This window comes from Canis lupus, chromosome 27, assembly GCF_003254725.2.
Source record: "Canis lupus dingo isolate Sandy chromosome 27, ASM325472v2, whole genome shotgun sequence".
Taxonomy (NCBI): domain Eukaryota; kingdom Metazoa; phylum Chordata; class Mammalia; order Carnivora; family Canidae; genus Canis; species Canis lupus.
The window spans coordinates 8,428,952-8,683,471 of NC_064269.1; the positions used below are offsets into that span (position 1 = coordinate 8,428,952).

At 35.5% G+C, this 254,520-nt stretch overlaps 1 protein-coding gene, 4 long non-coding RNA genes and 1 pseudogene across 7 annotated transcripts; 5 read left to right on the forward strand and 1 right to left on the reverse strand.

Annotated features, from left to right (window-relative positions):
• Positions 1–5,712: 5,712 nt before the first annotated feature.
• ARID2 (AT-rich interaction domain 2) lies at positions 5,713–174,527 on the reverse strand. 2 transcript variants are annotated; one of them, XM_025477356.3, is made up of 22 exons: positions 174,282–174,527; positions 174,012–174,105; positions 172,696–172,793; positions 89,549–89,682; positions 81,979–82,197; positions 78,565–78,632; positions 70,188–70,254; positions 69,845–70,095; positions 69,422–69,518; positions 69,121–69,330; positions 68,106–68,273; positions 61,345–61,426; positions 59,317–59,451; positions 58,485–58,681; positions 55,357–58,220; positions 52,831–52,944; positions 47,180–47,328; positions 25,436–25,574; positions 25,259–25,344; positions 22,236–22,359; positions 22,057–22,148; positions 5,713–7,323 (listed from the first exon to the last, which is right to left on the reverse strand). In XM_025477356.3, exons 1-22 carry the CDS (start codon positions 174,371–174,373, stop codon positions 7,179–7,181), a joined length of 5,625 nt encoding a protein of 1,874 aa, XP_025333141.1. In that variant the 5' UTR covers positions 174,374–174,527; the 3' UTR covers positions 5,713–7,178. The 2 variants fall into 2 exon arrangements, with proteins under 2 accessions (XP_025333141.1, XP_025333142.1); XM_025477357.3 differs by lacking the exon at positions 52,831–52,944.
• On the forward strand, positions 22,359–59,785 carry LOC125753846 (uncharacterized). 2 transcript variants are annotated; one of them, XR_007406514.1, is made up of 3 exons: positions 22,359–22,438; positions 23,482–23,628; positions 58,491–59,785. It is a non-coding gene; the product is annotated as an uncharacterized LOC125753846 (long non-coding RNA). The 2 variants fall into 2 exon arrangements; XR_007406515.1 differs by lacking the exon at positions 58,491–59,785 and adding an exon at positions 31,063–31,180.
• Positions 76,228–78,141, forward strand: LOC112678336 (60S ribosomal protein L36a-like; annotated as a pseudogene).
• A 2,878-nt stretch (positions 174,528–177,405) lies between the features above and the next one.
• LOC118352533 (uncharacterized) lies at positions 177,406–198,544 on the forward strand. The gene is made up of 3 exons (XR_004809768.2): positions 177,406–178,175; positions 178,323–196,769; positions 196,975–198,544. It is a non-coding gene; the product is annotated as an uncharacterized LOC118352533 (long non-coding RNA).
• Positions 198,545–203,647: 5,103 nt separating this feature from the next.
• Positions 203,648–216,845, forward strand: LOC125753856 (uncharacterized). Its single transcript, XR_007406534.1, has 2 exons — positions 203,648–203,943; positions 216,474–216,845. It is a non-coding gene; the product is annotated as an uncharacterized LOC125753856 (long non-coding RNA).
• Positions 216,846–230,437: 13,592 nt separating this feature from the next.
• LOC118352534 (uncharacterized) lies at positions 230,438–250,502 on the forward strand. The gene is made up of 3 exons (XR_004809769.2): positions 230,438–230,531; positions 248,758–248,853; positions 250,348–250,502. It is a non-coding gene; the product is annotated as an uncharacterized LOC118352534 (long non-coding RNA).
• The last annotated feature ends 4,018 nt before the right edge of the window (positions 250,503–254,520 follow it).

Below are 254,520 nucleotides of genomic sequence, written 5' to 3' on the forward strand. Positions count from 1 at the left end.
CAACTTATATTTTTCTTATTTTTTTTTAAAGATTCTATTTACTTATTCATGAAGGACCCAGAGAGAGAGGCAGAGACACAGGCAGAGGGAGAAGCAGGCCCCATGCAGGGAGCCCGACGCGGGACTCGATCCTGGGTCCCCAGGTCACGCCCTGGGCTGAAGGCGGCGCTAAACCACGGGGCCACCCGCCCACATAACAACTTTTAAAGGAGGCCCTATTATTAACCTCATTTGTCAAATGAGGATCAGGATCACTCAGACCTCACAGGGGTGGCTGAGTCCAAAGCCTCTGGCCGTAGCCATCTGCTAGTGTCGCCTCTGGCTCCTCCCAAGATGTGCCCTGCACGTAGCCCTCCTCACCCAACATACCCAGTTCGGGCCCCAGCAATGGCTCGGCCCTATTTCTATTTGCACTGCCTCTCCCCAGGGCGTGTGAAGTTTTCACACTCACTCACCTAGTCAACCGTGTAAGCGCTGGCCCCTCTCCCTGGTCTTCTCCTCCGGTTCCTCCTTCAGACTTCCTTTAACCACTTAATTCCATTCATATGAAACACTTGCTCCGAGTCATGTTGATTCCTATAACCGTATTGCCAACAAACTTCCTCCAGAACCTTCTAAACAAAATCTTAAACCATTACGAATGGGTCTGCCCAGGCTCCAGGTGAGGGCAGCACACCTGCCCAGCCCTCCTCTTGCCCATCCCTCCACCCACCTGACTTCGTGGCATCTTTGGATAGTTCCAGGCTCTCTTAGCTCTGATCCCGAGCTGTATCGACGATGTGCAAACTCTTGTAGGCCGCTCTGTGGCAGGATCTTAATAGACAACTAGACACGATTCCACAGCGGAGAAAACGGTCAACAGAAGTACGTGCCCAAGCACACTGAGGGACAAGGATAAGAAAGTTCCTAGTATCATTTGTAATAGCCCCAAACTGGAAACAACCCAAGTGCCATCAATTTTGGAATACTACTCAGTTCAAAAAAAAAAAAAAAAAGGAATACTATCACATAGATGAATCTTGCAGCTGAGGAAAAGATGGCAGAAACCAAAAAATACGATTCAATGCTGTATTTCTAGAGTAAGTTCAAAAAGAGACAAAACTATATTATAGCATCTAGAGATCTATGCTTAGGTGATTAAGAAAAAACTTTAAAGGAAAGGATTGTCCTTAAAATCTGGAGAGTTAAAAAAAAATCTGGAGAGTTGTCGGTGGGGGGTGGTGGTGAGGGAGGGGGTATGCTTGAGCTGGGCCAGGGCCTTTTGGGGAGGGGAGGCCTACCAAGTTCTCCTTCTTGATCTGGGCAGTGGTTACAGAGAGGTTTGCTTTACAGTAAAGCAGCTCTACTCCTTATTTTATGCGCTTTGTTATATGCGTCCAAGGTGGGATTTCACAATAAGACTAGGTGTAAAAAAAAAAAAAAAAAAAAAAAGCCAACAATTAGCTCAGAGTCACTGTTTATATTTGTGGTAGTCAATCTACTATTCTTCATCTTTTCCCTTCTTTCAATCCAGTCCCAATTGGGGGAAAGAAAAAACCATCATCAATTTGGGGAAAAAATTGCCACTGAAAGAATTCTGCATCACATAAAATGTGCTTCTGGGGGATCCCTGGGTGGCTCAGTGGTTTAGTAGCTGCCTTTGGCTCAGGGTGTGATCCTGGAGTCCCGGGTTCGAGTCCCACGTCGGGCTCCCTGCATGGAGCCTGCTTCTCCCTCTGCCTGTGTCTCTGCCCCTCTCTCTCTCTGTGTCTCTCATGAATAATAAATAAAATCTTTTTCAAAAATGTGCTTCTGTTTGGAACCAGAAAACTAGAGCAACAAATGTGCCAGTCCCTACTCCATGCCCGAGAGTGAATTCATTGGATCGTGGCAGCTGTTGTTCCTTTCTTTCAGTTATTATTTTGTCAAACGATGTCAATTTTCAAAGACCGCAACAACTGCTCAGCAAGTTTGTTGAAGGGGTCAACCCCCAAACTAGTCTTGTTATCTTTCACATAGGTTGGCTATAAACAGAGCATCATGTCTGAGCATTCAAATCAATAAATCCTTTCTAAAGTAAAGGCCACACATTTCTCCATTGGTTTAGGGAAACCATAAAAGTACAGTCCAGAGATTCTGGACAAACCCTCCTCTTCCCCCAACCAAATGTGTTTCAACCTATTCGTTATGATTGACGGCCAGACCACACTCCGCAGGACCACACTTTAGGTCCTTTACTTGGTGGCCAAAGCGTTTCTCTGCTCTAGCAACATCTAACTGGCGCTGCACCATTTAATCTGTAACCTCTCTTCTTGAACCAAGACCTCTCCAAACTCAAACACTCGCTCATCACTGTTGGGTCTTGTCAAATTTCTATCAGCCCCTAAGGTCTCCAGAAGACATTTTTCTTTCTCCATGAAGCCTTCCCCACCCATCACTTAAGGGAAGCCCACCACATGACTGAACTTCCAGAACACTCTCTTAATTCTCATACAGCCTGTGTTTTACCTTTGCTACTGGGCAGCGCTGGGAAGCTTGGCTCAGCCTCAGGGCAGGACTGTCTCCTTCATCTTCCGAACAAGCAGCCGAAGTACTCCATCAACGCTCAAGCTGAATGAGATGTAAGGGAGGCAGGTATAAACAGAGGGAAAAATTCCTATTAACATCCCAATAAAGCATAGAGTAACTTTGTCCAGAAGAATCAGCTAACAGTTGTTCAAATTATACACCAGAGCGGCGAGATAGTTGTTGGTTGGAAACTGTGGTTTCAATGTACAATATAAACCCTTCTCTTAGAAATGTTTCTTTAAGGGAATTTCCAGAAAGTTTTCCTGGCTCTAAGAAGTTAGATGATGCCAAATTAATAAGTGAAATACTTGGGGGAGAAAAATTCTGAGGAGTTATAGAAAATCTTAAAAAAGACAACATGATGCTTAGGAAGAAAATACTTTTTAGAAACAATGCAGCAAATACAAACAAAATTTGCACCCAAAACAAGCATCTTATGTCTGACTCCTGGAGAGAATTCTAATTACAGTTAGCTTCCTGTGTGCTGACCAAACAGCCTTACTTACTTGCCATGACCTTGGTCAAGGAGCTTAGTCATCCCAACCCTCTGTACACACCACCTTGTAACATTAGCCATTACACGGAGTGTTCATAAAGACTGAGCCAATACATGGAAAATGCTCAGCATCATGAATGGCAGGAACCGTGTTAAGCAAATGTTAGTGACCAACATAATTAAAGTTTGGCAGTAATTTAAATATCCATCAATAAGGGGTCCAAATAATAGATCATGCACAGTGTACCCGTGCGATGGAGTACTATACAGCTGTAAAAATGGATGTGAAAGATCTTTACATACCAGTATGGAAAGTCTTAAGATACTAAACATTTTTTTAAGTGCAGCAGTGGTTCATGGTATAAAATATTTTGCATAAAAATAACATACATTTGCCTTTTCTGTAATCAACGCTAGAGGGGTACTTAAGAAACATGACCAGTGGTTATCTGGCAGCAGGGGTGGGAGCCAGGAGATGGGGAAGAAGGGGGAGGCTTTTCAGTGAATATCTTTTCAAAGCTTTTTGATTCTTCAATTGCACAGTTATATTACCAGTTCACAAAAGTTGCTTTTTAAAAGCCGTTTATCTTTTGAATGCATGTATCTGGTGTGGATTGTGTCTCAGACTGAAATCCACAAGAACCAGGACTCATCATGATACCTTTTTCTCTTAATATTCAAGTGTACTCACTATCAGAAGAAATGGATCTACTCACCTAGGAATATGACAATGTGCCTTAGCGTTTAACTTCTACACAACGCAATCCTGGATTTAATTTTTACTGAGAAGCATCTGTTCCTTTCCTTCATGAAATGAAAATCTAGGAATCCATAAAGGTTCGCAGATATCAAGGGAGTAGACAAAGTTGTTGGCTGTAATGTAACTAGAGAGTAACACAGTCTTCGTCTTGCCGCCTCAGAGAAGGTAGTTAAATTTTTGAGTGTTTCAGGGACTGTTTATGTACTCTTAAGAGAGTTAAAGTAATACGAGCATAGTTATCTAGGAGAGATACTAGACTTTTTCTTTTTCCTTTTTCACCTTACTACTATTTGATCAAGATGATCCAATGGGATCCCATGTGGGTAATCCGGCAGCTGTGCTCCTACGTCTTAGCAGCTTCTGTTTTAGAGATGAAGAACATCATGTTTTCTTTGTTCGGTGTTTAATATTTTCATCACGGTGATGAAGATCAGGACAGAAGTCACTTATCCAAAACATTCTCATTTTAAAAATCATTTTTATTGTCATTTTATGGTTAAAAAAAACATACATGGCATGACTATAAAGTAATGAGACAAGTTTTCATCGGGTGGCTTGCACTCCAGAGTCTCATTAGTATATAGTCACATCCTGTCTAGAGCTTGGAAGAAAAATATGCCTTGGCTATATGATAATCAATTTTGTTACTTAAAATTTATTGAGTGCCAACAGAGCACTAGGCACATATATAACACAGAATTGTACAGTCTCTATGTTGTAGACTATATTATTTACATAGATTTCTCAAAGATAACATTAAAGCATGTATTTACAGAACTTTAGACAAAATAACAATACTGGAAATCAAGTTTCCGTCTAGCGAGGAGCACCTTTTCATGAATGAGAGGGTTATGCAGAACTTATTGTGCAAGAGCACTTTGATTCCATTACCCAGAAAGTCCACGTTATTTCATTGTATAATAGTTCTATAAAGCTATACGAGAAAAACCTAAGTGGGAAGCCATAACTGGTTTCATTAGGTCAAACACATTTAAAAAACTCTCGGCTGAGACCAATGCTCAAAGGGACTACAGACATATTTACATATCATAGCACAGAAGCTAGAACTACAGCATGCAATTCTAATGAGCGGAAGAATGGTGAGTATGAAAACCATTTTTCTGAGCCTGGAGTTTCTTCTCTTTTCTATCTAATTACTGTACAGTTTCTTATTTTGCAAAGAAACATGTACCTTTTAAAACAAACATTGGTATTGCACAAAATTATTTTAGAAAAATTTGAGATTTTTTTTTTTAGAAAAGTACAGTGAATACGTTCTAACTGGTATCAACAACTGAGCTCAGTTCAGAGGAGTGGAGGACCACTTTAATGTGGCATCTACGGGATAGCCTCAATCTTGGGAGGTGGGCTAAGAATAACCCCCACAACCCTAGGAAATGATCGGGGCTGATGTTGGATAAAAAGTCTCTTTTGCATCCATTAATACACAGCACAGTGCAGTGCCATGGATCCCCTCTGCAGGGAGAAATTAGATTTTCCTTCAACACCAGTTGAATCAAACCATTAAAAAATTGTTTTTTATATCCAAATTTTTTAATATCCATCCAAACCAAAAAAAAATTTTTATATCCTTTTACTCTAGGAATCTGTCCCTAAATTCAAGTTGAAGGTCTGGGCGCCTTGTGGTTCTGAATGAACAGAGAAACACAGTATCAAACAATAATCTGGGTTTGCTTTACATTATAACAAATGGAAAGTACGCTCAATCTCCTGCTATCTCATGCAAATTTGTCATGTAAAGGATCTCTTTTATCTGTTCTCTACTTAATGTATTATAAATGACATAAAATTAAATAGGTGACTGGACCTTGTCTTCAGCTAAATTTGGGATTCTCTCTATATTTTTAAAAGAATGTCTTAAGCATACTCAGAAATGAAGGACTCAAGAAAATGTTCAGTCTTTTATTTAAAAACTATAAACAGTCACCAAAGTAAATAAAGCCATTCTATAACATAAACTGTTAGGTCTATATTTTTTACTGCACATCCTAAGGACACAGCAGAAATGGTGGTTGGGAGGCCTTCCACATTTTTGGATGCTAATAGAACAGGCAATAGGCAGTTATAAATGGATACATTTCACGCTGGGGGAAGAAGACAATTTAAGGAAGTGAGCAGTTTCTGAGCAGGAATGTGGTACAGTATTAAGAATGGAAGAATAATACAATAAAATTCCACACTATATTAAGATAGAAAAAGTAGTGAAGAAAATATCATACCTGCACATAATGCATATATAACACAGGAGAAAACCTGTATAAAATTCCATGTATTTAAACCAATTTACAAATACAAAAAATTCTGTCCAAGCTCTGAGCTTGCACATGACAAACGTTTACAGTGGATACATGTTAGGGAAAACCAAAAAATACCTTCAAATAGTTTTTCTTCTACAAAAATGACATGAGATATATTATTCCATACTCTTTCAGCCAGCAAAATGAGTTCTACAAGGTGTATAATACAAAACAAAACAAAAGAAAAAAAGAAAAAAGAAAAAAAAAGAAAAAAAAATCACAGTTCCACAAAACTGTTTTGACTTTACAGCATCAGTACCTTTGCAGAAGTATTTACACAAATTTAAAGAACATTCATCCACTGCGTAGAATATATCACAATTACTTACAATTGACAGGAAAGTCTAGAAAACTTTAGAACCTACCAATAATGCTTCTAGGACACCACAGAATGTATTTCCAGTGGCTGCAGTGGCATGAAAGGTGTTCGTTCTATTCACAAATATTTACAAGATCTATTCAGACTGGTAAATTTTTATGATAATAAATAAGTGAAAATATATTGGCTCAAGTAAGAAAACCAAGCTACTGATTTCTAAACAAAACACACAATCCATAGCTAGATATTGGTGGCCCCCTCTGAGATCAGGGGGTATAGGTGTGCTGAAATTTTTTTTTAATTATTCAAACCAGCTTAAACGGTTTTGTAAATATAAAAATGTGCTCCTTTTTGGATATAGATAAAAATATTTAATGCTTCTATTTCATCTGCTCATGTAGGTTTTACAATATTCCATGTATATTCCAATGTGGATGGTACTGAATTCTGATCATACCAGTTTCCATCAGGATTTATCAGATCTGAGAGACATCCTGCAGATAAGCTGGTTGACAATCCCACAGCAGTTTTTTTTTTTTTCTTTTTAGATTTTTTTTAAACAGAGAACAAAGGGATTCGCTCAGAGATCAGAATACGAAGCTTCCTCTCAGCATCATGGGAGGAGATAAAATAATTCATTCTATGGTCTCTGTTCCATTAAGACTTGGTGCTTTCTTCAGTAACAGTATGTGAAATGTATGTGACTTTGAGTCCCCACTAGAGAAGTGGAATTATTTTTCACTGCAGCATTTCTGAGTCTTTTTCTTGTTCTTTACTCTGAACTGTAAAATTAAGTTCATAAAGGCATTTGGCAAGGGTGGAGGAAGCTTCCATGTTACTAATGGCTAGCACTGATAAGTTGTTTTCATGTCTCTTTAACAATCTGAAAAAAAAAACAAAAAACAGAGGTTCGTCAGTATCCAAGGTCAGTGATGATTCCTTATGGATTTTGCAAGTTTAAAAACTAAATATTTTTTATTTCATTGAGTGGATGTGTTCAGCACACTTCGGTGAACGGAATACACTATACACTTACATGGATAAAGGATGTTTCTAAACTTGACAGAACTTCCGTGTATCCATGTAGTGATTTTTCAGTGAACAAATGTGTTTACCATGTACCACATGCTGCTGCTTTTAATACACTTTGAGAAGCTACATGTATAAAGGATGGTTCAAAGAATGCTAGTAGCAATGTGTCAGTTTTCAGACCAAAATGGAATTAAACCAGAAATTAGTAACAGAAAGTTGACTGGAAAATCCCCAAGTCCAAGATGTAAACAATACATGGGTAACTACATGGGTAACACAAAGTTATACATGGGTCAAGAAGAAATCTCAAAAGAACTTAAAAAATATTTTAGATTAAATTAAAATAAAAATACAAATTGTTAAAATCTGTGGAATGCCATGAATGAAAGCAGTGCTTTGAGGGAAATATATAGCATTGACTGAATGCATATTATTATAAAAGAAGATCTAAAATCTATAATTAAAATTTTCACCTTAGGAACCTAATAACAGAAGAGCAAAGTAAATCCAAAGTAAGTAGAAGAAATAATTCAAGCAGAAATCAGTGATATTGGAAAGAGGAAATCAATGAAACCAAAAGCTGATTCTTTGAAAATTATCAATAAAATCAAGAAGTCTCTAAGACATGCTATCTAAGGAAAAAGAGTGTGTATGTAAGTAACTAATATTGGAAATGAAAGAGGGAAAGGTACCAAAGATCCCTACAGATAAAGAATGCCTACAAATTTGAAACTCTAAATGAAAGCAACCACTACCTTGAAAGAAACAGGCTTCTAAAAGTTACACAATGGGAAACAGACCAACTGAAAAGGCCTGTATCTATTAAAGAAATTGAATTAAAAAAAAAAAAAAAAAAAGTTTCCCAAAACAGAAAGCACCAGGTTCACGGGTTCTCTGGTGAATTATACCAAATATCTAAAGTTCCTCAAAAAGTTTTAAAAAAATAGAAATATCATATGATCCAGTAATCCCACTACTGAGGATTTGCCCAAAGGAAACAAAAAAGGTAATTTGAAAATATATGTGCACTTCTATGTTTACCAAAACATTATTTACAATAGCCAAGGAATGGGAGCAACCCAAGTGTCCAACTACAGATGAATGGGTAAAGATGTGGTACATACACACAATAGAGCATCACTCAACCATGAAACAAAATGAGATCTTGGCATTTACAATAACCTGGATGGACCTAGAGGGTCTTATGCTAACTGCAAAGTGTCAGGAAGACAAATCTAGGATTTCACTAATAAATGGAATCTAAAAAAGAGAAAAAAAAAAACCTCTAAAGTATGTAAAGAAACAATACATAGTTCTGCACCCAGTAATGTTAATAGAGTATTGCAGGAAGAGGAGGAATCTGGGAAACAACTGGTTTAATCTGTTCAATTTACAGACGAGTAATCTGAGGCATTCCAAACCTACAAGACTTTCTAGCTGAACAGAAATGCAGAATTAGGGAAGATCCTCTGACTATTTAACTTTTCTCTGTGGTACATTTCTAAGTATTGGAGACTGCCAGGCATAATTCTGTAACAAGCTTCATTCATGCTTCTAGAAAATTCAGATCATGTCTCTACAACAGTCAAACTCATAGAATCAAAGAGTGAAAATGGTGTTTACCACGGCTGGGTGGGGGAGAAGGAAATGATGATCAGTTAAGCAAGATGGATAAGCTTGAGAGATGCTCTATACAACATTGCACCTATAGTCAACCATATTACACACTTAATAATTTGTTAAGAGGGTAGATCTCATGTAAGTGTCCTTGCCACAATAAGGCAAAATTAAATAAAAATTCAGATGTCAGAAAACAGCTGGAGAGAAATAAGATGGCTTTTTAAAATTTAATGTAATTAAATTAATTAATTTATATTTTTGCTTTTTTTTTTTAAAAAAAAGATTTATTTATTTTAGAGAGAGAGTGAGCACATGAATTGGGGGTAGGGGCAGAGGAAGAAAATCGTCAAGCAGACTCCCTGCTGAGTGTGGAGCTGGATGCAGGGCTCAAATCCCAAAACCCATGACTTAATGACCTGAGCCAAAACCAAAAGTCAGATGCTTAACCACCTGAATTGCCCAGGTGCCCCTAGGATGGTTGCTTTTAAGAGATTTTTATTTGAAAATAAAAATCATATTCTAGAGCTGATTTAAGTTTCTTTCCCTTCATTAAGTGAAGCTTATCACCTGAATATTACTCCAAAAAAGCAGCTATTTCTTTTTAATTTATGAACTTAAACACATTTTTTAAAAAGATTTTATTTATTCATGAGAGACAGAGGGAGAGGCAGAGACCCAGGAAGAGAGAGAAGCAGGCTCCCCAAGGGGAGCCTGATGTGGGACTCCATCCTGAGACTCCAGGATCACGACCTGAGCCAAAGGCAGACACTTACCACCAGGTGCCCCTTTTTTATAACCTTAAAAAATAAATTTTCTACCCCTAAAATTACAATATTGATGTGGCTATGTATATAAAAAAATGACAAAAGTGAGCACTGTCCAGCAAAAACAGAGTGATGCTGAGTGGTGAGGAGAAAAGTGGTAAAAATCAACCAGAAATGACAGGATGAATAGTTATGTGATAAGAAATGTACAGTAAAATGTCAATGGTAAAAGCTAGGCGATTGGTATATTATAGGTGTTCAAAATTATGTCAAGTTTACCTTTATGTGTGAAAATTCCTTCATTAAATGTCAGAAAAAAAAATATCAACCAGTATAAGATTACCCAAGAACTGCAGTGCCTTCATTAAAATAACCCTGGGTAAAAGGAACTAAACAAGAGGAAGGAGCTGAAGACTTCTAAATTCTGAATGAACATTGTAGGGAAAAAAATTAGGGAAAAGACACAGAAATTCAAAACTAAAATTGAACACATGGAGACTGTACCATTTTTACCATAGGAAACCAAATGAAGAAGTAAAACAACTGTAAAAAAAAAGAGAGAGAAAGAGAGAGAGAGAGGCAGAGACACAGGCAGAGGGAGAAGTAGGCTTCCTGCAAGGAGCCTGATATGGGACTCGATCCTGGATCCCGGGAGCACGCCGAGCCGAAGGCAGATGCTCAACTGCTGAGCTACTCAGGCGTCCCATAAATAAGTCTTATTTAAAAAAGGAGATTAAAGATTATAGAGCTGACCATCTTTCATGTGTTTTGGCTATTTTGATATTTGCTTTTATGTAATTTCCATGCTTTACCCCACAAAATGGCTAATACTAAAAATTAAAATTATAATACCAATTGTTGGCAAGTATGGGGAGCAACTATGACTCTCATATATCACTGGAGGGAGCACAAATTAATAAAACCTCTTTGGAATTGTTTGGCATTATGTACTCAAGTTGTAATATACAATGACTCACCATCCCTTCTTAAAAGCTCAATAGAAATATTTATGGCCAAAAACATGTATAGAATGTTCATAACAGCACTATTTGTAATAGCTTCAAACTGAAAACAACCAATATGTCTACCAAAAGTAGAATGGAAAAAAACAAATTTGAGTATATTTTTAGAACAGAATTCTATACTACAATAAGAACCGTGTATTGCTACATGTAACACGAATGAATCTCACAATGCTGAATACGAAAGTGAATACAAAAGAATGTACACCATATGATCCTACTTATATAAAATTCTAAATCAGGCAAAATTCTGTGGTGTATCATCAGGGATTGTGGTCTCACTAAGGAAAATGGGATAAAGACAGGTGAGGATTCAAAGACTCTGCGGTACTGGTATTCCTCTGTTTCTGAAGTTAGATAGTTGGTTATGTGGGTGATTCATTCTGTGATAATTCACTGAGCTTTACACTTCTGTTTTTTATACTTTAGGTATGATTTACTTCAAAAATTTACTAGATTTTTAAAAAATACTTTATTTATTTGAAAGAGAGAGAATGAATGGTGGGGAGGGACAGGCGGAGAGGGGGGGAGGGAGAGGAAGAGAGGGAGAAGAAGAGAGAGAGAGAGACAGAAGCAGATTCTCTGCTGAGCAGAGAGCCTGTTGAGGGGCTCGATTGATCCCAGGACCCTGAAATCATGACCTGAGCCAAAGGCAGACACTTAACAAACTGAGCCACCCAGGCACTCCTATTAAACAAATTTTTAAATGAACTATGAAATTTCTACAATTTTTTTTCTGGAAAAAAATAGTCCTGTAAAACTTGATTTATAAATAACTTACACAATTTGAAAAGATACATGCATCCTTATGTTTATTGTAGCTTTATTTCCAATAGCCAAGATATAGATGCAACTCAATTGTCCATTCATAGATGGATAACAGATATAGTGTGAGCATGCATGCACACACACACGCACACACATACACACACAATGGAATATTACTCAACCATACAAAGAATGAAATCTTGCCATCTGCAACAATGTGGATGGACCTAGAGGATATAATGCTAAGGAAATAAGTTGGAGAAAGACAGATACCATATGATTTCACTGACACAGAACTTAAGAAACAAAACAAATGAGTAAAGAGAAACAGACGCTAAATACAGAAAACAAACTGGTGGTTGCCAGCAGGGAGGTGGGTAAGGGGATGGGTGAAATAGTTACAGGGATTAAAAGTATACTTATATTGATGTGTGCTAAGTAATGTAGAGTAGAATTGTTGAATCTTTATATTATATACCTGAAACAGTGTATGTTAATTATATTTCAATAATAAAAAATTACAGTGGTATAAATTATTTTTGCTCTATAATTAATGAACATTTTGAAAAAGAAAAATCTTTCAGTTTCAAATATTTCACAAATTACACTAATTTTTCCAAACTGATAAATAGTCACATGTTAAAAAAATATTTATTTTTATGTCACATGGATAAAACTAGAAAACTAAATTTAAATCAGCAGGATGATTTGAAAGTAACAATTTTTTTAAAGAGATTTTACTTTAAAAATTTTTTTATTTTACTTTATCATTTTTAAAAGATTTATTTATTCATGAGAGACACAGAGAGAGGCAGAGACATAGTCAGAGGGAGAAGCAGCTCCATCCAGGGAGCCTGATGCGGGACTCGATCCCAGGACCCTAGGGATCATGACCTGGGTTGAAGGCAGACACTCAACTACTGAGCCACCCAGGTACTCCAAGACTTTACTTTTTAAAAAATAATCTCTCCACTCAACATGGGGCTCAAACCCACAACCCTGTGATCAAGAGTTGCCCACTCTACCAATGGCCAGACAGGGACCCCATAACAATTCCATTTTTTAAAAAAGATTTTATTCATTTATTCATGAGACACACACGGAGAGAGAGGCAGAGACACAGGCAGAGGGAGAAGCAGGCTCCATGCAGGGAGCCTGATGTGGGACTTGATCCCAGGTCTCCAGGATCACACCCTGGGTTGAAGGCAGTGCTAAACCACTGAGCCACCCAGGCTGCCTGACAATTCCATTTTTAAAATAAATTAATATATTTTACTTTTGGGGGTTTTAAAAAATAAGCACTCAACTAGATAAAATATAAAATAAAATGGTATTCTTCAAATTTCAAGTTTTTTTTGATATGTTTAAAGAAAGCTAAACACCATGTCACTTTAATAAACTTGATAATGAAAAATAATTTGTAAGCATCACTGAAAACAATTTAAGACACAAATTAGCAGTTTGAATGCAAGTTTTTCTCCTTTCCCATCCAAAATAGCACCAAAATGAGTTAGAGGAAATTTTCTGAAGAAACTAATCCAGAAAGGCTTAGAACCTACAGAAACATAGACACAGTGAAAGTTAGGGAGTGAGGGATCAATCAGACAAAAAACAGGATTGGGTGAAAGTAACATGCTTAAATACAGTGATATCTCCCTGGTTCTTCTCTGCCTTTCTGTTTCTATAACACTGGATTTTACATTGACCGTCCTTCAAACTGCCTACCTCCAAAGGCAAGAAAATCAGAGATTTTCTTTTCTTGGACAAACAATCTCTCTCTAGAGACTGACATTTGAAGGACTTCTAATAAACAAATTGATTCATTAGGGGTCACCAAAAAAGGCAATAACCAGTGACAAGAGGAGATCATGTACTCAAAGCTTCTAACTGGCTGGCTGGCATTTTATTCTTAATATATGTTTATTTGAGGAATTTAGAGGAAATAGCAACTATACTTACAAGGAGAAGAAAATTTCAAAATCCTAGCACTAAAATCCCCAGAGAAAGAGGAGAAGGCCTTGTATTCAACATATGAACAGGGTGTTATAAAACAGCAACAAGTGGGACTCAGAAAGATGTCTCAGAAATTAAAGCCTAAGTAAAAATGGGGGATCCCTGGGTGGCGCAGCGGTTTGGCGCCTGCCTTTGGCCCAGGGCGCGATCCTGGAGACCCGGGATCGAATCCCACATCGGGCTCCCGGTGCATGGAGCCTGCTTCTCCCTCTGCCTGTGTCTCTGCCTCTCTCTCTCTCTCTGTGACTATCATGAATAAATAAATAAAAAATCTTTAAAAAAAAAAAAAAAAAAGCCTAAGTAAAAATGCAATAGATTTGATGATAAAGTCAAAGAAATTTCCAGGAAATTTATTATGTAGACAAAAATGAAAGCTAAAAGAGGACAGAAAATTAGAGGATCAATCTGTAAGAGTCTAGCATCTAAAAAACAAGTTTAAGAAATGGGGAATATAGACAATGGTAGGCAGAGAATTATAAAAAGAGACATTCAAGAATAATTCCCATTATTGAAGGATGTCAATCTCCTGATTAAAAGGATCCACTGACATGAAATGCCCACTTCAGGGAATACAACAAAACACCTACACCAAGACTTATCATAAAATATCAGAATTTTAGAAATTAAGGGGGAAAAAGATCCAAAATACTTCTAGGGGGAAAAATTGATCATAAACACAGGAAAGGGAGCCAGGATGTTATACTCTTCTCAAGAGTAAAGCTGCATGCTGGAAGACATTAGAGCAATGCCCTCACAGCCTTTTTTGTTTTTGTTTTTTTGTTTTGTTTTTTTTAAAAAGGACTTTCCAATCTAGAATTCTATATCTAGCCAAACTATCATGGATAAAAATAAAGGCATTTTCAGATATTTATGGCTTCAAAATTATTAGAAGATATGCTTTACTATGATGAAGGAGTAAATCAAGTCAATCAAGTAAAGGAAATAATTCTGATTCAAGAAAAAAGGGATATGAGGGGCAGCCTGGGTGGCTCAGCAGTTTAGTGCCGCCTTTGGCCCAGGGCGTGATCCTGGAGTCCTGGGATCGAGTCCCATGTCAGGCTCCCTGTGTGGAGCCTGCTTCTCCCTCTGCCTGTGTCTGCCTCTCTCTCTTTATCTCTCATGAATAAATAAATAAAATCTTAAAAAAAAAAAAGAAAGAAAAAGGGATTTGATATTGAAGGAATTCCCAAGAATGGCTGTATACTAGGCTTAGAAAGCAAACTGTTTTGGCTGTAGGGGAAAAATGTAAAAGTGAGAGATGCTGAATAGCTAGATAGCTTATATATGGGCTTGAGAAATACTGAAATATATGGAGAAATCACCAATAGGTCCATAAAAGCTAACGAAAAAGGCAATCATTAACCCCAGAAATACAAAGAAAGAAAGAAACCCTTAATAATAGCACTTGGCTCAGCATCAAACAATCTGACAATATCCGACTTAAGATTTAACCAAAACTGTGATGCAACAATATTATGAGGAAAGCAAAAGCCGAGGGATGAAAGGTGTTAAGGGTATTCCATTCTTTAGAAAGAGTGTCAACAGCTAATGTGTAAAATAGGTAAAATAAGAAATAGTAACATAAACATATTTGAAAATATGTAGGTAAATACCAGAAAAATTGGTTCAAATTGTTTAAAGCTCCCTGTTGAAGATTGGTAGCAGGGATGAAGTAGGGGACTAGTATATTCTGTCATAAGCTTTATATTATATATATTAATTATAGTATATTACATTATATTATATTATATTCCCACTATCTTCACACTGGCCTCTTTTATGCAGGTTTTTTAAAAAAGATTTATTTATTTATTTATTTATTTATTTATTTATTTATTCATTCATTCATTCATTCATTCATTCATTCATTCATGATAGACATAGAGAGAGAGAGAGACGCAGAGACACAGGAGGAGGGAGTAGCAGGCTCTATGCCGGGAGCCCGACGTGGGACTTGATCCCAGGACTCCAGGATTGTGCCCTGGGCCAAAGGCAGATGCTAAACCACTGAGCCACCCAGGGATCCCCCTCTTTAAAGCAGTTTTAAGTGTCAGTACAGTGGCGTTACATACACTTACACAGTTGTGCAAGTTCCTTGTGTTCCTCCCCCCAACAATCATTGCTCTACTTTTTGTATCTACACATTTAATTATTTTAGGTACCTGAAATAAGTAGAATCATATAACATTTGTCCTTGTACCACTGGCTTATTTCCCTTTGCATGCTACATGTAGTAGCCTGTATTCAAAATTTCATTCTTTTTTTAAGGCTGAATAAGATGCTATTTTAACCACATTTTAGTTATTCATTCATCTATTGATGGACATAGGTTACTTCCAACTTTTGGCTATTGTAAATAATGCTGGTATGAACAATGGTGCATAAGTTATCTGTTGAATTCCCTTTCTTTAGTGTACAAAACCAGAAATGGAATTGTTGGACCAAACAGCAATCCTCTATTTAATTCTTACAGAAAGTGAAATACTGTTTTCCATAATGGCTGCACCATGGCACCAGCAATGCACAAGGGTTCTAACTTTTTTACATCTATGTCAACACTTGTTTTCTGCCTCGTGTTTTTTAAAAATAATCACCACTCTAATAAGCATGAGGCAGCATTTCACTGTGGTTTTGATTTGTGCTTCTCTAATAATAGTAATGTTGAGCATCTTCCCATTTCTTTTTTAGAGAGTTTACTTATTTATACATGAGAGACAAAGAGAGAGAAGCAGAGACACAGGCAGAGGGAGAGAGAAGCAAACTCCCCCCAAGGAGCCAGACGTGGGACTCAATCCCAGGACCCAGGATCATGACCTGAGCCAAAGGCAGATGCTCAACCACCCAGGTGCCCCTCTTTCCATGTTCTTTTCTTTTTTCTTAAAGACTTTATTTATTTATTCATGAGAGAGAGAGAGAGAGAGAGAGAGAGAGAGAGAGGCAGAGACACAGGCAGAGGGAGAAGCAGGCTCCATGGAGGGAGCCTGACATGGGACTCAATCCCGGGACTCCAGGATCAGGCCCTGGGCTGAAGGCGGTGCTAAACCGCTGAGACACCCGGGCTGCCCCTCTTTCCATGTTCTTATTGGCCATTTGTTTATTTTCTTTGGAGAAATGTCTTTTCAAGTCCTTTGCCTATTTTTAAAACCAGACTATTTATGTTGTTGAGTTTTAGGAGTTCATTATATATTCTAGACCTCAACCATTTTATCAGATACATAAAACTACAAGTATTTTCTCCATCTGTAGGTTGCCTTTTTGTTCTGGTGATAGTGTCCACTGTGCATAAGTTTCTAATTTTGATGAAGTTCAATTTATTTTTCATTTTGTTGCCTCTGTCTTTGGTGTCATAGCTGATAAATCACTGCCAGATCCAATGTCATGAAGCTTTCTCCCTATGTTTTGTAGTTTTAGCTCTTATTTCTAGGTCTTTGATCCATTTTGAGTTAATTTTTGTGGTAGGTAAGGGTTCAACTTTGTTCTTTTGCATGTGAATATCCAGTTTTCCCAGCTCCATCTGCCTTCTTCTGATTGGATGGAGAAGTGGCACCTTAATGAAAATCATTTGACCATCTGTACCAGGACTTATGTCTGGGCTCTGTTCTATTGCACTGATTAGGTCTGTCTTTATGCCAGTACTACACTGTTTTGATTACTGTAGCTTTGTTGTAAATTTTGAAATCAGGCAGTATGGATCCTCCAACTCTGTTCTTTTTCAAGATAGCTTTGGCTATTCAAGGTTCCATGAAAACCCATAGGAGGGCAGCCTGGGTGGCTCAGCAGTTTAGTGCTGCCTTCAGCCCAGGGTGTGATCCTGGAGACCCAGGATTGAATCCCACGTCAGGCTGCCTTCATGGAGCCTTCTTCTCCCTCTGTCTGTGTCTCTGCCTCTCTCTCAATCTGTGTCTCTCATAAATAAATAAAGTCTTTAAAAAAAATCCCATAGGAATTTTAGAATGGATTTTTCTATTTCTGCAAAAAAATGTCATTGGGATTTTGACAGGGATTTCACTGAATCTGCGGATTGCTCTGGGTAGTACTGACATCTTAACTATATTAAGTCTTCCAATCCATGAACACAGAATGTCTTTCCATTTATTAATGTCTGCTTTAATTTCTTTCAACAATGTTTTATAGTTTTCAGTGTGTAAGTCTTCCATCTCCTTGGCTAATATGATTCCTAAGTATTTTATTTGATTGACATACTGTAAATGGAATTCTTAATTTATTTTTCAGACTGTTCCTTATTAGTGTATAGAAAAGTACCATTTGATTTTTAAATAAGACCCATGTATTAGATTGACAAATGGTATATAAATCAAAAGAAGAAATATATTGCAATTCCCCAGAGCTCAAACTTAATCAGAATGGAGATAAATTGGATTTAAACATTTTACATTATTCAAACAATCAGATTCTGAATTTCAAATTTTAAAAATGCTGACATTTCATACTGTTCAGTACACTGTACTACAAGAATAAAGGTAAATTTCCATATATCTTCTTATCAATGTGCAATTTTCTTATTGCAAATAGAGTTGGCTTTAGTCTTAAAAAAAAAATCATACCCTGTTACTTATTCCACCAGAGATGAGAAATCTCAACACAGAATTATCTTTTGCTGCTATCTGATTTCTTATACTCTCTTCTTCACATATATAGGTTTTGCCAGATTCTGTCAGTATTCTTGCTAAGTAAAACTTCACATCGCTAGAGATGTTTGAATAAAGTTCTGCAGCCTAACCTGGACTGGGAGGTTGAATGGTAAGAAAATTATGGGTTGTTTTCATTTTTTTTTTTATTCTGCTATTCTAAGATCATAGTAACTGAAGGTGCCAGAAGACATTTGGAAGGTTTAGAGTTAAATATAAAGTAACAAAATCAACACCAAAACAAAAACAGTAAAATGAAAACTTTTGGCTGGGTAATATTAAGTCTAGCCAAAGTGGCTCTGCTATAAGCCTAAGAATGTGCAATTTGAATGTGAGGAAAAAGTGCTAAGAAAAAGTTCTAAAATTACTTTTAGAATTCCAATTATCTATACAAATTCCAGCAAAACTCTAGAAAAGAATGAATTTGTGAGACTTCTTTCCTTCCATCTATCAATCATATACTTATTGAATTGCTATTACATTCCAAACCATGCTAGGCACTGAGGACACAAAAAATGAAAATCAATATTTGATCCCTGTTTTCAAAGAGCTCTACATCTAGGGTGGTGAATCTTGAATCTTAAGGATGAATAGAAAGTAGAGATTATCAACCACATATTAAGTACTGTGCTAGGTGTTCAGGCTACAAAGATTACTCGGAAAAAAATCTATACAGAGGTCAGCAGGAGAAAAAAGTCATATAACAACTATCTTAAAGACTATTTATTTATTTGAGAGCATGCATGAGTGTGCACAAGAGGGAGGGGCAGAGGAAGAGAATCCCAAGCAGACTCCCCACTGAGCACAGAGCCTGACCTGGGCTTGATCCATAGACTCATGACATCATGACCTGAGCTAAAACCAAGAGCTGGACATTTAACTGAAACACCCATGCACACCTAAAAACTGTTTACAAAACAGTAAGATTAAATGTTGTATCTCTTCAACAAATTGTGTTGGGAAAACTGGACAGCGACTTGTAGAAGAATGAAACTCGACCACTTTCTTATACTATACATAAAAATAAATTCAAAATAGGTGACAGACCTAAGTATAAGACAGGAAACCATCAAAATCCTAGGGGAGAAAATAGGAAGCAAACTCTTTGACCTTGACTGCAGCAACTTCTTTCTAGGCGCATCTCTGGAGGCAAGGGAAACAAAAATGAACTATTGGGACCTCATCAAGATAAAAAAGGCTTCTGTACAGAGAAGGAAACAATCAACAAAGCTAAAAGGCAACCAATAGAAGAGGAGAAGATGTCTGCAAATGATATATTGGATAAATCGTTAGTATCCGGGAATCTATAGAGAACTCATCAAAATCAACACTCAAAGTATAAATAATCTGTTTAAGAAATGGGCAGAAGACATGAATAGACACTTCTCCAAAGAAGACATATACACATGGCTAACAGATACATTAGAAAATGCTCAACATCACCCAGCGTCAGAGAAATTAAAATTAAAACCACGATGAGATATACCTCATGTCTGTCTGAATGGCTAAAGTTAGTAACTCAGGAAACAATAGCTATTGGTGAGTATGTAGAGAAAGGGGAACATTTGTACTTTTGGTGGAAATGCAAACTGGTACAGCCACTGTGGAAGAGTATGGAAGTTTCTTAAACTACCCTACAACCTAGCAATTGCATTATAAGGTATTTATCCAAAGGATACAAAATGCTGATTCAAAGGGGCACATGCACCCCAATTTCCAAATTATGGAAAGAGCCCAAATGTCCATCAACTGATGAATGGATAATGATGATGTAATATACATATACAATGGAATATTACTCAGCCAGCAAAGAATTAAATCCTGCCATTTGCAACAATGTGGATGGAACTAGAAGGTATTATGTGACATGAAATAGGTCAGCCAGAGAAAGACAAATACCATATGATTTCTCTCATATGTGGAATTTAAGAAACAAAACAGATGAACATAGGGGAAGGGAAGGAAAAATAAGATAAAAATAGAGAGGGAAGCAAACCATAAGAGACTCCTAACTAAAGAGAAAAAAACTGAGGGTTGCTGGAGGGAGGGGGGGTGGTTGAGGATGGACTAAATGGGTGATGGGCATTAAGGATAGTATTTGCTGGGATGAGCACTGGGTGTTGTATGGAAGTGATGATCACTAAATTCTACTACTGAAGCCAATACTACAGTGTATGTAAACAAACCTGAATTTAAATTAAAAAAATAATAAATGTTACAAGTAATAGAGAGCAACAAACTTGATGAGGAAGGGGAACACAGTATAGGAGGCAGCACACAAAAGTTACTATTTGAGCTGAATCATGAAGGGTTTCTAGAAAGGCCAGCACCACAGGCAGAAGGGCATTGTAGGCAGGGAAAATAGTATGAAACTAGAACCAAGGTACAAAAGTGCAACCTGAAAGAGTCTAGCTTAATTAGGAATCTGTATGTGGCTTAGCTGGACTGAAACTGAAGTGCAGGCTATGAAGCACAAGGAGGATGGAGAGGAAAATACAGTGAGAAAGGTAGGAAGAAACCATGTTACAAATGAAGGAGGAACGTGCTGGTATCCTCATGTGGTGACTAAACTTTCATATTTCTTCCTTTCTGAAAATTTTGCTTACTTTTCTATTTGAATGTTAATAATTTTTCTTATTCACTTGTGAGAACACCAGATACACTAAATATAGTAACTTTTGCATTGCAAATACTGTTTTTAGAACTTCAGTTTTAAGTTTTATTCATCTCTTAAGTTTGATATACTCAAATTCATTATTTTTTTCCTTTTGTAATTGATACCACTATTTACGTTGGGAAAATCCAGCTGGAAGGTTATTGCAAGAAATGTAAAAGAACTAATAAGGCGAGGTAAAAATAAAGGTGGGGGAGAACTAAGGTAGATTCAAGATCCATCTGGAAGATGGGATTACTAATATGTAAGAGAAGAGAATTTCAGAGAGAAAGTCACTAGCTAGAAGGTAGGAGATCTCAGAGGACAACTTCTCAACAAAAGACCCTAAAATGAGTCAGTTAAAGATGTGGAAGGAATATTAGACAAGTAAAGACAAGCTCTGAGGAAGACAGAGTCCAAAAGTCATCAACAGAACTTTCCATGTTTGCTTTCTCAAGGATTAGAGTGATTGTTTCTATTTCTACAGATCTATAAAATCCTGAGTTTGTCTTGCTTAAGTCCATTAGAAAGTACATTTGTTTGTTTTTTGGAACTCCTGACTCGAAGATCAAGACCCTGAGCTAAAATCAAGGATCAGGCATTTAACCAACTGAACCACCCAGGAGCCCCAGAAAGTAAACTTTAAACTTCAAAGCATTATAGTGAATCTTAGCAGTATCTATGACTTTGATGCTTCATTAACATGTCAATGACCAAACTAAAATCCATCCTAATTCCATATGAGTCAAATGATACATAATCATTTTCCAATTCATCTCCCCCCCCCCGCCCCCCGCCCTGCCCACCCCAATAAACTTCTAAGGTTTCTCTTTAGTAAACCTACTTTTTGCTTTAAATTCTATGGTCAGCAAGAAAATCAGCCTAACAACAAATTAAAAGATCACCTTTTAGTTGTTTCAACCCTTACTTTTTTGGCTTTTAAGAGATCATGATGGCCTAACCTTAGCATAAGGTTTTGAACATATTCACAAAATTGATGAGAAAAACAGTAAATAAAACACAGATATCTAATCTTATTAATGTATATGTAAAATAATCTAAATGCACTCTGGCTATGGAAAACAGATTACTCACCTGCGACCACATTCTGAATATTTACCAATATTTTTTAATATTAAGGCAGCTGTTAGTCGGATGTGTTTAGTTATTGGTCCCTCTTTTTCATCCTTAAAAAGAAAGGAAAAGAAAAGAATAAAGATCTAAATCATACAGTGCTCACATCTTTACAGATAAGGCTTTCAAGGCTTGCTTACTGTAAAATCTCGAAAGACAAGGTTTCTTGATCCTCTCCTAAGAGCCATAAGGGCAGCACTGGGATGATTCACAATGGCCTTTTGTGCTCTAGGAGTTGAGCCTGTGCCCCCTACAGCAGGCTGCCTAAATTGGGGAGAGAGAGAGATTGTTAACATGATGCTACAGACAGATCGACAAGAGTGACCAACCTGCCAACCAAAGGGTAGTTACTTTGAAATTGGATATAGGATAAATAAAAGTTCCTATGGCCCAGCATTGATGTTTACTTTGTGTCAGCCTAGGCAAAGGGGCTCTTATTATCAGGGTGAAGTTTCAAGTTTTTTATTTTCCAATCTAGCAATTTTAAAGCAAACAACAGATGTTCTAGTGTAGTCCATCTTTAAAGTTTCTGTGCTTTAAACATGGAATAAAAATCAATACAACATGGTATCAGAGTTGTGTCATTCACATCTTTGAATGTCATATGAAGATTTTTAACAATGAAGAAAATAGTCTACAACTTGAGTTGCAAGTTATTTTTTGCTAAACAGTATCTAACAGCAAAACAATATTACTTAAGAATATGTTGAAACAGGGATAGGTCATCCAGAAAAAGACAACCTAACACGATAACAACAAATTATGCTGAACACTGTATTTCAAACTACTACTTTGTTAAATCATCTTATTTTTCATCACTATTTGATCATTTCAATCAATCCTTTCAGTATACTTCTGTCCTTTTTGAAAGATACAGAATGGAAGGACTGCAGAGACAAATTTTACATAGAAGGTTGAAACTACACTAGATTTCCTTGGTCAAGGAGAAAAATTGCATCAATATCTCCTGCATTCTCGTGAGGCAATGGTGGAAAGAGCAATAACACACACCAGAGGAAACACAGTCTATTTCTGACACCATAACTTTTGGTGTGACTTTGAAAATTTCAATTTGTCTCTCCTTGCTTCAGGTTTCATATCTGTAATGTGGGTTTATTTCTGGCACTTTTAAATATAAGTATACTAATTCTGAGTGTAAAAGTCATCTTAAAATTGTAAACCAGTTCACATCCATGTCTATATATATATGTCTACAGATAAGAATATCTATATATAGATACAACTGTTATTGGAGTTTAGGTATAAGAGACAAAGATTTTCGATTGATTGTAATTGATATTCCATATATCTTTTCTTCAAAAAGCAAGACCAAATATATTCCAATATATTCTTTTTTCTTTAAGATTTTATTTATTTATTTTACAGAGAGCACAAGCAGAGGGAGTAGAAGGCAGAGGGAAAAGGAGAAGCAGGCTCCCAGCAGAGCAGGGAGCCCAACATGGGGTTGGATCCCAGGACCCTGGGATCATGACCTGAGCTGAAGGCAGATGCTTGACCAACTGAGCTACCCAGGTGCCCTATTCCAACATATACTTATATCCTACATAATATATATAAATTAAGTACAGTGGAAATTATAGAAAAATATATTTGGGAGAAAAAGGACTTCCCCTTGCATTTAGGATAAAATCCAAACTCATGAGTATGGCTTATGAGACTCTCAGCAAATTATCTGTCATTCTTTTTTTAATTTTAAGATTTTATTTATTTATTAATGAGAGAGAGAGAGAGAAGCAGGCAGAGACACAGGCAGAAGGAGAAGCAGGCTCCATCCAGGAAGCCTGATGTGGAACTCAATCCCGGGACTCCAGGACCACGCCTTGGGCCGAAGGCAGGCACTAAACTGCTGAGCCACCCAGGGATCCCAACAAATTATCTGTCATTCTTTGAGTCTCAGTTTGGTTGCACTTTCCTATCAGAAAGCCTTCCTTGGTCTCTTAGATTGGTTTACGTGGGCTCTCACAGTGCCTTGAACATGTCCTCATTTTAGCAGTTATTACACTAGATTAATAAGAATTACTTATTTCTCACTGGATCTCTAAGACACTGAACAGCAAAAGGTACCTAGGTCGCATATACTTCATATCATACTTTAGTGACCAGCACCTAGTAGATGCTCACTAAACAGTAATGGAATGAATAAAGTGTGTAAGCAGCTTCTGTGTTCCCATATCTCTAGTTCTTCTAGAATTTGAGTTCTGTGAAGTTATAGACTGGTCTTGTTCTTAGAATTCTGTATCTCTGACATAATGCCAGGTACACATCAGTATCTCAATAATGGTGACATATCAATTTATCTTCACATTTTGTCAGTTAAATATATTATTTAGGTTATAGAATCTACAACTAAAGGCCTCAAAAACAGAACAGGAGATAAATACTATGTAAATCTAGTAAGGCTCTTAAAGGAAATCTGTAACTAGAACTTGACTACATGCATTATAAGTATATGGTCATGAAATAACAGGTAAATGACTAACCATAAAGAAAATGTGATATGTATATAGTCTTCCCGTGACACCCTGGCCTGTCCTCAGAGGAATCTTTTTTTTTTAAAGATTTTATTTATTTATTCATGAGACACACACACACACACACACACACACACAGAGAGAGAGAGAGATTCAGAGACACAGGCAGGGGGAGAAGCAGGCCCCATGCAGGGAGCCCGACGCGGGACTCGATCCCGGGTCTCCAGGATCACACCCTGGGCTGAAGGCGGCGCCAAACCTCTGCGCCATAGGGGCTGCCCGAGGAATCGTTTTAAGAAGAAATCTCTTTGCCATTATCAAATACATATTCAATTACTCTCTCAAAAGACAAAGAACCATATATACATTTCCAGTTAATAAAGCATTTCTCAAATATCATCTGTCATTACTTCTAATGACTTGTCTACAACTTAGAATCAAAACATTATAGCTACAAAGTCCTAACAGACCATGCATTCTAGCCAGAATGAAAAGTCGTACTTAGGGAATTTAAACAGTTTGACAGGGTCACACAGCTGGTGAATGGAAGAGCTCAGCTAAACCTAGGTCTCTGGTCTATATGCTAAGCTGTCTTCACTGGTACTATGTTTTGCCTAGATTCCTGACTTTCCTTTTTTATGTACAATAGAAAGTAAACTCATGATTCTTACTTGGTAGAAGATTTTTGACTTCCTGCTTGTCCTGGTTCATCTTGTTTTAATCCTGCAAGCAGGGCATCTTTTGAACAGTGCTTATCCTTTTTGAGAAAGAGGAAGTAAAAGAATATCCATCAAGATCTTTAATGCAACCAAGTGACTTACTGACCAAATAGTATGAAGAAAGTGTACCTGTAAGTGGGTAATAAAAGAAAACCTCTGCCGCTGAAAAGGCTCACAACCTTCCCAAAGACATTGCCCTGGATATACATCTTTTCCTCCGTGTTCAGTTGCTGCATGGTAGAAAACCTGTGAGGGTGTCTGAAACCACCTAGAAAAAATAAAAGTAGTAGAAATTTTCTGGCATTTGCATATGTCCTTTAAATCAGAACACTTGCTCTCCTAATACAAAAGCCCCAGACCAGTATACAAAAACACTATAAGCAAAATAGTGTAGGCAAATCTTACATTTATTTCATTTCAAAGAATATTTTGAAATTATTCTGAAAATTTGTTTATATTTCTAAATCAAATCATTCAACTATACTGAAGACTTTTTTATGTTTCATTCTCAATTCCCTACCTTCAATGAAAGTCAGCCAAGAATCTCTTGAAAGTAAGTAGTATCTTTTTTTTTTAAAGATTTTATTTATTTATTTATTCATTCATTCATTCATTCATGAGAGAGAGAGAGAGAGAGAGAGAGATAGAGAGAGAGAGGCAGAGACACAGGCAGAGGAAGAAGCAGGCGCCATGCAGGGAGCCCGACGTGGGACTCGATCCTGGGTCTCCAGGATCCCACCCTGGGCTGAAGGAAGTGCCAAACCGGTGAGCCACCGGGGCTGCCCCAAGTAAGATCTTTTTAAAACACAACAGAGAATTATTTTATAAACAAATGCCATATTTTCTTATACTTTTAGAAGCTGCTTAAGCATTTATAGACTTCACAGTACACATAATTAACTCTAGCATATTAGATCTAACAATATGAATGCTACAAATTTTGGCAAGTCTGGCTTTTTAGTTGAATTCACATTTTGTCTGTCCATGTTTAAGAAGTCACAGTCCTCACCTCTCTAATGTCATACCCTACTCACTCATGTACCTGGGCTTAACAACGTACAAAGGTCTGAGTGGATAAGTAGCCAAGGACACAACCTAAAGAAAGTCAGATACTATTTTCTCTTAGTAATTAAAATATATGGCAATGAAAGAGAATACTGGTATCCAGACAGCAAAGAGTATATTAAAAGGCTTCAATTATGAATTAGTGACTCAAATATTTTCATAATCAGTATCTTTAAAGTTTACAGCAGAGCTCTCTTAGGACTTGATTTTTTATGGATGTCATAAAATTAGGTCTGTATTTAAACCAGATGTTAAAAATAAATAAATAAATAAACCAGATGTTGATGTGTGGTATATATGATAGAAATTTTAAAATAAATTTTAATCAGAGTAACTGAATACTGAACTATAAAAGACAATGCCAAAATCATTATACATACATTCATATTCATATACATTCATATTCATTTATATAGACACATACCAAGAGTTTATTGTGAAGCTGTCATGGCTTGGAAAAATATTGTAAAAATGTCCAAACGACCTAAAGCAATCTACAGATTCAATACAATCCCTATCAAAATTTGAATGGCATTTTTGGCAGAAACAGAACAATCTTAAAGTTTATACGGAAATGCAAAAGACCGTGAATAACCAAAGAATCTTGAAAAAGAACAACAAAGCTGGAGACATCACGCTGCCTGATTTCAAACTGTATTATAGAGCCATAGCAATTAAAACAGTATGGTATTAGCATATAGACAGACACACAGATCAACGGAACAGTAGAGAGCCCAGAAATAAACCCACATTCTATGATTGATTAATTTACAAGAGAGGAGACAGGAATACATGGTAGGGAAAGGAGTGTCTCTTCAATAAATTGTTTTGGGGGAACTAGACAGACCAATGCAAAAGAATGAAACTAAACATATTACATCATACATAAAAATTAACTAAAAATGGATGAAAGATATTGAATGTAAAACCTGAAACTAGAAGACTCCTAGGAGAAAACATAAGTGGTAAGCTCTTTGATATCAGTCTTGGCAATGATTTTCTTGGATTTGATATTGAAAGCAAAGGCAACAAAAGCAAAAATAAGTAGGACTATATCAAACTAAAAGCTTTTGAACAACAAAGGAAAACAATCAACAAAAGGAAAAGGCAACCTACTGAATGGGAAAAAGTATTTGCAAATCATGCATCTAATACAGGATTAATATCCAAAATATATGAAGAACTCATGCAAACCAATAGCAAAAAATAACCCAATTAAAAAACAGCAGAGGATCTGAATATTTTTACAAAGAAGACATACAGATGGTCAACAGGTACATGAAAAGATGTACTCAACACCACTAATCATCAGGGAAATGCAAATGAAAAGCAAGGTAAGATATATCACCTCACACCTGTCAGAATGGCTAATAGAAAAGACAAGGAACTGACAAGTATTGGTGAAGGTATGCAAAAGAGAACACTCGTGCACTGTTGGTAGGAATGAAAACTGGTATAACCATTGTGACGAACGGTATGAAGGTTTCTCAAGAAATAAATAATAGAACTACCATATGATACAGTAGTAATTCTACTTCTGGGTATTTATCTGAAGAAAATGAAAACACTCATTAGAAAAGACATACACATCCCTACATTAATTACAGTATTATTTACAAAAGCCAAGACATGGAAGCAACCTACATGTCCACAGATAGATGAAAAGATAAAAAAAGTTGTGGTATACACATATACAATGGAATATTACTTAGCCATACAAAGAATAAAATCTTGCCATTTGCAACATCATGGATGGACCTAGAGGGTATTATGCCAAGTGAAAGAAGTCAGAGAAAGACATATAATCTCACTTATATGTGGAATCTTAAAAAAACAAACTAAGCTCATGGATAAACAGAACAGCCTGGTGGTTGTCAGATGGGGAATGGCAGTTGGGCAAATGGGTAAAGGGAACAAAATGTACAAATTTATAGTTATAAAGTCATGGAGATGTAACAAAAAGAAGAGCTTATGATGTAATTAAAATTAATAAGTACGTTTTAGTTTTAGAATCTTTTAATCTTCAGTACTCAAAATGCTATTTCATTAAATATGAAATAAATATGACTGGAGCTCTAATAATCGTCACGAGGCATTTCTTTTTTTTCAAGGAGGCATTTCTTATTGTATTTTTAATATCTTACCTAAATACTATAAATTATTAATTGAAAGGTAAAGCTGTTTGCGCGCGCACACACACACACACACACCAAAATCCAAATGTACTACTAGTCACTAGTCAAAATGATGTCTGATTCTAAAATATTCCAGCAGTACATTAAATGAATCAAGATTACTACAACACCCAAGATTGATGAATTTGCCAGTCACTAGAAAAAGGGATAAAATTAGTGCTCTTTAAATCAACTCAAATTACTAAATATATAAAACTGTGTATATGTATGGTTTTAGGATCACAGGGATTTTCAAGAGTTCATGATTTTACCTGCCTAGCACAGTCTAGTATTTCTCTACTAACTACTACCTTTTCCCTCATCTTAAGTCTGTTTTTTATTTATCTAACTACTCGTCATACAAACCATTCATTGTCTGGTGATGGTACAAGTTCTAATATAACTATGAATGGAGCAGTTGCAATGATCATATAAGGGTAGAAATAACTTACAGTTTCCAAATACATTACATGGAATATGTAGATTTTTAAAGCTTAAACGCAATTTCAATGTAAAACAGATACTGAGTTTGCAGAATATTACTGATTTTTCTGGAATGGGATACAGAAAGAGATAAGGTAGGATGCGCTACTTGTATACTAGTGTGTCTAGAACAATTTTCCTTACTACTACCCTTCCATCAAGGTACAGCTGCCATCCAAAATAACACGGTCATTTAAAGAAACCAGAAAAATTCAAGAGTATCTAATGAAAATAAACATTCCCTGTGATTTAATTGCCCAGACTGTTAAAGATTTTGAAGTACTTCCTTTAAGCTGCACCCCTCACCTGCACCCCTGCCCCCATCATATGTGTGTGTGTTTTTATACACAACTGGGACTGTTACTCATAAAATTTGATACACTGCTGCTACAGTACGGCTATATAGTACATTTGTACTATTTTTTTTTAAAGATCTTATTTATTTATTCATGAGAGACACACACACACACACACAGAGGCAGAGACACAGGCAGAGGGAGAAGCAGGCTCCATGCAAGGAGCTTGATGCGAGACTCGGTCCCAGGACGCCAGGATCACGTCCTGGGCCAAAGGCAGGTGCTAAACTGCCACCCAGGGATCCCCACTTTACCAATTAAATGAATGCCCTTCACTAAGACACTTCACTGTTGTCTGCTGAAAAAAAATAAATACATTTCCTGACATGTCCAATGTGAATAGCACACCCTCCACCCCTGGGGCTCCTGTGCACAACAGATGGAAGCACTAGACAAATAACATTTCTGAAACTCATTTTACTTATTGTCAATCTACCTTTCAGGGTGGGTGTGAGGCTTAAATCTGATGACACATGTAAAGTCATTTGGCCAACAATAAATGAGAGCTATTATGATGATCATTAGTAGCAGCAAAAGCAATCATAGTGGTGGCACTAGTAATCTCTTGTCTTTTCACCATACCCATCTCACTAATTACCTACACTGAGGCTTTCCCCACAACTATCCCAAAATTGCCAAGTCTTGCTCAATAAAGTTTAGTCCACCTCCAAGTTAATGCTCCCAATTATCAATGGATTCTCATCACTGCAATTTATTAATTTCTACTTCTGAAGACATTCCCCAGGGCAGCCCAGTGGCCCAGAGGTTAAGTGTTGCCTTCGGTCCAGGGTGTGATCCTGGAGACCCAGGATCGAGTCCTGCGTCGGGCTCCCCGCATGGAGTCTGCTTCTCCCTCTGCCTCTCTCTCTCTGTGTCTTTCATGAATAAATAAATAAAGTCTTTAAAAAAAAAAAAAAGAAAACATTCCCCATAGAAACTGCTCCGAACTTTTTCACTTTTTGTTAAATAAACACTAAATTTCAATTTGATTGTTTTAGAGTTTGTCTTCCCCCAAATAGTGTGAGTTTGTAAATTTAGGGATATTACCTAACTGTTCTGTGTCTGAAAAAAAAAAAGGGCTTATTACTGAAAGAATTTAAATTTATTCTATGAGAGATGCTCTAACTTCCTCTTTCTCTGTATTAAATATTCTGTCATTACTCAGACTTCCCCCTTGTCTTTGATCTTAGCCAGAGATTAACTTAACTTCCAGAGTTAATTCTTTCACTTATATTCTGGAATCTGTTAATTACCTTTGTAAACTACCTCCTCTTTTGCATCTATCTTTTCCTTTCTACTGAACCCTGTACTTAATTGTAACATTATATATGCTACTCCAACTAAAAAGAAATGAAATAACACTTTTCATTTGATCTCATTACTATCATAAAAGATAGGAACTAGATTTATAATATCTGGCAAAGCAATGATAAATTTAATTAATATTTAATACATTTATTATAGTAATTGAATATATTTATTATAGTAACATATCTGATGATTTTTTTCTCCATCATTGGCCATCTTTCAAAGATACATATTATTTTTCAATTATATCATCAATACAATTTATAATGGCTAGTCCCCTGCTCTTTACATAAATGGTGGCAGATAAAGCATAGGATTAGCTTTTATTTCTTTATTTAAAACCCCTTCACCAAATTCTTTTTTCTTTCAGCTGTTTGTTTCAACTGAACAAATTATTTGCATATGGCTACTCAGCGCAAGTTTGTGGATTCTAGTTACCCTAAACAGCCGCTTAAGGTTATACCACTTTCCACCTGAAAATAAAGCCAATAACCATTACTTTATTGGTGTTAATTATAAAATGATTATTACTATCACTTTTCTTTCCATCAAGCAATTTCTCAGGCATCATAAATATATAAATAAGTGAAGTAAATAAAGCATACTTTTCCTACTACCTTAAAGATTTTATTATTTAAAAACCTGCAATCTATGTAGGTTATATATATTTATATATACTATGATGTTTTAATAATTCACCATATTTAAAAGAACAATTTAGAAACAAACATCTGTGGCTATAAAGCTATGGTTGTTTCCTTTGTTTTTAAAACATAAATAAAAGGAGGGTGCCTAGGTGGCTTAGTTGGTTAAGTGTCTGCCCTGGTCATGATCTCAGGGTCCTGGGATAGAGCCCCACGGCAGGCTCCCTGTTCAGTGGGGAGTCTGCTTTTTCCCTCTCCATCTGCCCCTTCCACGCTATCTACCTCTCCCCAGGCTCATGCCCTCAAATACATAAATAAAATCTTAAAAAAAAAAAACCCATAAATAAAAAGGTTGAAAATAGCATTTTAGTTCAGACAGTTTCATTTAAAGTTTTCTTAGTTGCTGAAGTTCTTAGGCTGTTTTTCTTTAACAACCAAAAGGATTCTATGTCCCTCCTTCATAGCCTTCCTGCTGCAAAAACATATAATTTGACTTAAAACACATAGGATATGTATTTTTAATAGGAAAATTCTAGTTTAAAAGATGCACATTTAAATGTTAATAAATGCACATAAATGATAGTACATCGAAAAAAACTATACTGCAAAAAGAGGTTTTAAAAGTTATACTGTTAATTTGGACGAATTAACTTTTACTTCAACCCTTGATATATCTAACTGTTCTACGCAGATAACATTCTCTGGCCAAAGAAATACCAAGGGTATGCATTATTTTATATTCACATGAGATTTAGTAGCAAGCTGCTAAAATTTGGAGGGGGGGGGGAGCCCAAACCAATAATGATGGTGGGAGACTTATCCAATTTTATTACATACCCAATCATCAAAGTCCAAAATGGAAAAACCAAAAAAAAAAAAAAAAAGACAACTTGCTTTATTATTAAAAGAAGTTAATTTATTGCCTTAGTAGAGGACTAAAAATTGCAAGTGCAAACTGAACAACCCCAAACTAAATATGGTGCCCTTGCAAAACTAAATGCTGCAGTTGCTACAGCGCTCTGTCTGCCACAGTCAAACCAGATTCAAAGCCACAGGTAGGAGCAACTGATTGATTGGCTTAGCTGCCAGAGGTAATGGGGGAGAAAGCAAGTATTTGACCTTTTTTTTTTTTTTTTTTTTGCCTTTTGTAGAAAGAGATAAGTCCTGCCGTCTAGTAAGACTAAAATTATGGGAAATATCTCAAACATAGGAAGGGAGTTTGGATGGAAGATATTCAAAACCAAATGTCTTTGGCCCTATCTCCTTTTCTCCTAATAATTAATACTATTGACAATATTACAAGTAATAGTAGTAGTATTAATAATAATTAATATTATTAATTATAAAGAAAAGGATTTTTCTTTTTGCTCTTTGATCCTTTAGCGCCAGCTCCTACTAACCTACCAACCTACTGCTACTGTGAAGCAGTCATGTATTTTATACAACAAAATAGGAAATATATTCTCAGGGACCTTGTTTAAATAACTATGCTTTTGAAATCTGTACCCTCCACCAAAATTTTAATCACATCTGAAAGCAGTATAGAAGTACATAAGCACAATTTAGGCACTTCAATAAATATGTTATACTTAATAATTAACTAAATATAAGCTTGGAGATAAAATAAAAATGAATGATGATGTGTGTATTTGTGTGTTTTTAATAAGACAAAGCATACAAATGAATTTGAGACTGGATACTCACCTGGACTTCTTGAAAGATAGGGCAGTATATAGGTTCATACTGCTCATGATAAAGCTACACCCAACATAAAGTACCTCTCTACCTGAGCTTCTGTTTGCTCATTATTTACTCTAAATTTAGTATGTTCACAAACATCATCTTATTTGATTTCTATGATGGCTCTTTGTTAAAGGTAAAATTATCCCCACTTTACTGCTAAAGAAAACATGCTTTCAAACAAGTAACTTTCCAGAGCCATAGAACTATGTGGCAAGAGCTGGAGTTTGAAACCAGGTATGTGTAAAGGCCTAACTTTTCCTATTCTAACACATGACTATTTACTTGGATAATAAACCTAAGTTCATGCCCAGGTTAAAACTGAAGTATAATTTTATACACAGTACTTATGATGCTATAATTTTTTTCCTATTTTTAATGCTGGTAAATTCTGAAAGCATAGTAGATTTAAGAGGTTAACACTGTTACATAATTTTCTTTATTCCGTGTATAGTTTCTAAGGAATAAATAAAGTTTATTAGTAAACTACAGGCTAAGTCCTTAGTAAATTCTATTCGCAAATATTTTAAATAACTCTAAAAAGGACTTCGACACAATTTGACTAATTTGTGTCATGGTATATAACTTTTGGTTTTGGGTACCATCTTTAAATATTCTTTGGTATCCAGTGTTTGGAAGAATGAAGTAAAATAAAAAGTTCTGCCATTAGCTGTGGAATGAATTAGGGCTTTTCCTAATAAGATATTTTTATGTATCAGTAGTAGCCCAAGGAATGTATCTTAAACTAATATTACCAAAAAGTATTATATAAAATTAATCTCACACTTATATAGGCTTATTATTATTATTTTTTAGGCTTATTATTTCAAACTTTAAGTATAATAACAAGTATAACAAAATACCCATTGATTCTATAGCTTTTACATAAAATCTTTTATAAATGGAGAAACAGCAAGGGCTACATCTTTACAGTTGAAAATATAAGATGCCAACAGGCTAGGTCAGCAAAGAACTGTTGACTACAGAATCAAGCCAATCTTCATTAATTGACCTCACTCAATAATATTAATTAAAAGCCCTTTATGTGCTAGACATTGTGCTAATATGATAAAAACTCCAGGATGCAAAACATCAACCCTCTGAAGATATCTTCTGGCCTTATGACCACAAAATTTGGACAAAGAATGCTATAAAAGTGAAGTCTAAGCTGTCAAGTAATGTAACTACTGAATTAATTTCAACCAAAACTTGTAATTTAAGTAGAATTAAGCAGTCACTGATGTATCCTGAATTACCAATTTCTACTCTGGACATCTTATCCTATATTAAATACTTCCAAATCTATCAAGATTGCAGTTTTATATATCATAATCAACTAGTCTTTGGAAACCTTCTTTACCTTAAAATAAAATACATCAAACTGCATTCAGTTTTTGTTAAATATTTCAATTTTTTCATTTAACTCAAACTCACTACATTATTTCTGAAATTTCAATTGCTAGGAGAAATTAAAGATTTACCATGAATTCTGGGTGATACTTCTGGAAGAATTAGAAGGACCTTTACAGAGAAATTCTAGTTGCCTGTAAGTTCTCATTCATTTGTCACAGAGAGTGAAGTTGATGTTTCATGTTGCTCTCTGTTAGTTCCCATGAGACCATTGATTATTCAAATCCCATCTTGATGCAAAAATATCTTTAGGATTATACAGGAGTAACAAAACCTTATATTAGAATCTTTAGGAGGAAATACAACTGCAAAAGGTTCAGTAGGAACCCAGTAGTTTGAGCCTCAACATCACTTAAGTAGATTCTTAGGTGGCCAGGGAATATCAATTTTATTAGTGCAAATAAAAGTCCCTAGTTTCTAAAAAGAACAGTTTCCACTTTGGAAATGTTTGTTTATTGATATCCTATAAATTCTCTTTGACTCTTTAATGATACAACTCTAAATATAAACACGATATAGGTTACACTCCTCCCAAGGGAAAAGAATTTTTGTCTTTTCTATAACAGCTATTAGCTAGATATGAATGAGAAACAATGTATTCTAAAAAAAAAAAGAAGCTTTCAAATGTCTTTTATAGCAGCAGAACAGTCTTTTCAAACAAAATATGACTTAGAGTCTTTATGCATAAAGCAGAAAGCAGAGATACTATGGTTAAATGTAAGTTGGAGGCCTCTTTCAAATATCCCCTTTATCCTGGCACTGCTTATTCAAAGAACACTGGCCAAGAAATAGTACTAAAAGTACTAAAAACAATGGATGTAAATTCTTGGCTTACCAGAGGCACTAAGTCTTTTCCTCTAATTATACAGAATTAAAAGAGCAGTTCATGGGTATCTTTTATTACAGAGAATTTTTTGGGTCCCATTCCTTAAATAAAGATCAAACACAAAATATAATCACATGTTATTTATATATTTCAGTTATAAACTAGCAGTCTACATCATGGACTTTATAAGAATAAAGATTAAGGACAAAGACCTTCCAAATTTTTGTCAGACATACAAAGACGTTAGAAGTTGTCACTCATTCTCAGAACAAGAAAAAAAGCTGAATTGACAGTTAACAATTCTTCTTAAATCCATCAGAGGACTGAGGTCACAAGGCAACTGCCTCCCTGAAAACTGGAGACAGTCAAATATAGAGAATCACAAATAACTTCAAGAGTCAATAACTGGTAGGAATACTTAAGCAGAAATTGATGAATTGTCGGAAGGTCTAGTATGGATTATCTTGAAAGATGAAAACTTTGGGGGATGGTATGCGGCTGCAGTCTCGGTAGAGAGCTTTTTTGAGTTTTAACTCCAGGAATTTTACCAAGGTCTCATAGTAAAGACTGGAGGAAAAAAATTCCCTACGGATTCCAGCATGGGGGTGGGGGTTGGGGGTGGGGGATCAATTTTAAATTTGCCCAGAATATTCTCTCCTTACCAAAGGCCTGCCCTCAAGAAAAATTACTTCACCAAAGCCTTATCTGGCCGATGGGAAGGAGCAATTAGGTAATTTGAGCCCTCCAAATTCCTCACATAAGGGGAGAAAAATAAAGAAAACAAAAGAAAAACTCTTCTTCATGTCACAGCCCTTAGACTCAAGCCCAATAAAAGTTAGATTTAATCATGAGATTATAGAATGCTTCCCATCTGCATACCTTATCAACATATCAACCGGGCTCCAGTATAATAACAGTGGATTACAACTGAGAAAGCTGTAAGATACAGACTCAATTTAACAATGAGCTTCAGGATGCCTGTGTGGCTCAGTCAGTTGAGCATCTGATTCTTGGTTTTGGCTAGGGTCATGATCTCATGGGTCTTCAGACCAAGCCCCAAGGGGGCTCTGCGCTCAGCACAGAGTCTGCCTCAGATTCTCTTTCCCTCCCTCCCCAGCCCCAACATGCCCTAAAATTAAAGTCTTTGGGAAAAAAAAAAAAAGAAAAAAAGAGCTTCTAACAAAACCCAAAGACAACAAGGGAGGGGGAAAAAGGACACTAGAAGAAACTGAAGCCTCTCTCACTGCTACAGCAAACATTAAATACAGCATAATTCCTAAGCAGGTAAATATAAAACTTAACACTAAAGGTCTCTATACCTCAGTTCCTATTAACTGATATCCGGTGCATGTGAACTGGACTCAGATATGGCAGGGACTTTGAAATTATCATACTGCAGACTAAACATAGTTATGATTAATATAATATGCTAATCACATATTATAATATAATTAATATGCTAAGACTCATGCAAAGAAGTGGCAACATGTAAAAAAGATATGGATAAAGTAAGCAGAGAAATGGAGATATTAAAAATAAAAAAGAAATGCCAGAAATAAAAAATACTGTATCAGAAATAAAGAATGCCTTTAAGGAGTGGCTGGCTCAGTGGGTGGAGGAGTGGCCGGTTCAGTTGGTTGAGCATGTGATTTGATCTCAGGGCTGTGGGTTTGAGTCTTCTGTTGGGTGTTAGAGATTACTTAAAAAATAAAATCTTAAAAAAAAAAAAAGAAAAAAGAAAAAGAATGCTTTTGATGAGATACAGCCAAGAAAAGAATCAGTGAGTTTAAACATGTATGAATAGAAACTTCACAAACTAAAAAATAAAGAGAAAAAAAATGAAAAAAGGAAACATATTCAAGAACTGTGGGACAATTACAAAAGTTGTAACATATGTGTAATGGGAATATCAGAAAGAGGAAAGAGAAAAAAATGGAAAAAATACTTGAAGTAAGAATGGCTGAGAATTTTCCAAAATTAATGACACCCCAAACCATAGATTAGGAAATTCAGAGAATACCATATAGGATACATATAAAAACAACACCACCTAGGCATGTTATATTCAAACTGCTAAAAACCAAAGACAAAAAATCTTGAAAGTAGCTAGATGGAAAATAGCAAAAACAAAAACCTTACTGATAGCACAAGAAAGGTAAGATTATCTGATGTCTCTTGAGAAACCACATAAGCAAGAAGAGTAGAATGAAATATTTTAAAGTTAAGAGAAAAAGATTTTTTGTCCACAAAGTTATTTTTCAAAAGTGAAGGAGAAATACTTTTTTCAGACAAAAACTGAGGGCATATCTTCACTGTAGAGCTACCTTATAAGAAATGTTAAAAGAAGTTCTTCAATGTGGTTTATGTATACAATGGAATTATTACTCAGCTATTAGAAATGACAAATACCCACCATTTGCTTCAACGTGGATGGAACTGGAGGGTATTATGCTGAGTGAAGTAAGTCAGTCGGAGAAGGACAAACATTATATGTTCTCATTCATTTGGGGAATATAAATAATAGTGAAAGGGAATATAAGGGAAGGGAGAAGAAATGTGTGGGAAATATCAGAAAGGGAGACAGAACGTAAAGACTGCTAACTCTGGGAAACGAACTAGGGGTGGTAGAAGGGGAGGAGGGCGGGGGGTGGGAGTGAATGGGTGACGGGCACTGGGTGTTATTCTGTATGTTAGTAAATTGAACACCAATAAAAATAAATTAAAAAAAAAAGTTCTTCATACAGACTACAGAAGAAAAATTGGTGGAGGTCAGAAACTGGGATGTATATAAAGAAAGGAAGAGTACTGGAGAAGGAAAGAATGGAAGTAGAATAAAATATTTTACTTTTCTTATTTTTAACGGATTTAGTAGGTAAGTGTTCAGAATAACAGCTACAATGTATTTGGTGATTAAATCTTTGGATAAGTGAAATGAATGATAGCAACTGCATAAGGACATGAGGGAAGAATCAAGAATACTGCATTACAAAGGACTCGTACTACACATTGTTGTTTGAAAGTGAACTAGATTAGCCATCAACATATAACCCGAACAATCATAAAAAAAAAAAAAAAGTTTAAGATTTTATTTATTTATTCATGAGAGACACAGAGAGAGAGAGAGGCAGAGACACAGGCAGAGGGAGAAGCAGGCTCCATGCAGGGAGCCTGATGTGGGATTTGATCCCGGGTCTCCAGGATCACACCCTGGGCCGAAGTTGGCACTAAACCGCTGAGCCACCCGGGCTGCCCCAATAAAAAAAATTTTTAAAAGAAGCATAATTGATTTGCTAAGAGGAACAAATAGAATCATATAAATTACTTCATTAAAAACCAAAGAAAGTAAAGCATGTGAAAACAAAAGATACAAAAAGCAAGTGAAATGAATAGAAAATATTTGTAAATATGACAGTTATTAATGCAACTGTATCAATAATCACTTTATTTTTTTTTTTAAATTTATTTATGATAGTCACAGAGAGAGAGAGAGGCAGAGACACAGGCAGAGGGAGAAGCAGGCTCCATGCACCAGGAGCCTGATGTGGGATTCGATCCCGGGTCTCCAGGATCGCGCCCTGGGCCAAAGGCAGGCGCCAAACCGCTGCGCCACCCAGGGATCCCTCAATAATCACTTTAAACGTGAATGATCTAAATACACTAATTAAAAAACAAAGAGACTCCCAGAGAGGATAAACAAAATGAAACTCAAGTATGTGTGGTTAGATATAACAACACAGATTAAAAGTAAAGTGATAGAGATGGTTGGGGAATTAGCAAAATAGGTGAAGGGGATTAAAAGTTACAAACTTCCAGTTGTAAAATAAGTAAGTCATAGGGATGAAAAGTACAGCACAGGGAGCTTAGTCAATAATACTGTAATAACTTTGTAGGATAACACATGGTAACTAACCTTAGCATACTGAATGTTGTGTAATGCGTATAACTGTCAAATGGCTATGCTGTACACATCACACAATACAATAGTGGATGTCAACTATACTTCAATTAAAAAACATTTTTTTTTTCAATTAAAATTTTTTTAAAAAGGTAGTTAGCAACAGTTGAAGGATTGACTTATGTGAAGAAAACCTATGGGAAGAAGAGAAAATCATATTCAAAGTTGAAAGTTGGGGACTAATTAATTTGAACATTAAAATCCACTTTATGCTCCATCCCTCCATCCACCCTCCCTCCCAAAATATAAAAGGATGGTGAAAGATATACCACACTAACAGTAATCAAAAGAAAGGTGAAGTAACTATACTAATGTCAGACAAAGCAGACTTCAGAGTACAGGGACTATGAGAAATAAAGAGGGACATTACACAATGATACGGAGGTCAACTCTTCACAAAGACAGAAGTCTTAAGGTCTGTACTCTTAACACAAAGCATCAAAAAATGAGCAAAATCTGACAGAACTGCAAGAAGAAAACAGACAAATCCACTAATTATATTTGGAAACTTAGCACAACTCTATCAGTGACTGACAGATTCAGCAGGCTGAAAATCAGTAAAGATGTAGTTGAACTAAACAACACTATCAATCAATTGGCTCTGACATTTATATAATGCTTCAAAAACAATGGAAAAAACATTCTTCTCATGCTCACCTGGAACATTCACCAAAAGAGACTACATCTGGGATATAAAACACACCTTAACAAATTTAAAAGAACAGAAATCACATAAAGTACGCTCTCAGATTACAATGTGATTAAGCTAAAAATCACTAACAAAAAGATAGGTGGAATATCCCAAAATATTTGGAAATTAAACAACACCCTTCTAAAATATTTTGAACTACGTGATAATGAAATTATAACTTACCAAATTTGTGGGATACAGCTAAAGCAGTACATAGAGGGAAAGTTATAGCATGAAATGTATATAATTAGAAAAGATCTAAATGTATACATCTAAGCTCCCACTTTAGGAAACCAAAAAAGTAAAAATATAAATCAAGGTAAGCAGAAGAAAAAAATAAAAATTAGAGTAGAAATCAATGAAATGAAAACAGGAAATCAACAGAAAAAAATCAATGAAACCAAAAATTGGTTGTTTGAAAAGATCAATAAAAAAAAAATCAATAAAATAGATAAATCTCCAGCTAGCTTAAGCAAGAAAAAGAATGGGAAAAGGCACAATTACTAACATCAGAAATGAAAGCTTCTTTAATTGCTACTGAGCCCATGGACATTAAAAGGATAATAAATGTTATGAATAACTCTATGCCACAAATTTGGTAATTTATGAAATGAATGATCAACAACCTGCTAAAACTCACACAAGAAGAATAATCTGAATAAAACTTAACTACTGAAAAAATTGAACCAATGGTTTATCTTGCAAAAAAGAAAACTAGGCCAAGATACTTTCACTGGTGAATTCTACCAAAAATTTAAGGAAGAAATGATACCATTCTCTATAATCCCTACCAGAAAACAAAGAGAGAACATTTCCTAATTCATTATATAAGATCAGCATTGCCCTAATACCAAAAACATACAAAGACAGAAAAACTATAGACCAGTATTTCTCATGAACATAGGTGTAAAAATCCTCCAAAGGTGGCACATCTGGTTGGCTTAGTCAGTTAAGCATCTGACTCTTGATCTCAGTTTAGGTCTTGACCTCAGGGTCATGAGTTCAAGCCCTGCACTGGGCTCTATACTGTGGAGCTCACTTTGGGGAAAAAAATCCTCAAGAAAAATATTAGTAAATCTATTAAGTAACATTAAAAAAAACTACATACCAATGAAAAATGAAGGATGCACTGTGTTATCGTATGCCTTTTGCTGAACCACTAAGGCCAAATATAAGAACACTAAAGAAATATCTTAGGCTAAGCTGAAAAATATGCATATTTATTTAACTTCTTCACTGCAGCTATGCAAGGATAATTCAAGTTAATTTATATAATTCATCACATCAACAGGCTAAAGAAGGAAAATCATATCATATCAATAGCTGTAGAAAAAGAAAAAATAGGTATGACAAAATCTAACACCTATATATTACTAAAAACTCAGCAAATGTCCTAATTAAAAAATAGGTTAAATCTGGATACCCTACCAAAGATTATATTCAGATGGTAAATAAGTAAATGAAAAGATGTTCAACATCTTTTGTCATCAGGGAAATACAAATGAAAATAACATAGATGTGAACGCACATTTATTAGAATGGCTAAAATCTAAAAAACTGACAATACTGAATGGTGGTGAGGGTGTGCAGGAGCAGGAACTTCTTATTCATTCATTGATGGTTACAAGTACAAAATAGTACAGCCACTTTGAAAAACAGTTGGACAGTTTCTACAATGCTAAATATAGTCTTGCCATACAATCAAGAAATTGTAACCCTAGGTAACTGCCCAAAGGAGTTAAAAATCATGTCCATACAAGAGCACTTGGCTGGCTCAGATGGTGGAGCATGTGACTCTTGATCTCATGGTTGTAAGTTAAAGTCCTGTGTTGAGTGCAGAGCTTACTTAGGAAAAAAAATAAATAAATAAAAACTACAAAACTACATACAAATATTTATAGTAACTTCCTAACTGCCAAAAACTAGAAGGAACCAAAATGTCCTTTGATAGATAAACGGATGCATCCATACAACAGAATTATTATTCAGCAATAAAAAGAAATGAGTAATCAAGCCACAAAAGACATAGTTCAGAACCTTAAATTCATATTCTTAGTGAAGAAACCAGTCTTAAAAGTCTGAAAACTACATACTGTATGTATATTACTATATGATTCCAACTATATATTCTGGGCAAAGGCAACTATAGAGAAAATCAGTAGTTGCTAGGGGCATGGAGGCAGGGGAAAGACGGGAGGTAGTGAAGAGAGATAGATGAATAGATCAAACAGGGCATTTTCAGGGTGGTGAAATTATTCTGTACAATACTGTAAAGATGAATATGTGACATTTTACGTTGTCAAAATCCACACAACTATAGCACAAAGAGTGAATCCTCATGTAAACTATAGATTTTAGCTTATGATAATGTATAAATATTACTCATCAATCATAACATATGCATCACACTAATACAAAATGTTAATATTAGGGAAACTGTTAGGAAGAGAGAATATATGGGAACTCTGCACTATCTGCTCAACTTTTCTCTAAATCTAAAACGGCTCTAAAAATAGTCTACTATTTTTTTTTAAAAGATAAGGATGAATATTATCACTACTATTGTACAACTATTCTAGAAACATAAGATATTATACTTGGACAAGAGGACAAAATAAGAGGTATTAATATAGAAAAAACAGTTGAAAATATAGAAGTCAAAATTTATGACAGCAACAAAAAAATAAAAAGCACAACTAGCAATAAGTTCTGCAATTAATGTATGTGAAGAAAACTTTCAAGCTATACTGGGATAAAAAAAGACTATAATACCATAAGCTGATACCTTTTTCCTTTAAGGGAAGAAATAACACTGGAACAATGTTTACTACCATAAGACAAACACTACCAAAAAAATTCATTAAAAGCAATTACAACAAAAATGCCAACATGCTTTTTTTTTTTTTTGATCTCTAGAAACATTCTAAAGTTCATTTGAAAGGATAAGTATCTGTATATGTACTAAGTCCAATTTATAAATCACTCTTATTTCAAAATCTAGCATAGTGCCTGGTATAAGTGCTTGAAAAAATTAAGAAACACCCTGAAAAAAGAAAAATTTGGAGGGGGATCTTGTCATATCCAAATTTAAAGTGATGGTATAATAAGGACAGAGACCAGTGGGATAATAAGTAATCCAGAAACAGACAAAGCATACAGGAATTTAATATATCAAGGGTGGAATTTCAAACACCTAAGGGAAAGATAAGCACCAATATGTTAGCCATTTGGAAAACAATAAAGCTATCTTCATGCTTCACTTTATACATGAAACTAAAATACAGATGGATCAGAAAGTTAAAAAATTGAAGTAGCAGAAAGCAACAAAATGTATATTATGTGATCTAAGAGTTTAGAAGGTCTAAGCATGAAATAAAAATCTTTAGTCTTTCTAGTATGTCTACTAAAATGTCTAGAACACTAACCAACTTAAAAGCAATGCATACTCCTTCAAACCTAGACTAAATACTATTTCCCATTCATTAAAAGACCTCCTTGGAGAAATTTGATGCCATGTGTATGGCAGGAAATGTACAAGATAAGCCTGGAACGTTTTGTCTAACAGACAGCAAGGAAACTGTCAAAGACATATTAAGATCACGTATTTTAAGATCAACCAAAGGAACTGGGAACCAGCACGAATAGACCTTTACCAGCTAAAGATGAGGCAATCTGAACATCAAGAAATAACAATTGCAATGGACTAAAATACCTCAAATATTTTTAAATTCATAAGTTCACTTACAATGATATGAAAAACAAACACAAAATCCAAACTTCATGGGACACCTGCAAAGAATTCAAGTAAGTAACACAATACTTTGAAAACTGGTAAATAAGAGATATCATATATAACCTATCTAGCTTCTTTTCTAGGAACTTATTATTCCTCAGAAAAATCAAAGAGTTGATAAAGAGGGGAATTTTTACATTTTACAACTCTTAATGAAATAATGGATGTAGGCAATGATCTTCAGTGGCTGTTGACATCACAAATAAAGACACAAGACATTACATATCTCCTAATGGAAGTACACAATGCCTCTTCTAAAATGCTCTTCATAAAACTCAAATCAAAATCTGATCAAACATCTGGACCTAATTACTAACTGTAGGGTCAGGAGTAACATGCCAAATGATACCAGTAAAATCCAGATTGTGATGTTCTTAAAGGGCAAATAACCTATGTTTATCAACAAAAACTTAAAAAAAGATTAACAGAGATGAAAGGGCAATATACAGGTTAAAAGAAACCTAAAAGTCTTCTCAACCAAAAGCAATGTTTGAATCTTAGATTTCATTTCAAACTCTAAACAAAATACAAGTGGAGAAATGGAAATTCTGAAAGGATATTTGAAGAACTCACAATATTGAAGGGCTTATTTTCTGCAAAGGGTGCAAATTATGTAGATTGGGGTCCCCATTTTTTAGAGATAAAATGCCTGCTTATTTAAAAAGCAATTATTGAGGGCTCCTGAATGGCTCAGTTGGTTAAGCAATCAACTCTTGATTTCAGCTCAGATCATGATTTCAAGGTCATGAGATCAAGCTCTGTGTTGGGCTCCACACTCAGGGAAAAGTCTGCTTAAGGATTCTCTCTCTCCCTCTCCTGCCCCTTTCCTTGCACATACTCTTTCTCTCTCTCTCTCTAAAGTAAATAAATAAATCTATAAAAAGCAATTATTGATGTGCAGTGTTGAAGAGTAAGTGGCTGGATGAAAAGAATATATTAAATTAAGAAAAGAAGAATTACAAATACAAAAACACCATGTAAAATATGGTTGTACCACAGAATGAAAAAGAGGTTAAATGTATAACTAAAGTCATTTTTAATTCCATGAAAGGAAAAGAGTGCATGGTCAGTGATTTCAACTTTCAATATGGAGTATTTCACAATAATGTATCAGTGAAGGAAATAATTTTAATTAAAGTCTGATGGAAACAAGGAAGAAAAATTGATCTGTCATTTAAAAAAAATTAGAATATAGCCTTTAGTGGACAATGGCAATGATATGTATTTTCCACTTGGAATTAAAACTTAATCTGAATAATATAAGTCACTATTCTCTTCATGCCCTTCTGCTCTTGGTATCCTATGCTTCTCATAGATCCCTGGGCTTATGAGCTCCTTCTATAATTTCCTGCATTTGCTATTCTAACCAAAATTATTTTTCCAAGACAAACCACTACACATCCCTTAAGACTCAATTCAAAAGTAATGACTGTAGTGAAACCATTCCATTTTATTTTATTTTTTTATTATTTTATTTTATTTTATTTTATTTTATAGATTTTATTTATTTGAGAGAGAGAGAGAGAAGAAGCAAAGGAAGAGGGAGAGGGAGACAGAGAATCTGAAGCAGACTGCGCTAAGCGCAGGCCTGATAGAGGGCTCCAATCTCATGATCACAAGATCACAACCTAAGGTGAGAGCAAGAGTCAGCTGCTTAATGGACTGAGCCACCTAGGCGCCTCTGTAGTGAAACTTTTCTAACTACCCCCAGCATTACATTAACTGTCCGCTATGCTGCCAACTATCTTTTTATAGCACTTATTTATACCATAAATTTGTTTTTGGATGCGCTTCTCTAAAAGCTGAGAATGATCTTTTTTATTTCTAACTCATAGCACATATACTCTCCCAGAGGGTGCTCGATAAATATTTGCAGAATCAAACTGAATTACTATTGCAGCATCTAAAAATGGCTTTAAAAAATGACAAGCTCTAGGAAGCCTTGCTGAGTCTTATTCAAAAAAGACTTCCAAAGAGGAGGCACATATCAAATTTTGTAGCACTGATCCTACTAGCAAGATGGGAAATTGGGTTGTGCATTTAGGCTCATTAGCTCTTCCAGCAACCTTTTTTCTTGAAATACTGTAAGTGCTTCATTTAAAGTAGCTATTCTCAAACTTTTTAGTCAACAAACAGTATTAGTTGACCCCCTACTCCATAAATTCCATTTTCATGGAAAGACAAAAAAAATCTGAAAAAAGTAAAGAATACAATTGACATTGGTGAAGAAGTTTCAGATTATTATAACATAAACAAAACAAGACGGTCAAAATAAACAAATCAAAGAAATAATCAGAGACCACCTAACACACTGACTTGTAAACTACCTTTTGACAAATAGATTTTATACTATAGTCTAGTACACACATGCCTATACTATACACATATAAAACTGGAAACAATAGTTACCCTTACTAATATGATGGAATCTGGTATGTTTTATTCATTTTTTTGTTGTTGTTGGGAAAAACAAAACTAAACGAAATCAGCAAAAACCCACAGGTAGAGACCAGACAAAATGATTTCATGATATCCCTACTGGATTGAGATTTAAAGTTTGATGAACACTGTCCAAAGAAATTGTGCACACTATTAATAATCCCTGGGCTACAGTGATAATCACAGTCCCACAAAAAGCCCACATATGAAGTTTACAGTAAAGTACAATGTCTGTAGTATATCATAAAGATTATGAATAGCAAGCATAATTTTTAAATGAATGTGGTAATTTCTGCTATCAGAGGGAAATGGAATCTTTGATACCTAAAAAATGAAGGGTATTAGGTCTATTAAGACAAGTGCCTTCGTCGTAGACCTTTAAAAAGTGACAAAGCAAAGGGTCATGGTTGAGAAATGTTAAAAGAACTATCTTATTTTAACCAACATTATTCTCAAGTATTTCTTCAAGTGTAAGAAAGCCCTGTTTTAGGAAGTTCAGTTCTACTCATTAATCATCTTAGATATTAAATTGTGAGATGACATAGCTTTAAAAATAATTTGCATGGGATGTCCAACCCAAACTCAAATTTAAGACAAGTCAGTCTTCCTAACAGATCATTATCTTTAAATTGCTACAATAGAGAAATTCTATGGCTGCCATCAACTTCAAGTCACTTTAAAAAACCTATCTCTTTTCATAAACAAATATGGAACTAAATGCTTAGCTGATTTTCTTTTTTTAAAAGCTAATACTGAAACAAATTCCCCAATAACCTACCCCTACCATTAGGCAAGGAAGGTCTACCATTTATATAAATTTCTTAGTTTAAATGCCACTGGAGCTACATAAACATCCCTCTTAACAGAAAGTATTTTTGCTCAAAGACTTCAGTGGTTTCAAAAGAAAATTTTCATTGAAGTATAGATGACAAATATAAATATAAAGAACAAAAGAACATTTATGTGTATCAAATAAAATTGCCATTTACTTTTTACAAGACTGCCACAGACACATGAAGTTGTGTCCAGGTTTTCTCACTGGATCCCCTTGTTGACTAGATGCACTGAATGGAGAAGGCTGGGAAGTGTTAGGCTGGCTCTGCACTTGCACAGCTGGTGAAGGCGTCATAGGAGTGTTCTGTGAAAAAATACAACCATGCAGTTTGTGAGGTGACACTGAAAAACATTCATATTTTATAGTGTAGGCTTAAAATGATTATAATGACAATTATATGATTACATCGATATTCATGCACTTCTAACCTAAAATTTACATCTATAGTTTTATTTTTTATTTTTATTTTTTTACATCTGTAGTTTTAATGATCATTTTAAAAACAATTCTCTAAAAAGAGAACTTTTTATAAAAATAACTAGGAAGTCAGATTCTTTTATTTCATATGAACAACAAAGGCAAGATCACACTGTTATTGCTACAGAATATACATTATTTAGAATTAAGAATTTTTAGATTGATAAAATTAGGCAGAAATACAATTATGGATTAAAATAAGGAATAAATCTAAATGCACCCACTTGATTTACTTACGTACATTCTGCACAAAAACAAATCAACTGCAATTATTTCTTTGCATATATTTCCTTTTAGATTTTTAAATGAATACAACATAAAACATAGTAAAAAGCAAAGAAAATTTCTGATGTTAAAAATGAAGTAACCATAAGTACAATGTTGTAAAATGTTATTTTATATTAAGCCATTTTAACAACTTCAAAGTTGTTCCATTACAGCTTTTGATGGACAATACAAGTAAAAGGATTCTAATTATACACATAAGTCTTTTAAATACGAGCTATGTTTTCTTCTTCTATAACTCATCCCTTTGAAAAATATATAATTATAATATAGTTTAAAACAATTTGAGGCAAAATATTTTCTTTGAACCTTAGATTTTATTCATAATGTATCACAAAGGGAAAAATAAAATTGAAATTTTCATATATAAATGGTATCATGCCATTTTCAAAGCATTGCTTAATGGCAATACATTTACACTTTGGGAAAATACTAAATATACTTGTTCACTTGTAAGGTAATATTGGAAATAGTTGGGCAAAACTAGCTAAAAATTGCTGCAAACATCAGATAAAAGCCATAATAATTAGAAAAAAACACAAAACACATATTAGGCTAGAGAACAAAAATGAAAAAAGAGAATAAAATGCTGGGAAAAAAGTTTCAAAATGTGAAGTCATAAGAACTTTTGAGTTCTAAGGTCTAAGAAAAAAAATCTACTTTTGGGATGTGATTGAAATTGTTCCTATTATACGGTTCCACCCTTAACATTTTACAATGAGAAAACATACACGTGTATATACATGCGTGGAAAATAGGCATCATGGATAGGATGTGGACTTTCTGGCTTGACACATCAGCACTCAAACTTTCAATTTGCCTTTTAAACTAATTATGTGACCTTGGCCAACCTATTTTCCTCAGTTTCCTCATCTATAAACTGTTAAGTAATGAAATCTAACTTAAGGAATGGTGGGAAGAACAGAGAAACTACAGATGAAGAGCCTAGTTCTAGATTCTCAAAAAATGGCAAGAGATCCTATTTTATTATGCTAGAAGTCCAAATAGAGAAGTCCAAAAGGGAAACAATACTTTGGAAGAAAGATAATGTAATGAGTTTGCTTTGGGAACACTGACAGATCAACAACTACAAATGTCTATTAATAGAAGTTAATGCTGGAAACACAGATCTGACAGTCATTCACCAGGGAATCCTTAAAGCTATAAAAACCAATGCTGAGAAAGCAGACAGAAAGAAAAGGAGATCAAAGATAAAGGAATGGAAGGTAACATTAGAATTAGTCTATCAAAAGAATTACTCAAATTGCTTCCCTGAAATGAAAATATTGCATTAAAAATCCAGGAAATTCTAATAAGGGAGAGTAATCAAGATCAGTTTCAGCCAAATACAAATATTAGGGAGTAACAAGTTACAAATATCCCAGAATTTTAATTAAAGGGTAAATTTGCTAAAGGCATCAAATTCCCTCACAATGAACCTTCTGGTTCCCCATACTATTACCATTTAAATTAGGTATTTTATTGACTATCTTGTCATATATTTGTAGGTTAAGCTTATTTTTACTTTCTTAAGTGCTAACAAATCTTTATCCAATTTTTTCTTCCATTGTGGAACTCTTATTTATTGTCACACAAAAATTTAACAAGGAATCACAGGGTATTTTGACCCCAAATGTTAATGACGGATATGGTAAGGATGACTGAAACTAATCTAAGTTAAATTAAGAATGAATAAAGACACATTAACCAAATGCAATATGTAAAAAACCTGTGGATCTTAATTTGAGCAAGTTGTTAAAAAAAAAAAAAAAAAACCACGTTTCTTAAAGACAGCTAGAGAACACTGACCATGAACTAGGTGCCAAATAATATTAAAACATTACTATTTCTGTTAGATGTGCTTCGGTATTATAGAGAAAGACAGATTTAAATATTTAAAAGTACTTCACTTGATTATTAGAGAAATCGATTCTGAATTATGTACTGGCAAAATGAAATAATGTTTGATATTTGTTTTAAAGTACTCCAAGAAAAAAAAATGATAGTGGTGAAGAACAGATGAAACTAAAAAGGCAAAACGGTATAAATATTTTAAGCTAGGTAGTAATACATGATTTACTGTCTCTACTTTTGTATATGCTGGAAAAAAATTTACAATAAAAATTAAATGACAAGAATAGGTCTAAATATTATCACCGAAACCAAAACAGTACTTTAAAAAAAAAGATTTAATTTATTTATATGAGAGAGAGAATGAGAGAAAGCATGGGGAGAGCCTGCTTCTCTCTCTCCCTCTCCCCACTGAGTAGGGAGCCTGATGTGGGGCTCAATCCAAGGACCCTGGGATCATGACCTGAGCTGAAGGCAGATGACTAACCAACTGAGCCACCTAGGTGCCCCAAGAATTAAAGCATTTATATAATATACCAAATGAGAAATTCTAAGAATCATATTTCCTTTAACTGTATGGGTGAATATTTTTAGGATTCCTCTTGTTATTAAAAGACAGCCCTTTTCTGGGGCACCTGTGTGGCTAAATATCCATCTCTTGATTTTGGCCCAGGTCATGATCTCAAGATGGTGAAATCCAGCCCAGTGATGGGCTCTGTACTTAGCTTGGAGTCTACTTAAAAGACTCACCTTCCCTCTCCCTCTGCCCCCGCCCCAATCAATCAATTGTTCAATCATCAATAGGATTAGGCCTTTTACACAAGAGTGCAAAAATACATTTTTTAGGATGTGTAAGCTTTTTTCTTAATTTTATTATTTACTATGAATTGCTAGGCCATTAGCCAGAACCCTAACTCAAATGTAAATGTAAAAGTAAGTTTCAAAGCCAAAGTTTTTGGAATGATCTCTCTTGAAAAATATTCTCTATCATCTATTGAGGAAAAGCTATTTTTTTAATAGTATAGTTATTTTTCAAATCAAAGCCACAACTCCGGCAGTGAGTGACCAGAAAATCAAAGCCACAATTCTGGCAGTGAGTGACCAGAAAAATTACATGAAGGATACAAAACAACTATGTGATTTATTCTGCAATGTAAAATTACAGAATTTTTTAGTTAAAAAAGTTAATGCAGCAGTTTTATTATTGCTCTTTTTGTTAAAAAAAAAAAAAGGTAATTTTAACTTTGCTTCCCTCTATCATCTTTTCAAGAGTAAACTATGGCTAAAAATTCTAGATTATAGTGATAATATTTTAAGATTTATTTGATAGGGAGAGAGGGAGGGGCAGGAGGAGAGAATCCTCAAGCAGACTCCCCGCTCAGCACAGAGCCCAACTGTGAGGCTTGATCCCAGCACCCCAATATCATGTCCTGAGCTGCAATCAAGAGTGGGATGCTCAACCAACTGTGCCACTCAGGTGTCCTTATAGTGGTAATATTTCCTGATGTAAGACTTGGGATTTGAGGCTCTTAAATCCTTACATTTTTTTTAAATCCTTACATTCTTAATATTAAACTTTAAAAACCTTAGAAAGATGAAAATTTAAACACTTCAATCTGTGTTAAAAAGACACAAATTCATAATCTGTTCTCAAAATAAATTCTTTACTAGATAGTAATGAAATACTGTGCTTAATTCTAGCTACAGATTTTGAAAGCCACTTATAAAATGGACTGAGATAAATAGGATGATGAATAAACCAGACACCCTGACACAAGATGTAATTGAAGGAACTGAGAAAGTATATTCTAAAGCATAAGCAAATAAGGAAAGATACTCTGAAACAGTTATAAGGAACAATAATTAGATTTACTCTAAATGTGATGTAAGTGATTATGGTTAGTCTAAATGCACAGACCTTTGAGAACAGAATTAAGACAATTATAGAAATCATTGGAAAAGAGATCTCTGTGAGCGTGGAAAAGTAACTCTAATTCTTAAAAATGAGGGTTTGGGACAAGATAATATCTAGGTGTCTTTCTGCTCTAACATTCCCTCATGTTCTTAAACTACCAAGTTTTTTTACTTTTATAAAGTATAAACCTAGGTAATCAATACATACCAAGCCTGGCTTATAAGAACATACTGAAATGCAAACAAAAAAATTATGTTTAGTAGTAATGCTTCTTAGTTTTTATTTTTACAATGTGCTACTACTCTACAAAACTAAGCAGTAGTACTCTTAAGAAAATACTGAAATGATAATTCCTGTGGCTCTTGCTAAAATGATTTTTGGCTATGACTAAATGCTGCCCCCTTGAGGCTACAGAGCTGCTTTCTGATGGGCTGAGTAATTTCAAGCTCTTCATCAAAGAAAGGAAGGGACCAGAGAGACACTAAAATGCAGTGTCACACAAAACCATATCAGCAATGATTCCTAAGTGAAGGACACGGAACTGAGGAGAAGGCATATATGAAACACCTTAAATACATCCTTAAGTAAACTATTTTTAGGGACAAGAATTCAGAATGTCTTCAGATCACGGGATTAACAGTTATAGTTGTGTTCAATATGTTTTTACACGCTCCTGAAAAAGGCAAGTCTTTCAGTAAATATAATTATTTTTCTTTTTTATTCATTTTTATTTTTTTTCAAGATTTTTATTTATTATCTGACAGAGAGAGAGTAACCATAAGCAGGGAGAGATGGAACAGCAGACTCTCCACCAAACAGGGAGGCAGATGTGAGGCTTGATCCCAGGACCTTGGGATCATGACCCAAGCCAAAGGCAGAGGCTTAGCTGACTGAGCCACCCAGGTGCCCCTCATTTTTATTTTTTATATATTAATCTGGTTTGATGCCCCTAGAAGATACCAATTCATGAATAGTGGAAGAGGGTAGTGCTTTCAGAAATAGTTATCCTATAACTCGCAAATACAAGATTAAAAATAAGCAGCTACAAATAAAGAAATCTGCCTTGAAACAGGTACAATTTATTTTGTATTTCTATGAACTATCCAGCTAAATCTTAAACACAAAATCTATGGTTATATCAATTACTTTCACATATCTTTCTCTTTTTTGGTTGCTATTTTTTAGATAATGAAATTAATATAGGTGATTAATGGGAGTTACAGGGAATAAAATTGGAAAAAGAAACACGAAGTAACAATGGTATTAGGAAGGATTACCTGTTGGCCATTCTCAGCAGGGACATTTCCCTGCAGTCTTTCCAGCCCTGAACATTCTGCAAGTCTCAAAGTCCCTTCTTGGGGTTCAGGTGCCTCCTTAATATCGCCAGAACCCTTGAAATGGCGGAAATAACAAGGTTTGGCTGAAAATTCACATTTAAAATCCTCTATTTCCTCTACCCTTTTAAGGTACCAATTCAAATAGTGAATAAAATGGTGTTAAACCAAGGTCTACATAAAAGAAATTTAAAGAATCTGGGTAACAATGGAAATGATTTTCTATTAGCAGGCTCTTAAAAAGGCCCAACAGCTGACCTTTCAAAGGAAATTTATGATCCCATCTTGAACAGTTCATCTTTTTTAGCCTTTATGGCACTTTATTCTCATATATATGAAGGTAAAATACAGCAGTACTGCTATTACTATATACTATACTATATAGTACTGTATGTACTATATTACTGAGTGAGTACCTAACTATGTAGCAATCACCAAGCTAAGTGTCACACATACGAACCTCGATTTTTAATTCTTACTCTCCTAGATACTGTGCATGCTATTTCCTTTTCCTTGCAAAGTTTTAAATTTCTACGTGCCAATCAAATACTTATTTTAAAAATGAAGAATGTAGCTATTTTAAATAGACTATATTCCTTGGGAGAATATACAGAAAAACCCATTTTTCAGGTTAGGAATAAAATGTAGTGATTTTATGGCTTGAATTAGATGCATATTTTGTCCAGTGTGTTAAGAAAAAGTTTTAGCATTAATGTCCTAAAATTGTAATTTAATATTACATTCTGTAATATAATAATTCAAATAATCAGTATGTTATATAATAAAGGGCTTTCTAGAACTTTTCAAGGAAATCTTTTAAAACAGTGGAGAAATGGGTTAAGAGGATGAATTTTTGTTTCACACACACCCAAGTGGTTCAATCTTGGAACCACTTCACATTTGTTGATGATCTTGGAGAAGTTATTTTGCATCTTGGAGCCTCATCTCTAAAACGGTAATAACAATTTTTACCTCATAGAGTTATTGAATATAATCACACTGGAAGATTAAGGACACACAAAAAAATGGGGATTCCTAATTTCACAGTAATGGAGTTTTTCTCTCATTTGGCTTAGTCTATTATAACTATTTAGGATTATGAGGGAATCTGAGAGGAAAAAACAGAGTCAGGAACATAATCAAGATGAATTGGGAAATTATAAATGTAGGAAAAACTATGAAAATCCAACTTACTGAATGCTTATTATATGCCAGCCACTGCACTATTAAAAAAATTTTAGTGTGTTTATTAATAAATGAAAAACTCAACTTGTAGCAGTTTGAGTATAGTATTTTTCGCTAAAACTTAGTATTAAATATTGCCATGTATACATCAACTAAATTCTCAACCTATTTAGGTACCTTGCAATAAAAATAAATCTAAGCTATATAGTAATTAACATATGAATTAAAATCTCATTATGCTCCCCGACAGCAATGTCCAGTTTTATCTACTCATATGAAAAAGGATGCACATCAGTGGACGAACTGTTCTGATGTTCTGTTCTTTCATTTTGCTGCACCCCCATCCCCAGATTTGGTATTAATGCCAACAATGGCCACCATAGATCTGCTGTAAACACCAAGAGCAGACAGAAGAAACTCATGTCAGAGGAGTGCTGGTAGAGTTGGTAATAGTCACAGAAGGTTCTGGCTATATAGTACTTAGGAAAGAGAATGAAGAAAAAGTAATCCAGGAAATTAGGTGAAAGACAACTGTTAAGCAAACCCTTAGTTTCAGTGGAAACAGCACACAAGATTGATCTTAAAATTTTTACAGGGAGAACGAACTGTAAATTCAATTCAGTAGAACTGATTCTAGAAAATACTTTTTTTACTTAATGGTACAACAGTGATTGGACGGTAGATTATTAAAGAGGTGATGGCAGAAACATGATAGTAGGGCAAAGGAGTAAGAAACACAAAAGCAAGAATATCAGTATAGCTGAAAGAAATTGAAATTATAATACTTTTTAAAGAATAAAGGCAACTAAGTCAATATATAAAAATAATAAGAAAACACTTGATAAACTTAGGGATCCATCTTTTTTTTTTTTTTTTTTTACAAAAGAACGGTGAAAAGAGCCACAAAAACATACCCATGTCAAAATCAAATACAGAATCTCCCTTTTGAAATGCTTTTAGTATATCCCCCCCAACCAAAGGAAACTTTTTTTTCCCCCCCAAAGGAGACTAACTTACATTTAAAAAACTCTCCAGAAGATGTCAGATTAGCAAGTGATTAGCAAGTGCTCCTCTATCCTGGGTCTACAAAATTACTAATTTGGGTCTATAACAAAATTCAAGAGTCTTAAACCACATCCTTAAGTTCAAAAAGATTCTTTAAACCATCTGTTAATACAATTAACTCTTCAGGATGACACACAGAACAAGAGTGCACATTCTCCTAAAATCCTATGTACAAGTAGGAAAATTTTTAAGAGAAACGTTGACAGCAGAATGACTTACCTGTGGGACCACATTCTGTACGTATGTTGGTGGATGCTGCTGCTTTTGCTGAACAGCACTTTCTATTGCTACTTTAGCTACCGTGCTTGGATCTGCTCCTGCTGGCACGGCAACCATTGTTGCACTGCAGCCAGCATTGTTGGGGTCACTGATTGTAACAATTCTAACTCCTACTTTATTTGGAATTCCTGTGACTGTTTCCCTATCATTATCCTCTGCTGGCCTCTTTACAGTTTTGCATTCTGCTGTGCCATTTGTAGACCGAACGTCAGATGATAGGGCAGGAGAATGGGACACTCTTGATCCTGAGTGGGGAACTGCTATGATTTGATGCCCCTGTATAACAGAGGTTGTAGAATGTGGTGAGACAACTACACTTGGGCGTTGCTGAGGCACATCTGAATTCAAACTTGAAGCTAGAGGTCCATTAGGCAAGTCAGTACCACTAAACTGCTGTGTTACCACATTTTGAGCCTCTTGTATACTGCTCACAGATGGTGAACCACCCAAAGTTAATATAGGTCCATTAGAAATTCTTTCTAGTTGATCACCTTTGGCAGTATCTTGCTGAGTGGCATCTAGAGTCCCTTGTGGTTCCACTGGAGATATCTCACCGTTTCCTACATGATTGGAAGTTTTGTGATTTGGAATGTTTTTGCTTAAATGAGAACCATCTCCCTTATCAAAATCACAGATTCCATTAACTAGAGGTTTTTTCAAATCACTTTTGATATCCGGCATGTCCATTTGTTCCAAGTTCTGTTTTCCAGATGTTCCATTCTCACCTAATTCTAACGATGGCCCATTACTGATTAGTGAGCACTGATTAGCCTCACTTTGAATTTTCCCTGAGTTTGAAGGAGGTAGACTTGAGTCACTGTACTTTCTCCCATTTAAAAGACTTCCCACCTGCATTTCATTTTCCTTTGTATCCCCATTGCTGGTGTTCGTGGTTCCTCGCCGGCAGGACGGGTTCTCCATTACTTCAATTTTACGTTCGTGAACATGTAAACCTGTTGCTTCTTTTGCTTCCTCCTCCTTTTGGCAAATTATCTTATCACCTTTGAATGGGGGAGTAGCAGTAGTACAGGATGATTGTCCAGCTGGAGATGTCTGAGTGGCTGGAAGCGTTTGCACCTGAAGTCCAACTCCTGCCTGTGTCCCACTCATGGTAATTCCTGCTGGAGCAATGAGCTGAGTTGCATTTCCCTGACTCACAGTTGCAGTTGCAAAACTTGTATTTGGCACAACTGTTATGGTTACCTGGTTGCCAGAAGTCCCTTGGAAAATGGTTGCTGGGCTGTTTGAAATCAGTGGGCCTGGTAATATTTGTAAGTTCGAGATAGGTACAGTTTGCACTCCGCCTGTGGGTGGCATTGCACTTTGTACCAACTGAACATTTTGCTGCCCAACCAACAGCTGCTGAGCTGAAGACTGCCCCTGCACTCCAAAACCTGCTGCTTGGTTATTGGCCACCTGGTATACCACCTGAGGGCTGGGAGCTCTCGCGTTATTAGGGGGAGGAATCTGTGGAGCTGGGAGAATTAGCTTACCACCCGGTGTCGAAGGGCCACGCTTTGGAAGCAGCAACTGTTTTATCAGACTTGACTCACCAGAAGCAGGCTGACCAACGCCTGCATTCGCTTGCTGTGGCTGAACTTGCATCTGTACTTGTTGGGGCTGCTGAACCTGTACTTGTACCTGTTGCGGTGAGGGTGCTGGTGAATGCTGCTGCTGTTGCTGCCTTTTCACAGATAGCATCTGACTGACGGTAGGAGGTGGTCCCTGTGATTGAGGGGTGGAAGATGATGACATGGCAGTAGGAACTTGGTTATTAGTAGCTGGGACAGGTGATGGTGAGGAAGATGGAGTTATGTTTGGTTGCCCAGTTAACTGAACTGTCTGACCAGCTGGAAGAGCTGCTGGATTAGCAAGAACAATTTGGTGAATGGCTGGTGCATAAGTCTGACCTTGTTGAGCTGGCTGGCTTACAATCACTACACTCTGTTGGGTTGGCTGCTGTGGTTGTTGAATGGGCTGTTGTACCACTGTTGATGAAACTTGCTGAGAAGGGAGAGGTTTTGGTGCAATGTTCTGAAACCCTACCCTTGAGGGTTGTGGACTTGGGACACCAGCAATGGTAACCATTTGTCCCGTAGCTACCTGAAAATTCTGTACTGAAGTTGCTGAGACAATATTGGATGCAGAAGTTGTTACATACTGTGAAGGTGCTATGATAACAGTGTCTTGCGGCTGGCTACCAGCTGACGTCTGTTGAGATGAAGTTTGCACAGGTTGGGGTGATGTGGTGATTAACTGTTGACCCTGTGATACTGAAGAAGTACATGCTGGTATGTTCTGTACTCTGCCAAATATATGACTCTGTGGGACAGCTTGTTGAATTACTGTAACAGGAGTGCCGGAAGGTATCTGTCCTGGTACCACTGTGTGTAATGGAGACTGTTGTGGAATTACAGATGGATGATGAAGCAATGTCTGGGAATTTACAACCGTAACAGGTTGTGGCCCTGTACTGTGATTCTGAACCACAGAACTCTGAGCAGCTCCACCTCCCACAGCAATGCTAACAGGAACTGCTGTCTGGGATATAGAATTCTGGATTACTGTAGCCTTAACAACTTCACAAGGAATTGGAGCTTTATTTTGAATGACAGTCACTGGAGCATTTTGCTGCTGGTGGGTATGAACTGCAGGATTTGGTGGAATTCTGGAAACAGTCTGTGCCACAGTATGAACACCTTGTACTGGAAAAGACATTTGTGTTGCAGTCAAATTTGAAGACTGGTTGGTAACAGAAGTCCTCTGAAAATGGTTTCCTACAGTTTGTGGTCCATGAGGGATTCCTGAAAATATGAGGGAAAGGTCAAAATTCATAAGGAAAGGACTGAAAAGCTGAATGTAGGCATTGCTTTACTTAATACAAAAGAAAAATCCTTTTAAGAAATTAACATTTAACACCTCTGCATCATATGAATATGATAAAAGTAACAGAATAAGCAAAATGCAACTGGAAAAACAAGGAAAAATTATTCATTTTAAATTTATATAATATACTGTTTCATTTTGTTTGTTAAGTTAGTAATACTTAAAAACTCAAAAATTAATACCTGCAGGTGAAGGACTTGGAGATACATCAGGAACAGAATCAACACGAACAACAGGAGTAGAAACTGGTTGCTGCTGATAGTACATCTGAATGGGAAGTGGTATAGCCCTCCTTTTTACTCCTACTACATGAATATGTGCCTGCCCGTTGCTACTGGAATCCTCCACTCTCTTCACTGTATGATTTGGAAAGACCGTTCTGTAAAGTACACACATAACTTAGTTTTATAAACTAGCAAACGAGCAAAAAACATTTCAAACAATGTTTACATGAACAGTAGCAGGATAGTTACTGCTACTAATACGAACCAGTATGATTCATATAGATCTATTCTGTAAGGGTGGGAAGCAAAGAAAAAATATAAAAGATCAATTTCCCAATTTTTAAAATCATTATTAACATTGTTGGGTTTTAAATAATTCTATACCATATCTAATGAACAAAGAAGCTGCATCTAGGCAATGTCTATTTTATGAACTTTTGCAAAATATCAAAAGCCTTGATATTTGAAGATAAGAGTATTAGTTGTAGACTATTATTCAAGATAAAAAGGGCAAAAGTCATGTCTCTAACATATTTCAGTGGGTAGAAAGAAGTTTTTCCCTTCTCTTTCTTTGATAAGCCTCATAATGTTTAAACACAAACATGAGGTTTGATTTCCAAAAATCTCCTTGTATTTAAATTTCCATCTTATTACAACATAGCCTATATGAAATTTCAAGTAGTAGAAATATTTAAAAGTAGATAGATAGTTGGTATTTTCCCCAAAGAGCAAGAGATATTCTAGGTGATTCAAATTAACTTTGTTTAAAGTTAATAACTAAACATCCTACCTAAGACATTTATAAAATCCAGTTGAAGTTAGGATTCCACCACGAGCTAATTTACTGCACGTTGAGAGGTACTCAGAATACATCTCTGCTCGAGAGACAGAACAGTCTGGATTTACTTCAAAATGAGCATTTAGCCTAAAAAGGAGAAAAATAAATGGCATTACGCAATATATTACAGTAGAGTTCATATTTAAATATAGTAAAACTACTTGAAGGCAATGTATCATAAGGTAATATTTATGCCTGTCAATCAAATTTGACTATCTCATGTTATTAGCAAAAATGCATGCTAGGTTTTAGCCTGATGAAACTAAAAGGAGATTAATTATTTAATCATATTTATTTTAGTATAAAAATCATTAACAACAAATATAAAAACTATGTTCACATCTCAGTGAGAATAGGGTTGGTCTGTTGGCAAAAAAATATTCTACAACAAATAAATTTTATTTAGTCAATACCTACTCAATTTCCTGTCTTGCGATAATTAAAATATAACAGAAATTCCCAATAATGAGCTATTTCCATTGGCGATGTAGAAAATGGAGGAAAAACTGAACTAAAATTAAACTTTTGCTCTCTCTTGGATCAAATTCCTTAAGAAAAAAACTTACCCAAGCTTTTGACTACTCTTTAAGACAATCCTACTTCTCCCATGTCTCACACTCCCATTCCCCAATTTCAGAAACTTCTATTACTAATGCATCACAAAATTAATTCAAACTTCAATTTGTCTTTTCCATCCACACATAAGTTAGAACTGAAGGTCAAATTATCTTCACAGGATTCTTTTCTAGGACTTATTATAGTTGTTTATATAAACTGAATCAAATAATACTTAAAACAGTTCTCTCCCCCTTCCACACTAGAACTAGCAGAAATGTACAAATGTGATTTAGAAGACCAAATCTATTCCTAACACACACACATTTTACTGTGCGTGTAGTAGATACTTTTTCCAGTGTTCATAATTCTTTGAGTACTGAGTTTTCAAAAGGACTAGACATAAAAACTTTTTTTTTTTTGGTTTTAGTGTAGAAGATAAACATTTCCAAGTATTACTGGAAGAGATTCATCAAGTATAAGGGGCAAAAATATAGGAGGTGGAGGAAAAAAGCAAATAATTAGGGATATTTAAAACTATAAACCTGATTTTAAGCAAAGTGGAAAAGTCTAGAGAAAACTGCCACAGGAACAAAGATATGAAAGCACCAAAAATATGGAACACAGAATGACAGGAACATGGAATGGGAGACAAAAAATGTTAAAGAATGGGAGAGAAGGGATCAAAGAAAGGAAATTTTTAAGTAATAGATCATCAGAAAGTGATCTTTTATATTCAACCTGTAAATCTAAAGAATTTTAAGTTGGAATTTATAAACTATGTGGAAGCAATTATCCATGAGAAAATGAAATCTAGCCAAGTCTATATTTTTTTCAGAAAGTGGCTGATACAGGATTATTCAGTCTTCTCAGATAAAATATAATTTTCAAGTTGTTTATTTCCACGTAAACCCACTAACTATTGTATCATTTGATTCATTTCCCCTTACTATGACCAAAGAGGAAAAATTAACTATCAATGAACAGGAAGTATTGCTTGTGATGAAAAAGAAGAGATATTTAACAACAAAACCTGGTTTTACTTTCTTAAAGACAGCCCAGTTCAGTTTTAATGAAACATTAATTTAAGAAATAAAAATCCTACAATCTGACAAATCTTATTTTTCACAAAGACAGAGATAACATTTTAACACAAATTTTACTCTGAAAAGAAGTGGTGCAATTTAATGATATTCTAGTCAAAGATTATTTTAATTGTGAAGATTCTGATGTTTTTCTTTCAAATTATTCTAAAATGCAGGTGAAATGATTTTACATTGTCCTTTCTTTGGATAAATGATATTCTACTCTGACTAAAAAGAAATACAGAATAAAACATTCTGGATGACTGTTGAAATACATTTCCTTTTCTTTTTTGCTTTATTCTTCCCAAGGATAAAGCCTTAATAGAAATAAACCACTTACCACTGACAAGCAAACTTCTCACTATCTATTTCCACTATTCCTGGAGGTGGAGCAACATGCTGTGCTACAACTGCTCTGGAAGCTAAAGAAAAAAATACATTAGCTACATCATTTGTAAAAACTTAGTCACTATATGCCATGTTTAGTTCATGGATACTGAAACAATATTCACAACGAGTATCTTTTTAAAAGGGTATAAACATAATGAAAATATACAAATTTGAGAAAGAAACTTATTATAATGGAGCACATATCATACCAGGCAGTGTCTTAGATGCTTTATATAAACTCCTTTTTTAACTTTACAATCATTCAAATAATAACAATAATATGGATTATATAGCTAATATAAACTCTGTTTTTCCCATGGGTCAGACACTGAGTTAAATACATATATTATTTTAATTCTCCTGTGAGATGGGTACACATAAGGAAACAGACTCAAAGTGATTAAAATAACTAGCCCAAGGTCACACAGCTGAACATACCAGTAAATAAGAAGCAGTATAGTTATAGAAGCAGAGAGTATCAGAAATAATCACTTCACTTCTGAATTTAGAAGACTAACTCTGCAAGCAGCATATATGACGCTTTTGGAAAAAGGTGAACAAAAAGTCTGAACTAATTTAAAGTCCTATATTCAAGAAAGGATTTTTATATTATTATTATTCTGGGGGAAAAAATCAGTTGTAATAATAGTTTTGAAGTATACCTTTTGTCCTAAGAGAGGGAAGATGGCTGGGTAAAAAATGTACTAGCTATTATCTTAAGACAATACCAATTTCTGAGATTTTACTCATGATATCTTTTAAAACAATTCAACTCCAATGAATAAACTAAATCATCTATTATTTTCTAACAAGTTGAACAGATCTGTAGAAAAATGTTTTCTGCTGTATATAAAGGAACTAATGAAAACATGAAAAATGTGATTATATTAACTTAGTCATATTGTAATTTATAAATATGAATCTTACATATTTATAAAATGAAAAATTATACTGCTTCAGCATTATTTTATAGTTTTTAAACTTATAAAATGTACCCACTATTTTTCAGATAACATTTTAGCGAAACTCGGAACCCTCAAACAGAACAAATGTATTTCTAAATTTCTAATTAATAATCAAAGCAGCTCTACAGCACAGTCAAATCTGTGAATGATCGAAAGCAATCTTGACTTTTGTTTGATGAAGCCCCCAAGCTTTCATTGGGATAAGAGCTAATAAGCAGCCACTTACTGAACATTTACTCTGTATCAAGCCACTTACATTTATAAAATACTGTTTGTTTTAATCTTATTTATAGGCATAAATTTAATTATCCCCATTTTGCTAATGAAAAAAATTAAGCTCAGAGATTAAGTTTACAAAGAAACACATGATGGAAATGGCACAGCTGTATGTAGCTGGAAAACCTATTAGGGGTATTGGATTTGAATCCAGGTCTGTCAAATTTCAGGTACCATACTATGACATGCTATTTCTTAATAGAACAAAATAATTACAACCAAAATTATTTTCCTGGTGCAACCACAGCTTATCTTTTCCTAACTTGATGACACCATTACAGAAGATATCCGAGCAGGGCCTGAACCTATGTGGAAATCTTCCTCCTTTTTCTTTACCAATTACATTACTAGAGCATATACCCTACTTAGACTGGATTCTCATGAATCAATTAATAACCAATTGAGTAAAATATAAGAAATTATGTTTAAATTATAAGTTTTAAAAATAATGCATAAAGAATAAAGCAGCCACAATTAAATTAAGAATATAAACTGGAACCATAGAATTACTATAAAAGTGGCTATAAACTGAGAAGCATTCGCTCAGAATGATACCTGAAGACATTCCAAATGATACAAAGGGACTTATATTTTAAAAGGAATCAATTTCCAGGGGCACCTTGGTGGCTCAGCCAGTTGAACAGTTGACTCTTGATTTCAACTCAGCTCATGATCTCAGGATTATGGGATTGAGCCCTCATACAGGCTCCATACTCAGTAGGGAGTCTGCTTGAGATTCTCTCTCATTCTGCCTCTGTCCCTTCTCTATCTCTTTCCCTATCTCCCTTAAAGTAAATAAATAAAAATCTTTAAAAGAAATCATTCTCCAGATACTCAACTTTTATATATATTCCTTCCTAAAACTGCTCTTCTCCCATTTTTGGAACAGAAAGTCTTAACTTTCATCCATCCTTTATAGTAATGCAGGTTATGGTTAAAGGCATGGCTCTGTGGCTGGCTCTAGAGTTTCAGCACTTAACTAGCTGTGTAACCATGGGCAAGTTACTTAACCTCTGTTTATAAAAAGGGGAAAAGTAATAGTACACTGACCTCATAGATAGTTATTAGGATTAGAGAAGTTTATATATAAGTCACTTAAAACAATGCTTGGCACATAGTTAGCACTATATAATTGTCACCTATGATGTGATGATGATGATAAATGATGTAAAAACCAAATGGAGAATTAGAATCATTAGAATTCACAAAGCTTCTTTTAACCAAGGTATTATGGTAGGGCTTCCTGTCTACATTTTATGAATGTTTTATATATTATAGTTAAGAGCAATGTTTGGCATGACATATTGAGTATTCTGGCCATTTGGTGTTTTATAAATTCAGATCTAGAGTGATGACAAATTTTCTTTAATGTCCTTCCCTCCTCTATCCTTCAACTACTGTCAAAAAGGGCATTATTTTTGAGGCAGAATCTTGTAGAAGTAAAGCACAGAGAATTTTTTAAAGAAATACTGAAAGTGGTGGCATTTTATTTCAGATGATAAACTTATGGCTAAATTATCTTAGAATTTTGAAGTAAGGAAAGTGTCATGGGAACACCTATTTAACTATACTTTCTTGGAAACAAAAATAAAATTGGACTTCTAAGTGATGGAAACTGAGGCCAATTAAGCAAGATACTTTTTTTTTTTTTTTAAGATTTTATTTATTTATTCATGAGAGACAACACAGAGAGAGAGAGAGAGAGAGGCAGAGACACAGGCAGAGGGAGAAGCAGGCTCCATGCAGGGAGCCTGACGTGGGACTTGATCCCAGGTCTCCAGGATCACACCCTGGGCTGAAGGCAGCGCTAAACCGCTGAGCCACCCAGGCTGCCTGATACTTTTGATAATAAATACTAACCTTATCAGTTAGATTATGTGTCAGACATTTTCTATAACTGGGATAAATCTGCACGTCTAAGGTTTTGACAAAAAAAAGTACTCAAAGCACGTGATAAAAGCACCTTATCAAAAAACTATCTTGAGGGATCCCTGGGTGGCGCAGCGGTTTGGCGCCTGCCTTTGGCCCAGGGCGCAATCCTGGAGACCCGGGATTGAATCCCACATTGGGCTCCCGGTGCATGGAGCCTGCTTCTCCCTCTGCCTATGTCTCTGCCTCTCTCTCTCTCTCTCTGTATGACTATCATAAATAAATAATAAAAAAAAAAAAAAATTAAAAAAAAAAAAAAACAAAAACTATCTTGAACAATATTTCAATTTTCCTAACCCAGTGGTCCTCAAAGTAGAGTCCCCTGACCTGCAGTATCAGCATCTCATGAGAAATTTTTAGAAATTAAAATTCTCTAGTCCACCTGATTCAGAAATTCAGGGTATGGAGCCTAGAAATCAGTGTGTAGGGCAGCCTGGGTGGCTCAGCGGTTTGAGCACCTGTCTTCAGCCCAGGGTGTGATCTTGGAGACTCGGGATCGAGTCCCGCATCAGGCTCCCTGCATGGAGCCTGCTTCTCCCTCTGCCTGTGTCTCTGTCTCTCTCTCTGTGTCTATCATGAATAAATAAATTAAACCCACCAGCCAATTGTGATGCACCCTAAAGCTTGAGAACCACTGTGCTAATACTTCTTGACTATATCAGGTTAAACAAGGTGCACCTAAGCAAGAGTCAGCAAGTATATTTTATAGCCATATCTTGTTCATATCTTTTTCACATATTTCCAATAAAATTTAAAAATAAATATAATGACTAGGCAACAAATTCTCTTATTTCAATAAAATCAAAGAACTCAAGTTGCCAGAAGATCATTAAATATAGTTTTAATAATTTTGGATAATTCTGAAGCTCAAAGAATTTAAGTTCTACCCTTAGCTATTTATTGATGTGAACTAGATTTTCAAATTAAATCTATAAAAAGGAAAAATGGAGATAGTATTAATGTTGAACCCAGTTTCACTCTAGAAATAAAAAAATACTCATTCTGGGAATACTAGAGTAACATTTTCCAGAGAACTATCTCATTAAAAGAGATGAACTTCCAATTACTACTTTGTCATGTACTGTTGTTTTATGTACTGTTTAATTCTAAAACTTATAATGATAAAATTTTAAAAACTTAAAACTTTACAGAGTAACAGGAAATAGAAAAAGTTAAATTAACTTTTTAAAAAAAGAAACTTTTTTGAGAAAGTTAAATTAAAATACCTACATTAATAGCTGCTATTATTGATAGAGTGGTGGATATGAGTTCAAAGAGAAAGAGGCTACAATAAAATTTCTGCTATTAAGGGTTTATGTACTTTTAAAATGGATGATGGCAAATATCAATATTCCACTGGATACAGAAAGTATTTTTTATTTTAAAATGTTAATTTAATATACACAAAAGAATTATTTATTACTATTTAAATTATAATGAAAAAATTTGGATGTCAAACTAAAAGTGGGTGAAAGATTATATAAGTTTTCATAGATAGTAATGAGGGGAAGTGAGCAAAACCTTTGAAGAGGACCATTCCAAAGGTAAGTAGTATTAAACAGATAATGGGGAGGGTGGGAGGTCAAACTATAAATGATAACTAATCAAGCAATTAGAAGTTATCATTCATGATGAGCAAGTAATAAAATGCTCACCAGTTCAAAAGTGAATTTTAGGTCTTTAGAGGCTTATTCCCATATCTACCAACGAATTACTATATATATGAACAAGTCACAGATTCTCAACATTTAATTTCATCCATTTGCCAAATGAGGACCAAATCTTAGTTGGGGGGACGGTCAGTGATAAGGCAAAAATCAGTAGCTTTCATCAAAATTACCCTTAAATATTCTTCAAATGGCCCATTATATTTTAGTGTATCACTGACAAATTAGTCCCTCGCTTTGCTGAACAAGTTTCTCTCTGGCTCTCAGTTAATTTAATCTGCAATTTCTTCTTTGAGGATAGGAATATACCTCCATGACCCAGTTAACTGGCAAAAAGAACTGTTTCATTTGTCAAGGTTGAGAAAACATTACTAATTTGACTGCTGATTCCCCAAAATGGACTGGCTATTTAACATCTATTGCCTGCAGGTGAAAGTTACTGAGTAGGTTAGTAGTCAAAATTATCTATTCTTTTTCTGCTTTATTATTTATCCAATTCTATTAGGTGACACCAAGTAAGTTAAATGCACATATGATACAACTAACTCTACTATAAACTTTAGAAGGACATAGTGGAAATCCATAAAATATGTGATATATATATTACATACTTTTTGTGTGAATAGAGTAGTATATAATTGTGATACTATGAGTTAGAGTAGAGGAGAGACTGGTACCATGACTAAATGAGAGGAGAACAAATAGCTGAGAGATGTGATGGAAGTCTGAACTGGGGCATTACTGCACTGGCAATTGAAGAAGCCAAGGTATTTAGGAAGAAAGACTCAACAAGATTTGGTGATTAAATGGATGTGGTAATTAAAGATAAAAAATGAAATTTTTGAATTAAAGGTAGTGGGAGAAGTTGATGATCTAAATGTATTTTAGGCTGAAAGGAAAAAGCAGGTAAAGAAAAAGAGGTTTAAGATACAGGAATGAGACTGATATTCAGAGCACAGATTCAGAAGCTGACATCTCTGAAGACAAGGGGAAGTTGAAGGAAAATGAGTTCAGATGCTAATAAGTTTGTAAGTGAAGGGGTAACAAGTTGAAGAATTCATGCTACCTGGCTTCCATATTAATTGCAAAGTGAGAAGTAATAAGATCAACTGAGAAAAAGAGTATCCTCCATTAACACAAGGGAAGAGAAATATTTTGGGAATGGTGGGAGGTGGAAAGCAGATGAGGTGAAAGACGGATTGTTTTGTTAAGACAAATGAAGGCAGAGAAAGCACTCCCAAAAAGGTGGACAGTGCTAAAATATAAAAAGGACAATTCAAAACAAGCCAGGAAAAAGAAGTCCAAGGACTGAAGAGAATGCTCATTATTAGACAGCTATGATTTGTAATTAAAGACATTTGAGTTAAATAGAATTATCCAAGAGACCCTAAGAAAGGTGCACAAGTGCAGGTACACATGCTTATAAATGTGTCATGTGTGTACACATGCACGTGTGTCTGATTCAAAGCTCTGATTCTATGGATTTGGTTCAGGTATTAGGAGGTATTATATTTATGTACTTGGATACCAGCTGGGAGAATTATAAGGTTATGTATGATTAACTTACTCTTGGCATACCAACTTCCAATGACAAAATCACAAATAAGAAGTCCACTGGGGTACTTCATATTGTTCTCACAACTGTAAATATCTAATCCCTCACATTCTTCTAAATGTCTTTTTAAAAAAAATCTATTATGCTATTCTTCCTTTGTGCTCACTTTGGTCCTACTGCTCCTAGAATCTAAGAAATTGAAGCTCACACTTAAGTTCTGTTTTAGCCTATTCCATTATGTAATATCAGCTCCCTGTACTGTATATTCACGTCTTATACACCCATAACCATACTGAAAACATTATGTAAAAACACTAACCTGGGGCAGATGCTACATGGGTCTGGGTTTGGACTTGCTCTACAGCTTGTGGCCTAATTTCAGATAAAACTTGATGACTGGAACTTGGATGTTCGACGAGTTTTACTGCAGCTAGTGCGTCAGGGCCAAACATTTGAATATCCATAGAAACCAAACACACTAACATATCTAAAATAAATTAAAAACCAATAGTTATTAATGATATTATCAAACAATGACATCACTGAAAAACACATGCCATACACAATAGCTGCTTCTCAAATGCCAGTCTATGAATCACTGTACATCAGAATTATCTGTAAATCTTTAAAAAAAAAGATTTTTAGGCTCAATCTCTGAAGACTGATTTAGTAGCTCTGGGATCGGGATTAGGTATCTTTATTTTTGAAAAGTTTCCCAACTGATTCTGATGTGTAGTTAGATTTAGGAACCATTGATATGGAAAGTGACATCTTAATTTCTCAAGAATAATTTCAAGCCAAATCTCTATTAACTCTGGGTTTAGTATTTATATCAAAGACAGAAATCATTTTAATAAATGAGTAAATGTTAACATGACCTACTTTCACAATTGTGTTTAAAACTGATAAGCCACTAAAGAGGTAGTAATTTAAGAATAGTACCATTACCAGCAACTTCTACAAACACAAGGAAACTTTTTCACTCAGCTTCAGTTTCTTAATAGTAGCAGCTGACCATTTGAAACAGAAAGACCTGCTCCTCAGAGTGATAGCAGTCTTATTGGGGTTGTTTGGTTGAATTTGATAAGTAATAACAGAAATACAGAAAGGAATAGGAATTATTGATAGCCACATATACCCTGGTCTCTAAATGACAGAGCTTCTTGCTAATCTAAAACACGAAGGAAGAATAACACAAACAAGTGTGTCTGAATGCGTAAGGACTCCTCAAAATAAACAGTAAACCCCAAATATCAATTGTAATTTAGTACAGCACCCCATTAAATACTTTTATCTTCAATAAAGGAAGAAAGATTTCTTTGGTTTAGTCTTACCTATGCTCTTTTCTACTTTTGCAATTTTTGTGCAAGCAACATCTCCCATTTCTGTGAGCATATATAGCACCTCAAGTGTTGAGATCACAAGCAGCACATCAGGTAAAGTGAGATGACAAATGATCTCTCTATATGAGTCTTGATCGACATATTCACAAATCAAAACACCATTATCTTCTGCTTTGCAAAGATTTCCCAAAATTTCCATGCCTGAAAAGTATATGTACACAAACATGAATTTATTTTTTAACAGATAAGAAATCTGTGCATGTTATACACAGAAAATTAAGTAAGCACTTACCCCTCATCTTTAAAAATCTATCCCTTGACATTAGGCATTTTGTAACAGTATGAAACATCAGATGAGTAGTTTTAAAATCGACAGGGTCCAATAGAAGCTGGAAAAAAGAAAAGACACTATTGTTGAGGTAGCCCTCTTCAGTGTTGTATACTTCAAATTTAATAAAAATTAATAGAACAGTGTTGCCTATGTTTTAAAAATGGTAATTACTGTGGGAATAGCCATCACTAAATCTAGAGCATCACTTCAAATATTTCTTCCAAAAAAGCATGTCAAACTATACCACTTTAGGCAAAATTGTATGTAAGCCTACATTTCATATCCTGTAAGTATAGCAAATATAATAATGCTACATACTAAAATTTTAAAGTAAATATCATTGCTAACTATCAAAACTGTCTTAAGTTACTATCACATACTTACCTCAGCTGCAATATTTCCTAATGTGTCAAGGCCTAATTGCCTTAGAGAAATAAAATGACTATGTGCAGAAAGTAACAGGAAACGAAGACAGGTACGATTAGCTGCCAAGAGCTTAACATTGCCCTCCTCAAAGGAAAGATTTCGCAAAATCACTGCAATCTGAAGTACCCGTTGTCCTTCAATATCATTAATGCCCAGCTTTCGAGGTGGATGAAATAAAGATTCCCAAATCCATTCTCCTGATGTACCTTCTATAACAGAAAACACATATTTTATTTAAATTGATAATTCATTTATTATTGTAGATATTTCAAAGTTATTTAAATTGTTCTTATTGCCTTACCATGAGACTTGTTTCTGTCAGAAATGAGGTCACGTACTTCATTGTCATCAACAATGTCTTTCCAAAACTGTAATTAAGAAATTATTATACTAAAGTCTGATATTTGAAACAACTATTCTATTACTTTAAAAATAGTCAAATACACTAAAAAATTTCCATTATATACTTATTTATTTTTAAAGAGGGAGAGAAAGGGGGGTGGGGAGGGCAAGAGGGAGAGATTTTTTTCTTTTTTTTTAAAGACAAGGGAAGAGTAAAAGGGGAAGGGGCAGACAGGGAGAGAGAGAACCTTAAGCAGACTCCAAGCCCAGCATGGAGCCTTACATGTGGCTCCTTCTCACAACTCTAAGATAATGACCTGAGCTGAAATCAAGAGTTTGACACTTAACGAGCCACACAGAGGTCCCTAAATTTGTACTTAAAAAAAATCCATACAGACATCATTATGTGCTATATATTTAATTACTGGACATAAATATGAGAATGGCCAGAAAAAGTATTCAAAGAGATTGGGCAAAGAATTTTTTTAAAAGGTTCAAAGATGTTAACCTAGAGATTGAAGAAGCACTCCAAACAATTAAGAAAGATAAAGATGTGTAAGAACATCAAAATAAAATAATAAAATTCCTGAAAAGCAAAGACAAAAAAGAACCCCAACTAGAATGCAAAGGCAGAAAAAGAACAGATAATATTAAAAAGGACAACAACTAAACTGATAGCAGACTTTCTAAAAAAATAAAATAGAATAATAGAAACCATAAGACAATGGGACATTTTCTAAGTGATGGAAGAATATATCTCCTAAACTAAAATCTTTAAACAGTGAAACTGCCCTTTAAAAATGAAAACTGGCAAAGGAAAACTGAGACAACTCATCTACAAAACAGCACTAAGGAAAAATACATGAAAAGGTAGATGTGGTTTAAATCAAAATAAATAATAAATGAATAAAATACTAAAAACAATGTCTTATGAGGTAAAAATATGCATAAAATTAAAATCTAAGAAAAAAAAGCCTGGAAGACTTTTTTTCTCAGGCCATAATGGAGTAACTGGTACTTCAGCAGTCATCTTCCTATCAAAACCAATATGTATAAAACAACTGTTTTCAGAGATTGGACAACATAGCAATGCAAAACTTTAATTGCTGGAATATGGAAAACAAATGAAGTGAGTTCAATCACTTCCTTATAGTTTTATAGGACACTCTATACAGCACAGGGACAATAAATCCAAGAGATCATAGCAATTTCTAAGCTGAGGAAGCTGATCAGAGTTCAGCAAGGACAACAGAACTAGAATTTGAGAGCAAATTTGCTAGAAAGAGGAGTCATGAAGAAAAAGAACTCAACTAATCTGCACAAGAATGCTTTGAACTGATTGCTGAGTACTAAAACTACACATATGATGGCTAAAATCCAAAACACCAAGCAAAAAATGGAGAAAACTAATGAAGAGCTATAACTGAACAACTCACAAAATAGAGAAAATTCATTAAATACCCTGCTAATTCAGGAGAAATCCAAACAAAGCCATACCTTAGGTGTAGGAATAAACTGGTGCTAAAGGCTAATCTATCTCAAAAAAAAAAAAAAAAAAAGAAATGAAAAGAAAGAAAAAAATGGCTAATCTATCTGAATCACAGCAAAGCTTTAAAACAATCTTCTAAAAGATACGTCACAATCCATATGTCAATTAAAAACACGCCAGAAAAAAGTTCTACATTCTTAAAAGTCACCAAAATCCAAACACTCAATAATGTCACATTCCCAATATGCATATCTAATAGAAAAATTACTTCATGTACAAAGAAAGTAGGAAACATGACCCATAACTAAGACAAAAATAGTTTCAACAAAAACAGACTCAAGATGGAATTACCAAAGCTTTAAAAACATTTTTAATACAATTTTTATTTTTTTATTAAATATGGGCAAAGATTTAAAAGAAAGTATAAGCATAATTAGGAGAAAAATGGGAAGATATGGGAGAGAATCAAATAGAATTGCTAGAGCTGAAAAACATAGTACCTAAAATTTAAAAATATGACTAGAAGCGCTTAACAGGATAAGAGAAAATGAAAACAATAGAAACTATCCATGAGGTACACAGAAAAAAGGTCTAAAAACAATGAACAGAACTTTTGTAGCCTGTGGGACAATATATGGTCTAACATTTGGATAAACATAGTCTCAGAAAAATAGGAGAAGAAAGAAAAAATCTGAATAATTGCCAAAATATTCCAAATTTCATGAAAAATACAAAAGATCTAACTAAGTCCCAAGTAAGAAACATGAAGAAAACATCAACAAAACACATCCCGACCAAAATAAAAATCAATGATTGAGAGCACTTTGAAAGCAGTCAGAGAAAAAAGATCACACAAGACAATAAGATTAAAACTGACTTGTCAGGAAAAATGCAAATGAGATGCCAATGAAACTTTACCTTAAAACTGCTCAGATGATAGTTTACAAGCACAATTTTATATCCAGCAAAAATACCTTTCAAACATAAAGGCAAAATATAATTTTCAGGAAAATAAAAGCCAAGAACCTAAATTCAACCACATCAATAATTTCATGAAGTATAATTGGCCTGAATACACTGAGGAGAAGGAAGAAATTGCACAAAAAGCAAATTACAGGAAAGGAGGAGGCAAGATCCAACTATAAGCTATCTTTAAGAAACTGTATGTAAAACTACAGATGAAAAGGGCCTAGTCAGTTAGGGATCTGACTCTTGTTTCTAGGTCAGGTTGCCGTCTCAGGGTCATGAAATCAAGCCCTGCATCAAGGAATCTGCTTGGGATTCCTTCTTCCTCTCCTGCTCTTTCTCTCTCTCTCAAATAAATAAATCTTTAAAAAAACCCAAAAAACAACAACAAAAAACAGATGAAATGTATAAGGAAGAAAAAGATATACCATAAAAATATTAATCATAAGAAAGCTGCTGTAGAAACACCTGGGTGGCTCAGTCAGTTAAGCATCTGCCTTCAGCTCAGGTCATGATCCCAGGATCAAGTCCCAGGTTGGGCTCCCTGCTCAGCGGGGAGTCTTGCTTCTCCCTCTCCCTCTGCCCTGCTTGTTCTCTCTCTCTCTCTCAAATAAAATCTTAAATAAGGAAAGGAAGGAAGAAAAAAAGAGAGAAAGAAAGCTGTTGTAGATAAATTACACCAGTGAAGAGACTTCAGGAGATGGCATATTACTAGAGGTCAGAGGAATATTATGTAATGATAAATAAAAGTTATCAAGAAAATGTAATAATCTTAAGTATATAGGCAACACAGGTTCAAAATACACAAACACTGACAGAACTAAAAGAAGATATAAACCTTAATACTGTTGATGATTTTAACACTTGCCTCTCAGGAAATTATAGAGTAATTATACAGAAAAGCATAATGATACAAAAATCTTGAACACTGTCGAATACTTTAACTTGTTATTAATAAACCTTCATACAACAAGAGTAGAGAATACATTGTTTTCGAGTGTGCATGAAACATTCACTAAGACCATATGATAAGCCATAAAACAAGTCTTTATAAGTTTAAAGGATCTTATCTGGGGTGCCAGGGTGGCTCTTGCTAAAGTCATGATCTAGAGATCATGGGACTGAGTCCCATGTAAGGTCTGCAGTCTGTGGGAGGCTGCTTAAAAATTCTCTCCCTCTGCTCCCTGTTCCCAGCCCTCTTCATGTATGCACACTAAATAAATAAATAAATAAATAAATAAATAAATAAATAAATAACATATAGATTATGTTCTTGGACAACAATGGTGTGATTAAAAAATGAATCAACAATAGTACTAATAGTAAAAGCTACTTTGAAAAAAAAATTAAATGGCATACTTCTATATTAGCCATAAATCAGAGAACAAATCATGAGACATGAGAAAATTCCTTGAAAATTCCTTGAAATGATAATGAAAACTCAACATTAGAAAATTTGTGGGATACAACTCAAGCAGTGTATAGAAGGAATTTATAGCTTTATATACTGACATTAAACAAGAAGGAAAGTTTAAAACCAATGTTCTAAGATTCTGTTTTAAGAAGTCTGAAAAAGAGCAAAGTAATGCGTAACAAGTACAGTAAATACAAATCAAAAGTGAGTAAATGGAGATGAGAGTTGTTCTAATGTCCCTGCATTATCTAAAAAGTGGTGAAAGTACGAATTTGCTAAATTAGTAAAAGTTAAAATTATAATCTCTAGTGTAACCACTAAGAGAACAGAAAAAGTGTATAAATATCAAACTAATATTAGGCAGAATAAACAATAATCAGTTAAATCAATTTTTTAAAAAAAGGTAAGAAAGGAGGAAGGGAAGAAAACAAAACCAAAAAGGTAAAGACATATAGAAACCAATTCAAGGCACTGCACATTTAAACACAATTATATCAAAATTTAATAAATGCACTATTTTTTTAAGGTTTTTTTTTTTTTTTTTTTTTTTTTTTTTTTAATTTTGAGAAAGAGAGAGCATGAGTAAGGAGGATAGGGAGAAGCAAGCTCCCTGCTGGGGAGGGAGCCCAACTAAATGCACTAATTTATTAAAACAAAGTTTTTCACAATGGAATAAAAAGCCCAAACATATGTTGTTAATTAAAAATAGGCACAAAAAACATTTAAAATACAAGGATAAGAAAGGTTCAAAGCAAAATAGGAGCCATATAAACCAAAAACAAATGGAAGATGGTATTATGTTGATATAAAAACATCAACAAAAAAGTAGACTTAAAGGTAAAAAGGATACTTACATGTTCAACTGACCAGAAAGGTTTAACATCTATAATGTACAATACATATCAGTATTGAAATATAAACAGAACTATATGAAAACTCATCTCCACAATCACACTGGGTGTTAACATACCTCTTTCCATAAATGAAGGAAAAAATGGACAAAAAAGCCAGTACTGACATGTAAATATGAATACCATGATTAACCATGTTGTCCTGACACACAGAAATTTACACCCAACAACTTCGAAATATATTTCATCTTCAAATACAAAGTGTTTATAAAATCTCATCAGTGCTAGGCTATGAAATAGATAAAAGTGAAAATATTTCAAAAGTTTAAGATTATACAGAGTTTATTATTTCTGCATAGTGAAATTCAGTTAGATATTAGTAAGAAAAAGAAAACTGGAAAAAGTTTGCATGTTTTTTGGATATTAAGAAACTTCCTTTCAGGGGAAAATATTTGCAAATGACACATCTGATAAAATCCAAAATATATAAAGAAATTATAAAACTCAATACCCCAAAATAAATAATCTAATTAAAAGTGGGCAGAAGATATGAACAGACATTTTTCCAAAGAAGACATACAGATGGCCAAAAGTGACATGAAAAAATGCTCAACATCACTCATCATCAGAGAATACAAATCAAAACTACAAGAAATATCACCTCACACCTGTCAGAATGGCTAAAATCAACAGAAGAAGAACAGGTGTTGGTAAGGATGTAGCAAAAGGGGAACCCTCTTGCATTGCTGGTGGGTATTCAAACTGGTATAGTCACTTTGGAAAACTCTGGAGGTTCCTCAAAACATTAAAAATAGAACTACCCTAGGATCCAGCAATCCTAACTACCAGGTATTTACCCAAAGAATACAAAAATATTCATTCAAAGGAATACATGCACTCTGATGTTTATTTATAACAGCATGATCCACAATAGCCAAATTATGGAAACAGCCCAAGTGTACATCAACTGATGAATGGATAAAGAAGAGTGGTGTATATATCTATCTATATTTATATCCACATCTCTATATGTGTAGATTATATACATATAAAATATTATTCAACCAAAAAATGAATGGAATCTTGCCATTTGTAATGACCTGGATAGAGCTAGTAAGACAGAGAAAGATGAATATCATATGATTTCACTCATATGTGAATTTAAGAAAGAAAACAAATAAGCAAAAGGGGAAAAAAGAGAGAGAGAAGCAAATCAAGAAACAGACTCTTAACTATAGGGAACAAACTGATGGTTACCAGAGGGAAGGTGTGTGGGTGTATGGGTGAAATAGGTAATGGAGATTAAGGAGCACACTTGCTGTGATTAGCAAAGATTTTTGTATGGAAATTAATACTGCACTACACATTAACTGGAATTAAAAAAAAAAACAAGAACAAAAAAAGAAACTTGCTTTGAAAATAATCCATGAATTAAAAAATAAAAAAACAAAAACAAAAAAAGAAACTTTCTTTGAAAATAATCCATGTATCAAAAGGATTTCATAATGGAAATTATGAGATAATTTAAGTGGAGTTTTAATGAAAACATGAAAAGCAGAACTGGGAGAATAAAATTAAATGTGCTTAGAAAGAATTTCATGGCTTTAAATATATGTATTAAAATGTACGTATCGAAAAAATAAAAAACAAAAATCAAATCTAAGCACCAGCCCAAGAGATTAAAAATAGTGCAATATATTAAATCCAAAGAATATAGCATATAAGAAATATATAAAGAGCAGAAATTAATGAAAACATGCAAGAGGTGATCTAGTCATCTTCAACATATTTGTGTCTTCTAGATTTCAAGTGATTAGTGATTATACTGACAACCCCCAATCCCCACTGTGATTGTGTAATATACAATACATGCATCTTATTCTTTAATCACCACTTTTCTAGAGTTAAGGAAATTATTTGCCTAACTACAACCAAGAGGCTTGGCTTTTAATAGGTGGGGATGAGGACAGAATATAGGATTTTGGGTGTACTTGTGAAGTGGGGAATTAATATGCAAGTCCACATCATGGTGAGAAATTGGAAGGTCTAATATCCTCAAATAAAGGGAGCTAAAGGGGTTGACTACTTGAGTTTGAGTGAAAAACAATCTCTAAAATATTTCATCATTAGCCTGATCCACAACCCCATGGGTTTGGTTTTATTCTTAAAATCATCAGAGAATCTCTAATAACAAAATTAATATAAAGTCATTCTGACCACTATTTCTTTTTAGGTGACTGGCAAATGCAAACAAGAAGTGAAGAAATGAGCATCCAATCTATAAAAAAATCCCACAGAGGGGTACCTGGGTGGCTCAGTCAGTTAAGTGTCTGCCTTTGGCTTAGGTCATGATCTCAGCATCCTGGGATAAGCCCTGCATCAGGCTCCCTGCTCAGTGGGTAGTCTGCTTCTCCCTCCCCCTCCACCCCTGAACCCTTTGTTCCTGTACTCTCTCTCCATCTCAAATAAGTAAAAATAAAATCTTAAAAAAAAAAAAAATCCCACAGAGGAGTTTGCTAAAATTTATAAATCAACATTATAAAACACAAAGGAATAATCCATGAGTCAGAGTGACTACAATTAGACTTGCAAGAGGCTTACATATCAGAATTGTCAGATGTGTATGTGTTTTTGTCCACACACATTTAATTTTTGACTTATATTTTATATATTTATACATATTTACATTTCTATATTATATATTTATACAAAATTTTCATATTAATAAAGTATATTTAAAATATATCTTCTTTGAATTATTAAAAGCATAAAAGATCAAAATGGTAAATTTGAAAAAATACAAAGAGAAGGCCTAGAAATTAAAAGTAAAACACAGCTTCTTTCCGTGCCGATAGCGCTCTCGCAAAGATGGTGAATGTTCTAAAATCCGCCGGACTTTCTGCAAGAAATGTGGTAAGCACCAACCCCACAAAGTGACACAGTACAAGAAAGGCAAAGATTCTCTTTATGCCCAGGGAAAGCGGCATTATGACAGGAAGCAGAGTGGCTATGGTGGGCAGACTAAGCCGATCTTCCAGAAAAAGGCTAAAACTACAAAGAAGATTGTGCTGAGGCTTGAATGTGTTGAGCCCAACTGCAGATCTAAGAGAAGAGAATGCTGGCTATTAAGAGATGCAAGTATTTTGAGCTGGGAGGAAATAAGAAGAGAAAGGACCAAGCGATCCAGTTCTAAATTTCATATTTTGTTTTGAAGACAATAAAATCTTGATGTCATGTTAAAAAATAAATAAAAGTAAAACACAAATAAAATTTAACAAATGAATCAAGTGAAATATTAGACACAACTAAAGAGTGATTAAGTGAACTGATAACAAACCTAAGAAAATTAGCTAGAATACTGCTCAGAATCTAGGTATTCTCAGATTTATTGCTTTTGTTACAGATTTATTATTTTCAGAAATCAATGTATAATGAAAACAGAATTTCATCTGTTAGGTATTTTAAAATATTTTTTTACTCAGTCGCAACTCTTAAATAGGTATCTTTATGTATTATACTAAAGATTAAAGTATAAGTAGCATGTATAAGATGAGCAATCATTGATCCTTGGCCCTTGGCAATATGTAATTCAATGGTTTAATATTTTATAAGTTACCTTAACAAAATCTCTATCAGTCTTCTCTTTCCATTCTTCACCAAATACAGTAGAAAAGGATCCTAAAGCTAAAAGAATAAATAATATATTCAGTAAAATGAAATTATTCTTTTACTTAATTCCTTAATAGATGCATGTGGAAAAAAACAGTAAAAAAACACTTAAGTATCTTCTTTGTTAAAAACTATTTCATAGTACATGATACAGTCATGATAACCTCTTCTGAGACAGCTTTTTAAATTACAGAATTCAAAGAAACTTGTCTTTCTATAAAACTATAGAACTTATCTTTATAATATTTATACAACCAAGAAAGGAAATGAAGAGTTCTTTAAAAGTTACTCTACATTAGGTTTCATTTGCAGATAAGAAAAATATCAAAAAGTCAAACTAATGCTAATGCTATCAGGTTGCCAGATTTTTAAAATCTTAAATCTTTATGTTAATTTCAAAAATAATTGCCTAATACATATTTCAAATAATTAGTGCAAGGCATTGTTTGGAAATAATTCCCACAAATGAAACCTCCCTTAAGAAACATACTCAGGCCTATAGCTTCTTTACATTTGTTTTAGAAGAAAAATCAAATCATTCAATTCAAAACCTTAATAATACCCTACTCCCCCAACCCCCTACAACAAAGATTAAGGCATATAAGTACATGTTACATCATTTTTTCTCCTTTATGCTGCCGGCTGGTACTGTCAGTTTATGGGACCAGACAATAAAGTAGTACGATACAAATGTCTTAAACTGTGATACATAACCAACCATCTGCCTTTAAAAATTAGGGAAGTGCTTTCATCAACTATGATATTAATTCTGTAATGAAAGCTACTTCTTTCAGAAAACTATACAGTGGTAATTGTTAATAGAAAAACTAGTTTTGTGAAAAGAATTCTTTAAAAAACAAAAGTAAGCCTCCTTAATGGATGTGTTGTGATTAACCTAACAAATGGATATATTTTCAGTTGTAGGTTCACTGAATCTTTATAATCTTATTATGCCTTTAGGTACAGACCTAATATTTCCTTAATATTAAGTATGATAAAGTTTACGAAGTATTTAGGTTAGAATAAGAATTTTCATTGAAAAACACACTAAAAAGAGTGAGGAGTAAATGTTAACATAAATTAAGTTTATCAATGAATTTTAATACTGATAAGAGGGTCATGAGGAAATGATAAAATAGATGTGAAAGTTTTTAATAAACTATTATGTCCTAAAGAAGAATTTCATAAAATATCACACTTACATATAAGTAGCAGCTTAATTAGAAAAATGAAGCCCACATACCACTAAAGAGAAACAAGGATTTGTTTGTCCTGAAAAAAACCTTATAAAGAAAAACTTCACTGGGAAAAGAATACTGGATGGAAATATAAAATGGAAAAATAAAATTTTTTTGTTAAATAGAATTTTTATTATACTTCTTCATACACACAAAAAATATAAACATTCCACACTTTCTAAAGGAAGTGTCATCTACTTTTATCTCTTATTAAAATTCTATACTCTAAGAAATAAATCAAAACCTCTCAAAAGCCTAACCAAATCAAATATATTGATAATCCTCAAAGTCAAAGTATTTATTTTCCTAATGCAAATCACGGTTTTAAGTATAGTGTCTTCATAAAATCCCTATGTACTCTGGAACTCTGGAACTCTTAAACTTCTGACTACTGGAATGATAGTAATATTCCTTAAATATCATTTGCTAGATTATTAGTTTTAGATTGCTACAATGAATAATGATTTAGGTTTTTAGATAAATAGAAGTGACTAAAAAATGCAGAAAGATCAACTAGGTCTGAAGAATGTCATGCCTTAGAGCAAAATTTGCTAAGAAAACTTTTACCATATATATATATACATATATACACACACATAAACACATATATGTATATACACACACATATATATAGTAGCATGTATATACATATATATATACACACACACACATATATAATCCTTATTCAAGGACTACTAAAATTGTTCTGGTTTGAGAATTATTTTTCTAAAAACTTCATTTTAAGGTTTCTAAATGTGAAAAATTTTAACTTTATTCTGTATTAAATGCTAAAAGATGTTCTTAAAAGATCAAAACATTAGGAACCACAGAACATGAAGGTGAGACAAATCTACCAAATTTAGATCTCCAAAGTTATGATATAAACTGAGAAGTAAAGTACTTTGTTCCTCCCTCATGTAACCAATGAGACTTTCAGGCAGGGTGAGAAACTAATTTCACTTTTGTTTAAACATTTCAAAATTGTCTTCATACAACCGAAGTACCTGTCAAATTCTAAGGAATCCTACTTAGACAGTCCCAAATAAAATTATGTTTGAAAAGTATACTACTTGACCCAAATCAAATTGCAGAAAAATGAACTCATTTGCAAACATGTTGCTATTTAAAGATAAAAACAATGGTCATAAATCTATAAAATATAAGAAATTTTCTCTCAAACTGTCTCTACTGTGCTATACAGTTTCTATATGACAAAATAATTTCAATATGTCATTACCTTATCTTTCCTCCCCCCAATATATCTGAATTGTTGGGAAGACATTATGGTAGTTTTGTCTTGAACTGCTGAATCTTTTCCCCAGGGGATAAAAATTAAATACCTCTTTCCTTGTGACTATGTACACTTAGAATTTGCTTTTGATTCATGTAGTCTAGGAATTACCCCCATGCCTTATCCTTTAATAATATATACTTCTGGAATAAAGAAGTTACAATGGCATTGGAATAGAAGGAGGGATGATTATTAGCAAGAAAAAACTGTATATCAATAACATTCAGCTAATATATTTTCTACATGTTCTCAAAACATATTTTCTAAATCCCTTTTAAACTACAATGAGAGAAATGAGCAATTTAGTCTTAGTAACCTAGATTTAATGAGAGAATGTCACAGAAAATAAAGAATTTGACTTATATAAAAATCTTCTTGGCAAATACTACAAGTAAAATGGACATGATATATTTGAAAACTCTTATTTAGGTAGCAAATTTTTAAATGCATTTACTTAAACTGTTTAATTAAAAATTATAATCACACACTAGAAAAAAAAAAAAAAAAAAACAATTTCTTCCAGGCCCTAATTTTCTCTATCAGGATATTTTATCAAACAATCTTCTAACATCAAGAAACCCATATAACTACTGTAAGAAAAATCCAAGATTTTTATTTCCAAAGTTCTAGTGAGATCATTACTATTCAAAAATATGTAAGGTTTTAAAAAAACCCAAACATTCATTGTCTTAAATAACACATTAATATAATAAAAGCAAATAAAGAATGCTATTATACCAATAAAAGGAATTTTTCTTCTTAAAAATCTTTTTTTAAAAATCCCTAACACCTTTATAGAATGATCACACAATAGGTTCAGTTTAAAACTTACTGTCATCAAACACCCCAGCATTAGCAAGTAATAAAGTGATGATTTTAGGGTCTTTTTCAAGTTGCATGACGTGCTTGCTTTCATTCGATAGAAGAGTGCATACATTAATAGCAAAGTCCACTTCATTTGGGAGTCCAGATAACAGTGAAAGCACCAATTTATTATAATCATTTGGCGAATTGAAGTCCATAGATAGCCCATAACTTTGACGCAGATAATCTAAGATAAAAATAAAAACACCTGAAGTATATCAAGGATTAAAAAACATTATGGTTAATATCTTACAATTACAGGACAGAGGCTTGTTTTCCTTTATAAAATTTAAATTGAGTAGAAGCTTAATGAGTTCAACTTTCTAAACTTAAGTTAAAATTATATTCTTCAAAAAGTATTAAAAATATAAAAAAATGTACTACTATTAGACCCTCTTGGATATCATTACCAATTATTATTTTATCATTATTTAAATTTACGTACTGTACTCTTTTTACTCTTGTACTTCAAGGGACTATTTCTCGTTTTTATATATTATAAGCCAGGGATACTTGTTCCTTTGAAATTTTTAAGAATATCATGATTTTAGATACATTGCCTACCTTCTTTATCTAACTGTAGGAGAATTATTACTTTTTTGCTCAGATCAGATTTATTGCAATATCATTAACAGAGTAAAATTCATGCTTTTTAGTTCTATGAGTTTGACACAACCACAGTGAAGATCTGGAATATTTTCATCATCCCAAAAAGTTTCTTTATGCTCTTTTGCAATTAAACCCCTGTTCTACCCACAAACTCTGATCTACTTTCTGTTCCTATAACTTTATTTCAAAATGACAAATAAATGGAATCATATTGTATGTAGTCTTTTATACCTGACTTCTTTTATTTAGTTAAATGAAAGAACATGGTCAATATCCATGTCTCAGTAGTTTGTTTCTTTTGGTGCTATAGTAAGGGTACAACACAATTTGTTTATCCATTCTCTAGTCTAGGGACATTTGGTTCAGTTTTTGGGACTTATGAACACTGCTGCTATAAACATTCATATGCAGAATTTCATGCAGAAATATTTCTTATTATTCGTGGATTGCTGGACATAAGTATATGTTTAAACTGGTAAGAAACTGTGAAGCTATTTTCAAAGTAGCTTATAACATCTTGCATTTCCACCAGCAATGTACAGAGTGCCTGGCATCTCTGCCAGCATTTTAATATTGTCAATTTTAAATGTTCTGAATGGGAGTTATCTATCTAATATATGTTTAATAAATATTTTCTCCCAAATAGTGGCTTTTCATTTTCTTAACAGTGTCTTTGAAGAGCACAAGTTTTACTTTTGATAGTCTGATTTTTAAATTTTTACCTTTATGGTTCATGCTTTCATGCCCTAAGAAATCTTTGCCTAAACTGAGGTAACTAAGATTTTCTGTAGGACAATTAACTTAAAATATCTTCAACACTTTGAAGGTAGGGAAGTGGGGTTATAAAACACTAATATATTATATTATCATAATATATAAGAAAACATCATATTTCTAGAAATACTGACTCTTACTTGGGGAAGTTTAGGCCTTGGCAGCTATGCCCTCAGACATAATCCAAGTACATTTTTCACATAAAGATATAACTAGTTTAATGGGAAGAAGAAAATAAAACTTTTAGAAGAGACATTTCAGGAACACATGAATTTTTTAAAGAATTTTTTTAAGACCTTGCTAAATGGATTGCAAGAAGAGATCTATCATCACAACATGACACAAAAGAAAATCATATAGGAAAGAATTTTCTTTATTTCCCATCTTAGACAAGTAAGCTAACACCTCTTTTAATTCTAAAATATTACAGGAATTTCTCCAATAATATAATGATAAAGAGGTTCCACAATAGTTATAAATTACTATGACACAATTCTTTATAATATTTAAAACTGAATAATATATTGTTCATTTTCTACAAACTTGAGAAATGAAATTTCTAATAACATAAGATAAACATAAAATCTGAAGAAAAGGGAACAAAACTGTGAACATAGGAACAGATTTTGATATTTCGATATCGTACACTGAAATTGATGATGAGATATTAAGTCTCAGTAATAGTTAAATTATAGCTTCCAAGAAACTTTCAGACAAATCTCCTTTAAAAAAAAAAAAAAGATTTATTTATTTATTTATTCATGACGCACATAGAGAGAGAGAGAGGCAGAGACACAGGCAGAGGGAAAAGCAGGCTCTGTGCCAGGAGCCCGACGCGGGACTCGATCCCAGGGCCCCAGGATCGTGCCCTGGGCTAAAGGCAGGCGCTAAACCTTTGAGCCACCCAGGGATCTCGACAAATCTCCTGAATAGAAAAAAACTGGGAACCCATATTCAATGTTTGTCACAGTCTTGTTTATGTGCATTCAATATGACCTTAGAATTGCTATTGTTCACTACTGAAGAATGAAAGATGCCACCAGATACTCAATTCAGTATATCCTTACCTAAGTGACTTTGCCAAAGAGATCTCCAATTAAAATACAATAAATAAATATGATAATTATGAGAAGTCCTTTAACTATATCAGGCTTGGTAAAGATTTCTAACATAATGTAAAAGAAACTGCTTATAAGATTTTAGGATCCCTTCCCTTCCCCAAGGAAATATATGACTGAACAGCTACAATTTCATAATTGATATGGGATTAGAAATTTATTTTCAACATTTTTGATTGACAGTTTATACAAATGGATCACTGCTGACAAACTTAATCTGAGGCAATCATTTCTCTTTGTTTTCAGTTTAAAGGAAAGGGAGAATTGTTGCTGGAATGCTGTTTATACTGTAGAAATTACACAATACATTCTTTTCATTATTGGTAATATTATTATAGACTAAATATCTATTAAAATATGGAGGATTAAAGGGAAATCTTTCCCTAAAACTGATAAAGCTTAAAAAAAAAATCATCCTGTATAAAACTTTTCCAAATTCAAGCAACAAAAATGAAAATGGACAGACTGCTTAACCTCCTTTTACCAAACAGATTAGATTGGATTAATGATCACTAATACCTTGGTTAGCTCTGAAATTCTACAATGTCAATGAGTTGTCATATGTCAACTTTACCTTTCACAATTTTTCTACTAATGATAATGCATATAAATTTTTTATTTTTATTTTTATGCATATAAATTTATTTTTATTTTTATTTTAAAATGTAAGAGAAGATGAACAAAAAATTCCTTAAACAATCTACCCCATAATTCTGCAGAACTGACTGCATCAAAATCAATACACAGCAACACACAACAGAGAAAGAAGGAAAACAAAGGATTAGGTATTTATGGCAAGGAAAAGCATGAAAAACATGCAAATAAGAGACAAAACTGTCAAATATTGATGCCAGTATTTAATAGTCCTAAAACTCCAGGCAAAATCTGCTAAATATTTTTTTTGGCCACTTAAAGCCAGAGTCAGTATCTTTAAGGAAACTTTGGTTCCATATTCTATCAATATTATAACAAGTAAAATAGCACTCTATACTAAATGTCCTAAAAGCTGTCTATTGAAATTTATTATTTCAAAATATTATTTCAAAATATTTTAGGCAAATCCAACTCCAAACAAAAAATATACAAAAAATATTTTAGAATAGTTTTTCTGAATATTAACAATATAAACGTCTCGTGATACACACACATTCGTCCAAACCTACAAAGAAAGTAAAAAGAAAATATGTAGTCACAAATATTCTGTAGGACAACAAAAAGAAATAAAAGGCATCTGAATCGACAAGAAGTCAAACCCTCACTCTTTGCAGATGACATGATGCAGTATACAGAAAACCCAAAAGACTCCACCACAAAATTGCTAGAACTCATATAAAAATTTGGCAAATTGGCAGGATATAAAAATCAATGCACAGAAATAAGTTGCACTTCTATACACTAACAATGAGACAGAAGAGAAATTAAGGAGTCAATCCCATTTACAATTGTACCCAAAACCAAAGAGACAAAAGATCTGTACTCAAAAACTATGGAACACTCATGAAAGAAATTGAGGAAGACAAAAAGAAATGAAAAAACATTCCATGCTCATGGATCGGAAGAATAAATATTGTTCAAATGTCTAAGCTACCTAGAGCTATCTATATATTCCATGCAATCCCTATCAAAATATCATGGGCTATCTTCACAGAGTTGGAACAAAAAATCCTAAAATTTGTATGGAAGAAGAAAAGACCCCAAATAGCCGAAGGATTGTTGAAAAGGAAAACCAAAACTGGTGGCATCGCAATTCCAACTTTAAATTCTATGACAAAGCTATAATCATCAAGATAGTATGGTACTGGCACAAAAACAGACACATCGATCAATGGAACAGAATAGAGAGCCCAGAAATGGACCCTCAACTCTACGGTCAACTAATCTTTGACAAAGCAGGAAAAAGTATCCATTGGAAAAAAAAAAGTCTCTTTAATAAATGGTGTTGGGAAAATTGGACAGCCGCATGTAGAAGATGAAACTGGACTATTTCTCACACCATACACAAAAATAGACTCAAAATGGATGAGACCTAAAAGAAAGACAGGAATCCATCAAAATCCTAGAGAAAAACACAGGCAGCAACCTCTTTGACCTCAGCAGCCACAAATTCTTGCTAGATACATCTCCAAAGGCAAGGGAAACAAAAGCAAAAATGAACTATTGGGACTTCATCAAGATAAAAAACTTTTGTACAACAAAGGAAATAGCTAACAAAACCAAAAGGCAATCTACAGAACAGAAGAAGATATTTGCGAATGATACATCAGATAAAGGGCTAGTATCCAGAATCTATAAAGAGCTTTAGACACATGAAAAAATGCTCAAGAATGGCTAAAAATTAGTAAGTCAGGAAACAACAGATGTTGGCAAGGTGCAAAGAAATGGGAACCCTCTTACACTGTTGGTGGGGGTGGGACTGCAAGCCGGTGTAGCCAACTCTGGAAAACATTGTGGCGGTTCCTCAAAATGTTAAAAATAAAGCTGACCCAGCAATTGCACTATTTGGTATTAACCCCAAAGTGATAAGTATAGTGTGATCCAAAGGAGCACATACACCCCAATGTTTATAGCAGAAATGTCCATAATAGCCAAATAACAGAAACAGCCATCAACAGATGAATGGATAAAGAAGATGTGGTGCGCGCGCGCGCGCACACACACACACACACACACACACATACACACACACTGGAATACTACTCAGCCATCAAAAATTTGAGACCTTGCCATTTACAATGATGTGGATGGAACTAGAGGACATTATGCTAAGTGAAATTAGTCAATCAGAGAAAGGCAATTATCATATGATCTCACTCTTTTTTTTTTTTTAATGAAAGTCACACAGAGAGAGAGAGAGAGAGAGAGAGAGAGGCAGAGACACAGGCAGAGGGAGAAGCAGGCTCCATGCACCAGGAGCCCGACGTGGGACTCAATCCTGGGTCTCCAGGATCGCACCCTGGGCCAAAGGCAGGTGCCAAACCGCTGCGCCACCCAGGGATCCCATATGATCTCACTCTTATGCGGAATTTAGTAAACAAAACAGGATCATAGGGAAGAGAGTAAAAAATAAAACAAGATGAAATTGGAGACGGGGACAAACCACAAGAGACTCTTAATCACAGGAAATAAACAGGATTGCTGGAAGGGAGAGAGGTCGGGGGGCAGGGTAACTGGGTGGCACATGATACAATGAGCATTAGGTATTATATGATTGATGAATCACTTATCTCTGCCTTTGAAACCAGGAATACATTATATGTTAATTAACTGAATTTAATAAAATTTAAAAAACTTATTCTAAAAATAAATAATAAAAAAGAAGACATATATATGACAGCATATCAGAAAGGAGTTATTCTAACACCAAGTTAAGCAATTCTGTTATTCCCTTAACTTGTATAACTCCATCAATGACTTTCATTAGGTTTCTGAAATACCAGAAATATTTCACATCTTTTTTCTTGAGGTAATCAGTTTCTAATTTAAGGAAGGAAAGGAAAGAAAAAACAGATCCAGAAAACATTTCATTTTAAATATGATCAAGAGGAGAAATGGGTCAATTTGGGAAGCCATAACAGTAGACAAGAAACTGAATAGTTCTATTACTGTAATATAGCAACACAGAGTTATATAAAGCTAAAAATGGTCTTAAAGACCATTAGTATAATTATGTCTCATTCAATGCAGGAATATCCTCTATAATATCCTTGAATTTAATAATGATCACATTAGCCCTTTTTAGGAACAGAGGGTATATCACTTAATAAATCACTCCATTTTATCAGCTTAAACTATTAGCAAGATTTTCTACACGGTGACTTAAAATGTTCTCCTTTAATTTAACCTTGGTTCCTGGATAATAAACTACGTATTAAAAATAAAGTGAGGTTTGGTTTGTACTCATCACCAACTCCCATCTCCATTATACAAAAACATTAGATGATAAAGCCTCTTCTAGTAATGATCAGATTCTAGGAGATTCTGTTTTTTCAGTTAATACTGGTTGAGGAAGAAATATGGAGTCAAATTCAAAGTGAAAAAAACTTTGAAAATAAATAATGGAGAATAAAATGATACTGACACGAGAAAGCTAAAATCTAGTGATTATCTATAAGAGGCTGGGACAAGGGAATCCCTGGGTGGCTCAGCGGTTTATCGCCTGCCTTGGCCCAGGGCATGATCCTGGAGTCCTGGGATCGAGTTCCACATCAGGCTACTGCATGGACCCTGCTTCTCCCTCTGCCTATGCCTGTCTCTGACTCTCTCTCTCTCTCTCTGTCTCTCATGAATAAATAAATAAAATCTTAAAAAAAAAAAAAGAGGCTGGGATTAGAACCAATGAAGAATAATAAATTATCTAGAAAATTATAAGTTTTATCAACAACATAGCCTTAAAAAAGTTGTATCTCCTTTTTTTTTAGGCCAAATGTTGGTGACTGAAGAGGCTTGTTTCTTCTGAGATCTCTTCCTAGTCATCACAGTCTCAACACTCAAAGCTACTACAGAGGAACCCCCATCTACTCTGCCTCAATAACATTTTATTAAACTCTCAACCTAATTATTTTCAATTTGAGTCCTGATCTTTTTAGCTGCAGATTCCTCTATAACCATTGTTAAGAATGACTTACATGAAAAAAAAATCTTATTCCTGGTACCATGGGAAAAAAAAAAAACTCAAATAGTAAGAAATATTTTTGAGGAATTTTGATGCTTGGAATTCCAGCAATTGTAGAAAATCTAGTAAATGCTGAGTATTCTTGGCCTCTCTAATCCTACATGACTTTCTTCTTATTTTAGTAACTATTCAAATTAAACTGACCATCAGTCAAAAAAAAGGGAAAAAACTTCACTTGAAATTTACAGGTATTTGTAACTCTGAAAATTCCTGCAACTAAAAATCGTATACAGCCTATTACAGAAAGGGCCCTGATACCAATTAGATGTTGGTCTTTCAAAGTTACATGTGCAAAGTAAAGAATTAATTCAATGGATGATGTTATTTTCCTAATTCATAACTGGACAATTTTTAATGATATTTACCTGACACACTGTGTTGCTGGTAATTGTAGGAAGATGGAATTGCACCAATAGGAAGCTGTGGCTTTGGATTGCCTGGTGGTACCTCATCATCATCCTCCCCAAAATGATGAACTTTCTCGTACTTTTCTAGGTAACTGAAATAGAAAAACAATACAACAGACTTTTACAAATAGATTTATATCTTATCTCTTATCTTTTAACTTGTATCACATGTATCTGTTTTCCTTCCCGAGGCCCAAAATTAAAAAAAATAAGATACCATAAATCTCTGATATTAGTGAAACAGTCACTTCAATAGTGATACTGCAGACAAAAATCATGCAATACTTCTAAAGTGTTTTTATATTTTTAGAAAAAAACAGACCACTAACTCAAATAAACATACAAAACTAGGTAATATCAAAGAACAAATCCATGTACATGAATGGGAGAACATTCGACTTACTGATTTAAAAAATTACACATGGTCACTTAAAAGCCAAGTGAAAATGATATTCTCTAACCTTTGGTCACGCTCAATCTCAATCACCAGAGATAACCACTCACCAGATTCATGTACATACTGGAATACATATATTTTCTGTGCCTAATTTTATTTACAATATATTTTAGAGATCTTGGGATCCCTGGGTGGCGCAGCGGTTTGGCGCCTGCCTTTGACCCAGGGCGCGATCCTGGAGACCTGGGATTGAATCCCACATTGGGCTCCCGGTGCATGGAGCCTGCTTCTCCCTCTGCCTGTGTCTCTGCCTCTCTCTCTCTCTGTGTGACTATCATAAATAAATAAAAATTTAAAAAAATTAAAAAATATATATATATTTTAGAGATCTAAGTATGTCAATACATTAATACTGCCTCAGTTTTTCTTAACAGCTATATAATATTTGACCCTATTCATACATAATAATTTAACTAGATCTCTAATGATATACTTAACTACTTTCAGTTTTGATTTTTGCTGTCACAAATCATGCAACAGCAATAAGCTTAATCTGTGCACTTATTTGAATATTTTTCTCTGGACAGACATTGGAAATGGTATGCTCGTTCTAAATAAATTCCAATCCAAAAGTGATGGCCTAATGTATTTTAACTAATTTATAAGATAGTTCCTATATCCCCTACTGTATTACCATTACTGGGTATGATTAATTCTGTTTTTAATTTTTAATTTTTTAAAATTTTATTTATTTTTAAGAGAGAGGGCACACCCACATGCATGCATGAGTTAGGGGAGGAGAGTGGAGGGAGGGAGAAGCAGACTCCCCGTTGAGCAGGGAGCCTGATGCAGGGATTGATCCCAGGACCTTCAGGATCATGATCCAAGCCAAAGGCAGACTCTTAACCAACTGAACCACCCAGGCATACCAATCCTCTTTTTTAAAAAAGATTATTTACTTGAGAGATGGAGAGAGAGAAAGAGAGAGCACGAGCACTCAAGCAAGCATACAAATGAGGGGAAGGGCAGAGGGAGAGAATCTTTAAGCTGACTCCTCACTGTGCACAGAGCCCCATGCTGGCTGGATGCCACTACCCATGAGGATGTGACCTAAGACAAAATCAAAAGCTGGATGCTCAACTGACTGAGCCATCTAGGCACCCCTGATTAATCCTCTTGACATTAATTAGATTTCTGAATCCTCAACCTACCTGTTTATAATAAGATTTCCAAGTAAACTTTTAAAATAGGGAAACAAGTCAAACTCTTGTCAAATACAACACTGTAGCTAACAAACTTGTTACTACACTTCACAGATTAGAAGCTGAGCTGATTATGACTTATATTTACCACAGAAAAGATCTAGATTTGATTATTTTACAGATCATCTCTTTAGCCATTCCTGATCCAAGCAGGTACCAAGCCCATTAGTAGCTATTTTCAAAGTCCTACAGCTACCCACCCCTTTCCTTTTTAGTTATAGACAGCTGAGATGAGGAAAGGGGGTTATCAATAAAGATATACGATGATTTCAGAAGTATTATTTTTAGCACCAAACCTTAACTTCCAAGATGGGATAAATGGAAACTATAATTTTACAAATATAAAAACTAATGACATAGAAAATCGTTACCATTCCTTATTTTCCCCTTTCAGTTTTACAAGGGACAATAATTCACATCTTTGAGCCTGGAAAGAAATTAAACTGTCCCTCTACATTCCTTCTAAATTCTCCATATAAGCTCAATTTGAGCAAGGAACTCTTTCCTAGCTGGCAGTTTGCTAGCTAACGAATCCAACATTTTTCTTTACTTTTGGAGACATAGCATACTAAAGTAGAGACATACATGCAGATATAACCTTTGAACATTGAGGAGAGTATGCAGCTGCACACATTTCACCCTGATCCTGGGGATGTCCCCCCAGCATATAGACTTACAGTCTAAAACCATAAAACAAAACTAAAGGATGATTAAAAAGAAGCAGTCTCTCTCCAAGATAGACCCACAATGGACTTAAATAGGTAAATAATGATATTTATTTCTCAAGCCGATTCTTTTTGGATTTCTAATGCAGATATCACAAAAAAGAAGAGTATATATAAATTTATAGATACAAACACCTAAAAAAAAAAAGATAAAAACATCTGCTCAAAAATTACGTGACATATTTTCTGTAAATGAGAGATTATCCACATCAATCAGGCAATAGTACTGACAGGTATTTTAGAGAGTACAGTCTTTCAGAATTGACGAAACTCCTTGTGGAAAGGTTAAAAACAAACTAAAGATAAATAATTTTTATTAAATAATTTTTATCTAAACATAATAAAAATAACAAAATAATTTTAAAATAAAAACTTTCCATTATTAATATGTTTATGATACTTTCTATAAATTTGTTAGTCATAATTGAGCAGAGCAGATTTGAAATTTGTGTTTTTTATTACAGCTAGGAGAGAAAACAGTATTACTACTAAAGAAGGACCATAAATACGATTTTTCCCTCCCAAATACCCAAAATGGAGTGCAATATAGAGTGCTTGACAACAACACAAACCCTATATACTCATTAATAAACAGTGTATTATATACATGAAACCCTTTATAATTCAAATTTTCTTAAAATGTTAAAAAAATATGACCTCCGGTTCCTTGACACATTCTACCCTATTCCTCCCAAATGATTTTTAGTTCCACTCCCCCAAAATCTGTGGTTTAGGTAAATTAATAAGGTATTTGAAATTTTTATGTTCCTGGCTTGAGGACCACAACTTGTTCTGTCATGATTAAATATTTCAAACCAAGACTCAACTTTTCTTCTTAGTTCAACTAAGGTTTTGGCACCCAGTTTTGATCTCCTGTTTCTCTCAATAAACAAGCACAAAGTCTTTGGCTTTTAAAGGAGTTATATACTTCTAAAAACTAAAAAGTAATAACAGTTAAGAGAAAGCAGCTAAAATACAGAGTTACATTTCAAAGTCTAAGTTTTCTGATTTCTCTATCACGACCTTGAGCTTATACACTGAAGGATATTTTGTGTTCGCTCATTAAATTACAATGCTAGATTGTACATTTCACTCTTCTCAGGGTCAATGACATCACTTTGAATACTTAATATATTAATCAAGTAAGTATTTACTGAGTTCTTACAGTAATCTGCCTACTACACTACATATTTAACTCAACACTGGTAAATATTGCAATCCAGATAGGAACAGATTCAGGTGGGATGAGTTTTATCTTCTTTTTCTTCAACTTAGCATTAATTTATTTTATGGTAGCCTCTATGTCACAGGTTACAGATATAGAGGAAGGCAATTATGAACAGATGGCATATAATAGAGAAATTATTTTAAATGGTACTATTTAATTAAAAACCTTAATAAATGTGACCAATACAAATACAATGCAGGGTAGTGGCTTAAGAGTCCATTTAAAATAGCATCAAATAATATGGGCAGTATTATTATGAATACAGGAAAATTTAACCTCTTGTAATATCTGACAGATTAAGTACACAAAAAAACAAATTAGGTTGTACGAAATTTGAATATAATCACTGGTAAGATTGATTTATTAGACATATAATGAATTTCTTTTTGAAACTCCAAGGAAATTACAAAATTGGTCATATATCAATTCACACTGAAAACCATAATAAATGTCAGATTAAATATATAGGGCACGTTCTCTAACCACAATACAATTCAAAGAAAGTTTTTTTTTCTAGGAAAGAAATTAAACTCTTGGAAAATTAAAAATATCTTTCACGATATAAAATTCCAAATCTATATGCAATTATCTTCACAATCCTCTATCACATTATTTTAAAGCAATTCCCAGATATAGTTTCAACTGTAAATACTTTGGTAGAATTCTTGGAAATTAACATTAACAAGAACAACAATATTCAAGAAAACTCTTGATTATTCTTAGATCTAGAAAAAGAATCAAATGAATATGATTGGGAACACTTCAATATAGCAACTTTTTGAAATGTTTTTAGCTAAAGATGACAGTTCAAGGACACATATTCATTTCTTCCCTTAAATCTAATTGCAATGACCTCTAAAGAATAAAAATAGAGGAATACAGCATTATTTGTAAGCTAAAAACTTTCAGAATTTCTGGTTCATTAAAAGCAACTTCAAGGATCCACAAGAGTAACTTGCAAAACACTTCTTTAAGACACTAATGTGATCTAGTGAAAAGTGAAAGATATCCTAGGCCAGAAAACATATAAAAGAAAGTTCATTTAGATTTCCTTCAGCTACTAAGAAATGAATATAAAGTGAGTATGTGTCTGATAATGGGAGCCAGAGTATCAGTTATCTAAAAAAGAACTTCTATAAAGTTGAGTTGAGCTCAGTGGTTCTGCAGGGAGGCAAAGTCCTTTATAAATTTCACCGTACAGGGAACATGCACCCCAATGTTTATAGCAGCAATGTCCACAATATCCAAATTATGGAAGGAGCCTAGATGTCCACTGACAGATGAACTGATAAAGAGGATGTGGTATATAAATACGATGGAATATCACTCAGCCATCAAAAAGAATGAAATTTTATAATGTGGATGGAACTAGAGGGTATTATGCTACAAAAAATAAGTCAGTCAGAAATACAAATACCATATGATTCCACTCATATGTGGAATTTAGGAAACAAAATAGCTGAACATAGGAGAAGGGAAGGAAAAATAAGACAAAATCAGAGAGGAAGATAATCCATAAGAAACTCAAACTGAGGGTTGCTGGAGGGGAGGTGGATGAGGGTAAACTGGGTGATGAGCATTAAGGAGAATACTTGATGTAATGAGCACTGGGTGTTATATGCAAATGATGAATCACTAAATTCTACCTCCAAAACTAATAATATGCGATACATTAAAAATTGAATTTAAATTAAAAAAATTTTTTAAATAAATTTCACCTACACCTTCTTTGTCAAGATCACCCCAAAGACCTCAGGGATGCGGGGCACCTATGAAAAGCATAAGCATAGAAAGGCTGTCATCAAGTGTTTTCAAGCAACTAGATCTCGATTGATATGCTTTATAAACACAACAGGCACAAATCAAATGTGGTGACTTGGAAACTATAAAAGTAATGAAATTTCTTTGACCAGGAATATCCCCTCAAAAGGAGGACATGAAAGAATGACATGACAATGTAGAAGATCACCTGGGTAATGCAGAAGACAAGCTTGAGAAACTTGTATATGGAAAAAAAAAAGAACTAATGAAACTGGTGGATAAAAATGAGATATATATATGATAAACAGGGGATCAAACAGATCAAAGAACAAAAAAGACAAGAAAAAAATACCTGCTGGTCCTGAAGGAAAGACCAGAATAAATGGAACAAAAGTGATAATCACTGACATAATAAAAGAATTTCTTAAGCTAAAATATGTAATGTGTACATCAAAAAGCTCCCTGGAGCTGGGATGTCAGGGTACATGGACCACCAAGCAAAAATTAATTTAAAGGGAAAAATAATCAGATATATTCTGATAAAAGATTTAAGCTTCAAAGATAAAGATTCCTAGAAATATTCAGAATGACTGCTACTCCCCAAAAGTTACATAGAACAGCTGGACTAGACTTTGATTTCTATTCAAAATTAACAGCTAGAAGATAACAAGTAATTATTAGAACTGGGGGGAGGAAAGTTATTTCATAAGAAATCCCTACGTAATCATGTTGCTCAACTAAGACAATTGAAATTCATTTGTAAAGATATGCAAGGACTCAGGATATAGCAACACATAGCCCATGGGAAAAAATACCACTCAAATTAAGTACAAATGACCCTTGAACTATGCAGGGGTTAGGGGCACTCATTCCTATACAGTCAAAAATCTGCATATAACTTCTGAATTATCAAAAACCTAATTACTAATAGCTTGTTGATCAGAAACCTCACCAATAACATGTACAGTAGATTGACACATTTTGTATATGTTTTATATACTGTTTTCTTACAATAACATAAGCCAGAGAAAAGAGAATGATATTAAGAAAATCACAAGGAAGGGATCCCTGAGTGGCTTAGCAGTGGAGCATATGCCTTTGGCGCAGGGCGTTGATTCCAGGTCAGGAGATCGAGTCCCTCATCGGGCTCCCTGCAAGGAGCCTGCTTCTCCCTCTGCCTATGTCTGCCTCTTTGTGTCTCTCATGAATAAATAAATAAAATCTTAAAACAAAAAGAAAGAAAAAAGAAAATCACAAGGAAGAGAAAATACATTTATAGTACTGTACAAAAGATCCACATATAAGTGAACCTGTGCAGTTCAAATCATGTTGTCCAAGGGTCAACTAACTATACTCTAATGGAGGGGTCTCTTGGTGGCTCAGTTGGTTAAGCATCTGCTTTCAGCTCAGGTCATGATGACTGATAACATGCCCAAAACCATTTAAAATATCAGTCTCAATCATAACTATTACATTACAAAAGAGAATACAAATGCCACTGGTTACGAAAGAACATAAAAATACAGAACTATTAAAATAATTTGAAAAAAAATACTCCTGATATGAAGTTCAGGAACTTTTTAAAAGACAAAGAAGTAGTGGGAGGAAGTATTAAAACTGTACTCTGTTGCCTATAAAGACTGAACAAGATGGGTTAATGTTCATTGTTAAAATTAAGGAAAATATGTTTTTAGCTGTTTCTCACTTTTTCCAAGTGTTTAACAGCATAATTAAAATCGACTAATTACTTTCCAAATCACTACAGGGATATAAAAATATTAACGTATATAATATGCAGAGAAAAAGAGAAAAGAAAGATCACCCTGTGATGCGGCTAATTACATTCTTAGGCATATTAGCCCAGTAAAAACTGGAAACAACCCAAATATTCATTAATGACAGTATAAATAAAAACACTGTGGCACATTCATGCAATGAAATATTATATGGCAGTGAAAATTAGTAAACTAACATGGGAGCGATTCAAGTAGCCATCACCAACAAACTGTGAAGTAAAAAAAAATCATTTCCAAAGATTACATGATTGCATTTACATAAATCATAAACAAGAAAAAAATTTTAAATATATTTTTTAGCAATAGGCAAGTGGGTGCTAAAACCACAAAGAAAAGCCACATAACAATGATCACTTAGAAAATAAATTAGGAAAAAAATAATTTTAAAAATAAGTAAATTAATTAATTAGGGTTTATCCCTTAAGAGAGAAATGCAATAAGGAAAGAAACAGGCAGCTTCAAAGGTATTAGTAGACTTTTATTGTTCTCATTTTGGTTTTTGTTTTCATGTGGATAAACCTATATTATTAGAGTTTTTGTGTGTATACATTTCATAATTAAAACAAATTTTAAAACATGAAAAAAGTAGTGTTATTTCAAAGTTTCAAATGAAACAAGTATTTCTGTTGCTATATAAAATGTTTCCAATTATAGGAAAAAGATTAGAAGCTCCCTGATAACTGTAATCCAGTAAAATCTGACAAATTTTATAAAAACTACAGATTAAAAAAGACTATATATATAAAATTGGAAAAAGCAATCTATTAATATATGTTAATAAACACATATCAAGACTTTGTTACAGAAATCCAGTAATAGTTCAGTACTGAAGATTTTATAACGTTATTCTCACTTATAGATCAAGAAAAGAATATTATCTAAACAATGGATGCCAAAGGTTACTTAATAAAATGAAGCATCTATGCTTCATTGAAAAAAAAGTTAATTAATGAAGAATTCTAGAATACTGCTGCTTTTAGATGTCTCATATGGCCACCTTGGTTGTACCATACAAAACAAAGGCTTCCCTATCTACCTTCCAATACAGGTTTTCTCAGAATATTATACCTCAACTTGACCCAGGGTACTTGCTTCTGGAGAAGAGTACCCCTGAAAATGGGGTACACAAACAAAATACTCCAATAGGGAGAGACATTTAATTTATAGATCCACACTTCCTCCTCCCTCCCTTGCTCACTCCATTACTGGATAGTCCATATGTTAACTCATCCAATGTGAGACAATGTGGAGGGGCTAAGAGTGGAAGTCTCTTTCACTCATTACTCTCTGACCAGCGGAATCTTAATCATTATGTACTAATAATGTCTATGTATGTCTAGGTTTTAGGGGATTTAAAGATAATTAATTAGATAATTAATATTATCTAATTTTAATTAGACTCCCACAAAAAAGATTAAATAGATTTCTGAAAAGCCACAATTTGAATAATGTAGCAAAATAAAACAAGAAAAAAAGCAAAGCTGCCACTTTTAACATGAGCTCATTTGTATTGTCAATCATACTATGAAGTAAAAACCATCACAATGTGATCAGATATAAAAGCAGGCCAAAAATTTTATAAATTATCAAAAAAATAAATACCTTTATGTGGATTAACATTAACATTGATGATGAACCCTGTCCTAGGTTAATGTTATATACTTTTTATGTTACTGACAATTTCTAAGATGTTTAAAACTACCCAGATTTTGAAGATAAATAAGCCCTACATATTTCTCAGTAATATTTTCAAGTCATTGGAATTCAATCAAAACTTTTTAAAATTTAAAAATAAATATTATTTCAAGCAAGTGTATTGATAAATCTTTTAATGGCCAAAATCCGTATCACTGAGGAAGCATATCTTCATTTTCTCATGATAAAAATGGCTAAATTAATATATGAAAAATATGTCAACAAAACAAATACTGTTAGGAAATGGTAAGAAAACACAACTGAGGAGTTGAAAAAACAAGGATTAAGGCAAATTATATTGCGTGGGAGGTTTTCTATATAGCTGAATTCAAGTACAGATGTTTCTAACATATCTGAGCTTATAAGTATTTCCTAGATTCTCTTTCAAAAATGAAATTCACAAAGAACTACTTTTTGGTGAGTCATTAAAGGAAAGCTGTACCAGAGAGGATATATTCTCAAAAGCAAATGATTTTAGAAAAAAAGTGTTCAGGAAAACATGTTAATTCTACTTAAAGCTAAAATGAAGCAGCAGCTGCTTTAAGGGAAAGAGGAGAGAAGAAGTAGGGGGTAGGGAACTGAAGAAGATGAAAGAGCAGGCAGAGGGAAGGGGAAAAGGGAAGATTATGAGACACGTAAAAAGCATTTTACTCCATCATTTACAGGCAGGATAATGCAGCAAAGAAGCTGAAGTCAAAAGTGCTAAAAATGCTTCAGGATGATTTTTCAGTGAGGTCAACGATATATATAAAAACAAGGTCTTTGAAATACAGAAAAATATTCAAGCATATTTCATAATGAGATGTGAACTGATTAAGAAAAATATTTTGTACCAGGGAGGTTAAATGGCTATCCTAGTGAAGAGTACTTAAAAGTGCTGCCAATCTTGAGTGTTATACGCTTCACTTTTTAAAAAGTCCCAGATTTGTTCACTTTTCTCATGATAGCAGTAGGTGATAAGCAGTTATCTTACCTAACAGATAATTTAGAAAACAAAAGGACATCTAATCAACCCTTTAAAGTGAAAGAAAAATTTTAACAATGAATAGAAAGTAATTACTTTAGAAAAGAACTTAATGCTATGGAGAGAGCATTTTCTTAAAAAGGATATTTTTGTTTTATTTTTAAGTAGGCTTCATGCCCAATGTGGGGCTTGGGCTTTCGGCCTGAGATATAGAGTCACATACTCTACTGAGCCAGCCAGGAAAAGGATGTATTTTATTTTTTATTTTATTTTTTTTAAAAGATATTAAAAATTTGAGAGAGAAAGCGTATGCATGAGCATGAGAGAGGGGCAGATGGAGAGAATGTCTAGCAGACTCCTGTCTGTGCAGGGAGCCTGCCACAGGGCTCAATCCCACAACTCCAAGATCATGACCTGATGCTAACACCAAGAGTTTGATGCTTAATGAACTAAGCCACCCAAGTGCCCCAAAAGGATGTTTTTTAAAAATAATTTTCCTTACAGTGCCCCAAAAGGATGTTTTTTAAAAATAATTTTCCTTACAGGACATGATCTTGTTGTTGAAAATACTGTGCATGTGTCATACATTGAAACCTTCATATCTACATTGCTGTAGGAAAGAGAATTTTTCAAAACTATTAAAAAATTTCCAAACTCTGTGGGCTTTGAATCCTTTAAGACGACTTGTATATTGATATAATTCCATACTTAACAGTCAGAAGAATAGTACAAACAACTCTTATGCCTTCAATCCAGATATACCAATTGTTTATATGTTGTTCATTTGCTTTATCATGTTCTCATTTTCTCAATCTCTCCTCCAGAGGACAGAGGGCTGTCCATACATGCACACACCCATACCACTGCAATACCACCCCTTTCTGTTTTCTGAACTATTTAAGTTATTGCTCTTTGTTTTTAATGAGCTTGACATTTTTCAAGGCTACAGAGCAGTCACTTTGTAGAAAGTCCATCCATTTAGGTTTGTCTGAGATTTCTTTATAATTAAATTAGATACAGAGAATGCACTTTTGTCAGGAATACCACAGAAATGAATGTGTATCCTAGTGTATTATAAGGAGGTATATCATGTCCCAATAATGGTGCTGTTAATTTTGATTACTTCATAAACTTGGAATTATTAGGGTAAATCACTAAGAAGTTACTCTTTCCTTTTGGAAATTAATAAGTAACTTAATGGGAGAGCACTTCAAAGCTATGTAAATAACCCGTTTCTAATCAAACCTTCACCCATTAGTTTTAGTATCCATTGAAGATTCTTGCCTGAATCAATTATTACTGCAATGGTAATTTTTCTCAACACCATTATTCTTTCCACATTAGTTGGCATTCATTCTACCATAAGTGATCTCTTTCCATCTTCTCCCATTCATTCATTAATTTACAACATCATGGATTATTTCATAAACATTATATTCCTATTATTATTATTTACTCTAATGCTCAAAGTGTCCCAGATTTGGATAGTGGGAGCCCTTTCAAGCCAGCTCCTCTATCTTTTGATGTGTCCCAATCATTTTTTGAGCAGCTGCTTGCTTTATGGCATAAGATACAGCAGGCTTACCTTTATTTTCCCCACTTCTATACTAGCAATACCTTTTTCTCCAAGGAACACTGCTTCTTTTTAATGAGGAATGGTATTGAGAAACCACTATCTGGACACTAGGTATGCTCACTGCTTATAGAGGTATCTTTCTTCCAGGCCCTTTCTGTATATTTATTAGTATGTATAAATCCATTTCTGTATCTCTATAAAAGGATGAGATCATACTTATACCTCTACTCCCATTTATCACCACAGTCCTCCCCTTTCATATATTTAACTTTCTTCTATCTTTTTAAAGATTTTATTTATTTAAAGGAGGGGAGAAAGAGCATAAGTGGGGTAGGGAGCAGGGCAGAGAAAGAAGGACAAACAGACTCCCTGCTGAACAGAGAGCCCAATGCAGGACCCTGTAATCATGACTTGAGCCAAAGGCAGACACTCAATGGACTAAGCCAACCCAGGTGGCCCCCTTCTCTCTTTAAAAAAAATAAATAAAAAATAAAAATAAAAAATTGTATTTATTTATTTGAGAGAGAGAACAGAGCAGGAGGGAGAGGCAGAGAGAAGCAGGAGCCTTATGCAGGGCTCCATCCAGGGATCCTGAGATCATGACCTGAGCTGAAGGCAGATGCTTAACTGAGTCACCCAAGTGCCCCTTAACTTTCTTCTCTGATAATTAGAAATCTGGATAATGTTTTTCCCAAAACAACTGCACAGTTGCTCAATCCTATAGCAAACAAACTCATTGTCTTATTATTTTATCAGCTAGTATATGTCAACTTTCAATGGTATCTTCTCATTCCCAACTACTGCTTTTACAACAATCAATAAACTTTTCTACCTTCCTCTTTACTTCTTCCTTTAGAGTTGCATTATTTAAGAATATGTAAGATTTACACATTTTTCTTTCACCTTTGTTGTCACCTACGTTTTAGTCTTAGATCTACAATTATAATGTATTTAATAATAACCGTGGATTATTCTTCTCCAAGTATCTTCCTAGTCAACTCTTGGTTTGGATAAAGCCCATCCTCTAGTGGATTCCTCAAGGATTCATGTGTATAGTATCCTCTTCAGTCATACATGTTTAAAATAATTTTCTATTCTTGATATATAAAAAACAGCTTGGCTTTTTTCCTCGTTTCCACAAAAATATATCTAATAAACTTGTTATATAAAAATCAAACACTTAACATTTTCAACATTTTATCAATTCAAGTTCACTGATACGTAACTGGGACTTCTTTGTATTTTGGAAGATTACCTAAACCAAAAATACATTACATATTTACAACACTTCTAATTACAATTGAAGAGCTACTTCAAACTAATGTTGAAATTCACAGAATTCTCGATTTATATGCTAAAATTCCCATATATTTGTCTGCAATCAAGTGTTCTGTGCTAATGATGAATGTCTTAACAACTATTACAAAGAAAAAAATATTTCGAAGTAAATGGTTGATTTTTTTTAAAATATTTTTTTCTTTATTTATTTATGATAGTCACACACAGAGAGAGAGAGAGAGAGAGAGAGAGAGAGGCAGAGGGAGAAGCAGGCTCCATGCACCGGGAGCCCGACGTGGGATTCGATCCCGGGTCTCCAGGATCGCGCCCTGGGCCAAAGGCAGGCGCCAAACCGCTGCGCCACCCAGGGATCCCTAAATGGTTGATTTTAAAGTTCTGTGATAAACTCTTTAAAGATAAAAAATATGTAGAATCAATGTAATGACCAAAATTTATTTTTTTCTTCCTTCCTTTTCTTTCACCAAGATTTCTTAATGAATCTGATTGTCATTTTTTAGCAGCTCAACCCAGTCTTGGGATGGCAGTGTGCTACATGCTGTTGGGAACCCTCCACTGTTTCATCACAGCCATGTTTACTAAGTGCTATAAGAGCCCTGGTCAAAGTATAGAAATGCTAACTTTAAGCACACACCCTTCCCACGTAAGAAGAGCTTGGCCTCACATAAAATTCTTGGTTCACTGGTTCCCTGTAGTTTCTTGAAAACACTGCTCTGCTGGTACTTTGCTTTTAATGTTTCTATTAAGAAGTGTGTGCCAGTTTAATTCTCTTGCCCTGTTTTGTTGGTTTACCTGGAGGCTCTCAAAATTTTTTCATCTTTAAAGTCTAACACTCTTATAAAACATGACTCAAATTGATCAATTTCCCCAAGTACTCTATGGACCTGTCAATGTGTACATATAGGTCTTTTATTTCTGGAATTTTTTTTTACATTATAGTCTTAAATATTTGTTCCCATTGTTTATAGTTTTTCAAATTCAATTATACATATATGCCAGATCTTTTTGTTTAACTTGCATTACAATCACTTTCATCTTTCCTTGTTTTACTTCTTTAATTAATTTTCCTTCCCAGGATTACTTTTCTGACTTTCTTCAATGTCCTTTATTAAATTTCCAGTTGAGTTCATTCCACTTTGGGCACCTTGGAATTTAGGCTTCATTTCTAAGATTTTTTTTCTTTTTCTTCCACATCTTTCTTGAGTTCAGCCAACTCTTCTCCCATTTCTTCCTAGGTCTCTTTGTGATTTTATGAGTTTGGGACAGGGGATTATTTCTTTTCGGTTTCTTTGTTTTTAAATTTTATACTTCTAGCTGTTTTTTTTCCTATGTCTAAATGTTTGTTCGAGGGTATCAAGTGTATGTGTGAGAAAATGAGTGTATTTAGATATTAAGCAACCAAAAATGAGGACTGCATGAAATGTTTGTTTGCTGATACCCAGCATTTAAGAACTCTATAATTTGGGGAACTCCCCAAAGTGATAAGCAACAGAGTCTGGCCTCACATAACTTGCTAAAAAGGCTGAAAAATGGTTTCTCTCTACTTCATGTTGGCTACAATATGGGCATACAAATCAGTTTTGTCTAAACTGAACTTTGAACTTGTAAGGAGTAACAAAAAAAATGGGTGATTTAAAGTAGTACCAATAGGACTTGAGAATTTGTTCTTCTAGACTTCTTACAAATTCCTTTTCTTCAGAAATTAGGCAGGGCTGACTTATGTTGTTTGCAAATAGTTACAGTTTATAACCCAGTAATTCCACTTCTAGAAATTTATCCTACTCTAGATTCTAGAAATTGCATGCAGCAAAGAAAAGAATAAGGTTGTACAATATTACTATAGCTGGTCACAACAAAAGACTGGAAAAGAACTTAAGGAAACTATGGTTTTAAATTCTTAAATTGAGTTACTATATAGCTATGAAAATGAATTATACAAATATGCTGAAAGGTAATAAAAAAAAGAGTGCAGAATAATGGTGTATATGGCATATTTCTACCTGTGTAATTGCATATGAACAAAGTACTTCTGGAATAAAATAAAAAGACTATAATAGTAGTGGTTACCTTCATAGTGGAAACTTTCTCACCCTTTATGTTATCTGAGTTTTCTATTTTTTAAAACAATGCTCTTGATTACTTCTTCAATGAAAAGGCTAATTAATTACAAATATTAAATCTATTAAAAGTTACAGTATTAAAAATGGAATGAAAAGATAAATTAATGGAACAGAAGAGAGATAGCCATTGTCCAATACAAAAAAGTAGCATTTCAAATAAGTGCGGGAAACAAATGGAGTATTCAATAATTAATTCTGAGATAACCAATTTGTTACTGGAAAACCATTAAAACTTTTGCCTCATACAATACAGACCAAATTAATTTCCAGATGAGTTAGAGATTTAAATATAAATTTAAAAATTAAAGAAAACACAGAAGAAAATATAAGTTAACATATTTATAACATTAGAGTGGGGAAGGCACCGCCCAGCATGAGAGGAAGCACCCATAAATTAAGAGTAATGTTTACCTCAAGAAAATTTTAAAACTTCTAATAGGGCACAAAATAACACAATGATAAGTGAGTGTGTGGAAAAATATTTCTTAAACATGCATATATGTCAACACACACATTTAGATCTTAAAATATTTCTTTTTTTAAAGATTTATTTATTTATATATTTTTTATTTATGATAGACACAGAGAGAGAGAGAGAGACAGAGACAGAGACAGAGGGAGAAGCAGGCTCCATGCAGGGAGCCCAACGCGGGACTCGATCCCAGGACTCCAGGATCACGCCCTGGGCCAAAAGTAGGTACGAAACTGCTGAGCCACCCTGGGATCCCCTAGATCTTAAAATATTTCAAGTCATTATGAATAGTATCAATATTATAATTTTTTATATGAGCAAATTATTTTTTAAAAAGAAATATCTGACATAAGAAATGCAAATTGAAATGTAAAAGGATTAAATATTACAACACCCAATTTTGGCAAAGGTTTGGGTAAGCAGAAACTCATACACACAGTAGAAATGTACACTGGTAAAACCTTTCTGGTGGGGCATTTAGCAATATTCATTAAAAGCATTAAACATATGAGTATCATTTGATCTCAGAAATCTTTCCTCTAGCAAATTACCTTAAGGAAATAACTAAACGTATAATTCAAAAATGTATTCAAAGATATATTCAAGGCTGTCCATCACCATTTATAAGGATGAAAGATAACCTATCCAACCAGGAACTGGCACACTAAGTTTTAGGCACGAGAATTCTATGCAGTCCATAAAAATGGTGTAAAAGATTATTTAAGAACATTTAAGAATACTTGAGATGCTATAATAAATTAGAAAATAGGGGCAGCCCGGGTGGCTCAGCGGTTTAGAGCCACCTTCAGTCCAGGGCCTGATCCTGGAGACCTGGGATCGAGTCCTACATCGGGCTCCCTGCAGGAAGCCTGCTTCTCCCTCTGCCTGTGTCTCTGCCTCTCTCTCTCTCTCTCTCTCTCTGCTTCTTCCTCTGCCTGTGTCTCTGCCTCTCTCTCTCTCTCTCTCTCTCTGTGTGTCTCCAATGTATAAATGAATAAAATCTTTAAAAAAAAAAAAAACTCCTTTAAAAAAATAAATTAGAAAATGCAATGAACAATATAATTTATTTGAAATATACATTTCACAAATAAATATATGCAAAGAAAAGTCTTAAAGCATATACAACAAAATGTTGAGAGTATTTAGTGTTAGAAGTAAAATTTTTTATTTAAAAATGTTGATTTGTTTGTACTCACTAAATTGTCCACAGTAAATACGCTTTGCTTTAATTTAATCAAGGGGGAAAAAATAGAATATAGACATAGAATAGGTCCAGAGTGAGGAGAAAACAAGTTAAGATATAGATCACGTAGAAGTGGTAGGAAAAATAGTTTAAGAAGAAATCATATATGCCAATTTCCATTTTCTTAATACATTAGAAGGATATCTAAAAAGAGTAGAGAAGGCAGCCGTGCAAATTACAGGATTTAAGTGAAGTAATAAATTTTTAAATTTTTTTTTTTTTAGAAAAAGAGAATGTGGCCATTTCTTGAGATGGTAGTAGCAGAGTTACCAGAGAAATAAAGGTTTTAGTTTAAATTGGAAGGAAGAAGATTTGGAGAGACAGGAAATGGGTGGGATAGAAAGAGGTTCAGGAAGGATATGAAATGAAGAAGAAAAAAGATGAGGAAAGCCAAGAGGAAATGGATGAGAAGAAAGAAAAAGGGAAGAGAAGAGAGAAAATGATTTGGAAGTATGAAAGATGAAAGGAGGTAAAGGGAAAGGAAGAAAAGGAAGACCAACGAAGAAGAAAGGACAGAGTGCTCTAAGAAATGGATGAGGATATAAGAGTTTATTAAAAATGAAATATGGATCACTAGAGACTACAGTGCAGTGCTGTGGCTAGCTTGAAAGCAGTGACTGCATGAGAACAGACTTAAGGTGGCTATACTGTGGTAAAAATTTTCCTTTATAGGATAAGGCTCTAGATGGAACTTTGATACTGGTGTATGAGTGATGCACAAGATGTAATATAATATATCCCTAAACTATAATACACCCTTTATAAATACTGACTTACTTCTAAATAATTACAGAAGATATTTACTTCTATTTTTAAAATAACCTAAGAACTCTTTCAGGTTTTAAAACTGAGCAGAATATAAATATTCTAAGGAAAAAGGGATAGAAGTAGAATATTCTAAGAAAGTAGTTTTAGACTGAAATGGGAAAAAGATTGGGACTTGTGGTAAAAAGTCCCCTGGAAACTCAGAGAAAAGGGGGTAAATAAATATTATCATGCTAAATTGTTCAAGACGAAAATAGTATCTAAGCAGGCAGAGTATTACAGAATTCCTTTTCACAATCAGTTCTACCATATAATATTTAAATTAATTTTCATTACTGAATAACTGCACTTTATTTTCTCACTTAAGACAGTGAAAACTGACCAAACCAAGAAGAAAAATCTATTATCCTTAGGGGAACCTTGCATGTTTAACCAATTAACATACACAGGAAAAATCACCCAACCATCAGAATAACACAATCAGAACAAAGAGCCTACCTGGAGCTCTCCCTGGTGCTGCAACTGGTTCTGGATATCGGAGACCTAAAGACTAGTTTTTTAAATCAGTGAATCAAGTTTACTATTTGTATGCTGAGCTATCTGTATTCTCATTAGTCTTATTTCAGCAACATACACACTCAACTATGCCTCTGTAAGCCTATTCTTCCAAATTTTATTAGGAAATGAACAAAACAGAGATAGAGCAAAGAGTTGTATTCCAGGTCATTTGCATAAGATGTTTTCTTCATATTTCCCAATAATTTTCAAAAAGTAATTAATAACCAAAATAATAAATAAAAGCATAGTAGTACTAATGGACCCATAAAAGTATCTTCGTGTGTGTGTGTGTGTGTGTGTGTCTGAGAAAGACAGAAAGTCACTGGATTAATTATAGGCTGTATGACCAGCCAAATATCTCTAGAAGTTAATTTTCCTAGAAAAAAAAATTATCTTTGAGAGGTTACTTCATTTTATTGGTCTATACACTCTCATAAAATCTGTAAACCTTTAGTTGCTTTTCTCTCTTTCTGGTCTATAATTACTTGACAGCAATTATTCCACTGTCTAAATAGTATACATTTTATTACATTTATTTCTTAACAAAAAATCTCACATATTAAGAATCCCTCCAGAATCAAAGCACCTAGCATGAATTCCTTTACCACAAAGTAGGAATTACCAAGTAAAACTGTTATGAATTTAGAAAACAGTTACCATTTCTTTTTTAGGGGGAAAAATAGATGGTAATATTTTGTCGCACTTATTCAGAATGTGCAGCAAAACTACAACCCTCAAAGAATCAAGATACTACAATGTAATAAGACTTAGTCTACCTGACTTGGGTATTCCAACAGACATCATGGTTTTAATAAAGTTTACAATGGAAATCTTATTTAATTAATAAGTTTATAAAATTATTAAGTCTACAATGGAAACAAATATGAATAAATAGGTTTAAGAAGGACTGACTGACCATGTATAATGGAAACAAAGAATTATCTTCAAATTCAATGTTTTAGTTCAAATGACCTATTAGATAATTTAAGTTTCCTCTGAAAAATTAATACTCCAACATACTACCTAGTGGTCTAGAAATTTTTGTCAAAAAACTTTTGGACATTTTTGTCATAAGCCATGTTTCATTTTTTAAATCATCTATACCTGTTAAGGGAGAAGAAAAATCATATAACTTAGGACAGAAAGAATCCTTGTCTGAAAGCACAGTTTATAAACAAGTAAAAGGAAAATTACACCTGCTAAGGATTTCTGCCCACCTCTCCTATCCCAATATCATCTTGCTTGTGGCTTAAGGTACTTTTTTTATATGACACTCAGCAGCTCTATTAAGCAGTCTGAAAATTACTGGCTTAAGAGTAGAACATTTTAAGCTGATTATTGACATATATTATTATATAATGAATCAGAACAAATTAGAATCAAAGCTGAATAGGCATGCAGTGCTGAAAAGCAATAAATATATCCATATTCTTAACCTTTCTAAATCTAAGAATTAAAATTCTGTTAGGCAATAAAAAGCTACTGTAAGAAAGCTGCTGATCTAATTCAGTAATTCTCAATTCAGGGCGATACCATGCCAGAGACAGTCCAGGAAAGTCTGGGGCCATCTTTATTTGTCACCATGACTATGTGAATGTTACTGGTAATTAGGAGGCAGGAGCCAGAAATGCTAAACATACTATAAGGCACAAAGATTTGTACTATCCCAAATGCCAAGTGTTTCCACTGAGAAACACTGATCCAATTCCACTATAAAAGTAAACATTAAGAATTTCCAATAAACTGGGAAATTCCCAATGAATATTTGACTCATGAATATCATTTCTTAACAAAGAAAATGGGGACTTGAGTCCAGAGGCCCTGCCTCCAATGGAAAAAAAAGTCCTAGCATAACTGAATCATACCATCTAGAAAACGACTATATATTCTTTTATGCAGAGTTTAACAACATGCTGCTTCCTAGGAATGTCTCTTTCCCAATCCACCCAAAAGAGCAAAGCAAAGCACGTAAGAAAAGACAGACATAGAGAAAGGGGGAGAGGGGCCAGAGAAGAAAACAAAACGCCCCATACAGAATGAAGGGAAGAAGAAATGTGTATGCTAGCAACTGCAGAAAGAACTTAAAATACTTTTTCCATTAGGAAGAACGTTATCTGGAGCTGAAATTTTGCCACGACTAGTTAGTAAGTAAGCACTAGAGGCCAGCCTAGGAATTATGATGACATTTCTATCAGAAGCTTTACACTTATTTCTAAGCAATGGATTGCAAGTTACCAAATAAAACTCATTTATAAACTGACTGCTTTTTTTTACAGTGACAAAGAATAATTGTGTCTTTGACTTCAAAATGATTAGATTTTATATGTGTAATTTTTGAGTTTGAAGGACATATTTACCATATGCTATTCAAAATATGTTTATCTTATTCAAATGAATATCACTTTAATCTTTAAAAAGAGAATACATTTTGAATATATAGAAAAATAGTATCAACTGATTACTTTGCATCAAAGTTGTACAAAATGAACTAAATCCAAATGTATCCTTATAAATAGTTATGAACTATGAAAAAATTAATTGGAGAACTGTTAAATGATTTGAAAAAGACTGTATTCTGCTGAAAACTGAGTACACATTGTCATATAGTCATATTAGTAAATCAATTCACAATTTCTCAAAATTAAGAGTAAGTTTTGATTAAAAAACCACTAAAATACATATATCCAACTTTTTACTATTATTGGTTTATACATTAGACTTCTTTCAAATGATAATGAAAGGCTACATTAAACTGAAAATTATAGATTATTTAATCAGAAAATATGTTATTTAACAGATGTGTCAATGAAAACACTTGAGGGTGGAAACCTTTTGTTCTTTTAAGAAATGCAAGACCTGAAATGGGTATTTTTACTTCCAGAAGTGGTTAGCCTAGACCATTTAAGACACATGCTCCTACAGAGAACCAGGAAAGCTGAAAAATATGAATATTCATTTTTTATGTTCCCCAACGGCATCAGCGAATGAGAAAGCAGTATAAGACTTATTGGACTAAGATCCTAGATTCCTTTTTTTTTTTTTTTTTTAAGATCCTAGATTCCTAATTCCAACTACCAGTCATAAGCAACTACCAAAAAATTCTGGAGAAAAATAACATAATTTCAGGTCTCAAATTATGTCTATAATTGGTTTTTAAGTACAATCCAGTATATAATTAAGAGACAACAAGAAAAATCAGGAGGCAATAGACAATAACCAGTCAAAACAAAAGTCAGTAAAAATACAGTCAACTGAGCTTCATATATTGGGATTATTCAAACACAAACAGTATTCTGAAAAAACCATACTTGTTTATCACATATAAGAGTACTGAAAACCAAAGACAAAAGGAATTATTAAAGACAATCAGAAGAAAAATAAGACAGATCACCCTCCAAGGAGCAAGATAAGCAATACATTCAAGTACTCACTAGAAACAATGGAAAACAAAGGTAATGGAATTACATTTTCACTGTGCTCTAAGAAAATAAATACAAATTTAAAATTCAATATCCAGAGAATAAATCATTAAAATCAAAACAAACCTGATAAGCTCTTTTGCAATGTCTATCTTGTTCACTGATCCAAATCAAGTATGGTGGTTGGCGCATGATAGGTTATAAAGTTAACTTAGCTAAATTTAATTCTTCCAGTCAGTAATTTCTCCTGTCTATATTATTTCCACCAACATTTATACCCTATTGTTGCCCTGTAGTAACAATGGGGCAGAGCAGTAACATCCAAACACACAGTAGGTATTCAACAAATGTCTGCTGAATACAAAAATCAGGTTTTAAATTTATTTTCTAGATTTAAAAATTTCCATTTCTCTAGTTTTTCCTCATCCAAGTTCCCTTACCCAAACTTGGAATCTTTTAGATCCATTCCAAACTCCCCTTATATATTTTAGTTCTCCCCAAATAAGACACTGTACCAATCCTAGGGTATCTAAATTTACCCACAAACAAATGATAAACCTACTGAGAAATTCTGGTATTTTTTCTCCATTGAATGTAAGTCCTATATAGAAAGCCATAAATAACGTCTATAGAAAGCATATCTTCAGACAGTGTAATCCACTGCCTAAGAAAGAATAAATATACAATTAGAAACAAAGTATTGAACTTCTTTTGCTTTATACTTTGAGGCTGACCAGTTAATAATGATCTATTCCTAATTAAATTAAACATAGTTATTATTTAATATTACAATACTTCACATTTTCTAGTATATTTTGAGCTCTGTCTCCTCTTATTGGTATCATTATGCTTTTAAAATCAAGATACAAAATAATAAAACAACACTGAATATTAGCTATAGAAACTAATAACAGTGTTCTTCTACAAACCAGTTACAGGCAGAATTCTTTTTTCTTTCTTAAGATTACCCAGCTAGGGGATCCCTGGGTAGCGCAGTGGTTTGGCGCCTGCCTTTGGCCCAGGGCGCGATCCTGGAGACCCGGGATTGAGTCCCACGTCGGGCTCCCGGTGCATGGAGCCTGCTTCTCCCTCTGCCTATGTCTCTGCTCCTCTCTCTCTCTCTCTCTCTCTCTCTCTCTCTTTCTCTATGTGACTATCATAAATAAATTAAAAAAAAAAAAAAAAAAGATTACCCAGCTAGTGATCCAGGGGCTAGCAAATGTGGCTAGTACTAATGACCAGCAAGAAAATAAAATATTTCTCAGTTTGATGTTAGCATTTCTTTGCCACCTCTGCAGCTCTAATCTCCCTGTTAACGAAGAGTACATACCTAGGGAATGGGCTCATTATTGCCTTTTCACTCCACTGATTTTTAAAGTTCCTTGTTTTCCTGGTAGGTGTTACTATTTAATGTGACAATGTATTATTTACATTTCAAATACAGTTACTTAAGTAATAAGAGATCGAACAAAGAAAAATATTAAGGAAGTAGGAGTAAAGGTGACTGAATAAAGCAGACACTAAATGTTCCTCCAGTTTTCACTGGGCACATGCCATCAGAATAAAGAAAACACTTCACAGCTTCCTCATTCTAGGTGTGGCCATGTGCCTAAGTTCTGGACAATTTAAGACCCAATTATTGTTACTTACGGAAGCTTCCAGGAACCTTCCTTAAACACAGCTAGCATTCACCCTCGCAGCCCTCCTCTTTTTCATTCCTTTCTCCTTCCTGTTGGCTAGATACAGATACAGATGGTGACTGAAACTAAAGAAGCCATCTAGGTTTGTAAGGTGAACTTGGCAATGTAGGATACACATGGCACAGTAATGAGATAAAAGAAACCTGGATCCCTGAGTACCTTGTGTAACAGAGCTACCATACAGCCCCTTTGCACCTACTTCCAGGCTTCCAGGTGATGGCAAAACAGACTTCTATACTGGTTAAGTCACTGTTGTTTAAGGAGTCTCTCTCTCCGTAGTTTGAACCCAACAACCTTAACCCTAACTGCAAAATATGGAATAAGAAAGATACTGTCAAAATGGCATGTGAATGATTCAAGTTGGAAAACAATGAACTAAGGCACTGGAATGGATCTCTGTCAGTCCCTGGATTTATTAGGTGATCCACTAGCTATTAGCACTTTGACAGGGATAAGCAGTTTTGTACATACATATTATAAATTTGAAATGTAAAATTATTATTTCCACAGAAATCCTATTACATCCCATGTTCTTAAATATTGAACACCTGTTACAATGACTAACATCTGGTTCATCTTGACTATATTCAGTTTAAAATTTACTATTTACTTGGTTAAATTTGTACCTTTCCATTACACTTATTGTATTTCATTATTCCCATATTACAAAATTAACTGGCCATCTGAAAAATGCTTCACTGAAGTATAAAAATGTTGATGAAAACAGTACCAAACTCCACCACGCAGATTAATTAATGTTGGTAGGGAATAACTCTAATATGAATATGAAAACTCTTAAGATAAATCTTTAAGTGTGATGATATCACACACATCAGAAAAGTGTAAAACATAAGGTACAATAATTTTTAAACATGAGATCAGATTTAACTACCTATACGCCCCTAGAGCCCACTGTGTTGTCAATAGGGACACTTTAACAAATAGTGAAATAAAGCTGCTGAAGCCTTAGTCATTTTCAAATCAAACAGTGACTTCTTTGTAAACTAAATTTCAACAGAACAATTCTCCACCCCTCAATACTTTCCAGATGGATATTGGCAGACTTTGTCTAAAAAACTGAGGAGAAACCATGATTAAAGAGGCAGACTTTGAAGTTCTATTCCTCACAAGAGAAATAGGTATAATTTACTCAACTGCCAAGAAGTTTTTAAACTAAGCACATAATTATTTGCCTATTAACAAACAGAAAAGACAATTGGCAAAAATCTCCTTATCAAATGAGTGATATCAGTGATTATATGATATTATATGATATCAGTGATATCAGATATTATATCAGATATAATATCAGTGACATATGATTTGGAAGAGCAACTACTTTCTCACATGCATATCCATAGATACTTTATTACTTTAGAGTTTAACAAAACCATTGATGCACGAAGTATGAATCAACTCAGTATACATAGAGAACTATAAATGAAAGCAAAATGCACAAATTTCAATTCTACTTGTTACTGAAAACCCTAGCTACAGAACAAGATTTCTTTAATTTATTAAGCTGAAAGCAATTTTAATGTAACATTATGTTCAAATGTATCAAGGAGGCTTCATATGAATTCACTTCCAAAATCTGCTTTCCTTCATAGGATCAATTAGAAGCTAACAATATACCTTTAAAAATTACTAATAAGGTAAGATTCACATAACATAAATGTAATCATTTTTAAGAATTCAGTGGTACTAAAAAGAAAAAAAAGAATTCAATGGTACTTAGAACATTCAGAATGTTGTGCATTCACTATCTAGTTCCAAAATATTTTCCTTATTCTAAAAGGAAACCACCAATGAAACAAGTCACTCCTATTTCTGTCTTAATAACCCTGACCCAGGCAACCACTAATAGGCTTTCTGACCCTAAAGATCTGCCCATTCTTGATACTTCATATAAACAGAATCATACAATGTGTAACCTTTTGTGTCTGGCTTCTTTTATTTAGCATACTGTTTTCAAGGTTCATCCCTGCTATCAATAGCAGGGATGACCTTTTTATGGTCAAATAATATTCCATTGTGTGGTTACACTACATTTTGCTTATCTATTAATCAGTTGATTGACATGTAGGTTTTTTCCACCTTTTGTCTATTGCAAATAGTGCTATGAATACTCATGAGCAAATTGTTTGAATATTTGTTTTCAATTCCTTCCCCAATCTAGGAGATTGCTGGGTCTAGGGTAATTCTATGTTTAACTGAGGGACTGCCAAAATTTTTCTACAGTGTATTGAACAATATGCTTCTTTTTTTCTTTTTTTTCTTTTATTTTTTCTTTTTTATTTTTTTTAAATTTTTATTTATTTATGATAGAGAAAGAGAGAGAGAGAGAGGCAGAGACACAGGCAGAGGGAGAAGCAGGCTCCATGCACCGGGAGCCCAACGTGGGATTCGATCGCGGGTCCCCAGGATCGTGCCCTGGGCCAAAGGCAGGCGCCAAACTGCTGCGCCACCCAGGGATCCCAAACAATATGCTTCTTGTACTCAAATCACTGTTGAAAAAAATGGTGAAAATAGTAAATCTGGTCAATTATGACCACTCTGTACACAACATGTCAGTGTTGTATTAATAAAATGGCAATGAATGAAAGACTTCACTTTTCTACACTTCTCTGTAATCTAGCTGTCAAGGGAAAATACGTAATATTTTGAAATGGTGACAAATCATTTAAATTTCATAATATTCCTAAGTATAAAAATCATTTCTGTGGTTTTACACATTGTTTGGTCAAGTATCATATCTTGGGTGATAGATTTAATATTTTGAAATGTCTAAGGCTGAAATATCATTTTTAATGTTGAGGGAAGTTAAATATGTCTTTAAGAAATTCCAATACTAAGCAACGAACTCTAAAAGAAGCTAAAGTTAGTGCCAGGTCCGCAGTAATCCAGCTCAAATCTTGTTCCAAGAAAATGCTTCAGTTTAGGTACCCAGGTTTTCTGAATAGTAAAATAATGATGATGAGGTCATAATCAAAGATTACCAAATACACATGAAAATAAACAACCATGGGCGCTACACAGCATAAACAATAACCAATTCATCAGCTATAAAAGATAAAATAAACATATAGAGAAAATTTAAAGAAATAAAATGTGAAGTCAGAAACTTGAGCAAGCAACAAGAAATTATAATAAGAGTGTCTAAAACAGGCCATTAGGATCTTCAGAGGATAAAATAAATAATATACCAAAAGGAGATTTGAAAAGATAATGGCTATAAATTTTCTAGAGCTGATGAAAGACCCAAATGATACAAGAAAACACACACCGAGAAAGGTAAATAAAAACAAATGCACACCAAGTATATTGTAATAAAACTCAACAAACCCAAAGAAAAAGAGAAAATGCAGATTACTGACAAGCAAATGGCATTAGATTGAAATAGACCCATCACCAATAACTTTAAGGCAGAAGAAAGTGAAATGGTATTATCAATTCTATTAGAAAATTATGAGTCATAAAAACACATGTCCTCAGCAAAACTACCTTTCAATAACAGATTAAAAAAAGAATCTTCAGACAGACAAATAGTTTACCACCGAAAGACCCACAGTAAAGGAAATGCTAACTGATGTACTTCAAGAAGGACAACAATACTAGAAGAAAGGTCTTAGAGGGCCAAAAAATGGTGAAGAGACTGGTAAACCCACAAGTAAATAGAAAAACATTCACATGTTCAAACAGAAAATAAACAAGGACCTCTAGGTGATGGTTATACCTGAAATATCATATAGACTTTAAATAGTATATATTGAGTTGTATACTTATGCTTTGTGTACTTTGTGAAATATTTATTAACAAATGTTTGCTCAATTAAATATTTCTTCCAAATTCCTACTGTTCATATAAAATAATGTCTTTTCTTAAAAAGAGTAGATCTGTCCAAGAATAGCAGCATTAAGATTCAAAAAAAAAAAAAAAAAAAAAAAAAAAAAAGGAAGCCAGAGTCAAAAATCTGAACAGAAATAATCAGAATGAAAGTAAGCTAAAAGCTTTTAACTGTTCAAGAGGAGAGGAAGTTATAACTTAAGACTCTGCTAATACATAGGACAATATTTCCAGAGAAGCTTCTAAAAATAACAGAAATACTGTACAGTTTCTATGCCAGCTGTGTTTATAAATGGAATAAAAAACAAACCAAAACATACATTATTTTTTAAGCCATACAGAAAAAGCAGAAAAAAATAATTTAAGGAGAGTTAAAAAAGTCTAAATATACCAATAATCAGAAATAATAAAATGATTAATGAACTCGAGTTTAAAGTCAGATAATAAAATTGTATGTATGTATATAATTATTTATTTATTTAAAAAGATTTTATTTATTTATTCATGAGAGACACAGAAAGAGAGAGAGAGAGGCAGAGACACAGGCAGAGGGAGAAGCAGGTTCCATGCAAGGAGCCTGATATGGGACTCGATCCCAGGACTCCAGGATCACACCCTGAGCTGAAGGCAGACACTTTAACTGCTGAGCTACCCAAGCATCCCGTAAAACTGTATTTAAAATCAAATAGGAAGTTATTATTTATAAGACATCTAATTCTTATGTATACACAAAGGTTCAAAGGTTATACCAGTTATATTCTAATAGCATAAGCTGGGATATGAGAAGCTATATGAGAAGACACAAATGGGTGTAAAGCAAACAACATTATTTTTAAGGAGGGTCGCTATACAATAATAAAAAGTTCAGCTTACTAGAAAGATTCATAATCCTAAAACTAATACACACTAATAAAATAACTTCAAAATATAGAAAGCAAATGTTAGGATTTACAAATTTACAAACACAAGACAAAATTATAAATCTACCACTAAAGCTAGTGAGAGATTTCAAAAAAGTTTATTGATAGCTCAGATAGACAAGAAAAAAAAATTAATAAAGATATAGAGGGATAAAACCATTAGCAAGCTTAATCTAATATTTAAGTTAGATTATATGCATTCTTCTCAAGCCATGGGGCTTTTATTTTATAAAAATAGACCACATACTAAGCCCTAAAGTCTCAACACATATAAAAAACTAGTATCACACAGACTACAATCTTCGACAACGGTGCAATTATATTAGAATAACAAAAAAAAAAAAGAAAGAAAGAAAAGAATTATTGACCCAGTGCAAGTGCAAGGGCTACAAAGCAGAGGAACCAGCCTGAGATGCCACGTTCTAACTTAATAGATTTAAATGCACCAGTCTTTCCGTAGGCAAACAAAAAATTAACCTTCCACTGTCACTCCCAGGGGATCTGAGGAGGGAGGATGGTGTTCCACTTGGATTTTAAACAGTTGTGCTGTCAACTAATATTTTACAGATGAGGAAAGTGAAACAAAATAGTGAGTTGTAGAGCCAGGATTTGAATCCAGGTTATCTACTGAACCCAAAACTTATCCACTATTTTGAACTTTGTATAGGCATTTAATAAGTGTTTGTTGAACAAATAAGTAACAGGCCCTCCTCCACAGGGAGCCTGATGCAGGACTCGATTCCAGGACCCCAGGATCAGGACCTAAGCCAAAGGCAGACGCTCAACCACGGAGCCACCCAGGTAGTTACATTTTTGATGGATATTATCTGATTGATATCAAAATTTCCTTTTTGGTATTATAGAGAATTTTTTTTATTTTTTATTTATTTTTTAAAAGATTATTTATTCATGTGAGAGAGAGAGAGTGAAAGAGAGAGAGAGAGAGAGGCAGAGACACAGGAAGAGGAAAAAGCAGGCTCCATACAGGGAGCCTGTTGCAGAACTCGATCCCAGGACCCCCAGGATCACGCCCTGAGCTGAAGTCAGATGCTTTAACCACTGAAAGGGAACTGCTTCAAGATAGGTGACTCTCCATCCAGACTCTATCACTATCATGACTTAATCATCAGATGCTGGGAAACCTTCAGTTTAGAAAATATAGAAAAAAAAGAAATTTCCTTGAAACCTTTTAGTATGTAATATAAGCACCCACATTCTAAGGGAGAAAAAGAATAAACAAAGTTTCTAATAAAAAATAACAAGTTTCCTCTACATCTATTTTCTTGAAACTTTAGAGAAGTACTAAAGTTAGTGTTCCTGATAACACAGAAGAACACCTCTTCAAAAGGAGAAAAGAACTACATGAAAGTATGAATCCTGGTACTTTTTCAATAGCAGTATCATGACAGGGAAATTTCAGTAAGATGCAATGCATGGCATGAATCAGTACAGTCATCTTTCTAGGTTACTGGAAAGAAAATTCTAGGCATTAAGACCTCCATTAGAAATTCATCTATAAAAAAAAAAAAGAAATTCATCTATAGTCAATGCTTGATCCTCAGGAATGCTATTAATGATGCCATTCTAAATGATAAATAGGTTTTGTACAGTAACTCTAAAGTTCTTCTTCTTCTTTTTCTTCTTTTTTTTTTTTTTTTTTTTTTTTACAAATACCAAAGAACTATTATGGAAACTATTGTTGATTTTCTAAAGAATATAAAATGTCTCTGAAGTTTGTCCTTCTCTCTCTCTCTCTCTCTCAAATAAGTAAATAAAATTTTTATTTTTTATTTTTATTTATTTATTTATTTATTTATTTATTAAATAAAATTTTTAAAAAGCGACGCCTGGGTGGCTCAATCAGTTAAGTGCTGGACTCCTGATTTTGGCTCAGGTCATGATCTCAAGGTCCTGAGATGGAGTCTCGTTTCAGGCTGTGCACTCAGTATGGAATCTGCTTGTCCCTCTCTCTGCTCTTCCCCCCGCTCTCTCTCTCAAAGAAATAAGTAAAATCTTTAAAAAACAAATGTCTCTCCCAAGCTGATGAGACTTTTCTTCCAAAAGGAACCACAATGATACACTGTTCACATTTCTATGCATTAATAGTCAAACAAGCAAATGTTAGCTTTAAGAAAAGTTTAAACAAAGCCAAACATTTTTAACCTCAAATGGCTGATCATAAAACAGCTTTATTAACTTATAAAATTGAGTAAACTCAAGCATTAAAATATAGTGTAAATGGACTTGGTGCTCCATTTTATAGCTCTTAAGAATAAAAAGATTTTACATGAAATTTTATATGAATTTTACTCCTAAGGACTACAGTCCTTTTTCTTAATCAACTATAGTTCATTTCCTTATCAAATTCTACTTTGTTTCCCTGGTACGCGTGTGTGTGCGTGCACGCGCACGTGTGTGCTTATAGACGTAAACATTAACAATTATTTGGAGGATGACTTACATAAAATATATGAGAGACAATGCAGAGAGAAAAAAGAAATTTTTATATAGCTTATCTTTTGAAAGATTTCATAAATTTCTCTATTAAAATACAGACATATGGGGCCATAAGAATACAATGGTTAAATACAATATGAGTTATGAAATCAAACCCAGATTTCAATACCATTGCTGCCATTTATTAGATATATGAACTGACATATATAATTTAATTTGTCTCATCCTCAATTTCTCTATATGTAAGACAGATAGTATCTACCTAATAGTATTGTTGTAAAGGAGACTGTGTATTGAGCTAAGGTCATGGTGTTATGCATATAATAAGCATATAATAAATAGTAACTGATGTTAATATTCTCAATAGTATCTAGTAAAGTAATGCCATAGAACATTAAAAAGATTATTCACCACAGTAAGGTAGGATTTATTTTCAAGATGCAATAGTGGTTCAATATTCACAATTAAATCAATGTCATATACCACATCAACAAAACAAAGGATAAAAATCATATGATCATCTTAATAGATGCAGAAAAAGCATTTGACAAGATTTAACATTCATCCATGATAAAAACTATCAACAAAATGCAGTTAAGGGAACATACTTCAACATAATAAAGGCCATATACAAAAAACCCAGAGCTAACATCATCCTCAATGGTAAAAAACTGAGAGCTTTTCCTCTAGGGTCAAGAATAAAACAAAAGATGTCCACCCTTGCCACTTTCATTCAACACAGCACTGGAAGTCCTAGCCATAGCAATCAGATAAGAAAAAGAAATAAAAGGCATCCATAATGGCAAAGAAGAGCTACACCATCACTATTTACAGATAACATGAGACTATCCATAAAAAACCTTAAAGATTCTACCAAAAAACAACTAGAACTGATAAATGAATTCAGTAAAATGGCAGGATACAAAATTACTATCCAGAAATCAGTAGTGTTTCTATAAACAACAAAGTTGTAGAAAGAGAAATTACAATTTACAATTGTACCCAAAAGAATAATATACCTAGGAATAAACTTAAGCAAAGAGGTGAAAGGCCTATACTACTCTGAAAATTATAAAATACTGATGAAAGAAATTAAAGGTGATACAAATGGAAAGATATTCCAATGCTCACGGACTGGAAGAATTACTATTGTCAAAATGTCCATATTACCCAAAGCAATCTACAGTCAATGCAATCCCTATTAAAAACACTCACAGCATTTTATACAAAACTAGAACAAATAATACTAAAATTTGTATGGAGCCACAGAAGACCCCTGAAGAGCCAAAGCAGTACTAAGAAAGTACAAAGATGGAGGTTATATAATTCCAGATTTCAAAATTACACTACAAAGCTGTATGTAATCAAGAGTATGGTACTGGCACAAAAATAGACACACAGATCAATGGAACACAATAGAAACCCCAGAAATAAACCCACATTTATATGGTCAATTAATCTATGATAAAGGAAGCAAGAATATATAATGGGGGAAAGACAGTGTTTTCAAAAAATGATGCTGGGAAAACCAGAGAGCTACATGTAAAAGAATGAAACTGGACTATTTTCTGATACCACACACAAAAATTAACTCAAAATGGATTAACGACCTAAACATGAAATCTAAAACCATAAAAATCCTAGAAAAGAACACAGCAGTAATTTCTCTGACATCAACCATGGAAACACTCTTCTAGGTATGTCTCTTAAGGCAAAAGCAAAAATAAACTATTGGGACTACATGAAAATAGAAGCTTTTGCACAGCAAAGGAAATCATCAAGAAAACAAAAAAACAACCTACTGAATGGGAGAAGATATTTGCAAATGATTTATCCAATAAGGGGTTAATATCCAAAGTATATTAAGAATTTATACAATCCAACACTAAAAAAACAAATGATCTGATCAAAAAATGGGCAGAGGACCTGAATAGACATTTTCCCAACAAAGACATACAGATGGCAATGAACCATAAAAAGGTGCCTAACATCAGTAACTATCAGAGAAATGCAAATTAAAACCACACTGAGATAACCACCTTGCACCTGTTTGAATGGCTAAAATCAAGATGATAAGAAACAAGTGTTAGCAAGGATGAAGAGAAAAGGGAACCCTTTTGCAATGTTGGTAAAAATATAACAAGATGTCCAGAAATGTTAGTACAACCACTATGGAAAACATCCTGGAGGTTCCTCAAAAATTTAAAAAGAAATATCATATGATCTAATAATTCTACTATTGGGTATTTTACCCAAGGAAAATGAAAACACTAATTTGAAAAGATACACGTATCCCTATGTTTACTACAGCATCATTTACAACAGCCAAGACATGGAAGCAACCCAAGTGCTCATCAATAGATGAATAGATAAAGAGATAAAGAAGGTGTGCTGTGGAATATTACTCAGCCATAAAAAGGATGAGATCATGCCATCTGAGACAGCCTGGGTAGACCTAGAGGGTACTAAGTGAAATAAGTCAGACTGGGAAAGACAAATACCATATGATTCCAGTCATAAATAGAATCTTTAAGAACATGAATAAACAAACAAAAAACAGAATCAGAACTATACAGAGAACAAACTGATAGTTGCCAGAGGGGAGGCGGATGGCAGGCTGGGCAAAATGGGTGAAGAGGAGAGATACAAACCTCCAGTTATATTTAAGTCACAGGAATTAAAAGCATAGCATAAACCATACAGGCAATGATATCATAACAGAGATGTAATGGGACAGATGGTAGCCACACTTGTGAACATAGCATAATGCATAAACTTGAACAATACAAGTCACTAAGCTGTACAGCTGAAACTAATGTTAAGATTTTTGTCAACTATATTCAAAATCAATCAACCACTTAGAGCAGAAAGAAACATAGAAATCAAGCCACAAGCTCTCTCTAAAGTTTCAAGTTTAAATATTGAGTGTACACTATAAATGCTTGCTCAGGAAAGCAAGATGCATAGAAATAAATTCTAATAGGGTAGAGAAACAAGAATAGAAAACTTTGAAGTTAAGTTAAATCTTACTTCAAATTCTAACTTTATAGTCCCCTAAAGTGACGTGACTTTGGGTACATAGGTAAAAGGGGGACAATATATCTATTCTATTCTATAATTCATATGATTTTTCTGAAGCCTAATCAGGATAATACATACTAGAAGCCTAGCTTCATGTCTATTCATTTAAAAATTATCCAGGGGCAGCCTGGGTGGCTCAGCGGTTTAGCGCCACCTTCAGCCCAGGGCGTGATCCTGGAGACCTGGGATCGAGTCCCATGTCGGGCTCCCTGCATGGAGCCTGCTTCTCTCTGCCTGTGCCCCTGCCTCTCTCTCTGTGTATCTCTCATGATTAAATAAATAAAATCTTTTTAAAAAATAATAAAAATTAAAATTAAAATTATCCAGGTTAAAGAGAAAAAAATCAACTTGAGGCAGCTTGAAAAAATTTAAAACTAAAGATTGGCCGAAGTATTACAGTAATGATATTATAATTACATTAATGTGAATTAACTGTGCGAATCAAGAATAAAATGTATGCAAAATCGACTCTTTCTGCAATTAAAAGTTCTTAAACTTTGTACATCTTTAAAAAATTAACAGTTTAAACTGCTCAACAAGAAACAGTGCTAGAAGTACTTGGAGTACTTCAAAGTGCTGTAAGGATTAAATGAGACAATATTTTTAAAAAATATTTTTAAAAGATTTTATTTATTCCTGAGAGACACGGTGGGAGTGCAGAGACACAGGCAAGGGAGAAGCAGGCTCCTTGCAGGAGCCCGATGTGGGACTGGATCCCGGAACCCCAGGATCACGCCCTAAACCAAAGGCAGATGCTCAATCTGAGCCACTCAGGCGTCCCAAACAATATATTTTTAAAATATCATGTGCTAAACTCTTAAGCACTATACAAGCTAGCAGCATTACCATCTTCTTTTGCGAAGACCGCTGCCTGATCCAAATCTCTCCCTTCTCTTCTCCCTCCCCTAAGTCTTTCCCTTAACACAACTAGCCTCCAAGCCTGTAACATGTCCTATGGAATAAAAGATCTGAGAAGTACTACCACTGTTAATATCACTTCTATTTGACAGTGATTCTATCTTCCATATTCTATAAGGCATATTGATTTCAAAAATTAAATCATGCTGTCATACTACATCAGAATACGTATTCCAAGATTTGGTATAAAGAGGATGGTCACCACACTGACAAATTAATCCACACCCTTTCCATGCTATGTTGCTTTCTGAAGGATTCTTTACTTCAGGCTAGATCCTTCTTATTTTAAGTAACCGAAAGGATCAAACGAACTTGTGCATTATTTTTTTGCTGGTGAGGAACTAGAAATAGAAAAGGTGTATTTTACAGAGGAAACAAAAATGTGTATGGTTTATAAATATGAATTATATAATAATATATAGTTACAAAGGGTTGTAATTGTACAACTTTATGGTGACTCAGAGTTTGACAGTATTCCTCCACAGAGCTATGTGATATTAGGCATTCACTGTTTTTTGAAATAGTTTTTATTTTCATGGCCCTCTCTCTATTATACATATATATATAGTATATATATATATCCATTATCTCAGTGGATCTTCTTATTAAGATGGTATTTCTATTTCAATAATAATAAAATAGAAGCCCCAAATACTAGTAATCTGCCTAAGTAAGGTTTTTCCCAATAATCCAAGGCCCTTGCACTCAGGCCAATTATGAAACACTTACTATGAGGTAGGTATTACTGAGTCCACTTAATGAGGACAAACGTTAAATAATTTGCCTGAGGTCAAAACTAGTCAAGTGATAGAATCAGGGCTTAACCTTGTTTTAACTTCAGAGCAGTCTCCTGCTCTTATTTGTAAAGCTGAGTGCCTTCACTTCATCCTCCATTACCTCCATTCTGGGAGAAGAAATAAAGAAAACCAGAAGGCAGGCTAAAGACTTATAGGAAACTCTTGGTTGGAACAAAGTTTTCCCTTCTGTGTCCATTATAAATTTCAACTGTTTACTTAAGTAAGTAATCTAATGTGATGGAAAGATCTAGGCTTCAAGTACCAGCTTCTTAAGTAACTAGTTGTATGGTATTAGGCAAGTCACCTTTTTAAGGCACAATTTCCCCACCTACAAGAGATGAAATTACTGATAATACCGGCTATGGAGATTAAGCAACATTGTGTGTAAACTAGCTGTCTAAAGAATGTTAAGAGTTTAAATAATTTGTCTTTCCTATTAGCGGTTCATTTCTGAATGAATCAAGAATATTACAAACAAAACCATTAAACACAAATATATACAAAAATAATATAAATGTATAGGATGGATAACATTTCATTTTCTTGCAAAATAGCAAAAATAGTATTAATAACTTTATCAAATCAGTATTTAAACTCTTGTCAATATAATTTCTAATGCTGCTAACTTCTTTCTATATCACATACCAAGCTATGTTCTTTATTAAAGAATTAGTGAAAATTAGTGAATTAGTGAAAAAAAAAGAATTAGTGCAGCATATACCAAACTCCTTTAATTTAACAATTTCAATTTATAGCTAGTCATCTTTTTTAAACCACTCTCTCCTTTTTAAAAACTTACTAGCATTCTCTTTTCATCCTCAATTTTTTCCTTTAATTCTCTACAACTTCTATATTAATACTTTCTACATCTACCCTCCACTGGTCATTTAATAGTTTGAGGAAGCTGGGTTTCATCTTGTTTCAGAGTAGTACTTGCAGATCTGGTCCACAAAATATTTGCTCTTCAAGATCTTAATTAAAATTCTACCAAAAAAGATTCCATGGTACACTAACTTTGAGAAATACTGGGTTAAGTGGTTTTCTTTAGCTTAGAGCATTTAATATGCTAATATGCATAGTGAATCTCTAAGTAGGGTACAATATGCAGCTTTTCTCAGATTCACAGATCCTCCTGGAAATCCCCATCCTTGAACCCATGCATATCTTATAGGGCAATTTGTGAAATAGTGTGCTGAGAAATTCAAGGCCAGAAAGAGATGAATCATTAAATCAACGGAGATAACATCTATTTTTAAATCCTGAAAACCAGAATTATGATGAGGTCCTTCAAACCAATCCGAAGTATAAAGCACTTCTAAGGAAAAATGAGCTTGTAAGCTGATGTGAAGGTATCTTATTTGTCTGAAAATATAGCCATTAATCTTCTGACACTTGGTACTTAAATAGAAGATAATAAATACTGATTGCTGGTAACGTAAACTTCTTCAAGTTTTAACGGACATTCTATACTTTAAAGGTTTAGTTTTATTGGGCAAAATATTCAATTTTGATAAAATTTAAGACCTGAGAGTTATCCTTACTTAAAAATAAAATTGTAGAGAAAATTCAAGGTAAAGCAAATTTCAACTACGTGAATTTTATTATTTCATGTGTGTTCATCATGAAATCAAAGCAACCTCAAATAGAACATTCTCACCTAGGAGTGGAAGATTTTGTGTGTTCTAGTTTAAAAGCTCCAAGAAATGTCATGCAGAACTTTAGGGGCTGGACACATTCACCCCCAAATTTTGCATCCCTTTATTTCAGTGTTATACCAAGAAGTATACCTTTTCTATATATACCTTCAGATAAGTATGAATTTATAAGTGAGTGCCTTTCTTATACCTTACAAGTATATTTGCTTAAAAAAGTGCCTTTCCCATATACCAAGAAGCAAGTCCCTCCTACTAGCACAAGTTATAATCAAGAAGACATTTTTTAAGTTTTAATATGTTGAAAAATATATAGAAAGTTTAAAATGTAAAATACTGAAAATTATTTGATAAATTTAATGTTAAGGATTAAACATGAATGTATGGAACAAAAATGTATGTTTAAATTTGAAATTCTATTAATCACATTTTTGTTATAATATATACTGACACTTTGTCTTCTCTGAAACTAGCATATTACACCTAACTTAATTTCACAATTAATCCAGTAAGTGAATTACTTATAGATTATATAAGTAATTATACACAAACATATGTATATATATATATATTGTCTCCGATTTCAAAAGTAAAGCTTATGAAACATATAATCCAATATATAATGGCATTATCCTGGCAGATTAATATTAGTATTTTTTATCAGGTCTTCCATTACAATTTTGAAGATGGTTTTTCATGTTTGATCAAGTGCAGTGGTATACTAATAAGTTCTTTGTAGGAATATTCAACACTTTTCTATAGCAGTGACTCTCCACTAGGGCTGATTTTGCCCTCTAAGGTACATCTGGCAATGTAGAGACATTTTTGGTTGTCATTACAGAGATGGGGTGTTACTGGCATCTAGTAGGTAGGGACCAGGGATGTTACTACACATCCTACAATGAGCAGGACAGCCCCACAAACAATAATCCAGCCCAAAATGTGAATAGTGCCAAGATTGAGAAACTGCTCTACATAGCAAAGTAGTGGGTCCATTCTCAATAGGAACAATGGTTACACCATTATACAAAAAATACTCTAATAAAAGACCTATTAGTCTTCCATTCAAGGCTGCTGTACTAAAGATAGTAACCAAATTATGAACATTTATAACACAGTACTTGAATTAACTTGAGCTAATGAAGATAACTGTGCATTAGGAATCCTCAAGAGAGAAAAAAATACCTAAAGTTAGCCACCAATCCTCATGTTCATATCTTGTTAGTAATTTTGTATGAAGCTTATTCTCTAGTAAAATTTTTCAGAACTAGCGGACAGAGCAACAATCCCTGAGTTGTCTACATAAAGATTTTTCACAGCTTTCACATTTCAGTCATTTTGCTGAAAATAAATCCACATATTACCCCTTGACTTACATTTTCTTTCCTTGAGTATCTTAAATATGTTATTCTATCTTCTTCTGGAATAAAGTATTACTGTTAAGAAGACATGCACCTTGATTTATAGCAACATGATCTATAAGAGCCAAACTATGGAAACAGCCCAAATGTCCATCAATTGATGAATGCACAAAGATAGATGTGGTATATATTAACAATGGAATATTACTCAGCCATAAGAAGGAATGAGGTCTTGTCATTTCCAATGACATGGATGGAACTAGGGAGTATTATACTAAACAAAATCAGTCTTAGACAAATACCATATGATTTCACTCATATGTGGAATAAACAAAACAAATAAGCATAGAGAAAAAAAAGAGGAGAGGCAAACCAAGAAGAGCACAAACTGATGATTACCAGAGGGGAAGGAGGTGAGCAGGTGGGGGAAAGAGGTAACGACTAAGGATCACACGTGTTGTAATTAACACCCTGTGATGTATGGAAGTGATGAATCGCTCAATTGTACACCTGAAACTAATCTTACACTATATGTTAACTGGAATTTAAATAAAAACTTAAATTAGAAAAATAAATTATGCTAAAAGACAAAAAAAGTCTGATGACAATCTTACTTTATTATTTAGTCTGTATGCCTGATGCTCACAGTTCATTTTTTTCTTTAAAGTTCATTGATTTTACTAGCATTTGTATCAGTCGTCATTGTTCTGGGTCAATATTCTTGGGTATACAGTGTATCCTTTCAACATGCAGTTTCAAAGAAATTTTTTTTTTTAATTTCAGGAACTTTTTTTGAATCATAGCTTTTAGTATCTGGTCAGTTTCCCTGCCTTCTATAAGGGACATGCACTATCCATATACTGGACTGTCTTTGTTTTCAATATCTGTCCCTTTCTCTTAAATCTTCTAACAATATTTTTTCCTTTTTATCTTGTATCTCTTTACACATTACCTGTAATGTTTATTTACTCTTGAATTTCTTCTGAATTAGGATTCATTTCTGAAATTTTATACTTTTATTCTGATCTTTCTTGAGGTCTATCACCTATTTCCTGAGTTTTCCTAACTCCAATTTATGTTTTCCTTTAACATACTATTTTTAAAACTTTATTCAGCTTGTTTTGAAATAGATTATAGTAATCAGCTGTTTTGTGGACACATCTTCCTGATTTGCAATAATTGTCTTTAAGAAATCATTTTGCTCTTTATTTTTTCCTTTATAATAACTTTGTTCAGTATTTTTTTAAATTTTAAATTCAATTTGCCAACATAAAGTACAACACCCAGCGCTCATCATGTGCCCTCCTTAATGCCCATCACCCAGTCATCCTATCTATCCTCCCACCCACCTCCCCTTCTGCAACCCCTTAGTTTCCCAGAGATAGGAGTCTCTCATGGTTTGTCTTCCTCTCTAATTTTTCACCACTCAGTTTCCCACCTTCCCTTATGGTCCCTTTAGTATTTTTCTTCTCTTATTTTGCTATGCATGTTTAAATGAAATTACTTTTCCTGAACTTTTAACGAGGCATGGTTCAACAGAGCTTTTCTAACATCTCAAAGCTCATTTTGTTGTTTTTGTGCAATCTTTTAAGAAGCAGCTTGCTTGGGGTGCCCGGGTAGGCTCTGTCAGTTAAGCTATGGACTCTTGGTTTTGGCTCAGGTCATGATCTTGGTGTTGTGGGATGGAGCCCCACGATGGGTGCTGTGCTCAGCACAGACACTGCTTTGCTTGTCCTTCTCCCTCCCCTTCTGCTCTTCCCCCTGCTCACTCTCTCAAAAAAGCATCAGGAACTTGCAGAGATCTCCTAAGACCTCTCCCCTTGCTTTTAGCTGAATCTTCTCCTTTAATATTCTATGGTCCCTGCACTGCAGTTTAGACTTTTTCCTAGCAATTTCCTCTCAGTGTGGTTTTGTCCTGGATGAGAGCTTTGGCTGCCATTCTATGAGTTCCTAATGCCCAGATGTTCCAATCCCTTCAACAACCTTACCATGTATCATTTGTAACTATTCTTTTTATTTTATTTTTTTAAGATCTCTATTTGTTTTAGAGAAAAAGAGTGCACACAGCAAAGGGAGAGACAGAGGGAGAAGGGGAGGGAGAGAATCTTAAGCAAACTCCCTGCTGAGCGAGGAGCTGACACTGGGCTCCACCATCTCACAACCCTGAGATCATGACCTAAGCCAAAATCAAGAGTCAGATTCTCAACCAACTGAGCCATCCTGGCGCCCTTCATTTGTACCTATTCTAGTTCCACTTTTCTCAAATTAGTCAGCTGTGTCTTCTTATAAATACTTAACAGCATATTTTGATTTGTAGAGTATTTTGGGGTTTTCCTATTTTCTAGTCTGTCAGACGATCCATTGTTTCTCTATGCTTACTTCCTCACAGACTGTTCGATTCTTATAGCTGTGATTTGCCCAAAGACTCTAGTATTTAGGGCTCATTGGATTATCTTATCACTTGGTTTTTCATAGATGCTGTCCATGGATGTTTTGCTTTGCTCTCTATGGTAGACAGCTTCTAAATAGGCTCCTAGTGATTCCTGACTTGTGACAGTTAATCATGTCCCTGTATAATTCTCTCCAGTGTGGGCTAAATCTATTGCTTTGCTTCTAAAATTAGAATACGACAGAAGTGAAGGGATATCACTTCTGAGATATAGGTTAATAAAGACTCTAGCTTCCATCTTGTTTACCTTGTTCTGCTCCCCCCACTTGCTTGCTCTGATAGAAGCCACTTAGCCTACTATCAGCTGCCCTATGGAAGCCTACTATCATCTTGCCCTCAGCAAGAACTGAGGGAGGAATCCAGCCAACAAGGAACTCAGAGGAACTGAGGCTCTCAGTCCAATGGCCCATGAGAAACTGAATTTTGCCAACAACTAACCATTTAAGTTAGGTTGGAAGTAGATTGTCCCTCAGTCAAACCCTGAGATGACCGTAGCCCAGGCCGACACCTTGCCTGACATCTTGATTGAAACAGACTGACTGTGAGACTCTTAGCCAGAGTATACAGCTAAATTTCACCCAGATTCAGAACCCACAGGAACCTCAAGATAATAAATGTTTGTTGTTTTAAGTGCTAGGTTTTGGGATAATTTGTTATGCAGCTATAGTAACTAGTACATTCTCTTGCAACTCTGTATGGGATTTAAATAATCAAAATTACCTCATAAGTCATTTTAAAGACAAATACTACTCTTAAAAATAAATATTACATTTCTCTCTCATTCTCAAGACCAATTTTATAAACACTTTGCTAAAAGCTAAGCAAAGAAAACTAATATTTTCTGTTTACATATTTCAAAACATACACGAACTCAGCTGTTTAGTTTTCAATGCAATTCCTTCTTCCTTTCTCAAAGAAATAATTATGGCATCATTAATTCCAACATGCATTACCATAAAAACCAGATGCTTTATTTTCCAGCAACTTGAGTTTGCCAAGTAAAGGAAAGCAGATACTAATTATATCATGTTTCAAATGAATAAAAATTGAACAGAAAACAAAACAAAACAAAAAAACAACAGTACAAAGGTATTCCTCCCTCAACAAACACAAGTCATTCTTTACCTGATTTAGTTACAGGGCCATTTATTCATATGAAGTCATTCAGTCCAAGTTTCTAAAACTCTTGTTTGTAGTTACTCTATAAGATATTACCATCCCCTTCTGCCCTAATTACAATATAATTTTCATTAGGGATTTGTTCGTTTCATGACTGTATCCTCAATGTCTTGAGTGTGAGGCATACTGTAAGTGTTCAATAAACATCTGTTGAATAAATAAATCAGAATTTGCCAAATAATAACTAGCATTTATTTGGCATTAACCAAATGCCAGATACTCTGCTTTGTACTTTAAAAGTATTATCTTTTATAATCCTTAAAAGAAACTTTTTAATATTCATTTAATAAAGAAACTGAGACCTAGAGACTAATTTATCCAACATAATCTTAATAAGATACTAAAAATCTAATTTCAAAGCAGTGCTCTTAAAGTCCTATACTCCTATTAGTATTCCTAAAACTTCATAAATAGCAAGCACTTATTTTTTTCAATGGTAGAAAAATATCTCCTTGGTATACATTTTCCCTTTCTTTTAGTTGCACTGTTTCAAAAATAATAATAAAATGGTTCCCAATGACTATCAGACCATTATGAACACCCAATACTTTCAAATTTCCTATTGTTGACACTTTTCTACTATATTACATTCTCATTCAAATTGAAAAAAAGTCCAGGTATGGTTTGTCTAAAGTCCAATTAATCTATTGTAAACAATAACAGTAATTTTAGTATTTGACAATATTTGATAGAATAAGGTATGATTTTTCATGAAGAAAATGGACAGTGAATCTTAAATGCAATAATACCTTATGCTGACAAGGGTATTTTTTATTAGGTATCTTATGTATTGCTGGCGGAGGTTAAATTGGATCAATGTTTTTGGATGGAATGTGGCAATCCACATTAAGAATCTTGAAAAAATTTATAATTCCCAACATAGGAATCTGGAAGGAAATAATCAGATACAGATAAAGATTTATACAGATAAATTTATATAGATAAAGACTTATGAACAGGAAAGTTCACTGCATGATCTTTATAATATTAAAGAAAAATGGTAACAAATGTTTGAAAATACAGAAAAACAAATTTTGATATAAAAATATTGCTATTAAAGACTTGTTAATGATATAAAAAAGTTCTTGTAACTACATTAGATTAAGAATATAATAAAAAGATGTGAATGATCTCAATTTTAAACATTTATTTTTTTAAAGACTGGGAAGAAATACACCAGAACATTATATGTGATTATTTCACACCAGAACATTATGTGTGATTACTTCTGAGTCATAGAATCATGTGCGACACACGTTCTTCTAAATAATTTTTCAGACTTTTCCATGTTTTCTATAATTAATCAGTGTTAACTTCAGTATGAAAAAAGAGCCCATTATTTTCCAAAGCATTAAATTTGGATGATTAAATAAGAGTCACTGAATTTTAACTGAACTACAATAAATTATTATTTAGCAAATGAAGTCATTTAAAAAAAGTGCAAATACTTAATAAAGTACAAATCCTGAAAAGACTGACATTCTTTCTAAGCTAAATACACTGAACAATAAACTATGTTTACTATATATAACTTCAAGGCAAATACAGATCAATTCAGACCCTATAGTCTTTTTATAGTATTTCTCTCTCACCCTCCCCATCTCTACAGCTCTCTCTGCCTTCTCTTTGTACATAACTAGTACCAAAACCAGCACCAAGTACTAATAGACATCCAGCTTATGAACATTCTTTTTCACACTGCATACAAATATCCTTGGCCTCTATCCAGATCTGGAGGTTAGATGCCCTAAAGTTGGAAGTAAAATGAAACTTCAAATTCACAACACACAAGGTTACCCCAATTCTGCCATCTATATCCTGAATCTATAATAAAGTATTCTCTAAAAAAAGAAAAAACAGGCTTTGTCTGGGATTTTAATCATTCTTATTAGCAAAATGACTTAAGAGTCCAGTTTGCGAAAATCTTACCTGTGAATATAAGATTTAGAGATAAAAGTCTCTAGACCTAGGACCTAACAATTTAAGACCTCACTAAAAAATGCTAAACTAACATTTAAAATATACATAAAATATGTTAGTTCGCCAACAAAGATAAATAAACCACAATATACATAGCACCTCTATTGAAAGAGAACCAGGGGATAAACTCCAGTTGGAGTTTAGTAGTACAAACTGCATATGAAAAAAATATTAACTTACCAAGAGAAAATTAAGGTCATTAGTTGAAATACCTCAATATTCATGCACTACTTGTGCAATAAGCAGCCCAAAGATCTGGAATCTACAGACATCACGGCTTTGTAAATTCAGTGTTGCTATCTCTCTTATATTTTATAGGTAACAGACTATCATTTCAATGGTGATTCAGTCATTATGAATACATGAATTAGAGCATTAATACTAATTAAGCTACAGTTAAAAAATAACTATCCTCAAAAATCCTTGATAGGTACTCAAATCAGAAATTCTTTTTTTAACTTTTAAAATAACATCTCTACACTACATATATTTACTACACCAAGACTTTAGAGTATAGTTTGAGATATTTTTTCCTTAAACAGTTCAGATTTCAGCACACTCCCTCTTTGATATCTATTATCATCACCCTAATTTCCATTTTAAAAGTTACTATGGGAGCATGTGTGGGTTTTTTAAAAATATATATCCCTTGATTTCATGCCTCAGAAGTCTGTTTAACTCAGCAGTCCCTGAGTACCAAACAATTATATTCCCACAATGCAAGATTCTGATTTAAATCTCTTGAGGGCTTTACTTTATAGTGATTTACACAAATACCTATCCTGATTGCTTGAAATAATAATATTTCTCAAATCTGCCTAAGAAGCCCTTTTTAAAATACTTTATATGCACTACTTGAGATAGGTCTATGATTTGGACACCTTATCTTCCCACAAATAATACAGGTTTAAAATGTAGTAAGAACAAAAAGAGAACAAGTGCACTGCATCAAAATCAAGTGAACTAATAAAATAAGACAGTCTCTGTAGAGCAGTTCCCAAACTTTACCAAGTTAAGAATCACCTGGAAGACTTGTTAAACAGACTCTTTAGTCCTAACCTGAGTTTCTGATTCTGTGGGTCTGAGACGGTCTGAAACTTGGCATTCTGACAAGCTTCTAGTTGAAGGTGACACATGCTGGTCTGGGGGTCTCACATACTGAACCACTGCTACTGAGTCTCATGAACTGTACTGTCTGAAATAAAAATTTTAACTTATGTGACAACTTCTCTAACAGTGTATTAATTAGTTACTGGAAGTAAATTCTTTCAGAGATAGTATCATTTGATTTTTCACTAATTACTGCTATAATAACAGAGATCATAATATTCTTCAGGGATGCCCGGGTGGCTCAGCGGTTGAGCGCCTGACTTTGGCCCAGGGTGTGATCCTGGAGTCTTAGGATCGAGTCCCACATTGGGCTCCCTGCATGGAGCCTGCTTCTCTCTCCACCTATGTCTCTGTCTCTCTCTCTGTCTCTCTCTCTCCATGTCTCTCCTGAATAAATGAATAAAATCTTTAAAAAGAAAATAAAATTTGTCAAAAGGTTAACAGTATACCTGCTAGAAATTACTGAGATAAGCATCAGCAACGAAGTTCTTGTTCAAACAGAAGAAACAAAGAGTCTTCAATAACTTACAAAATGAAATTAGTTCTTTAATATATTTAAACTATATTTACATCTCTCTGATAGAATAAAGTATGCTTTTATGTCAGACATAGCTAAGGCTGAATTATGGCTTCACCATGTCTTCCTTCCATGAAACTACTGATATTTAAAGAACCAAATCATGGCTTCATCATGCCTTCCTTCCATGAAACTACTGGTATTTAAAGAACCAAATATAAAAATAGGAATAGATAAATTTTCCTAAGCAGCTAGAAGCTTCTGAGAGAGAAGAAATTGAAAACTTAAAATTCTTTTGTCACTTGGATTCAATGATGAAGTTCTATCAAGTGGGGAAAAAAAAGTTCCCTCAGGTGGAACGAGGGTTCCTTGACCAAAACCAAAAGCAAAGGACAGCAATGAGGTCCTTTGATCAAGTCACCCTGAGGGAAGAAATAGACATTTTGGTAGACTGGGTCAGGTATGGAGAGCAGTGATCCAAAAATAGCTGTTCTAGGTTTTCCCTGAGATAGCACACACCTAAACCTTTCCAGAGCTAGACATTCTGGTGGCCAACCTATATCCAAGGAATACTAATCTGAAAATATCATAGTGGAACCAAACACTAGAACAAAGTATTGTTTTTTTCCAGAGACCTTTCAAAAGTCACTGCATACAGAATGAAGCCAAAAACCACCTTTAGCCCAGGGATTCTCTGCCTCAACACTATAAACAATTTGGGCCAGATAATTTATGGGAGACTGTCAGGTACAGTACATGATGTTTAGCAGGATCACTAGCCTCTACCCACTAGAGGCCAGTAGCACCCACTAGTTATGGCAATCGAAACTGTTCTAGACACTCTCAAATATTCCCTGGGGGCCAAACTTGTCCTTTGTTGAGAACCACTGCCCAGGTTAAGATCAAGCAAATTCAGAATTTCTTCAAATAATCTAGGTTTTAGCTAGAACAATTCTGACCATAATGACTGACACTTATGTACTCAGTAAGTGTTAGCTATTACTATTTTACTTTGCATAAATTGGTCGTATGTGCAAAGGCAACAACTGCAATCTGAATCAGCTTCCTATAATAGTTAACAAAAAGGTTTATTGGAATGTGAAATGGAAGGGGCTTCATCTTAATCTAAAGACTTCCGGCACTACTATATATTTAAACGCTAACATGGAAAGTCATGTTTATGTTCCGAATGGTAAAAAAGTATGCCACGATTCATATATTTAAACACACGCACTCCAAACATATGGCTACATACACATGAAGAGAAAAGAAAAGAATAATTGACCTACTAATCTCAAAATTTTGTGAGACTCCAGTGAGATATATACAAATGACCTTTGGCAAATATGCTACATGAATGTAAATAAGGTTCTCTGGAAAAAAGTGTTAATCTAAGATGTAAAAAAGAAAACACAAATGGAAATGAAAAAAAATCAGCAAAGTCAGTCCTAGCTTATACTGTGCAACCTTACCCAAAATAATGAAAGGAACACATTTACTCTCATTATAGATCCTAACACCAAAAACTAGATCATTAGAAACCTGGAAACAGAAAATTTACCAAAGCCATCAGACTGATACTATGTTAGAACCAATAAGTACAATTAGTATTTGTTATTCTCTTGTAAACCAAAATCTGTTTGGAAATAAATTCAGAATCATTCATCAGTGGATCTGCCTTCAAAGGGTCTGACTCATTCAGACAATACAATATCAAGGACATATACAGATTGAAGTCTTATAAACCAGATACAGCACAATGAATCCAGGAGGCCACTATATAAAAAGAAGTTTATACTCAAAGTAGGGATGCTCAATGCTCCTGTCACAGGAGAAACTAAATATACTGTCTCTCCCTTGATGCTCTTGTCATCCTCTCCACTTCAAGTGTAAAAGGTACATATATGGCCAGCTAAGTCTATTTTTTGCAAGAATTTGTAAAGAACTGGTATTGATTTTTCCTTTAATGTTTGGTAGAACTCACCTGTGAAACCATCTGGGCTTGGGTTTTTCTTTGTGGGTAGTTTTTGGATGACTAATTCAGTCTTTTTTACTTGTCACAGATCTATTCAGATTATTTTCTTGAGTCAATTTTGGTAGTTGGTATAGTCTTAGGAATTTGTCCATGTCATATAAATTATCTTAATGGCATATAATTATTATTCCTCTACCATCTTTTTTATTTCCTTAAGAACAATAGTAATAGGGATCCCTGGGTGGCGCAGCGGTTTGGTGCCTGCCTTTGGCCCAGGGCACGATCCTGGAGACCCGGGATCGAATCCCACGTCGGGCTCCCGGTGCATGGAGCCTGCTTCTCCCTCTGCCTGTGTCTCTGCCTCTCTCTCTCTCTCTCTGTGACTATCATAAAAAAAAAAAAAAAAAAAGAACAATAGTAACATTCTATCCTTATTCTATCCTTTATCTTTCATTCTGGTAATTTGAATCTCCTTTAAAAAAAAAGATTTTATTTATTCATGAGAGACAGGTGGGGGGGGGGGGGCAGAGACAGAGGGAGAAGCAGGCTCCATGCAGGGAGCCCAATGCAGGACTCGATCCCGAGACTCCAGGATCACACCCTGAGCTGAAGGCAAACAGACACTCAACTGCTGAGCCATCCAGGTGCCCTGAGTCTTTTTTTTCCTTGATCAATGAAAATAAGCTTTTCTAGCTAAAGGGTTTGTCAATTTTCTTGATATTTTCAAAGAACCATCTATTGGTTTGACTTTTTCTATGGTTTTACTACTCATTTCATTTCTGCTGTAATTTTAATAATTTCCTTCCTTTTTCCTGGTTTATGTTTAATTTGCTCTGGGGTCTTAAAGTAGGTTAGGTTATTGACATCTTTCTTCTTTAAAGTTATAAATACTCTTCTAAGCACTGCATTGGCTATAGTCATGGTTTTGTATGTTGTGTCTTCATTTTCATTCATCTCATTTCCTAACTTTACTTTTGATTTCTGACCCATTAGTTATTGAAGAGTTTCTTGCTTAAGTCCTATACATTTGTGAATTTCCTTGGTTTGTTTGATTTCTAATGTCATTCCATTGTGGTTTGAAACTATGCTTGGTATTCTATCTTTTTCGACGTATTGAGGTGTTTCCTAGGAAATGTTCCATGTGCATTTTAGAAGAATACATATTCTGCGATTATTGAGTAAAGAGTTCTACAGAAGTCATCTGTTAGGTATAGTTGGTTTGTAATGTTGTTCAAAACAGACCTCTTTTTAATCTTCTGCCTGGTTGTTCTATCCAATAGTAAAAATGGGGATGCTGCAATTATTATTGTTGTCTGTTTCTTCATTTCTGTCAGGTTCTACTTTATCACAGCTTTGTTGGTAGATGTATATATATATATATGTAATTATTACATCTTCCTGATGAAGTGACACTCTCATCATTATCTCCAATGACTTTAATCATTTTAAAGTCTGTTTTGTCTGATATTAGTATTAAACATTCCAGCTTTCTTATGGTTGTTGTTTGCATAATTACCTTTTGCCATCCTTTTCTTTCTTTCTTTCTTTCCTTTCTTCTTTCTTTCTTTCTTTCTTTCCTTTTTCTTTCTTTCTTTCCTCTTTCTTTCTTTCTTTCTTTCTTTCTTTCTTTCTTTCTTTCTTATAGTCACAGAGACAGAGAGAGAGAGAGAGAGAGAGAGAGAGAGAGGCAGACACAGGCAGAGGGAGAAGCAGGCTCCATGCACTGGGAGCCGGACGTGGGACTCGATCCCGGGTCCCCAGGATTGCGCCCTGGGCCAAAGGCAGGCGCCAAACCACTGCACCACCCAGGGATCACAGTCCTTTTATTTCTGATGTATTTGTATCTTGCATCTAAAGTGTGTCTCCTAGGGATCCCTGGGTGGCGCAGCGGTCTGGCGCCTGCCTTTGGCCCAGGGCGCGATCCTGGAGACCCGGGATCGAATCCCACATCGGGCTCCTGGTGCATGGAGCCTGCTTCTCCCTCTGCCTGTGTCTCTGCCTCTCTCTATCTCTGTGTGACTATCATAAAAAAAAAAAAAAAAAATTAAAAAAAAAATTAAAGTGTGTCTCCTATAGAGAGCATATGATTAGATTCTCTATTTTTTATCCAGTCTGACAACCAATGCCTTTTGACTGGTTATTTAACCCATTTACATTTAATGTCATTATTAATATAGTTAATGTCTGCCATCTTACTTTTCGTTTTCCATTGCATCTCATGTCTTTTTGTTGCCCTTTGCCTCCTTTACTGCTTTCTTTTGCATTAAGTGCATATTTTCTAATGTAGTATTCTAATCTTTTCAGTGATCTTTTTAAAAAAGTTATTTCCTTGATGCTTGTTTTAGGCCTTTCCATATATATTTTATCAGATTCAGCTTCAGATTTATACTAACTTCGGTGAGATATAAAAATATTATTCCGATATAGTTCTAGTCCTTTTCCCCCCTTTTGTGCTATTACATCTATAAATGTTACAAACTCAACAATAAAATGTTATGAAGCTATAAATGTCATAATTGTTCTAACTGCTATAACCATTACTTTATATAATCATGATCTTTAAAGAAGCTGAAAGAAGAGAACAAGTAAATATTTATAGCTTTTATTAGTCTTATATTTATCATTTCTGTTTCTCTTGATTTATTCCTGTGGATTCAAGTTACCATGCGGAGTCCTTTCTTTAGCTTACCACAGCTTTGTTCCCATAAACCTCTTTTATGCTATAATGGGCATATATACTACATTTCTATGTGTTATCAGCTTAAAATATATTATATACCTATTTTTTACACAACTGCTTTTAAAATCAGTAAAGAGAAGAAATATGCATTTATACTATCTTTAATTTTTTAAGATTTTATTTATTTATTCATGAGAGACACAGAGAGAAAAAGAGGCAGGGACACAGGCAGAGGGAAAAGCAGGCTCCATGCAGGGAGCCTGATGTGGGACTCAATCCCGGGACTCCAGGACCACGCCCTGGGCCGAAGGCAGGCACTAAACCACTGAGCCACCCAGGGATCCCAATACTGTCTTTAATTATTATAGAATTACCTTTACTGATGCTCTTTGGCATATATCTTAGAATTACTGTGTGGGGTCAACTGCTTTCAGCCTTAAGTACTTCCTTTAAGTGTTTCTTGTAAAGTGGGTCTAATACCAACAAATCCTCTCAGTTTTGTTTATCTAAGAATGTTTTTCTTTAGTCATCCTTTCTGAAAGAAAATATTCTTGGTTGGCAATTTTTTTCTTTAAGCACTTCTGATTGTTACCCCACTGCATTATAGCCTCTGTCTGATGAGAAATTAACTATTAATTTTACTGGGGTTTCATTGTAAATGATGAGTTGTTTTTCTCTTCTTACTTTCAAGATTTTCTCTGTGTCCTTGCCTTTCAGCATATTTATTTTGATGTATCTGTGAATCTCTTAAAATTTATCCTACTTAGGAGTTCATGGAGGTTCCAAAACATGTAGGTTAATGTTTTTCAATACATTTGGGAAGTCTCACCCACTGTTTAACTTTTCCTGCTTTCTCTCCTTTTCTTGGTACTTCCATTACGTGTGTGCTGATACACTTAATGGTATCCTATATTTCTCTAAGACTCTGTTCATTATTGTTCATTCTTTTTTCTGTTCTTCAGAATTCATAATCTCTATCAATCTAACTACAAGTTGGCTAATTCTTTCTTCTGCCAGTTCAAATCTATCAGTGAACCCCTCTAGTGAATTTTTCATTTCAAACTCAGAATTTCCACTCAGTTTTTAAAATAATTTCTCTTTATTGGTATTTTTGATAGATATTGTCATCATACTTTCCCTTACTTCTTTAATCATGGTTCTTTAGTTCTCCAAACATATTTATAATGGTTAGTTTGAAATCTTTGTTAAATCTCATATCTGGTCAATTTCACTGGCAGTCTCAGTTGCCCTTTTTTCTGGTTTATAAGTCATACTTTGCTGTTCCTTTGTATGTCTTCTATGATTATTGGAAACTAGACATTTTAGGTACTGTAGCAACTCTGGATAGTGTTTGCCTCCCTCTGCAGTTTGTTGTTATTTATTTTTTTATTGTATTTATTCACTGGCTAGATCATTTCCGTGAAGTCTATTCCTTCATCGTCCCTCAGTGTGAAGCCCCTGATGTTCTTCATCAAGAGGCACAGCCTTGGGTATTCCCAAAGTTACCATAAGATGACAGCAGTTTTGGCAGGGCTCCCTGTCTCTTTTCCTGACAAAACCCAGCTTTTAAGCATCACTACTAGCAGCTCACTGCTCTATTGTTTTAAATGATGCTCTGATGCATAAATTGCTCCACAGACTGATCTAAACAAATCTCTGCTCCTTTGAAGAGAGGTGTTTGAGATTTATTCTGACCCCAGGAGGTCTCCTTCCAGCTCATTATTTCCCTGGTTCCCTCCAGCAAGCTAGCCTAGCCAGACTGCAGTTTATTTATCTCCAATGCATCGACCAACCCCTTCCTCATTGCCTTTCACAATCTCCACTGTTTTTGAAAGTACTCTTAGGCTTGAACTTTTCCATACATTGTTGCAAATAAAGTTAGTTATTTTTGAAAGAGATGCAGAACTGTCTGTTTTATAATGCTCTGAGCTACAGGCCTGGGGGCAGGGATAGTGGTACACTACAGAATGACAACTCAACTTTGAGACCAAAATTATTGGTAGAGTGGAGGGAAGGGGAACAGTAACCTCAGTTCTTCTCAACTTGTTTCTTTCTCCCAGTGTAGAACTTCTATCTCAAGAGCTGAGGCATGAGTAATTCTCAACGGCACTAGGTACAAGTGTAGTCTCTGTGCCTTGAGTGGGAGAGAAGTTGTAAAGTCCCTGCCTCTCAGCCCCACTTGCCCAGAACTTAGCCTCAGCAACATGTAGCTGGGGGCAGAATGAAAAATCCTGACATCTTGTTCCTCTCAGGAAGATACCCTCCAACTAGGCAGTGGGGAGAGAGGGAATCCTGTGTTCATGGCTGCACCAGTCTGGAGTGGAGTTTCCATCTTGCTGAGCTAGAAAAGGGGAGAGAGGAAGCAAGTCTTGGTTCCGATACCACAGACTTTGGCTGTTCTTACCAAGTTTTAGCAGATTTTCTTTCTTCATCTGCTGTATACCCTTAGAATCATTTTCAGAGACTTTAAATGACTACTATGAAAAGAAATAATTTTGACCAGTTTCACTGGGAAGTGGGTCCACAAAGATCCTGATGCTGTCCTGACAGAAGTGGGCTGTCTCAACAAATCTATTCCTCAACTGTCTCTTAATGATTTCTTAATGGCATCTTCCTCACCATCCCTTTTCCCCAAAACAGGAGAGGACTACCAGCAATAGGGTTAAACTTGTTTCTTCCACACACCATCAAGGAGCAAGATATATCAGCTATATTTCCACAGATACATCCTATAGCACATATTACCACCCTCCCCAGGACCCCGAGTCTGGTGGTGTTTTTAGTGACTTGCCATAACTGCCCAGGCATTAAAGATTTCCTCATTTACTAGATTATTCAAAGGCATAGAAAAAACATATTTTAAAGTAACTATAGAAGAAACCATTTAAACAAAAATTTAAGTTATACTCCTCTAAATAGACCTCCTTTATAAATAGAGATTTTCACCCACCCAATTTCCCCAAAGAAGAAAATATGTTTTTTGAAGTCAGGTTTATATGGTGTCTTGAAGTCATTTAAGGTATGATCAGTTGAATCCTAAACATATAAACTGCATTCTGTATAACAAGCTAGTATTCAAATAAATAAATAAATAAACTAGTATTCATTTCTACTAAAAATTCCAATTTATCAAAAGGACTTAAATGATCAGCAAAAATATATTCAACAGGATTATTTTCCTGTATATGAGAAGGGGGAAAGGGAAGGAAAATAGCAAGCATGCTATTTTGAAGGTCAAGTGATAGTCTTATGTTAGAATATTAGAGTTAGCTGAACTTAGAATATTCTAAATGATACTAAATAATTTCAATATTGAAATATTGAAAATAGTTAAGTATATACATTAAAGAATAAATCTCATTCACTTACACTATCTTTAAAGAATGAATAATATCTTTAGATGTGTGATCTAAAAATTCTTGGGGTGAAAAACCTAAAAGGCATACAGTTAGGACATCTATACCTATATTAATTGAAGCCCATCTATTAAATTGTAAATAATAAATCCTTAGGGGGATCCCTGGGTGGCTCAGCGGTTTGGCGCCTGCCTGTGGCCCAGGGCGTGATCCTGGAGTCCCGGGATCGAGTCCCACGTCAGGCTCCCTGCATGGAGCCTGCTTCTCCCTCTGACTGTGTCTCTGCCTCTCTTTCTCTGTGTCTATCGTGGCTAAATAAATAAAATCTTAAAATAATAATAATAATAATAATAATAATAAATCCTTAAAGCAAAGAGTGGAAAAGCTGAGATTTCTCATTTCAGCCAAGACAGAATATCCTAGTCATATATTATGGAAATCTGGATCTACAAAAAAGGAAGAGAACTGTAAATGGTAATAATGTGAAAAAAATAAACATGATTTTTAAAAAAATATTTAAATCTCTTTAAAAGATATCTTTTTAAAAAGTAACTACTATGCAGTGCTTACTTTACAACATGCTAGAAGTAGAAGAAAAAAAAGCACAAAGGCCAAAAGAGAGAGAAGGAAGTATACCACTATAAGTAATTATACTACAAATGTGATATTATTAGATGGTAGAGTACAGAAAGCTAAAGCAACCTCTAAAACAAAGTTATAGCTGATATACAAACCCAGGAGATAAATTGAACCATAAAAATAATCAATTCAAAAGATAACAAAAAAGGAAGAAGGAATCAAAGAGCAGATTAGACAAATGGAAAACAGACATCAAGATGGTGGATTTAATTCAAAAGATAACAAAAAAGGAAGAAGGAATCAAAGAGCAGATGAGACAAATGGAAAACAGACATCAAGATGGTGGATTTAAATCTAACTAGATCATTAGTAACATTAAATGTAAATGGTCTAACTATCCCCAACTAAAAGGCAGAGATTATCAACAGAAAAAAAAAAAAAAAAAAAAAAAAAAGGACAACCCAACTATAATCCTCCAAGAAATGCACTTGAAATATAAAGAAACAGGGCAGCCCCGGTGGCTCAGTGGTTTAACGCCGCCTTCAGCCCAGGGTGTGATCCTGGAGACCCGGGATCGAGTCCCGCATCAGGCTCCCTGCAAGGAGCCTGCTTCTCCCTCTGCCTGTGTCTCTGCCTCTCTCTCTCTCTCTCTCTCTCTCTCTCTCTCTCTCGCTGTGTGTCTCTAATAAATAAATTTTAAAAATATATTTAAAAAAAATATAAAGAAACAGTTTAGAAGTAAAAGAATGGAAAAAATATATATACCATGCTAACATTAGTCAAAAGAATGCTGGAATGGCTATGTTAATATCAGACAAAGCAGATTTCAAATAAAAAATATTACCATGGATAAAGATAATTTCTTGGTCATATAAGGGGTCATTTTATCAAAAGGACATACAAGTAGAAACATCTATGTACCTATTAAGAGAGCTTCAAAAATACAATGAACCTACTTGGACAGCTAAAGTTAAAGACTGACCATCAAATGTTGGAAATAATGTGGATCAATTAGAACTCTTCTTATACACTGCTGATGAATATGTAAAATGTTATTAAACAGTCTGAGAGCTTCTTAAAAAGTTAAAAACACTTTCCATATTACCTAGACATTTCACTCCTAGAGAAATGAAAGTATAAATCCATTAAAAAAAAAGATCTGTCTACAAAAGTTAACAGTGTCTGTATTTATAATAGCCCCAAACTAGAAATAACCCAATCATGGCATACCCATATAATAGAATGCTACTCAGCAATAAAGCAAGAATGACCTTTGATACACACAATACCATAGATGGACCTCAAAATAATTTTGCTGAAAGAAGATGACAGACAAAAAAAAAGAAAAAAATGGAGTACATGGTATATGATTTCATTCATATAAAATTCTAGAAAATGCAAATTTGTAATAAAAAAAATAGTTGTTGCCTGGGATCGGGAGGGAGGGAAGTATTTCAGAAGAGCACAAGGAGACTTTTAAGAGTGATGGACATGCTCTTTATCTTGATTACGGTGATGATTTCACAGGTGTATACATATGTTGAGACTTACCAAAATGGATACTTTATAACAAAATGGAACTTTTTATAAAATGTTCATTTTATTGTTTAACAATTATTTCTCAATAACTTTAAAAAAAACATCTTAAAGAGAGAATGAAAGGACAAGCAACAGTTTGTGGAAAATATGTGCAAATCATATATCTGATAAAGAATTTATATCCAGAATATTTAAAGAACTCAAAAAATTCAATAAGAAAATAACTCAATAAGAAAATGGGCAAAAGACTTAAACAGATACTTCACCATAGAAGATATACAGATAGCAAAGAAACAAAAAATGTTAACATCCCTAGTCATTTAGGGAAATGCAAGTTAAAAGAACAATAAGAGACCATTACATATTTTATAGGATAGCTAATACTAAGAAACTAACAATACCAATACCAAGCAAGGATGGTAGGGGTGGGGGCTGGAGGGAGGCAATTGGAATTCTCATACATTGCTGATGAGAATACAAAATGGTTCAGTCATTTACAAAAACAATTTAGCAGCTTCTTGGTATTCACCCAAATGATGTGGACAATTCTATTCACATACAAACTTATATAACGTTTATAATATTTTGAAGCACCAAAAACTGGAAAAAAAAATCTTCCTGAACTAAAAAATGATAAAAAAAAATCTGTAGGATATCCATACAACAGAATATTACTTGCTGACAAAAAGGAATGAACTATGGATACAGGCAACATAGATAAATCTCAGATGCATTGTGTGAAGTAAAAGCTGGACTGAAAAGGCTACATATGGTATAATTTCATTAATACGATATTCTTAAAAAGATAAAAGTACAGGGGTATAAAACAGATTAGTGGTTACAAGGGATAGACAATGGGATGCTGGGCTACCTAAAAGGACACAGAGCAATTTTGGGTATGATGGAAATGCTCTCTGTATTTTCATTCTAGTGGTGCTTATACCTGTTCATATGCTCTGTTCAAACTCACAGAACAGTGTACTAAGAGTGACTTTTACTGTGTGTAAATTATAAACAAAATATAATAAAATATAAAAAACAAAAAAAATGGTTCCACTGATAATGTCAAGCAAAAAAACTCTAGCTACATAATTCCAGCGATTTTCCAATCTGTATACTTCTTCATCTCATACAATCATTGCTTTAGGTTCCACCAGCAAGTACAATCAGAAAACACAGGATAAGGGAAGAAAATTAGGCTCTGAGGTAAGGGCAAGGATCTAAAGATTTATTACTAAAAATAAACTTAAATAGGTAAGCACACTAGTCTTTTAGAGGAAACTAGATGAGAAATAATGATCACCTAAACTGCTTTAGGAAGCTGAAATGATTTATTTTCTATTTTCACATCTGAGTACAAAACACATAAGCATTCAATAAACAACTTTTCAGTGATCATTTCTATTTGTAATATTCTATAAATATTACTCTAAAAACAAAAAGGTTCTGTGTAGTCATCCCAAATATATCCCCAAACCAAAAAAAAAAAACACAAAAAACTGAGAAAGCTCATGAACTGCATAAAAGTGACAAATTCAAAGTCTCCATTCTCTCATTAGTAACAATCTCTTAAGTACCCTTCTTCAATTATTTCCCTCTTCTGCAGGCAAAACACTTTACGACTTTAACAGAATTTATTGTTGTTAAACTATGTGAATATAATTTTTTTGTCTTCTAGAGTCAAATAGTAATCCACAATTCTTAAAAATCTATTGTTAAAACTTCTCATCTGAGAAATTATCCTGGTATCCCCAACAGTACAAACGTAAAACACTTATTATACTACCCAGGACACAGTAAGCACTCAATAAATAGTAGCTACTATAGATCACAATATATTTAGAAGTCAATTAACCTATCAAAAAAGGTATTCAAAATGTACTGTAACCAGAACAGCACAAGTTTAAAACACACGAGGAAAGAGACATAAATTGTTAAGGTCCGTTTATTTCCTTCTTATCTGTTCATTAAAATAATCAAATACTCTTAAGATGTTCTGAGAAATTTAATAATTGCTTATAGTAGCCACTACCTTTTGTAAAAGTAAGATATGGCTTTTGGTTCCTGAAAAGGTAAAAGACCAGCACCATCTGCTGGTTGTTGGTGCCTCCCTATGAACTCTACTCTGGAGATGACAGCAGATACTAGATTGCTGAATTTCAGAATCTAGTTCAAAAACACTTGAGCACACAGATAATTGTAGGGCCTGGTTAGGGAGTTACAGAGCACATGAAAGCCAGCATCCACTGATGGGGAGAATAAACTGGGGTTAAGAATTATGGCTATGTGCCTTTTTATTAGGCAGGATTTTCTTAGGTAGATTATTTCCCATGCTACCAGTACCTCAGTGTAGGAAAGCAGCAGAAACAGCCAGACTCAAGGACTAAAACAAATAGAAGACACAGAGACACTCTACTGACAAGAGTAGTACCTACAGAGAAGTGTCCCTAAGAAACAGACACTATGTGTGAGTAAAATGACAAGAATGGTGGAACTAAGTGCATGTCCCTCTCTCACTCTAAATTCACCAGCATCTCAGGAATATAAAAAGAGTAATAAATAGAATAAGGAAAGATCTGAGAATCACTCATATAAGGAGAGGAGACAAACACCCAAACCCACATCCACACCTAACTGCAATAACCTTTGAAGCAGAACTAATCTAAAGAAGAATTTTAAACATTCATAATATATAGACTTGGAGAGACATGAAAAAATATTAGAAACATAAAGCAGGAATAAGCAGTTAAGAACAAAGAAAATACCGGCTATTAAAGCATACGTAATCATCAAAATAAAGGATTTAAAAATGGTATGGATAACAGAATGGACAGAACTGAAGAACATTGTAGTAATCTTTAAGTCCAGGAAATCTCCCACAGAGCAGCAGAATGAGATAAAAAGATGTATACTGAAAGTTAAAGTGATACAGAGAAAGTAGTATGAGTATCAATATCTACCTAACAGTAATTCCGTTAAAAAAAGAAAAAAGGATGAAGGGGAAGAATTTGAAAAAATAATGGCCAAGAACTTTACAGAGTTCAATGAGATCTCAGACCGAAATGGCTTAGAATGTTAAGAATAAAAGAAAAAGCCTATATCTAAACATATTAAAGTGAAAGTTATGCCTTTCCAAAGCCAAATATATATATATATACTTAATATATATATATTTATATATTTATATATTTATATATTTAAAAGCTTCCAACAAGGGCAAGGGGAGAGGTCACATACAAAAGAACAAGATCAAATATCAGACTTTTCAAGAGCAACAAACACCAGGTCAATAAGAGGACAATGAAATCATATCCTCAAAATATTGAGGGAATAAAACCCCTATACTTAGCATTATACATCAAAGTAAATTATCACTTAAATGTGAGTGGTAAACATTCGAGGCATATAATCTATCAAAGTTCACCACAAAAAGACCTTCTTTCAAAGCTTCTGAAGAATGTAATCTAGCAGGAAGAGAAATGAACCCAGACAAAAGCAAAAAATAATATGAGAAGGCAAAAGTTTAGAAGATTCATCTTTTTAAAAAAGTATAATTCAGGGGTACGTAGGTGGCTCAGTCAGTTAAGTGTCCAACTCTTGGTTTGGGCTCAGGTCAATATCTCATGGTTTTGAGATCAAGCCCCACAATGGACTCTGCACTCAGTGTGGAGTCTGCCTGAGGTTCTCTCCCTCTCCCCCTGCTTGCACATGCTCTCTTTCTCTCTCAAAGCAAATAAATAAAATCTTTCTTAAAAGTATAATTCATAAAAAAAATTAAAATATCTCCCTATTCCAACAAAATAGAGGTGACAAGAGGAGAGTATCCTAAGGTTCTTGGTATTTACTGGGCAGGAAGAGGAGAGGATATAAAGATTAAATTCACATACTGAAAGGATACAACATAAAATGGCAGAAATAAACTTTAATATAACAATAATCACATTAAATATAAATGGGTTAAACTCAAAAGACATCCTTAGATTAAATATAAAGCCAAGATTCAATAAAAATAAAAAATAAAGAGACAAAAGTATCTGAAAAATACAGGGCAAAAGAAAGTGACTGTTACTATCAAAAGAATTAAACTTCAAGGGGGGAAGCCATAAGAGACAGGTAGATATATAGCAGTAAAAAGTAAAAATGAATTTGAATATGAAGCCTCAATGTACATGAAACAACAATTGAAAATTTTGGTGCATAACTAATAGACCAATAATTCTAACTGGAGGTTTTTATATACCTTTCAAAAAGTATGAAGCAATAAAAAAAAAACAAAGATTTGAAAGACTTGAAATATACTACCTTGAGAGGCTGATAACATGACATAAATGATATTACAACATAGAATATATTTTTTTGAGCTTACATAGAACATGTTTTAAATCAATCACATAATAAGCCACAAAAGATACTTGATACATAATTCCCCATCAAAATACAGACTAAGTTTGCAAAGTTTAAGGCAATAAAATTAAAACCAAAATAAAGAAGATAACCAAAAGAGAATTTAAAGACCTTTTACCTAGAAATTAATCTGTGGATTAAAGAGGAAATTCTAAATGTAATATTCAATAGAGGGAGACAAAGAAAACACATGTCAAAGGATGTGAAAATTGGTTAAGACTTAAAGAGAAATGTAAAGATTTGAAAAAATTTATCAAAAATAAGAATTATTAAAAACAAGCTCCAGAATGGTATTAAATATCATATATATGAAAAAATGCTTGTTCGGCCATAAAATTTAATAAAGTATTATTTTAAAATGGCAGTTAAAATTGTTTCCTAATTTAATTGCTTTATTTGGAACTCAAAATAAAAATTATTACACTAAAAGAACTGTCATTCATGTTCATGTTTCTAAAAGGAACTGTCATCCAGGTTCATGTTTGTATAAACAAAATATTATGGGGCCTATAAAAATTAATGTATGTGTCTGAATAGATATTTTCCTTCATTTAAAACAATCATCTTCACAATTTCAAAACTATAGTAATTTAATTTTGAAACAAGACCCGAAACCTCCCAGATCATATTGCAATTTAAGTGAACTAATACACCAAGCCATTATTTTTTCCTTTCAGAGAAAAACAATTAAAATCAAAAGTACTCATTTTAATAAACCACTACTTCAACTTTTTTGATAAAGCCTATGAATCAAGTATCTGCATAACAAATCACATTGTGTTCCCATACATGAATACATAAATCACTAATTAAGAAACTCAATACACACTCAGACATCTTTGGGAACTGAATGTCTTCATTTAACTTAATACACAATAAATTCTTAAACGGATAGGTTTACTTACTTATAGAGAATTAGAATACAATATACTTAACAACTTGAAGTTCTATGAAGTACAATCTATTCTTTTTGTGGTAACTCAGAGGGCACTTTAGCATCTGGAAAACTACTTCAGAATAATAACAGACTGTTAACTGTCTACACATATACTCATACATTCTATGTATATCAAATATAATGCATATACATATATATATATATAATCTATGTGTGTGGTGTCTGTGTTCTCTCTTTTTTTAAAGATTTATTTACTTATTTGACAAAGAGAGAGCAGGGAGAGCAGTAGGCAGAAGGAGAGGGAGAAGCAGGCAGAGGGAAAGGAGAAGCTGGCTCCCTGCAGAGCAGGGAGCCTGATGTGGGGCTCAAGCCCTGGACCCTGGGATCATGACCTGAGTAGAAGACAGATGCTTACCTGACTGAGCCACCAAGGCTCAGTCTCTTCTTTTATCTCTTCTTTATGCAATAGAAGTTTCAGCAAGACATTATCTGTCTGACTTTTTGGGGAATGTATGAAAGTGTCCTTTATGGCTTGTTATACAACCAATTTAAGGAATGTTTTGTGAAAGCTCAAAGACTTCCACCCTTCCTTGTGTGTGGTTCTGACCAATGAGATGTACATGGAAAAGGCATGTGAAGAGAAAGAGCTCCTCTCCTCTCTTTTTACTCTGTCCTGCTGGCTAGAGTGAGGAGGATCTACCCGTCTATAAATGGTACCATCTATACATGTATCAGCCATCTATATATGGTTCCATGAGATGGAAGCCATATGTACAGGATAGGAAAGAATGGACTGAGGGCTTCATTTAGAGCTACTTTATCTGTCCTGGAAATATCTATGTTTGCACTCTTTTATTTAGGAGAACTTTATGCCACGTGTAAGCCACTGTTATTTTAATGTATATAAAGGCAATGAAACCAGTATCTTAATACATCAACTGTCTGTATTACAGAGTATCAGAAAGTCTAAGAAGTTGGATGAATCTACCCTGACTTAATGAAATGTCCTCAAAGTTTGTTTTCCCTATTAATTTCTAATATATGCCCAATTATTTATCGTTTACATTTTTCTCAAGAAGGGAATATGTGCTATGTCAAAAGACAGTGTAAGCTTTCCACTTATAAAGATTCCAGAAAACCCAAAGTTGTGTTGTCTTGAAGGATCACTTTGTCAATGAAAATACAGTGCTTCCTAAGGAACTAATAAATGGAAATTTATTATTGTGATCTTTGTGTACTTGCTTAAAGGACTATATTGGAAAATATTTTAAAAAAGAAAAATACTGCACAGCAAACATATTTTCCATTGGATGTCCTTGCTAATAATTAACTGAAAGAACCACCCTGGCTATTTAAATTCAGGAATATAAGACAATTCAACAACTTAGAGGTCTACCTGAAATGCTTTCTCACATTGTATTTCAGAGTACAACAACAGTAAGAATCTGCAATGAAGTGCTAAAGCCTAATTCTAAACAACTCTCCACACTAAATATTTGCTAATTCACTATCAAGGTTCATAACCTTATGACTTTAAAAGACTCCTCTCTCAAAGTACCCTATTCTCCCTTAGGATAGTAACTGCATCTTAAATCAAAGCCATTAAAATTTGGCTTCTCTCTTTTTTTCAACCAAGCTATCTATGATTAATCATGTTTCCCATGCATCTCAGAACTGGGAAAGCAATGGGCTTTCACATCTATCTTAGTAAACTAAGCATTTTTCAAGACCACTCCAGCTGGGTCTATTTTATCTAGCAAGTTTTTTGCTGACGGCAGCATTTTACAGTAACCCTGTAAGTAGATATGCATGCTGGGGGCTGGTGAGGCCAGGAGTAGAAGGGATGGGACAATATGGGCTCAATGTGTCTGGAAAATTCCATAGACAGTCATAAGACACATTATAAGCACACTGGTTTTGAGAAGTGTTGCAGAAAAGAACAATTTTTAACTCTTCTAACAAAGTTTCCAAACTGTACTTAAGTCAGAATACTTTTTCCCATAGCCCACCTAATTAACAGTTTGAGAATACTGGCCTAAAGACCCTTTGTGAAGACAACCAGTCCTCAGCCAACCATCTAAAATTGTGCAGTGAAAGAGGACTTGACATTTCTTCAGGAGTGTAAACTCCTTTTCCTCTTAATAATGATGCTGAGAAGGAACTGGACTGAGCTATTCTCAACCCAGGCTGTAGTTTGGAAGGCTGACTCCTTCCTGCTGGGCAGCAAAGGGAACAATCCTGAATTTTCTCTGAATATCCTAGAGAAAGCTCCATATTTTGTCCATGTCACAACTTCCTCTGCTCTTACAGGCAAAATTAAACCCATTCCTTGGGTGTTACAGCTAAAGAAGCACAGAAAAAATCATCTTCATTCTAAATGCTGGATTTGGGAATATCAGTACTCTCTTTATTTGTAGTCAGAATGTTTCTCAGTAATGAATTTCTTCATATATTAAGATGAGTTAGAGTGGAGGTAATTTTTATTAGTCCTAACCTTTGTGATCACTGAAAAATCACAAATGAATATAGAAATATCCAAACCAAATCAAATCAGTTTATTGTCAAAATAAGACTACAAATAATGACAAAGCACTTACAGGAGAATTTTGATAAGATATGGTCCTATGCACATCCTACCAGACCGTTCTCCTCACTCCTAAGCACCCTTTCCAAAATAATCCTTTTTCTTAACCACACATAATAGTCACACAAATGTGTGTCCAAGAATATCCTAAGTTAGAAAACTTATTCTAAAGAACTCTAAATCTATCAAATATGTTCATCTGTCTTCAGTGCAGCCTGTTTCTGTCAAGAGGATATCTACTTATCCCCACTAGACCTTACTCATATGGTTTTAGAAAAACAGAATGGAAAATATTGCTAAATTATTTGAGCAAATAAACAGAAGTGCTAAGTTCCAAGCTTAGGGAAAGAAGTGAACTCAGAGAGGAAGTTATAAAAAGTTCCTTCCAGCACAGAGAGAGAAGATAAACTGAATTTACATATAAAATGAATCTACATATAATCTAAAATTTTGCACAACTGTAAACTAACGATGGACCTACACTCAAAAAAATAAAATGAAGTACCACAAGTCAGTTTATTAAACTTGCCAGCACCTGGAATTCTCTAGTACTCTATCTTCAGTAAATTGACAGTTCAATGAAAACTGTTACATTATTTACAATAAATAACCAACACATGGAAACCACTTATATGTCCATCAATGGATGAATGGACAAAACAAATGTGGTATACACATACAAAATAGAATATTGCCTCAGCCTTAAAAAAAAAAAAAAAAAAAAAGGAATCTTGCCATTTGTGACAGCATGGATGGACCTTGAGAGCATTATGCTAAATGAAACGTCAGACAGAAAAGGATAAATACCACATGATCTCACTCATATGTGTAATCTAAAAAAAAAAAATCAAAAAACAAAAACACCCTGAGCTCATAGATATACAAAAAAGACTGATGCTTGCCTGAGGCAGGAGGGTGGGGAGTAGACGAAATGAGTGAAGGAAGTCAAAAGGTACAAATTTCCAATTACAAAGTAAATAAGTCATGGGGATATAATGTACGGTATAGTGACTATAGTTAATACTGTATCGTATATGTGAGAGAATACGATCCACTAGGAGATGGATCCTGAAAGTTCGAATCAGAAGAAAAAATTAACTATGTATGGTAACAGATGACATCTGGACTTATTGTGGTGATCATTTTATAATACATACAAATATCAAATCATTGTACTGTACACCTCAAACTAATATGAAAAAAGAGCAATTCATATTTATCTGAAAACTCGATTAATACCCCATTTTCTGATCAAACCAGACAAGTGTGTTGGTATTCCTGTCACTATCTGCCCCATCTCAAATCTATCCTACACACCAATGTAAGATTAATGTTCCCCAAATATTTTCATCAAGAAACTGTTCTGCTAAAAAACAACAATAAAAATCTCACATCCTCACTATATGCAAAATGATAAAGGTCAAACATCTTGATCTGATTTTCAAAGTCCTCCATGATATACTACCAAATGTTGGTCTCTATCTTACCTTAACCCCAATCACATGCACAAACCCTCTAAGGCAATGGGATTCATGAATATAACCAAAATACATTGTGCATACCCTCATTTCCTCATACTTAAAAAAATCTATCCTCCTTTATTTCCCCATTTGAATCCAACTGGTCTTTCGATGCCAAGCTTGAGACCTCTTCCATAAACTCCTCCCTACCCTTAAACCAAAGTGATTTCTTTCTTTCCTTATTTCCAAGGACCCTTTCTCCAGCATTCATTCATTGATTCCATTAGCCACACATTAACTCCTATGCACTAATAATCACTGTGTTATGATAATGTGACTACAAAGATACATAAAACTAAATCCCAGAAAAAAAAACAAAAAAAACAAAAAAAACAAAAAAAAAAACAAAAAAAAACTAAGTCCCGGGCAGCCCAAGTGGCTCAGCGATTTAGGGCTGCCTTCGGCCCAGGGCATGATCCTGGAGACCCGGGATCGTGTCCCCACGTCGGGCTCCTTGCATGGAGCCTGCTTCTCCCTCTGCCTGTGTCTCTGCCTCCCTCTCTCTCTCTCTCTCTCTCTCTTTCTCTGTGTCTCTCATGAATAAATAAATAAAGTCTTTAAGAAAAAAAAGTTCATTTCTCTGATGAGCATTAAAAAAAAAAAAAAAACTAAATCTCTACTTCCTTCGGCTTAAAGTGCAATATGGGAGACAGACCTGAAAGAAATATATTATAGCAACATCTATAATAGAGGTATACATGGGAGGAAAAGTGGGATCATAAGGATCACTTCAAGCTGTTTGGTAAGATAAGAAAAAGCTTTTCAGAGAAGGTGACATTTACGTTGTTTCAAAGATGGGTAGGAGTATGTCAGGCAAAAAAGAAGGGAAAGGAATTCCAGGCAGAGAAAACAGCACATGCAAAGGCAGAGAGGCGAGAAAAACTTGGCATGTTTAGACCACTATAAATAGATGAGCATGGCTGGAGTTCAGAGCACATTAACTAAGTCTACCAACACTTATTGGCTTCCCATTCACCAAGCCTTAAAACAAATGAAAAAGTGCGGTATCTCTTAAAAAAAAAAGTGCAAGAATATAGCGCCCAATTGTTGGCACAATTAATTTAAACAAAACAAGCAGTACTGAACACTTATTATGAACTATGTACCTACGACAGAGAAATAAAGAGCTAACATTTTAGCAAAAGAGACAGTCAGCTTTCAGTAGATAGGTTTTAAGGTTTAATCCTTATAACAAAAGACTAGGAGAAAACACACTACAATTATTAATTGTGCTCAATACTTTCTCCCTCTTTGTATTTCCTAGATTGTGTACAATGAGCAAGTGTTACTCTACTTTGATAATTATGGAAAATAGTTTATAACTGAAATAGTACAAAAATTGACACCCGATGGGTTCTCCGTAAGTCTCTCGAGTAGGTGTCTGCTAATTAAAGTCTCAAAAGTTTCAGATTCAGAACTTTAGATATACAAAATATGGCTACTTATCAACACCTCAAGAACTATGAATCTTGTTGGTACAAACCAAAGTCATATCTCATCTGGATTATTCAATCAGCTCCCTAACATGTCTCCTTGCTTCTGGCCCTGACCCCCCCTTCATCTATATATAACAAACACCCAGAGAGATCCAGACAATGGCACATCATCCTTAAAATCCTCCAATGGCTTCAGTATAAGGGAAAGACCTTACAAAGGCCCTACAAGATAAGCTACTAGCTCATTCTCCCTCCCTCCCTCCCCACCGCCCAAAATTGCCTCTCTACTGTTTCTTGAACACACCAGGCATACTCCATTTCTGTCTGTTCACTCTTATCCCAGATATCCACTGCTGTCTGCTCCCCTCATCTCCCTTGAGTCTTTATTCAAATGTCTCCCTCTATTATAAAGGCACTCTATCTAAAGAAGTTGCACTCTCTCCATGCAAAAGCTACCTCCTTCATTTGCTTTATTTTTCTCCCTGTGCTTTTCTAATACACTGTGTACTATCAGTCTCCTTTCCTGAGCTTCAAAGGGGAAATATTTTCCTCTGTTTTCATTACTGATTTATGTCCAGTGCATAGAATGGTGTCTGGCAAATGAAAGATGATCGTTATTCACTGATTTGAATAAAGGGCAGTACTCTGCCTCGTGGTTACAAGCTTGGTCTCTAGGGGCGTTAAGACTGTTATCAAATTCCAGCTCCACCACTTGGCAGTTGTGTGACCTTGTGAAAGCTACTTACCCTCTCTCAATCTTAGTCTCCTCATCTATAAAATGATGATGATGGTATCAATCTTAGAGGATGGTTTTGAGGATTAGAATAATGCAGGATGAGCACAGTGTCTTGCAAACAGTAAATGTTCAATAAATGTTAGCTATTACTATGATGATAATGAACATTCCTGACTCTCAAAATCTTTCCACTGAGTTATGACATCATTTCCAACACCCATTTTTTTCAGAAATAGTAGTTACTTGGCAAAATCCTTGGCTCCTCATCTGCCAGTTCGAAACAAAATCTATTATTACGCTGGGTCAACTCTTACACAAGATTCTATTCTGTTGTAGTTTACAAAGAGATGGGGAAATGTTAGCGTCTATCTTACCTAAAAATAAATAAATAAACAAATAAATAAATGCATGCTATATAAAACAGCACAAAGTGCCACATTTATCACAATGTTAATCTTCTACTCTACAACTAGAACTGGCTCTTGGTCCTTGTTTCATAAAACCACACAAGAAAAGGTTAGGCTTAGGACCTGATCAATGGAATGCTACACTTCTAATTCTGTATTTTAGAATTGTTCAATTCTTTCAGAATTCTCAAATTAGATTTTCCATTTGCTGAAAGGCCTATGATGCCTATCTGGGTTCATAAGGATCTCCCCAATGGCAGAGGATCTAATTCGGTTCAACTGTAATGTGTCAAATATTGAATTAGGGGCTTTAAGAGGTACATAAAAGTAAAAAATAAATACATAAAAATTTTAAAAATCCTTGACCCCAAGACTTTGGCAGTAAAATAAGAGAAATGAATTATAATTTGCAAAGCTAAACTCCAATCCTGATACTACTACTTTTTAGCAATGGTAAAGGCTTTTTTCCTCATCTAAAGGATAATACCTAACTTGTAGAGTTATGAAAATCCAGTAAGATGAATAATTATAGATAAAAACTATAAATTGCACTGCAGCACACAAGTTCTGTTGAAAAAAGATACGTTAAAGAATTTTTTTAAAAAATAAAGGCCACAATCCCACAGTTACAACCATTTTCATACTTTGCTTATTTCCTTCAAGTCCTTGTCTTCATACACTTTTTTATCAAGTTGTAATCATGTGCACTCGGAGAAAGACAACATAGCATACCTTTTCTAAAGTCAAATGGCCCAGGTTCAAAGACCAGCTCCTGAACTTACTGTATGGCCTTAGGCAAGATTCTTAGACCTCTCTGTCCTATTTCCTTTTCTACAACATTGGCATATTAATAACAGTGCCTACATCATAGGTAAATACAAAGAAAAAATGAGTTACAGTAAACCATTTTAGTACAGTGTCTGGCATATGATAAATTCAATACACAGCTAAAAAGCAAAACTCAAATATAAGCTTGGTATTCTGCTTTATAAAAAACTTAAGATGATGTCATAAAACCAAAAGTATACTATTATTATCTAAAGTACCATAAGAAAGATTCTTTTAAAAGGACTCTAGGATACTTTACATTGACTATTTCTGAAGTAAAATTCCTTGCCATCCCTTTGTCTAGATATTTAATAATGTATAATAGAATCCATCTATTGCTTCATACTTCCAGTAGAGGTCTCCATCTAAAAAATAATGTACCAGACTGAAAACTTTAAATTAGTATTCCTGGCTATTAAAAAAAAAAAATTATCAAATATGTAAGTTTAAGTGTTTCCAAGCAAAACATTTAAAAACAAGGAATATCACCCAAGTAAAAAGTGACTTTTTTTCCCCCCCAGTGATTGTTATACGTTTTGCTATGGGCTTTCCAATAATACTTACCTGTCTTATAAACATAATCTTTTGCACAAGAAGGGGAAAGAGATAAGAGATAAGACTGTTGAAACAAATGACAAATCAGATACATAATTATCACTGCTACTGGCCAACAATTTAAAACCTATGCCTCATATATGGTATAAGTCAGTAGAATCATCTTAACATAAAAATAAAGGTCACATTTTATAGTGGCAAAGAAATCTCTTGATAATCTACATTTCCTCCTTTTAAGTCAGAATAGAGTAGCTAGAGTAATAAAGGCAGCTCTGGCTTCTACTTTCCCCTTCCATTATTCAGTAATAGTGATTGTAGGCAAGTTAATTATCCTTATGTAGGCCTAACAGAAAAAATATCCTTATTTCTAGCTTACGAAAAAGCATGGGGTTAGACCACTTTCTTAAAATCCCTCTAAGTTCTAAGAATAAAGATGCTATGAATTGATAGATTAGGTAGCCATATCCAAGTCTTTCTAACTATATACTTCTTGTTCCTATCTTTAGGAACCTAAAGCTATACTACTAGGCCTCTAAATGTAACATCTGCAAATAGTATCTAATGTCTACCTCAGCTTCACCCCTTAAATGTATAAGATTTGGTAATATCTATAAGAGTTGGTATGTCCAAGTACTGACCAAGAAATACCAAGCTGTTTGCTTAAAGCTAATAAACAGTATTGCATGCACTTGTGCACACACATACAGGCCAACTCTTATAGAGTTGGCCCACACACACACCCATTTAAGTTAATTCTCATAGTTTATAAAAAAGGAAGGATGTTCCAAGCAACTCTCAAAATTAATAAGACTTTAATATCCAAATTATAACTAAATCTGAGGATCAGATACGCAATATAAAAACATAACATTTAACTTTGTGGTAATGGATTTGAATGGATTCACTGAAACAAGCATGTAAGATTTCTGATTATAACTAAAATATGAATTTGCTTTTCATCTCTACAGGGTGGATAACCTATAAAGAAAACTTTTAGACAAAAACAATGACTTCTCATCTTGAGAATATAAAAATTAAACAATGATTGAATCATAGTTTACACTAGTTTTAACAACATAAAATCAGCAATGAATTAAATTATCTTGTTTTCACATAGCAGGTGATGCAACGGCCAGGCCAGCAAAGAATAAAATAGTAACGACTTTTTAATGGATAGATAAAACAGGAAAGGTAACCTTCCTCTGAGGTTATCATTTAGCACTGTAGCTAATTTTTATTTATATGTTAAATTCCTAGAATATGAGAAATATTCACATTCAAATAAATATAAGCTGTGAAATGGGACTTAAAATCTTTAATATTCAGTTTTAGCTCTTCTCTTGAATACAGTTAATAAAGAAATAATTACAGATTAAAAAAAGCCAAATTCTAGTAGATAATACATATGAAGGTTATCTCTAAATCTGACTTCTAAGTCTCACAGTATTGTTCATCCAATAAACAGATACAGAAATACTATGTTAGTACAACATACAGAGTTAAGACTATATCAAGAACACATAGCAGAGGGTGCCTGGGTGGCTTAGTCATTGAGCATAGGTCATTGGTTTCAGCTCAGGTCATGATCTCAGGGCTGTGAGATCAAGCCACAGGTTGGGCTCTGTACTCAGTGCAGACAGAGTCTGCTTGAGATTCTCTCCCTTTCCCTTTCCCTCCTCCTCTGCCCCTTTCCATGCTCAAATGCATGCTCTCTCTCTAAAATAAATAAATAAAACTCTTAAAACAAAACACATAGGAGGCAATATCTTAGTCAATAAGGAAATGCTAGAAATACCAAATTAAGGTCAGCATCAAGGCAAAGACATCACCTTTTCAACTATTGAATAGTGGCCAATACAACTGGACAAAAGAAAATAATTAAGGACATAAAATAATTAAAGGCATAAAATTTAGGAAAGAAGTAAAACCATCTCTATTTGCAGAGTACATGTTAGCACACTTAAAAATTCTTAAAAATCGATGATAAAACTAATATAAACAGTAAAACAATTAGGCACCTGGGTAGTTCAGTTGGTTAAGCAGCAGACTCTTGATCTCAGCTCAGGTCAGAATCTCAGTGTTGTGAGATCAGCCCCCCGAGTGGGCATGGAGCTTGCTTAGAATTCTCCCTTCCCTTCTGCTCCTTACCAACTTTCCCTCCCCCTCTCTCAAAACAAACAACCCCCCCCCCAACAAACCCAGTGAAAAAACAATTCAGAAGGGCAGATTATAATATAAAAACTTTCATCTAAATAAATAATAAGATTAAAATGAAAGAAAAACCACATTTGTAGTAGGAACAAAAATTATATCTAAGATTAAACTTTAAAAATGTCTAAAACCTATAAAAGGAAAATTTTAGACTCTTGCATAACACAAAAAGATCTGAATGGGAGGACTTCTGTGGTTCTTGGATAATTCAACTCAATATCATCATCTCAGTTGTCTATAATAATTTATAAATTTACTGCAATCTCCATTCAAAAAAAACCCCAACAAGTTCCTTTTTTCTGGAACTAGAACAAATTGATATTAAAGTTCATATGGAGGGGATCGCTGGGTGGCTCAGCGGTTTAGCACCTGCCTTTGGCCCAGGGCGCGATCCTGGAGTCCAGGGATCGAGTCCCATGTCAGGCTCCTGGCATGGAGCCTGCTTCTCCCTCCTCCTGTGTCTCTGCCTCTCCCTCTCTCTCTCTCTCTCTCTATGTCTATCATAAATAAATAAATAAATATTTAAAAAAATAATAAATAAAGTTCATGTGGAAAAACAAACATAAAGCAGCCAAGAAAACTTCACAAAATCCCCCCACACAAAACTCTGCAATGGAAATGGCACTACCAAATATTAACACATGCTATCTGTGGGATGCCTGGGTGGCTCAGTCAGTTAAATGACAGACTCTTGGTTCAGCTGAGGTCTTGATCTTAGGATCATGAGATTGAGCTCCCAGAAAGGTTAATGTGGAGTCTGCCTGTCCCTCTCCACCCCTGTCCCTCCCACTGCTCACACGTGCACACGTGTTCGCTCGCTCCAAAATAGTAAGTAAAATCGTAAAACACGCTATGTATGCCACAGCAGTTAAAATATAGTGAGATACCATTTTTTAACCCCTCACATTGGAAAAACTTAAAAAGCATATGGCAAGGCTGTGGGAAATAGGCACTTCCATATACTGTGGTAGAAATGCTACATAGTTTCCACAAAGACACTTTGGCAATATTGAACAAAACTGCATATGCATTTATTCTCTGATTACTACATCAACACTCGCTTTGTGTAACTGACTCTGAAGATGCATCTCCAAAACTTTAAAAATAGGTTTGCATAAGGTTACTAGATTTGCAGAAGATTACTCATACGGCATTATTTCCTATTCTAAATATTGGAAACAACTTAAGTGCCACTGTATGGGGAATTGATTGGATAAACTAGGAGATATATATATATATAATGGAATACTATGCAGATGTTAAACAAAGAACAGGACTTTATGAATTTGAATTTATTTAGAGTGATATTTGAGATACATGAAATTAAAAAAGCAAAATGTATTCTTCATTTTATAACAGATATTAAGATAACCGGATACTAAGGAAATTGGTTACCAACAAAGCATGTGTGGGAAGAGGGTAGAAGTAAAAGGAAGGGAAGAGGATAACCTCCAAGTATCTTAAATTTTGATTTTAGAATTTTGTTAAGTGTCTTACATATTCATAAATAAAACTTAAAAAACAAAAGTGGGGAAATCACAAAATTGAAATACAAATGGAAAAAATGGGAATTTCACTGTATTTTTAAGTGAATAGCAGTAATGGGAAAAGAAGAATCTAACCACTGTAAATCTGTTAACAAAATACTAACATTATAGCTTCAGTCTGAACACAAAAAAAATTGCAAAGAAATCTGTACCTCTACTTAGCAGGTTTGTTGTTTGTAGTGGTACAGGTATAACAGTTCTGAAACTATACTCTGTGTATTACAGATCTGACAAGATGAGTAAATATGCTGGTGTTAGAACTACAGTTCTCAATGCAGAAGAAGGAAGATACATCCACGGTATGGAAGAAGGCAAGAAGAAATTTGTGTGGATTTGTAGCCAGAGGTATCAGTATATACAGCATTGTGATTTTTAACCTATGTATGTTTATGTTTAAAATAAACTTCCTAGCTCTTACTCTGAAAGAGCCTGGAAGAAAGACAACTCAACAACAATTAGTACACCTACCAACAAGACGTTGGTTTCTGTATACCATTCCACACTAAAAAAAAAAGAAAAAGAAAAACCACAACCTAGGGCACTCCTTGGGAGAAATAGATGATGCGAGAGATGGGTAAGCAAAACACAAGTTGACCCTGGAAGGTCTTGTCAGAAAACACAGAAGAGCTTAAATATGAGGACATGTTAAAGACATAGGAGCCAGCTTGAAAGGGCTCCTACTGGCCAAATTTAAGCAGCAATAATTGATACTAATCCACTGTATAAAATAAAGATAGAATAAATAATAAGAACGAAAATATTTTCCTTATCATAGATTGCTAACTAAGAAATGCAGAAGGAATGATAAAGTTAGAAAACAAGCGCTGCATGTCATTATAATTAACTGATTCAGGCAAGAATCATCAATGAATGTTAAAATTATTGGGTAAAAGTATAATGATGAGCAAGATATTTATATGCTTTCAAAATATCCCCACAGGTTAATAATTAATTACAAAAGAGAAAATGCAAACTTTACAGCAGAGAATCCAGGAGGATACCACCTTAAACCAAAGTTAACATCAACAATAGGACAAAGTGACATTTGGCCTCCTGCCAAAAATACCTAACCTAAATCAAATCCTGAAAAACCATCAGACAAATCCAAATTTTATAGTACAGTTGGCCTGTACTGCTCAAAAAACAGTAATATCATGAAAGGCTGAAAAACTTGGAGATATAACTAAATATAATACAAGATCATGGACTTGTGGGGGTGGGTATGATTGCTAAAAAAGACATCTTTGGGACAACTGGCAAAATTTGAATAAAGTCTATATATAATACAGATAATATGATTGTATCCATGTTAAGTTTTCTCAATGTGATAATTATACTGTTGCTACATTAAGAGAATGTTTTATTCTTAATATATACTCGTATTTAGAAGTAAACAGCACTATACCTATAACAATATCAAATGATTACACAACAGTAATAATACGGTCTGTATATATACATACCATCACATATAAAGACAAAACTACAAAGCAAATGTGGCAAAATATACCAGTATAAATGAGGTGTGAACAAGAATTCACGTTATAGTAAAAAAAAAAAAAAAAAAAAAAAAAAATTTCAACAATTTCTAAAAAAGAAAACATAGCAAGGAAGGAAAATGATTAGGTTTAGTATTTCTCACAGATTATTTTTTTTTAATTTTAGTTATTTATGCATGAGAGAAGCAGAGACATAGGCAGAGGGAGAAGCAGGCGGCTTGCTACAGGGAACCCGATGCAGGACTTGATCCCAGGACGCCAGGATCACGATCTGAGCCAAAAGCAGATGCTCAACCGCTGAGCCACACAGGTGTTCCTCTCACACAGATTTTTTTTACTACCAGGCTGAACTAATGAATTGCAATGTGGAGCTACCTGGAAAAACGACTCAAATTCAGAGGTTTGACTTTTTAAAGGTATAAACTAAAGATCATACCAAACCACTTAAGCACATTTCACCTATTACTTGGGGGTACACTTGGAGGTACATACAGCCTGCTAAGGTAGGGACTTCTGTTTATGAAGTACAAAGTGGTCCTATCTGAGTTCCAGTATGGTGAAAATTCACTTAAAGTATGATCAACCTGGGCATTATTACTGATGATTTTAAATTTAGCTCCTTCTCTAAAATACCGGAAGTTAGGTATTTTCTACATAGAGCCCTAACTTATGGCCTCTTCTTTGTCCTATTTTAAAAAGTGAATGTTCCTATTCACCTCATGTATGTTTCTATTAACTTTTTATTCATTTAAAATTAGCCAATGGCCTAGGAGAGGAACAAAATAAAATTTCATCTGAAAACACTTCACCACGAAAGATACGTTAGAATTACAGAATAAAAATAATCTTTGTGCACAGAGCAGTTGACCCCTGAACACTGTAAGTAAGAAATTAACCAAGAACAACAGTAAGAACTAAGAAAGGCTAGAATCAGATACCTGCCATATTTCATAATAAGACGTATACTCAAACAATAGATTCTTATACAACTTTATTTAAATCCTGCTCCATAAGAAAGCAACATTTTATTTTGGCCCCACTAAATGGTAAGGAAAAAAATCATCTACTGATAGAAACCAAAGATGAACATACCAAGAACGTGGAATATCCCTGAAGATATGTTAAAACTGTGGATAATGATGGGTGATAAATAAGATGATGCTTTGCTAAAGCAAGGGAATCTCTAGGGAAGGAAACAGAAAGGCAAAGGGGGGAAAAGTGTGCTCTGAAAATATATTTTAAAAAATGTTTTCTAACTGGCCATTATGGTTGACACTTGAGACTGAAAGTTGGATATAACCTACAGCCTTTTTCATTTTTTTTTTTTTTAAGAAGTAGCCCATATGCTCCAAAAGAGTTTGAATGGTGTAAAGAATTTTTTTTCTAAGTGCTATTTTTTCTAAGATTAAATAACAGCAATTACTTCTGAAATTTGAAATGATAAAAATAAAATCTCACATATGAAAATGGTTTGTAAAATGAAAACAGTACATTAAAAAACAAGTTACTGTTGATGTTGTTATTTGTATAGGAACTTATGCCATATAAGTTTACTCCCCTCAGCAGTACTGGGACCAATCGATAAAATCCTCACAAAGTGGAAAAGCATTCAATAAATTCAATAAAACAAATGGCATCTCATTTGGGATGAATATCACAAAGTCCTGCACAGGGGAAAAAACAACAACAACAACAACAACAACAAACCACCTAGATACTGAGGAAAACGTAATTACTTTTTAAAATCCAAATTACACAAAATACAGTTAGGATAAGTTTGAATTGGTTAATTCATGTGCCCTTTTATTCCCCTTAACTGAAGTGGAGCCCTTGTTAGCTTCTCTGGAGTCCAGAGACAAAGTATAGGGTGTGGTCCAAGCTCTGCTTAGAGATGACAGGTGCAGCTTAAGCAGGTGCCCCAGACCAGATGTCACCCAGAGGTTTTGTTCTGGATGTAACCCTGGCCAATATATTGATGCCAAGTTAAACTGGTTATCTCAGCAACTAAGTTAGTTTCATTACAGTACTTAGATCAGCTGTTCTCAAACTTCAGCACACTCTAAGAGTCACCCATGGCACACTTTTTAAAAATACAGACTATTACTATTTAAAACCACTGATCAATCTTAGCACCACTAAAATGGGACAACATAAACATTGTATGTCTCATGATTTGATGAAAAGCACAGCACTACATATAAAGTATGCCTAAAATACTGAAGTTGAATGTTACCAAGCTTTAAATCTAACTATCAATTTTCAGGAAATAAATACAGGGGATAGTGGAACAAGTTAACTGACACTAGAAGGAAGCAACGAACCAAATCCAGAATTTGGTGCAGCCTGAAGAACAAATGACCCCATTTACTTCAACAAATCAATGGCATAATAGGAAAAGAAAAAGGGAACTGTTAAGAGACTACTGAGATAAAGCAGCCAAAACAACAGATTCAGCCGCACCGCAAAATCTCTTGCAATAAGATGGGGTGGACCCTGTAAACGCTGACTTAGATACTAATAATTTATGGATCTATCATTTTGGGGCAACAATTCAGAATGTTGACAGCTACTGCTAGAGATCACCAAAAGACTGCAGTACCAGCAACAGGTTATTACAATATACTTAGTTAACAGAGTATTTACCTTGTAGAAATGAATTAATTTCCATCTCACAACATAATGAATATACAAAAGACATTTCTTTATATTTAGAAACAGAAAAATACATGTTAGACCCTGATGTTAGTAACAAAATTCTTGGAAAGCTTAGTGAAATTCACAGATAATCTGAACAGTACTGAGAGTGACATTTGCTCTAAACCATTTTTTTAATTCTAGGTCCCCCAGAAGGATAGGTAACCAAAAACAATTATCAATTGGCATATATGCATTTTTGCGCACTTCTGAATAAACAGAATCAATCTGCCTATTTTCTTTAGTTCTATTATGGATAAACTGTACTAACCATATTATTTAAATTTATTTCAAATTCACAATGCTTTTGCTTTTCATAAAAATTATGCTTTTAACTTCAAGCCATAAAATATTTGAAGATAATCTTTAATGCTAACATCTCCATTTTTAACTCCAGTAAGTTTGGTCCTTAAAACAATATTTACTTCTAAACAGCTTTTCCTAACGTCAAAATTGATGATACGACTTATCAATTTTTAAAGTCATAGAATTGAAGCAAATATAAATTTTTAACAGGACTATCACTATATTTTAACAAAAGTAGTATTATTCCATAAAATAATGTGATCAATAATTCTGCTATAATTCTTTAAAGAACCTTGCATAAACAGAAATTGTTTTAAAAATTTAAATATAAATACCCTCTTTAAAAAAAGCCTTCAGTTAGAACAACGGACAACAGCAGAAATAAAGGGCAATTACTTGCTTTTTTTTTGGGGGGGGGGTGTTGCTGATTCAAACAAGAATCTTAAGCTAAAACAAGACTAAGTGGTCAAATAAAATCAATCATTAATTCCTTTGTCATAAAGAATATCAAGCTACTATAGGAACACTGCCTAAGACTTAAAAATCTTTATCATGGACTTTTTTTTTTTTTTTTTTTGGTCTTCTGTCCTTCATCACGTTGTAGTTTAAATAATAGAAAAAAAATATTGTTATGTATCTACAAGGACAGCTTTCTCCATTCCAGACTAAGGCCACTGCTTATCTTACAGGTTCAATTTTTCTTCTTCCATCTGGACTGCAATATTTCTTTACCTTTCTTTTACTAGCAATGAACACAAGATAATTTTAATGTCCTTTTATTTCAAACAAATATTTAACAAGTATTACCAAGTAATTTTGCACAGCCATTGATAAGGACGTGAAAATGGTAACTCCTAAATATTTACGTTTATATTTATATATATCTCTCTATAAATACACATAATTACCTCTCATTTCTCATTTCCTCATAATTTTCCACATTTAAAATTTCTCTTCCTTAAGCCTCATTTCTTCGGTCTAGATCAGAGTTTCCCAAACTATGCTCTACAGAACTTAATAAGTGTTCCTCAAACATGGGGTTTCACACCACACTACTGCGATCTGTGGTAGCATTTGAGAAACACCATTTACTATGGGTAGGCAGAAGAATGTAATAAATCGTGTTTCTCCAAGCTGTCTAGAGAATCCACATGCACATTAACAATATAAAGTCTCTGGAAGTCCTGCAATAAAGTAACCCAAGTTTAGCTTTACTGCTCAAATTCATTTGGCCCTTTTTCAAGGAAACATATTGACATTTCAAGAGAACAAGTACTTCATAAAGCACAAATTGGGAATTTCTACACTAATTGATCCTAAATACCAAAGAGTATGGTGATAACGGGTGGTGGCAGATCAAAGAAGTGGAGACAGAGAAAATCCCTCTCACTCTGCCCCATGTGTCCTCTAATTCCCAATTCAGACAAATCCTATTTTTGCCAGTAAACTTCAGTAAGATCTATACCACTCTGGAAAATGCCCAGTAAGTAGACTTTACCAAATATTAATAAAAGCTCTAAACACTTCACTTAAAAATATGTACTGAGTGAGTACCTGCTTGTAGACTAACGCGACTAAATTCCAATGAATTAAAATGTTTGTTCTTCATTCCTTTTCCAACTTCCATTATCATTCAGTTTGACAATAAAAATGATTCACAGTAGTGATATGCTTTTCTAGCAAAGTTACAGTGGATTTCCCACACGACCAACTACGAAAATACTCCACAACAGAGTACAGGTAGGATTATAAAAGAGTGCTCCTATTTAGAAACAGACATTTTTAGTTAACTGCTAAGGCAGAAAATGTGAAATGTTAAGAAACGCAAATATTTTTGGGAGTTACTACGGTTCAGTTTCTAGTTGGTATACTCGGTAAAATACGTGTATCTTCGGTGAACGAACTATTTTGGTGTTAGATTTCTTTCTACTTTGTGGCAAATTTAAGCTGTTTAAACATGATTTCTAAGACACAACATTAACCCAGCCAAGTGCTGATCAGTCTTTCAACCTTCTCTGCATTCTACTCCTCCTTTCAACATGTCTGCATGCCCTTTAAAATGTAACAGAATATCCAAAGAGATCAAAATCAAGTTTGTTCAAAATGAAAGGATACAGTTTATAAGATTAAATGTAAAATGCATATTTGAATAATTTATTTAAATACAGTTATCCTTCCAATCTCCATATTACTTTTATTTTTCTTCCTTGAATAAAGCAAGCAGTGTCTGCTTAACAATTCTATTTGGCAAGTCACAAAGTCAGCGTACTACTTTATATATCACAATTGTGAAGCATTCATTCACTGAACGTCAAGTGATTCATAGAACGTTTTCTCTTAAAAGAGGTGATCTACATGGTGTACACCAACTAGAGAACACAAGTGTATTCATTCTATTTACTGACAAATGTAAACTCTTTCTATTGGTATAATTTAAGGGAGGGCTTTATTCACCAAGGGGGAAAAAACAGAATAAATTCACAATGCAATTAAAAATTCACTCTGGTGGATACAATGCTATGATTAAGTGGCCAACTTTTCTAAAGGTAAGTACGTGTAAAAAAAAAAAAAAATCATTTAATATTATAATAATATCACTAGTACATAGTTTTGTACCACAAGTTTTTTAAGGTCCAAAATATTTCACCTCCTTACCAAAAACTCAAGTTTTATAATAGAAACATCAAGTTAACCTTGACTACTGTTGGCGTAAGCTACAGCAAAATTCTTCAACTAAGTATTTGAAATATTTACATAAATCTTCATACCAAAGCTTCAAATTTTTAACAGAAATAGAGGGGCAAATTGTCCCCCAATCTTTGCACCAAAACAGAAAATTAGAAACAAAACAAAACAAAATAAAAATTCATGGAGTAAATACAGAACACATCATGTATAGCTATACATTCCTATCAGGCATACATTTAACCATTTGTAACTTACAACCATATTTTAATTTAAAATCATTTGTGACTAACTGAATTCATAACAGACTAAGTATTACAGAACATGTGTCAGGAACACAACTTTTCTGTCCAGTTAACAAGTGCCCCTAAAGCCATTTAGATTTTTTTCTACACTTTTAATTTCTCCAACTACGAAATGTAGAAAATATTACCTTATCTTGTTATACTTAAAGGGATATTCTAGTAATAAACATTTGTGGAAGAAATGGAGATGTAGAGGCCAAGAAACGAACTAAGTGAAAACAAAATATATGGACATCACAGAGGATTAATACCCAATTTTTAAATAGAGTACTTTTTACCCGTTACTTGTAGGTACTAACGTTTAAACCATCACCTGCTGATGCCTAAACAAATAATCAATCACATTTTCAATTTCAGACTGAGGAATTTTTACACGCAATCTACAACTGAATAAATGTATGCTTGATACAATCAAGCAAAGTTTTGGCAGACCACTAAACTCAAGTCTCTACGTTCAATGACTGTCTGTGTTTGTATCCAAACGAATACAGAACTATTAGAATATATACACGGCCAGCATACTAGTTTGCTCCTCTTTATTTACATGTCTGTAATACCATGAAGATGTAATCACATCTTCATACTGGCCATACTAAGCTAACAGCCATCCATCCAATTAATAAAATTACAGAGGAATGTCAGCAAATATTAAACTTACAGAGTAAATGAGAATTGATATGTAATAGCAATCTTACAATAAGTCAAATGAAAAAGCGGTCCTTATTTAAAAAAAAAAAATTATTCTACCTGTGATTTAGAAAACACAATGCGCTATCTACTCATCAGAAACCATGATATTCAGTTTGATACATCAGAGAGGGAACTCACAAAGTCACTCAATTACTATTTCTTACTCTGAAGAGGCACTCTTAAGGTTAAGTAAGAGAATTACTGTGAAAGCTTGGCATCCTGTCTGCCAGTTAAGATTTTTCAGAGGAAGGTGTAAAACCCAGCATAATACATGTCCTCTAATTGTGCAATATTACACCACCATGGAAAAAAAAAATCTTCCAAGGTTGGTAGTACCCAATTTTTGACCAGCATATTTCTCTTGTATTTCTTTACAAGCCATGCAAATCTTCACATGGCTTTATTTTCCAAAACAAATGCTTCAACTTTTTTCCTAGTAGCCTAGCTACAACCCTACAAAAACAAACCTGGAGAGTGACATATGGAGGAAAAACAAGTTTAGCTAAGGACATAGTTCAAAAAGCAGCTTCTAATGGGAGCGTAAAGCTCAAATTGATCTGAGAACAATGTAAAGAGTTGCAAACAACCCTGAAGCTATATAGTTGAAAATAGTACTTATAAGTATAATCAGTGAATGATATCATCTCAGAAATCACAACTGGAAAAACAGTATTTATGTGACTTGTAAAAAAACAAAAAAACAAAAAAACAAAAAAAAACTAGAGTTCTAGACATTTAATTGATTATGCTAAAACCCTCTTAGTATGCGTGCAATTTCTTCAGTATAACACACATCTCCTGAATCATATGTATCTTTCAGTACCTTCCGGATATTAAATTTCAATCATCAGTCAACCCAATAAGGCATAACTTTAAACTGTGTTTAAAACAGTTTAAAATCCAAATAGTTCAAACTGGTTGCCAGAAAACCAAGACCTGTATAAATAATATTCCTCTCAATGTTATAAATGGAAATGTACAAATGAATATCACCACAAATATAAAATTCTCCACTTCTCACCACATTACCAAATCAGCAGTTTGGGGGGTGAATTTCACTTTGTTTTTTTTTTTGTTTTGTTTTGTTTTAGACCTTTATTTAAAAATGTACTCTGCCACACACTGCCATCACACACACACATCAGAACAGATAACAACTAGCCATATTTAATATTTTCGAGACTTCTGTGTAACTCAGTAACTACCCACAAAGTTCTGTGAACTCTTCAGCTTCAAGCCTGAAGTCAATCTAAGATAGCCAATAGAAAGTACACCTGGGCAATTACCGCATTTCCTACTTCAGAAAGCTGAACTTAACACAGCATATCTACATTTGGGTATTGCATTTGGAGCAATGATAAATGCCAAACTCAAACTATGTAGAAGGTACATTAACTAAAAAAAAAAAAAAAAAAAAAAAAAAGGCTATCCCTTTTTTATATCCCTTAATGGTATCATTATTAAACAGCAATAAATACGAAGAGCACCCTCTGAGTTTTAAATCACCACCACCACCTAAAGACCCTCTATGAGTAAGCAAGCATTAAAAATAAAAGATGACCTCATAATAGGTTACAATATGAAAATATTCTTAGCAGAAAAAGGAAAAAATAAAGCTTAATCAGAAAATACAATATCTAAAGCGTACCACACATCAACTAAGAAACTTACTTTGTCAAAGACTGTCAAAAAAGGAGGGAGAGAATGAAAGAAAATCCAAATCATAGTATTCCATTTCATAGTATCCTTAATCTTCCTACATATATAATAATCCTTCTGAACGTTTTTAAGTCACTCAAAAATCCCAAAGAACTTATTCTAAAAAGAATCCTGGTCACCTAAGGCACCAAACATGCTATGCTGTGTGTAAATATTCTACTGAAAAACTACTCTGTTACACGGTTCCATGCAAGAGGTATCATTTTTGTTTTGTTTGAGAATCTTAAAGTGAGGATTTTAAAAGGCAAAGGAGTTTCCGAAGCCAAGCAAAAATTTTCCCAGGGGATACAAAGTTTCATTAACTATCTTAACTCTTTTACTAAGCATCACCTCTCTGCCCCTCCGTGGATATCAACCAATCAATAACAATGTCACAAAAGAACGTTTACCAAGATGGGAGGTGGGGTGTCACCTGTAATGATCCCGTATGAAAAATGTAAACAGTCCTAAAATAGGCGAGGAAAACTTTCACCTTCCTATACAACCTCACTTTATGGATATTTGATGTTTGTCGGACTGAAAAGATGAAGACAAGTTTAGAAACTGGTGTGCAAGGTTTGTTTGGGGGGAGTGGGGGGCTTATCCCTACCACCACCACCAAAAAACAAACAAACAAACAACAACAACAACAACAACAAAAAAAACACCCACAAATCTCCCCTTGAGTCCCTCAGTTCCAAATACTGTGCAAGAGTCACTACTACTCACCGCAAGTAATACTGTTTTAAAGCAAAGGCAGCGTTAGAACAACTTCTGGGAAAGTTGAACTCTTCAACAATTTCTCCCCACTGATTCTTCTCAGAAACCTGTTAAAAACACAGCCACACTTGTCTGAGAGTGCACCGTCCAGGGAGACTGCAGCCTAACCGTGAAATAAATACCCATTCTACAGAGATCTGAGGATACACCACCTCGGGCATCAGTGGGTGTTTGGGATCGATCCGTGAGGAGAACTAAGCAAGGGAGTGTGTGTGTGGGGGGGGGGGGGGGGGGGGCTCGAATCACTGTGTTTTCACCCGAGAGCCCTGTATTTAATAGCACTTGTTTTGTTTGGGGGGGGGGGGCGGCGGCGGCGGGGGGCCCGGGAGGGGGTGTGTGGGGGAGACTGGTGGGTTTGTTTTGTTTTTGAAGCCCGGACAATAACCAATCGCAAGTCCCTCTGTCGCCCCCTTTTAAATCTCAACGCGGTCCGTTTACACTAAAAAAAAAAAAAAAAAAAGTTCAAAAGGATCAATACTGTTCCGGACAGCGACGTCGGCGGGTTCCGGGGGGGGGGCCGGGCCCGGGGCCGCTCCCGATCCCTCTCCCACATCTCTCCATCTCCATAGGCCCTTCTTTGAGGCCTACAGCTTCTGCCTAGCCTTGAAGCCTAAGATGGCTATTTGGAGACAGGTCCTGGTTTCTTTTGTTAGCCGTATAAACCGAGGGCGACGGGGCCGAGGCTGTGCCCCCGGCCGCCGGGATCATTTGGCGGCCGATTATCGATGTGAAACCTGCCCGCGCTAATTTTGAGTTGCACGAAAACTGCTCTCAGAGTCTGTGTGTCTCTGTGTCTCCGCCTGTGCTAGAGCGGCAGCCGCGGCGGAGCCGACTCGCGAGCGAGCGGGCGGGCGGGCGCGCGGGCGGGCGGGCAGGCGGGCGGGCGGGCGCGGGGCGGCGGGGCTCGGCCGGGCGGCGGGGCTCGGGCGGGCGCCCCCTGCACGCCCGCGCTCCCCGCCGCGGCGCTCGGACCCCGCCGGGCCGGCCGGCCGGGCGGGCGGCGGGCAGGGCGCGAGCCGGCGCCGGGCCGCCCGCCCGCCCGAGCCCCGCCGCCCCGCCGCGCGCACGCGAGCCACCAGGCCAAAAAAACAGCCCCGCCGCCCGGCCGCCTCCGTGCCACCGGCTGCGAGCGCCGAGAACGCCTTTTGCCCCCGCGGGCCACCGGGCCCCCCCCGCCCCGGGCCCCGAGCGCCCACTCCGGGGTCAAAGGAGACTTTTCGGAGCAGGCCAGCGAGAGGGAAATACGAATTAAAACTTCCACTCACCTTCGCGAATCCGCCTAAAGTAGTGACTCTGGTGTAGAGACCGTGAAGATCCAGCTCCTTCCCACCCACCGCAGGGATTTTTTTAAAAGGCGACCTGCGGGAGAGGAGACGAGAGAGAGAGAGAGAGAGAGAGGAGAGGAGAGCGAGAGGAGAGCGAGAGAGAGAGAGAAAGCCCCGCACTTGTCAGCCGGGACCCCGCGCCCGGCCCGGGCGGGAGAGCCCCGTTCGCCCCGGCTCGCCCCGGCGCTGCCCCCCCGGCTCTGCGCTCACCCTCTGCTGTGGTGGAACTGCCGCAGCTCGTCCAGGAAAGCGAGTCCCTTTCTCCGCTCGTCCGGAGGCGCCTTCCCCGTCGAGTTTGCCATTATTTTTGCAAAGGAGGTTTCAAAAAAAACCCGGATCGGCGTCTTAAAAGCGGCCCCCGCTCCCCGCGCGTCCTACCAGAGCCCGGAGCCCATTCCTCGGCCGGCGGCGGCGGCGGGGCTCAGTCATGGGCCGGCGGTGGCGGCGGCGGCGGCGGCGGCGGCGGCGGCGGCGGCGGCGGCGGCGGCGCAGGGAGGGAGGGAGGGAGGGGGAGGAGGAGGAGGAGGAGGGGAAGGAGGGAGCCGGAGGCCGGGGGGAGAGGAGGGAAGGAGGGAGGGGAATTTCTAAAAAAGTTTAAAGAAATCGGAGCGAAACTAGAGGGGCAGGCGACTGCCGGATCGGCGCGAAGCCGCGGGGCGAGCGCGGCCCCCACCCCTTCCTTCCCTCCCTCCCTCCCTCCCTCCCCGCGGCCCGGCTCTCGCCCGCCTCTCAGCGCCGCCGGCCCAGGCGGCTCGGCCTGCGGACGCGATTCAACATGGGGCTGCTGCCGGGGGCGCGCGGGCGGGCGAGGGGCCGGGCGAGCCGACGGTGAGCGGCCGGAGGCCCGGAGTTTCGGCGGCGGCGGCGGCGGCGGCGGCGGGGCTGGGGCAGGCGGGGCTGGGGGTGGGGAGGGGGAGGTCTGTGTGGTGGTTTGTGGAGAGAGGGGTGACAGCGTGTATTCCGGCCGCGGCTCCGCGGGGCCCTCGCACACATTCACGCGCGGCCTGGGCCGCGGCGGCCGGGGCGTCCCCGGGCAGAAAGCACCGGCGGCGGCCGAGCCGCTGCGCGCCGCCCGCCCGCTTCCTTCCCCGCCAGCCTCGCTCTCTGCCGCCGCCGCCAGCGCCGCCGCCGCCGCCGCCGCCGCCGCCACGGCCGGGCAGCCAGCGCCGCACAGCGACCCCCGAGGGCCGGCCGCGGCACTGCGCCCGGCTCCACACCGCCCCGGCAGCTCCTCGCGGGGAACAATAGACTCGGCTCGCCGGGCTTAGGGTTCATCTGCAATGTGCCGCACATTTCACACGCACACAAAGCCGGCGGAAAGGGGGGCGGCGCGGGGAAACGGCCACTACCGGTTGTTCCAGGGTTAGGGGTGGAGGCGATGTTCGCGTCCCCGGCCCGGCTGTTGCCAGGGCCGCCCCGGGGTCCCCGCCGGCCCCGCAGCACCCAGCACCGGCCTGGCGCTCGGCGGGCAAGGGAAGCTCCGAGGGGCAGCTCCTGCCGCTACGCATCCTTCACGGATCCGAATAAAGTCCTTTTTTTTTTTTTTTTTTTTTTTGAGGGTCTAAGGGAATCGGCGTTTCCGAGCCTTGTGCTAGTATTTTGGGGCCTGATTAGCACATTTTCCATGAATTATCCACAAACTAACTTGAGCGAACTGGAAATCAAATACGATGGGAACTGTGTGTGTGTGTGTGTGTGTCCTAGTTCTCCTGGAAATACACGGATGCCCACGTCGTCTTGCCTCTCTGGTCGCTTTCACCTATCAAACTAGATTATTTTATGCTGAGTTATGCAAAAACAGTAATTAAACCGGCTCGGGAGCCAACCTTCTGAACTTGGACGATAATTAACGTTTTATATTTTCGCGTTAAGGTGCCTTCAAGATAGATGCGCTTATAAATACATAGCAAGACCTGGTGCCCCCTTGCTTCCAAACGTCTCAAAAGCCATCCCCGTGTTAAAAAAAAAAAAAGAAAACGCTGAAGGTTAATAAGAAAAAGGCTGCTTAAAGGGAGGCTAATCAGCTCAACAAATACTCCCACCTAAGTTTGCATTTACAAGGGGGTGTCGGCTCCTCGCCACGAATGGTAATGAGGCTTCGCTGTAACGGGAGGCGTCTCCTCATTCCCATTTTAGCGATGGCCACTACGGGCAAAGTCACCGAGTAACCCCAAGGTCACAGGCTTATAAAGGTCTGGAGGATGATCATTTCAGGTAGTGGTTCCAATGGGAACATTTATTCGGCGGTGGTGGGGGAATAAAAAAAAAAAAATTATGTAATACAGCCCAGCGTGCTTCCGGTGCTCACTCTAGGAAACGGATTTATTTCCCAAGTAAAGTTTGTGTCTTCAACGGGGATTGGAATGAGGCTGTGGCTAGGAAGTTCCTGACACCCGAGGGCCAGTGAGTGTCACGGAAGCCGGGGAAAGGCGGAGACCCGGCTGGGGGAGTGGAGGAGCCGGGCCCGGGCTGGCTGGGGGGGCGGGGGGGAGGGAGGGAGGGAGGGAGGGGGCGGGGTAGGAGGGAGGCCAGGTCATCTGTCCCTTCCCCCCACCGGTCCTCTTAGGGGTGGTGGAGATGTGGGCCGCAGAGCTGCGTGGCCGGGGCTGTGCGGATTCCCTAAACGCCGCACTTGCGCACAGCCCCTTACGTAACTGTCAGCGCCGGGGATTCCCTAGAGGGGGTCATTCTATTCAACCATTACACACACCCCGGGCCGCTGCCGCCGCGCCGCCGCCGCCGCCTCACAAAATGGCGGCGCCCATAGAGGAGACAGCGGCCGCCTCCTCGGCCCCATTTTGTGGGAGGCGAGAGATCTGTCAACATGGAATACCTCGGCTGAGGATGCAATCGGAGTTTGGAGATTCTGCTCAAGGGCTGGAGCCGAGGGGAAACGAGTTTCCGCGTTCGACGGAAAATGTCCGCGACGTCTCTTCCCTCCACGCTTTTTGTTTTGTTTTGTTTTTACTATTTTCATTGTCTCGAAGGAAGCGCCAGCAGCCGCCGGGGTAACTGTAACTAAGGGGAGAAGGGAGAGCGGCGGCCGGCTGCTCGGGGCACTTGCCGCCGCCGCGGCTCGGCAGCTCCGGCGCGGCCCGGCCTGTCCCGCCATGTCGTCCCGGAGCGTCGCCTGCGCCGCTCGGCCCGCCGCGAGGGGCCGGGGCCGGGGCCGGGGCGACGCGCGACGGCAGCGGCCGCCTCCGTCTCCGCCTCAGCCGCGCCACTCGTGCCGCGAGACTTTCCGGTAGTTTGGAGACGCCGGAGCCCGCGGCAGCGTCGGTCGCCCGTGTGGGAGTCGCGGGCTCGGGGCGCTCGCGGCCGGCCGGGGGCCGGGGAGCCGCGGGGTCGGACGGCGGCGACGCCCGCAGCCCCGGCCCGGACGCCGGTCGCGCCCCGGTCGCGCCCCGGCCCCGGCCCCGGCCCCGGCCCCGGGCCGCTGCTGAGGGGGCCGGCCTGGGAACCGAGGCGCGGACGCGGAGATACAGCTCGGCCGGTCGGGATGTAGGTCTGTGCGTTCCTAGTGTCTCCGGTTCTCCGGCGTTGGGACATCTTCCCTAGTATCCCGGTGTGCGGTGGGCAGAGCTGTTTGGTCTTCTTTCGTAGGGAAGCGCGGAGTGGAAGGATGACCTTTTTCTTTCTTTTTTTTTTTTTTTTTTTCATTTTTCATTTTTTTAGATTTTTTTATTTTTTATTTTTCAGGGGGAGGTTGCCACTTGGAAGCCACAGTTTGCTGTCTGTCAGTCTGTGTTTGTGCGTACACACACATGCCTGTGCAATAGTGTGTCTTACTTTTAGGAACTAATTTCTAAGGGTAAAGACCTGGAAGGTGATACTAACGTTTTAATGCCCTTTAGGAAAAGAAAAAAAAAAAAAAAAAGAAGAAAGATGTGATCTGTCACTGGAGAGTTGACTCTGGAAAAAACAAAACAAAAAGCCTTTTCTGAAGAGAAGCTGTCCTCTTCAAAATGGAGTCCTGAAGTATATCTAAATGAATAGAATTTAAATTCATGACACTTTGGATATGCTCTAGTCGGAGAAGAAAAAAAGAAAAAAACATAAAATTTGAGGGACGGATTACTACAACTTCTCCAGAACTAGAAAAATGTAAGGCAAGAGTAAGCTCTTAAGGGTATTTGCTTTAAGAGGAGTGCATAGGTTTTAAAAGAAGAGGAGATACAGCTGATGAAACTTAAGTGTTTTGGGAATTTATTGCAAATTTTTTTTTTTTTTTTTTTTTTTTTTTTTTTACAGCTGCAGCGGTCATTTGTATTTCCGTGAGTGTTTTGTTTTGTTTTGTCGAAGTGTTTTATTTATGTTGAGTTTGACCCTCGTATTTACTCTCGAGGGCAGAACTGCGTTTTCCTGCAGGCTGTGCCCCCATCACCAGGTTCCATGCCCCAGGCTCTGCCGCACCCACTTGCTACTCCTGGCGTGTGGATCACCAAGATACAGCTTCTGGCACTGTCTGTTCCTGCTGATGTTCTTTTTATTTAATAAATGTAGTTACCACGAAATCAGTCTGTATCTCTTGCAAGAATACCGCATCTTAGAACCCAAGAGGCCCAGGGAATGTTTTTTTTGTGGGACTGCATGCATGCACTACGAGTAACCCTGGCGGGTAGTATTACGTCCCTTCGAACCGTACTGCATTTCCTATAGTGGGCAGCATAGAGCCTGTGGATCCTGGAAAACCATGTCCCACAAGTGCCAACAGTCTGACAACGTTCTCTAGTTTGGTGATATAAATAAAATGTACTTCATCGTTTTCAAGCATTAATAGAAATCATTCCTATAAAAATTACCAGTGACCATGGAAATTGCTGAAATTCAGTTTGTGTAGTTTACTGTTCTGGTGAGAAATATTGACAAGACCTTTTGATGTGGAAAAAAAAAAAAATGGAAAAGTAAGTGTGGTTTTTAATAGTAACTGCAAAGCCAGAACATCATAATTGGAGGTTTCTGTTATTCAATGTGCATCTCTGAGTCTTATGGTCAGTTTTAATATTATTTAGTCAAGAAATAGTGATGTTTAAAAGCCCCTCAGTAAACTTAAAAAAAAAAAAATAAACCAAATTTCAAATCAAGCATGTCAGGTTATAAAATTACAACAACTGGAACAGACTTAATTGAGGAATTGGTACAGGGATTTACTGGAGAAATTTTTGGATATTAAGTTACTCAACGGTTTAAAAGAACTGGTTAAACTGGGTATTGAATTTTCATTTTTATTTCTTTAATGATCTTAAGAAAGGTATTGTTGTTAAGAAGAGAATGCTTTCACCTCTTGCTGCTCTTGCCTGTGTCTCCTGCTGTACTTTTCTATGTAATTTGTCTTATTTCAGCCTTTGATTACAATATAATATCACAGATAAGGCCTTTTTCCTCAGATAGTGACTCTGGGAATAGTAGTAACTAAGCTTTTTTAAAAAAGTGAGGACATAGTTTATTCTAATGCAGATTAAGGCACTTGTAAAGTTAGATGTTCTGAATCTGCAACTAACCGAGATTGGAGTGATTTGTCCCTAAGAATCTGATAAATTTCGGGGAATTTCTTTGTTATAGTTTCTTTTCAATAGATATTAAAGGCTATGCTTTGTGCATAATCTAGTGGAATTTGTTTTTAAAAAAAGATAATTTTCAGCCAATGAAGACTTTTTAATAAGACTTAAGAAATCATCTTTTAGCCAATTACAGTGTTCTTTTGAGAGACATCCCTGACTGTGCTTTTGACAGGGAGTTGTTCTCATTAATTGTTTAGGTCAGTTACCTAATCTTGAATTTTTAAGATTTTTATGGGTTTAAGGTGCTACATTTGTGCATTATTCATTTTATCTAATTTGATCACTGAAAAGAACAGTAGGCCCCAAATATCCTGTGCTCTTTATAAAGTGTCACAGTTTATAGTAGCTTAACACTTGGTTTTTTATAGCATTTAATCACTTGTGAAAACTATAAGAGCATAAACATAAATACTTATTTTTACCAATGCAGATCACTGAATAAATTTTTATTGATTGCCTATTTTGGGCAAAAGGTAGGAGGGAGGAATTGGGAAATTGACTTGAGCCTCTAGGAAATTAGAATACTCTAGTACTACATTTTTCTTAACTGCTAGCTTTAAAAGATTATAATGAACTATTCAGACCATAGGGTTCTTAATTTTTAATACTTAAGCAGGATATTTAGCATAGAGTTAAATTCAAAATTCTAGTTAGAATAGAGACATTTAGATATAATTAGGTACAAATAGCATTACGTTACTGTTAGGATCAATGTAAGATTGGTGTTACTCCAAGTGCTGTAAAAATATTAAAAACAGCATTTAAATTACATTCTTTGAAAACTCAGATCCACAAAAAATATGATTCCAGTAATTAACTTTTTAATTATGGGAAAAGCAAAGGAGTGTAAAAAATATACTACTGAGCAAACGAACAGGAATTGTTTTAATGAAATTTGATTTTCTGTTTCAATTTTTTGGTACATTGACTCTTCTGACATTGCACTTTGCTATTAATTTAAAAAAATTAAACTCCAAAGACACATTAATTCAGTATTTAATGCAGATTTAATTCTTGACTAGCTGTAAAGCTTAAAGAGTTGGCAGTCTTGTTGGTGAAACAATAAAATAGGAATTAAGCCAAAATGCAAAACTATGTAATAATTAGGTTTCATAAATATATATGCAGGTTTTCTTTTGTAGCTATATGAATCAGAGTAGTAGTGACTTAATAGTTTATTTAGTTTTTTTTCTCTGAAAATATGCCACCAACTACATTTCAAAATTGCAAGTCAACCAAGGCCAGTATAAATTCTAGTATATAGAATTTAAAAATAGTCTAAAAAAATAAAAATAGTCTAGAATAATCTGTGATAATGCACTTGAGAAATACTTATAATCTGTTCTTTGGGGGTATAAAATAACTGACTTACTATTTTAGGGGTAACTACAATGCTTGCAGGTACTTTAAACAAAGATGAAAATTTTAAGAGTGTTGTACTATATCTTATAACCAAATTTCCTTCTTATTAATAATAGTTGTATTAAGCAGTTAGCCATCAGTCATTATTGATAGCCTAAATAAGTATAAGTGTAGGTCCTGTTCTAACATCTAGTAATTTTAAGTACATTGAAAGATAGATTGCCTCGCGGTTAACTGGGGGTTAAATGATGTCCTCTTCTTTTGGAAACTGAGAAGAAGCTTCCCACTCTTTAGGAAATGCAGGAATTTGCTCTCTTCCCACTGAATTAAATCCGTCTTTGACATGTCATTTGCAAACCTCAATAGTTTTTCTACCCCATTAAAGTTGGGGCCACCAAAAATAGTAATGATATCAGACTGCACCACTCTGCATGGGCTTGTGCTCACTATAGATACTCTCCTCCCTACCTTATCCTTGTTCTCAATGATAGTTTTTAAAGAAACTTGGAATATTACTCTTAGTATATTCCTAAACCAGGTAAGAGAGAGTTAACTTGTGGTCTATATATGGTGTTCAGAGAGTCCACTAACCCAGTGAAACAATGTGTTTATTCAGTTCTTCTAGGGAAAGGGTCTCAGCAGGCTTGGGCATCTTAAAGGGCCCTGTGATCCCAAAAAGCTAAACTTATATTTGCTAAGGACAAGTAATCAGTTTAGAGGATCACCTCAGGCACTGCTTTTTATTTTGTGTGGGAGCCTCAAGGGAAAGCCATTTTGAAACATTAGTTAAGGAATACCATTATAGTTCATCAAATTATAAAAATTAGAGCAAATGAGGGGTGCTTGAGTTGGCTCAGGAGGTTGAATGTCTGACTCTTGATCTAGGCTCAGGGTCATGAGTTCTGCTCTACATTGGGCTTCACGCTAGGTGTAGAGCCTACTTTAAAAAAAAAATTACAGCAAACAAGCAAATGTTTCTAAAAAAACTAGATTTTTAAATGACGTGTAATTAAATGCACTTAACCACCTTTCTTCATTCCTTGCCAATGAACATCCTCTACTGAAAATTTATAGATAAGAAATTAAGTCAATTCAAAATGGGCCTCAAATATAATTCTTCAACTAACTAATAGGGAATGTCTAAGGATATATATGCATTTATTATAATTGCACGCATAGGAGTGTGTGCTTTGTGTTCCTGGGTGACATTGATCAGAATGTTTATAATGGCCTGGCCAGGTCACACTGCAATAATCTTCCTGTTCTCCACTGTGCTTACTTGGTCTATTCCTCTTTGCCGCAGTTTCTGAGGAATGTGCCTAGGAGTAGGCCCAGACCTTGCTTTTGTAGAGATCTGTCAACAGGGGTACTTTATCTCACAGCAGGTTCTTGCAGCTTATCTGTGGGCTCAGTGTATGATAATTGGAACTTCAAGGATACTAGTCTGACTGCAGTTCATCACAACCTTTTTTAAAAATGCTAAACTACTTGAGTAGCATATTCTGAATTGTTCAATGGATATTAGAAATATATTATTTCTCTGCCCTTTTTTGTTTATAGATCTTTATATGCATAATTCTTGTTATTTAAATCGAATTCCCTGCATCATCTGTGAGGGTGGGGGAAGGGTACCATCTCATCATGTTTTATATCTACATTAACAGTATGATTTTGGCCCACTCCCTACTGAACCAAAGGGAAAGGGCATATTTGAGAGAAAACATGTGCTTTACTCAGACTCCAATAATTAGGCTGATGCACTTGATTTATGTTACACATTGAGCTCATTCTTAAAAGGTAAACATTTTACAGTGTGCCTCCTGGCTCACAAATCAGTGCTTTTTTTTTTTTTTCTACTAAACACTCCTTCTGTCTTGCTAATAAAATCCAATTTCCAGAGTCATAGTTAGTTGCTAAGCAAATATGCATAAAACCATAAATTTATCTGAATCATTTATTATTTAAAGAGTAGTATATAAAAGTTTAAACAGAAGTCATTGATTAGTGAAAGTGACAGAAAATAAGCAAAATAAAAATAGAATTATGGTAGAATAAGCTAAAAGACCTTACTTTAGGGAAAACTGAGCTCAAAAATGAGGTGTGGGGCTTCTTAGGCAATACTTTATCTTAAATTAGAATCTATAGGAATCCCCTTATCACTTATTCTTAGATTTTCTTTGCCAATGTGCGCTACTTGTTTATTAACCAGGTATAACATTTGAAATGAGTCTTTTAAGACTACAACTTCTATAACATATTTATAAATGTCACTGCTACATATGGACTAACAGTTTTAACCTTATTGCAATACCTTGTACAATTTTTGTAACTGCTAAAGGCCCTATAAAAGGCTAACAGCCCATGTAAATAGTTCTCAATCTGGTACAGATTGGCAAATTCTCTCTGACATAGCTTGAATTGCCAGGAATGTTGTGACATCATTCCTTGCCAATGAACATACATCCTTTCTTTGCTGGTGAAGGTAAAATCTGAGCCAAGTCATTCTGTAGGACCTAGTACAATGGCCATCCTCTGAGCAGATTTAGAGAAGCAGTCTTATTGCTCTCTTATCTTAATAATTTGTTATCTTTCTGAGATTGTGTATAACCTCACTTGGAATGCTATTTCCTTAAACCATTGTGCTTCACAGATGTGAATATTTCCCACTGGGAAATGTTGGAAGATACAAAGCCAGGCCAAATGTGTATGACCATGAGTGTGCATGAGTTTGACAAATGAAATACATATCTTTAAAAGTATCATGCTCTTTTCTTTAAAGTCACAATTTAAAGCTGGTGGTTTTGGGGTGCCTGGGTGGTTCAGTTGATTAAATGTCTGACTCTTGATTTCGGCTCGAGTCATGATCTCAGGGTTGTGGGATTGAGCCCCACATTGGGCTCCACGCTCAGCGTGAAGTCTGTCTCTCTTCCCTCTTCTCTCCCCCCGCCCCCCGCCCCCAACCGCTCATGTGTGTATACGCTCTCAAATAAAATCTTTACAAAGTAAAATAAAGCTGGAGGTTTCACTCAGGGTCAAAATGACAGGTCGCATACTTGCTTGCTTATTTATTTATAAAGAACAACAGCATATTTGAACAACATGTTTAGATTTAATTTCTTTTCATGAGACTGCTTTTTTTAAAATAAGTGTACTAGACACATAGTTTCAGCTGTACAACTTAGTAGTGATTTGATGAATTTATATATTATGCTGTGTTCACCATAACATGTAGCATTTTTTTAAAAATAGTCCAGAATAAGCTGTATAAGAATTAAGGGACATCAGTTGCTTAATGTAAGGCAGGTACCTCCATATTTTCCCACAAATTTTATCATGATAAAAGAGTGCCATATTCTGAACTTTAAAGGAGGCTTTTACTTCTAGGTATTCAAACATTTGCACACATTATTCAGGTAGAAGATGGTGGTAGTGTAAGAGTTTCTCCCTTAATGTTTTGGTTATTTGAGAACAAACCCAACATTTAAGGAATGTATTGTTACTGTATCTTTTGAGTTTCTACAGCCAAAAATATAAGAGCAATAACTAGGTACAGGTCTATTATTTTTAGAAAAGTTCGTTTTATTCAGTCTTTGATAAGAAACCCTCCTTGCCTTTAATTGAGATTCAATAAACCACAAAGCTCAAAAAGGGTGGTACAGCAAGTTGCCACCCTCACAGTGTTTGCTAGGTGTCATCCACTTATTGTTCTAGTGGTGGTCATTTGGCAGTTTTTGATGAAAGATTAGTGATCCTGGATTCTCTGTGTTGCCTGCCGGGTCTCAAGTAAGAATTTATTTTCCAAGAAGAAAAATGATTAAATAGATGGAAAGATTTTCAGAACAGTAAATTTTACTGAAAAGTTATATAGTGTTTGGACTCAGTTCAGAAGTGTCCAAGACCAAACCTCAAAGCATGAAAGCAAAGGTTGGGCTATACTTCAGGGGGACAAGTTATAATCTAGTTAAGACCCATCAAATGAAGTCAGAGGCAAAACTTTGCTATTGACATTGCCTGTCGGCAAGTTAGTGCTATCTTCCGGAGATTTTAGTTATTTCATGATGAATTCTCTTGAAACAGGTCTGGAAGGTTTTTTTAGAATTGTCTGACATCCGAAGTTGAATTTTCCTGACCAGAAGAGAGCAGGGTTAGGATAGAAGGCTATCTAGATAGATAGACCTAGCACTACCAGGAGTTACCTGTAAGCTGCTGCTACTAGTCCAGTGCCTTAAGTAGGAAGCATTCAAGAAACTTTCTTCTATACATTGTATCTTTAGGAAACTAAAAATTAATAAGAAATCTTTTGATGGGTGACATAATGATCTTCTTAAAACATAGATCCAAGACAGGAGACTTTGAACCTGACAAATAGGAATATTTTAAAAGGCTCCCTTAGGTGAGGTTCGGGTTACATCTTCCACTAAGGAACCTAGAAGGAGATAAGGTGGTAAGTACCTGGAAATCTCATAGGCTATTAAGATTTTATGAGGTGTTTTGTTTTGTTTGATTTTATGAGTTTAAAAAAGAAATCTAATCTGGTTGCTGAGGACTTCTTAAAAATGGCTAGTATACCTGGCCACTTTGATTGTTTTATAAGTTTCTTTTACACTCTATTAGAAAAAGTATATTTCCTGATTATTACTAGACAGAATGACACTGCTGGGCTTTAGCAACAGACTTGCCAACAGTCATTATGTCAGCTCTTGCATATAAGTGTGTTTCTACCTATCCTGCAAAGGTACACATAATCACTGAAACATATTCTTGTGAACAATACACATGATATTAACCTGAATATTTGCAGGGGACTCCTTAAAGGGATGGTTTTATTTAGTTTGCAGCCTCATCTTGCAAAACCGTAACATCTGAATGAGTTAGCAGAGGAAACCAGTTGGTTAATAAAGATAAGAGCAACGATGCCTGTGAACAAGAGGTCATCACAGCCTTAGTTTAGTAATAGCCACAACTCAAGACTATAAGGACGCCTAGATAGTTTAGTTCCTCCAAAAGTCAGGAACCTTAATTGTTATTAAAATTATCTAAAAGAACTATCCAAAAGCTTCAGGAGAATCTATCAGTTGTTAATGTTTGAGAAGGAGTATACTCAGGTAAAAGTAAAAACCGCATCTTCTGCCAAGCAGGAAGAATATGGAGGAAGGAAACATTTTTACTACTTTGTGCTGAAAACAAACTGCATATGCAGAGACCAATTTATGTTTTTTTCTGAGCTATTAGTTCCCTCTTCAATAATTATACTTAAGTGTCTGTTTTGGTCATATTATTTATTTAAGCAAGATGAGTTGGTGAAAACTCTGTCTTTAAATAAGATATACATAATTGGAGATATGTGTGTGACCATATATTTGGTAACATATATATTTGCAAGGGATGTGCCACTGATTCTGTTCTCACATTTGCCAAAAAAAAAAAAATCTTTCAGAAATCAAAATGTTACTTTAGGTATTATTAACAAAGCCACAAATTACTGAGACAATCAGAATTACAGCTTATAAAAATTATATTCACAAGATATAGCAACACTGAAGTCTCCAGTGTCTAACAGAACTACTTTTTTTTAAAAGTCATGTTTGCAAAGGCGCTTTTATCATATAGAATTTTATCTGCTTTTCTGCAGCCACGAGAAAGAGACTACATGATTTCCTCATTTAAGCTTCCTAATTTTTTTTTTTTCAAACCATCAACCAGAAGTGCCTAAATACTAGAATTCCATTAGTATCCAGAGAGAAGAGCAGGTACAAACTTAAAATTCAGAAAACAGATAGTGAATGTTAACAAATGGAATATGGAGCATGTAATGTCTTGCCTCTGCATGAAGTAAGAACATAAGTAAAGTTTATTGCAGATTAAGATATGTTTATCTGAAAGAGTCTAAACAGTATAGTCACATAAGGTAGTTTTTACTAAAAGGCTTATATATTTAAATCACCTGTTAAAACTTTGTGACTATTTTTAGTCTTTATAAAACATTATTTATAGTTATTGTTTTCCTTGGTTTCAGAAAGTTACTTCTTACTCTCTTTCTAGCCCTTGACCCATCCATCAAATTATTTTTATAATTCCCAAGAATTTGCAAACAGAGGATCTATTTTTTGCGTATTTTCTCAAAATGTGAAAAATGTTAAGTTTGTGTTCTCAGTACCGTAGGAAATATTTAGGAATACAATTTTTAAAATCTGTACCCAAATCAGCATTTTTCAGAGTGTGCCATGATCTGTTTATAGGTATTAGAAAGAAGAAAAAAAATGCAGTTACATAATTTTGGAAAGTACCAAGTTAAAGTTAAAATTCTTTTCTATACGACTTCTCAGGGCATTTCAGATCCTCCTATGTTATCCTCTGGGTATTTCCTATTTTCCAAATATACCTGGCCTGATACAGTTGATGTTCTATCAAAAATACTGAAAAGCGGTCTTAACGTTGTTAAAAATTGAACACAAATGTCAAAAACAAAAGGTGCTATTCTGTGCTTGAGTGTGAGCTTCTTGAGAACAAGGACCGCTCTTTATTCTTTGTAACCCATATTGCGTAAAATCAATATAATATGCTGAGTATACATTAATTGAACAAGTCAATATAGATCTAATAACTCTTGAAAGCCCATTTTTATTTATATTTATTTAAATTCAATTTGCCAACATATAGATAACACCCAGTGCTCATCCCATCAAGTGCCCTCCTCAGTGCCCAACACCCAGTCACCCCGTCTCCCCACCTGCCTCCCTTAAAGTCTATTTTTAAAGTCTATCCTAATTAAACTTCTGATTTGCTGTAGTTAATTATATAGAATAACATTTAAAAATAACATTTTGTTAATAATCTGGAATAACATTTTGTGTATTTTTTTCTTCATACCTGGAAGAAGTAAAATCTTTAAATGGTCTGTTTTATTGTTTTATATTTAGGATGGTAACCAGTTATTTTTATCTCTTGAAGGATGTAGACCTAACCAATAATAGATCTGTTCTTAAACCATGGAGCACTTCAAAATTGCTAAGTACAGAAATCAGAAAATTTACTCACACTTGTATTTAATTTCAACCTAACATTTTTTCCTCTGAGAATCTGAAACTTTTCTCATATCCTTCTTTACCCTTGCTCCTACCTCCCAAGAAGACAATTTGTCTATTTTGTTCCCTTTCCTTTTTGGAGTCCAAATAGTTTACCAGAATTCATGGAATCCCCTGATCCATTTCCTATTGCCTCATTAAAGATCTCCCAGTGTTTTCCCATTAGATTTACTTCTTCACTTACCAGAGGCTCCCTTAGACGTTTTTTGGATGTTCTAAAGAGTACTAAGTATACCTAATCCAAAATAAAGAGACTTCATTGCTATACTAGTTGTAATAGGCCCTTATTCTAGAAGGAGGACATTTTTTAGCATCTCAGTTACAAAACGTGATGCATATTTATAGGCAACATTCACTACAGTGAATGGTTTTTATTGAAGAAACGGGAAATCTGGGTGTTTTTGGAGATTTCCGGGCTTTTAAGGTAATCAAAGAGTTTTGTAGATTTCAGCTGGCAATGTGGTTAATATTACAGACCACAGCCATAATATAATGTCAAGAGCAAATAGGAAAAAAGAAAAATAAGTTCTTGAATTAAAAATAGAGAATGGGAAAGAATATTACTATCTAGTCATTAAATCAGTTTCAAAATAGACACATTTAGAATGTCAGGCAAAACATAGGTTTTCTTAATTGGATGCTTTTTAGAGGACACTTATTAGGTACTGTGAAAGTTAAATTTTGAGGATTTAGGCATCTTTTTTTTTGGTAGAATCTTGTAAAAATTTCCTGTGTAAGAAAGAACTTTTAACATGGGCTATTTGATAAAGAAAAAAAATGTTTCTAATGAAAATTAAACAAGATTTCCTGCCTTGATTGCCTTTTAAAATAAGACCTTTTCATTGAGTAGCTTAAATGAATCTGTCTTATCTAGTAAATAACAGGACAGTTCCCTAATGCCCCTTAGAAACAGATGTTTCATTGCTGGTTTTTTTTTTTTTTATATCTCCATTCAAACATTTGTGGAAGGCTCTATCAGCCAGGCAACATGGTAAGACAGGAAACTTTAAAGAAGGTGCAGGAAATGCTTTACAGTTTTAGAGTTCATGAGTGATAGAAGGAAGGAGTGGACATAGAAATAATTCAACTACAGTAGATCAAGGAATACAATGGAGGTGTTGGCTTCACCTGGAGAAGTCTGAGAACTTTATAGAATAAGGGGTATTTGAGTCTATCTTACAAGAATGTTCATAGTTGGTGGTGGAGAAGGAAGGCTATGGTTATTGATAGGCTCAAAGGCATGAAAATCTATGGCTCATTTGGGGAATGATGATTAGTCCACTGTGGGTGAGTCTATTTCTGGCTCATTGAGGCCAGTCTAGGAGAAGTATCTATGATGTTATGGAATTTGGACTTTTCAAGACTATTGTTTCCAGCCATTTTTCTTTTGCCACATAAATAATAGATGTATGTATATGCAATGACATGTAAATTCCTAGGCTCTCGCTTTTCCTGCAGTCATTTCCATCACATTCAAGCAGGAACTTATATGATTATAGATAATTATATAGAGATATACAGATTTGACTGTTTAAAATATGTTTGATTTACAATTATTTGTGCACAACTGGTAAAAATGGTTGTTTTGACTTAGGTTTAGAACAGAAGGTGATGCAGTAAAGAATGACTACTAAACTACTCTCATAACAGGAGACTGGAAGACTTGTGGATGGATTTGAGAAATCATGAAGTACAATTGCGAGGACTAATTTCAAAGACTCATCCATACTCTGAATGGGTCAATTCTAGTAATACCACCTTCAGATTCCCCTTCCTCACACACTCTGTCTCTCTGTCTCTCTCTCACACACACAGACTAATTACTCATCTATTGCCTCCACATCGCTGTGGCCACTACCTCATCACTACCATTTCCCGATAAATAGGACATTTTTCAGTAGCTGTTTTGACATAGGCTCATGCCTCTTTGAAATGACTGCTTAAAAACACACATCGAAAAAAAAAGAAAATTTAATAGGTATGCAACAGATATCCCTGGCCCTCATATTCCTTATCTTTGACCATCTCATCTTCTCGTCACTCATTTAGGTGATGAAGTACAACATAGAGATGTGAGGATGAGTAAGATTATCTGTTATATGCATTACTTGGCATAGTTGGTTAAAAACAAACACCTTTTAGGCATCTTCACAAAGTCCCTTGCATCAAAATACTTAAGAATGTTAGGTACAACTTCACTAGCATTTTCTTTCCCAAAAACATAAGTACTGATTTTTTTTCTCTTCCTCATTTAGAGGCTCATTTTTCCTCTAGGGTCTCCTCATATCCCTTTTATGCACTTAACTCCAGCTCTCTCATGTCTTTCAAGAGTACAACACCTGAAATTGCCTGTCGATTCTTTGTGCAGATACACCAGGCTTTGTTACAAAAGTAGAACAAAGCTTTCTAGTTCTTACATTCTTAAAGCTAAACAACTTGGCTGGTATTTAGATTTTAATATCTCCTTGATCTGGTGGTTTCAGACAATGATTTATAATGATTGATAGTTCACAATTCATCATAAAATACAGAGCTTAGAGATCAGCTAATCTTACTTGCACACTTTATAAATGAGAAAATGGAGATCAAGAGCACTTAAATATTTATTCCTGATATACAGCAAGTTAGGCCTAGAATGTCTTGATTCTGTGTCAGTGTCTTTTCTTCCCTTTCCTTTTTCTCTAATTAATTTTTAAATTGCATAATATAGATCTATTTCTCTCATAAAAAGTTAAAATATTATTGGTAGCTTAAGGCCCTCTTTGCCCCCAGAATCACAGCCTTCTCCTTAGCAGTAACCGCTGTTACTGCTTTGATGTATATTCTATTAGCACTTTTCTTTGCATTTGTTTATGTAAATGTGTGAGTCTATGTGTGCCTATGTGTCACCTAAGTGTTTTTTTTCATTAGTGAATTTTTCCGTGTACCCAGTCATCATGTAAGCATAGTCCGATTACTTTTTACAAATGTGTACTTTCCACTGCACACAGGTACACAGATCTGCTTATCTCTCCTTTCCTTTAGCCTCATCGGATCTTGGTCCATTTATTCATTCAATTAATATTAAGTGCCCATTACATACTCCCTTCAAGAATTTTATATTACATTTGCAAAAATAAAACATGTACAAAGATAACTAATATTAAATAAGTGCCATTAAATATGTATAAGAGATCATTCTGTTTTCTGTCTCATTACCCAGAAGACCTAAATAGCAAAGGAAAAGAATTTTAAATATAGAAATTCTTTGATGTCATTTTCTAAATTCAGTGTTTGTTTAGCTTAAAAGTATTTTGACAAGACTTCACTTCAAATGACCATAACTGGAGTATTAGAGCATTATAACGAAGACCTCAACTATTTTTGAATTTATGTAAGCTTAAGGGATAGCTTTAAATTAAAATGTCTGTCTTAACAGCTATTTTTTTTTTCAAAAATGAACTTGAGCCAGGTAGAATTGCAGAAGCTAACTGCAACCAGCAGTCATTCACAATAAAAACATTTTCAGTAAAAATGTATACTTATTTTAGAATTGGGCCAGACATAAGCAGGTGAGAAAAACTTTTGGGTGTTGATTGGTTTGAAAGCTTGCTCTCGCTACCCCCTGATTCAGTTACAGCATCTGGATATCTGAGCAGAGGAAATCCTGGATCTTATGACTCCTCTTAAAGAATAGAATCTAGATTCAGATCTAACCATGTACATAGAGCGCCTACTTGTGCCAGGAACATTCATGTATGAGGTTTCATTCAGTCACTCACAGATGATTGAATCAGCTCTAAAAAGTTAAAATGATTTTACTTGAAATGAGATTAATGTTCCCTGAGACCTAGCACTATAAAATAATTATTTTTCCAGCCTGGTCATTTATTACAGTTAAAGGAAATGTTATAAAACATTTGGATATTCCTCATATGCTCCTTGTTTAAAGTGAACAAATTTATAGCTCTTTCAGTGTGATTAAACCCTACAGCTTAAATGCGTTCTTTTGTAATTATTATAATTCATAATAATTTTAACAATAATAAATATTTAAATATATAAGAATTGTCTAAAACTAAAATAGAAGTTCTGGATCTTACTAGCTCTAGTACTAGTGTATTTTGAAATATTGGGTGAGGAATTCCAGATTTCCAACCTTTCTCTTTTAAATAGGGAAAAGACTTTCTACTAAATATGGTAGATTAAATTGCCCGAGAACTAGAGGTACAAGATATTATATCAGTTTGAAGTGATAACTGCTTAAAGTATATTTTGGAGGGAAGAGGTTTAGGTTGAAAGATGTAAAGTGGGCAAAAAGAACATTCAATTTCATTGAACTTTTGAAAAGTACTCTCTGGGAGTGATAAGCCTTTAAGAACTATGTTTTTAAAAGCAGATATTGCTATTCATAGTTCTTTTAGAGAAAATAAAATCATGGGTGTTTGTATGTGAGCCAGTGTATTGATTATAATGGCAGACAAATCATGTCTATCATTTGGATCTGAAGCCTGTCAAAACATCAAAGGTTAATCAGGGTCTTTGTATTCCTATGTTTAAAAGCATGAGACATAGGGGTGCCTGGTGGCTCAGTCAGTTAAGCATCTGACTCTGAACTCTTCAGTTCAGGTCATGGTCTCAGGGTCGTGAGATTGAGGTTCCATGCCCAGCATAGAGTCTGCTTGAGATTCGGTCTACCTCTCCCTTTACTCCTCCCTGTTCCCCATTCCTACACACATGCTCTGTCTCTCTGAAATAAATAATTTTTTAAATTTTATTTATTCATGAGAGAGAGGCAGAGACACAGGCAAAGGGAGAAGCAGGCTCCATGCAGGAAGCCCGACGTGGAACTTGATACCAAATCCCCAGGATCACACCCTGGGCTGAAGGCGGCACTAAACCACTGAGCCATCGGGGCTGCCCAAAAATAAATTAAAAATTTTTAAAAAGCATGGAACATAGCTCAAAAAAATAGTCTGATTCTCAAGGTCTTGCACCAAAGCTACAGAGAAATATAAACATTGGTAAACCAATTTAAATATAAAACATGTAAAATTCACTTATAACCCTTTCCTATGTATTTGGCTATTCTATGACCTAAATTTAAAGTCTTGTCTTTGGGGCACCTGGGTGGCTCAGTGATTGATCATCTGCCTTTGACTCGGGTCATGGTCCTGGGGTCCTGGGATCGAGTCCCACATCGGGCTCCCGATAGGGAGCCTGCTTCTCCCTCTGCCTATGTCTCTGCCTCTCTGTCTCTCATGAATACATAAAATCTTTAAAAAAAATAATAAAATCTTGTCTTTAATTGTAAAAACGCTAATTTGCCATGTTTAATATTATTTATACTAGGTTAGGAAAAGTTTTATGGAGGGAAAAAAATATTTTAAATGAGATGAAGACTACTTAGTATACATGGAAAAAGATTATTTTGGTTTTTTTGAAGGAGTGGAGAGGGAAAGAAAAAGAAGAGTTTGCCCATAGACTTGAGAGAGATAAAGGCAGGAGAGAAAATAGGTGATAAAATTGGCATATGCATCTTCATAGATTTGTTAAAGTTTTTTTTTTTTAATAATTGATACGATACCTAAGAGAAAATTATATTCAATAAATTTATATACACAGAGTAGAGAAGAAAGCTGGAAGCCAGTGAGGAAGTGGTACCAGTTGGTAACAACATATATGGGGAATTGAGATAATAGGACATTGAGAAAGGAATGAATCTTTAAAGTGCTAAGGAATTACTGTCAACAGTTACTCCAAGGTCCAATGACCAGAGTCCAGCACTTCAAGATATAGTAACTATAGTGCTGTCTCATGAATTTTGCCATTTCCTGGGTTCATGCTACCTTTTTTTTGGACAACACTATCTACAATATCTTGTTATCATTTGTCTCCTACACCCATACTGGCTGCATTAGAATGTAAACTCCCTGAGGTTAAAAGTTTCTCTCTCTCTTTTTACAACTGTATCCTCAGTGCCTAGGATAGTGTATAATAAGTGAATTCCAGATCTAACTATCAGTGGTTGAAGTGTAGGCTCTCATTTCAATATTTAGAATCAATAAATGAAAATCAAATTATCTAAAATTTGGTAGGGGCCTCAGGTCATACAGCTACTGTTTTTTCCACTGTCTGTGGGTCTTTGAGGGAGATTTTTACTACTATGAGTCTTGCGTCAGGTTTGGGAATGACAGTTGTGATTCAGTGCATTTCTTTTCTCCATTTCTCTTTTTTGGGGATCCAAAGTACGTAATTTAACTACTTTTCCAGGTAGTTCCTGATCTGGTTCAAATTTCCCACAGGAAAATATGCAGGAATTCCTTATAGGGCATATGGTTCCATGAGGGGACCCTTCTAGGAGTAAAGAGCACACCATTGCGGTATGTGTGTGCGTGTGTTTACGCATGCACATGTGTTTCATCCAAGAAATATTTATTGAACAACTCTTATGTGCAAGACTAAGGATATAATGTGATAAAAGAGATGCATTATTCCCTGTCCCCTCAGGGCTTACAGTCTGGTGGAATTTTACAAACAACAAATGAAGTCTCTAAACTCTTTCCCTATTTTGTCTTCTCAAAGTTGTTTCTTTCTAGAAAAGGCAGAATAATGGGAAGAAATCAAGAACCATGGGAGTTAAACTTTTAATGAATGGTATTAAGGACAAATACCCATTTTTGTTTAGTTTGCAGGGCCTTTAAATTCAATCCAGTTCATCCAACAAACACCTGCTGGGGGGAAAAAAAGACCACCTGCTGAGCATCTCTAGCCCTTGGCTAACTTCTGAAGAATGAAAACAGAGTAGGATACAGCCCCTACTCACAAGGGGAAAAAAAATGCAAATGTATACTCTTCAGTGTGTTAAGTGCCACAAGTAACTATCTTTTGAGTGAGTCATTCCGTTGGACAGTTTTAGCTAATACAAAATCATTCATACTAAATTTTAAAAAAATTTATTTGAGAGGGAGAGAGAGCACAAAGCAGGCAGAGCAGCAGGCAGAGGGAGAAGCAGGCTCTGTGCTGAGCAGAGAGCCCGACATGGGGCTCGATCCCAGGACCCAGAGATCATGACCTGAGCCAAAGGCAGACACTTAACAGACTAAGCCACCCAGGTGCCCCAAAATCTGCCTCTATTTGATTTTTATTTTCTGGTTCCAGTTGTGTCCTCTGTGCTCTTCATTCATTTATTCAACCCATAAACATCTGTTAGGGATCTACCATGTGCCATATGTCAACAAGTTTTCTTCACAAATAGGACAGATCCTTGCTCTCAAAAAGATAAGGATATAATTTTATGACTGAGGAAGTTGCTTAACCTGTAAGCTCAGTTTCCTCCCCTGGGAATCACAAATAGTATTAGTAACTACTTCTTAGGATTGTTGTGAGAATTAAATGTATAATGCATACAATGCACTTAATAGAGAGCCTGGTACAGAGCTTTCAACAAATGTTGGGTATTATTATCGGTGTGCTTAAAGAAGGATCCCAATAAGCAAATTAGCAGTTGCAGGGTTGATATGAATGTCCTAATAGAAGTAATAAACCCAGAATGCTACAGGAATATAGCAGAGGAACACCTAATCTTGTCTGGAGAAGCTGGGGAAACAGCCTGCAGGAGGAGATATCTGAACTGAGTATTGCAGGACTAAATAGCGTAGGAAGAGCATAGGTAAAGAGGTGAAAGAGAATGATACATTTTGGGTACTTGCTACTTTTAGGAAAGCTACAATATGAATGGCTTTGGATGCCATGCTAATTAAAACTGTGTCATGAAGATAATGGGAACTATTGAAAGCATGCTGCACAATTAAACTTTCTGTATTAGGGCAGCGATGTAGGAGAGTAGAAGACTGATTGAAGAAAAAATTAGAATTTGATGACCAACTAAACGCAAACGTAGGAGGAAAGGAAGAGAAGGTGTCAAAAATAATTTCTAAATGACTGATTTGAATGAGTGAAAGGCAATGACATAGGAAGAGTGGAGGGGGGGACAGATAAGTTCAATTATAAGCATGTTGGGTTTGAAGACAGGTAAGCACTTGAATATTCCAATCAGGAGTTTAGAACTGGTCTAAGGTTGCAGATTTGGGATTTGTCAATAGGTATTAGTTGAAGCCAACATGTATATACTAGATAGAGGAAGGCCAACATTTTGGGGTTATCAAACAGCTCATAAAATCGATTGAAAATGAATGTCCAGGCAGGTTAGTGGAAAATCAAGATACGGCACTATCCCAGAAACTAAGAGAGGATTGAGTTGAAAAGAAGTTAACAGTCACCAATGCTATGAGGAAAAGAAAAAAGTGTTCTTTGAATTAAGCAACTAGGAAGTCATTGGGCAAGAGTTATTTCAGTAGTGAAGGGACCAGAATGTAAATTGCCAGAGATTGTGGCGTTGATAGGAAGTGAGTGCAGAAGACATCGCCTGCAGGCCTCCTTTTCAAAAGTCGTGAAGAGCAGAGAGATAGTGTAGAAACTCTAGAGGACAAAGAGCAAGTCTGGTTTATTTAAAGATCATGGAGACTTGACCTCCTTTCTGTGTCCATAGGAAAAAGCCTGGAGAAAGGGAGAGTTGAAGATACAGAATAGGGTGTAAATAAATAATAAAAAATTCTTAAGAAGGCAGAAGAGGTGACATCCTGTGGATTAATGTGTCTTGAACAGGCGAATGGATACCTCTGCCACAAACCAGAGCTATGTGAACACAGGTACATCTAAAGTGGGGGAGCAGACTTGAATTGTTTGATGATGTCTCTGAAGCCAGGTCATCTTCTGAGAGTTGATGAAGGTAGTGGGGGTGGAATTGAAGTACAAAAACTTGAAAATGTCCCTTGAAAGGAGAAGAAACCTAGAAATAGTGGACAATTGGCATTGCCATCTGGGGCTCCATGCTTTGTCAATGTCTCACTTTAGGAATGGAGACACCCACAATGAGCTATGGGATCTGACCAGCGCAGTGTTAAGGTAAGACCACAATCCCCCTTTAAGTGTTAGTTCCCTGGTTTGGAATCTTCTACTTTTACTAATGTAGCCTGTATTTGGATGGACTATTTTTAAACTGGTCCTTCAAACTGAAAGGCCAAGAAAATGCATTTCTTCAGAAGCCAGGGTCAGAGGAAATCTTGAGGCAGTAATGATTACCGTTCAAAAGAACATGCTACTTATAAAAGCCAAGCATTAACTCAGAAATTTTTGTTCAAATTTAATTAGAAACCCTCCTAAATATATTTTCAACAAAGTGATAGACACAAGCAAGAATGAGTTGAAAAGTGAAGGCCTGGTTAATGTTTAAAAATGTCTATTGAATATTGAATGCAGATGGCAAGACATCAAATAACCATATTATATGGATATGTCATTATTCCCAACTGTCAGTCACTGGGTTGGAAACCAGATTCAACTGTAGGTTGATTTTGTTTTTCAAAGTATTGTTTAAAAAATTTTTTTTCCACTAACCATTTCCTCTTATCCCATACCTGGCTACTTGACAGTCTTAGGTTCATTCCCTTGCCACTGAGCCCATTTAAGTATGTTACTCCTGCTCCACTGTGCCCTGAAGTCTACCATGTAACTAGATCAGCTGAAAGTTAGGGCCAATCAGGTTACGTTAAACTCAAATACAGTTGCTTTTACTAAATTGCTGTTTGTGTGCACTCACTGGTTTGCACTGAGGGAGGCAATAATAAAATATCTTCACAAAATATGTAGGGTAAGTGTACATTTTTATTTTGGAGGGACAGTCTTCATTTATACCTGTCGTCCCAGCATAATGTCTAATAGTTCCCTTCACTCAAAAAATTGCACAGTTATGTGGTCAGGATGTTGTTCTTCTCATTATACAATGTCCTGTTTCTGAGGTGCTTTGTGAGAAACTTTTGATCCTGTTCATAGGGATCAGTCATATCTGTGCTTCTGAACAATGAGATTGTTTTTATTATATATACATGGTGACTCATAACTACTCAGGTAGCCCTTTTTAAGTTGGCCTGAGAAAGCCAGATTTGCCAGCTGTCTCATGATGAGCTCAGTGGTATACATTTTTTATTTTAATCTTCTCTGTTTTCCCTTTTTTTTCTTCTGGTTTCTTTTTCCCTCACCTATTTCTAATTTATATCTTGAATGTTATGCATTCTCATCAGCTATCTTAAGTTCTTTTTGAGATAAGGCAGCGAATAAAGCACAAAACAAATATATTGCTTCTAGAACTTATCTGATATTCTTAAATGACTGAAAAGATCTCTTTTCAACTTGACTGTTTGATGTTTCCCATTTTTGTCTCTTTCTTTGATCCATGATAAGTTTTGTAGAAACTGTCAGATTTTGGCCAAATTTTTGATACATCGTAAAGAGATGAAGGTTGCTTACTGCAAAGTTGATCTCTGATCAGTTTGCACATTAAAACAAAATATAGCTCGTAACATTTTTCAAATGGCTTTATCTTCTGTGATTGCAGAGCTTGAATAAAGAGGCAGTCCAGGGGCGGGGCAGGGGGTGGGGAGAGCACACAAAGGTTTATCAGACAAACTTATCCCTGCCATTTATTATGTGACTTTAAGAAAGTTTCTGAGTTATCTAAGTCTCACATCTTCCATCTGTAGCTTATACATAATATTACCTTATTCTTAGGGAGATGAAACAACATGCATTATTTACCATTATTGTTATCTTTCCGATTTACAAATCACTAATAGTAATGGCTTTGCGCTTGATAAGAAGTCTGATTTTTTAATTTTTTAACAAAAAAAGTTTTGAAAATCAAACTGTTTATGACTTAATCCTCTGGCAGCATAGCAATCCGGATATTTTTGAAAAGGCGCTCTCAACAGCTAAACACTTAGACACTGGATAAAGTACAATAAACAAACATTTTTAAATGTGTTGTATACCTTGCAAGAAAGTACGGAAAATCCTCAAGATTCTCACCCTTCCCCAACAAAAACAAAGCACCACGCTGAAATCAAAGGTGATTAAATGAGGAATTATGGATACTTTGGGGTTACATGCCAAGATTGAGAACCTAGCATCTTTTATATTATATAGCATTCAGGACCCAAAAAACTAGGTCCCAAGGCCCATACAAGTTGAGAGAAGTAATTCTGAGACACACCCCCTAATGCTTACTGAATAAAATTGAGACATGTGAAGAGGCTATAGTCTCAGTGAATGGATGAGTGAAGAAAATCCCCTGCAGTAACATAGGCAAAATAAAAAAACAAAAACAAAACCTATATATCATCACCATAGCTTCAAGAGGAAAACAAAACAAAATAATAGAATGTATAAACTATTATCACATGGGTCTGGATTGAGATGTATACATTCCTTATGCACAGGGCCAAGAAATTAAAATGATCCCAGGTTGGTAGCCCCTTTTGACACCCAACAAAAATAATCAAATCTTTTCCACAGCAAAGTATTATCAGCTTAATACTTATAAGTATTATAAGTATTATAAGCCCCTCAGAATTTCCTGAAAATAAATTCACCCAAAAACAAGTTCACTGTAAAATTAAACAAATGCACAAGGAATAAAAAACAAAAAACAACAGATTTAGACTTGTAATGACTTCCAATATTAGCATTATGAGATGAACAACAATAACAAAAAGACTGAATGTGAAGTGTTAAAGATGGAATTGAAAATATCACAAGAAAAGGGACTATCAATATGTGACCAGGCAGATGTTAAATGGAACCACATACAACTTCTAGGAAGAAAAATACAATCATTGCAATTCCCAAAGCAACAGACAGGTTAAATGGTGGATTAGGCATAGTAGAAGAGAGAATTAATGAATTGAAAGATAAATTTGAAGATACTACCCAGAATGCATCAGAATTGTAACAGATGGGAAATAAGAAAGAGACATGACGATAGAGTGAGAAAGATAATAGAGAAAACAGGAAAAGGAAAAATGTCTTTTTTATTGAAGTAAAGTGGGCACACAATGTAACATTAATTTCAGAGTGACTTTAGGACTCAACACATTATGCAATGCTCACCATAAGTGTAGCTACATCTGTTACCATTCAACATATTACAGTACCACTGAGTATATTCCCTGTGCTGTGCCTTTCATTCCTCTGAATTATTCATCATGTAACTGGAGGCCATACCTCCCTCTTCACTGTACCATTTTACTTATCTCCCTAACCCCATTCTCTCTGGCAGCCATCAGTTTTTTTTCTCTGTATTTATGGGTCTGTTTCTGATTTGTTTGAATTTTGTTCATTTGCTTTTTTAGATTCCATATGTAAGTGTAATCATATTAGTCTCACTTAATTCACTTAGCATGATATCTTCTAGGTCCATCCATGTTGTTGCAAATGGCTACATCATCTTTTTTAGCGCTGAGTAATATGGAAGAGGAAATTAAAAAAAAAATATATATATATATGTCTATGTATATATATAGACTTCAGGATAAGATTCTTTTTCAGATTCAGGAGGCCCAGTGAATTACAACAGGATAAATACAATAAGAAATCACATTTAAAAAGAAGAAGAAGAAATCGCATTTAGAAACATTACAGGGAAATTGTATTACTTCCCAAACAAATAGATATATTAGTAACAAACCAGAGAAAAGATCACCTTCAAGGGGGCAACGAGTAGATTAACAGCCGATTTCTCAACAGCAACAATAGGAATCAGAAGGCAGTGAAAGCATATCTACAAAATACCAACAGAAGATGACTTTCCACTTATAACAGTCTACCCAGCAAAACTGTTTCAAAATGAAAGTGGAATAAGTATGTTTTCAGATAAAGAACATTTTATAACCAATAAGCCCTACCAAAAGAATTTTCAAAGGATATTATTTCAGGAAGAAGGGAAGTCTGAGATGCAAGCAGCAAAGATTTCTAGAGAAATTGGTGTGAATGTGCACATATCTAAACAATTAATGTAAAAATAGCAAAATGACCCGGCTAAAAATAAGGGACACTAATTACTTTACTGTTTCCTTCTAATTTTTTTTTCTAATTTTGATCATATAAAATTTAAAAAATTTTAAAAATTAAACTGTCTTTTTGAAATAGCTGAAGGTTCAACATTAAGACTCTTTGTTTTAGGGAAATAACAATTTACTTGTAACAATACCAGTTATAAAGGAACTATTCTAGATTCTAAAAACCATGGTGAAATGAAAAAGAAGCAACTTTGTTGTGCAGGATACATGTTGCCTACAGTATTCTAGCACATACCTCTTTTTGGAGCCTCCAGTTCTCTCTTTTAAATACTTCTGCATGTATATTAGATCAATAAAAATGTAGAACATTAATTTCATAGAACACTAAGCAAAATTATAGCACAATTCCATAAGCAAATAGGAAGGATACACACCACAATAACTCAGGAAAATTATTTCAAATGTGTCCTAGTAAGTAAAGGATAGTTACATTCAAGATTTCATTTGAAAAATGTGATACACCATTTGAGATGAGCAATGCTTTTAGTATTAGCAAAACACTTAGCTACTCATTCAACTTTTCTTAATATGTAATTTTTTATGGTAGCAGAAACTTCTTTATTTAGATGGAACTTAAGTTGGGCACTCTCTAGAATTTTCTGCTGAATACCATTTCTCAAAGGATTGCAAAATGTGAGGAACAATCCAAAAATGTGCCTTTGTTTTTATTATTGAAGTTATATGCATATCTCAGTAGAAGGGGGAAAGACACAAAGATAATTTTGTATCTTTTATATAAAATAACCCTTTCACTTGGATGTGATGCCCAGAGATATTTTATGGTGACAATGTGCTTACAGTGCATCTGTTGCATGAGACAGACTTTTTCTAGCATTATCAATAAAGACTCTTAGGTTAAGCTGTCAATGATCTAGAATCAACAGTAAGAGACTTGGGCATTTAACAAGCAGGACATTGACAATAGAAGAAATCAAAGGCAAGTATAGGGAAGCAATGTTCAAAAAATGAAATCGATGCTCTATCAAATTCCAGACCTTGACCCTCACTGCAGCTATTATTCGAGACCCTGGAGAAGGGGATTATAAAATCAGCTTCTTTGGGACTTTTGAGTTTAAGATCTATGATACTAAATTGTGAACAGCTTGAGGTGAAAGATGCAGTGGTTTTCAACCATGTTTGAACTCTCAATTTATATTTAAAATGTTTACATTCATACTTATAAATTATATTTTTTCTAAAGTATTCTTATCCAAAAACAAAACAAATTAAAAAATAAAGTATTATCCAGTTTTTTGATAAGGTATGTATTAGTCCTATACTTAATCCTTTCTATATTTTAAGGATTTATCATGACTCACTGTGAAATTTTCTACATTTTATTGGTAAATTTTGCTAATTTATTTATATAATGATTGTTGGTCCTTTGAATAAATATGTTATAATTATTTTTCTGGGAATTATAATTAAATCTAAAGTTTTAAAATATTTTTACAGCAAATAATATTTATTCCTGTGTTATTTTATTTCCTTTCTTTTTTCATCAATCTTACTGGTGTTTTGTAATTTTTCTAATCATTTAAAAGCCTTAAGATTATGGACACTGTTGGGACACCTGGGTGGCTTACCGGTTGAGCATCTGCATTTGACTCAGGGCATGGTCCCAGGGTCCTGGATCGAGTACCACATTGGGCTCCTGCAGGGAGCCTGCTTCTCTCTCTGCCTATGTCTCTGCCTCTCTCTCTGTGTCTCTCATGAATAAATAAATAAAATCTTTAAAAAAAAAGATTATGGACACTGTTGATAAACCTCATTTTTCTTAAATCATTATACTGATTTTTGCTCTTATTTCTTTTTCTCTAAAAAATGAGTTCTGTGATACTGTATATTGCTTTTACAGTGAATTGGGGGGTTGGATGAAATTGGTCAAAAGGCATAAACTTCCAGTTACAAGATAAATTCTGAGATTATAATCTACCACATGATGACTAGCTAACATTTCTGTATGATGTATTTGAAATTTGCTAAAAGAATAGATTCAAAGATTCTCATCAAAAGGAAAAAGCTTTCTGAGGGGTAACTATATAAGATGATGAATGTTAACTAACTAAACTCATTATGGTGATCATTTTGTGCTACATGGGGGTCAAGTCATTATGCTGTATATCTCAAATGTGAACAGTGCTGTATGTCAGTTACATCTCATTAAAACTGGAAAAAAATATTCCACTTTGGAATATTCAGCTTTTTTAATGTTTTAATTTTTATTTTTTAAAAAGATTTTATTTATTTATTCATGAAAGACACAGAGAGAGAGGCAGAGACACAGGTCAAGGGAAAAGCAGGCTCCCTGCAAGGAGCCTGATGCAGGACTTGATTCTGGATTCTGGGATCACGCCCTGGGCCAAAGGCAGATGTTCAACCGCTGCATCCCATTCAGCTTTTTTAAAAAAGGAAACCCTGCCACTTTTAACAACATAGAAGAACCTAAAGGACCTTATGCTGGCTGAAATGAGTCAGACACAGAAATACAAATACTGCATTATGTGACTCCCATATAGAATCCAAAACAGTCAAACTCTTAGAAGCAGTGGGGATCAAGGAAGGGGGCAATGGGGAGATGTTGAGGGGTTAAAAATTTAAGTTGTGCAAGATAACTGAGTTCTGGAAATAGAATGTACAATGATGTGACCACATACCATATTACATACTTGAAATTTACTACATAGGTAGATCTTAAGTGTTCTCACCACAAACATTTTTTGAAAAAGAGGAAATGTAGTGACATCATCAAGGTGGCACCAAGAATGACAACATCATTCTTGACTTTGCATCTCCACACAAGAACAACAATTATTCAAGAACAAGATGGCACTGAGAGAATCCTAGATGATGGAGGTGAGGTTGAAGCACCCCTCTGTACCTGAAAGACCAAGACAGACTACATTACAAGGTAAGAGCAGCACTACATAATGGCTGCGTTGCCCCTCCCCTAGATCAGCGCAGGACCATGCAGAGAGGTCTCTCCTGAACGTCTGGTTCCCCCAGTGGGCAGAGAACCCAGGGGTACGAACAGCCTCCCCAGCATTGCAGGCCATTTTGTGGGAGCCTCTAATCTGATGTCATACCATAAGGACTGTAGAAGGATGTTCAGAGCTCAGTTGTTTGGAATCTGAATGTGACAGGAGGGGAATGGGCTTGCAACAACTAGTACATGGATCTTGGCAGACTGAGTTCATACTGGCAAATAGTAATTCCAACCAGCAACCTTGCTTACCCACAGAGCCAAGTTGGGGATGGACTCTCACCCAGGAACTTGGAAGGGTGCAGATCCGCCTCAACTGGATCCTCAAGCAAAGAGTTTTGCGGGTTCTAGAGCCCAGTTTGTGCATGTCTAAGCAAGGTGCTGAGTCACAGTCCCACGTACTGTGGAGAGTGGCTCCATCTGACAAGAGGGCTGGATGGTGACCACTCCTGGAAGCTGTGCAGTCCAGTGGTGCTCCAGCTGAGAGGAAAGCAGGTATTGCTGATTGTTCCCAGAACAAAGCCAATACAGAGCAAGGAGTGTTCCCATATTATGTCAGGCTAGGGGATTGATTCACAGACAATGCTCAGGGTAGCTCTATCCCTTCCCAACCAGAGAGCCTGTATGGGAAACTGATAGCCTGGAGCATCACCTCCCTTTTCTACCCAGGCAAAGGGGCTGAGTTATAGCCTCACTGGCTGCGGAGGGTGTCTTCTAGCTCCATCTGACCATAAGGGCTGGCAAAAATATCTGAAAGCTATGTGGCCTGGCAATACTCAAGCTGAGAGAAGGGCAGACAGAGCTAATAATTTGAAGAGCAAAGCCAGTGGCTGTGTTTGGCCAGGGAACTTGACCTGTGGGTCAGCTTGAGTTAAGACAACAAAGAGCTTTACCAGCTTTAGAGCAGCCTCTTCTCACTGTGCCCAGGAAAGAAATCTAATTCATAGTCTCATTACTGAATACAGCCTTTAGCCTGTCACCAGGAAACTTAACCAGAGCACATGGAAAGCTGTATAGCCCTTTCAACAGTCTGATATACAATAGTGTTTGAACAGAGTGCAGCCTGTGATTTCTCCACCTGCAGAGCAAAATAGGTGGCCTCACCAGACCAGGGAATTAAGTGCACAATGAGCTTTTTGGCCCTGCACCCTGGCTTGCTGTCCTGCCAGGGTATGGAAGCTAATTTCCAACCCCATCTACAACTGCATGTAGTACTACAGCCTCACTTGGGTAAGGAACAAAGCCATCAGTCCTACCCAATTTTTCTCTAGTCAGTGACTCACCATTCCCAACCTATCCCCATCCTTAGAGCTCAAAACGGTTGCCTTGTCCCAAAGTAGACCATAATAGTAGACCCTACCTGCTGAAAAACATTACCCACAGACACCTCCAGAAACCCAAACTGAACTGACAGGTAAAGAATTCTCTCTGCTAAGCAAACCTGTAAAGTCTGGAAAAGGAGATTTTCATATGCACAGACACTAATGTAAGGAATCAAAGATCACAAAAAACATCAGATAAATATGACATCATCCAAAGAAACTAATAAAGCACCAGCAATCCACCCTAAAGAAATGGAGATCTATGAACTGTCAGGTAAAGAGTTCAGAATAATCCTCTTAAGGAACTTTAGTGAATTCTAAGAAAATGCAGACAATTATGTGAAATTGAAAAAAAAATGCTGGATAAAAAGAAATTTGATAAGCAAATAGCAACCACCAAAAAAAAAAAAAATCTAGACTTGAATAACTGAACTGAAGAATTCAGCAGAGTTTCAAAAGTAGACTCAACCTTGCAGAAGAAAGGATCAGCACCCTGGAAGATAGGACATTGAAAATTACCTAGTCAGAGGAGTAAAAAAAAAAAAAAAAAGAAAAAGAAAAGAAAATGAAGAAAGCCTACAGGATTTATAGGATGCAATGAAAAGAAGAAATATTCACACTGTGGTAATTCCAGAAGAAGAGAAAGAGAAAGGGACAGAAGGTATGTTTCAAGCAGTAATAGCTGAGAGCTCCCCAAACCTGGGAAAAGAAATGGACAATCAAATCTTTAAGGCCTAAGGGACCCTAAATAGGTTGAACTTAAATAGGATAAATAGGATTACACCAAGACACAATATAATTAAATTCTCAAAAGTCCAAAACCAAAGAAAGAATTTTGAGAACAGGAAGAGAAAAGAGAGGTTACGTAACAGGAACTCCTATAAGAGTAGAAGGAGATTTCTCAACAGAAATTTTTCAGGTCAACAGAGACAGGAATGATGTATTCAAAATATCAAAAGAAAATAACTGGTAACCAAGACTTCTATACCAGTTTGACTTCTATACCAGCTGTGCTTCAGAAATGAAGGATGGATAAAGACTTTTCCAAACAAAAGCTGAAGGAGTTCATTCCCACTGGATTTGCCTTACAAGAAATGGTAAAAAAAGACTTCTCTGAGTGGCAGTTAAAGAACACTAATATCATAAAGACACAAAAAGGTAGTATAAATCTCAGTGGTAATGGTAAATATACAGTCATAATGTGATTCTGCAATATCATGCACAAAGAAATTCTAGTTTAAAAGTTAAAGAAGGGGCACCTGGGTGGTTCAGTGGTTGAGCAACTGCCTTTGGTTCAGGTCGTGATCCCAGGGTCCTGGGATTGAGTCCTGCATCAGGCTCCCTACAGAAGGAGTCTGTTTCTCCCTTTGCCTATATCTCTGCCTCTTTCCTGTGTCTGTCTTTCTTTCTTTCTTTCTTTCTTTCTTTCTTTCTTTCTTTCTTTCTTTCTTTCTTTCTTCTTTTTTATTTATGATAGTCACACAGAGAGGGAGAGGCAGAGACATAGGCAGAGGGAGAAGCAGGCTCCATGCACTGGGAGCCCGACGTGGGATTCGATCCCGGGTCTCCAGGATCGGGCCCTGGGCCAAAGGCAGGCACTAAACTGCTGTGCCACCCAGGGATCCCCCCTGTGTCTTTCTTGAATAAATAAAATCTTTTTAAAAAGTTAAAAAAAAGGAGCAAAGGTAACCATAATTCAATAATCTATTATTAGTTACATGATATAAAAACCATGTAAGTTGTATCAGCAGCAATCTAAAATGTGAAAGAGAAAAGAAGTAAAAGTGTAAAGTATATAAATTCTATTAAAATTAAGTTATCAGTTTAAAGTAGGGTATTATGAGTTTAGGATATTTATGTAAGCCTCATGGTAACCAAAAGGGGAAATCTTTAGCAATTACACTAAAGAACACAATAAAGGAGTCAAAACATACTGATACCAAAGACATCAAAACACACAAAAAAGATAGCAAGATAAGAAACAATACTGGATCTACAAAACAACCAGAAAACAATAAAGAGAATGGCAATAGTAAAAGTGTAAAAAAATATAAGTCCTTACCTATCAATAATTATTTTAAACGTAAAGAACATAAAGAACATTCTCCAATCAAAAGACATAGAATGACAGACTGGATTTAAAAAAAAAAAAAAAAGGTTCAACAAATGCTGCCCATAAGAGATTCACTTTAGCCTTAAAGACACACTGAGAGCAAGGTAATAGAAAAAGACCTTTCAGGGGATCCCTGGGTGGCTCAGCAGTTTGGCCTCTGCCTTTGGCCCAGGGCGCAATCCTGAAGTCCCGGGACCGAGTCCCACGTCAGGCTCCCGGCATGGGCCTGCTTCTCCCTCCTTCTGTGTCTCTGCCTCTCTCTCTCTCTCTCTCTCTGTGTGTCTATCATAAATAAATAAATCTTTAAAAAAAAGAAAAAAAAAGAAAAAGATCTTTCAAGCAGATGGTAGCAACAACAAAAAAGTAGGGTTAGTAATATTTATATCAGATAAAATAGACTTTAAACTAAAAATTATAAAAAAACAAAAAGGTCATTATATAATGAGAAAAGGATCAATCAAGAAGCATAAAAATTGTAGGAGCACCTGGGTGGCTTTGTAGTTTAAGCGTTTGACTCTTGGCTTCAGCTCAGGTCATGATCTCAGGGCCATGAGATCAAGCACCTGTTGAGCTCCGTGCCCTGCGTGGAGTGAGTCTGCTTGAGATTCATTCCCTCCCCTTTGCTCCTCCCCCAGCATGCTCTTTCTCTCTCATAAATAAATAAATAAATAAATAAATAAATAAATAAATAAATATCTTTTTAAAAAAGTGACAGTTATAAATATTTATGCACCCAACATCAGAACACCTAAATATATAAAGCAAAAATTGACAGAGCTATAAGGAGAAATAAACAGTAATATAGTACTAGTTGGGGGCTTTAATACCTCACTCTCAACAATGGATAGATCATCCAGGCAGAGAATCGATAAGGAAACAGTTTCTTATTGAAAGAAAAACCTTTCTACAATACTGTAGACCAAATGGACCTAATAAAATATACAGAGCCTTCTATCCAACAACAGCAGAATACACATTTTTCTTTTTTTTTTTTTTTAAATGTTATTTATTTATTCATGATAGAGAGAGAGAGAGAGAGAGAGGCAGAGACACAGGCAGAGGGAGAAGCAGGCTCCATGCCCGGAGCCCGATGCGGGACTCGATCCCAGGACTCCAGGGTCACGCCCTGGGCCAAAGGCAGGTGCTGAACCGCTGAGCCACCCAGGGATCCCCCAGAATACACATTTTTCTAAAGCACAGAACATTTTCTAGGATAGAACATACGTAAGGCCACAGAATAGCCTTAGATAATTCAAGAAGATTGAAACCATATCAAGTATCTTCTCTGGCTACAATATACTGTACTATGTTGAACAACCAACGAATCAAAAAAATTAAAGGGGAAAGAAAGTTTCTTGAGACAAATGAAAATGTGTCAATTTCGAATGTCAGAACTTATTGGATATAGCAAAAGCAGTTTTAAGATGGAAGTTCATAGCAATAAATGCCTACAGTAAGAAGTAATAAATATCCCAGATAAACAACATAATTTTATGCCTTAACGAACTAGAAAAAGAACAAACTGATCCCAAAGTTAGCAGTAGAAGAAAAATAACTAAGATTAGAGCAGAAATGAATGAAATAACAGAAAAACAATAGAAAAGATTAACCAAACTAAAATAGTTTTCTGAAAAGATAACAAAATTGACAAGCCCTTAGCTAGACCAGCCAAGGAAAAAATAGGGAGGACCCAAATCAACAAAATCATAAATGGAAAAGGAGACATTATAATGGATACCACAGAAATTCAAAAGATCACAAGGGGCTGCTATGAACAAATATATGCCAACAAACTGGACAATCTAGAAGAGATGGAAAAATTCTTAGACACCTACAACTTACAAAGAATAACTCAGGAAGAAATAGAAAACCTGAATATACCGATTACTAGTAAGAAGATTAAATCAGTAATAAAAAAGCTCTCAATGAAATAAAGCCTAGAATCAGATGACTTCATTAGTGAATTTTACTAATTTATTTAAATTTACATCTAAAGAATTAACACCAATGTTCTTCAAACTCTTCCCCAAAACTAAAGAGTGAATACTCCCAAACTCCTTTTAGGAAGTCAATATTGTCCTCATACCAAAATCAAAAGAGAACACTACTTGAAAAGAAAACTATCATAAATAAATAAATAAATAAATAAATAAATAAATAAATAAATAAATAAATAAAAAAGAAGAGAAAACTATAAATCACTATCCCTGATGAATATAGATGCAAGAATTCCCAATAATAACTAGCAAACTGAATTTAGCAGCATATTAAAAGGATCATTCAGCATGATCAAATGGGATTTATTCCTGTTGTACAGGAATATATCACATTAATAGAATCATATGTTCATCTCAATAGATACAGAAAAAGCATCTGACAAAATTCAACATCCATTCACAATAAAAATGCTTAACAAATTAGACATAGAAGAAATGTATCTCAACATAATAAAGGCCAAATATGACAAGCCCACAGCTAACATCATACTCAATGGTGAAAGGATGAAAGCTTCTCCTCTAAGATCAGGGATAAGACAAGGATGCCCACTGTCACCATTCCTATTCAACATAGTCCTGGAAGTCCTAGGGAAAGCAATCAGGCAAAACAAAACAAAACAAAAGTTATCAGAATTGGAAAAGAAGAAGTAAAATTTTCTTTATTTGCAGACAACATGATTTTATATAGGGACAATCCAAAATAATCTTTAAAAACCTGTTCTATCTAATCAATGAATTCAATAAAGTTACAGGATAAAGAATTAATATACAAAAATCAGCAGTAGTATACACTAGTAATACACTAGTAATGAAACTTCTGAAAAAGAAATAAATTGTTCCTGTTTGCAATAGCATCAAAAATAATAAAATACTTAGGAATAAATGTAACCGAAGAGGCAGAAAAAAAAAATCTCTTCACTGAAAACTCCAAAACACTGATGAAAAATATTGGAGAAGACACAATTAAATGAAAAGGCGTGCCATGTTCATGGATTGGAAGAATTAACATTGTTAAAATGCCAATACTACCAGAAACCATCTACAGATTCAGTGAAATCCCTATTAAGATTCCAGTGGCATTTTTTATAAAAGTAGAAAAAAATACTCCTAAAATTTGTATGGAACCACAAAAGACCCCAAACAGGAAAAAAAAAAAAAAAAAAAATTCCAGAGAAAGGAGAACAAAGCAGGAGTTAACACATTTTCTGATTTCAAGCTATCAGATAAAGCTATAGTCATCAAAACAATATGGTAATGGCATAAAAACAGACACATAGGGGCACCTGGGTCGCCCAGTTGGTTGAGTGTCTCTGCCTTTGGCTCAGGTCATGATCCCAGGGTCTTGGGATTGAGCCCCATGCCAGGCTGCCTGCTCAGTGGAGAGTAAGCCTCTCCCCGCCTCCATCTGCCTCTCCCCACTGCTCCTGCTCTCTCTCTCTCTCTCTCTCTCTCTCTCTCTCTCTCTCGTGCACTTTCTCTCTCAAATAAAATCATTTAAAGAAATTTTTAAAAAACCAAATGGACACATAGACCAATGGAACAGAACTGAGAGCCCAGAAATACACCCAAGTATATATGGTAACTAATATACAACAAGGTAGCCAAGACTACTCAATGGAGAGTCTTTTCAATAAACAGTGCTGGGATAATTGGATATTTGCATGTGAAAGAATGAAACTAGACCCCCGTCTCACACCATTCACAAAAATTAACTTGGAATGGGTTAAAGTCTTAAATGTAAGACCTGAAACATTGAATTCCTAGAAGAAAACATAGAAACAAAGCTCCTTGACATGATCTTAGTAATGATTTTTTGGTTATGACGCCTGAATCACAGTAACAAAGGCACAAGTAAACAAGTTGGGACCACATCAAACTAACAAGCTTCTGTACAGCAAATGAAACCATCAACAAAGTGAAAAAACATCCTGTGGAATAGGAAAAAATATTTGTGAACCATATATCTCATACCAAAATGTACAAAGAACACATACAACTCAATAGCAAAAAACTCAAATAATCCAATTTAAAAATGGGCAAAGGGCCTGAATAGATATTTCTACAGAAAAAATATGAAAGGCCAACAGGTACATTGAAAAGATTCTCAAAATCACTAGTCATAAGGAAAATGCAAATTAAAATCACGTGAGATATCACCTGATGCCTGTTAGAATGGCCATCCTCAAAAAGACAAGAGATAACAAATGCTGGCATTGATGTGGCAAAAAGGGAACACTTGTGCACTGTTGGTTGGACCGTAAACTGGTACAGCCATTAAGGAAAACAGTATGGAGGATCCTCAAAAAATTAAAAATTGAACCATATGATCCAGCAATTCCACTTCTGGGAATATATTCAAAGACAATGAAAATGCTACCTTGGAAAGATATCTGTACCCTCATGTTCAAAGCAGCAGCATTTATAATAGCCAAGATGTAGAAACAACCTAAGTATCCACTAATGGATGAATGGATAAAGAAGTTGTGTGAGAGAGATATAGAAAATGGAATCTTATTCAGCCATAAAAAAAAGTGAGGAAATCCTGCCTTTTGTGACAACATGGATAGACTTTGAAAGCATGGTCCTAAGTGAGACAGAGAGAAGCAAAAATTGTATGCTCTCATGTATATGTGTAATGTGAAAAGAAAAAATTTTAAAACTCTAAACTCATAGAAAGATAGATTAAACTTATGATTGCCAGAGGTAGGAGTGGGGGAAGGAGGTTTGGATTAGGGCAATCAAAAGGTACAAACATTCAGTTATGAGGTAAGTAAGACCTAGGGATGTAAAATACAACATAATGAATATAGATACCACTACTATAAGATACATGAGAAAGTTGTTAAGAGACTAAATCCTAAAAGTTCTAGTCACAGAAGAGATATTTTCCTATGTTCTTTTTTCTTTTCTTCTTATTGTATGTGTATTGAGAAGGTGGATGTTAACCTATTATAATAGTTTCATAAAACATGTAAATCAAACCATCATGCCATACATCTTATACAGTGATATATGTCAACTATTTCTCAATAAAACTAGGGGAAGGGGCACCTGAGTGGCTCAGTGGTTGAGAGTCAGCCTTCAGCCCAGGGTGTGACCCCGGGGGTCCTGGGATGGAGTCCCACATCAGGCTCCCTGCAGGGAGCCTGCTTCTTCCTCTGTCTATGTCTCTGCCTCTCTGTGTCTCTCATAAATAAATAAATAAAATCTTTTTTAAAAAACTAGGTGGAGGGATCCCTGGGTGGCGCAGCGGTTTGGCGCCTGCCTTTGGCCCAGGGCGCGATCCTGGAGACCCGGGATCGAATCCCACATCGGGCTCCCGGTGCTTGGAGCCTGCTTCTCCCTCTGCCTGTGTCTCTGCCTCTCTCTCTCTCTCCGTGTGACTATCATGAATAAATAAATTTTAAAAAAAAGAAAAAAATGTTTAAAAAAAAAAAAAACTAGGTGGAAAAAAGAAAATGGTAACTATATGAAGCTATGCTTAATATGTTAATTAGTTTGATTGTGATTATATCACAATGTATATCAAAGTATGTTATATATGTCTTATATATAACTATGTCAATTACATCTGAAAGCTGCAAAAATTTAAAAAAATATTGGCACTCAATAAGTAGAAAATAGCATATCATCTCAGTTCATAAACGTATTATTAATTTGAAACATAGATAGGCTAGTCTCTAAAGGCCTGGCTAAAAATAGTAACACAATACTAAGAACAGAGGTGCTTGATAAATATTTGCCATTAACTATGACTTTGGACAAGTCATCATTACCTTTTTATGCCTCTGCTTTCCCCTCTTAAATCAAGATAATAACTTCTACAGTTTCCTCATTAGCTAAGCATCAAGAGTTAATGTGTTAGTAGTGTTTGAAAGTGCTCTTGTCATAGCTCCACAGAACAAAACTAAATGAAGAATTATGCCTGTTTTTTTAAGAGAGAAACTGAAAGAACTGAGAAAAGACGTATATTTTTATCAAAATTGGGTTGTACCTTGAACAAAACGGGGTTTTTCTGAAGGATCAACAAAGTTCAAATCAAAAGAAGCCACAGAATTGCAGAAACTTTAGAAGTCACATGTCCTAGAAGTAGTAAAGTTAGTTTGTGATTTGAGGCAGAGGGAGAAAATATATTATCTCTGTTGGATGAAGTCATCCACTCCCAAACTGCTAATGTTTTTTTCTACTATTTTGAAACAGATCAGGGAGGAATATTTCAGCTACTGCTTTTAGCATGCCACTGAGTGAGACTATTGGACGGTCTAAGGGCAAGCCAGTTCCTGGTTTCCATCTATTACATGCTTACCGTGTCATTAAAAAAAAAAAAGTATTTTAAGAAAGCCTTTTGAAAACAGTAAAAGCAATATTTTTGAAATGGTGAAAACCTTTTGTCAAGCAACTGTGCTTCCAACTTTTTCCATTATATCCAAGGCACATGGTAAAAACAGTAAATTTTGTACGGTAAAATAGGATGAACATAGGGGGTTGCTTAAAGAAGAGACTGTCCCTATCCACTTGCTACAAGGATAGAGGGGATCATTGTATTGAAACACGTGCAACCCATTCAGGCACAGAGGGCTAGGATGTTGTACTCTAGACTTTATGTGGTATTTGGTGAAGAAAGAAGTTCCATGCATTAATGACTCATTTTTGATGCATTGTCATCAAAACCTCAGTCAGTAGTCCCGGAAGAAGCTTTGCCTATTGCTAGGAAAGCCAGTGAGTCCCTTAAAATCATTTTGTCATGAAATGTGAATATATGACATTCTCATTTGCACGGAAATGTACTGACTCTCCCAAGGAACAATCGCAAAGCGTGTGATTAAGTTTTAAACATTTTTCTTTTGTTATTTTTGAAAAGAAAACAAAGCCCATTCTAAGAACAGTATGACAGGGAAAAGCCCATTCGAGTCTTCTTTGGTAAATTAACTGAGGTGAATTTTTAAATGTTGCTTAAGATCATGAGAGAAAAGATTTAAGAGAAACAGCTATGTAAAGTGTCCAGTGATACAGGAAGTGATTCTGCAAATAAAGTGGGGGTGGGAGGTGGGGATAAGCTTTATCAATTTTTCTGAAGGCAGTAATCCACAAAACCCAAGAAACAATGCAAAGCCCTTTTGAAGGTTGCTTCCTCCGATAATCTTAAAAATTGTTACAGATGTTACGCATGACATGAATGTTGCTATGGGTAAAGACTACTCCTTAGAGTCTATTTTTGCAAAGAGAACAACCTTCTCAATGAAATTTTCTTTTGAGGAGAATTAAAGATAACTTTTTCCTTCCAGTTTGCATTTTAATTCTTTTTCCAGAATGAAGCTGTTAATCTTTGTGTGAAAAAACAAGGAGGACATAGTCTTGGTAAAGATTTTTTTGTGTGTTTGTTATGTAAGGAAGATCAATAATCAATGTAATAAAAATAATTGTATGTGAACATTATAGTGCATGCTTTATGAACATTTTTCCAGAGAGAATATAGTTTTCATTTGATTCACATAAAGGTCTGGCTCCACTTCTTCTACCTCATAGTTTATGGATTGCTATTATAGAGTATCAGAATACTGTTCAGATCATACAATCTTTCCTTTGAACTCCCAATAACCTAATTATTATCAACACTCCTTTGGTATCTTTAATATCACTTTTACTATTGGATATATGTTTTAGGTTTATCTCATCTTTATAACATACATCCTAAGGGTAGAGGGATACCTTTTCTCCCAGTTTAACTGGCAGTACATGGCAAATTTTTCTTTGGTTGCTAGTTAATTTTTTAAAATTCTATTTTAAGATCAAACAATATGACAATACATTAATGGACTGCTGCATGTATTGTACTGATCCAAAGGGTGTGCTAGTTTTGCGCTTTTGAGAATTTGAATTACGTTGGTCACAGATTAGATCCTAAGCACCTACTTCTATTGTATATACCTAATGTAAGTTCTAAGTATTTTAACTTTATAGTATACATTCCTATTCCAGTAAGGGCAAATTCCCCTAGATTTTTGCCCAGATTTTCCCCAACACCTAGAATTTTGCTTTGCACATAATAAGTCCTCAACAACAACAACAAAAAAAGTCCTCAACAAATATTTATTAACTGGGGAAATTGTAACAATTCAGTGACAGATTCAGTGACAGGTGGGTTGCCTAAAAACTGTAGGCTTTTCCCTACATATTATAGGTACAAGAACAGGATGAGGAGTGCATAGTACTGATTTTACTACTAACTTTGCTTTGCCTTACTTCTCTCTCTTCCTGTTCAAGTGTTTGGTGGAAGGAAAGAGCAGTACATAAAATAATGAAGTTTGAGGGGCACCTGGGTGGTACAGTTGGTTGAGTGTCTGACTCTGGGTTTCTCTCAGGTTTTGATCTCAGGGTCATAAGATCGATCCCTGCTTTGGGCTCTGTGCTCAGTGCAGTCTGCTTGGGATTCTCTCTCCCTCTCTCTTGTCCCTCTTCACCTGACTTTCTCTCTCTTTCTAAAAATAAATAAATCTTTTTAAAAACTATTTTATCTATTTATTCATGAGAGACACAGAGAGAGGCAGACATATAGGCAGAGGAAGAAGCAGGCTCCACTCAGGAAGCCTGATATGGGACTTGATTCTGGGACTCCAGGATCATGACCTGAGCCAAAGGTAGATGCTCTACTGCTGAGCCACCCAGACATCCCTAAGTAAATAAATCTTTAAAAAAATAGCAAAGATTGAAAGTTGTGACTAAATGCTTTATCACCATTAATCCTGGTAAGGATATTGTTATTTCTATACCAAACTCTATTTATACATCAAAGAGACTTTTTACTTCTCCATCAAATCAAGTCATCTGTACAACAAATACAGTAACCAAAGCTAATTTTTTTATTAAATACTTACTATGTACCGGGAACTGTATTAAATACTTTAATCTTCCATTTAATACTTGTAACAATCCTGTAAAGTAGATACTGTGATTATCCCCATTTTATATATGAAGAAATAGGACTTAGAGATGGTTAAGTATTTCACTTGTTATCACTCCCATAAGGTGAACCTGGGATTTGCATCCTGGCAGTCTGGACCCAGACCCAACATGTTGACTACTTCAGGTCATTACATTTGAAGTTGAAGCATGACAATGGCAAGGAGCTGTATTTCTCTACTTCTGTGTTGACAAAGTCAGTGTTATACTTTTCATTGGCTAGTGAGAACTTTGAGGGACAATCAACCTTTCTTTTGTAAAGCCTTTTTTGTGTGTGTGCATATGTGTTTAATGTGCAAGGTTAATTCCTTAGTGTGGCCTCATCTTAATGTCTGTAGCTGTTAACAAAATTTGGAACAGTATTTGAAAATGAAGTGTTGCACAATGTTATTTTTATCCTTATTTTTCATTTTAATACAATAAATTGCAGATATAGTTCAGGGTTACCATAAGTGTCCTTCTTCACAACTTTAAAGGGTCAATGCCAAGTACAATTTTTTCAAGATTCAGATTTTCTAGATCAGCACAATATCAATTTCCTATTATTCCTTTTGCGAATAATAAATTGAGAACCTCAATCACAATAGTATACTTTGATTTCTCCCCTCCAGACACTTATATTATTGTTGAGTATGTTTTTCTTGTATCCATATTAAACTTATACATGTACTATTAGGACTACATATATTATAAACCCCCAACACAATGTTATTGTTTTAGTTTAAGTGGAATTTTTATACGTAGAGCTTTATATGAACCTAAGTAAATGCTCAACAAATATTAATGTTCTTTTTAGAGTGCGTATAATATGTTTTGCCCCCCTGAATAGTTTAAAAGTAGCATTTTGTATAAAACACAACAAAATTAACTCCTCAAAAAAGATACTCAGAAAGATTCAAGTTCTGACACACAGTATTTTAATAAATATTAACTTAATGTGTATTAAAGAATGTTTAAAAATATTAAGTTTCTGGGGGTGTCTGGGTGGCTCAGTTGTGTCCAACTCTTGATTTTAGCTCAGGTCATGATCTCAGGGTCATAAGATCCAACCTAGTGTCAGGCTCCACACTCAGCACAGAGTCTGCTTAGGATTCTCTCTTTCCCTATCCTTTTGCCCCTCCCCCTGCTCATTCTCTCTCTCTCTCTCTCTCTCTCTCGTAAATAAAATCCTTTAAAAAATTAAGTTTTGGCACACACACACATACACACGCATACCTGGAATGTATTATAAGCAACTACATTTTTATTATGATCTTTTAATTACATCTCTGTTCTTTCTTTATCATTCATTTGGCATTTGAAGTATTCCTTCAAAGAGCTATGACTTGATATTTTGCAGGAAAATGGACACCACTACACTGTCCCAAAATATGCTACCATGAAGGAAATTCCTTCCTTTCTCCTCAGACCCAGAAAAAGTTGGGGGAAAATTTACTGAGAATGGCCATTTAGTGGCCCAATATCACAATAATAGCACAAATAACAGAACTAAATCTGTTCTTTCTCACCATCATCCTGATGATCTCCAGTAGGAAACAGGTCATCATATTAGATCTATGAGATTTGAAAGGGAATTGCACAATGATATACAAAAGGTATCTGATGAACATACAATTACTTTTCTTAATCTATGGAGACCCAAAAAATAGACACACACATTCAGTATTTGGTTTGGCTTGTACATTAAATTGTACAGGCATATGAGAAGTATTTATTAGCAATTGATTTCTCTTCAAAGTAAGAATTCAGCATGCTAATCTGAATTGCATAAATTCTGAGAAAGAGGTCTACAGGGATATTATTCCTGACAGAAATAGCACCAATTCTAAGTAATTTTAAGACAAGGAACATATGGTATTGTTCTTGATATTCTCCACAGTACCCCCAGCACAATGCTACATGTGGAATAGGTTCTTAGTATTTGTTAAATACACAGATCAGCAGGTCTCTGGTACATGCTGCTGCTATCTGGTGTGTTTCTTTTTATTTGTTCATTGATTGAATTTCTTAGCTATATTTGGAAAAATTCTTTTGAACATTAAACTTAAAACATCAGAGTCCTCATTAGAATTCTATAAGACACATGGATCTTAGATATTTCTGTATTTTGTAAAGGGGCATATATAGGGCAGGCCATTGTAATGATCCATCAGTCACTCTTATCCTGATGAACCAAAGTGGTTTTAGGCAAAGGTAGGATTTAACCATTTAAGCATTTTTTTTGTTTTATTTTGACTGAACTCCACAGGTGAACTCAAAAATTTGAGCATGCTAAATATTCAAATTAGAGTCAGGTGCACAGTTATAAGCAGGTGCTCAATAAATAGTGCACTTGATAACAATGCTAAAAATGAGTGGTATAAGATTTACTCTATTAGAAGTGACTTACCAACCACACAAATTTTCATCCTGGATTTCCAGTGGATTCTTTTTCCTAAGTTGTTATATTTCCTTACTCCTGTAAAGCCCTTTTAATATAAAACAGTGATTTCCAATTTGTATTTATCATATTTATTACTAAGGAATTGCATTTCCCCCACAAAATGAATAATTCAATTTAAAAATGGGCAGGAGACATGAATAGACATTTTCCCAAAGAAGGCATACAGATGTCCAGTAGACAAATGAAAAGATACTCAACATCACTCATGATCAGGGAAATACAAATCAAAACTATAGTGAGCTATCACCTCATACCTGTCAGAATGGCTAATATCAACAACACAAGAAACAACGGGTGTTGGCAAGGATGTGGAGAAAGGGGAATCCTCCTGCACTGTTGGTGGGGATGCAAACTGGTGCAACCATTGTGGAAAACAGTATGGACTTTCCTCAAAAAGTTAAAAATAGAGCTACCCTATGACCCAGCAATTGTACTACTAGGTATTTACCCAAAGGACACAAAAATACTAATTCAAAAGGATACATGCACCCTGATATTATAGCAGCATTATCTACAATAGCCAAATTATGGAAACAGCCTAAATGTCCATTGACTGATAAATGGATGAAGAATATGTGAAGGATATATATATATATAACTTTTAATATATATACTTTTAATATATATATCATTTTTATGGACGAATATTACTTGGCCGTAAAAAAGAAGGAAACCTTTCATTTGCAATAATGTGGATGGAGCTAGAGAGTATTATGCCAAGTGAAATAAGTCAGGCAAAGACAAATATCATATGATTTCACTCGTGTGTGAACTTAAGAAATGAAACAAGTGAGCATATGGGGAAAAAAGAGAGGCAAACCAAGAAACAGACTTGACTATAGAGAACAAACTGATGATTACCAGAGGAGAGGGGAATGTGGTAGAAGGATGGGTTAAACAGGTGATAGGGATTAAGGAGTTCACTTATGATGAGCACCAGGTGTTGTATGGAAGTGTTGAATCACTAAATTGTACACCTGAAACTAATATACTGTATGTTAACTAACTGGAATTTAAATAAAAAGTTTAAAAAGGCATTTTTTTAATCTTCTTTCTTATTCTGGTTGCTTTAGAAAGCAGACTCTGAGAAAGGATTTGAGAGTGAGAGTTTATTTGGAAAATAGGGAAAACAAGAGGGCAGGAAAGTGGGGAACTGTTACCAGGAAAGAAAGGTAGCTAATAAAGGGTGCATTATAAAGTCAGCTAGTGACTGGCTGTAGCTTAATTCTATGAGAAAACTCTGGTAAGTGGTTAAAAATACGTGTCTTGGGCAGCCCCGGGGTGGGGGGTGGGGGTTGCTCAGCGGTTTAGCGTTGCCTTCAGCCCAGGGCCTGATCCTGGAGACCTGGGATCGAGTCCCATGTCAGGCTTCCTGCGTGAAGCCTGCTTCTCCCTCTGCCTGTGTCTCTGCCCTTCTCTCTCTCTCTGTGTCTCTCATGAATAAATAAATAAAATCTTAAAAAAAAAAAACGTGTCTCAGAATGACCCCAACTGAGAGATGAGGAAGCTGTAGCATTTATACACCAACTCATGAGAGAATCACTGGATGAGAACTTTTAGGGTGGGTGTGGGAGTGTTGATTCCTTGGCACCTTGGCCTGCTGGATGCAAGGGCTGGGGCTTTCTATCTTCTAGAATGGTGGGAAGAGTGAAAGGAAGGAGGCTTCAGGAGCAAAGATTCAGACACTGAGAGTGCAAGTTGTTGGTCAGAGCACAACAAAAGGCCAGGGCACTGAAAAGGGGCTACAGTCCTCTAGAGTTGGACAAATACACCCCTTAGAATAGCAGGTTGTGCCTTATATATATCATTATTTAATCAGATATTTTAATTCCATATTGTTAATTCAATTTTTCTTTTTTATTCTTTTGTGTCTTCTAGGCAAGTTATTAAATATTGTATTTGCTTTTTATTGTTGCCAGCCAGTGTTCAGAGTCCAAGTATTGTTTGACAAATGTTGCATTATGCAATACTTTCTGCTTGTACGAAATGTATTAAGAGTTATCATCCTGAGTTTTGACATATATGTGTTACATTTTTAAAGTTTCTCTTGATTACTTTTTTGTTTCCTCTCTAGAAATCTTGAATATGTCTTTTGAATTCAACCCTACTTAATTCTCTAGGGCATAACCATGGTTTCATTACCTTACATTTCTTTAGCGTTTCTCCTCCTATCCCCAAATACTTACCAAAAATGTTATATATGTGCTCATAATAAAGAAATTGAATCAGAGTGTAACCATTAGCCTCAATCCAATTCCTCATTATCATCACCTCTCAGATCTGCTTAATTCTCTGGCTCCAAAATTTAATATTTGTATGACCCTGGACAAGCTATGTTACCTGTCTGTGCCTCAATTTCCTCAGCTACAGAACAGGCATAATGAAATTTCATACCCATAGGCATGTTTTGAGAATTTATGGAGATAATTCAGGTGTAACTCTTAGGACAGAGGTTAACATATAGTGTGTGTTTTATAAATGTTAGCTACTATAATATCTCTTTTCCACATATGTAAATGCATGTCAGGGTTTTTTTATTCCCCCCACAAAAATGGAGCTATACAAGTGGTTCTAACTTTAGCTTATCTATATATCTACCTGTTCTTTTTAATAATTGCATAGTATCCCAGGCCTCTATTAATGAACCATTTTGTAGTTTTACAGTGTTTGTCACTATATGTGAGGCAATTACCTAATAAATTGAAATATGGGATTTTTATTTTTATTTATTTATTTTCTATTTTTTTAATTTAAATTCAATTTGCTAGCATATAGTATAACCCCCAGTGCTCATCCCATCAAGTGCCCTCCTTAGTACTCGTCACCCAGTTACCCCATCCCTCCAGCCACCTCCCCTTCTGTAACTCTGTTTCCCAGAGTTAGGAATCTCTCATAGTTTGTCTCAATAGTGGGATTTTTATATTGCTTTTCTCTCCTGTCAGATTGTCCAATATTCAGAATTTAGCATACATTGGAGTTTTCTCACTTTATTATAATAATCTGTATGCCTCTGGACTCTGGTTATTGCTTATAAATATTTGGGCTATGAAATAGATGGTAGATGGATAGATAGATAGATAGATAGATAGATAGATAGATAGATAACCTATTGCATCAGTTAGAATTAGGCTTGTTTGCAAGTAACAGAAATCCAAAAGAACAGTGGTCGTACAAGACAGAATATTTCTCTCTTAGGAAAAAGTCTAGATATTCTGTGTAAATGGTGCCCTCAAAGTTGTGCAAAGCTCAACCTATGAGGTCCAAGAAGACTGTTTGAGATTCAGCCATCACAGCTGCATTCCAGCTAGCAGGAAAGAGGAATAAACAAAGAAAAGAGGGCAAAAGGCTCACCAACTACATTTTAAAATGTAGTTATAAGACATAAAATTGACCATTTAAACCATTTTTAAATGTATGGTTAGGTTAGTGGCATTAAGTACATTCATATTGTTGGGCAATCATCACTAATATCCATCTCCAGAATTACTTTTCTCTCTTCCCAAACAGAAACTCTGAACCCATTAAATAATAGCTCCCCATTCTCTCTTCTCCCCAGCCCCTGGCACCATTCTACCTTCTACCTTTACAATTTGACTACTTGAGTTATCTCATATGAGTACAGTTATGCAGTATTCGTCTTTTATAATTTATTTCACTTAGCATCACATTTTCAAGGGTCATCCATGTTGTAGCACATGTCAGAATTTCCCTTATTAAAAAAAAAGATGTATTTATTTGTGAGAGAGAGAGAGACACAGAGACAGAGATGGAGAGCAGGGGCGATGGGCAGGGGGAGAGAGAGAGACTCTAGCTGACTCCCCACTGAGTGTGGAGCCCAATGCAGGGCTCTATCTCAATACCCTGAGATCATGACCTGAGCCAAAACCAAGAAATCAAGAGTCAGACACTTAACCAGCTGAGCCACCCAGGCACCCCTCCTTCCTTTTTAAGGCTGCTACATTTTATTTATCTGTGTAACCATCAACGAACTAGTGGATTGCTTCTACCTTTTGGCTATTGTCAATAAGGGTGCTGTGAAATATGGGTGCCCAAATATCTGTTTGGGTCCTTGCTTTCAATCCTTTTGGATATTAACCCACAAGTGGAATTGATAGATTATATGGTGGTTCTATTTTTAACTTTTTAAGGAATAGCTATTCTGTTTTCCACAGTGGCTGTATCATTTTATATTCCCACCAGCAATGCACAGGGGTTCCAATTTCTCCATATCCTCACCAAAATTTGTTATTTTCTGATTTCTTGATTATAGCCATCCTAATGGGCATGAGGTAGTATCTCATTGTGTTTTTGATTTGCATTTCTCTAATGATCAGTGATATTGAATATCTTTTCAGGTATTTATTGGCCATTTGTATATTTTCTTTGGAAAAATGTTATTTAACTCCTTTGTCTATTTTTTAATTGGATTTTTTTGTTGCTGTTGTTGAATTGTAAGGGTTCTTTATATATTCTGGGTATTAATTCCTTATCAGATATATGATTTGCATGCATTGCCTTTTCACTCTGTTGATGGTGTCCTTTGATGCATGAAAGGTTTTCATTTAATACAATTTATCTATTTTTTTCTTTTGTTGCTCATGCTTTTGTTGTCATATTCAAGAAATCATTGCCAAACCCAATGTCATGAATTTTTTCCCTGTTATCTTCCAAGAGTTTGATAGTTTTAGCTCTTATGTTTAGGTCTTTGATACATATTGGATTAATTTTTGCACATGATGTTAGAAAAGGGTCCAATTTTACTCTTTTGCACATAGATACCTAGTTTTTCCAGCAACATTTGCTTGAAAGACACCAACTACTTTTATTAAAAGGGTCCTGTAAACTGCCACATAATACTTTTATTTTAACTTAGTCCCAGGGTTTCACTTAGCTGCAAGGTTGGCAATTTAAGTAGGAGAAGCTATTTTAGTTAAAAATAAAATTCAAAACTTTAATCTTTTCCTTTTCTTCTTTGATTATCTTGAAGATGCTACAAAATAGCATTGTACAATGATGCGCATTCAGGTGTCTGTATTAATGTTGAGAGCAGGATAATTGTATTTTATACACGTGATATAGTCTTAAGGGCTAGTATAATATCTCAATAGGAATAAATGTAAAATAAATGGTAGTAGTGGAGTTGGTGGGGCTGAAACACTTTTACAGAGCCTATAAATCTATTATGGTGATACTGATCTTGCTGCTGAGTCACCAGTATTATGTTTTCCATTATTCTTGCCCAGATACTTGAGGATTTTTAAAGGTTAAAGATGTATCTGCTACATTCAAGTGTCTTGGCATCATTTCAAATATTTTGCAGTGTGCCCTATTCTAAACAAACAATAGTGGATGTTGTAGACTTCGGCTTTCTTCAGAGCAATTTATCACATTTAACTTTTCCTACAAAGTTATTGATATGGGAATGTTTTCAAGCACCAACATCAGCACTTGATGGCATTTTTTGGCTATTAAAAACAATTTACATTAAAATAATGGTGAATGTTAAACAGCAGAGTGATCACCAAAATTATTCCATTCCAAACCAAATAATTGGGATGTTCCTAGTGTATGAAGGATAGATAGCTAGGCATTTCTGTTGAGCAGTCATGGTGACAAAAGCATGAAAAATATTTACTTTCCTACTAGCTCTGAAACTGCAGTTTTTAATAATTTTTTTCTTGATAATTAAAAAAATAATTTTAAACTAGCATCTAAAATGAGACTCTTATATTAATATTTTTGATGTGCAGGGCACCTGGGTGCCTCAGTTGGTTAAGCTTCTGCTTAAAGGTCCTGGGATAGAGCCCTGCATTGGCTCCCTGCTCAGCTGGGAGTCTGCTTCTCCATCTCTCTCTGCCCCTCCTCCTGCTCTCTCTCTCAAATAAATAAAATCTTTAAAAAATATTTCTGATGTGCTATTTCAACTTTGCATAAAGTAGTACTATACTGAGTCTTGGTGTATCTTGTGTTTTGGTCATGTGATTGATGAAAGAGAAATAGATATCTGAAGTGTTTAAGTTTAAAAGTCCTATTTTTGGGGGGGTCCCTAAGTGGCTCAGTTGGTTAAGTATCTGCCTTTGGCCCAGGTCATGATTTCAGGGTCCTGGGATCAAGCCCTGCGTTGGGCTCCCTACTCAGCAGGGAGTCTGCTTCTCTCTCCTCTCCTTCTTTCCCTCCTAGCTGCTCATTGTCTCTTTCTCAAATAAATAAATAAAATATTTTTTTAAGTCCTACTTTTTAAAGGAATCCAACTTGGTTTCCAAAACCAGGATGTAGATGGGAGGATGGAGAGGGGAAAATATAGATGAAACAAAATTGACCATAGGTTGTAATTATTGAAGTGATTAGTAAATGGGAGTTCTATTATCCCCTTCACTTTTGTGTATGTTTAAAAATTTCCATGATAAAAGTTAAAAATAAAGAAGGCTTGTTCTCTTAACATGAAGTTGTATCTAATTAGATTGGTTTTCTCCCTCTTCATTTTTCTATCAGAAACATAGGAAAAGGTAGGGAGGGGCAAGATAGCACATATACATTGGTCAGAGAGCTCTTTTGAAAGAGATCGGTATTATTTATGAAATTGATTGCCTTGAGGACAATGAGATTTTTACTTTCTCTTTTAATATATATATATTTTAAAGATTTTATTTATTTATTCATAGAGACACAGAGAAAGAATGAACACAGACAGAGGGAGAAGCAGGCTCCACGCAGAGAGCCCGACGTGGGACTCGATCCAGGGTCTCCAGGATCACGCCCTGGGCTGAAGGCGGCACTAAACCGCTGCGCCACCGGGGCTGCCCTTTTTTTAAAAGATATTTTAAAAATATTTTTTTTTAAATTTATTCATGAGAGAGAGAGAAACAGGTTCCAGGCAGGGAGCCTGATGTGGGACTCGATCCCTGGACTCCAGGATCACACCCTAGGCTGAAGACGGCTAAACTGCTGAGCCACCCGGGCTGCCCAATTTTTACTTTCTCAATCTAAACTTGAACATTCTAAGACCCAATAGAAGTTTCCTGTGGTAGGAGATAAACCCCATTGACAGTGTGTGGCATCCTGATATTGGATGAAGGAGAACTTAACTCAGGTGTCACTGCCTCAGGCGGAGGCCTGTGAGTATGAGTATTCCTGATAGACAGAAACCACAGAAAGAAAGTATATTTAATTCTTGGGATTCACCCTCACAGCTTTCCCTCTAGACTCAGAAAATTAATTGTTTCTTCTCCTGTTCAAAGTTAACTCCCACACCTAAACTGTTGATCACCTTTATTTCATCTCCTGTGGGATTTTACAACACCAATTGCTCCCTTATTCCTCTCTCATATGTTCACCTTTTCTATCGACTGGCCCCTTCCCCACAGCAGGAAAGTGTATTCAGATCTCCCATAACTTCCCATCCTCCTATAGCCAAGACTGCCTCAAGGGGGCACCTGGCTGGGTCCCTGGGTAGCACAGGGCTCTTGATTTCATTGAGTTCAAGCCCCACATTAGCCATAGAGCTTACTTAAAAAAAAAAAAAAAAAAAAAAAAAAAAAAAGGACAGCTCCAGACCCCTTTCTCTTTCCATTCCTAAATAATTTGTGTGTACTTTTTTTATCCTATGTCTTAACCTTTATTTTACTGTAATTAGACCACAACCACTATATTCCTGAAACTGCAATGCTAAAGATCACTAATTGCCTAATGAACAAATCCAATGGCCAGTTTTAATTCCTTGCCTTATTTAATCTCTCTAATTGCTTCTAAAAAAAACAACTATAAGCCAGACACACCTTTAGGTGCTTTATAAAGATTAGCTCCTATAACAAACCTATGAGGTAGTTACCATTTTTATCTCTGTTTTGTAGATACACAGAAAGATTGAGTAATTTGTCCAGGATCACCACCATCTACTCCTTTATTTCTTTAATGTTTTTGTTTAGGTTGATTCGTTTCTGAGATGACAGCTGGGGTAGTCAGAATAGTGCACACACACCCCTAGCCACCCATGACTTAATATCCCTAGAACCTCTGAATATGTTAGGTTACATGGCAAAGGAGAATTAAGGTTGCAGAGAGATTAAAATGACTGATCAGCTGGTAGGGAGAACAACCTGAATTATTCAAGTGAACCCAATATAATTACAAGAGTACTCAAAAGTGGAAGAGACAGAGACAGAGACAGGCACAGCCAGAAGGAGAGCCTGGAAGAAGGTGGTATGATGGCAGAAGCAAGAGTGATGTGGCATAGAATGATAAAGACTGGAGTTGCTATTGCTGGCTTCGAAGACTGGAAAAGGCCAAGGAATGCTGATGACCTCTAGGATCCAGAAGAGGCAAGGAAACCGCTTCTCCTCCAGAATCTCTAGAAAGGAATGCTGCTCTGCTGACACCCTGGGTTTAGACTAGTAAGACATAGGTTGGACTTCTAAAGCTAAAGAACTGTAATAAATTTGTGTTATTATAAGCTGCTGAAGTTGTGGTGATTTGTTAAGGCATCAATAAGAAACTCATACCATAGCCTATCTTGGCTACTTTGACCATTTCTTCCCAGGGTCCTTTCCTGGTTCCTTTTACTCTGATACCCTAATGGTTGTTGTTTCCCAGAGTTCTGTCCTTAGCACCTGTTCTCATCACATACATTTACTCTGGGTAATGTTACCCATTCTAATGGGCTTGACCACTATTTATACTCTGATTCTCAAATCTCTAATTCTAACCCTCCCAAATCCTGAACTTAAGAACTTTGCATCTGACAGCCTCTAAGATTTTCTACCTCAATGTCTAACTGGCCACTCAAACTTACTGTATACCCTCCTTCTAAGAAGCATCAATTCCTCCTTTATTTTCTGTTTAGGATATACCCTTCGGTAGATCTGTAGATAGATAAGTAGATGATATCAAGCCAGAAACTCAGAAGTCATTGTTATCTTTCTTTTTCCTTATCCCCTAAAACCCAACAGTAGATGAGTCCTATTAATTTCACCTCTTTGATATCTGTATAACCCATTTTCTTCTCTCCATCCCACCACCACCTCCTACATCATTATGTGCCTGGTTCTTCTGACTTCTCTGGACTATAACTATTGCTTTCTGCCTAGCACTCACCCCTCCCCAATTTTTTTTCCATATAGCCACCACAGGTGCTTTTCAAAACACAAATCTAATTATGTTACTTCATTGCTTAAAATTCTTTAGTGTTTACTCACTCCCTCAAATGCAAAACAAGGCAAAATAAGATCTGGCCCCAGCCCAGCTCCAGTCTCATGTGTTCCGGTCATACTGAAGTACTCACGGTTTCCTGTTGAGCTGTGCTGTTTATTGCTTTGTGCCTTTGCAATCCTAGTCTTGCTGCTTGGAACCCTGTCCTTGTCTTTTTCTACCTACTGTCGGCTCAAACATTACCTCATGTGTGAAGCCTATCTTGTTCTTCTCAGGTAGAGTGAAATACACTCTTTTGTTCTGTACTTTTCTCTTAGAGTGACTTTTGGTCCCTACTGTATTTCTTTTCCTGTCTACCTTCCCCACGAAACCGAAGCTCTTAGTGAGTAAGAAGCAGGTTTTATTCACCTTTCCATTCCTGCCACCCAAGATAATGTCTAGCTTATGGATAAGACATGCATTAATTGTTGAACACATGAAAGATTTGAGAATAGAGTCAGAGGGAAGCAGGTAAGTGAGGGGCTCTTAGAAACCTCTGTGACTGCTAGAGGACCTAAAATACTGTTGAAGCTGATAATGTGGTGAACTTGAGCTTAATAACCCTTTGTGGTCCATTCACTGACATGGAAAACTAGTCCATATTCCCCATGGCGTAGGTCAATGTCTGGCAAACAGTACATGGTTAAGAACTATGTATTAAATGAAGGATTGGATATGTAAAGGGATGAAGGAGAGACCATGATGGGGGTGACGGTAATTGGGAAGGAAGAGTAGAATTACATACTATTGCAAGGAGCAGCGCTGAGAGCATAGGTATGGAGGTGAAAATGAAGCAAGTTAGAGAAAAAAGGAATAGAGCAATTAAATAGTACAAAGCAGTTAAATAGTACAGGCAATAAAGGATGTGGGGGTGAAGACAGGGAGATGTGAAAATGACGAAGACAAATCTGGCAGATAAGGAGACCCAATGAGATATCTTAGTGCTCCAAGTGTGAGGTATTGAGGGCCGAAACCAGGAGATGGTATAGGATTAGAATGGAAAAGGGCTGTGTGAAATAAAGAAAGGCTCATCAGGAGAACTTAATGAGTGACTCCATATAGAAAAGAGAGTGGAATTAAGAATGATTCCAAGATTTTGAACATCAGAGACATGACCAAATTAAGCAAGCCCAGGAAAGGGAGTTGGCTTTGCAACAAAATGGAAGACTTTAGCTTTCCCAAAGGTTTTAGAAGACTGTGATAGAAATAGGAGGCATCATGGCCCTTTTAAAAAACTAGATTAAAAGCACACTTGGGTGGCTCAGTAGTTGAGCATCTTCCTTTGGCTCAGGTCATGATCCCGGGGTCCTGGAATTGAATCCCGCATTGGGCTCCCCACAGGGAGTCTGCTTCTCCCTCTGCCTCTGTCTCTCTCTCTGTGTCTCTCATGAATAAATAAAATCTTTAAAAATAACACTAGATTAAGATAAACAGATTTTTTCTCATAAATTCTAATAGTTGTCTTGTGTAATCTATAAATTAAACATTACCGTAGTTTATTCTTTTCTCAAATTACAAAATAAATACATAATTAATAGAAAGGACTTGGAAAACACACATACACACACACACACAAACACACACACAGACATTATCCATAATCCTATCACAGAGCCATAACAACCAAAGTCAAAATTTGGTAATACATCATTTGAATAAGTTTCTGATGGATTAATGTCTTATGCATAGTTTTTCCATCAGAAATACCATTATTTCTTCAATGTATTTACATAAGATCTGTTCATTCTCATTTTCCTTCAATTCTACAAATCCCACTCTTCTAAAGGAACCACTGTGAACAGTTTGTGCACCAAAAGAATTCTGAAAATTAATACAATCCCATTAACCCATATTGTGATGTACAAACATATTATCTATACAGATGGATAGATATAGATCTCTACATATTGTGTATACATGAATCTCATTCATATGCATGCATACATACATGTACAATAATATAACAGCCATGTAGTGTCCCATATTATGAGTATCATAAATTAATTGTTGAACATTTAGATTTTCATTTTTGTGCTCTAACAGATAATGCAATAAAGAATACACTTGTCTTAATTCTGACTTTATTGGAAATTCTTCTAGTGTTTCACTGTTAAACATGATACTAGTTTAGATACATATTCTTTGTCATGATAAAGTAGGGTTCCTTTATCCCAGTTTACTGAGATACTTTTCTTCAATTATGAGATACTTTTCCACATTCTTGCAAATACCTTTTTTGGATTCTACTGAAATAGCGTTACTCCTTTGACTTATTAATGAGATGAATCATTAGTATAGATGGTCCCTGACTTACTGACAGTTTGACATAAGATGTTTTGACTTTACAGTGGTCCAAAAGCAATACACATTCATTGGAAACATATTTTGAATTTTGATCTTTTCCCAGTCCAGTAATATGCAGTGTAATATACTCTCGAGATGCCAGGCAGCAGCAGCAGCAGTGAACCACAGCTCCCAGTCAGCTACATGGTCATGAGGTAAAATTACAACTATTCCTGTTTTCACTTTCAGTACAGTAATTCAATAAATTGCACGAGATATTCATACTTTATTGTAAAATAGACTTTGCATTAGATGATTTTGCTTGACTGTAGGCTAATATAAGTGTTGAGTATGTTTCAGAGAGGGTAGGTTAATCTATGATATTCAATAAGGTTAAGTATATTAAATGCACTTTCAACTTATAATATTTTCAACTTTGTGATGGGTCTACTGGGACGTAAGCCTATTTTAAGTCAGGGAAAATCTGTATGTTAATAATCCTTCCTTATTACTGGATTAACCCTTCTTGGCAAATGTTACTATTCTTTCAATGACAAACTGTTGAATTTCCTTTGCTCATCTTTTATTTCGAATTTTGAATCTATATTCATTTGCTGATATTTTTAACTTGAGCAGGAACTGGCTTCTAGATGTTTAAAGGATGTGTCATTGCAAATATCTGAGGCTTGAAAATAGACACATACCCAGGGGCCTAGGAATCTGGGATGTCTTCCACATAGCTCTCATAATAAGCAACTGCTTTAGTCTCTATTAATAATAGGAGAGAGGACTTCCAGCCCCTCCTGTCCTAAGTGATTCTACCTCTTTCTCAGGCCTCTAAGGGGCAGGGCCAAAGGGAGAGAGAGTCTGATCACTGTGTTTGTGCCCCCTTCCACTCAAATCCCTATAGCCTGGGATCTTTCAGAGGAAATGTTTGCTCTATTATCTTTCTTTAGGTTGACCAACTGGGAGCCAGTCACATCAACTCTTTGAGAAGAAACAGGATCTAAACAAATTTAAAAGTGAATTAAAACAGCAATTCATTTGGATATCTTGAATCCTTATAGCTTTTAATACCAAAAACTTAAGAAGATTTTTATTCAGTTTTTAAAACCGAATAAAAAAAGATATATTCATTTTTATAAGTTATAATGGAAACAAATAACAGTTTAAAAATTTCACTTATTTTAGAATAACTCTTCTTCCCCATCCTGAGGACTAGTAGAGCTAGAGGAGAACTTTTTGTGAAAATACTGTTTGCCACTAGCTAGAAAAGGCCCACTTTGTGGATAAGAGAAAAGATTCTTAAGAAGGGTGTGGTTGTGGTAAAGTCAGGTTATGAGAATAGGTTTGGAGCATTCTAACATTTTCTCCATTAGAATATGGGAGCATGGCATTCTTTATTCTTTCCACCCCTAAGTGTAACCATGGCATTCCTCATTCCTGTTCCTCTGTCGTTTGGGCCTTGTTGCAAAGATTAAATGAATTAATATAGGTAAAATATTTGAATTGTTACCTGGCACATAGGAAGCCCTCAATAAACATTAGGCACTGTTAATTATTATGGAGGTAAGAAGCTCTGATATGACTCCCACTGATTCTCACCTCCTGGTATTCATGTTCTTGTGTAATCTCCTCATCTTGAGTGTTACTAGACTTAGAATATGGCAACAGTGATAAGCTATCTCTCCTATGATTACATTATAATAGATCACAACTTCATTTTGCTGAACTCTATTGTCTTCCCAGTTGGCACACTTCGCAATCTGCCATATTTGGCAGAGAATTAGGGTAGCTTTGTCTCACTGCCTGCAAGAACCTGAATCTTACCAGTAACTATATGAGTGAGCTTAGAAGTGGATCCTTCCCCAGTCGAGCCTTGAAATGATTATAGCCCCAGATGACACCTTGACTGCATCTTGTGAAAGACCTGGAAACAGAGGCTCCAGCTGCATTGTATTCAGATTCCTAACCCAGAAACACTGCTGGTGTTTTAAGCCCCTAAAATTGGAGCCCCTAATATTTGTTACATAACTTGTTATGTAACAATAGATAATAATACAATTTCTATTAATTTTGTGATTATTAGCAGTATAGCAAATTTAAACTATTGACTCTGAAGCCTGATTCTGGAGTTTTGATCCCAGTTCTCTCATTTACTAGCTGTTTGACTTCATATAAACTACTTAACTCTCTGTGCCTCAGTTTCCTTATTTGTAATATAAGGATAAATAATAGTTGTGAAGAGTAAATGAGAATACACCTAACGACTCTGATACATGGTAAGTGCTATATATGTTGGATGTTATTTATATGAAGAAGAGACTAGTGCATAGACTATCGTTGCTCACATTAACCACCAGCTCTGGTTTTTTACTAAGGTCTTTTGCAAACAAGGGTTTGCCTTATAGTTTTAGTTTATAAGTACATTTTGCCCAGTGCTGAAGTGAGAGAGGAACAGAAGGAATAATGGTGTCTATATTATTTCATGAGGAGAAATTGGGTGTTCTTCCAAGTACATCTTCTTAAAGATAAGGAATTGGTTTATTTCTCTGAAAAAGAAGCATAATTCCACGCCACCTTGTCTTCTCAAATACTGAATATTACTAGATGGGTTACAGTGGATAGGGGAGTGTGCTCTAATTTTACACTCACAGTTCTTATGTGGAAGATTCAGCATGGGCCTAAAATTAAATTGAGTCAAATGGAAGCCAGAGAAGTAATAAAGTTCTAATAGTCCAAGAAAGAGGTGGGCAGAGGCAAGGTCTAAAGCGATAACTCAATATGTAAGAAATGAAATCTTGAGCCAATGTGAGATCAGACCTGAACAACCTTGAAGGAGGTCACTGATTGATTCAGAGAGTAGGTGCCAAAGATCTCTAAAGAGCAAAAATTATACATTTGTATAGCACTTCGAGTTTACCGAATATTTTCACACTATTTCATAAGATTATGTTTGAATCTGCACTAACATGTTATCCTCATTTGGTGATGAGGTGATGGAAGCTCAGAGGGGTTGCGTTTCTTGTTTGAGGACCCACAGCCTCTCAGTGGGCTGAGATTCAAAGCTGCTTTCTGATCTGTATAATAGGACATTCTGTCTGCTGGGTTATTTTTATCCATTTCTGTGTCATTCAGAATAGAATTATTTAGGACTTAAAATTCCTAACTAGGAACGTACCCTACATGAGCTGTGCATGGCAGACAACCTATAAATGAGCTGGGAATTCAAATTCTAAGTTCCAAGTAGGTTTATTTTACTTCAGTTAACAAACACTGCTTTTCTCTATTACTGTTCCTGCTCAGCAGCTATTTTGTGACACTTCCCCAAAGATTTCCCCTGAAATCTCTTGATGAATGGGAAAATGTTACATGGGCTTTCAAAAATGGGTAATAGAAAAATGAGCCTAGAGTCTCTGTTGACCAGTTTTGATGCATGTTTTGTACTCTTTGTTCTAATATCTTCTATAAAGACTTTATTTATTTACTCATGAGAAACACAGAGAGAGAGAGGCAGAGACAGGCAGAGGGAGAAGCAGGGTCCCTGCAGGGAGCCTGAAGCAGGACTTGATCCCAGGACCCCAGGATTATGACCTGAGCCAAAGGCAGATGCTCAACCACTGAGGCACCCAGGTGTCCCTAATATGAGGGTTTTTATCTAACTTTATGTTTGAAGCAAATGGTGCCTTAGCTTTATCTTTCTTTGTCAAATAGTATGCATCAGTAATCTTTATGAATGGTCCATTATTAAATATGAACAATGCCTGGGACCCAAGGCCTTCCCTAGTAATGAGTGTCAAAAAGATGTAATGTCATCAGGTCCACGTTGAGAAGTTTTGTTCTCCTAACAATTTGTGCCTTCATGGTGTAACTGGCTGAGTTGTTTCTCACTGGTATATTCTATTCAGATGTGCCATTCTCTGGAACCATCTCAGGATTCCAAATCTTTTTGCTATACACCTGATCTACTGAGTGCCAGATGCTCTGTTAGGTCCTCCAGGGATATGGTAAGACTATGCAAACACATTTAGTCATTAAACAACTATTTACTTGACCTCATAGAGCTTACATTCTGATGAAGGAGTCATCCAATAAACACAGTAACAAGATAGTGAAGTAAAATATATGGTATATAGAGGGAAGTGCTAAGGATTTAAAAAATCAGAAAAGATGTTTTGCAATTTTAGATAGACGGACCGGAAAGGCCTCACTGAGAAGGTGAGTTCTGAGTAAAAACTAAGGAGAAAAGGCTTAGAAATAGGACACAAGCCATGCTACAGTGGAAGTCTGTAGAAGGAATTTCAGAAACATGTGACGATGGTGATGCAGCTGATGTAGCCAGCACTCCCATAATACATGTGATATTCCAGGCAAGTTTGTGAGCACTTTATTTTAAAGATTTTATTTATTCATTCATGAGAGATATAGAGAGTGAGGCAGAGACACAGGCAGAGGGAGAAGCAGGCTCCCCACGGGGAGCCTGATGCGGGACTCAATACTAGGACCCTAGGATCACTCCCTGAGCTGAAGGTAGATGCTCAACCACTGAGCCACCCAGGTGCCCCTGTGAGCACTTTTAGTAGATTAATTCATTTAATCTTCACAACAACCCCATTCTAAGAAAGCAGTCACCTGTGAGAAAGTGTGCTTCGAGGTGAGAATGGGAAGGAAATCAGGGAAAGCCACATAGTGGTGATGTAAGAGTGGCCCAAAATGATAACTGTAGTGGGAAGGGAGAGCTCCTGGATGCAGGAACAGGAGAAGAGAAACAGACGAACAGAGACATACATGCAAAGTGCAGAGACAGAAATATGTTTGGTATGAACAAGGAATGTGTCTGTGAGTCAAAGTCATTTTTAAAAATAACTGTGTCTTGATATTTTTCCTAAGAGGAAAAAAAATCTTTTTTATTGAAGATAATAACATTAAGGGGTAGAGGAGGAATACTTTTTATTTATGAGGCACAAAGGATCTTTCTACTGTCTAGGATTCTATCAGAGTGGAGGGAAAAAAGACTTCCATCTACCACTGCTGACTTCTCTCAGGGAAGGCCAGGATTCAAGAAATGAAACATTAGAAAACTCCCTGTCTCATTCCCATCATCCCTTTTTCTAATAAGGCAGATATAAATGATTTTCAAATCATTTAAGTAACTACCACTTTACCTAAATATTGGGCCAACTTTGGCGGTACCATGTGATATGCACAAATAGCCCTGCCTTCTGGTTTGTGTACATGGCCTATTGATTTTCAATGTCCAAGAGAATTTTTATTTATTTTTAAATTTATTTATTTGAGAGGGAGAGAGTGCATGGTCTTAGGGGGGCAGAGGTAGAGGGAGAGAGTCTTAAGCACTCTGCTGAACATGGAGGTCAACGTGGGACTCAATCTCACAATCCCAAGATCATGGTTTCATCATCATGAAACCAAGGGTGGGAGGCTTAACCAGTTGTGTCATCCAGGTGCCCTTCCAAGAGAATTTTTAAGTGCCTCATGAATTTTCTTATGCAATTTTTCTCCAAACTAACATCAAGGTGTTGTGCATCTTGCTAAAGAAATTCTAATTCCATGCCTCTTTGAAAACTCCTAGTACAAAAGACAATGGTAATTTGAATATTTTAAAGCCATTACATTAGTTAGGAAATTACTTCATGACACTGTCACAATTTACATTACAAATATGAGCAAATGGAAGGAAATTTTTCTCGTGAGATTACGAGGCTGTTAAAGGACAACATTTCTCTCCTGAACTTGTCTACAGAGCTGCCCAAACTCTTGCAGTATTTTAACAAGTACCTTTAACTATTAAACAAATCTTTCTTCTGGATAGTCTTATTTTTTAAAGCAGAAATGCCTCTGTAAATGAATTCAAATCACATGGGCATTAATCTATTGGCTTTAAAACAAAAACCATCATCAATGACATAAGTAGGTGACTCTTCGGAATGAAAATAGGGAGTCTGACCTTATGTCTCAGTTTCTGAATAAGCTAATAACTATTAACTTGTTCTGTTTTGTGGATTTTTGTTCCAGTAGCTCTTCAAGAACTTTGAAATGGCAATTTGCCAGGTGACTTTATCTCTCTCTCTCTCTCTCAAAAGCAGGGTAGAGTTGTAATAATATTTGAGTAATAAAAACAATAGTAGACAAATGGAATAAGAGGCAAGGAGGAAATCATTTCAAGGTTCATCTGTGTCTACCTATTTTAAATGAAAGATATAAAGTGACCATGATTTATGGTTATGTTTTACATAACTAAAACATATAAAAAGATTAAAGTATTAGCCTTGAGTTATTGTAAATAGCAACAGTGTCAACACTGCATGTATGTTGCTAAAATGAAATTATGGAATTCTCTAATCAGAGTGAAGAACTAAGTTATTAAAATTAAATCAATGGAAGAAATCTATAAAATAAGCCATAGTTTGATATTGAAATGAACTGTACATATTCCACAAGGGTCCACACTCAGTCCCTTTCTATTCTCCTTTCTCTGTTCCCTAGGCAATTCTCTACTCATATCTGTAACTATCATCTGTGAACTTATCATTGCCAAATCTCATTCTCACCTCTAGCCACTGTCATGAGTTACAGACTTATATTTTTAATTACTAGATCTTTCCAGATTGGGGAACCTAAGAAGCAACATATCTCCAAACATTCTCCTCTTCTTTCTCCCCCAATTTTTGGCACTGTGGTTCATCCAGGTGCTCAAGCCAGAAACCTGTGAATCACCCAGGAGACTCCCCCTCCATCTGTCTCTGTATCCCACTGGTAACTATCTTCTTTTGCTTATTCTATTTTTTTAATATCCCCATCATTTACCCCTTTTCTTTTCTCTGCCCCTCCCACATTCAAGTCCTCATCACTTCTCAAATGAATTCCTGGTGTCTACTCCTCCTTGCCATTCCAACTTATTAGCTAATTTTGGCTAGAGTGATTTCTCTAAAATGCAGATCTGATCATGTTCTTCTCAGCCTTGTCATCTCAAGTCTCGTAGTCACTTACAAGGTAAAGGTATAACTTCTTAGTGCAGCCTGGCCTTTGTCCTTATTCTAGGCTCATCTGTTGCTACGCTGTATCACCTTGTGTTTGCAGCCACGTTGAATGACTCATGATCCCTCAGATGATCCTCTCTTTATCTTTATGGATCATCTTCTGGATTGCTTTTCCTCTGTTCTTTATTCAGAAAATTTCTTGGCATACTTTAAGACAGCTCAAGCACAACTTCCTTCAGGAATCTTCTTTATACTCCACGAGCAGTTAAGCACCTTCTCCTCTGTCCTGTTCACAGTGCTTGGTTTGTATCTCTAACATACTGTGTATTTACTCTGCTCTAATTATTAATTTATATTTTTCTTCCCTAAAATCAGACTTCTGAACAGCTGGAGTGGTCTACTCACTTTTTCATCTCCAGTGCCTAGGATATAGCCAACAAATTTATCAAACCACACTGTATATACCAAGCACTTTAGGAAGTGCTGGGGTACAAAGGTAAATAATACATAATATATTGATATATTAACCTATCCATCCATGTATCTACACACTGATCCTCCCATCCAGCCATCCAATACATAATTGTTGAGGGCCTACTAAGTACTGATACTGTATTCTCTAATGGTAAACAAGGGCATGTGATCTCTCTTCTTGTGAAGCTTATAATCTACAAAGAGAAATAGGCATCAAGAGAAGAAATACACTATTCCAAATTATGAAAAGTCTATGAAGGTCAGGAACAATATGATGAGAGAAGTGATAGAGGGAATCTTCTTTAGATTGGATCACGAGAGAAGGCTGCTCTGAAGAGTGGCAAGTCACTACACAGTAGGCTGTATGTGTTTGGTAAATAAATGAGTGACCTCCAACAAAGTTGTAAATGGTTGTTCTGGAGGAAGCCTATTCCTTTGCTATAGCATGTAGGAAGTCAGTAGGTACCGGAGGCTGAATGGTCATAGGTGCTAAAGCTTCTGAAAGATGGAGACTATTTTCTAACAGGACCATAGCCCTTGTCCATGGAGTTGGTAAACATACAGCTGTGGGCTAAGGGAAGAGGAGGGTGTCTTGTGGCTCCTTTCCCTAAGGTTTGAGTGTGAAGAACACAATAGCACTGGAGAGGATTTCCCCAGGAAGGCTTTTTCAACCAGTCTTACCAAGGACTGAGACCATTTACTGGTTTAGAGTTGGATTTCTTTACTACAGGACTCTCTCCTTTCTCTTGTATCTTCACTTGTCTTCGTACTCGGACTAGAGCTCAGCATCTTGACTCCCTGTAACAATTTCTTGCTGTCACAATTCCCACTTGTTGACTTTTTTTCTCTTTCTCCTTCATTTACCTCCTATTTCATCATTTATCTTCTTGTTTTCTCCTTGCCTTACTTTACTGTAGGTCTTCATTTCCAGAGCTTAGGGATTTTTAATTCTATTTTACACTCTTAGGCTATCTTATTTTCTGATTTTTATTTGCACCTTTTTTGCTTTTTATCACTTACTTTAATGTTTTAACTTTTAAACTATGGTTCTTACACCAAGATAGAATCTATCATTTAAAATACCTGACTTGGGATTCCTGGGTGGCGCAGCGGTTTGGTGCCTGCCTTTGGCCCAGGGCTTGATCCTGGAGACCCGGGATTGAATCCCACATCGGGCTCCCGGTGCATGGAGCCTGCTTCTCCCTCTGCCTGTGTCTCTGCCTCTCTCTCTCTCTCTGTGAGTATCATAAATAAATAAAAATTTAAATAAAATACCTGACTTTCAGAATTTTGATGGTTTTTAATTTTAGTTTAATTTCCAGTTTATTTTGTAAATAATTTAGTTTTTAAAATTACACTTTCTGAATATAAAGAAATTTGTTTTGTAAAAAAGTTTGTGAGACCTGTAAAAATACAAAGAAAGTAAAAATTACCTGTAATTCCACCATCCTGAGGTAGCCACTGTTAAAATAATATGTACATATATTATATATATATACAATGGAGGCATATATTATATGCACATATATGCAAATTTATGTATCTATGTGGATTACACTTAAGATTAGTGACATATGGAGTTTTGTATTTAATTTTTTATTTTAGTTTATATTTAGGGCACATTACTACATTATTAATATTCTTTAAGCATTTCCTGGTAGATTCCAATATGAGCGCTTAGGCAAGAAGACCATTATTGAGCATTCTGAACTGGTCTGGAAACTATATTCTCCATTCTTTGTCTTGCTCAGACATTCTGAAGAAGATACAAATCATCCTAATAGACTGGATCCTGGGTATTGGAGCTTACCAGATCCCCTTATCAGAAACAGTCCCAGTTCTCATCTCTTCCTTAGGTGTCTTAGATAGCTGGAGCAGATACTCACATGAAGAAATGTGATCCAATTTGTTTTTTTGTAGCTTCTGCTCCAGCATGTGGATTTGTAGAGCAATTACTTGAGAAACTCCATTTTTGACACAATATGGGAGTTCATGTGCTGCTTATGCTTATGATACCTGTCTCTATTCCAAACCACTGTTTGGTAAATAGATCTTTAGTTTCCAATCTGGGAAACTTATGTGTGATCCCTACTCTTAAGTGTCTCCATTATTATATGATATGATGCAACAAGGAACCTCTACAAACCATGTTCATTGTCTTGACCTAGGCAGAGTTTTGGCTCAGGTGTAACCTCTCCTGGCCTCAATGCAAAGCTACTCACACTTTCATCATACTGCCTTGGTCAGCTAAAGTTGGGCTAATTTCCACAAAGCCTTCTGGGCAGAGGATATTGTGGGGCAATCTAGGACCACCTGGAAGTTCTATTTCTTCTCTTGATGCCTAGTTCTATGATGGTAATCCAGACATGTTCTCAGAAAGATGAATCACCTCGCCTGCTGTGAACAGAGTTACCTTGTCTAAGCAGGTTTCTCCATTGCATGGTAGTTGGAGCATGTTGTCCATATATTCATGAACTTCTTAAGATACTACTTTTAACAGAAAGACTCTCATCTCCCAACCGGATGAGTGATATCAGCTGAGCTATCATGAGAAATAGCTGCAGTGGCAGAGTTTCTAGAACTGAATCCTCCTGGGAGAAACTGAGCTGCAGGCGTCTGTTTTGACCATGTAAGACAGGTCTGTTTGGGGCAAGACAGGATAGAAATGAAGTTAAATAAGCTTTTTAGTGTTTTAGTTCTTAGTTTCTTATAGCTATTAAAACAAATTACCATAAACTTAGTGACTTAAAACAACATGAGTTTATCCTTTTACAGTTCTGGAAGCCAGAAGGACAAAATCAATTTCACCAGGCTAAAGTCATGGTGTCAGCAGAGCTGGTTTCTTCTGGAAGCTCTAGGAGAGAACCCATTTCTTGACTCTTCTGTGTCTAGAGGCTGCTAGCATTCCTTGTGGTGTCCTCATTCTAATCTCTCTGCTTCAGTTGTCATATTTCTATCTTATCTCCTGCCTCCCTCTTAAAAGGACCCCTGTGAAATGTTAGGCCCACTTAGATAATCCAGGATAATTTTTCCAACTCAAAATCTTTAATTGTACCTGCAAAGTCCCTTTCGCCATATAAAGTGACATTGACAGGTTCTGGGGATTAGGATGTGGACATCACTGGGGTCACTATTCATCCTACCAAAGCTAAAATGCAATAACAACCTCTGAAGTTCGTAAAAGTGATCTAGTGAGCATTCTGGGAATCATACACTGCCTCTATGATTTTATTTGAGGCAGTCTTAATAAAAATAGGAAAAATAATATGCAAATTGTGGGTCAAATTCCAGGAAATGAGAATCTTTGATTTTCTGGAGAGTAGGTAAAGAAAAAATTTCGAATCCAAAATTCTTGATAATTTATTTGCATCATGTAGGCCATCTAAATGGACATGATAAAGCAGATAAATTCAAACAGGAGTCTCAAATACAGTTCATATGATGGTAAGTCCAGATACTATCTCTTGACATAAGAGGTCACCTGGAAGGTAGTGTGGCCATTTCTTAGACTAAGCACTATTTATGGTATTGTCATTCAGCATGTTCTGAAGGCCATCTTCCATTCCTCACTTTCCTGGGTTCAGAAAATTTATAGGGCCTCTGGGGTATAGTTTGTTAGAGCTTGTGTCCCATCAAGTTGAGACAGGGGGCTAGAGAGTAGTAAATGTAGATAATGGTTACAGATTGTGACTATTTAATGCCATGATGCCCCTGTGTAGAGCTCTCCATTCTTTTTTCATTATGAAGAATATCAGGAGTCCTGCAAGGAAAGTTAGAGGAACCCTCATCCAATATATTCTTGTGAAGTATCTCAGCTCAGAGAAAGGAAAACGAGCTCTTGGGATCTAGGCATGACATCAGCTGCAGAGTTGTCTCTCAATCAGAATTGGGGTGACAAACAATTGTTTCTTATGTCTGTGAAAACAACCAACCCAGGCAGAAACTTGAAACCATCTTTGATGAGTCTGTTTCCTCTCACTGCTAGTAAGTCAAGTCCTATCAATACTAATCTCAGTATACTATTTTAACCATCCACTTCACTTCCACTGGCTTTGTCCTGGCCTTGATAAGCTCCCACCTGGATTTCTGAAATAGCCTCCTAATTTCTCTATATTCTATCTTACCATGCTTACTCTACTCTCTATACTAAAATGAGACTTCATGTCACTCTCTGGGTCAGTTTAAGTCCTCAGGGAAGCAAATGCCAAGATAGACTTAGAAGTGCAAGAGATTTATTTGATTTGGGGGGGGGGGCGGGGAGGGGGATACACTTAAAAGAGGGAAGAATTTATTGGGGAGAGCCTCAGACCACGGTGTAGGGGATGGGAGAGAAGGAAGGAAGGAGGACTGGGTAGAAAGAGCCTCATACTTGAGAAAGTCTTGGAAAATCTGGTGAGAAGCCTAAGAGCACAAATCTCTTGTGAGAGGAGTCCCATGTTGGGCCATAATGGTGTGGCTCTAACACCCCCACTATACTGTACTCAGTTCCAGGCTGGAAGCAGCCCAGGAGAAATGTGACCTCAGAATGAAGACTAGTGGATGCAGGTGCGGCAGCTGGACGCTATTAGTTAACTATGTTCCTTGCAGCTGATTCTCTTGAAGGAAGATTTGAGTGGCACATTCCTATGACTATCATGTGCTCCTTTGTAGAAGAGTTCCTTAGCTTCTCCTCTGAGCTCCTTAACGTGGCTCACAAGCCCTGGCTCTCGTCTGTCCCTCCAACTTCATTTCAGTTTTCCCCTTCCACATTTCTCAGCCAATGAAATTCTTCTGTGCTGGGCCCTCTTTCCTCTTTCTTTTTATTTAAGTAACTCATACTCTTCCCCCCTTCCGGGTTTCTGCTTAAATATCCCTTCTTCCAGAAAGTCGTGCACTCCTCTATTTACTTTCATCCATTTATCTGTCCATCCACACACTGACCCAATTCTAATTTTAAAGTAATACATTCACATGATAAAAAAGAAACGAAACCCACCAGCAACAAAAATACTCTTCAAATGTAGCTCTTTTTAGCCATTTCTGATTTTAACGTAATGGTTATCATTATATCTACTTATACCTCTGCTTCTTGGTTTACAAAATTTAAGCAGTACCTATTGACTTTATGCTATGAGAGGTATAAAGAATTTAGAGCACTTATATTCATCACCCCTCTGCTTTTCCTTTTCCACCTCCAAGTACAGGTTAGGTATACTTTTACCTATGTAAATGTTCACCTATGTAAGTGTGTGGTAGTTTATATTTGTATTTAATAACTTTTTGCCCTAAAAAAAAGAATAACTCTTTGCTCTATAAAATAAGGAAATAAGCACAGCTCTCTACTTCCCTTGCATATACCTTTCCTGTCCCTTCTTTTTTTTTACATCTTAATCACTTGTTTACTTATATGTTAACAAGGATTCTATTTTCTTTGCTTTATAAAAAGTACACTTGTTTTTCATGCTTTTTCTATAATTCTAAAAATCGAAAACCAGTAAGGTGCATTTACAGTATTGAGTATGTAAATATACATTGGAGAGGCAACTGGTGTGATTGGACTCACATTGACAGAAATGTTTGTGTGACTGATTCTGTCTCTTCAGAATGAGAATGTTCTAAGCATTCTCTTTTTTTCACTCCAGAATATGGCTCAAGATTGAGTTTCCAATTGCCATTCTCTTTTCTTGTTGACAGGAAAAATACCTGCCATCATTTTACTATTAAGGGTTTCTGTGTTTTAATCATACAGTTTGTGTAATAGGATCTCCTTTTTGAGAGCACCTGGGTGGCTCAGTAGTTCAATGTCTGCCTTTGGCTCAGGTTGTGACCCCAGGGTCCTGGGATTGAGTCCCACGTCCAGTTCCTTGCAGGGAGCCTACTTCTCCCTCTGCCTATCTCTCTCTCTCTCTGTGTCTCTCATGAATAAATAAATAAAATCTTAAAAAAAAAAAGAATTTCCTTTCTGATTTTCTATTTTGATTTCCTTGGCATCCTGCACAGCTGTCATCCTGAAACCTCTGGATTCTCAGGTCACTGCCATTATCTCCTGGATTTCTCTTTCATCTTACTGAAGTATATCCTCAAGTAATTTTTTTTTTCAAGAAGGCTATGTGGGATATGAATTTTCTGAGTGCCTGAACAACAGAGTGACACTATTGTCTCATAAGTAAGAGCATGTACTCTGCAGCCAAGCTCCCTGGATCCAAAGCCCAGCTCTGCCTCCTCCAAGTAGCATAATCTTCGGCAGGTTTCTTATCCTCTCTATGCCTCTGTTTTCTCATTTGTGAAACCAGGGATAATAGAACCAAATTAATTGGATTGTTCTGAGGATTAAAGAAGTTAATAATTACAAAGTACGTGGTTCATAGTAAGTAAAATAAATATTAGCCATTACGATATGCCTGAAAATGTTATTATTTTCCCTTACCCTTGATTAATAGTTAAATTAATCTGAGTATAGAATTCTAGATTCCAAATCCTTTTAAGTTTCTACAGAAACTTAAGTGTTGCTATTTAGATGCTTAATTTTATTTCATTTGTAGATGGCCTGCTTTTGGTTTTATCTCTTAACCATTCTGGGATATTTTCACATCTTTTCTTTGTGCTTGAAATTCTAAAATTTCATGAGGATGTACCTAAGTATAGTTTTTCTTTCATGCTCACTACTTGGTGAACTCCTTCATTTTGAGAATTCTAGTTTTTCTCCCAATGATATTCTGTTCTATTAATATTTCTTTTTCTTCCTTGCATTATCTTCTTTAGTTATATTGACCATTTCTGTGACTTTATTTTCAAGATCACTAATTTAGTCCTTAACTTTGTTCATTCTGTTAATTCCATTACTTAGCTTTCCTACTTTTTATTTTAACAGTCCTGTTTTAAAGCCTATTTTCTTGATCTTTTTAAAATTAGTTAAAAATTTTTTTAAAGATTTATTTAATTTTTAGACTGTGTGTACATGAGTGCAGGGTAGTGGGTAAAGGAAGAAAATCTTCAAGGAGACCCCACACTGAGCATGGGGCCTCAGAGGGGGCTGCATCCCACGATCCATGAAATCATGACCCGAACTGAACCAGGAGTTGGATGTTTACCCAACTGAACCATCTAGCCACACTTTATTGTTCTTTATTTATAGCAGCCTATTTTCCATTCTTCAATATCTTATTAAATATCCTTGCAAATACTATTTTTAATGTATGAAAGTTCTTTTCTGTTCCTTGCCTCTTCTCTTTCTTCTTGATCAAATGTTTGTTGCTTGTTGATCTTTTCTTTCATGCTTTAACTTTTTCTCGGATATTTGGCTGTCTGACTATATTTAAGGATAAAGGACTATGTTGGTCAGTATAGGTAGGCAGCCTGGGCTTGTACAGATCTGAGAACAATAGTATAGGTCTGATTACCCAGAAGTCCTCTCTCCTAATGGAGGGCTGACTTTGAATGAGTGGTGGTTTCTGTGGCTCAGGCATCCTATACATTCATGGGCAAGGGATGAGCAGGTAATAAGCAAAGTAAGGAGGCCTTCTTGGGGTGGAGCAGATTCTGAGCAGCAGCTAATCATAGTGTTCTAGAAGCCTCCAGAATACGCATATACTTGTATGTATGTTATCTCTATTTTTGTTTTGGGGACCCAAAGTTACTTTGGGCCTTTTTTTGCCTTTATTCCTCCAATCCCAACAACCTATCCAAGTGGAATGAAATGCTGTAATCAGCTGCCCTCTATTCATATGAGAAAAGGATAGGGAATTTAGTAGCTTCTCAGAATTTCTGCCCTTCCATCCAAATGACTTGATCTTTGTACCTGCAGAATACCACAGACTGGGTGACTTATTAACAACAGAAATTTATTTCTCACAATTCTGAAGGTTCGAAAGTCCAAGACTAAGGCACTGGTAGATTTGACGTCTGGTGAGGTCCAGTTTCTTGGTTCATAGATGGTGGTCTTGTTGCTGTGCCCTCCCATGGTGGAAGCTGCAAGGGAGCTCTCTGGGGTCTCTTTCAGAGGAGTACTAATCTCTTCCTAGAGATCCCACCAACTAGTACTGTCACATTTTAGAGGGTAGGATTTCAACATATAAATTTGGGGAGTGAAGACAGACACATCCAGTCCATTGCAATCACTTTAAACTAGAGCTTTCCCACTAATTTTTAAGTGGGATCTTAAATTATCTTTTGAAGGGTAATATATTCATATCATTTGAAATCACAAGACATAAAGTAATACTGTACTTTTAGAAAAATCTCTCTGGCTTAAGTATGAGGCAGTTCCTTGAATTAAGAATGACAAATGTATTTACTTATCAACAGAAAAAAATAATCTTGAATTTCATAAAAGTTAGTTGTGCTTCTAAACTTTTTATTTTCTTGTTTTTTTTTTTTTTTTTCTGTATGAGGTCAGTCATATTTAAGAAAATTCCTAAGCAGGATTAATAAAGTGTTTCTTTTGCCCCATCTGCCCAATACCTCCCTTTTCTTTCAAAAGTATACTACTATGAGGGTGTAAATACAGATGACTCTTGAACAATGAGAGGGTAGGGATGCCAGCCCTCACTCACCCTCACTCACCTACACAGTCAACACTCTGTATACTTTTGAGGAACACTGAGGGGCTTAATTGGTTAAGTGTCTGACTCTTGATCTCATCTCAGATCTTGATCTCAGGGTTGTGGGTTTAGGCCCCATGTTGGGCTCCATGCTGGGAATGGAGTGTACTTAAAAAAAATCGGTTTATAAATTTTTACTCCCCCTAAAAGTTACCTACTAATAGCCTACTGTTGACTAGAAGACTTACTGATAAGATAAAGTTGATTAACACACATTTTGTATGCTATATGTTATATACTATATTTTTACTATATTTTAAGCTAGACAAAAAAATGTTATAAAGAAAATTGTAAGGAAGAGAGAATACATTTATATTGCTATATTGCATTTATAAAAAAATCCACATATAGGTGGATCTATTCAGTTCTAACTCCTGTTGTTCATGTCAATTGGGTGGATATATATATTATCTTTATTTAACCCAAGTAGAACATACTCTAGACAGTGCTCTATATTTGCTTCTTTCTTTTAATAATGTGCCTTATAGATATTTTTCTTTTAAATTTTATTTTATTTAAATTCAATTAACTATAGTATAGCATTCATTTCAGAGGTAGATGTCAGTGATTTATCAGTTGCATATAACACCCAGTGCTCATTATATCATGTGCCCTCCTTAATGTCCATCACCCAGTTACCATCTCATCACCCACCTCCCCTCCAGCAATCCTCAGTTTGTTTCCTAGAGATAAGAGTCTCTTATGGTTTGTCTCCCTCTCTGATTTCATCTTCTTTTATTTTTCCCTCCCTTCCCCATATGATCTTCTGTTTTGTTTCTTAAATTCCCCATATGAATGAAATCATATAATTGTCTTTCTCTGATTGACTTATTTTGCTTAGCGTAATACCCTCTGTTTTCCATCTATGTCATTGCAAATGGCAAGATTTCTTTTATTTTTTTATTTTTTAATTTTTTATTTTTTATTTATGATAGTCACAGAGAGAGAGAGAGAGAGAGGCAGAGACACAGGCAGAGGGAGAAGCAGGCTCCATGCACCGGGAGCCCAATGTGGGACTCAATCCCGGGTCCCCAGGATTGTGCCCTGGGCCAAAGACAGGCGCCAAACCGCTGTGCCACCCAGGGATCCCCAAGATTTCATTTTTTGATGGCTAGGTAATATTCTATTATATTTATATAATATATATGTATATTATATATATTTTATATATATATTTATTTATAAAGATAGCTTCTTCATTTTTTATAGCCATGTAGGATTCAATTTTTTGAATATACTATAATTCGATTCTTACAATGCTTCAGTGAATAATACTGTACATGTTGTATTTTCCATTTGTGCAAGTATACTGTAGGATAAATTTAAAAAGGCACAACTTTTGGAGCAATTTTATATTTTACTAGCTATTGCCAAATGGATCTCTATAGGTGTTTTATCAATTAACACCCCCACTAGCAAGGTTTGAAAATGTTTTTCAAATATACAATATACAATATGGTGTATTATCAAACTTGGAGATACTTGTTATTGTGATGTGAAAAATAGTATCAATACAGTTTTTATTTGTATTTTTCTTATAATGAGTGTGGTTAAACATATCTTCAAATAGTTAACCATTTTTCTTCCTTTTTTGTAAATTGTCTTCACACATCTTTTGCCATTTTTCTAATTAGTCTTGAAATAATTTTCTTAATTTTAGAAGCTTCTTATGTTATCTGTGACATGAGTTGTCAAGTATTTTTTGTTTTGCTTTTGTATATTATTTATGGTGTTTGTATGATCTGAGTGTTTGTGTTCCCCCAAAGTTCATATGTTGAAAACTGATCCCCAAGGTGATGGGATTAGGAAGTGGGGAGGTGATTAGGTCATGAGGGTGGAGTTTTTATGCATGGGATCATATGAGGGGCCTTTGAGAGCTCCCCTCTAGTTTCTTTGTGAGGTTGCAGTGAAGGAAGAGCTGTCTATGAGCCAGGAAGGTTGCCCTCATCAGACACTGAGTCTGCAGTTACCTTGGTCTTGGACTTATCTGCCTCTAGAACTGTGAGAACTAAATTTCTATTGTTTATAAACCACTTAGTTTATGGTATTTGTTACAGTAGTCCAAGAGGACTAAGACAGATGTGTTTTGCCATGCAGTTGTTTTTTACTTCAATATGCTTAAATTCACTTTTGTTAATGGCTTCTTGATTTTGTGTCATAGTCAAAGACCATCCCTACTCTGAAGTTCTAAAATTTTGTTTTGTTCTAGTCCTTTCAGTTTTTCTTTTTCACATTTAAATGTTTGGCCATTGGATTTGGCTTCATGTTAACTGTGAGGCTTTAATCATGAGATGAGTGCTGGGTGTTATAATGTATGTTGACAAATTGAATTTAAATAAAATAAAATTAAAAAGTGTGAAGCTTTAATCCAAATTCATTTTTTTTTTCAGATGGCCACCCATATGTCCCAAGAATGTATGCACTCATTTATGATTTTGGCATCAGGATCATTTCCCTCAACGATGTTGAATCTTTTAACATTCCAGGTATAATCTGAGCAAAATGGTATAACCTCTTTTCATTAGAATGGCTTGGGAGCCAGGAGCAAAGCCAGCAGAAGAAACAGCCAGTAGACTTTGAGCCAGTGAATCCCAGCACCGGGAACCACCAGAATTAATTCACTGACTGTGTCCTCTTAGACACAGTATACTCCCTTCGCATGACTTAACAGTAGAGTGAGTGCCTTCACAGTAGACTCTCCTAGAATGTAGCTTGTTGCTGTTCTAAAGGTAAGGCTCCTTATCCATTGGGTTTTCTGTTGGTTTTTAATATCATATGCCCAAAATAGCCCTGGATTTCAGAATGTTCAGTTTCTTATATTGTCATGTATTTTGAACTTTTATCTCTAGCTATCAGAGAAAAACCTTCAGTCAAAGATAACAGTAGATTGGAAGCCTTTTTCTTGTTAACCTCCAAGGGGCATGGACAAGTTTCCTGACTTATAAACATGAGGAATTTTTCTGATTATTTTCTTGGCAAGATGAATGTGATTTGCCTTCATACTTACATAGTTCCTGTCAGGAGACACATTGTCTAATTTGATATATGGCACCTTTTTATGTTCTTTCAACTTTTATTTATTCTACATACTCTGTAGTTGGTTAAGTTGCTGCTGGGGACCTCAGTGCTATGACAAGAGGTATATTCAGCGGAGCCTTCCTAATATGGCATTTTTGGGGTATGAGAGAGCTCTTCCCGGAAGTAGTTTAAAAAGACAGAAAAAAAAAAAAAAAGAGAGAGATACATTTTCTACCTAAAATTTGTCTCTCCATATTTAGTAACCTAATCTGTTGGAGTGAAAAGGAAGAACATGGTGTCAATCAGGGGGGATTTATCCATAATATCTTTTAGAAACTAGTATCATAGATTATGTTAGTTATTGTTCCTGTATCCTAAACTACCATGACTATTTTAGAGTTCATGAAAAGTGATGATTTCCATTTCATTATTTTCATCTCAGAGTCTGTCTGTATTTGTAATGAGATCTGGGGACATTAGAAGATTGGCACAAGTGAAGGGCTGCAAATGATGGGTACATTTTACTTTCTGAAAACTTTTAAAACTTAAAAAAAAATCATCCTCAGGTACTTTGAAGGAGAGGTTTCTTTTGCCAATTTCTATTATCAGGCGACTAATGATTTAAAACCAATTTAAACTGCACTATAGTCTAGGAAATTCTTCTTCCTACTGCCTGGTTTGCAAGAATGCTTAGCTTGCAGACAACCCTGTAGTAAGGTAGCATATAAGAAAACAATAGGGTAACATATGAAAAGGAAATTAGAAGAGGTCACCTCAGATTTTACGAAATATAAATCATATCAATTTTTTACTATCTGAAAAAAAGTGGTTGTCAGGTATTATAAATATGGAAAGACCTAAATTTGACTTAACCATCCAGTGATTATGGCAGATTCAGGGGCAAAGCCATACAAGGTATTAATTTTTTTTTTAATATTTTTTTCTTTATTTACTTATGATAGTCACACACAGAGAGAGAGAGAGAGAGGCAGAGACATAGGCAGAGGGAGAAGCAGGCTCCATGAACCAGGAGCCCGACGTGGGATTCGATCCCGGGTCTCCAGGATCGCGCCCTGGGCCAAAGGCAGGCGCCAAACCGCTGCGCCACCCAGGGATCCCCACAAGGTATTAATTTGATGTAAAGTTATAGAAGTATAGATTTCATTCGTTTTCTGAGTACTTCACTTCTCTAAGTTTATAAATCAAGGTTAAGTTCCCTAAACTTTGTAGACTCCACACCAAGTTTCTGCTGGAGTGTTATTAATACATATCTAGATTCTATAATCACTTAAACAAAAATACCCGAAGATTTCCTACCTTCACAACGATTGATATACAACTCAAGGCTCAACAACTGAACAAAGAGTTTTGAGTCTTCACTATTTGTTTGCTTTTATTAAAGTTATGAATATGGTTTTCTTAGTTGAGGTTAGATTATGGCCTGCTATTAGGAGAGAAAACACCTCTCTCCCCCTCTAAAATATTGACCTATGGGCTTCTAGACATTCCATTCAAAAATGTCCTCTTGTTAAATTCTAAGTCTGGGCCTCACAGACCAAAATTGTACTTGATGGGATCCCTGGGTGGCACAGTGGTTTGGTGCCTGCCTTTGGCCCAGGGCGCGATCCTGGAGACCCGGGATCGAATCCCACATCGGGCTCCCGGTGCATGGAGCCTGCGTCTCCCTCTGCCTGTGTCTCTGCCTCTCTCTCTCTCTGTGACTATCATAAATAAAAAAAAAAAAACAAAAAAAAAACCAAAATTGTACTTGAAGTGCAGGTTGGCTTTAGGCTTCATCATCACACTACAGATTGTTTCACATTTTGTGAGAAGAAAATGTTAAAATTACATATGATTTTTTATGATGTATTGACCTTTTATTTACATTCCATTGCATTGGTGTGAATAAGCTATGTGCTAAGATATATTATTAAGCTAGGAGCTTAATAAAGACTAATGTGTTTATGCTTTTTTTAAATTGACATTTTTAAGACACTTTTTTTTTTAAGGTTTTATTTATTTATTCATGATAGACATAGAGAGAGAGAGAGAGAGAGAGTGAGGCAGAGACACAGGCAGAGGGAGAAGCAGGCGCCATGCCAGGAGCTCGATGAGGAACTCGATCCCAGGACTTCAGAATCACGCCCTGGGCCAAAGGCAGGTGCCAAACCGCTAAGCCACCCAGGGATCCCCTGTGTTTATGCTTTTGCACAGCATGCAAATTGATAGGAATTTGGCCAAACTGAGGCCAAATTTATATGTAACCTCGGAAAGAGTATAGAACCCAATGTCATATATTTATGTCCTAATCTCCCTGAGGGTTGCATCTTGTTTTTCTGATACTTGTCTTTCCTTCCCCTGATTTCTTTACCTAATTATATCCCTGTTGTATTTAAATCCCATCTTCAATAACTTTGCAAAGAGGTGATATACAAATATGTTTTAGTATTCTTTTGTTCCAAAATAGCTCAGTTTTTGTTTGGGAATGGTTCTGAGAGGGTTAACATTTGATGTTAATAGATACTTATACTCTCATTCTATAATACTATCCTATAGAATTATAGTGGTGCCATGCTCTGTACAAAACACAGTTTTCTGTGGCTGAATCTTATAAAATGGTGTGATCAGCATTTTTGTAGTCCATAAGCTGCAAGTAATGCAAGCTTGAAAATCAATTGTGTACAATTTTCTGTAAGACTGATTTTATCTAGAAGAATTGTATTCCTTTTTTAGGTATTTGATATATAACTTCTTATTTGGGGAGTTTATAGAATGGGAGTTATAAATAGAGCTGATCTTATTTTTAGGTTGGTATCCTGTTAAGACACATCTAAAGAGCAATAATTCTCTTTTCACTAAAGTTGGCATACATTATAAAAAGAATTGTAGCACTTCTTCTTAATCCAGTTTTAGTACTCATATAATTATACTGCCAACATATTTTTTTTAAATTTCATCTTTTTTTGGGAGATGAGAGTACATGGTAAGCTTATTTACCTATTTATTGAATAATTACTTGCAGATGGTCTATTATGTCATTCAGTGCTAAGTTCTAGTAATTCAATGATAAATTAATGTAAATTTCTTGGTCTGGAGGAATTTACCAGCTACATTTAAATATTCAGACAACTAAAGACAACGTAATTTCATAATTTCTATATGAATGTAGAGATAATCTTCAATGGCAGCGAATAAGAACACTTCAGCCTATCTGGGATAGCATTTTAGCTGAAGTTTCAAACATGAGAAGAGTTTTCCAAATCCAAAAGCAGCAGAGGGAATATCATGTGCAAAGAAAGGAAGTGTGAAAGCTTGGTATATTCTGGGGGAACAAAAGGAAGGTTCCTTTATCATAGAGAAACCTGGATTGGATGATGAAGCTTAGATGTACAGTCATACGGGGCTTCTTAGTACTTCTGAATTACATTCGTGTCCTAACCTGCAACACCCCTTCCTCAAAGGGACAGAGGCCTGCCCCTAAAATATTACCTTACGGATGAGCAGCAAATGAAGTATGTGTACAGATCAGCTGACTCTGGAAGGCTGAGCCAAGCATATTCCCTGAAATTCACCAAGCAGATCAATGAGGCTTCATGAGAAGATGTGAGTTGGGGATGGTAGGCAGTTTAAAAGAGAACATGTATTACTGTGGCAGGAGTCTAAACATGAGACCAAAGGAATGAATGGAGATGATCTGCATTGAAAAGTTTTGAACGGGGGGGGGGGGGGGGGGGTTCCACTTTCATTATAATGAGAGCATTCAGGGTGAGGTATGAAGGAGACAGAGAAGGCAAGCCTGGAGGCAGAAATTTCTCAGGAGGCTAAGGTAGCATTCTAGAGAGAGATGATCTGGGCTCAAACAAGAGTGGTCAAGGTGCATAGAGTTAAAAATTGGTGGGAACTGGAGTTTGATTGCATAAAGAAAACAAGAAAAAAATCAAGAATGACTCTCAGATTTATGGCTAAGGAACTTAATTGTGATTCATTAATCTAGGTGATATAAAAAGAAAGCAAAGGGGCAAATTCAGTTTGGGGCTCATTGAGTTGAATACACTTAAAGGAAATCTGAGAATAGATATTAGAGATTGGGTAGATGGATCTGAAGGTAAGGAAAAGGATGTGAATTAGGGATAGAGATTTGGGGTGATTAGCAATTTGGTTGTAGTTAAAACCAAAGGCATGATTAAGTGAGTTGAGGAGAGGATAAGAAGGTGGTCCTACCTCTTCACTCCATGGGCCCAAATTATTTGGGATGGATATGGGGTACTTATAGAGTCTACCTATTTCCATCCTACACAGCACTATGTTCATTCTTTCTCTGTTAGAATATAGCTGTATACTTTATTTTTTATTTATTTATTTTTTATTTTTTTAAAAATTTATTTATGATAGTCACACAGAGAGAGAGAGAGAGGCAGAGACACAGGCAGAGGGAGAAGCAGGCTCCATGCACCGGGAGCCCGACGTGGGATTCGATCCCGGGTCTCCAGGATCGCGCCCTGGGCCAAAAGCAGGCGCCAAACCGCTGCGCCACCCAGGGATCCCTATTTTTTATTTTTAAATATTTTATTTATTTATTCATGAGAGACACAGAGAGAAAGCAGAGATATAGGCAGAAGGAGAAGCAGGGTCTCTGCTAGGAGCCTGAGGTGGGACTCAATCCCAGGACCCCGGGAACATGACCTGAGCCAAAGGCAGATGATTAACCACTGCGCCACATGGTTGCCCTAATAGTTGTATAATTTAAACTTGAACTCAATCTCAGGTTAAGGAAGTTTCTCCTATTGTTTCATACAAGTCAGTGTATTATCAGAGTGTAAATTAGAGGCAAAATTTGAATTGTAGGCCTTAAGACATAACTAATGCTGACAACATTTTTTATCTGTAATAAACTCAGTTGACTAAGGCCCAAAATAATTATTTAGAAATTGAGTAGGAAGTATTGATAGCACTTACCAAATCATTGTCCTAAGCTCAATATAGGTCTAAGACCATAATTCTAAAGCATGCATTCTCAATGAAGGCAATAGGTATCCCCTCCTGGGGTGGGAACAAAAATTGGTTCTTGTGGGGCAAAAATCGTAGATATAACCATGGTGGTCCTCCATGGCTCAACCCTACCTGACAGAAATCTT

Coding starts and splice junctions, on each gene's coding strand:
- ARID2 (XM_025477356.3), bottom strand. CDS start 174,373: ATGGCAAACTCGACGGGGAAGGCGCCTCCGGACGAGCGGAGAAAGGGA. Junction 78,633..81,978: donor TGCTGGGGTGTTTGATGACA/GTAAGTTTTAAA, acceptor TTATTCTTTTAG/CTTTAGGATCCTTTTCTACT. Junction 47,329..52,830: donor CTGCTGAGAATGGCCAACAG/GTAATCCTTCCT, acceptor ATTTTTTCACAG/AACACTCCTATGACGCCTTC.